The sequence below is a fragment of the Xyrauchen texanus genome, chromosome 37, assembly GCF_025860055.1.
Source record: "Xyrauchen texanus isolate HMW12.3.18 chromosome 37, RBS_HiC_50CHRs, whole genome shotgun sequence".
In the NCBI taxonomy this organism is placed as follows: Eukaryota; Metazoa; Chordata; class Actinopteri; order Cypriniformes; family Catostomidae; genus Xyrauchen; species Xyrauchen texanus.
The window spans coordinates 7,886,900-8,175,257 of NC_068312.1; the positions used below are offsets into that span (position 1 = coordinate 7,886,900).

A 288,358-nucleotide genomic window follows, 5' to 3' on the forward strand; every position below is an offset into this window, starting at 1 on the left:
TACACGATAAACAGAATAACAGACAGGGAAAATGCTTAGAAATGTAGCCGGAGCAAAACAAGACTTCACAATGAGTGAGTAAACAGTGTTCGTTTAAATAGCGAGTGGTAAAAAGGGAACAGCTGTGGCGCAATCAGACCTAGGTATGCAGGCTTATGGGAAATGTAGTCTCTGAAGTCAGTATTCCGGTGAGTCTGATCTCCGATGGCTGGAGGGGTAGGCGCTCTCTATGTTCGTGACAGAGACCCCCCCCCCTGTGAGCGGCTCCGGACGCGAGGATGCGACCTGCGTCGAGGTCTCCCCTGAGGACGAGGGGCCGGTATCTCCGGATTGGTCCGGTGGAACTCCGTGATGAGATTGGGGTCAAGGATGTCATTGGCACTGACCCAGGATCTTTCCTCCGGACCGTACCCCTCCCAATCCACCAGGTATTGGATCTGACCCCGGTGTCGTCTGAAGTCGAGCAGGGTACGCACCAGAAAGGCTTCCTCGCCACCCACAATCATGGGAGGGGGCCCGGGGAACACCTCGTCCTCAGCCCTCGGATCATCAGCCGGTTTGAGCAGGGAGACATGAAAAGTAGGAGAAATACGATAGTTAGCAGGGAGTTGCAAACAGAATGAAACAGGGTTAATCTGTCTAAGAATCTTAAAGGGGCCCACATACCTAGGACTGAGCTTCTTGCATGGTAAGCGAAGACGGAGGTCTCGGATGGAGAGCCAGACCCATTGGCCAGGGGCGTAGTTAGGACCGGGACGACGATGACGATCGGCTTGTTCTCTGGAACGGTTTACCGCCCGTTGTAGGTGGACGTGGGCCTGGTCCCATACCACCTCACTGCGCTGAAGCCAGTCGTTCACTGCGGGGACCTCTGAGGGTTCGCCGGACCACGGAAACAGAGGGGGCTGGTATCCCAGGATACATTTGAAGGGAGTCAGATTGGTAGATCGTTTAAGAAGTGAGTTCTGGGCGTATTCGGCCCACGGAAGGTAACGACTCCAATCCGCCTGATTGTGATGGCAGTATGTATGGAGGAATTTGGTTATTTCCTGAATCAGGCACTCCATCTGGCCATTGGACTGTGGGTGGTACCCTGATGTAAGACTGATATTTACGTTTAAGAGCCGGAAGAAGGCTTGAACGTGAACTGGGGGCCCCGGTCCGAAACGATGTCCTCTGGAAGTCCGTAGTTGCGGAAGACGTACTGGAATAGGTGCTCGGCGGTCTCGAGGGCTGTGGGCAGCTTGGGTAGAGGTATCAGTCGGCAGGCCTTGGAGAATCAGTCAATGACGGTGAGAATCGTGGTATGATGTTGAGAGCTGGGTAAGTCAGTGATAAAGTCCACAGCGATATGCGACCAGGGACGTCGAGGTATGGGTAGCAGTTGAAGCAGGCCAGCTGGCGGCTGTTTAGGGGTCTTGGCTATGTTGCAGGCTTGACACTTGTTCACGAAGTCAGTCGTGTCGTCCGACAGTGTCTCCCACCAGAAGCGGTTCCGCAGGAGGCGAACGGTGGCTGTGATGCCTGGGTGCCCAGAGTGCGGAGTGTCATGTACCCAGAGAATTACCCTCTCCTGCAGGCTGGGAGGTACAAATGTCGGTTGGGTGGACATTCAGGTGGAGGCGGAGCAGTGGCATGAGCCTGGGTGATGTCCGAAATGAGCTCCCACTGAATGGGAGCAAGGACCAACTCGGGAGGAATTATGGGTTCGGCGACGGAACTTTGTGGCGTGGCTTCGTGCTGTCGAGAGAGTGAGTCGGCCTTGACATTCTTGGAACCAGGGAGGTAGGAAATTGAGAAGTCGAAACGGGTGAAAAACAAGGCCCATCTGGCCTGTCTGGGGTTGAGTCTCTTGGCAGAGCGTAGGTATTCAAGGTTGCGATGGTCAGTGAAGACCTGAAATGGGTGTCTGGCCCCCTCCAACCAGTGTTGCCACTCCTCCAGCACGGCTTTCATAGCCAGGAGTTCACGGTTGCCGACGTCATAGTTTTGTTCGGTCGAAGAGAGTTTACGGGAGTAGAAGGCGCAGGGAAATAATTTAGGGGTTATTGTAGCCGGAGCAAAACAAGACTTCGCAATGAGTGAGTAAACAGTGTTCGTTTAAATAGCGAGTGGGAAACAGGGAACAGCTGTGGCGCAATCAGACCTAGGTATGCGGGCTTATGGGAAATGTAGTCTCTGAAGTCAGTATTCCGGTGAGTCTGATCTCCGACGGCTGGAGGGGGATCTATGCTCTCTATGTTCGTGACAGATATATTTCAAATGTTTCATTTAATTGTGGTGATTAAAACTGACAACTAATGAAAATCCCAAATTCAGTATCTCCGAAAATTTGAATATTACAAATACAAAAAAAGGACTTTTAGAAATGTTGGCCAACTGAAAAGTATGAACATGAAAAGTATGAGCATGTTCAGCACTCAATACTTAGTTGGGGCTCCTTTTGCCTGAATTACTGCAGCAATGTGGCGTGGCATGGAGTCGATCAGTCTGTGGCACTGCTCGGGTGTTATGAGAGCCGAGGTTGCTCTTATAGTGGCCTTCAGCTCTTCTGCATTGTTGGGTCTGGTGTATCGCATCTTCCTCTTCACAATACCCCATAGATTTTCTATAGGGTTAAGGTCAGGCGAGTTTGCTGGCCAATTAAGAACAGGGATACCATGGTCCTTAAACCAGGTACTGGTAGCTTTGGCACTGTGTGCAGGTGCCAAATCCTGTTGGAAAATGAAATCTGCATCTCCATAAAGCTGATCAGCAGCAGGAAGCATGAAGTGCTATAAAACTTCCTGGTAGACGGCTGCGTTTACCTTGGACCTCAGAAAACACAGTGGACCAACACCAGCAGATGACATGGCACCCCAAACCATCACTGACTGTGGAAACTTTACACTGGACTTCAAGCAACGTGGATTCTGTGCCTCTCCTCTCTCCCTCCAGACTCTGGGACCTTGATTTGTAAAGGAAATGCAAAATTTACTTTCATCAGAGAACATAACTTTGGACCACTCAGCAGCAGTCCAGTCCTTTTTGTCTTTAGCCCAGGCGAGACGATTCTGACGCTGTGTCTTGTTCAAGAGTGGCTTGACACAAGGAATGCGACAGCTGAAACCCATGTCTTGCATACGTCTGTGCGTGGTACTCCAGCTGCAGTCCACTCTTTGTGAATCTCCCCCACATTTTTGAATGGGTTTTGTTTCACAATCCTCTCCAGGGTGCGTTTATCCCTATTGCTTGTACACTTTTTTTTCTACCACATCTTTTCCTTCCCTTCACCTCTCTATTAATGTGCTTGGACACAGAGCTCTGTGAACAGCCAGCCTCTTTAGCAATGAACTTTTGTGTCTTGCCCCCTTGTGCAAGGTGTCAATGGTCGTCTTTTGGACAACTGTCAAGTCAGCAGTCTTCCCCATGATTGTGTAGCCTACAGAACTAGACTGAGAGACCATTTAAAGGCCTTTGCAGGTGTTTTGAGTTAATTAGCCTCTTAAGAACCTTGCCATTTTTGGGGATTTCTGCCTGGATTTGGCCTACCCAATTTAAAAAGCTTCCCATTCCCACATACTTTGGCCTAAATACACAGTTTTGGTGTCATTTTACAGGAAACCCTTTGAAGTTGCATAAAACACTGCTAAAAATTAAAAAAAATTAAATATATGTTGTCTGAACAGTAATAACCCTCCTAAAAAAGAGGCACTTTTTGATTTTTTTATATAAATTCATTTTTGAAAGTGTATAACTCAAGCCCTGTAAACCCTAGCAGCAAGCAGACAGTTTTGGCTGTTTCCACTAGATGTCAGCAAATACCTGAAAAGGAATTTTGTCTGTATCATGTTTTATTTAATATCTATTTCAATTTATTTGAAGGGAGGAATATTACCTTTTTTGGTGTACTTTCCACCTACCCAAATCTAAAGTCTCCCCATACCCATATACAGTGCTATAAATGCAAAATCCCAGTGTAATTTTACAGAAAACCCTTTGTCATTACATAAAACACTGTTGAAAGTGGTAAATATGCGCTCTGGTGTCTGGTGAGACGCGTCTGTGTGTTTTGGGCACGTAACCTACCCAGTGATCACTTCACAGTCTGGATGCAATATCACAGCCCCTGATTGGTCTATTTGATCTTGAGAGACATTGCCGGAAAGCGGAGGGTCTAAGCTTTACGGCAATATATGCTTTATCCGGATCGGATGTTTACATATTTTCCTGGATTGTTGAATATCATATAACATTACTTTGTGGTGTTTCTGCACTCGTGTGACATATCGAGGGATTACTTGGGCACACAACCACAGAAAACACTGAAAAACGGCTCATTTTGCAGAGAATAACCTAAGGTAAAGGATTATGTAGCATTTGTGGCTAACTGTGCTGTCTAGTGCGAGTAGCACGGCAAATATTCAATAATTTCACTTGTATGATTGTATACTTCATGATTCATTCGAAGTGTATTAGATATGTGATTATACCTCAATAAAAAGACTTATTGGAACTTCTTACTGGCAATGAGAGCTTTCATTTGATACATGGTTTGTACATGTGCGTCATATTTGAGCGATATGAGACATATGTATTCAAAAGCATACATAATTATGACCACGACTTTTGATGGGTGGAACTATGTAATTTATTGTAAATAAGTTACTTAGTGTAAAACAAATGCCAAAGTGATGCATATCTCAAGAAAGTAGACATTCTAAGCTTTCAAATGGTACCAGATATGAGCTCATAACTCCTCCGCATACATTTAAAATTGGAAGTACATTATTACTGACGTAATTTTAAATCCCGGAACCGGGATCGTGGATTTTAAGATGTTAGCTGATTAGAGAGTGGCACCCGGTGTCTTCAATATTGAACCTTTTCACAATATTCAAATTTTCTGAGATACTGATTTTGGGGTTTTTCATTAGTTGTCAGTTATAATCATCAGAATTAAAGGAATGAACACTTGAAATATATCAGTCTGTGTGGAATGAATGTATACATTATCCAAGTTTCTATTTTTGAATGGAATTACTGAAATAAATCAACTTTTTGATGATATTCTAATTATATGACCAGCACCTGTATATAATGGTATGATTCACAGTTAAGATAAATGTGGTGATGGGGGGGTATGGTCGAAAGTCTGTCTGTCCGCTCACTTAAAAATAAATCACTTCTAGTCAACGACTTAATAAGCACATACAACCTGGATTTTATGTTTCTAAATGAAACTTGGCTAGAAGACAGCTGTAGTGCAACAGTCCTTAATGAAACATCCCCTCCTAACTTTACTTATTTGAGTGTCTGCAGAGAAGATAGGAGATGTGGGGGTTTAGCTGCTCTTTTTAAAGATGTCTATCAATGTAAGCAAATATAATTTGGGAATTACCCGTCTTTCGAATATCTGGGTAGTGTGTTAAAAGGTGCTCCACGCATTTTACTTATCATTATTTACAGGCCTCCAAAATACTCTCCAGCCTTTGCTGAGGACTTTACAGAACTGTTATCAACAATTGCCTCAGAGTTTGACTGTTTTGCCATTGCAGGAGATTTTAACATTCACATAGATAATGCAGAAACCAATATGACAAAAGAAATCAAAACTGTTTTAAAAACTTTTGATCTGACTCAGCATGTACATGGACCCACACACAATCATGGACACACTCTAGATTTACTTATCAGTAAGGGTCTAAACATTTCATCGATTGTTAATAAGGATGTAGCACTGTCTGATCATTTCTGTATTATTTCTTTGATATATTGATCTCTACTGCCATTGAAGCTAGATCTGTGTCTGTCAAGAAGAGATGCTTAAAGGAGAACACTAGTGTACTATTTATGAAGGCTATATCTTTAACACCAAGTATATCTGCTGACTCTGTTGATTTTCTCCTTGATTCTTTTAACTCAAAAGTTAAAAGTGTAATTGATGATATTGCTCCTGTGAAAGTCAGGAAGAAGAGTGGCAGACAAAATGCACCTTGGAGAAACTCAACAGCAGTGCAAAATATGAAAAGACATTGCAGAAAAGCAGAGCGCATGTGGCGGAAGACAAAACTTGTAGTCCATTATAACATCTGCAAAGACAGCATCCATGCTTTTAATATGGAACTAGGCAAAGCTAGACAGACTTTCTTCTCGAATATTATAAACAGCAACTTAAACAACACACACACTCTTTTTGCGACTGTAGAGACACTGACAAAACCCCCAAGCCAGATTCCCAGTGAAATGCTCTCAGACAGCAAGTGCAGTGAGTTTGCTTCTTTCTTCTCTGAAAAAATCAATAATATCAGAAAGGAGATCAGCACATCCTTGAGTTGTGCTGGGGTCAGGCAAATCAAACCACAACCTGAGAAAGTAGTTACTATGTCTGATTTCAAAGAAATTGATGGCAAAATTTTGGAAGAAACCGTACAGCACCTAAAAACATCAACCTGTGCCCTTGATGCACTTCCCACATCTTTTTTTCAAAAGTGTGTTCAACTGTTTAGAAGCAGATCTCCTAGAAGTGATAAACTCCTCACTTCTCTCTGGGAGTTTTCCAAACTCCCTGAAAACTGCAGTTGTCAAGCCCCTCTTGAAAAAGAGCAATCTGGATAAGACCATATTAAGCAAATATAGACCGATCTCAAATCTTCATTTCATAGGCAAGATCATTGAAAAAGTTGTCTTCAATCAGCTGAACAAATTCTTGAACTCAAATGGATACTTTGACAATTGTCAATCTGGTTTCCGATCGCATCACAGCACAGAGACAGCGCTCATAAAGATCATAAACGATATTCACTTAAATACTGATACAGGCAAATTATCAGTACTGGTACTACTCGACCTCAGTGCTGCATTTGACACTGTTGATCACAACATACTTCTTGACAGGCTGGAAAACTGGGTGGGGCTTTCTGGGATGGTCCTAAAATGTTTCAGTTCATACTTTGAAGGGAGAGGTTATTATGTGAGTATAGGAGACCATAAGTCTGAGTGGACGTCCATGACATGCGGAGTCCCTCAAGGCTCAATTCTTGCGCCACTCCTGTTCAACCTGTATAATGCTCCCAATGAGCCAAATAATGAGAAAGAACCAAATTGCTTACCACAGCTATGCAGACGACACACAGATCTACTTAGCCCTATCACCTAACGATTACAGCCCCATTGACTCCCTGTGCCAATGCATTGATGAAGTAAACAGTTGGATGTGCCAAAACTTTCTTCAGTTAAACAAAGACAAAACTGAAGTCATTGTGTTTGGAAACAAAGATGACGTTCTCAAGGTGAATGCATACCTTGATGCTAGGGGTCAAACAACTAAAAATCAAGTCAGGAATCTTGGAGTGTCTCTAGAGTCAGATCTTAGTTTCAGTAGTCATGTTAAAGCAATAACTAAATCAGCATACTATCATCTGAAAAATATTGCAAGAATTATATGCTTTGTTTCCAGTCAAGACCTAGAGAAACTTGTGCATGCTTTCATCACCAGCAGGGTGGATTATTGTAATGGACTCCTCACTGGCCTTCCCAAAAAGACCATAAGACAGTTGCAGCTTATACAGAACGCTGCTGCCAGGATTCTGAGCAGAACCAGAAAATATGAACACATCACACCAGTCCTCAGGTCTTTACACTGGCTCCCAGTTACATTTAGGATTGATTTTAAAGTATTATTACTGGTATATAAATCACTCAATGGGCTAGGATCTCAATATATTGCAGATATGCTCACTCAGTAGCGGTTTTAGGCACGGGCGAACCGGGCATTCGCCCGGGGCGGCATTTTTTCATGTCACATGGGGGGCGGCACGAGCAGTTACAAAAAAAAAAAAATCCTCTGCGCCGCGAAGCGGTTTTCTACATAGAGGTTTTCTATTATCTATCATTTCACCGTGTGGGGCATTGGCAAATTGGCGCCCCTGCGTGCTGAGAAGGTGCCGTGTGTGAGAAGGGGAAAGGGAAGGGGGGGCGCAGCAGGCAGGGGATAGTTCACCTCTGGGTGACTGACTGGGGGGGGGGGGGTCCACTGTATAACAGAGCAATACTCTAATGAAATTAGTGGGCTAAAGTCAGTCACACTCGACTTTCTTCCAAATAACGCACATTTTATTCATAATATTATAAATACAGGCCTATGGTTCCTGCACATTTTTGTTTTTCTGTGTGAAATGGCTAATAAAAATAAGTAATACAAAACGATTATGTGGTCACCACACCAAGGTGAATTGGTTTAGTCTTGACTTCTGGCCGTGACTCGTAACGTGGTGAGTGAGTGACAGTGTTGGGGGGCGGGGGATGGGAAATCTGTTGATTGTCGAGTGCCAAATAAACAGGGATGTATAGGAAAAGGTCAAAGCCATCAGGTGCACAATTTAGGAAAAAAAGAAATGAAGAAGAGGAGAAACGAGCAAAAGATAAAGGTATGCAACTATGTTCTCTCTGTGATATGATTACGGTATCCATGTTGTCAAGAATGAAGGGCTAATGTTAATTGTTGGTAACTCTTATGTTTGTTAGCCTATTTGCTATGATGCTTACTATGCTTATACAACAATAATTCGGTTTTAAGTCAACAAACACGAGATCTAATTTCACCATAATATTGTGCTTTGCAACCAAACTGTTACAAGTTCAGTTATTATTTATTTCCATCAGTTGGGTTACGTTAGAATTACAGGGAATTAGCCAACGGAATTTTTTTAAAATCTGTAGGTAGTTTCAAAGAGACGACATTTGCTATTTATTTACTACTTATTTGCTACATGACACATGCCATGAATATGAAGGAGGTTTTTATGCATGTTTATGACAACTGTAATTAAGTTTCACTCACTAAATAATGACATTTTTAATGCAAATATGACATTATTTGTTTGAGATGCCTTTGTTGACAACTTGACATTACCAAGACATCATAACCTCTCATAAATATGTCATAAAAAACATGACATAGCAGATGAATTATTAAACTTAAGAAACTACTTAGCTTTATGAGTTACCATTACATTAAACTGCCATGTTGGTTTTGACATTGGCTGTCATGAAGCCATTATATCTGTGTCATGAATATTTTTCTTTATTCTTTTTTAAGGAAATTAAGAACTTCCCTGAACTGCCATCAAAGACCATGAGCCTCCTTGTGCTTATCACTTTTATGCATGATAAGGATCTATTGGAGATCTACCCCAATTTTTGGACTGCTATCAGGATTGCACTTACTCTGCCAGTCTCTGTGGCTCAAGCAGAGAGGAGCTTTTCAAAACTAAAGTTGATCAAGTCATACCTGAGATCAACCATGTCCCAGGAACGGCTCACTGGCCTTGCCGTCATCAGTATCAATCACTCAATAGGGGAGCAGATTTCATACGATGACATCATTGATGATTTTGCATCAAGGAAAGCAAAGGTGGTCTCGCCCAGGGTGCAATTCAATGTAGAACCGCCACTGTGAGTGAGTGTAGGTACCTGTGTGTGCTCGATAAGAAGCCTTTACTCATTTGTGTGTGTGACTACTTCACCACTGAGTGCCTTTTTTTGTTTAAGTTTTATGAATGACGCTGAAGTGTAATAAAAATACTCACGTTGACAGTTCACTGCCTCCTGACGCCATTGCCCAGACAACAATCTTAAAATAGAATTTACAAATCACTCCTTTAGGTTTTAATTAGCATTTTCCATACAGTCCCAACTTTTTGGAACTAGGTTTGTAAATGTTTTTATTTAATGGAAAGTAACTTGTGGCAACACAATGTGCGAGCTCAGAAAATATGACTACCCTTACAATATGATATTGATTTGTCTTGTAATGTTATTAATTTTGTAAATGTTCAAGAATAAAAACAAATATCATGGTGACAATATTTCTCTTTCAGAAATGTTGTAGTAACCATTTTCCAAAATACCAATTATTGTAAAATCACTATAATTCATCCAATAATAATAATAATAATAATAATAAATATTATGGGTTAACAGCAGTATATCAACAACAGTAACTGGAGTAATTATTGTATTTTGGATTCATTCTTTAGTAAAGTGTAACAGTAAATCCCGTCGTTATGCAAATGCACAAGTACCACACAGTTAATGTAAAAAAGAAAAAAACATGCCAGAAACATTCTGAGAGCTAACTGCTTGATAACTATTGTTACCGCGAGGTACTCTCGTTGTCATGGCAACACACTGGGTGTAGTTGTTTATTACAGGTGAAGCGCTGATGTTGCTGATTTGATTGAATTACAGGTGAAGCGCTGATGTTGCTGATTTGATTGAATTACAGGTGAAGCGCTGATGTTGCTGATGTGATTGAACTGATGAAGTGATGCGCGCGCTCGGGAGGGAGGGCGGAGTGAATGAAAACGGGGTTCGTTCTCTCGGTCATGTAACGCGGTCATCTCTCCTTCCGACGACGCGTAACCGACACAACGTCCTTTCCCTGATACAAAAGGCACATTTGCTATGCGGAACCAAGAGCCATGAAAATGCTTCGGTTCCGGAGCCCAAGCATCTCGTCCCTGGCGCAGGAGGTCCAGTGCACGGTTCGGCTGCTGGACGACTCGGAAATCTCGTGCAGCATCCAGGTAGGGGCGAGCGAGCGCGTGTGCTCCAGCATTCGCGCGCTCAGTGATGCGATGCTCTTTACTGCGATTGTAAACATGGATATGGACATAATGCTTATTTCAAGAGCTAAACTGACAGTCGAAAGCGCTTTTTGGCTGCATGTTTGCGCATGTTTAGGTGGCTGACGCCTAGGGAGTGATGACGATTTCGTCATGTTGTCACATATTTCTCGTCATTGGATTGTCCGTTCAAACAGTTACGCCCTTGAGTACGCTAGTAAGCTTCGTATCCTAAATGCATTTTATTCATACAGGAGAGAAATGTGGAAAATTGAAAGATTGGTATTCGCTATTCCTCAGAAATATAACTGTATAATTTAAATGTCGTGATTGTAGAGGTTTTGGAACAGAAATCATGTCTGCTATTGATACAGGCAGGGGCGTCTTGTATCTTTTTAAGGATGCACCAGAGTCCGGCTCTCTATTAGTGCCCAATGCAAGATAATACTTGTCCAAAGGGGGAAACACTTTTTAACAACTTATTAGTGTTTATTTTGTCATTTTTGCAAGTGGAACCGGGGGTTGTTTACCTATTGAACTTAACATTTTGTAAAGATGCGTTTTAGACGAACACTTTTACCTTGCAATAATTGTGCAACTTAATTAACTAAGAGACTGAGACTTTACCAAAGTTGCATTTAAAATACACTTGCCTCAAAACAATCCAAAAATCCTCATTTTGTATGTGCACAACACTTCTAGATGCAATGCAGATTGTATGAGAACAAGTTGCATGTCCTTATGTTAGACCTCTCCTCTTTCTTTCCAAAGTGATGGAAGTTTACTGAAAAAGTCCTTGATGGACACCACCTTACTATTAGAAGAACTGTTTTTTTCATCAGCATTTTAGAGAGCACTTGAAACTGAATGTGGCTATGAAATTGAATGCTTTTGTCACCAAGCCTGTGATATTGCCATATCTTTTAGACCTTCAGAAATCCAATAGAAACATTACATAACACATGTTTTAAAGGAATATAAAAAGTATTTTAAAAAGTATTTCAGTACAAGTTAAGCTCAGTCCACAGCATTTGTAGCATAATGTTAATTACCACAAAAAATTATTTTGACTTGCCCCTTCTTTATCAAAAATCAAGGTTACAGTGATGCACCTACAGTACAATGGAAGTGAATAGGGGCCAATTTTTAAACATTAATATACTCACTGTTTCAAAAGTATAGCTGCATGACAAAATATGCATGTAAATATGATTTTAGTGTGATAAAATCACTTACTGACCTCATCTGTGTAAAGTTATAGCTAATTGTACCACTTCGTTACCATGACGATGTAATGTCGGCAAACCTTAAAATGACTAGAAATGTCTATTTAAATAACTTAACAGCTCAAATGACACACCAGTTTTAACAGAAGAATTAAAGTGCTTTTATAAAATAAGCTTCACATTTCTGCCTTTAAACCCTCCAAAAATTGGCCCCATTCACTTCCATTGTAAGTGCCTCACTTATTCATCTGAATAATGCTCCTCCCCTGGCAGACAGCAGCGGTTTCTCCGTCAGTCCCTGGCGGATGGTCGCGACTTCGCCCTGGCAGACGTCAGTGGTGAGGATTCCATGACGGCACATCCCTCCTCCTTCCCAAGTTTCAGCACCAATGTAACGAGTAAAGGATGGGCAAGGAGGAGGCAGGAACTGGCAGAGCAGTCAACATTACTTTAATTACATAACTGAACTTAAACAAACATAAGTGCGCACACGCACACACACACACACACACACACACACACACACACACACACAGTGGCAATGTGTCTCTTTCTCTCTCGAACCCGGATCCTCTTTATCCCTCTCCTGCTGATTGGGGTGTTTCAGCGCTGGGCATCCATTGTTACAGCCCAGCCATCGCCCTCCTCCTTGTCACACCCGGAATATTCATTTAACATGCATTTTATGCCAGGACAGGTGTTTTCAAACTGGGTGGTAGGGAGTAAGCAGACAATTTCAGAGAGAAAAAGAGTAAAAAAAAAAAAGTAGATAATAAGGAAAGCATTTACCAAATTTAACATTACTGTTTTATTCTGGTTTGTAGCCCACACATTATTTTCAATTGAATTGAAAATGTACAGTATACATGAATATGTTCTACATAATATTTTATTAATTTCTTTTGACTTAAGTACAATTACGACATAAAAGCCAATCTAATTATTATATAGAGTGGTGGTGGTGTAGTGGGTTAAAGCACTAAAGTGTTAAGCAGAATGTTGCTGGTTCTAACCCCACAGCCACCACCATTGTGTCCTTGAGCAAGGCACTTAACTCCAGGTTACTCCGGGGGGATTGTCCCTGTAATAAGGGCTCTGTAAGTTGCTTTGGATAAAAGTGTCTGCTATAAATGTAAAATTTAATTTTGCAATCAACATGCTGTCTTAATAATAACACACTATTTTTGTCATACATTATTAATGGCCCTTTCTACATGAAAATATACAGTTGCCGTAATATTTTAGGAAGTGGGTCGTCATATTTGGGGACCTTGGCATCAAAAGGTTTGAAAACCTCTGGTCTATGTGGGTAGCTCACTAGATTTTGAGACAAAAGTCCATCATGCCCTCCATCTTCCGGTCTAGTCAGATGAGGGAACACATTTGAGGGTTTCTGGGAAACACTCTTGATATTGCAGTTGGAGGATTCCTCTTAAAGCATTCTTGGGAACAATGAAAACGTCTCTATTGAACATCTGCCTGAAGTTTTGCTAATATTAATATAACTGAATCTCTAAAAGCATCATAAATGTTGTTATCATCATTCAGCTGTAATGCAAACATGCTTAATTGTTTGATGATAACTGATGATGAATTGCATTTGAGGTTTTTTTCAGGGTCACTCTCAGAACCAAGTCATCTTATATTATATGTGAAGTATAACGCCAAAGTATGGTTGGTTGGTAGGTTTTGGCTTCCTTTAGTGTTAGCAGCATCCCTTTAATAATCCCTTTAATGAAAACAACATCCATTTTCACACTTTCCTTTTGCGAAAACCACGTATTGACAGTGATTATAGGAAATTGCTGACTTATAATGGTACTACTGTCTACTTACACTGTATAATAGTGCCAGGGTTTTACAAGATTTAACAGTAATTTCTTACAATAAAATACTGTTTTCAATTTACTGAATTTTACTGTGAAATCAATGCTGACTTGTCTATTTTCTACCATATCACAAAATATTACTGTAAAATAACCATATAAATTTACATTGTGGGACAGAAGTGTTAATAGTCATATTGATGTCTTCTTTATTGTAGTTAATGTTCCCTTTGGCTTGGAACTTGCATTTAAGAACGTTTTCTTCATTTTATCCCAGCCAATTAAAAATTGTTGAAGAACACAAATGGTTGCATTCGGAATTTTGAAATATAAAGTCAAATAAAAGCACATTTATATCTGGTAATTGCAACTTAACAGGCTTTTCTCACAATTTGTACTTTATTTCTCACAATTGCGAGTAGTGGGGCACCGATCAGGAAATTTGAGGCTGATACCGTTCTCCGATGTTTTTTTAACACTAAGATCGCCGATACGATTTTAAAAAGTGAGTGCGCATGGCTGACTCCCAATGGGGCTAATCAGCCGAGCTAATAAGGCCGAGCCAGATGCTGCAGTTCAAGAGAGAGAGAGCCACATGCAGCTGTCGTGTGTCAGTTTGTTTTTTTTTTGTTTCATTAAATATTACTTTGACTGTTCAGCCAATTCTAGCCTCCTCCTTGCCCATCTGAACTGTGTTACATTGGTGCCAAAATCTGGGAAGGAGGAGGGATAAACTGGCGTGGCGTTCTCGTCACGGCCGTCCACCCAAAGGAGCAGCTGTGGCTGTCCACCGGGGGACGCATGGCCAACCTCCGCGAGGGGAGGAGAGGCTCTCTGCCGGCCGCCTGGAGCAGTGGAGCCGCAACTTGTTGCCAGAAATATACTGTAAATTACTGGCTTTAGGTAGGTCAAGCTAATCTTGGATACTTGTCAAGTTTCAGAAAATTGGAAATGTCCTGACCAACATTTGGGCAATTTTAACACATCAATTTGATCAGTGCTGTTCAGGATGCACCAATTATAGTCGTTTGTAAGATTTTATAAAAATAATTTTCTTGAGATTATGCAGGGTAATTTCCATTGGTATTTTACATCCAATCCTTGAAACTTTTAGATTTAAATAAGCATACTTTTTTTTTTTTTGTGAACAAATTATTACCTGTCAAAAACGTCCTGAGTTTTGCGTGCAACCCAGTGGAGGATTCTGCTTTTCAAAAAAAATTTCATAAATGAGCCTCATATTTAATATGATGGGGCAGAGAAACAAGAAATTAGACTTGTTATATGAGGTAACTATGCTATTTAGCCTATATTACAGACACATTTTCTTAATACCAACATTTTGAATATTATACTTGCTATATGTCCCTACCAACTTTCCAACCAGGCTTACACCAGTGCGTGGATCACTGAAAAAAGCTTCTACAACATTTTACTGAACTTTTAACATTTCTGTTGGTGAATAATTCTCTGATGATTCACTCTGGTCCATTTACCGTAATTTCCGGACTGTAAGCCGCAACTTTTTTCCCACGCTTTGAACCTCGCGGCTTAAACAACGATGCGGCTAATATATGGATTTTTCCCGCTTTCAAATTTTATAAAAAAAAACAAAAAAACATTCTGTGACGTGCTCAGTTTTTTGCCGGCATGAAGCTTTCATTAGACCAATGAAATTGCCGAACGGGTTAAGGTCAAAGAACTTTTTTGTTTACTGTTTAGATTAAATTGAGCGCGCTCAAACTTCCCATCATTCTGATTACGGTAGTCATTTTGTCACCCTCAAGACACCGAGAAATGCATATGATGCAGCTTTCAAGTTGAATGCGATTGATCTGGCTGTTGGAAAAGTAAATAGAGCTGCTGCACGGGAGACGTTGGAAACAGCAGCGTGATGAATTGACTCAGTGCAAAAAGACAACTAAAGCTGAGGCTATTCAACTCCGACACCGATGGAGATGACTTCAAAGGTTTCATGTGCACAAGAGGAGGAAGATAGTGACCAATGACTTTCTTGCTAGGCTACTGTTTACTGCAAATTTTATTTTTTTTTGTTACAAGCCGTGTGTGGCAGCGGGGGCGTGGTCAAGCGCCCGTCCGGGAGAGAAAAGCGGTAAGGGCGCTTACACCTGTGCTAATGTCTAACACCTGTGTCTAATTTCAGTAAGCATGGTCAGAGCAGCATAAAAAGGCAGCAGAGAGAGTGTGTGTGAGTGAGTAAGTGACAGACAGACAGACACACGTCAGTCTAGTGTTGGCGCATAGAAGTCCAAGAATTGAGAAACTTACATTGCTGTGGCCATTAAAAGCCTTACCTGGAACGTCAAGTGCCCTGCTTCACGTGTATTTCTTGGGAAAACTGTCACCCTGGCACCAGTGTGACAGTTTTCAGCACTTGATGTAAGCGCCCTTACCGCTTTTCTCTCCCGGACGGGCGCTTGACCACGCCCCCGCTGCCACACCGTGTTTCGTTAAAGCCTATTTATTTTTGTTACAAGCCGTGTTTCGTTAAAGCCTATTTATTTTTGTTACAAGCCGTGTTTCGTTAAAGCCTATTTATTTTTGTTACAAGCCGTGTTTCGTTAAAGCCTATTTATTTTTGTTACAAGCAGTGTTTTGTTAAAGCCTGTGTAAAGTTCATTTGTTTCAATGTACCGGTAGGCACCTGCGGCTTATAGACAGGTGCGGCTTATTTATGTTCAAAATAATATTTTTTTGAAAATTCAGTGGGTGCGGCTTATATTCAGGTGCGCTCAATAGTCCGGAAATTACGGTACCTATATCTGTACCTGTTGAAGGAAGTGTACAGATGAAGTGGAAGTATTAGAGGACAGAGAGAGAGAGAGTTGTACATCACTTTATCCCTCTCCATTCTTCCCCTCCAATTTTTTTCAGATAGTGTTGGTCTTTCCAGTGTGATGTTTATAAACTTGAGCTAAAAGAGGGAGTGTTCTGTTTGGTCTTATGAATAATCTAGAATGCCACAAAGCTTTAATGGCTTCTTGTTCTCGATAGGTTCCTGCTGCATATTTCATGACCATCCTCATAGACAAGGGCTGCACCTCCATCACTACACTTTTACATGTTAGAAGCACTCATGTTATTACTTTTTTATCAGCTACAAAAAGATTTAAATGCTGAGTTATGTCTGCTGTGTCGTTTGTAGTGTAGGTCAACTTTCTCATTTAGGGATGTTTTTACATCATAAAAACTGGCCAATCATGTTAAAATTATCATTATTGAGCCATGAAAGACAGAGGTACATACCTTGAGTTTGATACTTAAAACTACTGTAAGCCATTTTAGCTTTCTGTAGCTTTCCCGTGACTGAGACATTGAATTAGCCACACCCACTCATTCCAAAACCCCACCCTCCAAAGATAATTTCGAGACCAAAAACCGAGCAAAAGAGCAGCATTGTTTGTTCCTCTGGCTGTCAAATTAAACAGTGGCACAATAGACCTTTTTCACAGACTGTGATGACATGCTTACTCCTTAGTTAGAAGCGTAAATCTAGCAAACTTTTTTTATTTGATAATTATTTTTTTTATTGAGTGTAAGTTTATATAATTATGCTTTGTGTTATATTGCCGTAGAATTAGTTTATAAAAAGGAATTACCACAGATGTGAGGGGGTTACGTTTACAGCTGCTGAGAGAGTGACAGTAAATTTGGCATATTCTCCCATCAGAATGTCTTAATCCACCGCTCTCAATTTTTTTCTTCTGGAGAGTATGTAATAGTCAATTTTTCTTTTTACTCTAGCCACAAATGAGTAAATGAAAATATTATTTGCTGTGGTCTCCCATTCACTCCCATTAACCACTGTCGAAGTTTACCCTGCAATCGTTTACTTCTGTGTTCTAAAACCCAGAGTGTGAACAAGGTCTCCACAGTTCCTTTTTGATTCTGTTCACTCGACATTGCGAGAATCGCTATGGGGAATTCCTTCTGACGACTTAGTTGAAACCCATGTACAATAACGCCAATCCTGAGATTGGCAATGGTGTTTGAGTTGGCCTATAGAAGCAGTTGTGCAAACACCATTTTTTCATAATTTTCTTCCTTCAAGAAAGCAAAATCATCTCTCGACTTGAAAGCTGTCCTTGCTTTGCCATCAAGATACACTTCTTCAGCAGACTGGAACTTCTCAGCAGACACGGACATGACAACTCATCGCCTGTACCACTCAGTGCATGCAATGAGAAGACTCACCCCTCCCCTGCAGTGTTCCGGTGAAGATTCTCTTTGCTTTGCCATCAAAGACGCTTCTCTGTGAATGGGTTCTTGGCTTCAGACGCTCGCTGTTGAACAAAACCGAGCTTCAGTGAGACCACTCCAAAGTGGCTCTCATAGAGACAGTCTGCTCTCAATGCGATGACATGTGTCTCCGGACGCTCCGCTCAAGGATCTGAGGGATGCAGGAACTCACAATCTCCTAGTAGAGAACGCAATAGAGATTGCTCCGAACTGTGACATACACAAAGATTCTACAGCCGATGTCTTCTATTCTGGAGTAAGCCGGTAGGCTTCAGCCCATTTTAGATGCGAGACATTCGAATAGTGCACTCGCAAAGGACCAGATCTTGCTGTGCATCTGCCCTTGTGCGGCAATAGATTTAAAGGACACACGCGTACTTTCATGTACAAGTTGCACCTCGTCTCAGGCTGTTTTGAGATTCGTATTTGAGGGAACAACTTATTAATTCCTTTCCTTGGCTCTCCACACTCCCAAAGTGTATCGATGCAGTGCTCGCTCCGTTGAAGCTGAGTGCCTTGTGCATTTTGAACTACCTCTATGATAGGCTATTATTAGCCCGAACAGAGGCCCTGTTGTGCGAGCATGGGAATTTACTACTTTGAGGCCAAGGCTGTACAAATTGGGCAAAAAGCATCCTCTATCACACAGTTTAGTCTTTTACATGAGATCTCTCCAATGCTGCCAGCAGGATATTGTCATAACTCACAGCTGTCTGGCTGCTCTAGCTCCTTGGACAGCTCCAAACTTTTAATAGCATCATGCTGTGTCCGGTCTTCTGGCAAAAGGTGGAAATCATGGATGTGTTCAGTGCAGGCTGAGGTGCACTGTGCGGCAGGCGCCCAGCCTTTGGCACCTAGCACTTCAGTATTCTGGAAATACTAGCTATCTCTTAGCCTTGGATGCTTTGCATTCTGAGGTAGCGAATCACCATGTTCTGATTCGATCAGACAACATGACAGTGGCAGCTTACATAAATGTTGTGCCCTGCTGAGGTGAATGTCATTCTGCAAGCTACAACACTGTCTGCGAGACGCCTATTTGTGCTAAGTGGTGTGTGTTTAAAAATTGGTGCTCTTCACGTGGTGAAGACTCCGTGAACTGCTCCTTAGCTGAGATTCTTTCATTCCTCCAAGAGCAGCTGGATGTGGATCTCACCGCATCGACACATTGGTAGCAACTATGTTGGCATGCCATGCCCCGGAGGCTGGCTGCTCCATGGGCAAATATGTTCTATTTTTCAGTTCAGTTCAGGGGAACAAGGTGCCCAAACCCTCTCGGCCTGCTACAGTCCTAGATTGGGATTTAAACCTGGTGCTAAAGGCACTCACGAGCCCCCTGTTCGAACCATTAGAGTTTGTTGAGTTGCGTGTGCTTTCTCTAAGAATGCTTTCGTATTGGCTCTGGCCTCAGTTAAATTGGTGGATGATATGCAGGTGCTGTCGGTTGACTACTCATGCCTGGTATTTGGGCTGGGGTCTTTCAAAAGCCACCATCAACCCAGAAAGGCTATGTGCCTAAAGTTCTATCCACGCCTTGCAGGGCTCAGGTGGTCCGCCTACAAGCCTTCTTTCCCCCAACGTTTAATTCAGATGAGGAGCATTCGATGCATTTGTTATGCCCTGTGCAGGCATTACACATGTATGGGAAGCACACCTGCCAGTTTAGGCTGTTGAAACCGCTCTTTGTTTGTTATGATGCACATCTCCAAGCAAAGGTTCTCTCACTGGATTGTTGATGCGAGTTCCCTTGCTTGCACTGGGTGTGAGATGCCTCATGGGTGTGAAAGCGCATTCAACTTGAGGCATGACCTCTTCATGGTCATAGACAAATGGTGTGTCCTTACAGGACATATACTTTGCAGCAGGTTGGTCATCATAAACACTTTGTGGTGTCCATCACTTCCAAAGTCCTCTTTGTCTAGAGCGCTTATTGTTCCAACATTTGCCTTGGTCAGGGCGCCCTCCCGGTTCCGTTCTTCGTGGAAGTGCATGACGAGCTGACACGGTCGTGGAGGGTACCTTTTACTGCCCGGAACCGACCCCTCCGCTCGTCCGCTCTTACTACTCTGATGGCGGGGCGGCCAACTGGTACAAGGAGGTCCCCCAGGTGGACAGAGCGGTTGCGATCTACTTGTGTCCCGAGAACACCGCCACCTGGCACTCCCTTCCAGAGCCTGTAGAATGATGTCATCACTGACCTCAAAAGTCTACAGCGCCACCGGACAGGCTGCCTCCGACCTGCATGCCATGGCTCTCCTGCAATTTCACCAAGCCAAGGCACTCAAAGATCTGCACCTGGGTAGTCCCGACCCTGACGTGCTGCAGGAACTGCGCTCTGCCACCGACCTCACTTTCAGAGCCACGAAGGTCACAGCGCAGGCACTCGGGCGGGCGATGGCCACCCTCATGGTCCAGGAGCGTCACCTCTGGCTGAACATGGTCGAGATGCGCAACGTTGACAAGGCACGTTTTCTCAACAGCCCTGTCTCCCAGCTTTGCCTCTTCGGCGACACCATCGACGACTTCGCCCAGCAGTTTTCGGCGGTGAAGAAGCAAATTGCTGAGGGCGTCCCCCTGCGGCTAAAAAACAGGTAGCTCTGCCTCAACCCGGGCCCAGCTCTCAGCCCTAGCATCGAGCACCTCGCTGGCGGCGTATGCCCCCCCTGTCTCCAGTACCAGGAAAGCTCCGAAGTGCTCCTGAGATGGGCGACCCAGGCAGTCAAACGTTCGCTCCGGAGCTGGTACCAAGACCACTCCGTCCCCCGGTTGAGGGCCGGGAGGAGAATCCATGTTTCATTTTCATTCTATGTAAGAGACATTGTGAGAGAAAAGGCACGGCTGCCGGGCTTGCTCCCATGCTAGTCATGTAGCACCTGTTCCCCCCCTCAGGGGTGCGGGGAACCTAAGGTCTGTATGTGACTCCTCTTAAGGGGCATTGGGGAGGGCTACGTGCAGCCGACACAGTTTCCTCTAGCACGCAGTAGCCTGCTTACACCTGTCTCGGCAGTTCACGTAACACGGTCAGTGCGTGGCGTTTTTATATGGGACCCCTTGTGTCACTTCATTCGACATAACGTCGAGTGAGTGACAGAAGGGGAACATCATGGTTACTGTTGTAACCTCCGTTCCCCGTTGTGTCCCTCCTGCCACAGCACTAGACCTACCACTGTAAACGGCCATACCTTATTTTCGGCTCCTCAGTGCAAAATCCTGACTGGCACTCGCTGCCCCGCTTCCCTTTATACCCGTATGTCCGGGGCGGGGCATGCAAATTGTGTCTCCCAACTTGACATTGGCCTTTTCTCAGGTTCAGAGTAGGGTTGTGCCAATGGACGATATCATCGTCCATCGTGATGGCTGACCAACATCACAATGTAGAGCCACCATCGTGATGCCACGCCCCCTTTTGCGAGTCTTGCTAGTGTGACTCTCTAATCCTAGTCTCTTCTATAGTTAACCTAAAAACTTTGCAGGGATTGCTCTGTAAATTAAATTGAGAATATAACTAATGCATATATGCTATTTTAAATACTGTAGTATATGCCAGAGACGTGACGTGTTAGTCAGGCAGGCTACCCAAGTATTGATCTTGACATTGTTAGCTTCTTGTCTTTTTTTTTTCTTGTCTTACACTGTACATTTAGATTAAAATATTTTATGTTGTAGGCTACAAGAAAATAGCCTTTATTAATTAATTATTAGTAGTTGTAGTGTCTCAGAAAATCTTGCTCATTGTCACATAGCTCTTGTATACACTGAAGCGGCAGTTTAAGATAAACCCAGACCAGCGAACGTCAAATAACTTTTGTCTGGTTAATACTTTTAAAGAAAAATTTCCTTGGCCATAAATCCACAATGTCAAATCAAATGAAAGAAACAAGGTGAATATGAATAACACACATTTATTAAAACATAGAAGAACAACAAATAAAGAACAAGAAAAAGGGAACAACACTCAGACCGATACTCAGCATTAACATTTCACTTATAATTAGCAGCACAATTAACTTCAGCACAGGCTACAAAATAAATTATGTTATTGAAATATTGTAAAGTGGTCATATGAACTACACAAATGAACGTTTAAAAAATAATAAACGTTCAATACAAAATCGAATAGCTCCGCAACGGATGGCGAAAAATGCTCATCAGTGAGTAAAAGAACGAAATTATAATTTTTAAGTGGAAAATAGTATTTATGTAAAGAGATATATTAAAATAAAAAGTGCACAACTCTTCTTAAGTGAAAGCTAAAAAAAAAAAAATGCTTCACGTGTCGTGCAACCTGATAAAGCGCCGACGAGTCATTAGTTGGGTTAGTAAAATAACGAAATTATAATTTTTCATATAAGTTTTGAAAATTATATGAAATTATATAATCCCCCCCCCGCCCCGCCCCACCCCACTGACGATATCATCGTCCATCGCGATGTTTTACTGTCAACATCATCAACTGCCAATTTAGGGGACATCGCCCAACCCTAGTTCAGAGGTACGTTTGGCGTCCCATGAAGACCCTTTGTGTCACTTCATTCGACACAATGTCTCTCGTTCCTTCCCTCCAGGAATGGAGGTTACAACAGTAACCATGACGTTAATCAAAACCAATAAATTATTATTATTTTTTTAAATTCTAAAAACGCATGGCATGGGTGAGGTAAAGCCATTAGAGTCCTCTCTCGATAATATGCACTCATTTACAGAGGCTCTTCACAGAAATTACGGTTTTCTTATACAGTCAGTACTGATTTTTAGCATGTGTTCAGCAAATTAATGTAAATAAAACAAAATTTCACCAACAAGGATTATTCTTAAATTTAGATTAAATCAACGTTTATCTGATAATTATGTTTATCTGATAATCAGTATGCTGATAAATGCCTTCTGAAAGACGTTTAGCATTTTATTTTAGTTTATTATGTTTTGAAATATTGGGCCATTGCCATACGTGCAAATCCGGGGTGGGAGTACAATGGCTCACATCTCGGTGGTGGCGCAATTAACCGCTTATCCATCGTGTACATGTGGAGACGCTGGACAGAGATGGGTCTCTCAAAGAATTGAGGAGAGCATTAATTTGGTGTACAGGCATGATAGAATAAACGATCTGTGAGCTATTTTGAGTTAAATCTTGACAGACACATTCTGGGGACATAAATCTCATGATTTGAGGTTACCTGCTTTGCTTGTGATCACTTTGAGCTATTGACCTGATATAACATGACATGCTATTTTCATGTTGACATAATGTTATTAATTTAAACATTTACAACCAAAATATAAACTACACTCTTAATTACATATTTTAGTATTTTAGTATATTTTAATGATTACTTAAGTGTTGTATCCACTACACAATACAATTTGTTTGTATTGTACTACACATATAATTTTAAGAGGTGAAACTAGTTAAATGGCTGATTTGAGTTCAATTGAAGACATATTTTTATATTACAATCTACAGCCGTGGACTATGCAAATGAACCTTAATACTACACATGTAGGTCTATGCACTGCAAACAATAAAACTGTTATATAAAAACACAAAATAAGGATTGAATAATGATGAAATATACTTTATTAAACATGAAAATAATATGCAAAATGACAAATACAATAATAAACAGTTTATTTAATCGTTCCTTTGGAAGTAAAGTTAATAGAGAGATGGTTACAGTACATAACTGTGCTGTGAAATCAGTACATTATAAACAACTTGAGATGAGCATACATTCATGGGAATCTACCTTACATTTAGTGGCTTTTAGATGCAATTTTAATTTGTTCACTCTGTTTAAACAGACTATCTGATAAAAGGGCAATGCAAAGCGACACCAACTTCTGCATTTACTCAGTCATGAATATTAGTAAATATGTTTCAGTAACTTCAAAAACTAAACTTATAAACACACAGCAATTGGTACACATGAGTAATGTTGGATTCATGAAAGCATTACAACCAATGTAATCTTCAACAGCCCTACCAGAAAACATATCCAAGCATTATAGCAGGTATACAGCTTCACCATAAAGTAAAAAAAAATTATAAATCCATTAGGAGAGTGATTTCATACCGCTGCTGTGACTGTCCTGAAACCGCAACTCACTGAACAGCTGTTGCATTCGCTTTCAAGCTGGACCTTGTTTCAGAGCTTTCAGACATGATGTAAACGTGCAAGGACAAATGACGTATGCCTGCGTTTTCACACCAAATCTGACCCAACAGCTCTATATAAAAATTATTATTGTAGGATTTCCGTAGTAAATCGGGGTAAGACAAGGACAGGGTTTTGAATTTAAAAAAAAAAATATTAATATCTTAGTGCAGCTCTAAGATACAGTATTCCATACAGCATGCTCTGTTGTACTGCACATTTTGACACATAGCAGAGTTCAGAATGGCACACTACCTTGCTACTATTTCTACCATATCTATATACAGCAGAAATAGTAGGAGTAGTATTGTGGAATGCCATTCCAAACCCAGCCAATATCATAAACTGTAGGTTTTCCATGCATACAGACAATTGACTTATTTAGTACACTTAATGTGGCTTATACTGCAGAAACAGCAGCCTGATTGATATAGTTAATGAATAGTTAAACCATTCCAACATTAAAGAATGCTTAAAATGCAGACATAGTGTTAGAATAATTAACCCATCATTAAAAAGAGAGTAAATGTAAATGAGATGTGTGTGTGTGTGTGTTATGTGTGGGTCAGTGCTCACTGCTGACGTGGGCATGTCGAGAGATTTCTCAATGTCTGAGGGACAGATATGTCATGTATTATTAAAGCAGATCATGCTTTTCAGTGTGCCTGCGACATCACTCATGTGCTACTGATGCTGTCCTCATCTGCTGTTTTTAAATTTCTTGTGAGAACCATACTAGACTAAATTGAGTGCCTTACAAAATCTACAGAAGAATTTAGACCTTCGAGTTTCTCATAGAGATGTAAAATATGAGATGGGTTTAATGAATTCCTGTTTAAAGCCTGAACATTTCTTATATAACACTGAGTCTTTTCAAGCTGGAACGGCAGAAATGAATATTTAATGCCAGATAATTTTTTTAAATAATATTCCTTATCATTGTGCCTTTATGTGTGCTGTGTTTTAATTAAGTTTCACTCATAAAAATGTATCATAAGCTACCATGGAATTACCGTAGTATTCGGGCATGGTACTATGGTAATATGAACATATTCTTTGGAGTACCTTATAGCACAATATCATTTTGTGCTGCATTGTTTGAATTTGGTTGAAAAATTGTTAAACAGGATAATTAATCAATTCCCATTAATTAAGTTCCCATTGTGACAACTTACCCCACATAGTGGGACAACATGCCTTGTTGTAAGTGTGCTAAATCAATAAACTAGCCCCAGTCTCCTCTATATCAAAGTACCATGGTATTAACATATGAAACCATACAACCGCCACAGTATATTTTTTGTAAGGGTTATTGAGATGCCAGCATGCCACAGCTTTACTGACATTGAAATATTGGCACCCTTGATAAATATGAGCAAAGAAGGCTGTGAAAAAAAAACTGATAGAGGGGAAATATCTCATTATTACATTTTTTATTTTTTTTCTCCAAAACACGTTGGCCTCAATTATTGGCACCCTTATAAATTGTTATGAGTAAAATATATCTGAAGTATATTCCCATACATATTTAAAAAGGTTTAGTGCACCTGGGTGACTAGGAACATGAAATTGCTGAACCGTGACTTCCTGTTTCACAGGGGTATAAATATGAGGTAACACCAGCCGTGGCCCTTGCATTGTTGGTCTAGGCCTTCAGTGTGATTCATGCCATTAAGAAAACAGTTTCACAATTAATAAGACACCTTATGCCCGTCATACATTACATGGCAGTCAACTAATAATACCAATTGACATTTTAAAAAGCTCTCTAATAATATTTGCAATTTAAATTTGGCTTGCAATAAATTTTGTTTCATCAGGGTACACAAAATTTGATCCGACACTGAATGCTCAAGCAGCCTAATTTACATTTAGAAAACTCCTGATGTTGCTAAAACAATGCAAAAAGCACTTACCAATTAGCTTCAATCATGCAGAAGATCTCAGGTTTTTAAATCCTTAAGGATCTCTTTCTTGATGGTAATGTGGCATTGACAGCCGATTCATCACCAAAATCTCGCGCTCTTCGCTTTCAAATTACGTACATCACTTAAAGCGTGATTGCATCACTCAAGGCCAGCTAGAAGACCTGGACTGGGACATATCCTAAAGACCACACCCAAAAGAACAAATAAAACAATCTGATTGGCTGATGAATCAGACAGTCTGACTTTAAATGCCTATTCACTGCATTGTCGAGGGATTCTGTGGAAATGCTGAAGGCCTGACGGGGTGGAGCTCAGACTCATGTGCAGCTTGTGGGCAGTGGTGGCTCAGCGGTTGGGGTTCTGAGTTACTGATCAGAAGGTCAGGGGTTCAAGCCCCAACACCACCAAGACACCACTGTTGGGCCCTTGAGCAAGGCCCTTGAACCTATCTGCTCCAGGGGTGCTGTATCATGGCTGACCCTGCACTCTGACCCCAGCTTAGCTGGGATATGTGAAAAATAAATAATTTCACCATGTATATGTAGAAATGTATGTATAATGTGTGACAATTGATCAATTAAATTAGCTTTGGCTAAGGAGCATGACTTTGTTTTTTGCTATTCGTTTGTAGATGAATTAGGAGTGGAAAGCGAATGAAAATACATCAATGAGAATGAAAGGATGAAAAAATATTTAGGCATGTTACACCAGCAGAGAAGGCTGGCCCTGAGAAATCATCAGGGCTGGATTAGGAAGAGAAATCGGCAATTAATTTTACATGGCAACTGGCCTAAGTTGGGGGGTTTGGTTCGCTGTCTTTTTCTGCATATCATGGCACCATTTTGTGGTCCATTCTGCATAACGCGGTGTCTAATTTTTGCTTATCGTGGCTCATTCGGCACGCTTCGAGGCCGCTTGGTTCTCCCGCTGGCCAGTCCGCCCCTGATTGGCCCCAAAGTGTGTCGTCCCACCGGGAACCAGATTGCCAGTCCAGCCCTGGAAATCGTCACTGGGTAACACACTGGCCAAAATGCCTTAATTATCAATAACAGTGGGTTAGACTAAAGAATATAGTTCTGATGTTTGGCAAAAGGTTGTTGAGCTTCACAAAATGGGAAAATAAGAAAATAGCCAAAGCATTGAAAATGCCTATTTCCACCATCAGAGCAATAATTAACAAGTTCTAATCAACTGGAGATCTTACGAACCGGCCTGGAAAAGGACGTGTCTAAATCAGGGGTGTCATACTCAGTCAACTTGGCTTATATTTATTTTTGTTTAAAAAAGAAATGTGATGCTGCTGTGACTCAAACTAGCCATTGATTCTTACAAATATTATCAAAGAACTAAAAGCAAACATTACTCAATCATGAATAAAACTTTAAATTACAGTAACTGCCCAACCTAATTAAAAGGTTAGTTCACCCAAAAATGAAAATTATCCCATAATTTACCATCCTAGGTGTATATGACTTTCTTCTTTCAGCCAAACACAATCAGAGTTATATTCAAAAATCTCCTGGCTCTTCCAAACTTTATAATGGGAGTGAATGGTACCTTAGATTTTCAAGCCCAAAAAAGCACATCCATCCATCAAAACATTAATCTATATGGCTCCAGGGGGTTAATAAAGACCTTCTGAAGCGAAGAGATGTATTTGTAAGAAAAATATCCATATTTATATCTTCATAAACTATAATCACTGGCTTCCGGTAACGGCCGTCCATGCATTCACTTGCTTCCTCTGTTCTCTGTGCTTTCACTTTCATCACTTCTCATCGGAGCTTACACTACACATACGTCATATGCCAGAACTCGACTCTCTTGTGAACGCGCAGACGGCCAGTACCAGAAGCTTTTTTTTTCTAAGGTACCATTCACTCCCATTTTAAAGCTTGGAAGAGCCAGGATATTTTTTTATATAACTCTGATTATGTTTGGCTGAAAGAAGAAAGTCATATACACCTAGGATGGCTTGAGGGTGAGTAGATTATGGTATAATTTTCATTTTTGGGTGAACTATCCCGTTTAAGCATTTATCTTGATTTCAGGCTTATTTTGTTATACATTTGCTACTACTTGACACCTGTGCCCTGTACCATGAAGGTCGCTGAACGAACTCAGAGTTTCAGTATTGGTTTCAGGTTGACAAATTCCAACCAAGCGAATCATGCCCATGGTAACATGATGATGCTCATACACTTTCTCTTTCAACTCAGGCTTCGATCCTGACTTTAAGATTAGATTATGTGCTCGTGCACATGAATGAGTGAGGTTTGTAGCACACAACCAATTGTGTGAGAGAACGCAATTCACTTTTCGCTAGACTCAGCGGGATATACCTCTCTGCTGAAAGCTGATAATTATGAAAAAATATTTTTAATTAAAATATTTAAACTGTGCACAAGACATAGTTTTAAAAATATAAAAAAAAACCTTAAAATGCATTTACACCGCTCAAGAGTTCAGCATGAAATCATGAAGACTTAAAACACATGATTTACACAGTACAAGGGATAACTGTAAAATTATGAAGTAATTAAATACATTTACACAACAAGAAGAAACAGCTGCTACGAGAGCTCAAGAGGACTGCTGCAAACAAATTCTTTGTGATAAAAAAAAATATATATATAAAACAGATATCAATGTGTAGTATTCGTAAAGGCCAACAACAAGAACACACAGACTTATTAATTTTAAAAGCTTACATTTATTTAAAATATAAAAGCTTGTATATTTATTATAATTGAAAACTTTATATATCATTCAGAACTATTACAAATAAATATAGGCTACTATTGATTACAAAATGAATAGAAACTGTAAAGATGAATATTCTCCCTAAGTTTATTTTCCTTTTCAAAATCTACCAGTTCGTATATCAAAAAGTGTTTTCAGAGAATGGAATGAACTATTTTTAGAAATATATATTGGATAATAGGAAACCCAGAATTAGTCTTAAAATTCTTAAGTTGTCAAAAAAGCTTTAATGACTAGAATTCCCAAATGTAATAAATTGTTATTAAGCTGCCCAAATTCAGCCTATATTGATTTGAATGAACGAAGAATCTAAAGTGAAATGGAGGAAGAAGGAAGTTTATCAAATGGGAGAACCTATTAGTATATCCCTGTTCCTACCCAAACAAAGCAACAAATTTAAATCAATAAATAATATTTGTATTTATAGTACTTTCAGAATTTGGTTAGAAAAAAATATTTAAATGAATAAAGATAATTTACAGTTAGTTAATTTAAAAGAAATTGATAAAGATCCTGATTTCATGCCAAACAGATTAGATAATACATTAAAATTTTGGCAGATAGAGGTTATGTGTGCGGGAGGATGAATTAAAATTACAAATTTGTCAGCAAGACTGGGAAGAAATATCATATAATACATTTCATACTACTCAATCCAGGAATATGCTTGGAAGATATAGAGTGCTCTAAATGGACAATTTAGACAAATTAGACAGGTTAATTTAATATTTAACTGCACAATATAAATGCATCCAGAATCTCTCCTTATTTGGGGTAAAATGCCATTGTCCTTAAAAAAATAAAACTGATCAAAATATATTTAGGGTAATCAGAATAGCAGCTTTAAAACATATTACTAAAATATTGGTTTAATCCAGAACCCCCACAATTTCAAAGATGGAGAGAAACAATTTTGGAAATATACCAAATGGAGAATGTAACATTTAAAATGAATAATTCAAGTCTGGAATGTGAACATTATGGAATTTGCTTAAAAATATTATAGATTAATTTAGATAGATTGTTTCCTTCAGATTCTTGGTTTTGAACAAAATTACAAAATTAGTTAAAATATGAGGTATGACATCCTAACTCATTTAATATTTAAAAAAAGGAAGGGGTGCAATTGTAGGTTAAGTGTGTTGAGATGGCCTTTTATGTCACACAAAAAAGCCAATTCACACAACAACCTTTCATACTGGAGCCTTGCTGTCCATGAAATGATGTATTTCCTCACGCAAACTCAAAATTCTCCTCCCGCATCTTTTCTGGCAATTCTCCTCCCGCATCTTCTCTGGCAATTCTCCTCCCGCATCTTTTCTGGCAATTCTCCTCCCGCATCTTTTCTTTCAATTGTCCTCCTGCATCTTTTCTCGCAATTCTCCTCCCGCATCTTTTCTGGCAATTCTCCTCCCGCATCTTTTCTTGCATCCTCCCGAACAATTAGCTCTTTTCACCACACATTGCAGGTGCCCCGTCCGTTGTCAGTCCAGTAAGTTTAAACCAAGGCAATTTAATTTAATTTAAAGATTTTTATACTTGTTTAAAAATGTCATATCCCATGGTTGTGTCATGCATTGCTTTAACGCCCAAGAGCTCTTCTGTAACGGATTAGTTGGAATCCACCCCATGGATAAAAATGGACATTTGAGCAGTGTCTGTAGCATCAGTACTCTCATCAACAGTAAGTGAGTAAAGCTACAAAGGATTTTCCAAAATTTCCTTTTTCAGTGAGCTGCTCTTGTAGCTCGATGGCTAGCTCATCCACATGGTCTGCCACTGTATTTCTGCTAAGACTGACATTCGCAAATGCTTGCATATTATCGAGGCACAGCACATCGCTAACTTTAAGCATGCATTTCAGAAAATCACCCTCGGTGTATAGTTGGCCTGATTTAGCTATTTCTTCTGCTACAATAAAACTGGATTTTAATGCTACATCACTCTGTGCTTTTGCTTTAGAAAACATTGTTTGCTGTTGTACAAGGCCCTTCTTTATCTCTGACACTTTCTGTTGCCTCTGCTGTCTATCCAAGCCCCCATATTTGTTACAGTGTTTTGTCTCATAATAACGTCTTATGTTATATTCTTTCATTACAGCCAGAGTCTCCTGGCAATCGAGACAGACAGGTTTTCTTTATGGTCAACAAATAAGTATTCCAACTCCCACCTGTTATGAAAAGCCCTGCCTTTACTGTCAACTTTCCTTTTTTTTTGCCATTTTCTGCTAGCTAGCTAATACTTTTTTTTTATGATATGGAACAAGGCTGCTGCTAAAACCTATACTGAAGTTTTTTATTTTTATTTATTTAATATTTTGGATTTTCTCACCTTTTCTCCCCAATCTGGCATGCCCAATTCCCAATATGCGCCTCGTGGTGGTGTAGTGACTCGCTTCAATCCAGGTGGCGGAGGACGAATCTCAGTTGCCTCCACGTCTGAGACTGTCAATCTGCACATCTTATCACGTGGCTTGTTGAGCACGTTACCGCAGAGACCTAGCGCATGTGTAGGCTCACGCTATTCTCCGCAGCATCCACACACGTCACCACGTGCCCCACAGAAAGCGAGAACCATATTATAGCGACCGTGAGCAAGTTAACCCAAAGTGACTCTACTCACCCTAGCAACCGGGCCAATTGGTTGCTTAGGAAGCCTGACTGGAGTCACTCAGCACGCCCTGGATTCTAACCTGCGACTCCAGGTGTTGTAGTCAGCGTCATTTGTGGGGTGAACTGAAGAAGAGAGTCCACCTCAGGTGTTCTCCAACCTCATTAGGCATTATAAGAGAAGACTCAGGGCTTTTATCTTGGCAAAGTGGGTTGCAAAAAGTATTGAATAAAAGGGTACCAGTAATTATGGCCAATCCATTTAGGTGAAAAATATTTATTTAATTATGAGATATTTCCCCTGTGTCAATTGTATAACTGAAAAAAGCTCAAATGTCAAGGCATGTCAAAACTTCTCCAGGGCTCAAAACACCCTCAGACCCCAGAGAAGTTTTGACATGCCTTGACCTTTGTGCTTTTTTCAGTTACTTAAAAACATATTAATGGCTAAAGTCTGAGAACACTGTATTCAGCACAAACTGGCCTACAATAATATGTGAGCAACATGTATGTACAGGTTTGTATTTTTTAGAAAATAACATTTATGCGTGTTTAAAAGTAATTGAAATAAGGCCATATAACACATACTCAACATTTGTCCACAAGACATTTGAGAACTGGATCTTGTAGCCTAGAGATTTTGCTATAAAATGATGTGAAAACCATCCTGATCACTCATTCATGCAAAACAATATACTGTAGTAATCTAACTTTTGTCAGACACTTTTAGTGTTAGAAAGGTCATATGTGAGGAGGTGTGAACTATCATGAATATGGATGTATTTCACACCTGAGGAGACAAAGACCCCTCCCCTGGGCCTATCACTGAGGAATGTGACAGAAAGACTTAATGATCAAAATCAAGTTTTAAGTTAAAAGAAGTAATATGACTATACATTTTCTTTACATAAAGACTTTACTTAATTTTAGACCTACACTACCATTTAAAAGAAGTATCTTTTGCTCAACAAGACTACATTTATTTAATACAAAATACAGTAAAAACATTGATATTGTGAACTTTACAATTTAAAAGAACAGTTTTCTATTTGAATATATTGTAAAATGCTACTTGTGATCAAAGCTGAATTTTCAGCATCATCACTGCAGTCTTCAGTGTCACATGATCCTTCAGAAATCATTATAATATGCTGATTTTCTAATATGGGCATATTCAAAGTGCATTTTACTAATTTAACCTGAGCAGTTACTTGCAAGCACAAGCTTTGTTGATGATAATGAGGCAGCATAAACACTAGATAAAATATAATCTAAACATTCATATTATTTTTATATCATATTACATACCATATTTATATCATACAGCATACAATTTAAATATCTGCTTTAGCTGAAACAGCATTTAAATGTAACTAAAACTTGCTTATTAGGACATTTTTCAAATTTCAATACTCTGAATCCTGGCTGGCAAGTCTAGAAACAGTCCCATTAGTAAAATATGTATATGTTTATATAAAATAGCATGTCAACTAATGAAAACTAAATTACTTACTTGTCCGAAATTGTATCCTCAGCTGGTTCAAGTCTCGCTTCAAAATTCAAACGTTCATCTGAGTCCCGCTCTTCTGAGGAAAATGTTAACTCTTCGTCACTATCCAGGAGTTTCCTCGCTTGTGTATCTTGCGATCTTTCAAACGCGTAGAAAAGTGAATGAACTAGATGCTTTTAAAGGCACAGTTGGGGGCGTTTACCATTTGCATTGTTCTCCTCATCACATTAGCGTATGAATAGCGCCCTCTGCTGGTGGATGTGATCACATTAGGGATAATTAGCTGAGCCAGGAGAAACTCTACATTGCCTTGTTTCATACAGATTACATTGCAGGAGAATATTTGTTTTAAATTTGAATTGTTTTATTTAAAAGTAGACATTTTAAGCTTTCTTTAGACATATGTTTCATGTTTGTATGATAAGTATTTGCTGAGTTTCAGTTCATTTTTGTGACGTGTTTCAGAAATATGCTCGTGAACACAGACTGCTTACAGCTCACCCTTTTTATTTTCTTTATTTTACAAAACACAAGGTTTTGTTGTTGAATATTTAATGTTGTTTCCGCTGTAATGCCGAAAACAATCCAGCAGGACATGCTGGCGCATCTGTCGACCCCAGAGCGTTAAAAGGATAAATAAAGCAGATTTTTTTTTGCTCATATTCATCAAGGGTGCCATTATTTTTGGATATTTATATATATTAGGGATGCTTCCGATTGGTATTGGCCAATATTGACATCCTATGACTCGATCGGTGATTTGTTAATTTGGCCGATTGCGTAAACCGTTGCTCATGTTGCAAAAGATGCTTGGCTCTTTTAAGACTTCAGCAGCACTGTCATGGCATCACAGAGTGTGGGGAATACTGGCAGTGCTGGACTGGGAAGATAAATCTGCCTGGGATTTTACATGGCAACTGGCCCAAAACTTGTTGAGCGTCCTTTTCTGCTTATTACGGTGCCGTTTTGTTGTCCGTTATACATAAATAGCGGCTCACTTTAGCTTATTGTGGCCTATTCGGCACTTTGCGTGACCGACACACCGGCCTGCTATGTTCTCCCGATGGCCAGTCGCCCCTGATCGGCCCAAAAGTGCGTCGGCCCACTGGGAAAATGCCCGGTATGCCTGATTACCAGTCCAGCCCTGAATACTGGCATAGTGTTGTAAGGCAACAAACTTGATTCAGCAGTTAAGAACGATGTAGCAGGAGTTAAAATTTTTTTTTACGTTTGTGTACTGTACTGTACTGTTTTGGCGTTTCACACACGACAAAGCAAAGGGAAAACAGCGCAAGCTGTGAAACGATCCTTATTATCGTTCATGGCGGCAGCTTCTCAGTCTCTGCCGGGCATTTGCATCTAAGTAATTACACAAGTTACAAGATGTGGTGTATTTCAAACACCTTTATTAAATATCTCCTGATTAAACAGCATTAACATTAGTAGCACCTGTAAAGTCCAGAAACATGTGCTCTTTTTCCTCTTTCCTTTAATCTCTTGCCCTCATGAGAGAGTGCGTGTTCACCTCATTAAAGTTCAAGCAGTAACAAGTGAAATATGAACTATTAATACAATCATTCAACTAAATGAAAAGGCAGTGAAGGAATTTATAAATGTAACAATTCTATATACAATATTAAGATACCATAATATAATGTATATAATGTATAAATATAATGCAAAAATAAAATAGAAATAAAATAAGGAATAATACTAATTATATGAAGTAATAACAATAACCAAAAAAGACACATTAAGTTTAATTGCACATATGGGTTATCAGTTTGTCTTCAGTTTGACACTAAGCTTCATTTTTATATGGCTATATATCTTAATATAGAGAATATTTTGTTAGCCTAAATTTAAATTATTATTTAAAAAAGCTTCTTTAATAATTTTTATAATTTTTTCTATATATATATATATATATATATATATATATATATATATATATATATTACAAAATTTAAAACAAGTGTAGGCTAACAAATATATAAACTCTTTTTGTGTGTGTGTGTCTGTTGAAGTGTCCAGTTCTGTTTGTGCATCACTAGCCTGGGGCAGTGCAGCGACAGAGTGTGATAGATATTTTAAGAGACAACCGCATGTTTGGCCATCGGGGATATATGACCCATTACACACACACACACACACACACACACACACACACACACACACACACACACACAGTCATCTCTGTCGCTCACAACAGTTCTGGTTGGTGAACTCCGAGTAAAAGCATATCACAGTCCACAGAGCCCATTCAACTGCTTACTGACCCTACTGACCTTACTGAAGGACAATTAGAGTGGTTTACTTCCACTCAGTCATGAGCATAAATTAATTAAATTGCATTTAAAGAAATTGAACTTCATAAAATTGAATCTGGTGTAAATATTCTTCCTCTTAAAAATAAATTTGGCTTATAATTTTAGTAATGATTTACAATATATCAGTGACCAAACTATTTTGTTAATTAAAATAACTGGTGGATAAGACTGATATTGGAAGCAAATTAGATTGTAATAAGGGAAATTGTGTAGTTCTGTGTTGGTTGTAATCTGATGACAAAGTAAATCAGTGTAATCTAATAACTTTTAAGTAACAAAATAGTGTAATGCATTACATTTTAAACTCTTGTAATCAGATTACACTTACAAAATGTCTATTAAGTTTGGCTTACATATTTATGAAATAATATAGAATACATTTAGAACATGAATGTTAAGATGTACATCTGTTTGCGTTTCTGTGGCATCGTAAGGGAGTGCCATCGTAAGGGAAATCGAGAGAAATGTGTGGTTTTGAGTCTGAGTGAAATATAGACATTATTTAGAATTTGTTGAGCAGAAAAACAAAAACTTGTTTAGGAAAGTAACTTAAAAGTAAAGTAATTAGGAATATGAGTAGTGTAATTACAGTTTTTTAATTTGTATTGGATTACATTTTGAGTAATTTACCCAACACTGTCATTTGTCATTTTAAGGGTAAAAAATAATAATAAAAAATTATTGGTTAATAGGTACACCTTAACATATACGGTGAAATATTATAATATATTTAACATGACAATGCATGTATTTTTTTGCTAAAATACTGTACAAAAATACTGTGATTTTGACTATAATTAACAGTAAAAATGTATATTATGTTTAACCAGAGAATACATGTTAAAATACATGTTAAAATTACAATAATAATCAGGTGTACCCAGAAATCCCTGCGTGACCAATCACATTTAATTGCATTTTACGGGAATAGTTAAGCTTCTTCTTATATTTAATATAATTATTTTAGTGCCACATGTGTTATCCTGATGAAGTGTTTTGTGTTTGTGTGTGTATTCATTATTGCTCCTGGAAGGGTCACACTTATTGAACTTTAAGTCATCATGTGGCCTTTTGTAGTTATTACAATGATTTACAATACAAGTGATAAAGCAGACTTTTATAGTTCAGAAGGTTAGTATATCAAGTTTATATAATTTAATAATATAAATAATATCCATGCATCCATCCATCTTCAACCGCTTATCCGAAGTCGGGTCGCGGGGGCAGCTGCTCCAGCAGGGGGCCCCAAACTTCCCTATCCCGAGCCACATTAACCAGCTCTGACTGGGGGACCCCGAGGTGTTCCCAGGCCAGTTTGGAGATGTAATCTCTCCACCTAATCCTGGGTCTTCCCCGAGGCCTCCTCCCAGCTGGACGTGCCTGAAACACCTCCCTAGGGAGGCGGCCAGTGGGCATCCTTACCAGATGCCCAAACCACCTCAACTGACTCCTTTCGACACAAAGGAGCAGCGGCTCTACTCCGAGCTCCACACGGATGACTGAACTCCTCACCCTATCTCTAAGGGAGAAGCCCGCCACCCTTCTGAGGAAGCCCATTTCGGCCGCTTGTACTCGCAACCTAGTTCTTTCGGTCATGACTTTCGGTCATATAAATAATAGTGAACCTTAAAATATACAGGCTTCAAAATTACAGTTTATCCAGTAGAGCCTGAAATGTAATGTAATTTTTTTTAAAGACCTTTTAAAACTACTTTTGTTGGTGTAACCTAATTTTTGACCTCAAATTAAATCTGTTATTTTATATTATTGTGAATATGAGATGTATTATTTCCCCAAATCAAACAGAATACTCTCTTTATCCTAGTTTACAAATTAATAAACAGTTATCCATTCTAAAATGAAAAACCTCTGAACTTGAGAAAAGGCCAATGTCAAGTTGGCAGACAGAATTTGGGGGGATCGGGGGAGTGAATGTCAGCCAGATTTTTTTCTTCGGAGCCAAGCGGTTGTGCAACAGCAAAGCTGAGTTCACCACTGTTCCACTCACCTCTACTGGCGATAAGCACTGCTGTTGGATCTACAGCGCATTCCAGCGGCTTTCTCCTCTCTGCACGCTGTGCAGTCCATGCCCCTGGGCGCTTCAACAGCGCTTTCATTGCCTGAAAGTGTGTTTCTCCTCCTAAAAGAGTTTATTTCCTCTAAAAGAGTTTGCAATCATAAAAGAGCAATACACAGCAGGCGTTGAATGTTTTCAGGACACGTCTTTTTCATGCCCTTCCGCCTCTGTGTAGTTCCTGGATGCGGTCAATTTCTCTCCACTTCTGACGGTCATAAAACGCTGCCTTGCAGCGTTTTATGAATGGTTCATGTTCTCATGGCGAGAACATAGCCATGGTAACATTGCGGTCATGGCTTTCTTTTCTCATGAGAGAAAGCCACTTCATCAGCCCCCCCCCCCCGCATCGTTCCTTCTTCCTATGGGATTGAGGACGACCCGGCTGGCATTGAAGGTGATTCGGGGATGACGACGGGCTCTGTTTCGCTGGGTAAAACCCCACGAACCACTAGCCCCCCGGCACGCTTGCTTGCTTCCGTCCGAGCTCGGGATTAGTGCGGCTCACCTCGCGGCCAGCCAGCATTCTCCTTCAAGCCCCCGGAATTGGATGATGATTTCGCTGCTGTATCGGAGAGCGTCACAGCGGCGTCTGATGCTGATGACTCGTCTGGGCTGCCACCTTCAGATTTGCTCGCCCAGGCTGAGCCTGACACGTGGATGTCCGCTATGTTTTCCCAGGCTGCCGCAAGCGCGAGGTGGACTGGAAACCTCCATCCCCCCTCACATCTACTTGATCGGTTCCTTGGGCCAGGGCGCCCCCCCTCTGTTTTCTGCAGACATGAGTCCCCCTACAGCAGGTGTCCAAACGTGTCATGGTCACCACAGACGCCTCTCAACTGCTGGACGGTGCCCCGCCTGCGTTGGCACATCAACTGCCTCGAGTTGTTGGCTGTACTCCTTGCCCTGCGGGGGCCTCTCCCGCTGATTTGAGGCAAGCACGTCTTGATCCATTCAGACAGCACTGCCACGGTAGCGTACATAAATCGCCAAGGCGGCGTACGCTCCCGTCACATGTCACAACTCGCACGCCATGTCCTCCTTTGAAGTCAGCCACGACTCAGGTCGCTGCTTGCCACTCATTTCCTGGGCGATCGCAACACAATGGCGGACGCGCTGTCGTGACATATTTCGCTCAGCGGAGAGTGGAGTCTCCACCCCCAGTAAGCCTACTTGCACTGGGGCTGTGCAAGTTCAGGGAGGATGAGGAACAGGACACCTTAGTGGCTCCTTACTGGCCCACTCAGACCTGGTTCTCGGATCTCACGCTCCTCGTGACAGCACCTCCCTGGCAAATTCCATTCCTGGCACCCAGACCTCTGGAACCTCCATGTCTGGCCCCTGGAAGGGACGCGGAAGACTTAAGTGGTCTACCACCTACAGTCGTAGACGCTATCAACCGAGCCAGAGCTCCCCAGGCAGCTTTACGCCCCCTGGCGTCTGTTCGCAAATTGGTGCTCTTCCGGATCTGAAGACCCGCAGAGATGCGCAGTTCGGTCAGTGCTTTCATTCCTGCAGGAGAGGTTGGAGGGGAGGCTGTCCCCCTCCACCTTGAAGGTGTATGTTGCTGCTATCGCAGCCCACCACGACGCATTGGATGGCAAGTCCCTTTGTAAGCACGACTTGATTATGTGATTATGATTATTACACCCAGGTCGCTCCCCCACTCCGCTTTATACCTGTATTTCCATGGGCGTGGTGTGCAAATTCTGTCTGCCAACTTGACATTGGCCTTTTCTCAAGTTCAGAGGTACACAAGGCTCTCAGAAGAGACCCCTTGTGTCACTACAAGTGACACAACATCTCGTTTCTTCCATCGGGGAACAGAGGTTACAACAGTAACCATGATGTTTTATCTCTTTTAAACCTTGTAGAATGTTGGTTTATTTTCACTGTAGGGCATGACTAATTTATTTTGAGCATTCTTCCTAAAGGGGGCAATTGGCATCTCAGTAAGATGAATCCTCATTCATGTATCATTCAAATCTGAGAACAGTAGAGATATTTGCCCATTATTATTATTACATTTAAAAATAGCACAGATTGCTCACTGGAATATAACATGGAAATTCACTCAAGCTGTCATTGTGAAATGTTTACATAAAGTGTGGCATGCTGCACATTCTTCACAATCCCGTTGGCTTTTGAAGTAATATTGGTAATCACTTACAATTATTCCACAACAAAGGGCTAGTTTAATCAATAATCAATGACAATCCTCAATGTAATCATTGTAAACTGACCAGAAACTGTTCATACAGACCAACCTATAGAGGAAGTAGATCCAGTTTCATCCTTTAATGGTCATTTTCTAATCATTATGTGACTTTAATTGTTGTAAACGGTGACATCATCTGAGCTGATCAGTTAAGAAACAATGAGTCACTGGTTGTGGCAGTTGAACTTCCTCCTGAATGTTTTTCTATCAATTAATTTATCTGTTTTCAACTTCTAACCCAGTGATTATTAAGCTTGTGACATCACACATTTGACTTTGAACCAATCACATCTCATCCAGCTTTGCACGCGCTAATAAGCATGCCCTTAGCATGATGCAGGAATTGCTTCATTCACTTCAAGTACAAAGCAGCAATTGTCAGTTCACAAATTGTTCATACTGTATATGGCCAATGACATAATAGTTAGACTGTAGGCCAAATAAAAAATGAATACATAATAAAAGTACAATATGTGAACAATAAAGGTAGTTAATGCAGAGATTTAACATGGTAAATGCCACATGTTTGCTTAGTTGATTAGTAACTAATCAACAAACCAATCAATAAAGGAATCTTAAATATCTTACAAACTAACATTTTACATTTATGCATTTGGCAGACACTTTTATCCAAAGCGACTTACAGTGCACTTATTACAGGGACAATCCCCCCAGAGCAACCTGGAGTTAAGTGCCTTGCTCAAGGACACAATGGTGGTGGCTGTGGGGATCAAACCAGCGACCTTCTGATTACCAGTTTACCAGTTATGTGGTTTAGACCACTACACCACTACCACTCCACATATTATATCCTGGTTTAAATTACCAAGTACCATTCTTGTACTTTGCTTCCCGTTCTCTTTAACATCTGCAGTGACGTGATGACTTTAACAATTGACGATTGGCTCTTTTATTTAGAAAGCGGGACTTAATCCGCCATAACGGTGTTTGACAGATGACGTAAACCGAAGTGCATTATTGGCGTCGGTGCGATTCATGAGATATTGTGGTTGGAGTTCATTCGCTTTGTATATCTAAAATCTATGATCAGACATGTCTCGGAGAGCACAGATGACAGCAATTTAGGGATACTAACGTCAGCGGCCGTGGCACTGAATGAGCAATCGTTGTTATAGTCCAGGGTCGGGAACCTATGGCTCGCCGCGTGTCTCACCATTCACCAACACATGATCGTTTATAACTTTCTTGAGATACTTTTCAAACCGAAAGTGTGGGTGCGATTGCAAAGCTTGAAGTCAATGACACTGTTTTGGTTTCCTTTCTCCCGAATCTTACAGCCTACTCCTGGTGAACAAGGTTTGAAATGAACACCCACCAAATGCTGATTTTTCATGCCGAGAATTTTGCTGATGTACCAGCCACTGTGGAAGGCGACCTGGAAGATTATTGGAGAGATATATATAACAAGAAATTAGACACAAAGACGAGAGATGAAAGAAAAGCTGCTGAAAAGTCTGATTTGATGTGTGTGCGCAGTGAGCTCTGAGTGCAATGAAAGCGCTTCTCCAACACATGAACATTCATAGAGTTCTGGGACTCATTTACCAATAACTATTGATCTTGATTGATCTGATTGATGAGCGATTTTATGAACGTTCGTTATTTTTTATGTGCAACCAGGGTGTGATATAGCACCCGCAAAATGCGACAAGACTCAATCCAAATGCATTTCATGCACAAGTAATTTTGGTCATCTACCTGCAAAAGGTGTCTCAGAGTGACACATGACAAGAAATGCTGACGTGTTTTAAGAAACACACTTTAATATACATTTAAGAACAGACAAAAGAAAAGCCGTCAATGCTTGTGTCTGATTCACTGTTCAGAGGCATGCAACGGGACCCTGTCTCGTGAAACCAGCGCATGTAAAGAGTTATCACTCCTTTTTCTCTCTTTCATCCAACTGAATTTTTTTTGCAAGAATAATGTAGTCTATGAGAATGCTGCAAATGTTCTCCGATCATCTCGTGAAGTACTGCGAGTTTAGGTCGCTCTTACACATTGTGAACACAACTCTGCAAGTTCAGTAATATATACAGGTATCTTTGTATTAAATAAACAAAGACGAAAGTGATTAAATCATAAGGTAATACAAGACACGTTCGCCTTGAACCTAAAATTGAGTTCTATTTTTTTTTCTTTAGGCAGCATAAATATGACCAAAATGGAATACAAACACATTCGATAAGAACACACATTTGGCAGCATTTTTTGGGATTTTTTTTTTGGCTTATTTATTATGATGATTATTATAATTATCTTTATATTTATAATTGTATTTAGTTCTTAAGTATGCTAGTAATTTTCACCTGTTGCTGCATACGGATACTTGCGTGATGGCAAAATGGGGCCGTTGGAGATGGTAAAAGTTTGGATTTGGGGAGGTGGTTATATATATGATTTTTTTATCACTTTGTTATTTTAATAGCTTTTTTAGTTTCGCTTAAAGTACAATTCGAATTTAGAAATGTCTTATGTTCAAGTTTTTTGTGTTTCAATTAATTAATTTTTAAAGCAAAATCAATAAAGCAAAAATATTCACTGACCTTGGGGATTGACCATATAGTTGGGTAGTGATATTTTAAATGCAATTATCAGTAAAATGTTTTTGATAATCCCCAGCCCAAAAGGGAATTAATTATTAAGTTATAATTTTATGGATACCTGCACAAATACGTGTACTCAATTCCATATTGCAACATGTTACCTATTAATATTTGCACATTTGTTTCTTTTTGAGTAGAGTAAAACATTGTATTTTATTGAAAAACTTAGTAAAATAGTAAATTATTCGTTTGTGGTATGGCTCTTTCGAAAAAAAGCATCAACCAAAACATTTACTATTCTCTCCTTAGTGAAAAAAGGTTCCTGTCACCTGTTATAGTTAAAAAGGGCAAACAGTGGAAGTTATTGTATTATGCGAGATACAAAAAAACTGCAAAGCTGCAAAGTCGCGTTTGTCATCCGCCACCGTGACCACAATTGGACTTTTGAAGCTGAAATAATGAGTGGATTATATGCTCTTTCAATCAGCAAGAGAGGAACAACATGGATGTTATTATGCCATCTTTCTTGGCAAGGAGGATGGATTGTATGCATCACGGTCAGGTATAGGAGAGAAGGCTACTAATTAGGTAAGACACAAAGGTTTATTTTCACAACTTGTTAATAGCAATTAGCTGTGGGATCTGTGCCGATCGGGTTCAATCGGGTCTGGTTTCAAATAATAGACTGGTCTGAGTCGGTTCCGGGTAGTACATTTACAGCATTTCTCGGTTCTTCACGGATCCGGGTTCAAACTTTCAAATAATAGACTGGTCTGGGTCGGTTCCGGATAGCACATTTTTGGGTCTCTTCGGGTTCGGGCACACATTTTTGGACCTGTGAAGACCTCTGTCGTGTAGGTTATTATTGTAACCTCTGTTCCCTGATGGAGAGAACGAGACGTTGTGCACGATTCCCTCCTTTTATACCTGTATGTCCGGGGGAGGGACAAGCAAATTCTGTCTGCCAATTTCTCATTGGCCCTTTCTCAAGTTCAGAGGTAACCGAGGCCTTCAGGAAAGACCCCTAGTGTTGCTTCATTCGACACAATGTCAAGTGAGCGACAGACGGGGGACTGTTGTCAGCATAATCTTCTTTCTTACATTCAGAGATCAGTGGGGAAATAGAAAGATGCTTCTCTGGTTTCAAGATTCTTGCCATTATTGGCGGAGATGTTGTATTGATCATATAACATTTAACCCTATTTGTTATGGTATTGCTATATGGCAACATATAATTTTTCTTCACGTTCATGCTATTCAGAAAAACAACAACAACAACAACAACAACAACAACAACAAATTGCATTGATGGAATTTAAATGGCAGTCCAGTAATTCTGCTGTTATTGTTTTTAAAACCAATAATATGCTGTTTATTAGCCATGTAATATTTGATTTTCTACCCATTTGTTTCTTAGGATACATTACAATAAATAAATACAAATTTGAATCTTGACATGGGAATTCAATACTAGAATGGAAATGCAATAGTTCATTTATGCTCATGACATCAATTTATCATATTACCCAAATTATTTAGATTATTTGAGTTTTTAAAAGTGAATTACACGGCTATCTGGAAAATTTTATTCTGATGTGCCATCCTCCTGATATTTCTGAGTAGAGCGCAACCCCCACTTTTTCTGCCATCTTTGTTGCTCCAGGGTGAAACGCAACTATTACAAACTTTAATTTGAAGCAAAAAAGTATTTGAACTTTGGACAAAAAGACAAATGTGCAAGACTGTGTCCTTAATGTTTTTCAGTAAGGGACTGAATTACAGTTCCATGAAGCATTGCGGATGATGTAACCAAATTAAAAACAATGGAAAAATATAAAACTAATTGATTTTAAGTTGTTGATTATAAGTATAGAATCAATTTATTTGAATTGTATTACAAAATATTCTTTAAATATATTGAAATTGTAGGGAGACCGACTCGATTGCCTCATTCGCATTACGTCATACGAGTGGACGGTCACTGCTGAGCTTGTTTGTGCACTTTGTTGGCCGCAATTCTCTGATTGGTGGAGTTTTCCCATCAGGTACATGGGTCTAAAAAATGAGGTTGAAATAATGCTGACTGTTGGCTTCAACAAAAGCATATACCATAGATCAGGGGTGCCCATACTTTTTTGTGTGATGATCTACTTTTAAATGACCAACTCAATAAGATCTACCAACTAAAAAACACAGTTTCATTTAAAATAAGAAAATGCTTGTTGGGACTACTGCATGTATCCCTAAATGGAATTCATCTTATAATTAATAAAAAAATATATAATAATGTTCAATGTTGATATCATTCAGTTTTAAAACTAAACCCAAAACACCTCCAGCACAATAAATTACAATAGCCAGGGCATTTACCTTATTCTGATGACGAGTAAATATTGACCAGGCGAGGTTTTGTTTTTTCGGTTGCCATGACAACTAGGTTTGCGCATATGCGCCTTCCAAGGACTTCTGAGAACAGCGCGCTAAATTGCGATGCTACTGCCCGGATTAGACAAAACTGAATGGAATCAGACAGAAACTAAAAGAAGGAAAGACATTATATTTATTTGTATTAAAATTTAACGAAAGTACATTTAAATTTTGTGCCAGCATTGCCTTTGTGATCGACTGGTAGATCGTGATCGACGTATTGGGCACCACTGCCATAGATTAACGACCTCAGAACTCGCGTCTGGTTTGTTTTTAAAGCTTAAGTTACTGATAAAAGTAAAATCACCTATGGAAAAAATAAATGCGATTCTGAAAGTAATACCTGCGTCAGGTGCTGATCACCCTTTTAGGGTTTATTTTGCTAGAACAAGCAGCCAACTTTTCATTATCCCTTGCATAAAAGATTTTAAGCATAAATAACACAATTTTGATTTAAGTTTCCTTTGTTAAAAAAGTAACCATACTGTAAGAAATATTATGTGATGGAAATAGTATGGTAACAATATTGCACGTAATGTTTGTAAGAACTTTTCAATCCTTATTTTTTCAAATGAAATCTCCTTAATTAAATCATGTGAAGTCATCCAAATTGGTTAGTATTTAATCCTTGTTTTTTTAAATAAGATTTCCTTAAATAAATCATGTGAAATCACCCAAATTAGTTAGTATTAACTCATTTATTAAATTAAATTTCCTTAAAAAACATCATGTGAAGTCACCCAAACATTTGAACATTTGTGGTCAGAACTGAAAAAGCATGTGCGGGCAAGGAGGCCTACAAACCTGACTCAGTTACACCAGTTCTGCCAGCTTGTGGAAGACTCCCCAAAATATTTGACCCAAGTTAAACAATTTAAAGGCAATGGTACCAAACACTAACATATTGTATGTAAACGTCTGACCAACTGGGAATGTGATGAAAGAAATAAAAGCTGAAATAAATCAATTTATATTTTAAATATTATTCCCACTCAAAGCATTTATATATGAATTTATACATATGCAGATCAATAACTTGTACAAACAACAACAAGGTATAAATCCCAAACATTCAGAAAAACAAAGAAAAGGCTTTGATTGCAAAACTCTATAAAAGAAGTTTAGTGGATAACTTGCATGCATACATCCAGTTCTAATACGATTTTCTGAAAGGCCTCAAATGCATACCTCAGTTGTTTGGGATAGCTAAGGGTAGAGCATATGTGAGTCTCAGAAAAAATCACACAGGCTTTAGCCATATTATCCAACCCAGTCATGACTTGGACCCCCTCCAATATGAAGCTGCTGTCCTACTGCTCCCTCTTTGTGCTGACAGTAATGTTCATTACGTGCTGCAGGAGATCTTGCTTAACATCTGTATTCAAGCACTATAGAACACAAACACACAAGCAATTGGTACTTCTCACGTTGCAAGTATTTCTAGCATGTCAGCATTTTAAAAAGTGTTGCACGTATTTGTTTTATGTTCAAATAATTGTATCTCATTTTGATATTCTGAGACAATTATTAGTAAACCATATGTTTTCTGATTTCTCTGAAATGTGTAAACATTGTGACTCTTCGACTACATTCATAAAATCCATTCAGACTGGCTGTCTGCGATGCAACTTTTATGAAAAGGCGGTGCACAAAATTCAGTTCATCAGATAAAGTTTTGTTAAAAGTTACCAGGCTGTAACAATGAACACCTAGTCAAAACTATTTATAGAGTATATTACCTATCACCTCCTTTTGTGTTTCACAGAGGGAAACTCATCCTGGTTTGGAAAGACATGAGGCTGAGGTTTTTAAATAGACAAAAGTACTAATGCATATTTTCATATTCATATGAGCATATAACTGTTCACAATAGTTTCAGGTACTTACATCATACTTTTGTAAGAGATCTTTCTCCTCCTCTCCAAGGTTATTTACCAAGCAACAGATTATAACCTGTCTGGTCAATGCTTCTACCTGGGTCCTGAAAATGTATATGTTTATTTTTAATTTAGGTGTTTTTTCTCCTACATAAAGCTTAATCAGAAGCCTTTTCATTTTCGAGTCTTGTGCAGAGTTGTATGTCCCCAAGAACATATATAAAAACCACTGTTTTTTTCCTCAGGGCATTTTATAGAAGATTAGACTCTTTAAACTTCATCAGCATGGGGAACGTATGGTCCATAAGAAGTTTGGGAAAAATACTGGGCTGAAAGGCATCATCAGAAGTGGGAGGGAGCATTGAGGGGGAAAGATCGGCACCACTGATTTAGACTGCAGGAATTAATGTTTCTCTCATTATTTGTTGCAAGTTGCTCATGATAAAAGAAGCACAGCAAATGAAGATCCATAACTCCATTGGGACACGGGACGTAGCCTGTAAAATCAGACTGTCCCGATCTTATCAGGAAGTATGATCACCCTAGCGTCTCTTGAAAATGTTCTCGAACAAAAACTGAGATAAAGCAAACAGTGACCATTTGTTTAGTCTGTTCACGTTGGTTTTCAAACCATTTTTGAATCTTAACCATCTTAACCATCCTCCATTTATGTTCCATCTCCACTCGAATGGGAGAAGAAAGGAGGTATTATTAACAATCATCGCCCTTTTTTCATCAGACCATCATCCCCAATTTGTCCACAAAACATTGCACACTTAGATGTCTCTAAATTTACACACCTGATTCAACTAGCTCACCAGAACAGGCATGGACATTAACTGGGAATATAAAATAAGGGAGCCATCCAAAATACGCGATGTTAGTGGTGATCCAGTACTAGATTGAAAATACCCTGTCAACCATTAATGAGACAATCAAGAAATAAAAGGAAATTACAAATTATTAAGGCTTACCTTTTAGTGTGTACATGTGTCAAAATGTCATTAAATCAGCAGTTGCTCACTTTCAAATGAATTGGTGTCCGTAAATTAAACCACAAAATTGCCAAAATATTTCCAAAATAAAATAGTTGTCTTCTCTCTTAATGTATTAGTTAAATGTACCCAATATATTTCAATCAATGCATAGCCATAATTTCAAATATAAAATAAATGTAATATTTATACATTTATGTTAATTTTCTTTATCAAATTTAATTGACACGTGAATCACTTTTTACTGTGAAAAAGAATGCACGACTGACTATACAATTACCTTTAAGAGCAATATATTATAAATGATATAATAGAGAATGTCTAATATACAGTATATATATTTAGAACATAATGCCTACCTCACCAGAAAGATAAATAATCCCTTACATGTTTTATATGTATATTATAATATATCTTTCAAATTTGTCACCACTTTTTTTAAAACAAAACCTATACTAATATTCTCAAAGTTTTGTAAATTGAGATAATATGAGACATTATCCTATGTGCACTATTTTAAGCCACATCCTCAGTGATTAGACTTCTTGAAACCTCTAATGATTCTTGTCACAGGGCAGACATTTGTTGAATCTTAATGGAGATGATACATACAAGAGTCACACAAGATTTGTTGTATAAACATCACCACACCCCCAAACCTTTAAAATCTACAAGTCCTTGTTATGTATCCGGGCCAAGGACAGATTAAACCATTCTGAGAGAATTAACGGTTAATGGGGATCGACTAACTGTTTGTCTTTCAAAAATGATCAACAGCGCAAAAAGGTCAAGTTGGCACACTTTAGTGATAGGTGTAGAATACTAAAATCTGCCTTATCAATAAATTTTCATTTTTATTTTTTTTATGTGACTTTCTGGGGAATTAAGAATTAGAGCACATCATTGTTCTTAAGTCACCTCTGATTGTCCTGGTCCCATTAATCTCACACTGATTTTTCTCTCTTCCCCTCTTTTAGTCACGTTCCTTCTCACTTTCTGGTGCATGACTGGAACAGGTTCCATTTCTTGCAGGGTTTGGTTTGGCTGATGGCTGCTGCCTATAGTTGAAGGAGACTCACTCATAAGAGATATTCATACTTTATTTTATCTAGGGGGTGGCCTTCACGTCCTAAACTCTGCTTGTTGAAGCTACTAGGACTAAAGGAATCATTAAGAAAATCTTAAAAGGAAAACTTGAAAGAAGAACATTGTGGTTTCATTGCATTTGAACAAGCACCAGAACACCCTAAAATGTAACAATTTAGTTATTTCTGTCATTATTTTTGTTCATACCATCAGATCATTTATTCAATCCAGATCATTCTTTTCCTTTATGTAACCACTGTTTCTCAGAGTGTAGGGGTATTGTGACCCCTCAGTGAGATGTATTTCACACATCAAGAGTGTTCTTATATAGCCCCCTACATCAGAGGTAATAAAAGCATGGTTAAAACCAGGGCTGTACTTGTAATCTGGCATACTGGACATTTTTCCGGTGGGCCGACGCACTATGGGGCCGATGATCATTGGCGGACTGGCCATTGGGAGAACTGAGCGGGCCACGAAACGGGCCAAATGGGCTGCGATAAGCTTAAATGAGCCACCGCGTTATGCAGAATGGACCACAAAACGGGGAGATCACTTGTCTTTCTAATGGTTGATGTGAACATTAACGTCTAGGTTACGGATGTAACCTCCGTTCCCTGATGGAGGGAACGAGACGTTGTGTCGGAGAAGCGACACTAGGGGTCTCTCTTGAGCGCCGAATATGCCTCTGATCCATTGAAAAAAGGCCAATGAGAAGTTGGCAGTCAGTATTTGCATACCCCGCCCCCGGACATACGGGCATAAAGGCGAGGCAAATACTAGAGTTCATTCAGGATTTTTCTGAGGAGCCGGAAATGGTTCTGGCCACTACAGCGGTTCGGCTCAGCGACGTGGCCGGGAAGACACAACATCTCATTCCCCGCCTAGACCTAGACGTTCCCCGTCTGTCGCTCTCTCCACGTTGTGTCGGAGAAGCGACACTAGGGGTCCAATTTAAATCCGCCATGTGCTGAGCCGTGTACGTGTTCTGCTGACACAGGAGCGGGCAGGTATTTGTTACGTGCCAAACGACCAGCTGTGCCAGGGCACGTACCCTTCCCCAATGCCCCAGAAAAGTCGTCGGGATCCTTTTAGTTACCCTAGGCAGGGGAACAAGGCGATGCTTGCCAACCTGGGAACGGGCCAAGCCTGGCTGGGCCTCTTTTCTCTCTATGTTTCTTGCATAGAGCAATAGACAGCCGGGGCCCTTACACGCATTGAGGGAAGGGGGTCTTACCCAGTTTCCCCTATTTTCAGGGGAAGACCATGGAGACCATCCCTGCCCAACTGGGGAGGTATGGTGGTGAATACGTCACATGTGTTCTTAGGCGACACGTGGAAGTGGCGCGGTGGCAGATCCAGCCTCAGCGAGGGTGGAGTTGCTACACACGGCGACCGGGGGGCAGCCGAAACTTACCCAAGGAAAACGCGGGTCTGCTCGTAAGGGGACCGTATCGCGGAAAATACACACAGGGGGAGTCCGCGTAGGAGGCCCTTACTCTGTGGAGCACCTATACCAGTACAGGGTAGCCATCAGGGTACCCGCAGTGACTTGGGTCGGCAAGTTCCTCCCCCGAACTGCGGACCCATGAGGGCTAGGGAGGAATCAACCAGGGATACACGTTGAGTGGAGTCTCCTGGGAAAAAAGATGCACTGTTTTACCTCAAGTGAGGGAAAGGGCGTATACGCAAGCGATTCACCCGGCCAGCCCATCAGCGTGTTACCGAGTTCTACTGGCTCGGACCTGAGAAAACACGGGATGAAACTGACTCAACCCTGAGATTGTAGTATCTCACAAATGTGTTGGGTGTCGTGTGATAAGCCAATGAAATGGAATCTACAACCCAGTGGGAAAGCCTCTGTTTGGAGACAGCGTTTCCTTTCCGCTGTCCCCCAAAGCATACAAAGAGCTGCTCAGAGCGTCTAAAGCTCTGCGTGCGGTCCAGGTAGGTACGCAAAGCACGTACCGGACACAGCAACGAAGGGGCTGGGTCTGCCTCCTCCCGGGGCAGCGCTTGCAGGTTCACTACCTGGTCTCTGAAGGGCGTGGTAGGAACCTTGGGCACATAGCCCGGTCGCGGTCTTAGGATCACGTGAGTGTCTGCCGGACCAACCTCCAGGCAAGTGTCGCTGACAGAGAACGCTTGCAGGTCCCCGACCCTCTTGATGGAAGCGAGCGCGATCAGCAGGGCCGTCTTAAGGGAGAGGGCCCTGAGTCCAACTGATTCTAGCGGCTCGAAGGGAGGTCTCTGGAGGCCCACGAGGCCTACCGAGAGGTCCCAGGAGGGGAACAGGCTTGGCCAGGAGGGATTTAACCTCCGGGCGCCTCTTAGGAACCTGATGATTAAGTCATGCTTACCAAGAGACTTACCGTCTACTGCGTTGTGGTGAGCCGCGATAGCAGCGACATACACCTTTAGGGTGGAAGGGGACAGCCTCCCCTCCAGCCTCTCCTGCAGGAATAAGAGCACTGACCTAACTGCGCACCTCTGTGGGTCTTCGGCCCTGGAAGAACACCAATCTGCGAACAGGCGCCACTTCTGGGCGTAAAGCTGCCTGGTAGAAGGGGCTCTGGCTTGGTTGATTGTGTCTACGACGGTAGGTGGTCTTCCGCATCCCGTCCAGGGACCAGACGTGGAGTTTCCAGAGGTCTGGATGCGGATGCCAGAGCGTGCCCTGCCCCTGAGAAAGAAGGTCCTTCCTCAGGGGAATTCGCCAGGGAGGGGCTGTCGCGAGGAGCACGAGGTCCGAGAACCAGGCCCGGTTGGGCCAGTAGGGAGCCACTAGTGTGACTTGTTCCTCGTCCTCCCTGACCTTGCACAGCACCTGTGCAAGAAGGCTCACTGGGGGAAAAGCATACTTGCGTAGCCCCGCAGGCCAGCTGTGTGCCAGCGTGTCTGTCCCAGGGGGAGCCTCTGTTCGGCCGTACCAGAGCGGGCAGTGGGAGGTCTCTCTGGAGGCAAGCAGGTCTACCTGGGCTCTGCCGAACCATTCCCAAATCAGCTGGACCGACTGGGGGTGGAGCCTCCACTCTCCACTGGGTAAGCTCTGTCGTGACAGTGCGTCCGCAACCACATTGAGCTTGCCGGGGATGTGAGTGGCACGCAGCGACCGGAGTCGCTGGCTCCAAAGAAGTAGACGACGGGTGAGTCGTGACATGTGGCGGGAGCGTACGCCGCCTTGGCGATTTATGTACGCTACCGCAGTGGTGCTGTCTGACCTGATTAGGACGTGTTTGTCTCAAATTAACGGGAGAAACCGCCGCAGGGCAAAGAAGACAGTCAACAACTCTAGGCAACTGATATGCCAGCGCAGCGGGGCCCCTCTCCAACGGCCCGCGGCTGCGTGCCCTTTGCACACGGCGCCCCAACCCAATCTGGAGGCTTCGGTAGTGACCACGACGCGTCGGAACACCTGCTGCAGGGGCACTCCTGCCCGTAGAAAGCAGAGGTCTGTCCAGGGTTGTAGTGTTTTTCGGCAGGCGTGGGTGATCGTCACACGGTGCGTGCCGTGGCGCCATGCTCGTCTCGGGACTCGAGTCTGAAGCCAGTGCTGAATCGGTCTCATATGCATCAACCCCAGCGGCGTGGTCGCGGCGGAGGATGCTATATGCCCCAGGAGCCTCTGGAAGAGTTTTAAAGGGACCGTTGTGCCTGGCCTGAATTTGGCGAGGCATTTCAGCACCGACTGCGCACGCTCGTTGGTGAGACGTGCGGACATTGAGACTGAGTCTAACTCCATGCCGAGAAAGGAGATGCTCTGGACCGGGGTGAGCTTGCTCTTTTCTCGGTTGACCTGAAGCCCCAAGCGGCTGAGGTGCCTGAGCACCTGGTCTCTGTGAGCGCATAGTAACTCTCGGGAGTGGGCCAATATGAGCCAGTCGTCGAGGTAGTTGAGTATGCGGATGCCGGCTTCTCGGAGCGGGGCAAGAGCTGCCTCTGCGACTTTCGTGAAGATGCGAGGGGACAGAGACATGCCGAAGGGGAGGACTTTGTACTGGAACGCCTGGCCGTCGAACGCGAACCGTAGAAAAGGTCGGTGTCGCGGCAAGATTGAGACGTGGAAGTACGCGTCCTTCAGGTCTACCGCTGCGAACCAATCTAGGTGTTGGATGATTGTCAAGATGCATTTGTGCGTGAGCATTTAGAACGGGAGTTTGAGCAGCGCTCGATTGAAAACTCGCAGGTCCAAGATTGGTCGTAAGCCGCCACCTTTCTTGGGTACAATGAAGTAAGGGCTGTAGAAACCCTTCTTCATTTCGGTTGGAGGGACAGGCTCTATCGCGTCTTTGAGTAAGAGAGTAGCGATCTCCGCGCGCAGGAATTTGGCATGTTGGCCGTGCACTGCGGTAAAGCGGACGCCCGTGAAGGGGGGCGGGGGCCTGGCAAACTGAATTGCGTAACCGAGTCGGATGGTCCAGGCCAGCCAGCGAGACGGGTTGGGAAGTGAAAGCCACGCATCCAATTTCCGTGCTAGGGGCACCAAAGGGATGGTTATTTTTGACGTACCCGGCGGGGCTTCGCAGCGGGGTGGAGCAGGTAGTACGCCGTCGGGAGGCGCGGACGCGTCCCGAGGCTCTGGTGCTGAGAAAAGACTCAAAGCACTTACCTTGCTCCGGACATCCGGCAGGGGGTGGGTTGGTGACTGAGGAGGAGGTCCTTTAGTGGCGTCCTCTGGACTCGTCAGAACCGGCCGGCCGGGGAACAGTCGTGGGGCTGAAGGCGGATCTGGGGCCGCGTTCAGCGTGCCGGGACTGTTGAGGCCTGGCAGCAGAGTGCCATGAGAATGGCATTTGCGGGCCAGGTGACCCAGAGACAAAAAAGGCAAATGTGGCAAATTAAATTAATTCAACAAAAGATTCTCCTCCCGGCCCTCCACTGGGGAACGGAGTGGTCTTACCAGCTCCGGAGCTAACGTCTCAGTCTCTGGGTCGCCTTCCGGGTCCTCGAGGGGGTCCGTGAGATGAGGGGGCGTCCATCTTCTGCGGGGAGCTCGACGCCAGGGCGGAGAGCTGGGCCCATGTTTGTTGAGGCGGAGCACTGGTTTTCTTTCTTTCTTGAAAGCCGCAGGAGGACGCCCTCGGCGAGCAGACAGGGCATGGCCCCTGGCGGCACGTTTGCGGCAGGGCAGGATGTGTGAAATAGCCTCCGTCTGGTTCTTCACCACTGAGGGCTGCTGGGTAGAGTCGTCAGGTGGTGTCGCCGAATGGACGGAGCTGGGAGACGGGAGCGTTTGAGAAAGCATGCTTTGTCTACCTCCTCTACTGCGACCAGGTCCAGTCCATGTGTTGAGTTTCTGGACCACAAGGGGGGCCATCGCGTGTTCGAGTGCAGTTCCTGCAGCATGTCAAGAACAGGACTACCCAAGTGCACATTTTTGGAGCCTTGACCCGGTGGACTGCAGGGGGTGGCCATGGCGTGCAGGGGGGGGAGTGGTCTGGGACCGCTCTACCGCCGAGGGTAGTGAGAGCGGAGGAGCGAGGAAGCTTGGCTTGCTCAGCTCGTCATGCACGTCCGGGAAGAAAGGAACCGGGGGTGGGGCGCGGCTGTGAGTGGCACACATGCCCGTGGAACCAAACAAGTAGCCGTGAGGGGGAGGGGGACGGGATTTTCCGGTCCAACCTCGCGCTCGCTGTACCCGGGGAAGCATATCGGACCTCTGTGCATCAGGCTCAGACTGGGCGCGCAGACCCGAAGGTGGCGGCGCAGACAAGTCATCAGCATCAGACGCCGCTGTAACGCTCTCCGATGCAGCGGTGATTATCGTCATCCAATCCCGGGAGCTCAAGGGACCGGCAGGCCGGCTGTGAAGCGGGCCGCACTCATCCCGAGCAGATGGGAGCAAGCAAGCGTGCTGGGGAGGCGGGTTTTTCGCGGGGGGGTACCCGGCGAACACAGCCCGTCTTTATCCCCAAATCACCTTCATCGCCCGCGGTGCCTGCCCCAATCCCTTGGGAAAGAGGCGAGGCGCGGGGGGCGGCTGAAGTGGCTTTCTCTCATGACAAAAGAAAGCCTATGACCGCAATGCTGCAACAGCTATGTTCTCGCACTGAGAACATAACCTTATTGGAGAGAAAACGCTCATCCCGAGCTCGGACGGAAGCCAGCAAGCGTACCGGGGAGGCGGGAGGCTCGCGGGGGGGGTACCCGGCGAACACAGCCCGTCTTTATCCCCAAATCACCTTCATCGCCGGCGGCTGAAGTGGCTTTCTCTCACTACAAGAAAAAGCCTACGACCGAAATGCTGTCATGGCTATGTTCTCGCACTGAAAACATAGACCATTCATAAAAACACTGCCTGCGTGTAATCGCAACCCAGGTATGCCAGGCAGTTCTTATGACCGTAGGAGGTGGGAGAAATCGACCGCATACTGAAACTACACAGAGGCGGAAACACGTCTTTAAAAAGACGCGTCCTGAAAAGGACGTTCAACGCCGCTGTGTATTGCTCTTTTAGAGAAAATCACTCTCTTAAACAACTCTCTTAGAGTTGGGTTTCTGCACTGTCGAAGCGCCCAGGGGCAATTGCACTGCCGTGCAAGAAGGAGAAATCGCCGCTGTAATGCGCCCTCAATCCAACAGCATGCAGAGCGTCAGAGGAATACAGGAACTGGTGTGATCTCACGCGAACAGCATGCAAAACTATCGGCTCCGAAGAAAATTTCTGAATGAACTCTAGTATTTGCCTCGCCTTTATGCCCGTATGTCCGGGGGCGGGGTATGCAAATACTGACTGCCAACTTCTCATTGGCCTTTTTTCAGTGGATCAGAGGCATATTCGGCGCTCAAGATAGACCCCTAGTGTCGCTTCTCTGACACAACGTGGAGAGAGCGACAGACGGGGAACTGAAGCTCCTGTCATATATCTGCATGATTTCATGCATTGCACTGCTGCCACACGATTGGCTGATTTGATAATTGCAAACGGTGTACCTAAAGTGAAATCACTGAGTGTATATTTGCCGCTTTATTAGCTTTTATATATGTTGAATTATATTAACAAAAATAAAATACATACATAAAAAATATTTTTTTCTTTTCCAGGTGTAAATCTAGAAACGTCTTATAAACACATGTATCAATATCATAGTATGCTATTTCAATATAATAGTGAGAACGGCTTGAGTGCTTATTGAGAAATGATTAAACCAGACTATACATAATACTTGAATTATTATGTTGTTTGAATTTATTATACATTATACATGTTTTTTGCTTGCCTCTACAGAGAGACACAAAAGGGCAGTTTGTCTTGGACCATGTGTGTAACCATTACAGTTTGCTGGAGAAAGATTACTTTGGCATCAGATATGTGGATCCAGAGAAACAAAGGGTAATAACATTCCTACTCACATGATGTCATTTGATGCTGTTCACTAAAGTGCCTTTAGTGAGTTGAATGTTTACATGAGCAGATATACTGTATCAGCAAAGCTTTCAGTGTGGTTTGGAAATTTCCTTGAATGTTCCTTGAAGATTTTTATTGTCTTAATTCAGACAAAAAGTCAACTCGAAACACCATTCGCACAACCCATTTTACTTTTGTTATATGACAATTCAGAGTGAAACAGCACATTCAATTAGATGAAATGTAGGGCAGGATTTGATTCTATCTACCTGGAATCATTTGGAATGTGAAAAGTGGGCATTATATACAGAACAAAGCCAGACATGAATGTGAGTTTGTTGAAACACTGCCTTGATAGCAATTTGGCTGACGTCAGTGGAAAGTCATTAACATTTAAATGAAAGATTATGACAAAAAAAAAAAAAATTCTCTTTGAAATAAAGTGCAATGATGGCACAGACCAAAGTGTATTTATTTACTTTTGTATATAAAGTAAACAGGGTCAATGTCAGTTTCATGTTGACATTATATTTTGTTTACTAACACAAATGTGGATATAAATGTGCAATTTAAAAATGTTCAATTTACCAAAATGTTTTGTAACACTTGTTAATGCCTTCTAAATGTGGACAAACTCAAATACAAAATGCTATATTGCCATGCAAAGGCAAAACACAGTAACAACACATTTAGTCCAAAGTGAGTTATTACAGTACCTAAATCAGGTCTCTTGATACGTCCTGTAACAGAGGGGTTTGTGAGTAAAAACTGAATCCACACTAACACGTTGAAGACATTTATTTATTTATTTATTTTCAGTTTCAGTGTTGGCAGAGGTACTAAGTTTTGTCTTTGTAGGGAAGTATGCATTTATGTAAATATACACATTCTGTAAGATTGTATATATATTGTAGTAGGTGCAGTATATACAGTATATTTTAGAAGAAAAAAACATGAATGCATTATAATAACTGATGTAAATACGTCTGTAATACTGTACTGTATATTTACACAGAGTTAAACTCCAATCACACTAACAAGACTTGATTGACAAGTTCAATCCAATGGAGAAAGAAATCATATACAAAATCTCACAAATCCCATGTGCTTGTTTCTTCACTTTCACCAGTGTAGATACCTCATCATACTGCCTTTAAATTCTGAGCAAAGTTACCATGACAACCGACCAAGGGGTTTTACCCAACTGTATGTATGACAGTGTTTCTTCTGTCGAGCAGAAAATCTCCCCACTGCACTGCTGTGAATTATTTACAACCATTTATGTTGTAATATTAACGCACTTTATAGAACAAATGCAGGGTTCATTAGTGGGAATCGTGTTTACAGTCCTTGCCTAAGCAGAATTCTTGTTCAAAGTGCTTGCCATAAAAATGTTTGATTGGTCACCATCTACCCCCTTTTCCTGTTGTTCTTCTCTTTGAATTCCACAGCATTGGTTGGACCCAAGTAAACCAGTGGTGAAACAAATGAAATGTGAGTTTTATTTATGTCTTTATTGTCCCCAAAATGCTAAGCAAAGCTCCCAGTTGCTGCATATTGTATATATTTAAGCTGTATCAATATGGAGTTGCAATCAAACAAAAGACCCATCTTTAATTTGCAGTGTAAAGCGATTTAGAACTATTAATGTTTAACATCTATGTTATTGGGCAGATATAGTAGAGAGCAAGAAGGCCCCGCCCACTCGTGGGGGAAAGGAAAGCCCTGTTATGATAGTTACTCAACCATACCTGAGGAAATTGAGGATAATGTGGAGAAATATCCAATGGATTTGGCTATTTTAACAACGAAAAACATGACGAAAAGCTGTTGTGTACAAACAAAGCCAAAAAATCCAGAAGTTATTTTGTATCGCCCACCAACCGACAAAAATAGAAGCCAAAAAAAGAGTGCTGTGGCCGCAAGCTGTTTAGACATCCAGCAGTTTCTGAGCAGCTCCTGGCTACCTCAAGACAGAACTTTGTTCATTTTGTCTTTTGATTGGTATCTAAAAATGTTGTAACTGCTTTATCATCAAACACTTTTATTTATACCTTTTAATATGATTGATGGTCAATGAAATTATCCTACACACACAATATCGTAAGTTTTAGAAGTGAAACCAGTGATATGGCTCATACGAGTTCAATGGAAGGCCCATCATTATTTTTAAATGATAATTTACACCCTCAGAAGAATGCAATTAGGCTTATAAGTTATAAGGCAATAATACATATTGTTAGACCTGCAATAAAACTTTGAACTAAAGACAAAGAATTTGGATTCAGTAATGAAATTGCATTTTTACTTGAAAAACCACAAATCAACAAATCATCATCTTGTTTTTCATTGTTAAAATATGAGGATATTTCTCCTCTTTTGAAATGCACGAGTAACTATGGTGACAGGGTTTCACTTTCCCCCAAGCTAAACCACTCCCCCAGTATAAAAATAGGTTCATAACTATTCCCACTTTATATTTGATAATATCAAGCTACATTAAGGTTCCAGAACATCATAGATACTTGTATGTGGGCTCCTGACTGATCACATGAGAAAATCGGCGACAGGAGGTCGAAGGTTTTGTCTGTTAAATTGGTCAACTGCAAATTTCAGAATTTCTGAACTTTCCCCCAGTGGCTAAAGCTGGAACTACAGCTGTGTGCTTTGCAACTGCATTCTTTCACTTACTATTTTGAATGAGTGTAAAAGGCTCTAAGCGAATCTGATTTTCACAAATATTTAAGTAGTATTTACTAGGGCTGTCGATTTAACATGTTTATTGTGATTCATTATCATGCCCCTGATCCGAACATACATTCTGTGATTAAAGTATTTATTTTCGTGTTTTTTAAGAGCCACACCAGCAGAGGGCAGTCAGCGCCTACTCAAACTTCAAAAGCAGTGCAGCCACAGAATAAGAGCCGGTCACAGACACAAGACAAGATTTTCGAACTTTCAACAACTTTTAGCTTGACAAAGGCATTGTTTATGAAGCTGAAAATCAGAGCGTCAAAAGCATCTGACAACATGTCTGTCAGATGCTGTTGACGCTCTGATTTTCAGCTTTTAAAAATTGTAATGCAGATGGAACACATCAACTCATCCTGTGAGAGCAGGACAGACTGACCAACTCAGTTGCAAATTGAACTGCTGTTAACTATTTAATGATGAGGCTTGTTTAATGATATTACAATAAAACAAACTATATATTAACTACTAGAGCCTTTTTTTGTCTAAACAATATTTAACTTGTCTGCCACAATAATGCAATTTCAGGGAGAATTCCTATCAAATGTAAGTGTCCTTATGCCCTTCTCACTCCATAGGGCAGAATTATTTAAGTGTGTACTTAAGGGAGCATGGGTTACTGTATGAATGTACCCTTCGCTAACCGTTTTGAGTAAAGACACTTTATGAAAAGCATCATTTTCTTAATTTAATTTGGAACAACTTTGAGTGGTGTCCTCTTCCCGTAGTGCCCTTCAAGGGCGTAAAATTTCTGTTTGGAATTCGCGCTCAATCTGGATATCTGAATTATTATATTTATTATAAGAATTGTTTATTTATCTTTATTTGGGAGCCTTAGTAATTACATGAACATACTCCTAACCTACCATGTATGGATGTGTTCAATGCATGCGCACAATGACTGCTTTGTAATACTCTTTAGTACAGTCAACAGCACATATCCAGACGCCTTGCACAGATGTGACTATGGTTAGGTTTAAGGCCAAAGCATACTTTGGTTGTCCGTGTGGCATCCCGTCTCACGCTCAATGCGCACAACACAAATTTTGTCATCAGCACAGTGCACGCGGACTGTCCACATGTCTAGGAAAACTGGGATGCATGCAGACAGTCTGAATTTTCTGTGCTCATGACAAAATTTTCGGTGCACTTTACCAAGTCTTCGAATGATGATTAGGGTTCACTCCTGAGTCCCCGATCTCTCTGAATAGTTTTCAAATCACGCTAATTCTCATTGGTAGATGTCTTTCAAGGTCCCGCCTCCATGCTCAGCAAGCATATAAAAGGCCAGGTGAAAGACGGGCTCGTCAGGACCTTCTTCGACTGAAGCAGCGTGAGGATCTCAAGCAACTTTTCAGTGGTAATCAGTATCATGGCAGGAATAGGTAATGTCTCGATCCCTCTTTTTAGGGAACTGGGGTTATGTTTCAGTAACCTTGGCGTTCCCTTTCAAGTCGGTCACTTGTCATAACTTATGTCAAATGATGACTAGGGGTCCCTATAAAATAATGCCATAATACTGATATGCTGCTTTTGCTCCCCATCATGTGGTAGCAAGCTAACAGACAGCCCGTTTCCTCACCTGGGTGAGGAAGATTCCTAGACAGCGAGTGACACCTAGTGCCACTGCCATAGACGAGATTAAGCCAATCTTTTCTATAGAGCTCACATCAAATGAGGTGATGAACTGTTGGAGGAAAGAATGAATCACAGTCTTTCAATCCTGGTTATAAAAGGGGCCACCTTCAGTCGAGTAAATCTGATACGTCTCACTCCCATAGGAATTTCATAACAAGATCGTGCTTGCTTATTGAAATGCCTTTAACCGCTGTGCGATCGCCGCAATGGCGCAACATACACCTTCAACGTTGATGAGGATAAACCCGTGGAGCCTGGCTTAGTGAATACCAAACAAATTCTCAAGACTACATGAGGATGGAATTTCCAATCTCTGGGGTGAACGCTCCGGCCCGAGAGTAGAAAAGCCCTGTATTTATACATCCGGGAATGTAAACTGCCAATATAAACTGATTTTAGAAGATAGTGCGTCAAATTCAACACTGGGCACAAAGGAATTTCCCCTTTGATAAGCCATCACTGATGTGTTGTCCATCCGGAACAGCACATGTAGACACTGGAGTTCTAGATTAAAGGCTTTTAGAGCCTTTTGATGCATCTTTGTTTGCATCTGTGGTGGCCACCTTGGGTCTGGACACCATGACACCTGCTTGATAAACCGCAATTTCCTCTGACTGTGACCGCGCGGCCATCAACAGCGCTTCACCAGCAGGCGTAATTTACCATGGCTCCATGCATCTCATTGCACTCTCGCACTGACCCTGCACTGAAGGGGTCTCATGTGCAGTAAACCCAACGGTCTGTCTGCTATTGAGGCAGCCGTCAACCCGTGAGTTTTCTGAAAATGATTTCAGGAGCCATTTTTCCCCCATCTTGAAACTTGCAAGTGCAAATAATGGAGTGGATGTGCGCATACATAAGACGTGCTCGCATTGTGTTCAAATCTATTTCCATTCTGAGATATTAGATTCTATGAGCCGGTATGAATACACTTTTTCCAATTGACTCTCATACCCAGCCACTACAAATGAGCAAGTAAGATATCTCTGTGCTTGCAACACCGGGCCTATGACTGTTAAAATTAGCCAGTCATCTCGGTAATTCAGAATGCATATTCTGTATTCTGATCATTGCTGGGAAAGGTGTTATGACACTGTCAGGGAGGAGGTGCATCAAATTAACATTGGATGCCACCAACATCCCCCTGGTGTACTTACTGTATTTACGTCACCACTGACTCTGTTCTTCATTTGAATCAACTTTTTTATACCAGAACTCTGGTCGAAATGATTTCGGACCAAGAATTTCCTTTTTAGAGGAGTCATTTTTTCTTCAAGTGATGGAGAATACATTGTGTGCACCTGCCTGATAGTGGCGTTAGAAAACGGCAACATCATCCTGTGACATCATGCATTCCATAATCCTCTCATACAGACCCAACAAAGGGGTCTTATGTGCCGTGATCACCGTGGTAAGGCAGTAGCTGATGCGACAGAGGAATGTGATGCAAAGTTTTGGAGAATTCGGCATACCAGTTATATGAACAGTAACATGCCTCGCCTTGCAACGCCGCTCCTCTGGGAATATGCTAAACAAAAACGAACCCCCCGTCCAATGGTGAATTTTGCTGGCATATATTCCACAGGTGAAAACATTATAAATGGAGAGCAGGAAGCCCGTAAAGTTTGCGCCGGCGGGAACCTCTCTGAATTTTCCACACTTCATATCTGAACATCGCACCACAGCTGTCTGTGTCCCACAGAGGAGGTGTTACAGGAAACTGTAGATGTGGCAGCGTTCTTTGAAAAGAACGGCTACCGCAAGCGAATCGTCAATGCTCATGCAGTCGCTGAGAATGCATTGTACATCGTTGAACGTTGCTTCATCATGGGCACTGCCCATGCCTGAAAGACAGTAAACGTTCATTAAACACACTTAAGATTATCCTGTCCTAAAAAGGACATATACATCACAGTGTTGCATTTTGTTTGTATGCAAAAAAAATACAAAAAAATAATATTTTATCAAGAGGAATACCACTCCTTTTTTGATAATCATTAGGATATACTTTGCTGGACATTCAGGGAATGAAGATCCTCCATTTGCCCCGTAGTATTGAAGAGAACTTTGTACGCTGAAACTGTACTTACAACGAAGGCCGTGAGAAGAGCAATACATTCCCAACTGCTTATGGAGAAGTTTCTCCCGGCCTTTTATATGCTCACTGAGAATGGAGGCAGGACCTTGAAAGACATCAGCCAATCAGAATTGGCATGATTGAAATTATTCAGAGAGATCGGGACTAGTCATCATTCAATGTAAGTAACGTCGAGTGACGGACTTGAAAGAGAACCAAAGTATTCTTTGATCTTAAAGAAATAGTTCACCCAAAAATGAAAATTCTCTGAAAGAAAGTCATACACATGTGGGATGGCATGAGGGTGAGTAAATGATGAGAGAATTTTCATTTTTGGTATAACCTTAACAGTACTGAGACCAAAACAGTGTTCTTTCACTTTCGTCTCTACAAATGTGGTATCTCTAGCTGGAGATCAAAATGAATGTGAAGTCAAAGGCAAAGCTTCAGGGTTTTATGCGGCATGAAAATTCACAACATGGTGGCACTTTAACACATTGGGACTGACTTTAATTTAAAAAAGATTCAGAGTCAACACACAGTGTAATCATGTTTAGGCTTCATTTACTTGGAACAGTAAGCAAACGTAAAGCAACAACATATAACACCCTAGCAATGCCATAGCGACCATTAGAACACCCTACCATTGCTGTGGCGAGTTTTTGAGAGAGGCATATTGGATGAGTGGCATGTGATCTGAAAAATAATCATGTGCTGACGTGTAACGTGTCTGAATGATTTAGTTCTTTTCATGGTTATTGTGCAAATGACTCCTCTAAGTAGACATTCTCAAAGTGACAAAATATTTTCCTTTGGGCTCTGAACTCTGCTGACTCATTTAGTTTATCTTTGAAGACTTAATTTGATTCCTTACCAAAAAGGGTTCCCTCACCTCATGGATTAATATAATCATTTTAGCCTCACTTATGCCCTCGCTAACAGTTCTCTACATAATCTGCTCTCTCTCTTTCCATCTGACTGTTGGTGTGTGTTGTTTTCAGGTCAGCAACCATACACAATGTGCTTCAGGGTGAAGTTCTACCCTCAAGAGCCAATCAAGATCAAAGAAGAGTTGACAAGGTAACATGCTTATGATCTAATGTTAAAGTTACAGCAGAATAACATTAAAACAACCCAGACCCTTCACTGTGTAAACAGCTCTTAAAAGGCTCAATATTTGAGATAGAGGAGTCTCTGGAAGAGATTTGCATTTTAAAAACGCCCCCAGGGCCGATCGCTCTAGATTCATTTGGAAACAGCATGTTGTTTACTGTGCAGCTGAGGCAGAAGCAGTAACGGACGATCTGTGGATTCTTTCATGTCAACATCACCAATGTGATGTTACTAGTGGGTGAATCTTACAAAACCTGTCAAGAACATGTCCGGGTCATATTTCACGCCAAACTCAATATAAAGATAGAAGCATATTAAGCCTATTTTTTATGACCTTTCAGCATCTCCTTTACACGCTGAATAACCGTTCGCATTTTTAGCGCAATCATGGAATTAATTTGTGCAACATTGTGAACTTGAGGTCAAGAGCAGGATTAAAGGGTTCATGAGGAATGAGGAATTTTCAAATTTGTGGAACTTGTGACATCAGAAGGACTAAATACATCTTCAGCAAGACATCAACACCTATTTTTTCATCATGGTGTCCTTGGCCCCGCCAACTGGTGCTCAGTCACAGGTGAAGAAGAGAGAAATGGGGCGATGGGTTGTGGGAGATTTATCTACACCAGAGGGGACTTACACAGGACACCTTCATGTCTGGATTTAAATGTTTTTCTTCATAAACCTGCACTATATGAACTGCTTTGACCGTTATCATGTATCTCACACCGCTTTTAAAAGACACAATGTCAAGTTATAACTCTAAAAAGGAGACATCCATTCTGTTTTATTCAGTTGTGCTGTGTCTTGCTGTTTTGAAGGCATCCTGGACCATCTGTCAGGGAATGAAATACCTATATGTGCTGGTATCTGTTAGTCTTTTGTAAAAAAACACTAGATGGATGTCTTTGATCTTTTGGATGCATTTCCGCTGATGTGTGCTGTGCTTTATAGGGAGAATTCACCCAAAAATTAAAATTCTCTCATTTTTTACTCACCCCCATGGCATCCCAGATGTGGATGACTTTCTTTCCTCTGCAGAACACAAATTAAGATTTTTAGAAGAATATCTCAGCTCTGTTGGTCCATACAATGCAAGTGAATGGGTGCCAAAATTTGGACACTCCAAAAAGCACATAAAGGCAGCATAAAAGTAATCCATATGACTTTATAGTACAAAAGGACTTAAGTATTGATCTGTTTCTCACCTACACCTATCGTATCGCTTCTGAAGACATTGATTTAACCACTGGAGTCTTATGGATTACTTTTCTGCTGACTTATGTGATTTTTGAAGCTTCGGGCTTTTGGCACCTATTCTCTTGCATTTTATGGACCAAAAGAGCTGAGAAATTATTCAAAAAATCGTAATTTTTAGTTCAGCAGATGAAAGAAAGTAATACACATCTGGAATGATATGGGTGAGTAAATGATGATCGAATTTTAATTTTTGGGTGAACTACTCCTTTATGAGCAGTACAAGCGCGACTTTTAAAAACACGTCTCATTCTGCTGCTACAACTGACTTGGAGAAACACAAGCTGTGCTGTGTGTAAACAAACATGGAAGATGTGAGATGTCGCTCCTGTGAAGACCAGCATCTCTGCTTTGGCCTGTTGAAACACCATGATTCAAGCTTTGCAAAGGAACTGTTATTGAAGGATGGGGCCGTTAAAAACACTTTTAAACCCTTAATAGATTTTTCTTTTCATCATCTTGGACATCTGTATTTACCATTGACCCATAAATGAATATAAAACATGTTAACTACTTAAAATTTTGTGTTAATAAGGAAATTGAATCTACAGACGAAAGCAAACATATCATTCTGAATAGATTTTGTGTCATATCTTCCACTAACATTATCAAAGCACTGCCTTGCAAAACAAAGCTTTGATTTTATTTCACTAATTCTCTATAGCATACACACACACACTTGCACAAACGTCTGCATAAATACACAAACACACACTCAGACCCACACACACCCACTTAAACACTCACAGATTGTTAGTGTGACTAAGTCATTAGTGCTGCTTACACAACATGATGATTTGTGCATGTACACCATCTGAACTGTGAAGATAAATGCTTCTGTCTCTCCGTATTGTTCACGCTTTCTCACTGGAAAGAGAGATCCTGTGGTTGGACAGGAGCTTGAGAGAGTGCAAGGCGAATATGCATGTCTATGCGTCTGTATTTTGGAGTCCAGGTTGTCTGAGCTGGAGTAAAAATGGGTTACATCCTGTGAAACAGGAAGGAATTGTTTGAGTTGGACGAGATAATATACGAAAATAACTATGTAACTTTTTCTACCACTCTCTCTCTGTGTTTAATATTTAATCGAAATAATGGATTTGAGTGCAGTGGGGTAGGACAAAATAGAAGGGAGAAAACAGTTAGGTCAAAAACACTATGCAAGTACACAAACGCAGACCCAAATGCTTGGCAAACATGAAATCTAAATTCAACCAATTTTATTTCTTTAATAGTAAGTAAAGTAAGTAAGTAAAATTTATTTCTAAAGCACACTCAAACACAGCAAAGCTGACCGAAGTGCTGTACGGATGAATCTACAATACATTAAAATAAAATGTCATTAAAAAAACAAAAATGGCAAGACAATCTCATTTAATACTGCAAACCACTATACAACGTGACCGAGGAATATGCATTAACATTTTGTCTGCAGATCTTAAAGACCTAGTTGGTAAATATGGCTGTATTAAATCCCTAATATATGATGGGGCCTGGTTATTAAGATCTTTAAAAAAAACCAACAGTATTTTAACTTGAATCCTAAAATAAACAGGAAGCCAGTGCAGAGAGGCACTGTCCTTGGTCTTACAAACTTATAAAATATGCTTTTTTTATCTTAATTAACTTATTAACTTTTTTATTTTGTGAAATCCATTCACTCTTTTGTGCCATTATCAATTCAGTTACCCTACATGTGGTATATCTATTTAATATGAGGGTTATCTACTTAATTTTAGCCTCAAAAACATTTCTTAGATAAACATTAATGCTGAGGGTTTAATAAGTACCAAGCTCTTAAAAGCTTAATTCCTTGTTAAAAAGTTGGTGTAACAAAGCATGGCTAGCTTTCCAGTGAACATAATCTAACTGGTTGACATTTTTACCCTGCAGTCATTGTCACTGAAGTTTTGTGCCCGCTTTCGCAAAACCACACTGAATTTATCATTTCCGATTACAATTTGCAAGTGGGAACAGTCAGGTTTAATGCATTTTTTACATAATCTAACATGACATTCACCATTTTGCATGCTTGAGTTACTCTTAAGTCAAACTATAACCTCCTTAGACCCAAGCGTGACTGCTGTGTGCATTTTCCAGTTCCTCTTTGATTTGTTAGTAACATCAAATAAAAAAGCAAAAAAATGTAATAAAAAATTCTAGAGCAAATTGATTTCCTAAAAATTGATGTCCACTTATGTGGACAGCGGGACAAAGTTGTGAAATTTTAAATTATACCAAGCTATAAAAGTCAGATTTTTTTCATCAAATAGTTTATTATGTGTCCATGAGTGTTGGTTATTCATGTTTTTGAGACATTATAAACTGTAAAGTTGAATAAACAATTCTTATTGAACGTAAAGGCCAGCATCATCCAATCACTGCCAACCATGTTAAAATAAAAAGGTCCCCTGACATGCTTCTTTTTGTAGGCTTTGATATAGGCCTTAGTGGTCCCTAGTACAAAATTCAGCCTTGGTACAGAATTATAGCCACTACAAGCCAACCCATAATGAGCTTTCCTTCAGACGTGCCATTTCGGTGTCTGTAGCTTTAAATGCTAATGAGGAGGAGAAAGGCGGGGCAAGGTGTAGTGTGGGTGTTTACATTGGATATATTGCAATGGCACTTAGACACGCAGACGTTCAGATGTTGCGAACGCATCTTTTCACACTCATTCACACCATAAGACGATATTAAAGTGTTAATATCTACATCTTTAAAGAAATATCAACAGTAAAACCTTTACCTCTCCTAAAAAAAGAAAGAAAAATTACCTACCTTTCGGAGTTGTTCGCGTCGCTGCCGTAGTGATTTCGTACGTGAAGTGCGAACACCGCAGCGCGTGAGCTGTTATTCAGTGCGTATGAGAACTGTCAGCGTAATGTTTTGCGCGATGGTCGTTTTCCTTCAAAGTGGTCAAAGTCAAAGAGCTGCGAACGCAGTCAATAGCTTTTAGAAATCCATGGTAACCGAGAAAGCCCTCCACAACTTTGCTCTACTGTGACCGAGTAAATGAAATTTATCCATTGATCCTTCTGGGGATTGGATGAAGGAAGTAAAAAAAGACTTCTGTGATCATTTGTGCATTCAATTATTGAGCAACTTTTGTGCTTCGATCGGTCACACGCCATGATATCTCTCGAGGATAAACTAAAATCGCACGTTCGTACTTCCTAGCTCGTTTTCTCATTGGCGGGTCAAATTCTCTGGGCGGGCAAAGCAGAGAAGGGGGAGGTAACCTCCCCCTATATGACGTCATATAGGGGGAGATTCAAGATCAGCCCATCTGAGATCACATTTTCTCACAGGCAGAGAAAGATAGCCAAAACTCGGTTTACACCGACTGAAATTTCTAGACACGAGGGGACCAAATACAGGCTAGGGGAACTAATATTAATGTTAAAAAACCTCAGAAAGTGAAAATTTCATGTCAGGGGACCTTTAAGCATTATTAATTCAGAATCTAGACGCTACTCTTTATACCCTTAACAGCTTTCATTGAAAATGTTTTAAGAGATTTCTTACCAGAGGCACTTTTGTTGGCGCTGCACCAGTAGAAGGAAATTGACGCCATGCTGTTGAGTCACATGACTCTGTGCCAGAAGTTTAACCCTTAAATGTCAGTCTACAGTGTTGTGAACAGTATTCAGTCTGTATAAATTAATAAAAAAAAAAAAAAATCTATTTTATCCCCAATTTATTAAGCCCAATTCCCAATGCACTCTAAGTCCTCATGGTGGCGTAGTGACTCGCCTCAATCCGGGTGGCAGTGGACAAATCTCAGTTGTGGATGAATCTCAGTTGCCTCTGTGTCTGAGACAGTCAATCCGCCCATCTTATCAAATGGCTTGTTGAGCATGTTACCACAGAGACCTAGCGCACGTGGAGGCTTCACGCTATTCTCCGTGGCATCCATGCACATCTCACCACGTGCCCCACGGAGAGTGAGAACCACATTATAGCGACCACGAGGAGGTTACCCCAAAGTGACTCTACTCACCCTAGCAACCGGGCCAATTGGTTGCTTAGGAAGCCTGACTGGATTCACTCAGAGCATCCTGGATTTGAACTTGCGACTCCAGGTGTGGTAGTCAGCATCTTTACTTGCTGATCTACCCTGCCCCCATAATGAGTTGTGTATATTGACAAAATACAATGTCCACGCATGTGGATTCGGGGTCGCACATGGATAATGTATCATTTATAACACTATTGCACTACAGTAATATCTAAACACCACAATGCACTGCAAAAATTTCCTGTTTCATGAGATCATTGTGTGTAATGTCTAAAGTTTGATTTTAAGGTCATTTGATGTAGTAATAATATTTCATAATTTTTCAAATGTTGTACATTTATATAGCTAGTGGTGTGGAGTGGTGTAGGAGTGGTGGTGGTGTAGTGGGCTAAAGCACTAAACTGTTAAGCAGAAGGTTGTTGGTTTGATCCCCACAGTCACCACCATTGTGTCGTTGAGCAAGGCACTTAACTCCAGGTTACTCTAGGTGGATTGTCCCTGTAATAAGGGCTCTGTAAGTCGCTATGGATAAAGGCGTCTGCCAAATGCATAAATGTAAATATAGATAATGATTATCCTGGAAATTATCACATTTATTTTGAGACAAAATAATGTAATTTGCCATTTTCAATTTTCTTCAATGTGATTATTTCAAAACAATTTCAATAACTGTCCAGTAAGTGAAAAGATAGTATTTGGGGTAAAAAGACCGCCTGTTGCAGGGGCTAAAGGCCCCTATTAATCACATTGTATTTGTTAAGTTGGGGGAATATGAACATTTATGAAAAATGTATTTCCAATTAAAAAGGTTCAAAGTGGGCTCACATTTGCTGATCCAATCACAATGGCGATTCATTTGTTTATAGAATACTTTAGATGTTATGAATGTCAAATGTGATTGAAATGAACAAGAAATGATGCACCCTTTTTCTGAAGTGGTTATTTTGAATAAATATTATAAATATGAATAATAAAAAAATATGAATAAAGCTTCTTGAAGTCTCAAAAGTATTTACATTTTCGACAAATTGTGCCCTAAAACTATTGCCCCAGGATCTACACAGTATCACTATAAACCCCCTGGGGACCTTTTACACCAAGTGAGGGAGCCTTTAACTCCAGATGTGGCATAAAAGGCTCAATCACACAATGATGTAGCTTTATTAGCATTCAATAAAACGAAATGTATTTCTTGTATCTTGAGACACTTTGTGACCAGAAAAAAAGCTAATTCTCCTAAGGGTGAGCCTTTAGCCCCATTGTACCTGTATTTGTTTGTTTACTTTGTTGCAACACCTGCTTTGAACAGTGACAAGAGAAGTTAAATTGAAAATTAACTAAATGTTAATTCTAATAAAACGATTACCTAAAGATGTCCAAAGTTGTATATTTCGTAGTAAATGATATTATGAAATTTGCTGATGCTATTATTAACATCGGAGGGTTTGGTATTTAACATATGTAAAATAGTCAGTTTAGGAGTGTTGCTTTTTTAAACCAGTGTCTGATATTGGCCATATTTAAAAGGTCATGTGAACAACTTCACAAATAATGGGTTTTGAAATGTACCCTTCACTGTTGTTTCTTTCACTATCTGTCTTCCTGGTCAGGTACCTGTTGTATCTACAGATGAAGCGAGATGTTTACCACGGCAGGATGTTATGTCCATTTGCTGATGCTTCGTATCTTGGAGCCTGTATAGTACAGGGTGAGATTACAACCTTACTTTGAGACGGCTTTTACAACCAATCACACTTATTACATTTTGTGCCACTGCCTTATTTGAGTATTATTTGACAACAGACCCACACTATTGGGAATGCAGTGTTCCTGAGGCGTTTTTAACTTGAGGCTTTTAAAAAATTAATTGTCATAATTAATATTTCTAAATGTCTCACAAGATGTTCTCTGCTCTCAAAGGAAACATAAGGTTGATACATTTTTAAGCTCTCATTACAGACCCACCTACATTTACACATTATTCCAACGTCATAAGCTTGCATAGTAGCTCACCTGATAGAGCGTTGGACTTTAGACTCTGCTTTTGGAAGTCTGTGATTCGAGCCCAAGTGGGTAAAATGACGTGATTACTTCAAAAAAAATGTACTTTTCATGTTGCATTTGCTTTTGGGACACTGTCGGTTAGGTTTAGGTGTTGGCTGAAGGTAAGGATATCTGTTTTGTGTCTAACTCTCATTTGATGGTTAGGTTTAGGGTAAAGTTTTAGGTTAGGGATGTACGTTTTACTCATTAATACCTTCATCTAAGACTCACCTTAAAATCGCTCGTCTGATTATGACAAGATTTCACTCGCTTTTGGCGCACCCCGCTGAACATTTCACTGGGAAACTGCAGTGAAAGTGTAAAAAGGCATGTAATTTCGTTTTGCAAACATTTTGCCACAGTTACATAATGTTCATGAGGTCAGGCTGAACTTGTGAGCTATATTTCAAGTCTTCTGAACAGAATTAAGTGAACAATTAAGGGTGTCTGTCTTGTTCTAGCTGAGCTTGGTGATTATGATCCTGAGGAACATCCTACAGACTACATCAACGACTTCAAGCTCTTCCCCAAACAGTCCCTCAAACTGGAACGCAAGATCATGGAGATCCACCAGAATGAGCTGAGGTGCGAGAAAACACAGTAAATTTAAAGCTAAACTCTGATTTAAGAACCAAATCTAATTGTACAGTGTAAATATATATATATGTCAACATATTCAGTTTTTACCCTCAACACAAGAAAACTGAGCTTTTATATTGTAAGACCTTGTTTATTTCTGTAGGGGACAGTGTCCTGCACTTGCAGAATTAAACCTTCTTCAGAGGGCGCACACATTGGATACGTATGGAGTTGACCCACATCCATGCAAGGTGCAAATGTCATATGTGTTTGACTAGTAATAGATACAATAAACAGTAGTTCTGACACGTTGCTTTAACCTTGCAATATTTGCAATAAACATTATAGTCTCTCCTGTCTGATATGATTTTGTTTTATCATGGTTTAGTTGACTCTTTTTTTGTTGTTGGTAGAAACCAGTGCAGTGATATGGAGGTTAATTATAGAAAAAAACTGAAATATTCAGTTATAAAGCATTTCCCTCAATGTACATTCTGTACTTGGATATTTGAACGCCATCTATGCCCTGAATAATGAGGAGTTTACTGAAAAAAGGTATATTATGCTGTTTAATTTTTGGGGAAATCAGGTAATGGCTTATTTATAGGTGTCTCTGCAAATTAAACTGGGCTAGGAGAAAGTATTTTAACATTGAAAAAATTACACACATCACCATTATGATTCCTCCTTCAACTCAACTCAACTCAACTCAACTCTATAGCTATGACTCCAGCTAAGACATCATGATTCTGATCTTCGCTGTTGTTCCTTATAGGATTTCACAGGATCCACAGCCTTCCTGGGATTCACTGCAAAAGGATTTGTGGTTTTCCAGGGAAATAAGCGGATTCATCTTTTAAAATGGTAACTCTAAGAAATTTCTTGTCATTAGTCTCACTCACCACATCTACCTCACCCTACTCAATCCTGTCTCATGTAGCCAAACTTTTGACTTTTGGCATAAAGTCTGATGCACATTTTCTGGCCAAGATCTGTCTGGTTGACATGCAAAGTAACCAATCACAGTTAATTTTTTGACATGACATTTAAAGGCAGGCAAATCTAAAACAAAGCATCATACACAGTTGTGCTCGATGATGTCTTACTGTACTTGCCACTTAGTTTCTAAAATAAACTCTTGAATATTTTTTAAAGTAATGTAATAATCCTTGATCGTTTTGATTGACTGTTGAAATGTGACATTCTTGCAGGGCAGATGTCAGCAAATTTAAGTTTGAAGGGAAAACATTCTATGTGATTGGAGTACAAAGAGAGGTAAGATGTCTTTTCTGTTAAGCTGTTCTGTCTATATCTGATTTGAAGCTCTTATTCATGGTAATCATATGCAACACTATCATGTGATCCATAGTGCATTTACCACTGATATAACACCTGGCTTAAAACCATTAGATGCTTTCCAGTATGTTGTACATTACATCATAATGATGTTTTTACATGATCTTATGTTATCACACAAGTCTAACACTGTGCACTCTTAAATTTGTGTTTTAATTCTTGTAAAACCCTTGGTAAACTCATGTGTGCCCACTATATTGACCTCAAGTTAATCTGTCCTCTGTATTAATGAGCATTCTCATGTCTTTATTCCGTTAAAGTGATAGTTCACCCAAAAATGAAGATTCTCTCATCATTTACTCACCCTCTTTCCACCACAGATGTGTAAAACTTTCTTTATTCTGCAGAACTGAAATGAAGATTTATAGAAGAATTTCCCTGATGAAGGCCTACGTGCCGAAACGCATTGGTTTGTGTTATTCATTTTAAGTTAAATAAAGTTTATCACTGCAAGTTTTGCTGGATTTCTCTGCGCCATTCTGCAGGATTTTTAAAGAATATCTCAGCTCTGTAGGTTCATGCAATGCAAGTGAAATGTGGCCAGAACTCTGAAGGTCCAAAAAGCATGTAAAGGCAGCATAAAAATAATCCATACAACTCCAGTGGTTAAATCCATACCTTCTGAAGCGATATGATAGGTGTAGGTGAGAAACAGATATTTACAATATTTAAGTCCTTTTCATGCCACTTGCATTGTGAGGACCTACAGAGCTGAAACATTCTTCTACAAATCTTCATTTGTAGAAGTCAAACACATCTGGGATGGCATGAGGGTGTGTAAATTATGAGAGAATTAAAATGTTTGGGTGAACTATTCCTTTGAATAAATTCTTAAATACTAATTTAAATGATTTCTACACAGGAAAACCAAATAAACGGATCTTTCACCTACCCATCTTCATTCAGATCTCAGATTATTGTTATTCTGTCAGTACAGATATATTCAGCTGCTTGTGCTTGTCATTCTGTTTGTGTCTCCCACTTTAAATTAAGTTTTACATGTGCTTCTGTCTTCTTTTCTCTGTGTGCACTTTTCCATTGCTGGTGAGTAAACATAATGGCCATTATATTATATCTCATGAATTATTATTATCAATTTAAGACCCATATATCTGCCCTGATTTGAATCAGACTTTAGTTGTAGTGCCCAACATTGAGTATTCATAATATTTTCATGAGCAATGTACAGCACAGTCTATTAGGGCTGCAGAATAATGACAAAAATGATTATAAACTAATTATAATAATAATTTTCATATAATATATATAATGTATAATATATAATTATAATCTAATTAATGATTTCCATTGATATTAGCAATAAATATACAATATATAATTATTTATCATAATATAATTAATTATTTCCCTTGATATTGGTGATCATTTATATTAATTAATAGAATTTACATTAAAAAAAATACTTCTGCCAAAGATACACAAAAGAAAGAAATTCAAACGGATATGGAACGACATGAGGGTGAACAAACAATTAAATCATTTTCAGTTTTAGGTATGCCATCCAAAATTTAGCTGCTTATGAAATTATGTATGTCTTATGATGGGCATGGGACTAAAGTGTTCTTTGATGTCTAGACCAGTGTGTGTGTGTGTTAATTAATTGTTAATTCTGTAATTACACTATCGTATGTTTGGGTCACCATCCTTGCAGTTTCTGGGTTGATGCTGTATGTGTGTCCAGGGAGGATCATTATGTTTTGTTCTCAGATATATCCCTTCTGCATGTTCACACACACTAGAACAGAATGTGTGAGTGTGTGCTTATACTGGACTTGTGTTTCATACACAAGCACACATCTGTTTGTGATACACACGATTCTACACTGAATTGTGCTTTACTGAGAGTTTGAGCAATAGCTGACCTGTTCCCCTTCTAAAATCTCACACAGTGATTTCTTCAATAGTGGTGTTTGCTTAGGCAAGCATCACTAATATGTTTGCTCATTCTTAGGATTAAGATTATTTAAAAACCCAGAAGTATTATATTTTGCTGCGTAATTTGAAACATTCCATTTGTGCTCTGGATGCTGAATGATACCTCAAATCATATGGCTTGTTTAGGATAGGTGTGTGATTACTTTTTTAAGTGATCAGACATTCTGTTTTTGACTGCCAGACAAGTTAGAACTTAATCCCATTCATTGTAGGACATGAGTCATACAGTTTACAGAGATGAGAATATCATAAGCCGCTTTTCCACCATCGAGCCAAATGTTTCTGAGCTCAGTATGGAACGGTTATAGTGGAATTTTAACTTGAGCATGGTTAGGCATGGCACGATTATAAACAGTTCTCGACACGGAAATCTCGGCATGGTTAGCTTACCATATTCAACCATTCTCAAGCCTGCTGGTAAAATGGCTTTAGTACATGGTGACTCGTTAAGTGTAACTTCATGATTTTATTATGGTAGACCCCGTACAGGTAGACCTGTTCGCTTCCCAAGAGAACTCCCATTGCCCTCTCTGGTACTCCCTCAAGTCGGAGGCTCCTCTGGGTACAGATGCGCTGGCACACAGCTGGCCCCGGGGGCTGTGCATGTATGCATTTCCCCCAGTGAGCCTACTTGCACAGGTGCTTGCACATAAATGAATTTAGACTCATCCCTGCTTTTCTTTAAAAAAGGTTACAGTGAGGCACTTAAAATTGAAGTGAATGTGGCCAATTTTGGAGGGTGTAAAAGCAGAAATGTGAAACTTATCATTTTATAAAAGCACTTACATTAATTCTTCTGTTAAAACATATGTATTATTTGAGCTCTAAAGTTGTTTAAATTAAAATTTTACGGTCATTTTAGGATTTGTTGACATTAAATCGTTATGGTAACAAAGATGTAAAATTTGCTTTAACAGTTAGTAAGTGAATTTATAACACTAAAATAATTTTTAATTCCTACCGGAGGAAGGTTAACATGTGGAGAATACCTCACATGGACTTACCGATGGGGAAGTTCACATATGGAATGAAGCCACTGGGATGACCCTATCTACGGAGAGGGTACACAGCAACAGTGGCCGAGGCAGAGCAAAGCTCTGTCGAGGGGAAACACAGAGTTCACCTGAGGGGAAACCGAACAGTGGAAACTCATCATACGGGATTACCGAGGGGGAATCACCATGTACGCGGGCTCACCTGAAAAGGGGCATTCCACGCATACTGGGCATGGCGGCGTTACTCCTCTACTGAGTTTGTCTCCGAATAGTGCTTAAGAAATTATAGGGGCATCCAGTGTTCACCAGTTACGGGGAACTGTTGTGGACAAGATAGCGCACATTATCACCTCAAAAGGGGAAAGGCGCAAATGCAAGAAATACACCCGACCGGATACCTGGCCTACCTGTTGTCATAGATCGCATGGCCGAGACAGATCGTCCTGATGAGCCATCACGATGGGCTGGAAAGCACAAACCAGACTTCTAGCCTCTGTGCTAATGGCACCAGGGGGACGATTGATTTTATCAGTACTGTGTGGTTCACGGTGAGGCAGAGCAGTTGCCCTACCGGGAAGATTGTCCGCAACGGCGGCCGGCGGCTGGGGCGAGTGAGCGGCTCCAAGAACCGCCACACTTACCTGTTTGCCATCTTTCTTTAGACGGAGAACAAGGAAATGCGAGATGCTCGTGTCCCACTCATTGACCGGAAAGAATTTCAGCACCTGGCCACCACGAGCGCGAGGGCCGGAAGGGCTGAGTATTGGAAAATGACCCAGGGAATGAGGAAACTGCTCTTTTATTGACAAATTAGGTGCCTGGGCCCAGAGGGCACCCGATGATGTTACCATGCTGACCCAGGGGTGGATGTGTTCACCTGGGTCAGGCCAGTCAGTCCACCTCATCCCTGGGTCGCCTGGCTCAGGGCCACTTCGAAGCCCATCCGGAGTTCTTGGCAGCTGGCTGATGGGCAGGTGGTGCTGCCTTCCTGTGGGAGGATCTTCTTCTCCAAGACCGGTGTGCAGGCTCTGGTGTTAGGGGAGCCGGGGCCGACACAGCAGGAGGACAGCCCTGGTGAGAGGCAGAGGGGGTGTGGGAATTCGGAGGCCTGTAGGCGGCCAAGTCGTGCTGCAGCAGAATGTGTTTGATGGCCTCTGTCTGCTTCTTCGCCAAAGAGCCCCCCTTGGGAGATAGACGCATCGAGAAAGTGAACCTTCTCGGCATCACGCATCACCACAAGGTTGAGCCACATGTGCTGCTCTTGGACCACCAAGGTGGATATCGTCCAGCCCAGGGCACGCGCCATGACTTTCATCACCCGTAGAGCTAGGTCGGTCGTGGTGTGCAGTTCCTGCATGAGCCCTGGGTCGGTCCTTCCCTCATGAAGATCTTTAAGACCTTGGCCTGGTGGACCTGCAGAATAGCCATGGCGTGCAGGGTGGAGGCGGCCTGACCCGCGGCATTGTAAGACTTTGCCACTAATGAAGAAGAAATCTTACACGCCTTAAAAGGGAGTGCTCTACCTGGGGTAGTTAGGGTGGACGATCCAGCGAAGCATATTTGGGCAGAAAAAGTTGCCTTCCATGACTTTGCGAGCTCCTCGTGCACTTCCGGATAGGAGGGCACCGGGGTGGGTGCATCTATGAGTCGTGCTCTGAGCCCAAAAACTGAGGTTGACCGTCATCATTGCTCATAAACTCTACCAGGCAGAACATGCATGCTGGAGAGTGGGAGGGCCACAGGGATTGAGCTGGTGGAAACACTCTTATATCCACATCCAGATTGCCTGTGGTGCTCGCCGAACCCTCCATCTGAGTTTCAACCCAAGATGGACTGAGTCAGGAAGCAGCCACGGTGGCTCTCTTCTTCACAAAGAAGGATGAGAGCCGTGACAGCAATGTTCTCATGGGCATGTTCTCGCAGTGAGAAGTCAAACAGAAATAATCAAACTATCACTGCCTGTATATTTGCTCTGCCCAGGCAGGTTCACATTTCAGTGAGGCAGCAAACACAAGTATTGTCATGGTTTAAAATCAAGTGGCATTTAACTTATCTAAATATTGTAAAAATGTTGATTCTTTTTAACTATACTTGGTGTCTAAAAATGCGGCGATCCCTGTGAGACGCTGAAAGAAAAAACGTTGAGATTCAGTGTTACAGTCAAACACGTCCATCCAGTGCGTGTTAACAGTATATAGAAAAACAGCACAGATTAACAAAAAATCATGTTTGAACAGCCCCTAACTCACCCTATACTTGAAAAACTGACCGAAACTGTAAAACCTGGCAGTTTGTCAGAACACGACCTGTATTGCATGTGTAGAATAACCGAATAGTGATTTTGGTATTCGAATAGTGGCCCGTTGAATCGTTAACTGAATGTCGACTGTCCCTGCACATCCCTAGTAAAAATATTATGTTACATAGATAATGCTTCCTCCGAATTTTGGTACTTGTTAGATTTCTCAAGAGATCATGGTGCATAGTCTGTATTCTTATATACCAGTTTTCATCACTATGTACCAAGTATATTTTTTCTGTAAAAAAATGTATCACTTTGTTTTTTCCTGTAACAGGGTTGAACTATAGAGCTTGACAAGGCAAATATAATAAAAGAATACTCTCTTACCATAGATTTAGGACTGCTTTGATATTTTGCTTGGTTTTAATGATGTGACTTTAGTTTATATTACAGTGGGCAGCAGTCTGATGCTAAATGGCCTGGAAGTGGTTTGTATTGATTTCTGTGTGGAATCACTTTTCTGCTTAGAACTCTATCTATTGATTGCCGTCTTGGATTACTCGACACACAGGGTTAATGGAACTCATTCTCCTGACATTCCTGTTGTTCACAGCTCTTTATAAGGCCTCATATATATCTCTGTCACATTGGCCTAATAAATATTCACCTCCGCATCAGTCTTGAGCATATAATCCAGCACATATATTTTCTTGGATCAGGCTGGCACATATTTCCGTCTCCAGATTTACACATTCACCCCACTTTAATCTCAACCCTGACTCAGTCTTGTCAAATGGAGAACCGGTAATCCCATGCATATCGACCTAGACGAAAACGTAATAAATGCTTTATATTGCCCAACATTGTACAATAACACTGATGACCTCATACAAATATGCATGAGTATTAATAAAAAAAAATATAGAAATTAAAAATGGATAGTTCTTGCTCTGATTAATCAAGCATGTTGGACATACTGTTGCTGTAAAATTAGACATACACATAAACCCATTGAACCAGCTCTAGACAAGTGTTGCTGGGGAGGAGGAGGGTTTCAGGGAGAAACTGTCTCAGCGCACTGCATTGTAACTAACCTGCAAACAGCTGAATGCCACTGTGTTACTTGGTGAAAGAATTGCTTATTGCGATTATTATTAAAATAAGTAATTAATTACAGTATGTAGCATTTTGGTCTTATAACAGCTGTTATCATCGTATCACACTTATAACAACACACCTTGTTCTGTGGTCTAGTCACTATAAAACACAGCCTCTCTTGGTTTATTGCTTTAGTACACTGATGTATGTCCTTGAAAAACATATTACAGTATGTTCAGTGTGAATAAAAGGTTACTCAGTGTTGTGTACATTGTGTATATTTCGGCTAACTGGCTGGCTCACTGTGCTTTTATAATGTGTTATATTGATTCCTTACTCTCATATTCCCTCCACTTTTCCCGGTTAAGCCACCCAGCTGCCTGCAAATTCACTCAACGGCAATCACTCTCACTAATATGCACACAGATTTTGGTCAGCATTTTGTTCAGCTCTCATTATTTATGACACTGTGCTCAGATTCCATCTCTGTGTAATTTATGGAACTTCTTTATTTCCTTTCCTGCTTTTACACCCCTGTTCCCTTAAGCTTATTGGTAAATCTGCTAATATTCCACACTTTCATTAATCTTCTTCTCTCTTAATTTCTCTGTAGAAGAAACTGGTTCTGACATTCCACACCACCACACCAGCAGCCTGTAAACACCTGTGGAAATGTGCCGTGGAAAATCAGGCATTTTACAAGTGAGTCTTCCTTTAAAATCTCTCTCTCTCGCTCTCTCTCTCTCTCTCTCTCTCTCTCTCTCTCTCTCTCTCTGTGTAAGTGATAAGGTTAGTACTGAACTTTCAAGAAATAATATTTTCCCACCTCATTTCCAAAGTACCAGGGCCATAATCACCATAGACATTAGGGTCCCACAAAATGGGGATGTTTCCCAATATTCAGATTATCATTGAACAAATATAGTTTTTTCAGTGGCTGATTATTAAACATGTAGTTACAGTATAGCCTTGCAAAGCTCCAATAGTTATTTCTCACCCTAACCCTTAAGCTCATTATTTTAACCCTCTCACAGTAAGAAATGTATATATGCTACTTACTGTGAGAAACTTATTAGAAGAAAACTGATTCATTTCTGGTAGTATCACTCAGTTTCTGTGTGCTTTGTTATAAATGGCATGTAATCATTGAATAATATAAAATATATGAATAACCCATGATATTTCACGTTCAATACATGCATTGCCAACCCTCTTACATTAAAAATGTTTAAGACTTAAACATTAAACGTGCAAAGATCAGTGCAAATTACCTTAGCTCGCAAATAAATAAATACTAAATAAAATATAATTAAATATGTTTATATAATGCAATATATAATTTAATTATAATGAAATATAATAATAATAAAAAATAAAAGAAAATACATATATTATGTCAGAAAGGTCAAACCATTATTTTTAAAGAGGTCAATGTCACAACATTAAAAAATATATACAGACACTAAAAGCATTTTCAATTTCAATAGAAGCAAAAATTTGGGTGGAATTGTTTTTTTATATTCCATATAAGTTTATATTTAATAATAATTAAAAGACATTTAAGAATAAAAGTAATGTTTACTTGTGCATTCCACACTAAATAGTTAAATCTATCAGAAATGTCACTAAGATCAGTATCCTGTTAATTCTATCAGTAGTAAGTCATGAGTATATACAAAGCACACAAGTGACACTGTATACTAAGAATGACCTCTTCTCTTCTCGCTTGCTCTGTCTCTGGTTACTATGTATGAGTGGGATCACATTTCTGATGAAAGCCCTTTAATTAAGAGCTGAAATGCCAGCCAGACAGCAGGTCTGCCCATGTCAAACAAGAACATTGGCAATTATGCCTGTCTTCATATTAACAACACAAACACCAGCCCAGCAATGACAAACGTGTCTCATGGGTAGGCCCACACAGAATCTGCACCCTTTTTTAAATTTTTTGGGGAAAATCTGTGGAATTCTGTTGTTAAAATGTTGAAATATTTTCTCCTATCCCAGTTTATTATGTAGAGAAAACCACAAGTTAGCCACTTGTAGGCTGATTTCCCAGAAAAGTGTTAACACACTGTGTATCTGTGGGACTTTCAAAACATTGCTGTTGGTTTGAGCATCTTATACCAACCTGACACAACTTTGACTCAACAAGTGGTGTGAGTTTGTCCAATAAAACAGAGAATGACACTAGACACTAGCAGAATGACCCTAATGGTACAAAAAAGAAATGATGAATAAATATTGTTAAATATTATGTGTTAGAATTCTGTGTATCTCTCTGTGGAATTCTGTGGGGATACTAATGGGACATACCATTTTAGATAAGCTTGATAAATACAGTAAGTGATTAATTATCCTTATGTTCAATCTTGCATTCTGATCATAACATAAACATGCACGCACGCACGCGCACACACACACACACACACACACACACACACACACACACACACACACACACACACACACACACACACACACACACATTTCTGGTCTTTTAGTGTGTAAGTAATTTTCTCTGATTTTATTTATTAAGATGCACAAAATCAAGTCAGATAAAGACCGTGTCCAGCAGCAGTATATTTTTCAAGGGAAGCAGATTTCGTTACTGGTAAGATAATTTGGTTAAATGTATTCTGTAACCCCGTTGACCTTATGTCATACATGGCAAAAATTATTTTCATGTTCCATGCTTCTTTATTTTGCATGCTTAATTTTTGCAGCCAAAAAGATAAAACACACAGTCTTTTTCAACTGCAAAATATATAATCATATTTAAAAAAAATCACAATGAGAAAATCTACTTTGTGATTGTGGTTTGATTCCAGTGGACGGGTGGCTAAAGAAGTTATTGAAGCCAGTTCAAAGATTCAGAGAGAAGCACCAGTTGTATACAGGTCAGTTTTGATGAATAATACTGATACTTTTCTTACTGTTAATCCAGATTACACATTATTCAGCCAGACTGTAAAAGTGGGTCACATTCACTAATATATGTGCACAAGCTGTGTATTTACTTGTGTTGAAATTTCAACACCACATATTCACAAGTGAGTACACACATACATTTATTCTTAACTTTGATCTTAAATCTGGAGTATTCTAAATGAAAAGTGCATCCTAGCAGTTAGTTATTTGCACAAAACACACCCAAACAATCTCCATACAAGAGCTTTCCTCACAACCTAAATACATATCCTAAAGGATGCACTCTCACCTAACAACACACAGCAAGATCTTTGAGTAAATCTAAGTGTCATTCTCCAAACCAGTTGTAATATATTAAAGGGGTCATGAAATGGAGAATAACATTTTCCTAGATATTAAGACATAAAAGGTAAAGGTAACTGTACTATAAAAATATACTGTACATTTCAGTATCAAACTCCCCATTCTAATAAGAGCATTTATAGTTATGAAGCTTATAGTTCCCCTTCTGTCACTCACTCGACGTTGTGTCGATGAAGTGACACTAGGGGTCGATCTTGAGAGCCTGAATCACCTTCAGATCTTCCAGAAAAGGCCAATGAGAATTGGCTAGTTGAATTTGCATGCCACTCCCCCCGACATTCGGGTATAAAAGGGATGCCAGCATGCAAGTTCATTCAGATTCTTTCTTCGGAGCCTAGCAGTCGCACTACAGCAAGCTGAAGTCGTCTGCTCACTCGTTCACCTTCCCCCTCAGGGTGTTGCTGTTGGATCTACAGTGCTGTCCAGCGGTCTCTCTCCACTCTGCACTCCGCTGCAGACTGCACCCCTTTGCGCTTCGACAGAACTTCTGAAAGAGTTTATTTTCTCTAAAAGTGTGTGCACAGTGACGTTGAACGTCTTTTTAAAGACGCATCTTTTTAAAGATGCCATTCCGTCTCTGTGCAGTTCCTGGATGTGGTCGTTACCTCTCCATCTCTGACGGTCACGATACACTGCCTCACGTGTCTGGGCCAATGTCCCACTGAGGCTCAAGAGTGCGCACCCCGTCTGCTCGGCTGGCCGCTGGTGACGAGTTTCGAGAACGCCCCGATTGGCCCTCCTCCTCATTCAACGGCCCACCTTGTGCCAGAAGCATGAAGCAAGTTAAGTGTTTGGAGGCCCCTCCCCGCTCCATGACGCGGCACTCCCTGTTTTCCCCTGCTGCGAGGCCCCACCCCCAGGAACGTTGGATGCGATATCCCTTAGTGACCCTTGCCAGAACTGTCCAACTCGGCTCTGCGATTCAATTTGCCAGGTGTCCGCCCTGGTTGCACGGCATTCTCTTCAAGTCAGTAAAGAACAAGAGCATTGTTCTACGCACGGAGATCGCCGTCCTTCTCAGGAAGGACGCAATAGAGCCTGTCCCTCCAGCCGAAATGAAGAGTGGCTTTTACAGCCCTTACTTCATTGTTCCCAAGAGGGGCGGTGGGTTGCGCCCAATCCTGGACCTGCAAGTCCTGAAACGGGCATTGCACAGACTCCCATTCAAGATGCTGTCACAGAAGCACATCGTCGGTCGGGTGTATCATTACAAGGTCCTCCCCTTCGGCTTGTCCCTGTCCCCCCGCATCTTCAAGAAGGTCGCAGAGGCTGCCCTTGCCCCGCTAAGGCATACACATACTGAACTACCTCGATGACTGGCTGATTCTAGCACACTCTCGAGAGTTGCTGTGTGCACACAGGGACCTGGTGCTCAAGCACCTCATCCGTTTAGGGCAGGGGTGACCAATCCTGCTCCTGGAGAGCTACCTTCCTGCAGAGTTTAGCTCCAACACAACTGCCTGTCATTTTCAAGTAATTCTAAAGACCTTGATAAGCTGGTTCAGGTGTGTTTGATTAGGGTTGGGTCTAAACTCTGCAGGAAGTTAGCTCTCCAGGAGCAGGGTTGGTCAACCCTGGATTAGGGCTTCGGGTCAACTAGGAAAAGAGCAAGCTCTCCCCGGTTCAGAGCATCTCTTTTCTCGGCATGAAATTGAGCGAAAATGATTAATAATCATGATGAAAATTTTTGCAGAATAATTGTGATTATTATTTTTACCATTATCGTGCAGCCCTACATAAACATGCTGTGTCGAGCATGTTGGACATGCTGCTGCTACATAATTACGCATACATACAATTCCCCTGAAGTAGATCTAGACAATTGATGTTAGGGAGGAGGAGGGTTTCAGAGGGAAAACTCATAGCTTGCTGTAGTGAAACCAACTTATATACAAACAACTACGGCAGTTTAAATGTTGGACAAAGAGGAAGTACGCAAGTTGATTGGCTAAGGGATTACATGTAGACAGACCTATCAGCTTCACTATGCAAGATGATTGGTTTAACAGATTTATCAGATTGTGCCATACACAATTTAATGACTAACCTTGATTATATATTATATAGAATGTAATTTTAGTATACATGGTTTTAGCTGGTTATAAATTATATTTCAGCATGAAATGTTTGCACATGGGACAAATAATTGTGTATGCATGGTTAGTGAATGAGTCCCAATGGGTTTGTTTATTGGTTTGAAGGTTAACATTGTCTGACTCTTCATATATTTTAAAGGGGCCATTATCGATTCCTTTGCAGCATTTTATTTCTTTTTTTGTTTTTCTGCTGTGCTTGTTTCAGGTGTCAGTTTGGTCAAAGCAGAAGCTTTATTTCTCTCAGTCATAAACAGCTCATAATGAACATGGAGCCTCTCTTACCAGCACTCAGTTCCAGCCGGGAACACAGAGACTCCTCAGCAGACAACGGTAACATGCACAACAGATGCTGTTTTATGATCATGCCTCCATATAGACCTAAAAAAAAACAGACATACAGTTTGACGTAGCATTTTCTAAGCTGACAACACAATAACCGTATCCAAAAAGATGCACTATACACTATGTACTAACAAAATAAACTATGCACTCAGCCATCTAGTGTATTAATTTTTAAAATGTATTGTCCCAAATGGAACACTTAAGGTTTTTTACTACACGGAGGCATTCGCCATTTAACAGCTGACGGAAGTGACCTTTTAAACACATGTGATATGTTGCCGCTAGCTTTAGCACATTAGTCAACCTTGGTTGAACACTTGTATCTCAAACAAGGTATGTATTCACACAGTGTGGGTTGATGGGAAAGCATTCAATCTACATTTGCAAGGTGTTTTAGTCACTGAAATATCACTAGTTGTCACATTCTCCATTAATTACAATTGTTTTGTCAGGCCAGCATCGCGGCCAGGTAGCTCCACCCCTTCTGCAAAGTATGGCAAGCCTCGAACGCTGAGTGCATGAAGTGTTCGACATTCCGCTTTTCTTGTAGTGCACTTCTTTTTGTTGCATTTTCAGTGTTAACTACTCACGCTACTTACACAACAAAATGACGAATGATAGTGCAGGAGTTTGTGGTTTGAGATGCATATATCAATAAGTAGAAAAAAATACATTGCACACACAAAAATTGGGTAAAATCAAAGTGCTTTTTAAGGCAAGTCAGACCACTCTGAATTGTCTAAAATTGACAGTATTGAAATTTAAGTTATATATATATAGTCTATATAAATAATAATATTTTAGTCTGAATTTCTCTCGACTCCATCTGCCATCTTGGATGAATTTTTTCAATTAAACACAATTCATTCTATGAATCTGCAAAGGATACAGAAAATGCTGACTTACAATTAGGCCTAAAAGAGGTATCTTATAAGGAAACATAATGTGGCCACCTACTTTTTGGAAAAATGTTTGAGTCAGGAGCGCACCTGAGATGCCTTAAAATGCAGTCTAGGTAGGCAGCTTACTAGGTTTTGGAACAGATTTATAGCTTTGACAGCTGTTAGGCCCCCTGATCTCAGGGGATCTGTTCAAATTGAGCTGGTCTCTGTGGAGATTGCAATCAGGTGGTTAAAAATAATGCTGTGACTATCCCAGCGGACACCATGTTAGCAGTGATTAATATGAGGCTTGCTTGGGCTTGTGCTGTGAGTAAGAGTAGAGGTGTACATTAAAGCAATGAAACTCGAAGTACATATGATTCTGAAGTTCAAATCCGCTGGTTAATTTAAGTCCTTCAATTTAATCATTTAGCTCATTAAACTCTAATCATTTTGGGTAGAGCGAAGGAGGGGTGTGATTAGAAAGTTTATCAAGCACTAATTTTGTGGAGTGGTCTAGTCACGTGTGTCACGGGTCCATGTGAGGAGTCTGCATCAATCTTAAGCCCCTTACAGATCGAGTTACCAGAGGACAGGGCAAGGTTTTAAGCACCGAGTATCACATAGGCCCATCTCAGGGCTTTCCTGTACATCCTGTACAGACATAGGGCAAATTCCAGGAAGGGGACACAACTTGCAGGGTCGTTCCAAACTCAATTGAGCTTAGAAATCATTTCATAATGGCCCCTTAATGAGGTTGTTACAAAAATCGTGAGTTCTGGCAAAAGTCTGACAAAAACTGCTGTTGTTGTTGTGTATATATACATACACACACATTTTGAGATTGAGAGACGTCTCCGTATTAAAGTGCGCATCAGTCGGCGGAACTTTATATCTCTCCCGGTTTCGACTCCCGCTCAGATTGGGTCTCTTCTGCGACTGGCTGAAGCAGCTCTGACCGCACCGAGAATGACAGTTTGGAGTTTGTGCTTATTTACATGTCACGCTCCCGTATTATATTAACTTTAATTATTGATGAAATAAAGACATATCGCCAAGCTGTGATCTGTGTTTCTGTGTTATTTTTTCTGACCACCAGTTCAGTGTCTGTCTGCTCGGCATCCATCTTCACCTGATTTCCACACTGAACACCGGAAACTCACATGACCACACGTGCCACTCCCTAAACTGAGACTGACTGGTCATCGTTTTATTAGCGGTGTAAAAAATGGTCAAACAGCTCTCAGAGAGATTGGCCACACATGCACTTATTTATTTAATAAAATCGCAGAATTTGCCATCATATAATCGCACAGGCTGACATCGAGTTTGCGATATGATTAATCGTGCAGCACTAGTCAGAACTTTAGGTTTAAGTGTGCACATAAAATGTTCACTTTGTGGATATGTAAGCATAAGCATTGTTCTAGCAGGAAGATCTTGGGATTCATTCTCAGGCATCCCATCCAATCACAATACAGCATCAGCTTTATAAGCCTGCCAGCTGCCTATCATTGTTCTCATATTTCCATGATTATTACTCATTGTGATGGTTCAAGCTGCTCAGTGCTGGTCTTCCAATCTATTCTTCTTTTGGGGAAACAATCGTCAATGTATTTATCTGGTGGTTGATGGGATTCCAGGATTTCTGCTATCATTGTCTCAATAATCTATTCAACATAAGCCTTACACTTCATCACTATTGTTTTTCAAGTGGCAATATTTCATTTTACAGAGTACTTTGTTCTCACCGATCATGATTGTGATTTTTATGATTAGGTGATTCTGCTTTCTGCAGTGTGGCCGAAAGTATCCGAGCTTAGGTTCACATCCGCATTCTCCTTAAAGGGGAAGTATCGTCTGTTGCTACGTGTCCTCTGACACCTAGCAGTAGGCACTGCTCATCACATTTCTGTATTTCATTAACAGCACAATACAGATTGTATTCTAGTATAAGAAATTGTCAAATCAAATCAAATCAAGGTACTAATTCCTATATCCAGCTATGTTACTCTAGAGCGGAGGAGGGTGGGGCAGGGCTGGACCGACGCGCGCTCGGTCCCCAATCAGCCAGCGCGAGGGATAAAGGAGGCCGGTGACGACAGTTAGACAGAGAGAGAGAGAATTACGGGCAGCTTCCCTGTATGTGTTTGTGTGTGTCTTTTTATTTAATTAAATATTATTTATATTGTTAAGCCGGTTCTTGCCTCCTCCTTTCCCTGAACCCCCTTCCCATGGTGCCGAAACCGGCAGTGCATGTGTGCAGTCCAGGTGTTGAAACTTGTCTTTCTTGCCATGCGACTTAAGTGTCCCAAGACACCACAACTGCAGAGTGTTTTCTGCTTCATCCATGCATCCTTAATCTCAAATGATCAAATTCAAGCATGTCTATCCTCCTGCAAGGATACTGTATAATTATATCCTTCCTCCTCATTAGGGCCATCCACAATCTCAAGCATGGTTTTCCTCTACATAGGTACTGCACAAGCCTAGCTCGCCCTTATCAAAGGACTCATGTGCAAACATTGTTTATCTTTCAGAATGTTTGCACAGCACCTTTTCCTTGGGCCGAAATGGTATGTTGTTCATCTTTTGGCAAAGATATTGTACAAACAATGTCCGCAATAATCAGAGGGCTCATAATCAAATGTTATTCATCTTTCGGCAAAGGGTATTGCACAACAATGTCTCACTTATCGTAGGGCCCTCACAATGCATTGTTATCCTTTGGGAAGGATACTGCACACATAAAATTCGCCCTTGTCAAAGGGCTCAAATGCATACGTTGTTTAACTTTTGACAAAGGATATTGCACAACAACGTCACCCTTATCATAGGGTCCATATGCTACATTGTTCATCCTCAGGCAAAGGGTATTGAACAACAGTGTCGCCATTATTTTAGGGCTCAAATACAATGTTGTTTATCTTCTGGCAAAGATATTACACAATTAATTTTCATACGCAAGCATGGTTAATCCACAAAATTATAAAAGTATCTATTAATTTCTATTAATTCCAAAAATCTTTAGTCTTTCTGATAGAAGTCATTTTCCCATTTAAAATCATGGGATCTAGTAGCATATCCCTAATAGCTGCCCCCAGCTGGACAAATTAACATTTCATTCATGACCATTTTCATGATGATTTGTAAAGATATTTCTTATTGTTTTAATGTAATTGTTTTCATTAAAACCAATCTTTTACATTTTCTGAAGAAAATGGGAGTGACACTTGCCCATGCTGCCATAATGCTAGGATATTGTGGGTGATTGCAGGACATTGATATGCGGTTGCTGTGGTGTTATAAGTGGTTGCTAGGTGATTGCTTACTGGTCCAAAGGGCAAGTCAAAAGAGCCCACCCCATGTCTCTATTGTATTCTGATCACTAGATATACTGTAAGTCTATACGATTGTTTTTGCATTTTTTATCAGGAGAGTGGGAAGATTGCAGCAAGTATGCAGCAAATTTGCGGTGTTTGTCAGAACTTTAGGTGTAAGCATGCACATACATTTGCTGTTTATGATCATGTGGTTCTAGCACTTTGAAAAAAGAAGGGAAAATCCAGGGACTTGGGCTTTATCAGCCATAGACACCAAACATGACTGTTTATGACTGTTTACTGCTGGTGACTTGTCTGTATGTCTTTTCATGATGCTGCTCAATTGAAAATGCAATTACCTTAATGCAAAATAATGAAATGCATTGTTCATTATTATTTGCAAAGAAATTTCTTATTGTATTAATGAAAGTGGCTGCTAGGTGATTGCTTACTGGTCCAAGTCAAAAGAGCCCACCCCCATGTCGCTATTATATTCTGATCCTTAGATACTGTACGTAAGTCTATAGGATTGTTTTTGTATGTTTTATAAGGAGAAAATTGTAAGAAAAGTTGCTTAGAATAGTAATAGCACACCTCTCCACAACAAACAGTGCGGAACGAGTCTTGCACCAAAATGTTATTGTTTTGAAAATCTATTTATTACTGTTTGCACCCTAGAGAACAGTGACTCGTGCTTGAATATCTGGCTTCTCTTTGGTTCACTGGATCTGAAAGCAATAGCTGTTTGTGGCTTTTTTGGGGTGGAAATTTTCATCTCACGAAAGTCACATTATCATGACTTGAAAATGAAATGACAATTTGCTGACTCTAGATATGAGAATAGCTCTTAAAATTACAGTGTTCATTAGGTTTTCAAATGAGTCTCGACTGCTGCAATGACTTGATTTTTTACACTGTTGAAGTGCAACCACTTTTAGGGCAAGACATATTTAAAGGAATGTTGGGAGTTCAACAAAAGTTAAGCTCTATCAACAGCATTTATGACATGCTGTTAATTAGCATTGACAATAATTAACAGCTCAAAATCCTAACAATAACTCAAAGTTTTTTGTTTGTTTTTAAATGCACTTTCAATCAGTCATCAAAGTTAGCTGGTACTCACAAGTATATTGTACAAGCAATAATGCTCAATTTGTGTCACCACCTGCTTGCATACCTGCACAGATTTATTCCCCCTTTGAGCACTGCTTACTTAATGGAAGTCTATGGGACAAGTCACTGAGATAAACTTTAAAATACACTGTGTATTGAAGGTATAGCCACAAGACTTAATTCATTTTATAAATGTTCACATGAGATCAACCTTGTCTGTGTAAAGTTATATCCAATCTTTCCACTCCTGTCATGACCATGTAAAGCCGGTTAACATAGTAACTTGCATTCCATACCAGAAAGGGACTGTTTACTTGTAACTTTGAAACTTGTAAACACTTTGTGTACACTAAAAAGTGACTGATTGCTAGAACCCTTAATATCTGGTCATGTAATATGTAATAGAGAGTATACTGTATAATATCAAATAGAGTCAGGGGTTGTTCAAGAGACGTGTGTGTGTGTGTGTGTGAGTGTGATGATTAAGAGCTGTACTGTTCTCCAGAGTGTTTCTTTTCTACATTATCAGCCCCAGTGATTAGCAAAGCCATGTGCTATGAGTGAGGCTGTATAAATAGCTCATCCTGCATTTGGGCTGATCCGGCCACTAATGCCCCGACTTCATGAACACTCACTATTCAATATAGAGAAGGGGTCAGCCAGACCCCATCCTATAGGTGTGTGCCATTTATTATTAAGAGTCCGGACTGGAAAGTTTGACATCATTGAACCAGAGCAGAACCCAGCAGAAGGTCAATGTGCTGTGAGATTGAGGTGGGCTTATCAGGGAGGTCTTGAGGGGGTCATTATGGAGGTTCTCAGAGAGGAAAGGAAGTCTGGAAAGGACATACAAAATGCTCTGGACTGTGAAACGGTTGCTGAGGAAGTGCTACAAGGAGATGTAGAGGGGGTTCTGAATGCGGTTCTTGGTGTCAGTTTAGAGGAACGAGTTGCTGCAATTCGCTGTCAGGTGAAGATCACCACCCGGCACAACCTGCAACTCCGCATGGCCAACTACACAGCACGAGACGTCTACGTACGGCTGCTCGGCCACGGGGAACGCATCTCAGGAACTGGTATGGATGCTACCAAAAACTAAAAATTATGTTTACCAAGTAACAGTGCAGATGCTAGAATTATCTATACAGTAACACAATTCCTGCTCTAGTTGTATATTGAATTGCAGCTTTGCTTCACTGTGCAATCTTAATGGGAGAGTTAATTTTCATAAAAAAATGAAAATTCTGTCATCATTTACTCACCACAATGATGTTTAGATCCCGTGTGACTTTCTTTCTCCATGAAAATTTGTGTTTGCTCTTTTTCATGCAATTACAATGAATGGGACTGAAGCTTCCAAACCAAGAGCACCATAAAAGTAGTCTGTTTGCGCTATATTTTAAGTCTTCTCTAGCCATTCGATAGCTTTGGGTGAGAAACAGACCAACATTTAAACAAAACACAGTCACCATTCACTTTCACTGGGACAAAGACAACTTTGTCTTATAGAATCACGTCAATATACCAGAATTTTTGTTAAATGCTTTCTACCTGGCTCGTTGTATATATTGCGGCAGTTTTATGGTGAAATTAACAATAGAGGTGCGACAATGATGAGTAAAAGGCAGATTATCAGTTCAAAAACCTTATTTTTTTGCCCTTTCCTCAAGCAATGTAATCGTATGATGTCTAAACACTTTTACAAGCTACTTTTAATAACCAACTACATTTCCAAGCTTATTCGAACACGATGAAGTCAACTGATAGAGCGTTGCATAACAGAAAACTTCCTTTCTTAAGTTAAGATCTGATCTGTTAAATTAAGATTTATCACAAATTCATATTACAGATGAAAATCTTAAATTGATTTAGGATTCTTATCTTATCTTACAAAATCGTATCTTATTACTTGTTAATAAATCTACTCCATCGAGTTCTATACTCAACTTTCATGTCTGTTACCAATCAACCAACGATGCGCAAAAGACTGCTGTGAATACAATTTTAGTTAGATGAAAATGGAGAAACAATATAGATGCGCTTTTAATAACAAGGCTGCAGAAATAAATGTTTTGATAACTGCATTATCCTATTTTGTGGGAGTCTGTAATTATTTATTAGTGTTTTGTCATCAAAGTGCAGCACATCATCGGGGTTTTTCGAAAAGTTTTTCCACCATCAAACATCGCTGTTCTTTTTGCATCAGTAATAACTGTAGGGCCATTCTCGGACAGTGCTATAGTTATGATACATAATTTTTAACGGATAATATGTGTTTCCTATCTGTAGTTAAGATAAGATAATGCACACAGGAAATGTTATCCTGAAATAGCTTTTTGTCCTAGGGACAGGTTATCTGAGTTACCATAGCCTTTCTGTCGGCTCGAACCAGTCCTGCCGCTCACTGGATGTTTTTTGTTTTTCGCACCATTCACTAGACTAAACACTAGAGGCTGCTGTGCGTGAAAATCCCAGGAGATCAGTAGTAACCGATATACTCAAACCAGCCCGTCTGGCACCAACAATCATGCCACAGTCGAAATCACTGAGATAACATTTCTTTCCCCATTCTGATGGTTGATGTGAACATTAACTGTGATTTTATGCATTACACTGCCACATGATTGGCTGATTATATAATTGAGTAATCATGATTATATAAGTAGATAATACTTCAAATCGCGCAGCTTGTTGAAGAGAGGTGTGCTATACTTTTTGCTGTCAGATTTACTGTTTTTGTCTGGCGGATGATAAAACAATCCAACAGACTTGCATTAAAGAAGGGATTCAAGCCATATCTAAGGACCAGAATATCACTGAGACTTACAGAAGGAATGGGTTCTTTTGACTTGGCTCAGTAAGCAGCCATCTAGATTATTTTAGAAACTGCCTAGCAACTAACTCATTATCATGGTGGCAAGTTTTGCACGGCCAAGCACCATGTTTTCCTAAACAAATTGAAAAATCAAATTCTTTCTACTTTGCTGTCAAGTCAAATAAAAGGAAAGTGGGGGAAGGATACAGATGTCAATTTCTGTGCTCTTTTGTTTGAGAGAGATGGAATGACGTCCATCTCTTTTCTTGTCCATGTTTTTCGCATTCTTTAGGAAAATCACCTTCAAATTTAGTTATTGTTGTCTGACAGTTGCCATGGTAGCTGTGATGGCATGTTGCCACCGACAGCTCTTGCATCCTACCATGCTAAATGGCTCTTTATATGTGTCGCTATGGTGACATCTTCTCTCACCTCAAGTCCCTTAAATGAGTTTCTATAAAAGATGAATAGAACATTTCAAGCACAGTTTAGTGCCGGTCAATACTGGTGTGCTGAAATCTAGTAAGCCTTCTCAGTGATGGCTCAGTGATTTGTATTAGCCTTCACATGTAGAATTAATGCTTTCAACACGGAACCCAACAAGCCATATTTTTTGGTGTGAAGACACTTTTTTAATTGTAATTTACAATATTATTGTGAAATGATGAGATGTTTATTTAGATCACATTGCCAAGTTAGATCTGTGTGTGTTTGGCAATAGTTGCGTGGAGCAGCATCGATGTCAGTGACAACTTAGCCTGGAGACTTGTCTTAATCCACGCTACCCAGGCAGCTGGGTCTATATTTAGACTTGACTTGTCCAAAGAGCACAGACTACAGCTGTGTCACTCAACTGCTGTATAAACACACACAAAGCACATGCACATGATGGACATCATTCATATAAAACGAGCAGAACAAATTTTTGTGAAAAGCATTCGTAAAGCCCTTTTTTCATAAATTGTCACATTCATTAAAGTTTTTGTATTTTCAAAATGTTAGTACAAACAAAATGTACACCTCCATTAATCATGTTTGAATCTGAATGTTTTGAGTTCTTTTAGGCAAACTGATGACAACATTTTGATAGAATTGAAATGAATTTGAAGTGAAATGAAAAGTGAACGTAGACTTAATAACTGACATACAGTAAATTAGTAAAGAAAGGGTTATTTTTTTCTTTTGGGAACATAATTTTATTTTTGTATGTTTTACTTGGTTTATTGAAAAAAAAAAAATAATAATTTTGTATGAAATATTCCCAGTACTGCTACATACAATTTGACCCATTTTCCATAGAGTTTGTTTACATGGACACCAGAAAGCTGCTTATAACAGGAAAGCTGCTAAAGACACGAAAACAGTGTTCCCGTTTACGTGCACTCTGTTAGTGGAGTATGCTTTACTCCCATATACATCCTTCTCTCATGAACATTATGTGACTCTGGCAATGATTTTGCAAAACAACATTTTGTGCTTTAGTATACATTTTTGCTGCAGTTTCCCAATGAATGGCCAAAAACGGGTGAAATGGTGTCAGAATCAGACGCGGTGTTAAAGGTAAATATTAGATGGAAGTAAATCATACCTCCGTAACATAATCCTTTAACCTAAATCTAACCAATAGTGTTCTTAAATTAAATGAGAGGTAGACACAAAACAGACATCCTTGCCCTGAACCAACACTAAAACCAAACCAATAGTGTCCAAAAAATTTTATATGAAAAGCACATTTTCGGAAGCAACCACATAATTTCTTGTCGTTTCTATGATTCTTTTGTTTCATGAGTCAGCTTACATGCTTGCCAGGGTTCGAAAAGCAGTCTTCTGATGGCAAAGTCTAACACTATCAAGTGAGTTACTGCGGAAGCTAATCGCTTTGGAAAAAGTGTTTAAGTGTAGGTGAGTGTGTAATACAAATTCAAATGTATTGTTTTTCAAATTAAAAATTGTTTCGATATCATAACATAGCAGTGTGAGTAATAGTGTGAAAAATATGTGTTTATGCTTACTCAGCCATTGTAGATTTTTGGGAAGGTTAATAAAACACAGTTTTTGTAGCACCTCTAGTGTTAATTTCACCAGGGAACTGCAGCGATATGTAGAATGTGGCATGTAAAAGTCATTTTTCAAAAATGTAGTTATAGTTATGTTCATTCTATGAGAATAGGTTGCCCATATACATGCGGCTCAATAAGTAAGTGCTTTTCTTCATAGCAAAGGAGCTCTCACTGCAAGGCCATGATTTTGGCAACGTTGCGGTCGCGGCTTTCTCTCGTAAGAGGGAAAGCCACTCCAGTGGCTCCCCGACTCGGTCCTTCTACCCACGGGTATGAGGCGTGGTCGGTTAGCACTGGGGGCGATTTGGGGACTTCAATGGGAGCTTCTCCGCTGGGATATCCCCCACGGACCTCCCATTCCCCAGCATGCTTGTTTGCCCCAGCGAGTTCCGCGATGTGACCGCCGGCTCATCTCAGAGCGAGTTCGATGTCGCGACTCGAGAAGTGGATGAGCTTTCGATTACAGCATCGGAGAGTGGGTTGGTTCATTCTGTCGCCATGCACAGCTGAGTCATCATTTAGTAAGAACAAAGGAAGAGATGCCATAATTTTGTGGCCCAGAGCATCTGAAAGAACTGAGGATACACAGGACCAGAATACAGAGATAACAGGGCAGTTCCAGAACATATGCATCACTTTGCCAACAGTCATATTATTACATGAGTGACAATAGGGATCCTTGGATACATTAATCTGAAAACACTTCAAGGGAGTAATATATGCCCTTTGAAGTAACTTTAACTGTATTAACTGGTGCGCTAAATTCCATGAAGAAAATAAAGTGTTGCCCCAAACCCTATCCCATGCCAAACCAGTATCCAATTGCAACTCTCTCTCCCAAATCATAAATGTTGGGCCACATGTGCTCAGATAGGAGACAAAGGCAGGCCTACACACCGTCATAAAGCCAGATTGAGGCCTATAGGAACACTTAAAGCCTGATAACACGAAAACAGAACCAAACAGAGTCCAAACAGACTACAGATCCCATCAAGCCTTGCTCACTTTAAACCTAGGTGTGAGATTCTGAAGGATCAAACTTTCAACTCCTATAGGATGAAATGCACGACAGGACGCGTCCCTCAATCATGATGTCATCGAGAGTATAAAACTCTGGAGATTCCTCCTAAGCTTGCTTCCAGCTACAGTATGCTGCTCTCAGGAGTAGCCTCATTGCCCAAGAAAGTAACGTACATACCTGAACTTTGGCCATACAATTTCCATCTCGCTGGACTAGCATCGAGTTCCATCGAGCACACTAACGGATCCGAAGGAGACCGCCGAGCAATCGGAGTCTCACTATTTTGCCTGTAGAAGTGAAGAAAGATTTATCTTCCATCTTCAACTGAGTTGACTTCGCTGATATCTCTGTCAACCCGCCAAGAATCAGCCGCCCTGCTGCCCACCAGTAGAGCGAGGAAAAGCCCTCTCGTCATCACCCGAGCTTCGAGGTACAGAGTCAGAGTCTAACACTGGATGAACACACATTCTACCCACATTATTATAGATATAGAGTATTATAGAGCATAGATTATTATAGTGTGTTATTCTTGTAAATCAGTGTTGTAGGGTATTACATACAGGTGAAACTCGAAAAATTAGAATATTGTGCAAAAGTTCATTAATTTCAGTTATTCAACTTAAAAGGTGAAACTAATATATTATATAGACTCATTACAAGCAAAGTAAGATATTTCAAGCCTTTATTTGATATAATTTTGATGATTATGGCTTACAGCTTATGAAAACCCCAAATTCAGAATCTCAGAAAATTAGAATATTGTGAAAAGGTTCAGTATTGTAGGCTCAAAGTGTCCCACTCTAATCAGCTAAACACCTGCAAAGGGTTCCTGAGCCTTTAAATGGTCTCTCAGTCTGGTTCAGTTGAATTCACAATCATGGGGAAGACTGCTGACCTGACAGTTGTGCAGAAAACCATCATTGACACCCTCCACAAGGAGGGAAAGCCTCAAAAGGTAATTGCAAAAGAAGTTGGATGTTCTCAAAGTGCTGTATCAAAGCACATTAATAGAAAGTTAAGTGGAAGGGAAAAGTGTGGAAGAAAAAGGTGCACAAGCAGCAGGGATGACCGTAGCCTGGAGAGGATTGTCAGGAAAAGGCCATTCAAATGTGTGGGGAGCTTCACAAGGAGTGGACTGAGGCTGGAGTTACTGCATCAAGAGCCACCACACACAGGCGGGTCCTGGACATGGGCTTCAAATGTCAAACGTCTTACCTGGGCTAAAGAAAAAAAGAACTGGTCTGTTGCTCAGTGGTCCAAAGTCCTCTTTTCTGATGAGAGCAAATTTTGCATCTCATTTGGAAACCAAGGTCCCAGAGTCTGGAGGAAGAATGGAGAGGCACACAATCCAAGATGCTTGAAGTCCAGTGTGAAGTTTCCACAGTCTGTGTTGGTTTGGGGAGCCATGTCATCGGCTGGTGTTGGTCCACTGTGCTTTATTAAGTCCAGAGTCAACGCAGCCGTCTACCGGGACATTTTAGAGCACTTCATGCTTCCTTCAGCAGACAAGCTTTATGGAGATGCTGACTTCATTTTCCAGCATGACTTGGCACCTGCCCACACTGCCAAAAGTACCAAAACCTGGTTCAATGACCATGGTATTACTGTGCTTGATTGGCCAGCAAACTCACCTGACCTGAACCCCATAGAGAATCTATGGGGCATTGCTAAGAGAAAGATGAGAGACATGAGACCAAACAATGCAGAAGAGCTGAAGGCCACTATTGAAGCATCTTGGTCTTCCATAACACCTCAGCAGTGCCACAGGCTGATAGCATCCATGCCACGCCGCATTGAGGCAGTAATTAATGCAAAAGGGGCCCAAACCAAGTACTGAGTACATATGCATGATTATACTTTTCAGAGGTCCGACATTTCTGTATTTAAAATCCTTTTTTTTATTGATTTCATGTAATATTCTAATTTTCTGAGATTCTGTATTTGGGGTTTTCATAAGCTGTAAGCCATAATCATCAAAATTATATCAAATAAAGGCTTGAAATATCTTACTTTGCTTGTAATGAGTCTATATAATATATTAGTTTCACCTTTTAAGTTGAATTACTGAAATTAATGAACTTTTGCACGATATTCTAATTTTTCGAGTTTCACCTGTATATAATTTAGAGATGTTGACGGGATCAGTTATGTAGGGTATTTAGGAAATGCGGTATTTAGTAGGGAATTTAGGGTCTCGAAATATGAAATATTCTCACTCCTTCTCGGGATGTCGAGTCCCAAGCTCCCATGGATCTCACATGGTAAGAGTCAGTGCGAAGTCTGAACAGTCAGCAGAACAGAAGATGAAGCAGAAGAGAAGAGACTGGAGAAGAGAGACAGAGCGACGAAGAGAAGAGCAAGAGTTCTTCCTGTTTGGAACTATTTGAACTGAAATTGGCCGCATCCCCCAAAGGTGTCCAGTGCCAATCAGAAGTGACTTTTCAGAGTCACATGGTAAACTGGGCTGTATTTTCCGACAGTTGAGTTATCGTCCTTTGTTTCAGACTCTTTCAATTTCCCGCTCAAAAATAGTGCATATTTAAACATGAGATTTTATATCTTGAGAATGGCACAAGAGACATGATATTCGTTTTCATCAGCTTTCTCTGCATACGCCAGCAAACACTTACACGCTAAACATAAAAAAAATGTCATGGTTTTTATATGTGTAGGTAACAAAACATGAAAATCCCTTGTTTCAAATTCATATTGGTTTTACAGATCATTGTATTTTATCAATTTAAACCTTATAGTTACCATTTTTAGTAGAATGAGATGAATCATACAAAATTAAAGATTATATTTATCAATTATAGGTGATTGCACATTGCTACACACACATTTTAAAGAGTTCCATCAGTCTTTAATCATTAATTTGTCAGGTACAAACGTTACCACCGTTCAAAGTGATTTTCAGCATTATCTAGCAAGGCCAGATTAAGATTAAATGTCTTGGAGTTGTGCAAACAGCCTGGTGTAACTGTGTAGGGGTTCTTTTGAAGGCCTGTTATTTATGATGTGGAAACATTCCAAACTGAAAGGCTGGGTTTTCCTTGTTTCAAATCATGTTGGTGGAATTCTTCAGCATATATAATCTTACAGTGTGTTCGTGTCAGCATTATAGGTACTGTAAAACAACAAGCTATCAGAGCCACTGTGTCACAAGCATTTTACTGCCCCATGTGGCCGGAGATGAAGCTCCTCAGAGGTCAGACGACCCAGCACTGCAAGATGTGGTTGCCACTATCCCCCGTCACTCCATAGAGGAGAAAGATAACCTCAATGGCTACAATGTTAGTCATTTTGATGAAGCATTGCAGGAACAAGTTGATTATGTCTAATCCCAGACCTCGTTAGACAAATTTTCCTTCTTCATCACCACAGAAGCTAACTGCAAACCACAGAGCACCTGTCCCAGCCCACCCCTGTGTGTCGACAGGAGTTTACCGTGGTCATACTAACCCATGGTCATACCAACAACAAGGTTTGCGAACTCGACAACTCGAGTCCCTCGCAAGGGACATAGAATGATTTGACCAGAGTAGTCGAGATTCAAACATCGCTGATTATCTCTGATAAATTGAGTGCTGCCTTGTTGACTTAGCTCATGTTTCATCGCATGAAAAACTCAAGCTCATATGGAAGACCATGGTGAGGAGTGTCCATGTGTTCATGGCAACTTTACTGACTGGTCCTTGAGTCCGCTACTCAGCTCTGTGTAAATCCCTATTCAAGGAGTATTCACCGTATACCGATGAAGCCTCCGCTAACCTAGGCGCTTTCACCATCGCTTAGAAGAGGCATGAGCCTATTTGTGAGTGTTACAGACACCTGAGAACCGCAATATTCCAAGGACGTAATGCACCTGGTCTGGAGGAGGAACGGGCTTTCAAATCTCTCTTCCTTCACAACCTCCACGAGATTGTGCGATATGATGTCATGATGCACTGCAGAACGGGCAATCCTACCATGCAGGAAATCAGAAGGTATGAGCAACCAGCATTGGAGACGCAAGCCCACCCTGCCCGAGGGCACTAAGGTGACACCAGATCCCTGGGGATCCAAGCCTCCGAAAACGCTGACCGAGCGCTTGAAGGCAACGATATGCCTCACATTAAGGTTAGAGCAGGACTCCAGGGGTGCCGAACACATCGCCAGCAGGGTGGGCAACCGAACCAGGGGGGTGGTGAACAGAAACACCCCCATGATCAAGCCTGAAGGGAAAGATATGGTTCGAACTGAAACCCAAACAAGAAGGTGAGACAAGGTTTCAAACCTCCCCAGAGGACAAGGTTTGAGACAGGAAATGGATGGTATAATCAGGAGATGCCTGATGGAGGCAGTAACACAGCTTGATGTACTCCATCATTCACCAGGGTTGCCGACACCCCTCCATCAGCATGACTAGACTATGTACCCCGTCCCGTTAATGCCAACGTTTACTTTGGAGGTTGCAAAGGGGAACAGGGGAGGCCGAGTTGCTCCCCAAAACAGTCATTCCTAACACACCACACCCTCCTTTTCTCCTGCCCTTCTTGGGTGATCTGGGCCTTAAAGGCAACGCCGATGTATATACACATCAGTAGTGGTAGGGGGGTGCATCAACTCCCACGCACTACTTGACACTGGTTTCGAAATAAGTCCAATAAGTCCATGCCTCCTTCAGAGCCTGACCCTGGCTCAGATCCTACTATGCCACCTGCGAGCCCATAGCCACCACAGGTTGGTAGTCAAAACTAATTTCATGACCACAAGTCTTTCATTTGATCACTGAAGAACACAAACTTAACCCTGTACAGCCCCCACATAGTGGGAGATGTGCACATCAATGGTATAGTGACACCAGAAGAGCTTGTAACACTCTGGTCTGAAAAGATCGCTATGAGCCAGGACCTTTACGATGACTTGTGTAAACAAAGTACTCCTCCATTGGATGTTGGTCGATAACTCGTTTCGTGGTTTCAAACTGACACTGCCAGTGATAGGAGTATTACCTCCATCATTAGCCACGAACAACAACCTGGAAAGTGACATGTCCACTTTACTGACCAAAATGATCATGGTGGCCTGCAATAAAGCACTACAAGGCAAACCAATATGCAGCGCTACCCTGGGCACCAGAGGTGACATGGTCATATACCCTCTTGTGACTCAACCCAGAGAGACAACCCCTGGTGATGACAGAACCTGCTCCTCACCAGAGGAACCCTATGTTGGCTTTGAGGCCGAGGTCAATAAGCAGCCAAAGCAGATGCTTTTACAACAGAGGATCAGAGAATCCCACTTTGGAAACTATTTCATGATTTCCATCCAATCTTCTCGAGAGATTCCCATGATTGTGGGGTCACCGACCACCGACCCTTCGCATTCCCACTGATCCAAATGAGCAACCCACATTTGTACGCCCAAATCCCCCTGGCTGCCTTTGAGTCGATCCAAGGGATCCTCGACAAGCTTTTGCAAAAGCAAATCATTCGGGAATGCAACTCAACCTACAACTCACCTATCTGGCCAGTGTTAAAGCTGACTGGCAAGTGGCATCTCACCATTGACTATCGCCCTCTGAATAAGCAGGTACCACTTTCCTTCTGGCCAATGATTCATTTGGTGCAATTACTGGCCAAGGTCAAAGGGGCCCACTTCTTCTCTAGCTTCTAGACTATGAGAGTCGACAAGCTTGCTTTCTCTTTTGGTAACCACCAATCACCTGGATCTGTTGTCCATTCGGATATTCAAACTCCCCAGCCAAATTAAAAAGGCCATGAGGGATGCCGCTGCCCATGGTAACCTCATCTACGTGGATGACATCCACATGAGGAACCAGACCTTTGAGGAACACTTGACTGAATTCCAACATGTACTTAACCAACTCTCCACTTCTGGAGCCAAAATTGCACTAGCCAAGGGCCAGTGGTGCCGCAGCAAGGTTGAGTATGTGGGTCTAACAGTGAGTACAGATGGTATCGAAGCTGGTAGAGTTTGAGCCATCCATGACATCAAAGCTCCAACAGGTTTATCAGAAATCAGAAGCTTCATAGGTGTCTGCAACTACTCCTGACTGTTCATAGAGGACTATGCAGAGATAGCCTGACCCCTCATATAACTACTCCATAAAAGGCAAAACATTCGAGTGGGGAGAGCCACAGGAACTGGCTTTCTGCCAGATGAAAAACAAGCTCAGCTCTGCACTCTCTCTGGCCTACCCAAACAAGGATAAAGAGTTCCACCTTGAGGGAAGCTACTCATCCCACTGTCTCAGTGCCGCCCCGACACAGAAACAGGAAACTATGCCAGCCAACCTCTTATTGTTGTTGAGATTAAGTTCTCTGACGGCGAGAAGGCCCGCCTGGCCACTCTATGGGCTGTGGAACACTTCCGTAGCTACTTTGGGGGTCAAAAGACAGTCATTGAGATTTGTCACCAACCTGTCACCTTCCTGAACAGCCAACAGCTGAGGGAGGGGTGGGTGTCCAACAGCTGCATTGCCACTTGGATGATGGCACTGCAAGCTATGGCACTGAGGTCAAGTATGCCATAACCATAAAATGGCCTTGGGCCAGGGCCTGGCTGAATGCCAACACTGTGACTGTGAAGGGCAACCAAGCCCATAATCCTTACTTGTCACCACTCCGCTGCTTCTGTCAAATCATCAGATCTGATCAACATTCAGGAGCACGATACAGCCATCCAAACCATCTGGCAGTGGGTAGCAAACCCTGCAACACACGGGGCCTCTCAACACCCACCATGTGAGTTGGAGGAGCTACATGCTCTCCTTCATGACCAGCCATGTCTTAAAATGAAGATAGGTTTGTTGGTCTATACCCAAAACGAACAGGGACCAGCTCGTTGGGTTGTTCCAACAGATCATAGGGGAGTGATGCTTGCCCACGCTCACGACTCCCCTGTCGGAGGCCACCGGGGTCACAAGGCAACTCTCAAGACTCCCCAGCAAGTTGTTTATTGGCCATCAATGGCCCGCGACACCCATTCTTAGGTCAAAGGATGCCTGGTCTGTAGCCTGTTCCAGCTGTACAGACGCTGGATCAGGCCCCACTCCAGAACCGAGGGATCATGGTCCCATGGTCCCACCTCCTGGTGGATTGGATTGGACCAGCCCCCAAGTCCTCACAAGGTAACAAGTACCTTCTCAAGGTTACCTGCGCTTCCACGAAGTGGCTAGAATGCCTCCCTGCCCCTAACGACACAGCCATAACAACCACAGTCCTGCTGCAGAACCCTGTGTTCAGCCACTGGGGGCTACCCTACCCCTCTCTGTTGATATGGATCAAGACACTAATTTTACCTCAAGCATCAAGACTACCATCTATGAAATCATGGGTGTGGAAGTCAACTTCCACATCCTGTATCATCCCCAATCATCTGAACAGGTCGAACTTGCCAACCGCATCATTATCAACATGCTTAAAAAGTATGCTAACCTTAATGGCAGAGATTAGGGTGTGAAACTCCCCATGGTACTGATGGCCATTAGGTCTACTCCGCACCACTCCACAGGAGTCACACCATTCGAAATGTTGACTGTAAGAGAAATGACCATTCCGCTACACCTTCTGTACCGACCGAAGGCATCAGTGTTGCAACCACCTATATGGTATACCAAGTGACAGACCAGCGTAACCATCTTGAAGGCCAGCGTCAAGGGATCCAAAGCCTACTATGACAGGAAAGCTTCTCAGCGTGAATACCAAGGTACCAATTTTTCAGATTCACCAAACCAGCAGGAATCTCTAAAAAGTTCCTACAAACTTGCTAATGTCCCTTCAAGATTGTGGGAAATCTCTCACCGGTAGGTCTCAAAGCCAAGCCAAACAAATACAGCTCCATTAGAATTAGATTAAGCTCTTCAAGCTGCTTCAAGATGCAGCACAGTCGCACCATAAGGATAGCTGTGTGCCTCAACCCATCCCATTGGCATGCAAAAACTCCTAGCACCACTCTGAGTGGTGGAAGGATTCCAGCTTTCCTGGTCTCCCTAGACCTTTTCGAACAAATCCTTAGATCTGCTACTACCTCCATTGTGCAGCCTTCACAAATATACCTGGCATATAGTCTTAGCAGTGCATTTCTAATTTATGTAAATCCTCAGAACCTCGGAATAGGATTCATTCTCAATCTATCCATCATAGAAAGATAGAAAGTATACAAAGTATACAGACTTTAGTCCATATTGAATGTTGGTTTTCGGAGAGGTAACAAACACATTCACCTCAAAACACCACCAACACTCGCCTACCACAATGATGACCCCTCACTCTACCTTATCCCTAACCTAAGTATGTGTACCAAGACAAAGGACATTCATTGGGTTTGTCCAAGCAACCCCTTTGTTAGAGAGGCGGCCTAAGAGCCGAATCCCCTGAACAAAAGTGTCAAGGTAGCATGTCTGCCAAAGATGAAGGAACAGAGACAAAGGTAGAGTGAGCAGGTAATCGCTGCCTTGTTAACACATCAGTCACCGAAGTTCTAATGTCATACAACCGCCATGATACAGCCACTAACTAACATTATCAAACTAGACGGCATTCTTTTTTTTTTTTTTTTTTTTTCTCAATTTGGAATGCCCAGTTCCCAATGCACTCTAAGTCCTCGTGGTAGCGTAGTGACTCGCCTCAATCTGCGTGGTGGAGGATGAATCTCAGTTGCCTCCGCGTCTGAGACATTCAATCCGCATATCTTATCGTGTGGCTTGTTGAGTGCACTACCGCAGAGACATAGTGCATGTGGAGGCTTCACGCCATCAACCTTGGCATCCACGCACAACTCACCATGTGCCCCAACAAGAGCGAACCACATTATAGCGACCACGAGGAGGTTACCCCATGTGAATCTACCCTCCTTAGCAATCTGGCCAATTTGGATGCTTAGGAGACCTGGCTGGAGTCACTCAGTACACCCTGGGATTCGAACTCGCAAACTCCAGGGGTGGTATTCAGCATCTTTACTCACTGAGCTACCCAGGCACCATCATCTCAGTGCTGACAAACATGGTATGGAAATTGATGTCATGGATGCATTTAGAGGTCACAACCTCACCATTGATGACACCCTTCAACAGCAGCTTCAAGCTGAAGGGACAAAATTAGTGAAGTTCAGTCTCAAACCTACTGGCTTGACCACTATATTTCCTAGTCAAATTAGCAGATCGTCATCTTACAAAGACGGTGTTATGACCAAAGAACAGCTAAGGATTGTGTTACGGTTAATGCTGTGCCTACCTATAAATGGTCTGCACATATAGCGCCTTTTTAAACTTAGCGGTATTCAAAGCACTTTACACTACTTCTCATTCACCTATTCACACACACATTCACACACCAATGATGGCAGAGCTGCCATGCAAGGCACTAGCCTGCCATTGGAAGCAACTTGGGGTTCAGTGTCTTGCCCAAGGACACTTTGGCATGTGGAGTCATGTGAGCAGGGAATCGAACCCTGCGATTAGTGGACAACTCGCTCTACCACCTGAGCCACAGCTGCCCAATATAACTTATATATTAGGACATATTTCAAATTTTAATACTCTGAATCCTGGCTGGCCAGTCTGGAAACCGTCCCACTAGTAAAATATTTACATGTTTATATAAAATAGCATGTCAACTAATATGTAATAAAACTAAATTACTTACTCATCCAAAATTGTATCCTCGGCTGGATCAAGTCTCTCTTCAAAATACAAACATTCATCGGAGTCCCACTCTTCTTCTGAGGAAAATGTTTAGTCTTCGTCACTATCCATGAGTTTCCTCGCCTGTGTATCGTGCTATCTTCCAAATGTGCAGAAAACTGAATGAACTTTGTTTTTAAGGCACAGTCGGGGCATTTACCATTTGCATTGATCGCCTCAACACCGAATGAATAGCGCCCTCTGCCCTTGGGTGTAATCACCTTAGGGATAATTAGCTGAGCCAGGAGAAATTGTACACCTCTTTGTTTCATACCGATTACATTGCAGGAGAATATTTGTTTTAAATTTGAATTGTTAAAAGTAGACATTTTAAGCTTTCTTTAGACATATGTTTCATGTTTGTATTATAAGTATTCGTGGAGTTTCAGTTCATTTTTTTGACGTGTTTCAGATATATGTGCGTGAACTGCTGAAAGCTCACCCTTTTTATTTTCTTTATTTACAAAAGCACAAGGTTTTGTTTTTATTGTGAGTGTACACAAATAAAAGTAGACCCTTTATAGTCTCTAATGATGTCTTACACTTACCTGTATGTATGTTGTTTCCACTGTAATGATGAAAAAATCCAGCAGGATGCGCTGGCGCGTCCGTCGCCCAGAGGTTTAAGTGGGCAGACGCCATTAACCACATTCTCTGGCCGGAAACCTCGCATGACACTATTTTGTGCACTCATTCTCTCCTTACACACACACATACACCCATTCACACACACATCTCTACAATCCTCTCATGTATTAAAGGCTTATTTGTTACCATATACACTCACCTAAAGGATTATTAGGAACACCTGTTCAATTTCTCATTAATGCAATTATCTAATCAACCAATCACATGGCAGTTGCTTCAGTGCATTTAGGGGTGTGGTCCTGGTCAAGACAATCTCCTGAACTCCAAACTGAATGTCAGAATGGGAAAGAAAGGTGATTTAAGCAATTTCGAGCGTGGCATGGTTGTTGGTGTCAGACGGGCCGGTCTGAGTATTTCACAATCTGCTCAGTTACTGGGATTTTCACGCACAACCATTTCTAGGGTTTACAAAGAATGGTGTGAAAAGGGAAAAACATCCAGTATGCAGCAGTCCTGTGGGCGAAAATGCCTTGTTGATGCTAGAGGTCAGAGGAGAATGGGCCGACTGATTCAAGCTGAAAGAAGAGCAACTTTGCCTGAAATAATCACTCGTTACAACCGAGGTATGCAGCAAAGCATTTGTGAAGCCACAACATGCACAAACTTGAGGCAGATGGGCTACAACAGCAGAAGACCCCACCGGGTACCACTCATCTCCACTACAAATAGGAAAAAGAGGCTACAATTTGCAAGAGGTCACCAAAATTGGACAGTTGAAGACTGGAAAAATGATGCCTGGTCTGATGAGTCTCGATTTCTGTTGAGACATTCAGATGGTAGAGTCAGAATTTGGTTTAAACAGAATGAGAACATGGATCCATCATGCCTTGTTACCACTGTGCAGGCTGGTGGTGGTGGTGTAATGGTGTGGGGGATGTTTTCTTGGCACACTTTAGGCCCCTTAGTGCCAATTGGGCATCGTTGAAATGCCACGGCCTACCTGAGCATTGTTTCAGACCATGTCCATCCCTTTATGGCCACCATGTACCCATCCTCTGATGGCTACTTCCAGCAGGATAATGCACCATGTCACAAAGCTTGAATGAGTTCACTGTAATAAAGTAGCCCCCACAGTCACCAGATCTCAACCCAATAGAGCATCTTTGGGATGTGGTGGAACAGGAATTTCGTGCCCTGGATGTGCATCCCACAAATCTCCATCAACTGCAAGATGCTATCCTATCAATATGGGCCAACATTTCTAAAGAATGCTTTCAGCACCTTGTTGAATCAATGCCACGTAGAATTAAGGCAGTTCTGAAGGCGAAAGGGGGTCAAACACAGTATTAGTATGGTGTTCCTAATAATCCTTTAGGTGAGTGTATAATCATGTTACTGTTTAGTTTGTAGTTGGAAGTCAGAAGTTTATCAACTGCATTTTATTGATTATTAATTGATATAAATGAATCAATAAACTTTGTTATACTTTAAAGAAAAGTGTTTTGTTATTGTTCTGCATGCACCTGTGCCAAGGGCTGGCAGGGGATGTCAGTGCTCAGATTTAAGCCTTCATTGTTTTCCTTTTGAATGTTAATGTTCTCTGGACATTCCTAAGAGAACAATCCTATATTGAGACTGTCTGGTTATTACTCCCTGATTTCCAGGGTGATGCCCCGGCAATATTAATCCTTATTAATGTTTTAGAGTTCTTCAATGGTTGACCTTCGAACATAAAAGCAGGGTTGTAACAAAGAGATGAAGAAGTGGTATATGGTGACACTTTAATGTATTTATGCTGTAGTTTGAGCACTATGAGGGAGTGGTTAAAAATGGGGTCATATTTAACAGAAACAATTCTATACTTTCACAGAGGATTCACCTGCTGACAGTCACGGCAAGCCACACACCACCTGAGAACATCCCTGTGAATGCCCGGCTAATAGAAACGGGCCATTAGTCGGTTCAGTGTCCTTTCCTGCACTAAGTGACCCACCATTGCATTATAATGATCCATCTAGAATAACATTTCCTAACGGCTCCACGGTATTAACAATTGGGTTGTATCCTCTTTTGTTTGAGCATCCCGCATCACTTGATACAACTGCTCTTTTTTATTAGCGAAATATGGATTTGAAAGTGTGATATTTGGTTGGAGTCGTTGACATGAAATCTTTTAAATGTGAAAGTAAGAAATCAATCGATGGCAGAAAGTAATTAACATTATGGTTGTTTGTTACCAAAATAAATAAAATAAAATAAATATGCCTATAAGCAAATAGGGACAGATCGTATATTACGGGTAAACCCGCTGCTCCAGCATCATTAAATCGATGACTCCTTCAGTGTCATGGTCCTCAGCCAGCAGCCACTTCCTGGAAGCAACCCAGAGATGTTGAGTGAAGGCAATCTCATCGACCGGAAGAGTTGTCGGTATTGCTCAGGGCTGCGACCGACCCGATGCCAATAATTAAAAAAGTAAGAAAACATCAGATTTATCGGCCTCGCAATAAATCTTTGTTTATAATATATATAAACAAATAAACAAAATATTGTGGTCTCAGACATTTGGATCCCACTTTATATTTTGAGACTGATCCCACTCTCAATTCGGCTTCAATTCAGTTCCTTAGCTGAAATCTGTCTGTGTTTACTGAAATTTTAACCAGTGGCCAAAGCTGGAAGAGTTGTTGAACATACGAGCATGTGTGATTTACATTTCCACAAAAGGGTGCCAAAAGCAAGTTGTAAAACAAGTTTTATTTAGTTGTAAGTTATGTGATGCAGCAAACAGGAATGCATATTTTATTAACTCTACCCCCAAACCCCAACCTTAAACCTAACCATCAATAAAAAATGTGCTATTAATAATATCACTGTCCTGGTTTGTGAGGAATAATAGCTATTTTCTATACTTTTTAGGCATAAGCAATTCGGAAATAACACTTACTACCCAGGAACAAAAATTGTGTTGCATAGTGAAGTCATTTTAGAGTAAAACCTCTGAATAATGCTCACCATTGTTTATGTGAACTTGATTACTACCTGGTTTCCATGTGGCCAGAACCTGTGTCTCAGTATTAGTATTAATAGTGCCATATTAAAAAATAAACATATTTGAATTGATACAAAAATGTTTAATGGGAGATGCTGCTCGTCAGTATTTTGGCAGAATGGGATCTGTATGAGGGTACATGCACATTTGGTAAGCAACATGTTGAGTTCCTTTGTCATCATGTTGAAATTTTTCAGGAAATGTGCACAATCAATCTTAACCCATAATACAACTGTGATTTACTCTGCAGGACTCTTGGCTTTGAAAGACTCAGTTTGTCTGTCCCCGTTGAAACCGTCGGTCACACCTGAGGAGGTGGAGATAGAGGAGATTGAGAACCATGTTCAGGAGAGACAAGAGAACGAGACCACCAATAGGATGAGAGTAGAGGAGGAATGGAGAGAGATACATGAAGACACTGAAGACGATGTGGCCAGCACTTTTACTATCTCAGACACACCGTATAGCCCCTGTGCAAGTCTGGTCCCGACACCAGTGGAGGAGGGCCAGAGTGGCTTAGACCTGCTGTTCCAGAGTCCTGCACGCTTGCTGAAGGAGCTTCACGCTGATCCAGAGATGCAGGCCAAGCTTCAAGCCGAGAAGGAACGGGAACTGGACAGAGAGGGATTTCGCCAATCCTTGTGCAGGCCGGCAAGTGGACAGCAGCAGATGCAGGCCTGTCTGCGCAGTGCCGCCCGTCTATTGGTGATGGCAACTGGGCTTCTAATGGTTCTTTTTCCTCTTCTCCTTGTACTGTTGGAATCAGACCTGGACATCTCATTCCTGCATGACATTCGGCAGACGCCAGAGTTCGAGCAGTTCCACTACGAGTACTACTGCCCTCTGCGCCGCTGGTTTCTCTGCAGACTCGAACTCATAATGGAGCAACTATGGGGTTGAGTCACTGAGTCACACAAGGAATGGGGGGCGGGAATGAGATTAAAAAAAACAGGTTTTCTCTCCTACATCACACTTATTTATTTATTTTGCAAGTCAAACTCATAATTCTGTTAAGCCACATGCTTGTTTAGGGATGGATGTTGAAGTTCTCGTAGCTGCGTGTAGAGCATTAGTTTTATTGTATTTTAGCTGTAGCAGCAGACATTGGACACCAGCAGGACATACTGTACAAAAGGGCATTTTAAAGGTCTTTATTAAGCTTTATTATGGTTATAAACAAAGTATAGCGCTGATATCAAATGCATTGGAATATCATTCATTTCAACATTTATGGTGGATGTGAATGCTACTTTAAGATTATTTTCATTCATTTTATATGCACTTGGTCAAAAACTAACAAAACAGTATCAGTTTCAGTATGTAGAACTGGGTCATTCTCATGAAATTGTGGCATTTGTGACAGAAAATGTTGAACTCTCCAAAACTCTATTTTTCTAAGCTTTTACCCCAATGCTAAATATGTGGTTACTGCCTTGCAAACAGAGTTGGGTAGACTACTACTTAAATGTAATCCGGTACTGATTACAAATTACACAACAACATTTTTAATTAGTAACATTTTCAGTAGAAAAACTTTTTAAAAATCTAATTTGATTGAATTTGTGGATTACTAATCTTCTGGATTACTCATTGCATGTTTTGATGAAAATAAAATGTAAAAAATATTTGTATCAATTTACACTACTTTAATTAAACATTAGTAAACATGAAATCAAAAATCATGTATTTCATAAAAAGTAACTGTAATCTAATTACACACATTTAAAAATGTAATCTAATTACAAGCATCTAATATACACCGATTAGCCACAACATTAAAACCACCTGCCTAATATTGTGTAGGTCCCCATCGTGCCGCCAAAACAGCGCCAACCCGCATCTCAGAATAGTATTTTGGGATGATATTCTTCTCACCACAACTGTACAGAGCGGTTATCTGAGTTACCGTAGACTTTGTCAATTCGAACCAGTCTGGCCATTCTCTGTTGACCTCTTTCATCAACAAGGCATTTTCATCTACAGAACTGTAGCTCTCTGGATGTTTTTTGTTTTTGGCACCATTCTAGAGACTGTTGTGTGTGAAAATCCCAGGAGATCAACAGGCACAGAAATACTCAAACCAGCCCAGCTGGCACCAACGAGGGGGACCTACATAATATCATGCAGGTAGTTTTAATGTTGTGGCTGATCAGTGTGTGTATATATATATATATATATATATATGTGGACACACAGCACACAAATGATACCGTTTTCTGAAAATGACCCTGCTGTTTATAATTATTATCCATTTGAATTCATTTGAAGTCTTGACAAGTTCAGCTTTCATAACAACACACATAATCCATGTCAAAATGTAAAAGCACGAGGTAATGAGCTTCACCAAATTAAGATATATTTTCTTACAAATTAAATTACAGCCATTTCAAGACTAGTTAATTCTGACCTCAAAATACTGTATTGGAACAAACCTTTTCTACGCACTATAAACACACACACAAATATAAAAGAGAGGGCAAGCGATACATGCTAAAGTTTAATATAGTTTTATTTTTTTATTTTATACATTTTTATGTGATGCTTACATTTAGTTATATTTTCAGCAAAAAGTTATCTTAGTTAAGGAGGCGGTAAATTAGTGAAATATTTGTATTATCACACAATTTACCTTGAAATACTGTGCAGTAGTTTTTAAATAGAATAGCACAAAATGTAAGCATTGATTCTCTTTTCTTTCTTTTTTTTTCTTAAAGATTTTAAGATGTCATGTTGAATAGCTGTAAAAGGGCAAACAGAGATGATGGTGATACATTTTAGACGATCTTACTTAACTAATATCTGTAATCACACAACATACTACATCACTACAGAGTTACAATAGATGAACTCCTATCCTCCACATCCACATTAACCCAATCAAATACAGACTTTAGATAAGGCTACGTTTGATGCAAATTTGATGTGATGTAACATTATTTTGCTGAGATAATAGCAAAGGGCTAATGACGTATTTACTGTCAAACTGTATCAGGCTCAGAGCAGTTGCAGTTTGAAGTTATTCTTAATATACTCCCTTGATCACATATTTATTATTAAACACCAGGTGGCGCTCTCAGGAATGAATGTGCATTATAGAAGGATCTTTAAAAAGCAGTTTATTTTTCTGATGGAAAATAATACATTAAAATATATATATATATATATATATATATATATATATATATATATATATATATATGCATATTATGTATTTATATGAATATGTCATTTCAAAGAACATATCTGATTGCTATTTGACTGTCATTCGTGGCTCATTGTGTTTGATATTCATCCATACCTGCTCTAAGCTTCTCATTAAATCACATTAAGCATTACATTACCTACAGTATGTGCATTATGAAAACAAAATCTGAATATCAGTGTATATACATCCACATACACTGTTGAGTAGATGTGTATATTTAAGAATCTTGTCTGCTGAATAGTTCTCCTTTCCATTTGGACAGCTATGACAGCATGTGCTTGTAAATACTGTGAAATATCATTCTCATTCCAAGTCTCTGAACTTGTGTACTCAACTAACGCATTTAATTCATGTTTCTGTATAATCATAGGACTTCACAATGGCCGAATGCCATTTGAGATGAACATATAAAGGCTTTTTTCTTTCTTTTAAATTCTGTTCAGGATTCTCTTTACTCGCAGCTCAGGGTTGAGTCATATTTATTAATGTCATGCATCATGAAACAGCCAATAATATAAATATGAAGAAAAAAATACCAGTATTGTAGATGGTATATAGTCATGCTTAGTCATGCATCTTGTGCGTTATCATGACCAATGAAACCAGAAAACGGCCAAATTGAGTCAAATTGCTTTGAAAGACATACTGTAAAGGTGAGTAAATGATGATCAGAATTCTCATTTTTGGGTGAATCATTTCTTTAAACTGAGAACAAATATTCCCTAAATATGCTTTAGTAACAGTGATTATGTAAACATCTTTATAATATTTTATTACAGGCAAAAGTAGGTTGGTTGAATATGGCAATGAAATTACAAATCTCTTATTGTATTGTATTGTGGCAAAAAATAGATGTCCTCGTTGTAACTGGCCAGAGGGTAAAAACATTTAATATATCAAACAGAAATGTCATGCACTTGAATTTGTTGTGTTAGTTATTGTTTTTGTAGCCTTGCCGTTCTGTTGCATGAAGGAATATCAAGACTTTAATGTCACCCTATAAAGATGAGGGGTGAGGTGCTTATTTCATATTTATTTCGCTTTTATGTTTGTTAGAACTGAGATTTTATTTGCCTGTGGTCAAGTTATTTTAACAAAACTGTCCGCAACAAAACCTTTATATAATTCAAGGTCTTATTTTAAAAGAGATTTTGTATTTTCCTTTTAATCTTGTCATTTAAATGTATATTTATGCCCGTCACTTAAAGCTTGAACTATTGAATCCAAATGTTCTGAATTATTTTAATTCTCATTGGTAAATTGCAAATGTTTTGCAATTGTTACATTTTATGTAAAAAAAAAAAAAAAAAAAAAAAAACAAAGCATGTCAAGAACATGCTTTTTGTCAAAAACACACAAAATCAAAATACATTTTTAAAGCCTATTTGCCATGAATCTAATTCTCATAACCATAATACAGAATAAAATACGTTTTTTTTTTTTTTACTTAAAATTTTGAAGTATTTATGCCATTTAATATGAATATGACATAAATATGTAATTGTCTCTGGCAGATTTTTTTATATGAAAAGGCAATGATTTTCTTTATATTCATTGAAAATGAAAGTTACAAACTCAAAAGGAAAACATCTCGCTGCATTACTGTAACGAGAAAATCTATTTACATTTTATTTTTTGCATTACAGTAATGAGAATTGTATTGGGAAAATGTGCTTAATTGTGACTAAATTAATGTCAATTAAATTGCTTAATCATCCTAAAAAATAGCCTTCATTTTATTTATGCAAAGTCAATTTTATTCTTTTGATTTTGGGTTGAGATGAGACTTGGATGTGTTTTTAACAGGTTTCATGAGATTTAGACCTTTGAATGACAGTGAATTCTACAGCCAAACTGAAAAAGTGCAACATTCACTGATTTTTGTCATTCGCATTAAGATCTTGATTTAGGATTAGTGATTTACTGCAACATACTCAAATAATTAATACATATATCTGATCAAACATGAAAAACAAAGCATTACCCTTTAATAATAAAGATAAATGATACAGTAAAACAAGAAAATATGCAATAGATCATCTGGAAAATGCTACTACGTTTTTGTTGTAATATATATAATTATATATGTTTGCTATCTTTTTGAGTGTTTGGTGATTTCACAGAGTACAGTATGTGAAATGTGTTTTGTTTGCATGTTTAGCAACATTATAAATGTTTTGAAATTAAAACAGTCAGTCACCTAATTTCAGTTTTATACAACTCTGGGAGCATTAAAAACAGTTCCCAATCTGCCTTATGAAATTTGTAAAGTGATTTTTTGATTGTTTACATGTTCAAACAAAAGAACTGTTTTATATGTTAGTACTGCCACAATAAAAATTGGAGTGAAAAACATATTAATCTTTATTTCAATATTCAATGTGTGCTTGCAACATACATTCAATCTTAAAGTCACGCTATGCATCAGATTATAAAAGAAACAGTTGCATGCAATGAGATAATATAAGTGAGCAAATTCAGGAAGGTTTCCTGTAAGAACATAAATAATAAGTGTCCACCGTTTATGATTGAATAGAGTGTTGTATTCATGTTACTGACAAGAGAAGAGTGTTTATCAGACCATTACCCATTAAAACTGACTGCTGTTCCAAAAACAATATGATGCAATAACAGCAGTATGCCATGTGAAATGCATAAAGTAAATTATAGATTACAATTAGAGGCCTCCATAAAAACTCTAATCTGTTTTAATTAAAACTATAATTTTTCAGCATTTAAATATGATCTAAAAAAATAATATGCTTTGAACCAAGCACCAATTTTCAAATCTTTATCCAAATAATTCTAAAATATTTGGTTAATCCATAAAGGGTTTCATGCATTTCATTAGACACACGTCTCAAAAAGTGAATTAAAGAGATTAATGAAAAAAAAAAAAGAACAAAATAGCCTATTCCTTTAACGGTTCCTGACAAATAGGACTTTTCACATTATTTCCGATCAAGTATCCTGTTTCACATACCACAAATAATAACAAAAAAAAACTATTCAGTTACCCTGTTAGACATACAGTATATAATGGTATATATTTCACTCACACAAAGAATGTTTTCATGTAACAAATAAGAAAAGTCATGGTACGCAATACTAAACTCCTAACTAAATGTATGTAAACCAAAAAAGAATGCAACAAATATGAGTGTCTCTTCGCAGTCCTAAAAGCTGAGAAATGCAGGGATATCAAAGGCAATGCAACACATAAAAATGTGCTTGAACTTAAACATGTGGCACGCAATAAAATAAAATGCAAGAAAATCGCAAGGTCAAAACTTGAGCACATGTAGCAAAGCAAAATTCTAATTTTTCCTATCTTTCATGTAACTTGAATAAATAGTTCAACAATTAAATGTTATTCTGCTTGAACTCTGTAGAAGCATTGTACTTGCGACAGAGTCTTTGTTTGGGGATGATGTTGACACGCATCAGCCAATGCAGCAGTTAGAGTTGGACATCATTTTGTTATGACCTCCGGAGAGTTTTGCCACTGCTATCGGCTCCTTGCATTCATCAGTATGCTTTGTCACCTCTCTAATGTGTGGGACAGTGAGAAAGTGTACACAACTTCGCAGATCAACCACAGAGCCGAATATTAATGCTTTTTATTTTTTAAAGTCTAATATTACTATGTAAGTTTAAAGCTTTAAAGCACATTTTGGTGCTGTTTTTGCCAAAAGAATCCTCCCTGGGAATCACTCCCCTGATTCGCCCTAGTAAATAAGGGTACACTTGATAAATGTATGGGAAGACTGAGGCCCAGTACTGATTAAGGGCTACAAACCCCCCTGAGTTGGTAATGTAAACTGAAAAAGTTTCCCCTTGCGAGGGATCATCAAAGCATTATCTTCAGACTAGCATCATTCAATAGATTTGCTGCCCTCTTGTGATGAATACATTTTACATGCACAAAGTTTCACTTGAAAGCTCTTTGTTGCCTTTGGTCTAGTCTTCTGGTAGCCAAATGTTCTAATTTTGCCTGGATTCTGTTTTTATGTTTTTACTCTGAAATGGGGCTTACCGTGCTAAATGAAGAACTGCCTCAATGATATTGGAACCATCTTTAGCACTCGTCTCACAGAATAAAGCACTATACGTCTGCAAAAAAACATAAAAAGCTGACTTAGTGAAGCACTTACACTTGTGAAAAACATGTTCTTTCCAGAGTCTAAATGTAATTTCTTCTTGCACATGAAGTAATATGACCTAAAACATTAGTAAAGAGCTGCAAGTGGCAATGTTCTGGATCACTGAAAGGTCAAATCACATCTACAGGCAAAGTGAAAGTATAGGAGAGCTATAAACAGAAACTAACACAAGATCATTAGATTTTGAACTGAAGTGAATAACTAACCATGGCCAGTTTCTCCCCATAGCTGGTTGGAATACAGGTGACTCCATGTAGAAGAGCTTCATTTCTCAGGTCTGTCTTGTTTCCCACAAGCATGATAGGAATATCATCTTGGGACACATCCTGCATCAGAGAAAGCATACACTGATATCCAATTTTAACTGTCTCTGCAACACCCCTTTGAAAGCAATGTGCTTTTAAGGGACACAAGCTTGGACAAAACTTGCTTGTGTAGACTTCAGTCACTTATATCTTGCAACTTTATATCACACAATTGCAACTTTACATCTCACAATTGCAACTATATCTCACAATTGTGACTTTATTTCTTGCAGTTGCAACTTTATATCTCACAATTGCAACTTCATATCTCACAATTGCAACTATATATCACAATTGTGACATTATTTCTCACAATTGCAACTTTACATCTAACAACTGCAACTTTATATCTCACAATTGCAACTATTTATTTCAATTGCAACTTTGTGTCTCACAATTGCAACTTTATACCTCACAATTGCAACTTTATATCTCACAGTTGCGACTATTTCTTTCAATTGCAACTTTGTCTCTCAATTGCAACTTTATATCTCACAATTGCAAGTTCCCCTTCTGTCACTCACTCGACGTTGTGTCGATGTAGTGACACTAGGCGTCGCACTTGAGAGCCTCGGTTACCTCTTATCTTTGAGAAAAGGGCAATGAGAATTGGAAAACAGAATTTGCATGCCTCTGCACCAGACATAAATATAAAAGGAGTATAAAAGGAGGGAAGAGTGCATCTGTTCAGACAGATTTTTTTTCGAGCCGAGCGGTTGTGTTTCAGCGAGCTGAATAAATCCACTGCTGTTCCACTCACCTCTAACAAGATCATATGCTGTTGGAGATATGGCGCAAATCAGAGGCTTTTCTCTTCTCTTCACCCCAGTGCAAACTTCGCCCCTGGGCGCTTCGACAGCCACCTAAAAGAGTTTATTCTCTAAAAGAGCAAGCACTTGGACGTTGAAAGCTTTTTTAAAGTCACGTCTTTTTCAAGATGCCCTTCCTTCCTTGTGTTATTGCTGGATGTGGTCGTTATCTCTCCACTTCAGATGGCCACGGGCGCTGTCTCACGTGTGTGGGCAGAGAAAACACTGAGGCATCGTTTGTGGATGGTTCATCTTCTCATTGTGAGAACATGTCCATGGCAACTTTGCAGTCGCGGCTTTCCTTCTTCCGGGGGAAAGCCACTCCAGTCGCCCCCCGTGTCAAACCTTCTACCCACGGGTATAGGGCCAACACGGCTGGAGCTCACAGCGTAGAGCTCCCAGCAGGAGGCGGACGCCCCCCCGTCTCACGGATGTCCTCCCGGACCTGGAAAGCTCCCAAACTCTCCTGAGATGGGCAACCCAGGGAGAGAGATACGTCTGCCGCTGAGTTGGTGCTCTGACCACTCCATCCCCCAGTGGAGGGCCAGGTGGAGAATAATTTGTTCTTTCTCTTTAATTGCTGCACCCCCAACGGGCTGCGGTAACCACATAGTAAAAAAAAAAAGTGTTTCCTCATTCCCTGGGTCACTTAGCCGGTGCCCACAACCCCCATTCTCATGGCGATTAGACCACGAGCACCTGCAGCCGGGCCCCCATGAACCTACGCCTTCACGTGCCCAACTGCACCATACCCGCGCCTCAGGCTGGCAGGTGGTGACGAGTCCAGAGGTCATCACTACAGATCCTCCTTCTCAGTCGCCTACCCGCCCCAGGCTGGGTACACGGAGGTGGGTAAGTGCTTTGAGCCTCTCCTCAGCACAACCACTTTTGGATGAAGCAACGCTCCCTGACGTGACATTGCCTGTTCCCCCTTGGCACGAGGCCACATCTCCAGGTACGTCACACGTGATTGTCCCCTTTGTACCCCTCGCCCGGAGCTTGGATGCATGGCTTACGCTTTCCAACCCGAGGTGGGTTGCGGCCAATGTTGGACCTACGAGTTCTGAACCGGACCTTACACAGACTCCCATACAAGATGGTGACGCAGAAATGTATTCTGACATGCGGTCGGCATCAAGATTGGCTTGCGGCGGTAGACCTGAATCATCTCAATATTATCCCGTCACTGACCCTTTCTATGGTTCTCTTTCGACGGCCAGGCGTATCGATACAAGGTCCTCCCCTTCAGTCCGTCCCTGTCCCCTCGCATCTTCATGAAAGTTGCAGAGGCAGCTCTTGCCCCGTTAAGGGAAGTGGGCATCCATATACTAAACTACCTCGACAACTGGCTAATCTTATCACACTCTTGACAGCAGCTCTGTGCACGCAGGGACCTCAGCCATTCAGGGCTTTGGGTCAACTGGGAAAAGAGCAAGCTCTCCCTGGTTCAGAGCATCTCTTTTCTCAGAATGGAGTTAGACTCAGACTCAATAACAGCACGCATCACAAGCGAGCAATGCCTGTGTTTGTTCAGACCGGGCACAGCGGTTCCACTGAGGCTCCTGGGGCATATGGCATCCTCAGCGACAGTCGCGCCACTCGGGTTGATGCATATGAGACTGCTACAGCATTGGCTTCAGACTTGAGACAGAGATGGACATGGTGCCACAGCACATACCGTGTGACCCTTCCTGTCGTCACTTATTCAGCCCTTGGACAGACCTCTCTTTTCTACGAGCAGGAGTCCCCCTACAGCAGGTGTCTGGACGCGTTGTAGTTACTATGGATGCCTCCCAGTTGGGCTGGGGTGCCATGTACAACGGGCTCCTGGATGGGGCCCCGGCTGGGTTGGCACATCAACTGCCTAGAGTTGCTGGCTGTATTTCTTGTCCTGCGCAGATTTATTCTGTCGATCCACGGCAAGCATGTGTTAATTCATTCAGACAACACAGCGACAGTAGCGTATATAAATTGCCAGGGCGGCGTTCGCTCTCGTCGCATGTCACAACTCACCAGCCATCTCCTCCTTTGGAGTCACTGCACGTCCCTCAGATCATGCCAAAGCGGTGTCCGGCGGCCGAACCCTCCTAGGCTATGCCTGTTCCCCTCATGAAATCTCTCTGTTGTCCTCTCGGGCCTTCGGAGAGCCCGGTTTGAACAGCTAGAATCAGTCGAACAAAAGGCCATCCCCTGAGATGAAGACATGCACTCTACTCTCCCAGTCGAGTCCACAAGTCACGGACCCTGGGTGTCCTTCCTCCCTAGCCCTCTGGCTCCGAACTTAGAGGACAAACCGTCTTGCCTGCGCTGGAACAGGTGCTCCACATGTTCTTATTACTCCAATATCTCCTGTGATGTGTTTTCCACAGTACGGTCCCCCTCTCGGTGGACCCATGTCTCCCTTGGGTAGAGCTCCCTCTGCCCCGGTCGCTGTGTTTGTAGAGCTCCTCCCAATCGTGGCAGGACCTACCACTGCGCCACTTCCATGTATGTCTGGTAAGCCCATGTGATGTATTTGCCACATGTTAACCTCCCCTGTTGGGTAGGATGTGGTCTCCATGGGGTCTTTTCCCCCTGAAAGAATAGGATTGGAATAGAACACCTTCCCTGATGCATGCTATAGCATTAGATGGCCCCAGTCGCATCTAACACTCCATGGATATAAAACATAGTGAAGAGAAAAGGCCGCGGCTGGCACAGCCTGCTCCCAGGCTAGTTATGTCGCTTCCCTCCCTAAGGGATGTGGGGAACTATATGACGTCTCTTGGGGAGTTGGGGAAGGTTACGTGCAGTCTGATGCTATTTTTCACATGCAACAGCCTCCGCAGTGCAAGCAATACCGTTAGCAACTCGAGACATTTGATGTGCCAGTCTGCGTGCCCATTGCACATGAAGCCCCAGCCACACTTTGAGGTGTCCGTCGTAACCGCGACGTGCCTGGAGACCTGGCCTAGGGGAACTCCTGCCAATAGGAATGCTAGGTCGAACCAAGGGCTGAACAGATGGCAGCAGACCTGCGTGACGAGCACGCAGTGTGTGCCGTGGGGCCATGCCCATTTCGCGACTCGGGTCTGAAGCCAGTGAGGCGCACCTTCATCGAGACCCAGTCTAACTCCATACTGAGAAAAGAGATGCTCTGAACCGGGGAGAGCTTGCTCTTTTCCCAGTTGACCCGAAGCCCCAAACAGCTGAGGTACCTTAGCACCAGGTCCCTGTGTGCACACAAGTCCCGCGAGTGAGCTAGAATCAGCCAGTCATCGAGATGGTTGCGGTAGTGCGAATGCCCACTTCCATTAATGGGGCAAGGGTTGCCTCTGCGACCTTCGTGAAGGCGCAAGGTGACAGGGACAGACCAAAGGGGAGGATCTTGTACTGGCATGCCTGGCCCTCAAAAGCAAACCGAAGGAAGGGTCTGTGTTGACGAGGAACCGAGACACGGAAGTACGTGTCATTCAGGTCTACTGCCGGACATTTTCTTGATGCCGGATGCTCGCTAAAATGCGTTTTTGCGTCAACATCTTGAACAGGAGTCTGTGCAAAGCCCGGTTCAGGGCTCACGGGTCCAAGATTGTCCGCAACCCGCCGCCTTTTTTGGGTATGATGAAGTAGGGGCGAAGGAAAGCCCGAGCACAACGTAGGCATGGTCATGCTCTCGCAATGAGGGCATGAACCATCCTCGAATGCCTTCTCTGCGTGGGTAGCACCCAAACACGTGAGACAGCAATCATGGCCATCAGAAGTGGAGAGACAGCAACCAAAACCAGGAATAACACACAAACGAAAAGACATCTTGAAAAAGATGCTTTCGTAAGTGCCACTCTTTTAGTAGGAATATATTCTCTTTTAGAGAAAATATGCTCTTTTTCTTTTAGAAAATATGCACTTTTCTGCTGCTGAAGCACCCAAGGGCAATGCGCCGTAGATACCAACAGCTCGTAAGAGCGAGAGATTTTACTTGGCCTTTTCTCAAAGATCACAGATGTCTGGGGCTCCCAGGAGCAACCCCTAGTTCTTCATCATCGAGTGAGTTACAGAAGGGGAACTCACAATTGCTATTTTATTTCACATAATTGTAACTTTATATCTCACAATTGCCACTTTATTTCTGGCAATTTCAACTTTATATCTTGCAACTATATATCTCACAACTACTACTTTATTTCTTGCAACTGCATCCTTATGTTTTAAGTCTTAAAGTCACAGCAGCAAAAGCATCCTGTTTAATTCTAAGTGTCAGGGAAAGGGTGTAAAATAGTCATGCGCAACTAAATTTGGCCTGTTTTGATTTAAAAACCTTGAGTAACATAAGAGGACTTAAGGGAAAAGAATAATACAAAAGGCAAAAAAAAAAAAAAGTATAGATTTAATAGAATGGCAAATATTGTAAATAAAATTTAAGTATACAGTCTAGACATTACCTCAATGATGTCGACCCACTCACGCACATTAAGGAAGCTCTTCTCACAAGTGACATCATACAGTAGAAGAACTCCATCAGCTCTCCTGAAGTAAGACTTAGCAATGCTACGAAACCTGTAATAGGAACACCAACAGAAACCATAAATCCTCTCCATAGCTGCATCATGGCGCATTACAGAATGTGTATGCCATCTGTATTTTTTTTTTTTTTTGGCAGCGGTATAAATTATTCTGAAGGTTCAGCTACAAGGTTGAGGCGAAGGTTTCTTATCTTAATTAAATGGTGTGGAAGGATATAAGTATAGCAGTCCAGTTGTAGTATTTACACCATGTCCTATCCAGATGCAAAGTGATTAAAAGGTATCTCTTCCATATCATATGTCAAAATTTACATCTATTAGATCAAGGAGTTCTAATATAACTCTAGTGAAGTGTGTGGGACTGTGCGTTACTGTGGTGCCATGAGTCAATCAGCCTTGGGCTCCAGAGTGATCAGTCACATGGCATTTACTTCTCAGGTGATTGATTCAAAATGGCCCAGAATTGAGACCCCACACAGGGGTAGAATTGGGGGAGATGGGGGCACCAATGCTGTGAAGGTGGTGATTTGACCAACACCCAAACCCCCCAGCAATTGAGTGGCTGTGAGTCTGACATATTAAGACAAAAAAACTTAAGTTATGTTGCTAACTTTCAATTCATGTGAAACTTACGCTTAAACACACAAATTCCAAAATTGAATAGAGGAATTTGAACCACCAACTTCACATCCATCAAAAAAGCAACTTAAATCGGCTGTTTGGCAGCATTTAAAGGATGAATGTAAAACAAGCAGACAGAAGTCCTAGAAAGAAACACATTCTACAAATGAGACTAGAGTTTAATATTTTTAGCTGTGTTTATTTTAAAGTGATGAATTAAAGATGCCACTTTTTGTAATGTTCTGCATTTGTTTGTAGTTACTATCCGCAAGTAAACTGAAAAGTTGCATCTTAAATTGTCCTCCTTATTTAAAGCATTGCTTCAGGACAAATTCACCGCATTCAACAATAAATGTCAATTTTAGTTATGATCGGACTTTAAATTGCCAGCTGTAAGCAACATTCCCATTATTATTCATAGTCAAAAGGTTTATTTGTAAGGTGCTGTGGACAGAATTTAAAGTCTGTTGCTGATTCTTTATGTTGGGGTGTCTGACAGACAATGGGTTGCTTTAATAAACTGATGCAGAACAAAAAACTGTTTAATGCCTGGAACTACATGTTGTGCACCCACAATAATCTTACATTTACGCAATTGTAAAGCACTGTTTACACTTAAGCATATCACTGAACTCGGGATACGCATAAGCGGTGTTGTGCCCTAGATTGGAGTGTCTCTACCTCCTTTTGTGTGTGTGTGTGTGTGTGTGTGTGTGTGTGTGTGTGTGTGTGTGTGTGTGTGTGTGTGTGTGTGTGTTTGTATTTATAAGTTTTATTATTATAGAGCTTCCCTTAGCATCCACATATCCCCCCGTAATACACTGGCGGCCAAAAGTTTGGAACAATGTACTATTCACTAAAGTGGCATTCAACTGATCATAATGTATAGTCAGGACATCAATTAAGTGAAAAATAACTATTACAATTTGTCAGAAACTACTTCAAAGAGTTCTCATCAAAACATCCTCCATGTGCAGCAATGACAGCTTTGTAGATTCTTGGCATTCTAGCTGTCAGTTTGTCCAGATACTCAGGTGACATTTCACCCCACACTTCCTGTAGCACTTGGGAAGTGTGGGGTGAAATGAAAAACTCAATGGGGTTAAGATAGGTAACACTCTTTTCCAATTATCTGTTGTCCAAAGTGTTTCTTTGCCCACTCTGACCTTATCTTTTGGTTTCAAAAGTGACTTTTTTTTGGCAATTCTTCCCATAAGGCCTGCACCCCTGAGTCTTCTCTTTACTGTTGTTCTGTCACGATTACCTGTTGTCTGCCCTGTGTTCTCTGTCGCACTATCACGTTTATGTCATGTTTCCTTGTCTGCTCCGTGTTTTCCACTTCACCCGTCACCGTTCGCGCTCCATGTCGTGTTTTCCTTGTTGTTTGCCCCGTGTTTCACTGTCCTTGTCTAAACTACATTTCCCACAATTCCCGGCCTTCCTCTCTGCCTGCACTCATCATTGTTTTCACCTGTGCCTCGTTCAGTCTCCACTTTGTCCGTGTATTTAAACCCTGGTTCTTTGTTCAGTCTTTGTCGATCGTTGTTGAATGTTACCGTTTCATGTTCATGCCTCTGTCAGTGTGTGCTACCGCTTGTCGTGTTCGTTCGTTTGAGGATTACCCTGCTGTTCGTGGATGTTTGTCAACTCGTGTTCACCCATGTGTGAATTTGTGTTTGTTTACTTTTCCCCTCGTGGACCTTTTATTTTCTCCAGTGTTTGTTTAATGTTGATATCGTGTATGGTTTCTTGTCATGCCTTTGCCCCGGTTTCCTGCCCATCGTGTTTGTTCTTCTAGCTGTGTGTTCTGTTGTTTGATAGTTAGTTTTTCCCATCGTGGACTTTTCTTTGTGTTTACCTTTTTGTTACTTATATAATAAACTGCGTATGGATCCTAACCTTCTGTCTGCCGTCTCCTGATTACCCACACCGTGACATGTACATGAAACTAGTGTTGAGTGGGTAGAATTCAATGAAGCTGTCAGCTGAGGACATGTGAGGTGTCTATTTCTCAAACTAGAGACTCTGATGTACTTATCCTCTTGTTTAGTTGTACATCTGGCCTTCCACATCACTTACTGTCCTTGTTAGAGCAGTTGTCCTTTGTCTTTGAAGACTGTAGTGTTCACCTTTGTATGAAATCTTTAGTTATTTGGCAATTTCAAGCACTGTATAGCTTTCCTCAAAACAATAATTGACTGAGTTTCTAGAGAAAGCTGTATCATTTTTGCCATTTTTGACCTAATATTGACCTTAAGACTTGCCAGTCTATTGCATACTGTGGCAACTCAAAAACAATCACAAAGACAATTTTAAGCGTCATTTAATTAACCAAATAGCTTTCAACTGTGTTTGATATAATAGCAAGTGATTTTCTAGTACCAAATTAGGAGATTAGCCTGATTACTCAAGAATAAGATGTTGGGAGTGATAGGTGCTGGAAATGTTGCGATTTGATCAAAAAGTACTTTTTTCAATTAGTGATGGTGCTGTTTTTACACCAGCAATGTCCTGACTATCTTTTTGATCAGCTGAATGCCACTTTTGGTGAATTAAAGTACCAATTTCCTTCCGGAACAGCAAAAGTTTGGATGCCAGTGTACGTCCACTTAGACGTTTAGGCGATTTATATGATATGCATTTTTTGCATCAGTGCATAATAAGAAAATAATTGTAAAACTGGTTAACTGCAATTTTTTTTCTCAGACGGTAATCTAACTGTCAAAAACCCACACTGCGGCATCTCTACATTTAATATACTTTTTTTATTTATCTGTGCAATAATTTGAACTGTTATTATGCTTTGTGTAATGTGTTGAAATGACACATAACACTTCTCAAAACCACATTTGTTCCCCCTCAATGTTCAAACCAAATCTATGCCATTGTGCATAGATGGCAGCATGCAGGTCACATAATCCTGTTTTGCATGCAGCAGCTGAGCAAATGTCTTTGAGAAGAAAGGGAGTGATTTTAGCTAGAATATGAGTCATAGGATCTTACCTTTCCTGCCCAGCCGTATCCCACAACTGCAGCAATGTAGGAACACCATCTACCACCAAGGTTTTCATCTGAAAATCAATACCTGTAAGGAAATGGATTTTGTATATTTATTAATTGTAAATTTGTATATTTAGTTTTAATTTTAGTTTAAGTGTTTTAGATTTGCCAACGTTGATTTGTTCACTGATATAATTTAAATATATCTCAGGGCTGCTAGTGTCCTTTTCATGTTTCATGAAGGCTGGTTGTTAAGTTTTCAGATGTTATAATATACTGTTTATCAAATACTAAAACTAATTTCAGGTCATTTTTTGTTTAGTTTAGTTTTGGAGTCTTGAAAACACATTTTAGTTTAGTTGAATTTTTTCCCCAATTATGTTAGTTTTTATGTTTATTTTAGCTAACAAAAAAAGTCATTTATTTTTATGTTTCCATTAACAATAATACCACTGGAATCTATTCAAGTGTAGCTGAGTGTTGGAGAGTTCTTACCCAGTGTGGCACTGGTGTTGCCTTTGAACTCGTTCTTACAGAGGCGAAGAAGGAAACTAGACTTGCCCACCGCAGCGTCTCCTGCCAGCACAATTCTGTAAGCCTTTTCAGACAGAGCCTCAGTCACCACCAACTCATCCTTCCTTTTCTACACAGGCACAAAGAAAACAGTATCTGCTCTAAGGAAAATATTCCTTTCAAACACACCAGATGGGTTCGTTCCTAACGTTTGGTGGAACTGGAGAAACATAGGATTTGATATCATGTTTATTTGGACATGTGCCATCGTAATACCATGAATAACATGAAACCATTCACTAAATGTTAAACTGAGGGGTTCAAAAGTCTAAGGCCACATTCTGAAATGCAAATTCTGGGATTATTTTGTACAGATGGCTGTTTGAGCATTAGGAGTTTTGGAGTTTTAGGACTGTGATTTTATTTTTTAAAGGTACAGTTTATAATTTAGAAGCTGTGCAGTGGGTCAAATATTCGGATCTGAGCATTTAATTTAGGGGCTTTAGGTCATGTGTGATGAGTTAATCTAGTACCTCAGTGAAGATAGCAGAGAGGCATTTTTTTCCTGAATCATTTTTCTGAGCAGGTTGTGATGGAGTCCAACTCAGAACTGATTCACTATCTGAACAAAACGCAGCCTCATCTCGCACCTCCACAACCTGTCAACACACACTATTTGTTACAAACGTGAGCCTGGGCCAGCTATCATTTGACTACAAAAGATTTAAACCACTTTTATCACTTCTTTTTGTCATTTTGGAGCTTCAAGACAGAAAGAAAAGTGTGAATCAGAAACAGATAAGTATTTACGTCCTTTTTTTACTATCAATCTCCACTTTCACATTCTTTTCATTTTTGACAATTCACAATCTTCATTCATATTGCCATTGGTAGGTAGAAGAATGTGTGGTAAAAAAGGACTTAAATATTGATCTATTTCTCACCCACATCTATCATATCACTTCTGAAGATATAGATTTAACCAATGGAGTCTTATTTATAATACGTTTATGCTACCTTTATGTGCTTTTTAAGCTTTAAAATTCTGGTCACCATTCACTTGCATTTATAGGCCTACAGAGCTGAAATATTCTTCTAAAATACAATATCATATGGGTCAGCAGAAGAAAGAAAGTCATGCACATCTGGGATGGCATATGGGTTAATGAATGAACTTTAATTTTTGCATTTGATTGGTGAGTTTGATAGTATATGGGACATGTTTGGATGACATCATACCTCTGTGTCCGAAGTGTCTCCAGACACAGTGGTGCTGTTGTCCACCGCTTGCACGGGACTTGGACAGGAAATTCTTTTACAGGAAGTTCTTTTATGCTCGTATTCGTAGAAATTATTTGAGCGTAGAGTTGACGTGCCACTGTCCTCGCAGCTCTCGGGCAGGCTGTCCTCCTCAGAGCTGTGTCTGCGCATGGGGTCACACAGGGCAAGAGCCAGAGAATCACAGCTCTGTCTGTACAGATCCTCCATCATCTGATGATGATCATAGTCTTCATCTAGACACATGTTACAGCACCTACACAAGTATTCATTAATATAAACATCAAACTACTGCTCATCCTGTGTTCATTATAAACAAACTGGAGACAGAGACAACTAGTAATCTTTATACATATATAAAATACAGAACTATAAACAAGGGCTGTGTTTTGTTTGTAACATCCTCTACTGCTGTAACACCAAATAACCACAAGAGGTAGTATTGAGAGGACTCTCACTCACTTGACTCATCTCACTATTCACGGCCTGTCTATTTAAATCCCGTTTGCTTTCTAGTTCTTTGCGAAGTCTTGCCTAAGTTGATTGCATTTCTGAGCATCACTTCCTCTGTTTGCCTGTTTCCTGGATTACTCTTTCTGCAAGCTGTTTTGGACTGTTTATTTCCCTGGGTTTTTGATGCAGTGCCTGTTCATTGGATTATTGTCTCAGCTTGTCGTTTGGATGGTTTCTGCCCTGTCTGCTGCCTAATTGGATAATTGACCCATTGCTTGTTACTGTTTACATGATTATGGAGTACTCTAATTTCAATAAAGCACTTGGTTCCTCACTCTTCTGATTTGAGACAATCATAACATTGATGCAAATTTTCAGATTCGACTCTGATTTAAATTTGATTTGATTCAATTCTATTACAATTCATATAGGTACATTTCAGTTATAAAGTTAATTTAGCTTCCATACATTATGAAAGAAATTCTCTCATAGCTAATACAGTTGTGAAGAGTAGCTGCTGAGAGGAGACGGGAGACGCTGGGTCTAAGTGCAGGCTTTTAATGAAGATGATGATAGCAATACAAATAAACGTGAACTCAGGAAACAACAAACAAGAATTTAACTCATGTAGTAACAAACAAGAACTGACCAAGAGGGAACAAAACTAGAGGGTATTTATACAAGCAGAAGTAAATGAGGGAATGGAGCACAGGTGAGGATGATGGGGAACAGATGGCTGTGATGAAGGCAGTGCACCATGGGAAATGTAGTTAATGGGAAAAACAGAGGGCAGAAGAAAAAAATAAATCAAATCAAAATAAGAGTCCTTGGAAACATAACGGTGACACACTGTGACATACCCCCCTTGAAGAGGGCAGGAAGATGCGGATCCAGGGAATGATCAGGAGGTTCAGGGGGACTTGGTGGATGATCAGGTGGCTGGGGAGGAGTCTGGGGATGATCAGGAGGCCTGGGAAGCAGCCACAGGGCAGGGTTAGGATTGAGAGGTCTGGGAGGAGGCCGCAGAGCGGGGACAGGGTCATGAGGCCTGGGAGGTGGCCACAGAACAGGGTCAGGTGGCCTGGACGAAGGAGCTGGAGACTTAGAGGGCAGATCTAGAGTGGGGACTTGAGATCCCGATTGCGGAGCTGGAGATAGGTCCTGAGATGGAGCAGGTGGAGCTGTTGGAGGAGGAGTCTCTGCGGGTGAGGGCGGAGCACAGGGAGGCTAGAAGAATGCGAGCAGAGCCATGGAAGGTGGTGCCATGAGAGGCTCGAGGGACAGAGCCATGGAAGGTGGAGTATATGTATAATGATTACTAGTTATCTAGTCTCCATTTTGTTTATAATGAACACAGGGTGAGCAGTATTTTGTAACTTTGATGTTTATATTAATGAATACTTGTGTAGGTGCTGTAACACGTGTCTAGATGAAGACTATGATCATCTTCAGATGATGGAGGATCTGCACAGACAGAGCTGTGATTCTCTGGCTCTTGCCCTCTGTGACTCCATGCACAGACACAGTTGTGAGGAGGAAAGTCTGCCCGAGAGCTGTGTGGACAGCGGCATGTTGACTCTATGCTCAAATAATTTCTACGAATACGAGCATGAAAGAATTTCCTGTCCAAGTCCTGTGCAAGTGGTGAACCACAGCACCACTGTGTCTGGAGACACTTCGGACACAGAGGTATGATGTCATCCAAACATGTCCCGTACACTACCAAACTCACCAATAAAATGCAAAAATGAAAGTTCTCTCATCATTTACTCACCCTCTTGCCATCATAGAGCTGTAGGGAGGGAGGTCTCTGGTGGAGCTGAAGGATCGTAGAGCCGAGGTGTAGCTGGAGGATCTGAGAGCCAAGGCATAGCCAGAGGATTGTTGAGTCAAGGTGGATCCAGGTGACCGATGGACCATGGTGGAGCTGGAGGGGCTTGGGACCCCAGTGATGCCGATAGGCTGACGGACCACAGTGGAGACGAGGGGACATAGAGCCGAGGTGATGATGAGGGAACGGAGGGCCAAGGCAAAGTTGGAGGGTCGAGAGATCCCCTTGTCTGGGAAGTCACCATGGCCGATGGTCGAGCTGGTGACTTGAGGGGAACTGGCTGAGCAGAAGGAGGAGGAGGAGCTAATGTCCTGGATGGAGGCAACGGAGTAGAAGTGGCCATAAATGGACAGAACCAGTGAGTCTATGATGGTGGACTGAACCAGCAGAGGAGGAAGGGTAAACAGGGTGGGCACACAGGCGGGAATCAACTCCATGCCTAGCAACCGCTTGGACGGTTGTGGCTACATGGGTGGGTGCTGGCTCGTTTGCCATGGCAGGCTTGGAAGAAGGAGCTGTGGTAGGCTTGGACGAAGGAGCCGTGGAAGGCTGAGGGGGTGTTTACTGTGGGAGGTGATCCAATGTCCCATCAGCCTTACCAACAGTGAAAGGGGAGCAACAAAGTTGCAGATCCACCTCCACGTAGTCACACAATGTCCAGTGAGGATCCGGCGGAGGCATCTGTGCCTGTAGTGCACTATTTAGACCGACCCTGAAGAAAATCACCAGAGCACGGTCATCATAGTGCACCACGTTAGCCAGTTCTAAAAACTCACGGACGTGATCCTCAACTGGACGGTCACCTTGCTTGAGCAGATAAATTCTGACAGCCGCTAGATCCATGTTAGGTCAGTTCTTCTGTAAAGAGTAGTTGCTGAGATGAGATGGAAGACGCTGGATCTAAGTGCAGGCTTTTAATGAAGATGATGATGATAGTAATACAAATAAACATGAACTCAGGAAACAACAAACAAGAACTGAACACGGGTAGCAACAAATAAGAATTGACCAAGAGGGTATTTATACAAGCAGGAGTAAATGGAGAACAGGTGAGGATGATGCCAACAGATGGCTATGATGAGGGCAGTGCACCATGGGAAATGTAGTTAATGGGAAAAACAGAGGGCAGAAGATAAAAACTATATCAAAATAAGAGACCTTGGAAACATAACGGTGACACACTGTGACAGCGGTTAATTATAAAGGGTATCTTCTTACTAGGAATTAGGTCTATTTTTTGTAACATGTTTACAAGCAAAATCTGTACTATTCACAAGTATTTACATTGATATGTAGAACACATGCTAAAAACCGGTACTGTCTCTAAGAATAGCATCAGTTCAGCAAGCGTGTCACAGAAGTGCTGAGCCCATATTAACGAGAGAGAACTCGAATGGCTTCTTTACCACATTTGTGCTATGTGTGATTAGATTTAAATCTTACATTTTTTTTCATTTTTAGTTTATTTTATTTAAAAAAAAATTATGTTTTTTTTATTTTTTATCAACTACTGATCGACTGTAAAGAACAAAAGGCTATAAAAGTGACACCATTCAGTGACAAATGTATTGTGTGGATCTTTGATCACACATCACACGGAGTCGTCAAACCAAACCTTTACTATTAACACGAAGTATAAGGATCTCGATGATGAATTTCTTTGTCACTATATACTACTTTATCACTGATGAGTGAAATCTGACCATTTCTAATTACATAATTTTTTTTATTGCATAGTGTGAAATTTGGCCACATATACAAGTGATTTACTCACATTAATCATTCTTTGGATTTAAGAATAGATAAAGAGATTAATATCAAATGAAGATCACGATGCATTGGAAAATCAATATTAACCTGCCACACTATACACACCACAGATCTTTTAACACATTTAACAATATTGTTTGCCTGTACAATCCTCATTAATGACATACTGTATAAAAACACAACTTCAGCTTTAAAGGAATAGTTCACCCTAAATTGAAAATGTGATTATTATTATTATACTTTCATTTTCCATACAATATATACAGCCATGCTCAAAATAGGACAAAAGGCACCATCAAAGTAGATTTCTGAAGCCATACGTTAGCTTTGAGTGAGGAACAGATGGAAATGTAAGATGTTTTTCACAGACAATCTTCCCCTCTACCTAAATGATGTAATCTCAATAATGTCCCGGATAAATTTTCTGTTCCTTGCACAAAGATATTTTAGAAGACTTAGAATACAGTGCACACGTCTTATGACTACTTATATGGGGTTTTAATGGTGCTTTTTTTTGTCCTTTTTGGAGTTTGGTTTTGGAGATTTGACTATAAATCACCATCCACACCTTCAAATAACAACTCCAGTTGTTAAATTCATGTCTTAAGAAATTATATTATAGAACTTTCAAGGATGTAACAGATCATTATTTAAGTAACTTCTACTCCCTTCCCAGTAAGTGGCAATATACTGTACATGAAGAAAACAACCAAAAACTAAAGATGAACTCTTGGGCGAGAAGAGCGCTTATGAGGGCTATTTGAAGGTGGACATTTAATGGACATGGTAAAAAAAAAGAAAAAGGACTTCATTATACAGGACAACCACACCCATCACATTGCTTCTGAAGATATGGATTTAACCACTGGAGTCATATGTATTACTTTTATGCTGCATTTATATGCTTTTTGAGCTTCAAAGGTCTGGTCATCATTCACTTGATTATATGGACCTACAGAGTTGAGACATTTTTCTAAAAATCTTAATTTGTGTTCTGTAGAAGAAAGAAAGTCATACACGAGGTGAAAGTCATACACGAGGATGCATGAGGGTGAGTAAATGATGAGAGAATTTTCATTTTTGGGTGAATTATTCCTTTATGGCATAATTTTGTGTTTCATGGAAAAAAAGAAAATCATAAAGAGTTGGAATAACATGAAAAGTAAATGGTAACACAATTTTAATTTTTAGTGAACAATTCCTTTAAAAGTTAATGATAACATGATACATGTCTTACCGATCAAAATAAGGGGAACTCAAGCTCTTTCTCCTGTTCATGTAAACCCCAGTTGAGAGCCCAGTAACACGCTGCAAGAGAATACATTTAGGTCTCTTCTAATGGACTAATAAGCAGAAGTGTCAATACATTTATCTCCAACTCTAATCCTGGTCTCCTAAAAACATACACAGCCAACTAAGTATTAGTCTGCACCTTAAACGTTGCTTGCAGATAGCTTAATCCATCTACCAACAACATTTACAAGGAAATGTGTCGACACACAGGGGGCTATAGAATTGCTCACCGAAGTCTGTCTTTTACCCTGACTGCTCTCTAGCGCTGCACGTAGACCGTCATTACTGTCATGGAGCTTTCTGTTTGCTGCCCTGGGTAAACAGAAGAGAACATAACAGATATAACACAACAATAATTCAAGAAAAACTACAAAAGCATAAAACTACTAAGTATTACAGACTTCTGCAAACACCTCTTGACTTTTCTACCTAATTTGGCTCTGGTACAAAAAGTATTCAGCCCAAATTCATAATTTTACGATAATTCTGTGTTTCCAAAAATTAAATTAAAGCACTAATAATCAAAATTTTAAAATGAATTCAAGAATTAAATGTTAAACATATTTGGATCATGCAACCTAGTCTTATAGAAAGAATGTTAGTTTTAGTGCCACGTTCAAAGTTTCACCGAGTTTCCTTTTTGAAATTAACACTTGAGGCGCTACAACAACTGTGTGTTTTATTCACTTTCGCACAAATCATGAGTATAACGGCTGATTATGACTTTATGAACACTTATTTTTTGCTCTATATCTCACACTGATATGTTATGATATCAAAACACTTTTGGTCTAATGCATAATTTAATAAAATTATACATTTGAATGCTTGTATTACAGACTCACCAAAATTTTCACACTTATTCCAATGCGATAGTTCGCATTGGAATAGTTCGCCTGATTTGGACTCGGGAGACCATGGTTTGAACCCAAACAAGCACGCAAACTGACACGTGAGACAAGTGTCAGAGCGACACAAGAGTGGTTGCTTCAGGAAATGTGGTTTTCATTTTTCATTTTGGTTTTGGACACTATCGGTTAGGTTTAGGGTAGGGATGTCTGTTTTGATCACCTCTCATTTGATTTAAGAACACTATTGGTTGGTTTATGTTTAAGTTTAAGGAAGAACGTTTAACTCATTAAAACCTCCATCTAATATTTACCTTTAAAACCTTGTCTGATTACAACACCATTTCACTCACTTTTGGCACCCCCCACTGGACATTTCAGAGGGAAACCGCAGCAAAACGTGTACAATTTTGTTTTGCAAAATTGTTGCCACATTAAAGTAATCTTTACTGTGGCAACAGTAGGAGAGCTGGCTCTCAATCACTCATTCGGGTTTTGCACTAAAGTGCCGAGACAGGGTCCCTGTCTACTAGTGGGTAGTACAGCGTTGTGGCGGCAAGAGGGACACGACATCTTATTCCCCCATCAGGGAACGGAGGTTACAACAGTAACCAAGATGTTCCCTATCTGTAACTCACTTGACGTTGTGTTGATGTAGTGACACTACAAAATGCCACAACTAGCTGAAATGTGTTACGTGGACTGCAGGTGCAGATGCAAGCACTCGGTCTGCACGTAGCCTCCCCCAACACCCCAAGCACGTCGCATAGTTTTCTCCTCAAAGAGTGAAATATTTTTACCAAATGTATTCACGTGGGGGAAGGTGTTCTTTCCCAGGAGGAAATGACACTGTGGAGACCACATCCTGCCCAAAGGGGAGGTTAACATGTGGCAAATACATCACATGGGCTTCCCAGCTACACATGGAAGAGGTGCCGTGGTAGGTCCTACCCGGATGGGAGGAGCTCTACAAATGCGGTGACCGGTGGCAAAGGGAGCTCTGCCCAAGTGAGACGCAGATCTACCAACAGGGAAACCGTACCATGGAAAATATATCACAGGGTAACCACAGGTAACCAGCACATGTGGAGCACCTACCCCAGTACAGGGCATCCTAGCACAAGTACTGGGCCCGGCTACACATTCCTCCACTGAATTCGCCATCCGCAGGGCTAGGGAGGCAAGACATCCAAGGTCCACCGCTCGTCTTCCCCTCCCGGAGGGTACGCAAGTGGTACACCCGGCCAGCTGCCCCGGATACTTACCTGCTCGTACCTGATAACACACAGGATGAAACTGGCTCAACCCGGAAATTATAAAATCTTGCACAGGTCTCAAGTTTTGTTCAGCCCGCCGCCCTGAAGATGTTTGCTAGAGAGGTGCCAATGCAATGGCATCCATGATCCAGTGGGCAAGCCTCTGTTTGGAGACAGCATTCTGTTTCCGCTGTCTACCAAAGCAGACAAAGAGCTGCTCAGAGCATCTAAAGCTCCACGTGCGATCCAAATAGATGTGCAAAGCATGCACTGGACACAGCAACGATAAGGCTTGGTCTGCGACCAGGGCAGCGCTTGCAGGCTCACCACCTGATCCCTAAAAGGGGTTGTGGGAACCTTGGGCACATAGCCCGGTCAAGGTTACAAGACCACGTGAGAGTACTCCGGACCGAACTCCAGGCAGGTGTCGCTGACACAGAACGCCTGCAGGTCCCCAAACCTCTTGATGGACGTGAGTGCAATCAGGAGGGCAGCCTTCAATGAGACCACCTTTAGCTCAACTGACTCTAGGGGCTCAAACGGGGCTCTCCACAGGCCCAGGAGGACCGCAGAGAGATCCCACGAGGGAAAGAGGATTCAGCCTCCTGCCACGTCTCAGGAACCTGATGGTCAGGTCGTACTTCCCCAGGGACTTACCGTCCACCGTGTCATGGTGCGCCACTAGGTGTAAGGGGCCAGCCACCCCTACAGCCTCTCCTGCAGGAAGGAGAGCACTGACCCGACTGCACATCTCTGGGGGTTTTCCACAACCACCTTATCTACACAGGAATCTCTGTGTACCACCTGGCCTCCCCACCATCAAGGGTAGTGAGAGGGGACAAACCCAGAATTCGGCTCCAGACAGTAAAAGGTGCCCTCCACGACTTTATGAGTTGAACAATTGGACCAGGGGAGGGTGCGGCCGTGAATGGCACTTCGAACCCATGAACCAATCAGCAAGCTGCGAGGGCTCAGGGAAGGGTGGAGGGTTCCACTCCAGCCCAACACTCACGGCAGCCCGGGCAAACATGGTGGTCAGCTCCACTTTGGCCTCAGACTGGGCAACCACACACGAAGGTGGAAGCCCAGTCGAGTCATTTTCCGACTGTGAAGACCTGCTCTCCGTTGCTGCGATCGAGAGCTCATCCTGCTCACGAGCTCCAAAAGAGACATTAAACTAGCACTGAGGTGAGCTGCCTGTCTTATCCCAGTACTGGACAAGGGCAAACGTATGTACCCATATGTCCGTGGGAGTGTCATGCAAATTTCACTCGCCAATTCCCATTGGCCTTTTCTCAAAGATCAGAGGTGTTTGGGGCTCTCAAGAGCAACCCCTAGTGTCACTACATCGACAAAACATTGAGTGAGTGACAGATAGGGAACACTCTTTAATTGCTGCCAAGTAATATGAGCAAAGTACTAGCTCTTTGATTAATTTACTCTGTGTTAAATTTATCATCTTTGAAAGAGGAAAAATAATTATTACACAGTTCATTTCACATTTTGCAGCAGTTTCGAGGGGAAATGTCCACTGAGTGGCACTAAAAGCAAGTGAAATTGTAATATTGTGTGTGTGTGTTCTTGTATGTCTTTTATTTTGAAAAGTTTAGTTCCAATATCCCTAGTCATGTGATTCCTGTTTCCCTCCATGTTCAATTGTCTTGTTTTCATTGGTTTATTGTCTTGTTACTCATTATCAGTTCTAGTTTGTCATTGATTTTAGTTTATTAGTCTTGTTATCTTGTTTATAGTTCTGTCTGTTCATTGGTTCTCTTGTTATCCATGTCTGTGTATTTAAGCCCTCATGTTTTCCATTGTCAAGTATTGAATGTGAATGTAACTTTGTTGTTTTGTTCATGCCAAGTCAAGTCAAGTCTAGTTTATGTCAAGTCCAGTTTTAGTTCAAGTCAAGTTCATGTTAATGTTTAGTTCACGTTTATAAGTTAGGATTTTAGTTTTCACGTTTGGTTAATAAACTGCACTTGGTTTCTCACTATGTCATCGTCTTACAACGTTACAGAAATATTCTACCAAACAGAATAGGTTAAGGTTAATGCTTTACCTCCTTACCATAGCTACCCGAGCTACGTACAAATAATTTAGCAAAAATGTAGGTTGTGAATTTCATCTCAGAACAAAGGAAGCTGGAATTAATAAACATAATGCAAAACAAATGAAGTGGTGAATACTTTGCGAAGGCACTGTACATTTGATGTGTGCATGGAGAGTTTCTAGTGGTACTACAGTGTCGTTTGTTGAAGTGTCTTCTTGTGTTGTGCAGGTTAACTCACTGAAGCACCTCGATCTGTCTCTCCAGGTTCTCTCTCTCTTCAGAGAAGCATTTCATCAGAGCTTCATCTCTGTACAAACACAATCAACAAGTGTGTTGTTATTGTTACAGCTTTATCTTTTATAGCTGATATTTCTAGACTTGTCAGTAGTGGATCCTGGCATAGGTGATATAGGTAGCCGCCTAGGGCGTCAATTCTCTCAGGGGCAGCACGCCAGAGTACCTCTCTCGCACAAAGTTTGCAAGATTGCGATGGGAGAAAGGTGCCCCGAGTTGTACCTTACAGGCTACTCAGCCTTAAAGGCTATATGGTTAGGATTATGGATTTTCATAATGCATTCTTACATTCTGAACAAACATAAGAGAACCATGATCAACAGTATAGGTACACCATGACACAAGATTGCCTCAGTGGTTTTGAGAAAATTAGTATCATCCATGTGATTGCTGGGCAGATACAGTATGACAAAGTCACTGATGATGTTGCATCAAACACACAAACACACAGAAACAAAGAAAGAGTACCGTTCAAAGTTGATGCTTTGGTCTGTGAGATCACTCTTGAGAGAGTCCAGATCACTCTGCAGGAATGCAACATTTGTGTGGGACTCTAACAGCTCTTGCTTCAACTTTTGGTTTTGCTGAAAGGACATAAGAATATATATATATATTAGGGCTGTCAATTTAAGCATTAATTCAGTGCGATTAATTTGACAAAAAAATAACGCGTTAAAAAATGTAAGCAATTATTCGCACCATAATAAGGAAGATTCCTGAGAAATGCAAGCTTGTAGTACCACCTGTTTACAGTAAGTGAAATTTCAGCTGTATGAGCAACGCACGGTTTATACAGTGAAGAAAACAACCCACAACACAGACTTGCGTTACGTTCTTGTGTTCAAAACACTTGAAGGAGCGCAAATGCGAACTAAGGGATCTCAAGATGTGTTTAAAGATTGAGTATTAAACTATATTTAACTTGAAACAGTGAACTAAACATTTTATGTTTATGATGCAACGCACCCGAGATGCTACACAAGCATGTCTGACCCAGGTGTAGATTGATGGGCTCTTAAACAAGCCCTCATAATAAATCTCCAACTGATTGACAAATTCACTTGTGAAATGGATTACTGTGAACTGTATGCCAATGATTGACTTATGATTAATCAATTAATATGGTAGTAAACAATACATTGTATTCTAAAGCCACTTTTTGTTTTGTCTTATCAATGATTAACTCTTCTGCTACAAGAACGTCATGCATTTTAAATATCTGAATATTTTAAATATCTGAATATTTTTTATTATATATATATATATATATATATATATATATATATATATATAAAAATAAAAAATGTATATTTCACACACAATTTTTTTTAATATTTCAAGATAACTATGTATAATTATATATTGATATAAATAAGTATAATCTTTATATATTGAATTATTGTTATATAAGGGGCTTTCTCAGCAAATACTTGTATATGCGATTAATTAATCGAGACACCATGTAATTAATTTGATTAAAACTGTTTTAATCGATTGACAGCCCTAATATATATATATACATACATATACACACAGTATATCTATCTATCTAACAAACTTATTGATGGTCTATTCAAACTTTAATGAGAATCATACCAGCGTCAGGTCGTTGTTCTTTCGTTTCAGTGCTGAGGTTTCATCTTTAAGGCTGGTGCTCCTATTTTGGTCCTCATTCTAAGACAAATGTCATGGTTATTGTCATAACCTCCATTCCCTGATGGAGGGCACGAGAAGTTGTGTCGATGTAGTGACACTAGGGGTCGCTCGAGAGACCTGAACACCTCTCATTCTTTGAGAAAAGGCCAATTAATTTTCACCACAGGGGAGGGGAAAGGCGCTATACGCAAGCGATACACCCGGCCAGCTGCTCCATATTACCAAACTCTACCTGTTCGTATCTGACAAAACACGGGACGAAAACGGCTCAACACAGAGATTGTAAAATCTTGCAACGGTGTTGGTATAGCCCAGCCTACTGCTCTGCAGATGTCTACTAGAGAGGTGCCACTGACCAGTTCCCACGAGGATGCCACACTCCTAGTAGAGTGTGCTCGTATTCCCAAAGGGGCGGGCACTGCCTGAGCCTGGTATGCCAGAGCAATGGCATCCACTATCCAGTGGGCAAGCCTTTGTTTGGAGACAGCATTCTCTTTCTGCTGTCTGCCAAAGCAGATGAAGAGCTGCTCAGAGCGTCTAAACCTCTGCATGAGATCCAAATATGTAAGCAAAGCAAGCACCGGACACAGCAAAGACAGGGCTGTGTCTACCTCCTCCCGGGACAGCGCTTGCAGTCTCACCACCTGATCCCTGAAGAGGGTCGTGGGAACCTTGGGCACATAGCCCGGCCGGGGCCTCCGGATGACATCTCTAGGCAAGTGTTGCTGACAGAAAATGCTTGCAGGTCCCCAACCCTCTTGATGGAGGTGAGCGCAATCAGGAGGGCTGTCTTCAAGGTGAGGGCTTTCGGCTTGACTGACTCTAGCGGCTCAAAGGGGGCTCCCCAAAGCCCCAGGAGGACAGCGAAGAGATCCTTTGAGGGTAAGAGGCATGGCCTTGGAGGATTCAGCCTCGGGTGCTTTCCTAAGGGCTTACTGTCCACTGCGTCATGGTGGGTCGCTCTAGCGGCTGCATATACCTTCAAGGTGGAGGGGGACAGCTGCCCTTCAACCCTCTCCTGCTGGAAGGAAAGCACTGACCCAACTGCGCATTTCTGGGTGTCTTCGGCTCGGGAATAACACCAAATCGTGAACTAATGCCACTTCAGGGCATAAAGCTGCTTGGTTTAGGGAGCTCCGGCTTGAGTGACGGTGTCTACGACTGCTGGTGGTTGGCCACTTAGATCTTCTGTGTTCCATCCAAGGGCCAGACTTAGAGGCTCCAGAGGTCTGGGCATGGATGCTAGATGGTGCCCCCTACTTTACAAAGAAGGTTCTTCCTCAGGGGAATCTGCCAGGGAGGTGCTGTCGCGAGGAGCTGAGGTCCGAGAACCATGTCTGAATGGGCCAATATGGGGCCACGAGGGTGAAGCTCCAGGCGGGGGGTACGTGGACCCTGCTGCGCGTGCTCAGGACCCTTGCTGCACATGCTCGGGACCCTTGCTGCGCATGCTTTGTGTCTTGTCACCATGACAACGGCGGTCATAAATCCCAAATATGTGACCCAAGGAGTGAGGAAACAGCTCTCTTTTTGACAATGTGGGTACCGCAGCCTGTTAGGGGTGCGGTGAACACAAGAGAAAAGGAATAAAGGATTTACCTCCCGGCCCTCCAGCGGGGGATGGAGTGGTCTGGATACCAGGTCTGGAGCGGATGTCTCACTCCCTGGGTCATCCATCTCAGGGGCGCTTAGGACCCTTCCGGTGAGTGCAGCTCCAGCATCACGTCATGATTAGGACTACCCACGTGCAGTTCTTTGAATTCCTTGGCCTGGTGTACCTGCAGAATGGCCATGTCATGCAGGGCGGAGTCGACCTGTCCAGCGGCACTGTAGGCTTTGATCACCAGCGACGACGTAGTCCTACAGGCTCTGGAGAGGAGCGCCAGTAGATCCTGCCAGGTGGCGCCGTTTTACGGGAACAGGTGCATCGCAACCACCTTATCTACCTAAGGGACTTCCGTGTACCCGTGGACCGCCCCGCCGTCGAGGGTAATGAGAGCGGACGAACCCGGAAGTCTGTTTCAGGCAGCGAAAGTATTCCTCCATGACCTTGTCAGTTTGTTGTTCACCTCGTGGAAGAAAGGGACCGGGGAGGGGGGCATGGCCGTGAAAGGCCCCCGAACCCAGGAACCAATCATCAAGCTGCGAGCGCTCAGGGGAGGGTGGAGGGTTCCTTGTCAGCATCCGACATCGCCAGTGCACTCTCCGATGCAGCGATACAAAGAATCATCCTGCTCACAGGCCCCGAAAGAGATGTCATGCTGGCCATGAGGCAGGCTGGTCTCATTTCAGAACCGGACAGGAGCAAATGAGTATACTGGGGAATGGGATGTCCGCTGGGAATTACCCATTGAACATCCATTGAACTCCCGAAATCGCCTCCAGCGCCAGCTGGACCGGCCTCATACCCGTGGGTAGAAGGTGCAGCGAGGGAGCAGCTAGAGTGGCTTTCCCCTGGAAGAAGGAAAGCCACAACCGCAATGTTGCCATGGTCATATTCTCGCAATGAGAACATGAACCATCAACAAATTCCGTTCGCCAATTATCATTGGCCTTTTCTCAAAGAATGGGAAGTGTTCGGGGCTCTCAAGAGCGACCCCTAGTATCACTACATCGACACAATGTCGAATGAGTGACAGAAGAGGAACAAAAACAAATCCTATCTAAATATTGTCATTTAATTAAACTAAAACTATTCAGCAAAAGAGAACTTTATTAGTCTGTTATTAGGAGAACTTAGTAAGGGTTACTAGTCACCATCTGCAGGATCTGTATTTTCTGCTGAAGTTCACAGATCTGAGACTCATACTGGTGTTTCATGCTGCTCAGAGCTGCATCAGCTTTTTTAGACTCCTGGAGGAGAAAAAAATAAAAATAACTAAGGACTAAAAATGGCATTACTTAAATTACATCTATTACACTTAATTTTTTGGTAAATTTTATGACATTTTTAAAAGAAAATAAGGACTTAAATGATAAAAAACATAATAAATAAATATGTTGTAAAAACAAAACAAATATATATATATATATATATATATATATATATATATATATATATATATATATATATATATATATATTTATGTTGTAAGTTTTACAACATATATATATACACAGTCAGGTCCATAAATATTGGGACATCGACACAATTCTAATCTTTTTGGCTCTATACACCACCACAATGGATTTGAAATGAAACTAACAAGATGTGCACACTTTCAGCTTTAATTTGAGGGTATTTACATCCAAATCAGGTGAACGGTGTAGGAATTACAACAGTTTGTATATGTGCCTCCCACTTTTAAAGGGACCAAAAGTAATGGGACAGATTAACAATCATAAATCAAACTTTCACTTTTTAATACTTGGTTGCAAATCCTTTGCAGTCTATTACAGCCTGAAGTCTGGAACGCATAGACATCACCAGACGCTGGGTTTCATCTCTGGTGATGCTCTGCCAGGCCTCTACTGCAACTGTCTTCAGTTCCTGCTTGTTCTTGGGGCATTTTGCCTTCAGTTTTGTCTTCAGTAAGTGAAATGCATGCTCAATCGGATTCAGGTCAGGTGATTGACTTGGCCATTGCATAACACTCCACTTCTTTCCCTTAAAAAACTCTTTGGTTGCTTTCGCAGTATGCTTCGGGTCATTGTCCATCTGTACTATGAAGCGCCGTCCAATGAGTTCTGAAGCATTTGGCTGAATATGAGCAGATAATATTGCCCGAAACACTTCAGAATTCATCCTGTTGCTTTTGTCAGCAGTCACATCATCAATAAATACAAGAGAACCAGTTCCATTGGCAGCCATACATGCCCACGCCATGACACTACCACCACCATGCTTCACTGATGAGGTGGTATGCTTTGGATCATGAGCAGTTCCTTTCCTTCTCCATACTTTTCTCTTCCCATCACTGATCTTTGTCTCATCTGATCTTTGTCTCATCTGTCCATAGGATGTTGTTTTTTAGATCTAATCTAATCTGGCCTTCCCATTTTTGAGGCTCACCAATGGTGTACATATTGTGGTGAACCCTCTGTATTCACTCTGGTGAAGTCTTCTCTTGATTGTTGACTTTGACACACATCCACCTACCTCCTGGAGAGTGGTCTTGATCTGGCCAACTGTTGTGAAGGGTGTTTTCTTCACCAGGGAAAGAATTCTTCGGTCATCCACCACAGTTGTTTTCCGTGGTCTTCCGGGTGTTTTGGTGTTGCTGAGCTCACCGGTGCGTTCTTTCTTTTTAAGAATGTTCCAAACAGTTGATTTGGCCACACCTAATGTTTTTGCTATCTCTCTGATGGGTTTGTTTTGATTTTTCAGCCTAATGATGGCTTGCTTCACTGATAGTGACAGCTCTTTGGATCTCATATTGAGAGTTGACAGCAACAGATTCCAAATGCAAATAGCACACTTGAAATGAACTCTGGACCTTTTATCTGCTCCTTGTAAATGGGATAATGAGGGAATAACACACACCTGGCCATGGAACAGCTGAGCAGCCAATTGTCCCATTACATTTGGTCCCTTGAAAAGTGGGAGGCACATTTACAAACTGTTGTAATTCCTACACCGTTCACCTGATTTGTATGTATCCATCCATCCATCCATCCATCTTCAACCGCTTATCCGAAGTCGGGTCAATTGTGTTGATTTGGATGTAAATACCCTCAAATTAAAGCTGAAAGTCTGCAGTTAAAGCACATCTTGTTCGTTTCATTTCAAATCCATTTTGGTGGTGTATAGAGAAAATGAATATAAGGACTAAATGAATATAAGGACTAAAACATGCATTGGGTAAAATGTTTGTATAAATATAAAATGTGCATTTATTAAATTTAAAATTATAAAATTACAATTAATGTAAAAATCCAAATTGTCCATGGAAAAGAAAATTAATTCATGGAGAATAATGACTGCATAAATGCAAACAAGAGTAACCATCATAAAGGGGTTTTAATCTAAAAGATTCCACACAAAAGATTCAAAATATTTTTAGAAGACATGAAACTGATATGTAATAAGGAAAGGTAAGTTTTCAGAGTGTTAATAGGTGTAAATTCTAACTTTTCAGAGGAACTTGAACAGGCGCAGTTGAGCAAACAGTGAATTCGGCTCGAGTTACATAATGAGATAAGTGGTCAACATGGGTTTAAGATAAAGAACAGGGTTAGGAACAAGAGAAAACACAAGACTGCAGAAGACTGTCAGTTCTAAAATGTGACATCATGTTAAAATTACGCCTTGAATACAATCCAAAACACTCACATGATTTCATGGCAAACCAATTCATCAAGCATTGTCTATCAACTACAACCTTGTCCATAGGCATAATACAAAAACAACAACTGAAATTCCTAAATACATTCAATTAGAATATTCATAATTAATTACAGTGATGGTGAAACATACACATCAGAACATTTCTGCATTTTAGAAGCAAAGATTCAATATTTCATAAAAAAAAGCAAAGGAAATACAATCCCTTGCTACAAATCATACTTTGCAAATATAAAAGGATGGAAAATGTGCATTTACAATATGAATGCACCGTTCATGATGTGCCATTGTTTTGATAACATAAAGGTTCATATTAAAAGTGGACATTTATATTAAAAAAAGGACTTAATTTATATTAAAAAAGGACACACAAAAGGATTTGTGTGCTTTTTGGAGTTCTTTTCAAAGTTCTGGCCATTCACATTATAAAGACCGACAAAGATGAGATAAAACTTAATTTGTGTTCAGCAGAAGAAAGAAAGTCTTCATGGTGAGTAAATGATAAGAGAATTTTCATTTTTGGGAGAACTAATGATGGATGGACTTATCAAGAGAACATTATCATGTGTGTGATGCTGTCATAGCATCCAATCAGAAAATATATGTTTAATTAACAGTTGGGCAGCGTTTTGGACAGATGGAATTTCACAATGGGCGGGGCTACACAGCATGGTACAAAGAAGAAGAAAAAAACGTATACACTGAAACAATATAAACCAGCTAGTTCTGGTCCTCTTATTTGATTGGACAAGTGGCTTTTAAAAGCACTAAAACTATTTCCTTTTTTATGATCCCGCTTGTCCATATTTCCTACATAAAAAACAACTATTTTTGTTGGTGGAGATAACTAAACAAAATAGCAGGCCACTGTATATGAAATGTCAATTACTCTATATTGCTGTTGTGTGTTTGTCTCCCCACCTGTAGACGTGCGTTTCTCTCTGTGGTGTGGATGCGGTAATCCATCTCTTCTTCCATCTCACTCAACTGTATAGCTGATTGATCCTGAGATCTGAGCAAAGACCAAACACCATAACATCACATCACTCATCACATACACAGCAACAGTGCTCTATTCCAAAATAAAAGTTTTAATTAGTACCAGAAAGCATTTTACAGCCTGACTGTGAAGAATAACATTTGCAAGTTCTACTAAGAACATTTATTCTAAGAGAAACCCACTGAAAATCAAATTACATCAAAACATGCCATCCAATTTCCCTTAACTCTTTCCCCGCCAAACACGGAATTTTCGGGTATCCGTGTTTTAGGTGGTATACGGTAAGGAAGACCCGCACGCACGTTTTGAAAGAGTACGCAACTCTTTGATCAAAGAAACAGACTGCGATCGTCTCAAACGTGAAGTGGAACACCATACTAATACTAAAGCACTTGTTTGATAAAAATGCCTTTTTCTCAGCTTTTTGTCCGAAATGTTGTTTTTGACAAAACCTACCTCTGTTCAAGTGGCAATAAAAAAAGAACAAATGAAGATAAAATAAAATCGTTTGCCTAAAAGCAGAGGCTCAGATCTTTATTGTGATATATAGCATCTTCATATATTCATGGAAGAAAATATTCTGCGGGCCATTAAAGTTTAGCGAAAATCGTCAAAAACCCTGGCGGTGGCTGGCAACTTTTTTTAAAAACGCTGGCAGGGAAAGAGTTAAAGAAATATATGTTACTTATTTGGCTCAAGAAAACTGGATTAGGAATTGCAGGTGGAAGTAAAGGTGACTTGATTGTAAGTTTATTAAAAATTAAGCTAAAGTCAACCAATTTGATTTATCTGAGATAGCGATTAGTATATACAGTATAATGTTATTCTACTACGAATGCAAAACTGAGACAAACAATGACTGCAAGCCGATGATGACTGCTTTCAAAGATTGTATTGCAGCTTTGATGTTGCATAGAAGTCACGGTACATTATCAACTCTTTTGCCACATATAACACACAGGTGATTATTTTAGTAAATGCGGCTTTATTTGTGACTTTATTTCTCACAGTTGATAAAACAAGATAACATTTCTTGTTATTAGGCTGGTGTTTGGGGCATTACAGGACCATAATCCATTTAAGTTGAGGTACCTTTATTTCAACTTCTGTCACTCACTCGACGTTGTATCGATGTAGTGACACTAGGGGTCTCTCATGAGAGCCTCGGTTACCTCTATCTTTGAGAAAAGGCCAATGAGAATTGCCGAACAGAATTTGCATGCCCCTCTCCCAGATACAAGGGTATAAAAAGAGGGAAGCATCAGACAGATTTTTTCTTCGGTGCCGAGCGGTTGTGTTTCAGCGAGCTGAGTAAATTCCACTGCTGTTCCACTCACCTCTAAAGATCAAACACTGTTGGAAATATGGCGCATTTCAGTGGCTTTTCTCTTCTTTTCTCTACGGGACTACACCAGAGTGCTTCGACAGCCCTCTAAAAGAGTATATATATATATATATATTTCTCTAAAAGAGTAAACACATTGACGTTGAACGTCTTTTTAATGACGCACCTTTTTTAAGATGGCATTCCATCTTTGTGTCATTCCTGGATACGGTCGTTACCTCTCTGCTTCTGACGGCCATGGGCACTGCCTCTCGTGTCTGGGCAGTGATCACACAGAGGCAGCTTTTGTGGACGGCTCATGTTCTCACTGCGAGAACGGTCGTGGCCACTCTAGCCGCTCCACGTGTCGCACCTTCTACCTACGGGTATAGGGCTGGCGTGACTGATGCTGGAGGCGATTTTAGGAATTTAACGGACACGGTTTCGCCGGGTAAATCCCTGTGGACCACCCGTTCCCCAGCATGCTCGTTTGCCCCAGTCCAGTTCCAAGATGAGACTGGCTCACCTTACGGCCAGTCTGATGTCTCTTTCAGAGACAGTTTCGCAGCTGCATCGGAGAGTGTCTTGGCGGACTCCGACACTGAGGTCTCAACTGGGCTAGCGCCATCGGCTCTGTGTTTGCTGTGTTTGTAGAGCTCCTCCCTGTCGAGGCAGGACCTACCACCGCGCCACTTCCATATGTGGCCAGTAAGCCCATGTGACGTATTTGCCACATGTTAACCTCCATTGCTGGGCAGGATGTGGTCTCCGCTGGGTCTTCTCCCCTGAAAGAATAGGATTGGAAAAGAACGCATCAACAGCTCACGTAACATGGTTCAATATTGTGGCATTTTTAGATAGGGACCCCTAGTGTCACTACATCGACACAACATCGAATGAGTGACAGAAGGGGAACGTCTTGGGTACTGTCATAACCGTTCCCTGATGGAGGTAATGAGACGTTGTGTCCTTCTTGCCACAATACTGTACTAAGCCGCTGAAATGGCCGGGACCTTAGTCTCGGCTCCTCGGCTCAAAACCTGTCTGAACAGATGCACGTTTCCTCCTTTTACACCTGTATGTCTAGGGGACGGGCATGCAAATTCTGTTCGCCAATTCGCATTGGCCTTTTCTCAAAGATAGAGGTAACCGAGGCTCTCAAGAGAGACCCCTAGAGTCCCTACATCGACACAATGTCTCGTTCCCTCCAGCAGGGAACAGAGGTTACGAAAGTAGCTGAGACGTTTTAACCCTGCAGATTCCAACTCCCAGTTTCTGTGCCCTTGTACTGAAAATCAGATATAGAGAACACAGTGGGCACAAGAGTATGTGAGTGTATGCACCTTTTTACAACAAGTGCTAAATGTTCCATCTCTGTGTTCAGTATTCGGATCTCTTTGATGAAACTGAAAAGAACTTGTTCATACTGAGGCACCATTCTGGGCTCCATCAGACTGATGTTCTGGTACAGAGTTGATGCCTGGTCAACCCTACATGGAACAAACCCACAAAAAAAAAAACACACAAGACAATCCGTTAAAAAGAAGACTGTTAAAGGATCACAATTACATGTAATTCTTCTTTAATAATTATTGATAAATTGCCACAGTAAACTCATTACATTTTGTTTCATTGGCCCCATTGCGAATGTACAAAATACACTAATGTACACCCATAAAATTAGCACTGGGAAGGACTAAACAGGGTTTAGCAAGCAGAATTGTGTGTTTGATTTTTTATTTGATTTAAAAAAATATATATTTTAGACAATTTATCAAATAGAGTCTATCACAAGACACAACCTGGAAAAGATGGTGCCAGGTTGTCAATCAAGTCGAGTCATTTTATTTGTATAGCACTTTTCACAACACACATCAGCTTTACAGAAAATAATTAATTAACAGAAAATTAAACTGTAATATCAATAAAGTCTTAGAGTCATCATTGTGTAGTTTGATTAAATATGATTGTAAATTGTGTATAAAAATAAATAATTAAATAATTATTGTTTTTAGAAACCCTGTGAGCAAGCCGAAGGGAAAGAAACACAAAACTCCATAAGATGTTGATTAATGGAGAAAAATAACCTTGGGAGAATCCAGACTCACTGTGGGGGCCAGTTCCCCTCTGGCTAAACAGCATGAATTTAATGCCAATATTACTTATTTATGTGCAGTGCAAGTCAAAGATGTTGACTAATGTCTTTGAAGTTCATCCTGGATTAACTGCAGAAGTTCAAATAGATGCAATTGTCCTTTGTTAAATTGGCTGATGAAGGGTTTTTTTGGCAATTAATTGATAGTCTATGTATTCCACTTTAAGAGTGTAGTCCATCATTAGGCCAAGGAGATGCAGGTGAGGTGCATCACAGTTCAACCAGCAGGTCATTTCAGTGAGATCTATCCTAAGTCCAAGGTTCAGACAGTGGCATATGAGTTATCCCATGATTAATTGCATGGGTCTGAGCCACATGACTGTGCTGTTCTCTTTTATCAAGTGACACTTGTGGCTTCTGATGCTATGGCAGATGAGTGAAATAAGAGGAGTATTGAGAGTGTTCACTAATCGATGTTCTCTCAGCATAAAGCATGATGCTGATGCATTTCATGTAGCCGCTAGCTACAGTTAACTCAACTGTCCTGTCTTGAGAACTGTATTTCAACCAAACAGAGTCTAAAGTCACAAGCAGGGCACAATTAAGTTGTTAAATGTCATACGGTTAGACAACGGAAAACAAAAAAGTCTTGGGGATGCTTCAGTTCACACAACTTCTTTTATATAACAAATGAAACCTGTTACAAATAACAAAACTAGCTTATATGAATATATTCCAAATTTTATTTTGTTCCAAATTTTGAGAAGAAATTCCAATAGAAATTTTGTTCAAAGTTTTCATTGCATTCGTATAGCGTAGATATATACTGTATGCAGCAATGCAGATAAGAAGACAGACGGACGGCCAGACGGATGGAGGAGGTCTGTGTCCCACAATACCTTTACTTGAAAATGTGTTTGCATTAAACATTTCTAATCATCTCAAACTATTTCTTTTAATTTAATTGACAAAAAAATATATTTTACTTAACTGGAAAGACAGAACAAACTCTCATCACAGTAAATAAGTGCCTCAATTTGTTACTGTAACAATACACTCCAAGCTGGAATAGTTGAATGCATCCATACATGATCACAATGAACGAACAAACATGGACCCCATTTTTACAATACCTATAGAACTGACTTCTCTCCCTCACTAATCATCATAAACCGATAACTATTACTGCGTTGCATTCTTTATATCAATTTAAACACAGTGCGTCACCTTATAAAGTTTATTTGCTTATTCAGTTTACAGTTCGGTTTCTTTTTCTTTCTGCTTTTGTTCATCTGGTTGTCTTCTTTATTTAATTAAGATGATCTGTATTCTGTTTGTTTTTTGTGATGTTTTCGCACTATACTTGAATTTCTTACACAACTTCTTTCTGCATTTGGAAATGAATTTGTTAATATGTGGCAGGGCGGAGGGCGGGCCGGGTCGTGAAGGCTAATTATGCCTCCGTGAGGGTTAAAAGCTGACTGCAGGGGATCGTGCAGGAGAGAGATATTGTTTACGGACATGTCCGTCGTGTGTGTTTGTGTCTTCTTTTAAGTTTATCATTAAACTATAATTTATATCGTCAAGCCGGTTCTTGCCTCCTCCTTTCCATTGATCCCTTTACACTATGTTAATTTAAAAAAACAATATACTGTAGAAATGAAAGTTTACCCAGCAGAATATTATTTGATTCTTAGAATCTTATTGGATATTATGTCATCTTTATCTTAACCCTACATGAACTGTATTGCATCAGAATAATATCTTCCTATTGGACAGTGAAATACACTCACCTAAAGGATTATTAGGAACACCTGTTCAATTTCTCATTAATGCAATTATCTAATCAACCAATCACATGGCAGTTGCTTCAATGCATTTAGGGGTGTGGTCCTGGTCAAGACAATCTCCTGAACTCCAAACTGAATGTCAGAATGGGAAAGAAAGGTGATTTAAGCAATTTTGAGCATGGCATGGTTGTTGATGCCAGACGGGCCGGTCTGAGTATTTCACAATCTGCTCAGTTACTGGGATTTTCACGCACAACCATTTCTAGGGTTTACAAAGAATGGTGTGAAAAGGGAAAAACATCCAGTATGCGGCAGTCCTGTGGGCAAAAATGCCTTGTTGATGCTAGAGGTCAGAGGAGAATGGGCCGACTGATTCAAGCTGATAGAAGAGCAACTATGCCTGAAATAACCACTCGTTACAACCGAGGTATGCAGCAAAGCATTTGTGAAGCCACAACACGCACAACCTTGAGGCGGATGGGCTACAACAGCAGAAGACCCCACCGGGTACCACTCATCTCCACTACAAATAGGAAAAAGAGGCTACAATTTGCAAGAGCTCACCAAAATTGGACAGTTGAAGACTGGAAAAATGTTGCCTGGTCTGATGAGTCTCTATTTCTGTTGAGACATTCAGATGGTAGAGTCAGAATTTGGCGTAAACAGAATGAGAACATGGATCCATCATGCCTTGTTACCACTGTGCAGGCTGGTGGTGGTGGTGTAATGGTGTGGGGGATGTTTTCTTGGCACACTTTAGGCCCCTTAGTGCCAGTTGGGCATCGTTTAAATGCCACGGCCTACCTGAGCATTGTTTCTGACCATGTCCATCCCTTTATGGCCACCGTGTACCCATCCTCTGATGGCTACTTCCAGCAGGATAATGCACCATGTCACAAAGCTCGAATCATTTCAAATTGGTTTCTTGAACATGACAATGAGTTCACTGTACTAAAATGGCCCCCACAGTCACCAGATCTCAACCCAATAGAGCATCTTTGGGATGTGGTGGAATGGGAGCTTTGTGCCCTGGATGTGCATCCCACAAATCTCCATCAACTGCAAGATGCTATCCTATCAATATGGGCCAACATTTCTAAAGAATGCTTTCAGCACCTTGTTGAATCAATGCCACGTAGAATTAAGGCAGTTCTGAAGGTCGAAAGGGGGTCAACACACAGTATTAGTATGATGTTCCTACTAATCCTTTAGGTGAGTGTATATGGAACCCCATAGAGGGCATGGTGAGAATTTCTTTTCTAAAATAGTTGTATGTGCCCTATCAATAGTTTGAGTGCCCTTGCAAGATGTTTTAGGTGTCCTCACAACAGTTTTGTGTTTCCTCGCAATACATTTACCATGAATTTACTACAGTAACCATATTTTCAACATATTTTTATCCATAGTAATAATCATACCTGTCAACATTTGGGTACCAAAATCCGGGAGACCTCAGAGAAGGGGGGTTGCTGGATGGCAGAGGCAGGCTAAATTCATACAAATTGTGCCGTTGCGATTTAATGTGGTGTGTAACGTCATTTTTCCCACCATGTCCGATATTAAAATCCGTGCGACACATTTTGCAAAAGGCGTGGGCATTGTCGATATGGCTTCGATATATAAAATTAAATTCTTCCGTCCAGCAGTTGTTAAATTGACATGCATATCTTTGCCTCACATCTACCAGCGACGCTTGATTCAGCTTCCCGCATCTCTACCTGCGCAGATATCAACAGCGCAACTGGGTTGTAGGTTGCCAGGTTGAGGTCACAAATGGGTTGAAATTTGTATGGTGTGTTGATTGTGTGAGTAGGATACCTATCATTCAAGATTTGGCAACTGGACAACCTTTGAATAATATATTGATGTTATTATTCATATAACGAGGTTTGGGCCATACAAATTACAGGAGTTTCCTGGGAGAAATAACAAAACGGGAGGGGGCGGGAGATGGGTGTGAAATACGGGAGACTCCCGGGAAAAACGGGAGTGTTGATAGGTATGGTAATAATGCAGGAAAATGAAAACTATGGTAATACCATAATTTTGTGGTTATTATGATTTTACAAAAACTATTTTTTACCTATGATTACAGTACTAAAACCATGGCTTTACAAAATTAATAACTATTTTTGGCGTAAACATAGTTTTATTATAGTAGGCTGTGGTAACTATAGTTTGTGATTGTAGAAACTGTTTTCTTTCTCTCTTTTTTTATATATATATTATAGTAACTATGACTGTAGTAGACTAACCATCTTTTATTTATTTATGTTTGTTTGTTAGTTTGTTTTTTGCACAAGCCATGGTTTTACTAGTAATATTGTATTAACCAAAACTAGTAGATTAACCATCATTTTCTTCTTTTTTTCTTTTTTCACAGAAACCATGATTTTTCTATAGTAATATTGCAGTGACTATAGTAACAATACATTTTATTTTCTCCCCTTTTTTCTCCCCAATTTGGAATGCCCAATTCCCAAAGTGCTCTAAGTCCTTGTGGTGGCATAGTGACTCGCCTCAATCCGGGTGGCGGAGGACGGATCTCAGTTGCCTCTGTGTCTGAGACCGTCAATCTGCACATCTTACCAATTGGCTTGTTGAGTGCGTTACCACGGAGACCTAGTGCATGTGGAGGCTTCATGCTATTCTCCACGGCATCCATGCACAACTCACCACATGCCCCACCGAGAGTGAGAACCACATTATAGTGACCACAAGAAGGTTAACCCAACGTGACTCTACCCTCTCTAGAAACTGGGCCAATTGGTTGCTTAGGAAGCCTGACTGGAGTCACTCAGCACACCCCGGATTTGAACTTGTGACTCCAGGTCTGGTAGTCAGCGTCTTTACTTGCTGGGCTACCCAGGCCCCCAATTATTGTTTTATTTTTTGGGGGGAAACCATAGTTTTAATGCAGTATTATGTATCCACATAGAAACCATGGTTTAGTAACCATTCTTGTGGTTACTACAACATTAGGATTTTTTTTTACCATAGCTTTCATTTTCCTGTATTTACTATGGTTACACTACAAATATCATGGTTAAAATATGTTTTCTGTAGTAAAAACATGGTCAATTTATTGCAAGGGCAAGCAAAACTATTTCAGATAAAATGTCTTAAAGGGGCTCCGTAATAATGAATCACAGGTGGAATAAGGGAGCATGTCTACGGCTGGGTTAAGGTAAGCACTGCCCAAGCTGAAAGTTCGTCTGCCCAGCCTAACTGAACGGGTGGATGGCAAAACTAAAGCGGCTTTGAACATTTACATTTGTTTAATCTCTGGCACTTGTAAAATCAACAAATAATGCCTATACACAGCATTACAACAAAGAACAAGTACAATGACTCGATAATGTTCCCTCTGCGCTGCGATGGGTAAGATCTGTGAACCACAATTTAATGTACTGCACACTATAAAGAGAATGGCGGAAACTGAGAGGTGACCACTTAAAATGTGTGATTATTCTTTTTGCCCTAAAAGTTTGTGAATATCTGTATGCTTGATGTCTAGAGGATGAGATTTGTAAGTGGTGAGCGTTTGACTCAGATACACTGAATTTAGAATTCCACTGTATGATCTTTACAAAATGGGCAGAATGTGACACTGAACCAGAAGTTTAATGTAATACATGAATTTTTAAATATTTCGCAACTTTCTTTGTGAGGGAAGTGTTAATAAAAAGTCAAATTTAAGTGGGTAGATTTTAGGTTTATTAGAAATAATCTGACCACGAGGCAGCAGTTTTATTTAAGAATGTGATGATTCTTCCTCATATTACATACTGCATGACAACCAGGACACACACATGTAAATCTATCCTCATGCCTGTGAAACTGTGTACAAGCTCTATAGGTACTAGACAAAAAGCCACACAGTTTGCATCAATACCGTATTTTAATCAAGTATCATTTCTTGAGTTGGGAAAACTTGTATACATTTGTCGATATGTTGATTTTTAGCATTCTTAATTGTCTTGCCCCACCAACATTTAAACAGTTTATCATTCAAATGACAGGAAAAGTCACAAGGGCTGGTTTTAGGGGTGATTGAAAAATACCATTAGGAAAGAGTGCTTTTGGTCACTTAGCTTTTGCTTTTAGAGCAACTCATGACTGGACTAGACTTCCAGCTGATTTGATAGATCTAACAAGTTAAGGTGATTTCTCAAAAAATAAAAAATAAAATAAAATAGTCAAACCAGAATTCTCAACATGGTACTTAATGTTAGCGTTATTGTCTTATGAATCATACTACTGTTTTTGAACATCATGTTCTTAGGATTTGTTGTGACTGGTACGGTGATTTTGAAATTATCTAGTGTGCATAGACAGCATTTTAGTGTAATTCTGTACTTTGACATCAACCTGGCCATTGACAGCAAATGAAAATTGGCAATTTTTTCTAAAGCTGACACATTTAAATCAATGAGATGTCTGATTAATGTGTATTGTCCCAGACAAATAAATAAATAAAATATGTGATTATATCAAAATGTGTTGAATATGGGTTCAAGTAAAAGATGATTTATGTTTTTTTATTTTTATGTCCCGTTTCTTTGAGTTGATATACTGCAAATCACTAAAGAGTATAACTTGGACAAGATAAGGAAATTTCCTGTATTTTTTTTTTGTATAGAAGTTACCAGGCTGCTACAATTAACACTCTGAGGAAGGACTAGTACACTAGTAGAAGGCCTATAACACTTTTTGATTAGATTTGAAAAAGCTTCCAAAGTTTATGGCTTTGAATCTTTGAAAGAATTTAAAGACTATTGCTTGAAGAACATTATTTGATTGAATTGTTTATTAACGCCGCTGGGAGGAATTAGGAATTTTAAAATCCTTAAGTTTTCTTTTTGTTTTCTAGGTTCCTTTTGATGTTCTACCTGTACAGTGGCATCATAATAGTAGGGAATATTATACACAGTCATAATTATTGGAAACGAAGTGTTCAAAAAAGTTGTGTTGGAACCCTACAAAAAAGAAAAAAGAAAGAAAAATCACATACGTATTATTTTAGAATCAGTTCCAAATTATGTAAGAAATTCCAACAGGATATCCTCTATAATTCTTTATTTAATTCGTTTATGATTTTATGACCAGCTCTAACATTTTCAATGCATGATCTTCTTTTCCTATCAGGTGTTTTACCTGGGGATGAATTTCACCTTATCCTCCAGGCGGGATTTAAAGTCCTCCCAGGCGACAGAGAAACTTTCCCCGGCGCTGTGGCGGCTCATGTCCTCGTCGTTCAACAGGTGTGACTCCTGAAATCCGTCCATAAACTCCTCCAGAGTGATCGTGCCGTCTTTGTCGCTGTCAAGTCTGGAGAATATCGCATCTATCTCGGTGGTTCGGACGTGCAGCTCGGAAAATATTTTCTTAAACTCCCATTTCTCGATGCTTCCTGAGTGATCCACATCGCAGGCGTGGAAGAGTTCGCGGAGTCTCTCCTCCTGCACATCAGATCCCATGACTGCTCCTTGTGTTACCAAACATTAGAAGACAGTTTCAAACGTCTTGGTTACTGACGTAACCTCCGTTCCCTGATGGCTATATGGGGAGGCTGCAGACCTGGAGCCGGCAGTTTTACGCCCCTGGCAGTTTTACGCCCCTGGCAGTTCCGGATGCGTCCAGTAGGGGGAGAAGGATATACGGCGAAATAACATAATTAAATCGACGCTGGAAACTAACACATTAATAACCGTCCAGTCTATAGACTTTTACTAATTTTTAGGTATGTGTTTATTTAAATAAACGTTATAGACAGTGGAATTATCTGCACTATGGATTAAAACATCCAGATGTTCAGTTAGGCTTCTCTTTTCACTCAGCACAGAAAACTATTTGTTTACATTTAAAAAATATTAATACACATAGTTGGATCAGATGGACAAAGTAATGATATATGACCTACTGTAGAATTAATTGTTTTTAAACTGTTTTTATATACAGGAGACTGACTGATATATGCTGTTGTGAATTTATATAAAGTTACATTTAGGTATTAACCATATAGCCCATTAGACATACAGTACCATGTAATCATATGGATCCTCAATGAAATATCTGCTGTACTATTCACAATTGGTCATCATACAGCTACAGAACAGTGTCCTACATAGCATTTAATGAAGACAAACACAATTTAACCCTTTTCTAAAATTCCAAGGGCCATTTAAAAGAAAGAGACAATATTGTTGTTCACAAAAAAAGGTTATTTATTTACACCATGTATAGGATGACTCCTGAAGTTGACTCCTATGTCTTGCCACTCTTCTTAAGTTGTTTTTTTATCCTCATGTCAAAGTGCTCCCGCTCACTGATTAAAAATAAATAAAAAAAGAAGCTAAAGTTGAATAGTGGTAGAAACAATGGTTATAAAATAATGGCAGGATGTCATGTTTGAAAATGTTTTACTTTATAGGATCCTTACAGTACCTTGCGTCAATGACAGGTCCTCGCAGGAATTTCTCCTCAGCCTCCAAGATGGACACATGTCCCACAACAGCGAGAGCACAGATGATGGACTACCAGAGAAAGAATTGAGATTTATCACAGCCCAAATAAGCCAAGCATCGTTTTCCATGTTTAGTTTTTTTTAACAACAAAATCAAAAGTGCCTTTTCTATATTAAGCACAAAAACTATTATTTTTAGAGCAATGGTCTAACATTATGGATAAACTATTTGACATTAAAAACAATTTGAATCTGACACCATGCAGAGCACAACAAACACAAGAGACCTACCTCTGGAAAAAGGACATCCATAATGAATCTGATCTGGTCACTGTGGGTAATGTCGTCCCTAGATTTTGTGTGTTTCCTCTCTAGATGTTTTCTTAAATTTTTTTTTTTGAACAGTAATGTGACAAAGAGGGCATTTTGTTTTAATAACTACGCTGTTTCGTAGTTGTGGTTTTATGGAGGACCTACTTGCAGTCAGGGGAGCCACATCAGGAATGGTGTTTGATGTACTGGCAGTCAGGGGAGGCACATCAGGAATGGTGGTTGATGTACTGGCAGTTAAGGGAGGCACATCAAGAATGGTGTTTGATGTACTGGCAGTCAGGGGAGCCACATCAGGAATGGTGGTTGATGTACTGGCAGTCAGGGGAGGCACATCAAGAATGGTGGTTGATGTACTGGCATTCTTACAGCCTTTCAGGTGGGCCACAAAGTGGTCACGTCGGATTTTTATTGAGGAACAATATACACAATGGTAGTGTAATTGTGACACACAACCTAGACCACACCGGTGGATTGTATAATCTGAAAGAAAAAGAAAGAAAAGAAAACAAAAATCACTCCCTTTCTTGCATTCCTACTTCATGTGATTAGCTTAATGTTTCAGAGAAGGACAATAATACACAGCACAACTTATTTGTTAAACTTATATGCAACGTGGCCTTACAATGTTGACATAGCTTTATTTGAGTAATACTAAAACATCAATCATGCATATATTTAACATCAACATTCATTACATTTTTAGAAAAAATATAAATCACAAATGATGCTACCTTCATGGACTGACTGCCCTCGAAAAGTGAAGCTGAAGATGCGTTTGTACTTTACTTTTCTTTGAGGGCTTAAAAAAGCAGAAGTACAGAAAGGACAGTGATATAGGGAACAGCAAGAGGTGCATCTGTTAAGCTGCAGGTAAGCTGCAACCTCTCTGTATAGTTATTTCTTCACCTGAAGAGAGAATACAATTTTCATTTGGAGAGAGAAAAAAGAGATGGGTGTTTATACAAGTTTAGAGAGAGAGAGAGTTTTAATTTTCTTAAGTAGCTAAAGCAAACACACACACCTTTATGAGATACAAGTTAAAAAGAACTAAAGACAGAGGATGATAAAACACACATTAAGTGCACATAAATTTGAGTCCAGATCAGTAAGCTATTTTAAGAAAACTGTATATTATGATATACATTAGATAATTAGATCATCTCATTTATAAGAAACAACTCAAACCAAAATCTACATTTAAACCATATGGGACCAAAGTTTTTAATGTGGGTTTTATCATGCATGACGTATGTATGTATTATATGACAAAATATTTGAGTGAGTGTGCAGTTCAACTCTTTACTTAGAGAGATTTGCATACATACAAATACATACATACATACATGCCTATTATAAATGTGTTTGTGTACACATCATAAACTGTAATTAACACATTTCCAATATCCACTCTAATGTTGCTCCAGAAACCATGTGGAGTAGGCTATGTTTAAATGCAAGTAGTAAAAACAGGGTCTTACCAGAAGATGCCATGTCACGCAAGCTAACGACAGACAACAAGATAAAAATAAAAATTAAATGAATTTTAAAAGTGAGTGAGAGCGGGTAAAGAGAAGACTGGGTCAGCTTTTAAACTTATATGTGGTTAGCCAAGTTTGAGCCAGACAGAACATCAGCCTGACCGGCCAAGGAGCCTACTTTTATTGTCTCTAAATACATTATAGACCCATCTTTTGAATTGATATCGAATCTTAGCTAATCGTTTATAAATATTGCATCATTACAATACAATCAACAACAATAAATTTAGCAGATTATTTAAAATACCTCAATTCGTGTCGCTTCTAAAAGGTCTGATGCTATATAAGGTCTGTTATGATATAGGACTAGGGTCATATACTAATGTAGTCTCCCCCTACTGGACACATCAGGAACAACAGGGGCGTAAAACTGCCAGGGGCGTAAAACTGCCAGGGGCGTAAAACTGCCGGCTCCAGGTCTGCAGCCTCCCCCTACTCCCTGATGGAGGGAACGAGACGTTGTGTCGATAAGTTAACACTACGGGTCGCTCCTGCAGAGCCCAGTCATCTCTGATCTTGAGAAAAGGCCAATGGAAATTGGTGTGTGGAATTTGCATGCCACTTTCCCGGACATACAGGTATAAACGGACTGACGCTGCAGTCACACATCAGGTATTGCTCTGAGGAGCCGAGCCAAAGACCCGGCCATTTCAGCGGTTGGTTCAGTGTTGTGGCAGGAGGGACACAATGTCTCGTTCTCTCCATCAGGGAACAGAGGTTACATCAGTAAACGAGACGTTCCCTATCTGTCACTCACTCGACATTGTGTCGATGAATTGACACTAGGTGTCCCAATGGAAAATGCCATAACAGAGTTATGCAGACTGGCCGTGCGAGAAGGGCAGACCTCTGTGTGCTTTGTTGCCAGTGCAGCAAGCCGTCGCATAACTACCCCCAACACACTGGCAGGCATGAAACGGTCCCCTGCACCTAGGGGAACGGCTAACTTTTCAGAAGAATAAGGACTGGCTGGCCCAGCCATGGACTTCTCTCTATTGTTCTCCCCCCAAAAAGGAACGAAATCGTTCGGCTGGGGGCCAAATATATGGTCCAAGCTGGGGGGTGTCCCTCCAAAGAGGAGGGCACCACGGAGACCACACCCAGCCCCGAGGGGGGATTTTACTGAGGTAAGTGCTCCACATGTGCTGGTTGTCCCCCTAGGAAACCCCGTGTGATGTATATTCTGCAAAACGGTTTCCCTGCCGGTAAACCGCATCTTCTTTGGGCGTGACCGTCGCTAAGGATGCCATATGTCCCAGGAGCCTCTGAAAGGATTTCAGTGGGACCAATCAGTGGGATCATTGGTGAGACGCGCCGTCATTCAGACCGAGTCCAACTCCATACCGAGAAAAGAGATGCTCTGAACCGGGATGAGCTTGCTCTTTTCCCAATTGACCCGAAGCCCAAAGCGGCTGAGGTGACTAAGCACCAGGTCCCTGTGAGCACACAACATGTCCCACGAGTGAGCTAGGATTAGCCAGTCGTCAAGATAGTTAAGAATGCGGACGCCCACTTCCCTTAGTGGGGCAATGGCTGAATCTGCGAATTTCATGATGGCGCGAGGGGACAAGGACAGGCCGAAGGGGAGGACTTTGTACTGATATGCCTGACCCTCGAAGGCAAACCGGAGAAAGGGTCTGTGTCGAGGAAGAATCGAGACATGGAAGTACGTGTCCTTCAGGTCTACCACCGCGAACCAATCCTAATGACGGACGCTCACTAGAATGTGTTTCTGAACTCGCAGGTCGAGGATTTTTTGGGTACGATGAAGTAGGGGCTGTAAAACCCCTTCTTCACCTCGGCTGGAGGGACAAGCTCTATCGCATCCTTCTGTAGAAGGGAGGCAATCTCCGCACGCAAGGCAGCGGCATTCTCGCCTCTCACTGCTGTGGAGCGGACGCCGTTGAACCTGGGCGGGCGCCTGGGAACTGAATTGCATAGCCAAGTCGGATGGTCCTGATCATCCAGCGTGACGGGTTGGGGCGCACGAGCCACGCCCCCAAGCTCCGTGCGAGAGGGACCAAGGGGACTACAGTGTCGGACGTACCAGCAGGCGGGGCCTCGCGATGGGGCGGAGCCAGGGGTGCTGAGTCTAGAGACATCGAAGCAGTTACCTGGTTCCTTGTGACCTGTCTCGGAACAGCCTGGGACGGGGGAGGAACATTTTTGTTCTCATGACCCATGGAGACCGTCGGCTCGGGGGCGGGCTTGTGCCATGGCTGGGCGCGTGGAAGCGGGAGGTCCGGTTATATAGCGCCTTTTTAACTTTAACGGTATTCAGAACGCTTTACACTGTGACACATTCATCCATTCACACACACATTCATACACCAATGGCGGCAGAGCTGCCATGCAAGGCGCTAGCCTGCCATTGGGAGCAACTTGGGGTTCAGTGTCTTGCCCAAGGACATGTGGAGTAATGTTGGCCAGGATTCAAACCACCAATCCTGCGATTAGTGGCCAACCCACTTTACCAACTGAGCCACAGCGGCCCATTTTGAACAACAAATATAGCTATGTAGATTAATATAGCAATGTAGGGTAATACATTAAGAGTAAAATAAGACAAAAGGTTGTTTTATTCAAGTTTATAACTTTTTTCATTGCACTTATGTTTGTGTTTGAGTGATTAAAACATTAAATATTTTACCATCAAATATGAAAATTGCCCATATTTCTGTTATACAGACTTTTTTACACTGTCATCCAAAAGTTGTACTTAATCTTTAATATCTGTGAAACACTTTAGAATTTAATTAAATATATATCAACTATTAAAAAATTTTGTTAGAAGTAAAATTATCATTACAATTAATATTCATTCAAAAAATAAGTATTTTTATTACGAATAACCATCTACTCTAGACTTCACCTGCTTTTTGTTTGTTTGTTTTAGTTTTTTGAAACTCATATGCATTCTAGGTTTAAAATAGTTTTTCTTGTATTATTAATTCCAATATTCACGTTTATTATTTTAGCTACCTTCATACCCTTTTCTGATATCAGTGTTTTTGTTCCAGTAACCATTGTTAAAAATGGAATATGTCAGTGAAAATGAATGTTCTTTAGATGTGTACATCTGATTTGTAAATTGTTTTGTGTAAGTATGTGTACATTTGATATGTAAATTGTTTTGTGTAAGTATGTTGTTTATTGTAATTGGTATATGTCTCGTCACTGTCATGACTGCTATGTTGCTCGGAACTGCACACAAGAATTTCACCTACTGTTGCACTTGTGTACATGGTAGTGTGACAATAAAGTGATTTGATTTGATTTGATTTGATTTGATCTCTATTTGGAAGTGGAAAGCAGAAGCATGCAATTTAATATCTAAAACACTAGATGGAGACAATTTATATATATATTTATATATATAAAATAAAATCCCATTTCTTCCTGTCTGCACATGTACTGTAGGTATGCTAAGTTTGCCCAATTTTTATGATACAAGCTAATTTATTTATATACTTGATCAAATTTGAATACATAAATATTGTAAGGTCCTGTATTCAGAAAATAAGCTGTATCTTCTTACACCATTGACATTTTTTTATTAGATAGAGCAAACCTCAATCTTCATGAAAATCTTTGAAAATAAAGATAAAAATAATTATGATTTAGGATTTTGTTGCAGGTTCTGGCCACTTATGTATTATTTGTGATAAAAAACCAATAATAAGATGCATGATGCACAGGAAAGGTGTATGTCAACCCCATAGAAAGAGAGCCATTTAGAGAGACAGGGAGGTAAAAAGAGTTGGAAAGAATCTGAAAGATAGAGAGGGGAGAGAGAGAGAGAGAGAGAGAGAGAGAGAGAGAGAGAGAGAGAGAGAGAGAGAGAGAGAGAAGTATGCATTTCTCTTACTCTGTGCTGCCATGCTCGGACTGTCAACAGTGGGCTTAACCACTATTTGTACCATACGGATATACTCCACACACATCTGACTGAGTGTGTATGTTTGTGCAGTATGCATGATTGCACTAGTGAAAGCCCAGTGCACGCAGCACATCTGCAATTGCCTGTCCGAACTGTCCTCACTCCTGCGTAGATGTGTGTGTGAGTGTGGACACATCATTGTGTGTGTCTGTATGTGTGTCAGATGCTGGATTGCTCTGTGACGGGTATCTCCAAGCTCCAGTCTCTTTGCTTCAGTCTGAGGTCGGACTAGTTCTCTTCCATCTCCTGGTGGAGTGTGGCTGCTGCTGTTTTGCCCTGGAACACCTTTGGTCTCCATGAGTGCATCTGAGGATTTCCAACCTCTCCCTGGAAGGTAAGCCCAACCTGGCAACCTGTCTGTATGAGGTGAAAAGAGGAGCAAGCTAGGAAAGAATGTGTTTTATGCTTGTATTACTTGACTCATGAGTTCTTCTGGGGCAGATTTGGGATGCACTGGAGGGCTGAAAAAACCTTTCAGAGTTTTACCTATGTTATTTTTCAGCTTTCTATGTTTTATGTCCAAAATCAGTAAAAAACAAAAATAGCCAAATATGCAAGACATAGCAGTCTCTGTTTTTCATTTACTTAGTTCTGAATTTGAATATTTTCATTACATTGTAAAGATTAGTAAGTACAATGTAAGGGTGATATTTTAGAATTATGAGAAGTATAAGCGAAGGGTGGAGTGTGTGTGGGTCAGGTTTTGCCTATAATGCTTTTATTATGGATAACAAATGTCCCCACAAGGACAGTAAAACCTGAAATCGGCTACGTTGGGGGATTAAACAACCAACTTAATAAACACAATAAATAATGCCTTAATGAAAATCTAAAAATGGGAAAATGTTTCTGCAATGGAGGTTTAGGGGTAGGGGATAGAAAATCTCATTAGCTCAGTATAAAAGCATTAGAAGTCAATGGATAGTCCCTACCATTACAGCAAAACAGCCACGTTTATGTGTTTGTGTGTGACTGCAACAAACATGCATATTCTATAATGGATTATAAAAAAAGCTTGTCCTGGTTTGGAGCTCCAAAAATCTATTTTATCCATTAATTTTGATGTAAAAGTGCTTAAAAATCATCGAGAAGTTCCTCTTCATCATTTGCTCTGTGCTTAATTCCCTGGACAAATAGTGTAGCTAGTCTCAGGCTGTTTTTTGCTGCAATGACTTGCACACAACATGTTCCTTTAATTAAGTGGACATCTTGGCATCTGGTCTGGATGCTGTGACAAAAACGTCTAGGTTACTGTTGTAAACTCCATTCCCTGATGGAGGGAATGAGACGTTGTGTCGAGTGAAGCGACACTAGTGGGACTTTTCCACTGCACGACACAACAACTCGACTCAACACGACTCTGCACACTTTTTTGGGGTATTCCACTGTGGATAATACCTGGTACCTGATACTTTTTTTAGTGCCACCTTGGTCGAGGTTCCAAGCGAGAAAAAAGAAATGTGAAAAAAGAAATGGCTGTGCACAAAACCACACTGTGTTCAATAAACGAAGTGCAGATGGTCCACTCGTTAGCGATAAGCGAAACGAAAACCGGTGAGCAATGGGAGGCAGAGTGCCCTGGACTGGTGTTGATCCACGATGGAGGATGGTATGTTTTGTTACGTTAACTCTATACTCTGCTTGAAAGCTTCACTTTATTTAGTTGACCAGCTACTGGAAGCTTGCTTCTTAAGCAACCGGGCCAATTTAACTGTTACACTTGTGTAAAATCACCAACAACTGCTTTATGCAGCACAGTGAGCTAGTAGCTAACAGCTAGCGGTTGTGTTATTGTTTTGGTCAGTTTGTGTCGCGTTTAAGATGATGTCACGGCAGTAGAGGTGCCGCAACTATGACGATCAACCTATAATCCCACCCACGTAGAGATGGCACTGAACTGCCGTTGAAATACAAGCCACGAAAAAATAAAGCGAGTAGCCTCCTCCCGGGGCAGCGCTTGCAGGTTCACTACCTGGTCCCTGAAGGGGGTCGTAGGAACCTTGGGCACGTAGCCTGGTCGCGGACTTAGGACAACTTGGGTGTCTACTGGACCGAACTCCAGGCAAGTGTCGTTGACAAAGAATGCTTGCAGGACCCCAACCCTCTTGATGGAAGCAACCGCGATCAGGAGGGCCGTTTTCATAGAGAGGGCGTTGATTCTAGCGGCTCGAAGGGGGGTCTCTGAAGGCCTGAAAGGACCACAGAGAGATCCCATGTTGAACTGCTCCCAAATTAGCTGGACCATCTAAGGGTGGAGCCTCCACTCTCCGCTGAGTGTGCCTTGTCACGACAGCGCGTCCGCTGCCATGTTGAGGTTGCCAGGGATGTGAGTGGCGTGCAATGACCTGAGTCGCTGCTGGATCCAAAGGAGGAGATGGCAGGCGAGTTGTGAAAGTCTGGCGTCTCATATGCATCAACCCTAGTGGCGCAACTGCTGCGGAGGATGCCATATGCCCCAGGAACCTCTGGAATTGATTTAGATTAACCGCTTTGCCTAACTTGAATAAGATGAGGCATTTCAGCACCGACTGCGCACGCTCGTTGGTGAGGCACACTGTAATTGAGACTGAGTCTAACTCCATGCCGAGAAAAGAGGGGCGAGCTTGCTCTTTTCCCAGTTGACCTAAGGCCCTAGACGGCTGAGGTCACAGATGAGCCAGTTGTCGAGGTAGTTGAGTATGCAGATGCCCACTTCCCATAGCGGGGCAAGGGCTGCCTCTGCAACCTTTGTGAAGACACAAGGTGACAGGGACATGTCAAAGGGGAGGACCTTGTACTGATACGCCTGGCCGTCAAATGCGACCCATAAGAAGGGTTGGAGATGAGGCAAGATAGAGACTTGGATGTACGTGTCCTTCGGGTCTATCGCTGCGAACCAATCTTGAAGTTAGAACGTGTCTTTGCGTGAGCATTTTGAACGGGATTTTGTGCAAGGCAGGGTTGAAAACTTGCAAGTCCAAGATCGGTCGTAAGCCGCCGCCTTTCTTGAGTACGATGAAGTAAGGGCTGTAGAAACCCTTCTTCATCTCGGCTGGAGGGTAAACAGGCACTGCTGTGATATGCGCCATAGATCCAACAGCATAAGATCTGCAGAGGTGACTGGAACAGTAAGTGATCTCAGCTCACTGATTGCACAACGAAGATCGGCTCTGAAGGCATGATCCCCTCCCTTTATACCCATATGTCCAGGGGAGGGACATGCAAATTCTGTCTGCCAAATTCTCATTGGCCTTTTCTCAAAGGGAAGCCCCAGGGAAGTCGAGCCACTCAAGGGAAGCTCTGCGCCCTGGGAGGGGAGCACGTACGGCTGCTAGACCCCTCCCCTTTTACCTGGACCTTACCCTCTAATCTCCTTTAAAACTTGACAGTATACACCTACTGTTCTTTTTTTTTTTTTTTTTTTTTTATTCACAATTTAACAATTTAACACATTACACATAACACAATCACAGAAAACACCAAGAAGAATACCGCTAAGTATATCGACAAGACAACAACAAAAAAAAAAAAAAAAAAAGGGAATCTACACAGTCTACGGATTATCCATTATTCCATTTAAGTTGATAATTGTATAGTCTCTATATAATTTAATACTAAGGACCATGTGGTTTGGAACTCTTGCAGTCTTGAATGCTGTTTACTTGTAATTTCTTCAATGGGCAACAAATCTATTATCTGATACACCTACTGTTCTGATTGGCTCTCTACTCTTGACTGACCAGCTCTCTCCTTGACATCTTACTGATCACCACTACTGGGCAGGGCTACAGAATTGATAAGGTAAAGTAGGTGTTGATGTGTTATTGTGGACAATAAAATGTCACATGAAAATGTCTATCACAGTGTGACATCACAATGTGGAGGAAGTAGAGAACAAGTCGTTTTGGCAACTTGGCATTCAACAAATGCTCTCGGTGAGAGGAAGAATGTTTGAGTTTGAAACATACTGTATGTTTTTATAGTCTTATGACCTTATCTATGTCAAATAGCATCATTGACCTGACGTGACGCAGCTTGACGTGCCTTATTTGATAATATATTGCAAACGTAACTGTTTGGCATAGGAGAACATTTTCAGTGAATAACATCTTTTTTTTCCCAGTCTGTGAGGGCAAGGACAGAGAAACACATGTAGTTCTTCCACTGATTCCATCCATTTATACAGGCTGCACCGTTCATTCTTGGGATTATTTACAGAGATTTGCACTTACAGACATTACTTAATTGGGTAACTTTGAGTGAGCGCTTACCTCAAGTTTCATTTCAAATCCCAGTTATTAAAGTATCTTCTCTTTAAAATGTGCACTGTTGGACATAAATATGACATCAAGAAAAAGAGCTAAGTTACGTCAGGACCTTCCCACCATTTCACACAGGTTCTGTTGAGATTAAACAGTCTATTTCGGGACCAAATTAATTCAGTTAGTCCCTCTTAATCTTGACTATGATAGTCAATAGAGTGACAGCACTCAACATTTTTGTGACTCATGAACATTCTGTGCTTGATCGGCTTTAGTAAACTATACTTTCAGACATGTAGAAGCGGCTGACATGATTCTGATGCTTCATGCAGAACTGGTGTTAATAATTGCGTGGTTATGTAATTCATGCAGCATCTCGTTGAGAAGCCTAAAGCATAGTGAGAGCAGTGGAGAAAGTCCAGAGCAGACGTTCAAAAGTCAAACAGATAGACTGTTATTTGTAGTGGATGTCTGGGAATGATGAAATGCCAGCTTTTACAATCTGTGATATTCTCAAATGCTTCCTTAGGTTAAACACCTGCTAACATGAATGTGGTTCTTGTCTTCTCAAATTGAATCAAATCAAATCACTTTACTGTCACTACACCATATACACGAGTGTAAGAGTGAGTGAACATCTTGGGTGTGTGTGATCCAGCAATATTGCAATCATGTAGTGACATTATGACACAATATTCTGCACAAGATGTACAGAATATACAATATAGTCAGTAGGTGCAGTATATACTGTGCAGTATAATACACAATATCCACATTATGCACATACTATACACATAATTATACAAAATGTTTACATACAGATTAGAGCAGTTGTTGAATGCTTTGCAATGCACAAAGTACACAATATAGGCTAGGCAATGCACATGTGGTACTTGCTCTAGTAATTGTTAATCATCTAATTATACTTTCCATGCACAAAATACAAAAATAATGAACTGACTTCAGTTGATAGTGGAAATAAATTCCATGCATCATTTGTCAACATTGAAATGCATAGCATCAGATTGACCGTGCGGAATGTCTTTCATAATGCTTATTATAATTAATATAATATTTATTTTTTATATCATTTATTATTATTCATTACTTTGGAGTTAAGACAATTGTGTTCAGATAGTGTGAGCTGACAGACCGCATCTGCTAATTCAGTTAAATGTCAAGTGCATTACTTAGAGCTAGCTGGCTTTTGATAAAAAATATTTATTTATGTAAACAACATAAAAAAATAAAGCTTTTGATGACAATTAAACACATCCTCCCCCAAATTCTCATTAATGTCATGTGAAAATTTTTATTATTTATATTAATATATGACAGACTATTATTAAAAGTCATGCGTTTTTCTTATTTATTTATATTTATTAAATACGCATAAATTACATTTAGCACAATAAACACTTCAAAGGTACTTTTACATTTTACTTAGAGTAATGTATAATCTTATACATTACATGGATTCTTTATAAAATAGAATTAACAATAAAGCACACTTACAAAACCACAATGTCCTACTTTCTTAAGTGTATGAAATATTACAATGCATTTTATCATGTACATAACTTCTAATTATTAATACACCCATGAATTTATATTTATCTAGACATGTTCCTCTTACTTGTAAACAATCAACTCCATTTTTACCTCTTTAATATTTACCTTCATTAAACATTTATCTTTTTACATTTTAGATGGATATATTTATACTTTAAAATGTGTTAATAACGGTAAACAGTCTGCACTTATATAGCACCTTTTCAACCGTAGCAGTATTCAAAGCGCATTACACTACATCCCATTCACTCATTCACACACACACACATTCATACACCAATGACATGCAAGGCACTGGCCTGCCATTGGGAGCAACTTGGGGTTCAGTGTCTTGCCCAAGGACACTTCGGCATGTGTTGGGTGGGCCGGGACTCGAACCCCCAACCTCGCGATTAGTGGACAACCCGCTCTCCCACCTGAGCCACAGCCGCCCTTTATATACCCTTTATTTCACATATATTTCTTCTGTATTTCTCTCATATTTCTTAATATCTTAATGTTTCAACAGTAAATATTACAATTAACATAAAAAACACATTTGCAAATTAAACACAAATATATGCAGACAGATGCCTGACATTTTGCATGCGGTCCACACATGTGCCTTTTATACTCAAAATGGCACCCTGAACTCAATTAGGCTTTCAATTACCTTGATTAAACTAACAAAAACACTACTGTAATCTCTGTAAACAGTAAAAAAAATTTTTTAATTAATTGCTCTATTTTAATTTGATTCAAGTTTGGATTAATTTGATTGGACACAATTTTTATGATGAAACTGAATTAAACTTTAAAACATGGACTTCAGAGAAAAAAGGAAAATGTGGAATCTGAGAAATAATTAAATAGAATAAAAAATACTCTACAATTGAGAGACATGCTAAATCTTTTATACATTATTTACACTGAAATAAAACATTTTAGTAGGCTAATATGTTCACTAGCATATTAAATATTTGTACTGTGGCATCAAAATCAGTATTGAGAATCATTACATTTTATTGGTATTGGTACTGACTGCTACATTTGGTATTGTGACAACACTACATAAAATGATCACATTTATTATTATAGGAGCATTGGCATTTCCACAAACTTTAATTAAGATACAGATATAGGTGACCAGTTAAACTAATATGCATTGAAGCAAAACAAGCTTCTAATAAAGGAAAATGAAAACAAGGAAAACATTAGTAGCAAATTGGGATGGAAAGTTCCATAAACTGCGTTCATACCTAACAGTAATTGCCAATACTGCTCTGATCCTCTTAAGCAATTAAAGGCCAACATTTATACAATTTTATTAATATCGTCCTTCTTGAATGTCATGTCAAGGCCATCTTATAAATATGAGATAATTATTAAGCCTTATGGACTGAGCATGTGAGGCTGATGAGAACTTCGGGAAATCCACATGATACTGCTGTTTAGAAACACTATAATATGCTGCTTTACAGTTTATATGGGAATAATGAAGAGATTATAGTGAGATTAACTGAGTTAGGAGGGATTATCGGGAAAGGTCCTGAATATTATCCGTGGAACTGTTAAGAAGACAAATCATGTTTCTATTTGAAAGTAACTCATAATGTTTTACAAATGACCTTAAAATAAAGACATTGATGACCTTTAAAAGGATTAGAATGAGATGCAGAGAGAAAATGACAGGGAAGATTATTAAATACAGATGATCTATTACAAAATATATTGGAAAAAAGCAATTGGAATAGAGAAAAAGGGAAAGTATGAAGCATAGATCATGAAGCAACTGTTTGTTTGTTCACAGGTGTCATGACATGAGGAATAACAGTTTCCTTGATCCTTTGATATATAAGAGGTTGTTTTACCTTAAAAACATACTGTACATTTCAGAACTAAAAATGTCCTCCTCACTGCAGAAAGAACATTTGTTGAAAGCAAACTGCCAAAAGGACTTGTTCTCCACATTGTGATGTCACACTGCGGTGGGCATTTGCATCTGACCATCTCCACAATAACATATCAACCCCTACTTTACCTTATAACTTCCGTAGCCCCGCCCAGTAGTGGTGAGCAGTTAGAAGGCAAGGAGAGAGAGCAGGTCATTCAAAAGCAGAGAGCCAATCAGAACAGTGGGCATTTACTGTCTTAAAGTCTTAAAAGAGAAGCAGCACCAAAACCAAGTGTTTCTGACAGAGGATCAGAATGAGGGTGGAAAATGATCATGTTTTACAAATATATAATTATTTTTGTGCAAAAAACATACTAACAGTATTGATTTTAACCACCAAGCAAACCACGCAATTGTTTGGGTCCCCGCACATCGGGACACATTGGGAAGCTCAGCAAAAACAGCTTGAAGAGTGACATGTTGTTTTGGGTACACATGTGTTGCCAGCGATCTCAGAGAGGTCAACGTTAGAGGTCTGCAGGGTATTTCAGCTTGTAATTTATGAAAAAATATACAGTCCTTCCGAACTTGTTTCGTTCACGCGCTCTCACTCACATTCACTGAAAGACATGTGTTAGGGGCTGTTCACACCGAACCTGTTTTTGCGTGCGTCTGCTCTGTTTTTCCATTGTTTTCCTTTGTAAACACACACTGGACGAACATACCTGCTGCACCACGTCTCGCTATTTCTTCAGTGTCTCACGCAGGACAGGCACCTTTATAGACACTGGGTCAAGTTCAAAATAACATTCGTCGTACTGCGTCTAGATGATTTTTAGCACAAGTGTCACAAAGATTTTACATTACATCCACTATAGGTTCATGTTACTACAAGGTAGTTCCCCATGAAATGTATAATCATCTCAAGTTGTTTAAAATGTACTGAATATATAGCACAATGATGTACATATGAATTTGTTTAAGGGTGTAACATCTCTCTATTATAAGTTGTCTGCAAAATAAATTATTACTTATTATTGTGATTGTCATATTGCATATTTCTGCATATTATTTTCATGTTTAAAAAAGTATATTTCACCTGCATAATTTTGAACCATCGTTTTAAGTTTTTAGTTAACAGTGTTATTGTGTGCAGTGCATAGACATACTTTTTTCATTACGATTCACTTACATTATCAACTGAGGCTGTGCAATATAATATAAAAACAAAAATGTCTTCCATTGAACTCTTATCAGCCATATAATAAGTTTCACCTCTTAAATTTACAAGTGTAGTACAATAAAAATATTAATAGTAGATATGAGAAGATAATCATATTAAAATATACTGTTGTCTGGAGGTGATTGAGTCCCCTGTTCTCTATAAATGTAAAAGCACATTGAGTGTAGTGTCAGATAATTGCTATAAGTGTAAAACTGATTCATTTAAAATATTTAAATACGAGTGTTGTTTATGTTCATCAAAGCAAGTAATATTTCTGTTTTAAACGTTTAATCATATAACATAATATCAACCTGAAAATAGCGCATTATACATTTGGGAATTTGGGAATACCTCCCAGTCATGATCACATACAGGATAATAATGAGATTAATTCACCAGACGAGCAGTGCCGAAACACTTCTGCAAAATGCTTGCAATTTTAAGTTTCAGCCACACATGTCGCTAGAGAGCACAAATATTCATAGTGCAGCTTTAATAATTACCATTAGATGTGCTCTCATTAATGTTTGTCTTTGTGTCATACAATGATACCTAGTGGTGTGGATGCAGCATCATTCAAACTCAAAAGATTTCAGTTAGAGTTGCTGTTGTAGAAATGTATTATTCACAGTCAGTCATGGTTACAGCATCAGTCAGTGAAAGTGTCAAATGAGATTAAGTGAGAAGTGTTTGGCTGGTTATGTGATTTTAACATGGCAGCCCCCACATGGCAGACCCACTCCATGACTGGAGTCGAATCGGTTACCTAACGTAACCTCGGTTCTCTCTAGATGAGGGAACGAGTATTGCGTAAGCTAGCTTACGCTACGGGAAAGATTCATCTTTTCTGAGATATTGAAGCCAAAAAATTATCCTTAATTTTGTATCATTTGTCAACGCAGTGCAGCAACTGCAGACCTTGAGCGGGCTAGCTAGCGAGCTCATTGGTTGCTCTGTGGCAACTGCTGCAGCCTATAGACGCGAACTTGGGCGAACTCGCGTCCAATGAGAGGCGTCCGCGCGCTTACTGCATCAAAGCCCGCCAAAATGGCCGTGGCTAGAGTGCATATAAGCGTAGTTCGTAGGCTGGAACCCTGGTTTTCATTGAATGAAGCGAAAGTCGCCGTGGCGCGAAGCACGGCCGGCTACGCAATACTGCGTTCCTCATCTAGAGAGAACCGAGGTTACGTTAGGTAACCGATTCGTTCTCTTACGAGAGGTTCTCTCGTATTGCGTAAGCTAGCTTACGCTACGGAACCCATTGTCAACGCCGTGCGCGCCAAGCATCCACTGCATGAGCCCCGGGGTGGGGGACCCGGGGAGCCCTTGTGAGTGGGGAAATAATATTTGGCCGGCAAGAGTGCGGGCCAGTGTGTGTGTAATACATAAGCACATAGTGGGAAGGGAACGACAGAGGGCGGTGCCGGTCTGTGTGGAATGAGTCCCATCAGTGCAGCTCACCAGGGGAGCTGTAGCGTATTAAACCGCTAGTAGTTTTGCCTGCAGGGCGGGCACTTCCAGATTGTAAAATCTGACAAAGGTGGAAGGGGAAGCCCAGCCCGCTGCCACACATATGTCGTGAATGGAAATCCCGCTGGACCATGTCCACGATGAAGCCATGCCTCTAGTGGAGTGAGCCCTAATGCCCAACGGGCATGGCAGGTCTTTTGACGCCGTATGCGGCAGCAATAGCGCCCACTATCCATCTAGACAGTGTCTGTTTCGAGGCGGCGAGACCTTTGGTGCGCCCCGAACTAAACGAAAAGCTGCTCAGAGCGCCTGAAAGAGGCGGAGCGCGCAGTATACAATCTCAGTGCTCTGACTGGGCAAAGGAGATTGGCGTCGCGTCGCTATCGGATGCTGGCAGCGCCGATAGGGAAATGACCTGTGCTCTGAAAGGAGTACCGATCACCTTGGGAACATAGCCGTGTCTAGGCTTTAAAATGACCTTGGAGTCACTTGGTCCAAACTCAAGACACGCAGGCTGACAGACAGCGGTGAAGGTCTCCCACACGCTTGACTGATGACAGGGCAGTCAGAAAAACGGTTTTGAGTGAAAGGTATTTCAAATCCACGGATTGAAGCGGTTCGAAGGGGGGCTTTCATAGTTTCGAGAACTATAGAAAGATCCCAGATAGGAACCGATGGGGGCGCTGGGGTTCATCCTTCTAGCTCCCTTGAGGAAGCGGATGACCAGCTCGTTTTTCCCAGTGACTGGCCGTGCAGGGGTTCAGCTGAACGCCGCGACGGCCGCCACATACACTTTGAGCGTGGATGGGGATCTGCCCTTATCCAGCAGCTCTTGTAAAAACACGAGCAGCGACGACACCCCACATGTCCGTGGGTCCAGGTCTCTGTCGGTGCACCATTTTGAAAACACAGACCATTTTGACGCATAGAGTCTTCTCGTGGAAGGGGCTCTAGCGTGTATGATGGTGTTTATTACCCCTTCTGGCAGAGCGACGGGTAGTCGCTGATCACCCACGCGTGCAGCGCCCAGCTCTGGGTGGGGATGCCAGATCGTGCCGCGAGCTTGAGAGAGGAGATCTGCTCTCACTGGGATGGGCCACGGCGCTGTCAGTGACAGCTGCGTAAGCTCCGGAACCATGTCTGATTCTCCCAACGCTGGGCTATGAGGAGCACCGAGTGACGCGTTTCCCTGATCCTCTGCATTACCTGTGGCAATAGCGAGACGGGAGGGAAGGCGTAAAGCGGGCGGTTGGGCCAGTCCTTGGCCAGCGCATCCTTGCTTTTCGAGAAAAATATTGGGCAGTGAGAGTTCTCTTCTGACGCAAAGAGGTCTATCTCTGCTCTGCCGAATATGCGCCATAACTTCTGGACTGTTTGAGCGTGCAGGGACCATTCCCCTGGAGGAATATTGTCTCTGGACAGTCTGTCTGGGCCGTCGTTCAGGTGGCCTGGCACGTGCTTCGCCCTCAGCGAGCGCAGGTGGCACTGAGGAAAAAACCGGAGAGCCAAAAACCGGAGAGCCCTCGCAGACCGCGCCCCAACCCGTGTTGGACGCGTCTGTCGAGATGACTTTTCGGCGAGATACAGCTCCCATCATCACTCCCCGCTGATACCATTCGGCCACTGTCCAGGGCTGCAGAGCTGATATACAGGTCTGAGTCACCTTGATCGGCTGGCGGCCTGTGGCCCAAGCCTGGCGAGACGCGCGGGTGTTTAGCCAATGCTGAAGCGGGCGATGCACAGTAAACCCAGCTGAAGTACTGCTGCGCTGAGGCCATGTAACCTAGCACTCTCTGAAATTTTTTCAGAGGCGTGAGGCTGTTCATCTGAAAGGACGCGGCTAGTCGCTGAACACGGCGCGCTGTGTAGATAAGCGAGCCGCCATAGCCACGGAGTCTAGCTCTATTCCAAGGAAGGAAATTGCCTGACTGGGCTGTAGTGAGCTCTTGGTCCAATTGACTGCAAGACCCAAACTGTTCAGATGGCTGAGGAGTACTGTTCTGTGAGACAGAAGCTCCGTATGTGACTGTGCCATAATCAGCCAGTCGTCCAAATAGTTCAGAATTGCGAAGCCCTGACTCGCGAGGGGTGCGAAGCACCGCATCCATGCACTTCGTGAAAGTACGGGTGCTAAAGACAGGCCGAACGGAAGGACGGTGTATTGATAAACCTGGCCGCCAAGGCTGAATCTCAAGAATGGCCTGTGACGGGATTTATCTGAATCTGAAAGTAGGCATCTTTCAGATCGAGAGAGATAAACCAGTCCCCTGGCGCGTATGCACGAGGAGTTTCCTGATTGTAAGCATTTTGAACGGTCTTTTGCAAGCACCTTGTTCAAACCCCTGAGATCTAATATTGGTCTGAGGCCGCCGTCTTTCTTGGGAACAAGAAAATAACGGCTGTAAAACCCCGACTCAGCTCAGCTAAGGCGGCACTTTCTCTATGGCCCTTTTGCACAGAAGGTTTGCTATTTCTGAACGAAGCATGCGGGCTGCTTCCGTGTTCACAATAGTTTCGAGCCAGCTCTGAAGCGGGAGGGCGGCGATCGAACTGTAGCAAATATCCCTGTTTTATTGTGCTTAACACCCATTTGGATATCCCTGGGATAGCTTCCCACGCTTTGAAGCGTAACGCTAGAGGGTGAATGGCCAAATCGCCCTGATTGGCGCACACAGCGCGCTGAACAGAATGTGTGAGCATGCTTACTGTGCTTATGCATGACTGCTCGCAGACAGCAGGGACAGGCTGTTCTGTGAGTGACTTCCGGATTGAGGTGAATGGGGAAAGAGTCACATCTGTTAAGTGATGCGCGAGCATAGTCACGGGCACGGGACTTACTTTCAGAGAAGTGTTTGCTGGCCGTGTGACAGAGCGGGCAGAGAATGGGCACGCTCACGTATTCGTGAGCACGTTTATTGACTCTAACACTCGAGCGGTTTGTGTCCGCTTTATGTGAGTGGGCTCTGATCGGGACACGGGAAGTGTAATGCTTGTGTGTAGAGGTGAACACTGGATTGTGGGCACATTTTCTACACATAAGGCTGGTCGTGTGACAGAGCCGCCAGAGAAGGGGCGCTGCGACGGATTCAGTAGGCGCTGCTTATTGACTCTAACACTCGAGCGGGCTGTGTCCGCTTTATGTGAGTGGGCTCTGATAGGAACACGGGAAGTGTAATGCTTGTGTGTAGGGGTGAACACTGGATTGTGGGCAAATTTTCTACACATAAGGCATGTTTGCTCTTTACAAGATTTCTTTGGGTCGCCGTGAAACGGCGTTTGAGTGCAGGCAAGCGGGCAGTATCACCGGCTTGTTGGCTGCTGAATCCACCACTGTAGTAGCCTGAGAGAGGGGACTGACAGGGGCTAAGCTTTGACGGTGGTCCGCCGCGGCGGACTGAGCCGTCATTTTTTCAACAAGGCTAGGAGGACTTCGGTTTCTCAGGTTTCAGCGCAACCTTAGACCGAGGCCCGCGGGGGGGCAGCGGTCTGCGGCGGCTGTCTGAGCGCGATCGAGGGCGGCCGCCCTGTCGACGCTGAGAAGTCTGACTTTGTTGAGCTGGGCGCTGTGAAGAGGCTCGTGCAGGAGGCTGGTCAGGTGGGCGGCCTGCAGAGGAGCTAGCGCGACACGGCAGGAAGAGGTTCATGGCTTGGGTGGCTTTCTGGACTTCTGAAAAGCGGTCAACAATGCCACTCACCGCGGAGCCGGAGAGACCGGTCGGAGAGAGCGGTGCGTTGAGGCACGTGGAGCGCTCTGCTTCTCCCATGTCGGCTAGCGTTAGCCACCGGTGTCTCTCGGTCACAGTCAGCGAGGCCATGCACTTCCCTAGAGCTTGGGATGCAGCTATGGTGGCGCGAAGGGCGAGGTCCGTTGCGCTTCTTAGATCCTGGCCGAGAAAGGCACGTTCCATGACTTTGCAAGCTCAGTGTGGAGTTCCGGCAGGAAGGGAGCGGCCCGGGCCGCGGGTGTTGCGCGGCGATGGCTCTGAAGAAAGCAGCCGCCGAGTCTGTTGGGAGCCTGCTCAGGGGCGGTGACCACTGAGCCCGAGGCGGTCGACGGCCTGTGCGAGGAGGCGTGTTAGTTCCCCTTCGACTCGGCGCTGGTCCTGCTGGATTCCTGGGCCGAGGAGGAGGCGTGGAGCCTGACCACTCCTGCTGTCCGAGCCATGATGGAACAGCCCTTATCCTCCGCCTCGTCCTCCGAGATGGCAGCAGTGCGGCCGCTGGGCAGCAACTGCGCGTCCCGGGGCGGGAGGGTGAGAGCGATGCTCGAGGGAGAGGCTCCGGCGAGGCAGTCGCTTCTATCACCGGTTCTGGCAGCCTTTGGGAGCGGCGCTTTTCCTCGCGCGAGCTGAACGGACAGGCGCCGGGCGGCTTTGGTTCTGAGCGCCGAGTCGAGCCCGCGAGGGTCGACATCGAAGCTCCTCGCAGAGGTCGCATCCGCCTTCAGCGAGGGCGAGCTCTGCATGCCCCAGTCCCAGGCAGAGAGCGCAGATGATGTGGCGGTCTCCGGCGCTGAGTGGGGCGCGCATGAAGCGCAAGTGGTGCGAGGCATCTTAAAAAGACGCTCGTTACTCTTTTGTGAAGTTCGTTAAGAACTAGCTTGCTCTAAAAAGGATACGTCGCCGGATGGCGTAGCTCGCAGGATGGCTGAAGGTGGCGGAGACGGCCGGCTTCTTCGAGCGCTGTCCAAGCTTGCTAGATGCCCCTCGAACGGCGACGCGGCTTCCAGTTCAGAGATGCGAAGAGCTTCGCTGAAGAGATGAAAATCAGGGTTCCAGCCTCACGAACTACGCTTATATGCACTTTAGCCACGCCCATTTTGGCGGGCTTTGATGCAGTAAGTCGCTGGACGCCTCTCATTGGACGCGAAGTTCGCCTAAGTTCGCTCTATAGGCTGCAGCAGTTGCCGCAGAGCAACCAATGAGCTCGCTAGCTAGCCCGCTCAAGGTCTGCAGTTGCTGCACTGCGTTGACAAATGATACAAAATTAAGGATAATTTTTTGGCTTCAATATCTCAGAAAAGATGAATCTTTCCCGTAGCGTAAGCTAGCTTACGCAATACGAGAGAACCTCTCGTAAGAGAACTTTATTTTAATGTGAGTGCTCATGATTTCCTACATATACTGCAAAATGACAATTAATGTTTTTAGGAGTTAAATTTTTAAATTTAGAAAATCTTACTGAGTCAAACGCCTTTAAAACATGCAATAAATAATACAAAGTAATTAAATTGCCTAAAAAGTGTCATCTAAAATATTACATTTCTGATTGTGATTACATGACAATTTTAGTTGTCATTTGTAATCACAACCAGATTTAATTTATAACGTAATCTAGCCAACTCTGGTGAAGAATAACCCTTAGGAAAGAAGAAAAATATATGTCTTAAATATCTCAATTACAGTATTTCTCCACAGCAATCGAATTACATTGAAAGCAAATTGAGACTTTTGCTTTGCTCCCACATGTGCCTTTTTGAGTGAGTTTTATAAGTTATCTCAACAATGTCTCCAACTGTGCTCAGATATGCCAAGTTACCAAAGTCTGAGTCAGAGATCTCAATATGAAATCAAACATTTCACATCAAACTATCTAAACTGTACAATTCAAATTAATTTTGTAGCTCTATAATCTTACTGTATGCCAAAATTTGTGTCTATTTTTATTTCTTCCTGGGAATTTTAAGAGAAACATCCAAAACAAAGCTGACATTTAAATGAGTCTCCTGAGCTATGAGAGAGCAATATCTGAGCACTATAAATGTTGGATACTTAAGCCATATCCCAGTAGCCATAAGAGACAGAGTAAATTGGCTCTAAAACAAAGTAGAGCTTTACAGAATTGCATCTATACTTCTTAGAAAGATGCATCAATGAAAATTACTGGAAATGTCAGTTCTGCTGTTACAGTTTAAGAACAAAATTATCATTATTTTTAGTCTGCCGTTGATGGCAACAAGCTCCGAAACAGTTGTCAGTTCCAACTGATGGAAAAGAGACAAAGATGCAGAGATGATTATAATAATGAGACTAATACCAAAGTCTGTAATTAAAAGACAGATTTCTATATGATTCTCAAAATGATCTAAGCTATGATAATGTAACGGGGGTACTTTTATTTTGGTGAGTGGTCTACTTTTTGCGCGTGCTGTGAGTGCAGCGGAGAGAGACGAAGAAGCGCGGGTTGTGATGTGTGTGTGACTGACGCAGAAGAGAGTGCAGTGTCGCGATTGAGAAGCTCGTTCGATAAGTCGTTTCAATTGAAGATTATCGAGGCTTAAGTAGAGTAAAGAGCAACCGCAGACAGCACTAAGTGAAAGTGTGAGCAGTGACCTACGTTTGATTTTGTAGAAGACAGTTTTGTTCCAGTGGTATGCGTTTACTGTGAGAATGACGCGGTGACACATTGTGAAAACCACGGAAGCTGTGAATACGTTTTAAGTGCAAACTCCGTTTGATTTTTGTCATTCAGAGACTTGTTACACGTTTTTTTTTTCAGTTTTATGCACGTCTCGTGTTTTGATAGATAAGTATCGTCGAGTTAGTGGCTAAACGAGACGGTTCACGTGTAATTAAGTTTCCCGCACGAGTCAGAGCACGTGAGAGTGAGCACACTGGAGCAGTTAGTACGCGGTACGCACTTAATGAAGAGATATAATCTTTTCGCTGATTCCAGAGTGAAGATTGTTGTTACCCTGCCATTCAAGTGGCATCTCAGTTTGATTCACCTTCAAGTTGATTTTATTTTTGAGACAGTTGATACCAAGTCGAGTGCAAACTTGAACTTGCACACTTCAATACGGGATCTTCAGTTGTTGCAACGCACCCCACGTCCAGACAACGCACTCGAATCCATCGTTCCGTGAACTGGTATTTTCCTGATTTTCCAGTGACTGAACTGATAAACTGTGAACTGTGAGTGAACATTTAAAAGTGTTTGTTCAAGGGTGAAATTTGATGGTATGTGTATGTTTGTTGGTTTCAAATGTGATTGTTTGAAGGTGATCTTTTGAGAAAGGTGATAATTTGTTGGTATACAAATTGACACATTGAAAATTATTTCATTTTGGAAGTTCCACAAGGGATTTGTTATATCACAAGAGAAGAGTTTTACAACTTCAGTGTTGAAAAGTTGGTGTGAATTCAGAAAGAAAGACAACTCAAAGACTGTGAATTTATTTTGTTTTATTTTATTCATTCTTTAGACAAAACAACATAACCAATCACAAGAAAAATAAATAGTTTTAATTGTTTTTGTGCTTATGTACATTCTCATTGAGAGCTGCTAGGGAGTGGGGTAGTCTCACTTACTTTATTAGATCTGGGGAAGGAGGAGCATAACACACTGTGTTTTAATATATGCAATTTTTCTTCAGGAAGCCACCGCGTGACCTTATTATACCTGAAGCCTACCCTTGTCGATCTTTAGATTTTCCAAACAATAAAGTAAGAAACCACATACACACATTAGCGTGTAACGAGGCTAAACACGTTTGGGGAGCGGGGACCAAGATCCTTTTGTTGTCCAAACTTCCAGAGCAGCCATAATCCATATTCCCCTACATGACGGGCTAAAGGCCCCATTACAAAAGTGGCGTCACGAACAGGATAGGATTAGGCACATTTAAGTAGTCACACGTCTCCAAGCCCATAAGTAGTCTTGTCAAGCAAGAAGATGTCTGAGCTGGAGGAACTAAAAAGAGAGATGGCGGAGATGCAGAGGAGGTTTGCTGAGCAGGCAGGGGCACATGATCAAGCCAGGGCAGAACAGCGAGAAGCCCTATCCTTAGCAAAGGTGGTAATTGAGAGCCAAACCTCCGCACAAACGTCCCCAGCTGCCATTTATATCCCTCGAGACCGGAAGCTCCCTGATTTCACTGGTTGCATGGCAAAACCTGGAGAGCTGAGTGTTGAAGAATGGGTAGCATCGATGAAGTCTGCATTTCAAGTCATGAGAGTGCCCACTGAGGATCGGGTAGAGCTGGTGAAACAACACCTAAAAGATGAGGCCAAAGCCACAGTGAAGTTCATGATGGATGGGAAAGAGGAGTCTGTTGATAACATCTTCATTATTCTCCTTGACACTTATGGGGATAAAGTGCCCATTGGTACCAGGCTGAAAGACTTCTATGACTGTGCTCAGCATGAAGGAGAAACAATACGCTCCTATGCATATGACCTTCGGGAAAGACTGAGTCGTGTTCAGCGCCGAGAGCCAGCTAGAGTAGCAGATGCTGAAAATGTCCTGAAGGAGCAACTGGTGTTAGGCCTAAAAGATGACTTCTTAGCGCCGAGAGATGAAGCGCAGAATCAAGGCGGAGCAAGAATTGAGTTTCGTGGAGGTGATGCAAGCGGCAATTACCTGGTCAGAAGAGGAGGAAGCACAGCCTTCTAGTAATGCCAGGCCCAGTACTCGTGCCAGAGGAGTAGTGAATGCTGCTGCAGCACAGGATGTTCCCTCCACTCTGTCTTTAGAGAAATTGCATGAGGCGATTCAGAAAATAGCTGCTCGTCAAGAGGAACTCTATCAAGCCGTCTACAGGACAGAGGGAAATAAACCACAGCAAAGCCGTCCAAAGAGTCAACCCTTAAGAGACAGTGAAGGACATTATATTTGTTATTCATGTAGTGAACCCGGGCATACCAGTCGTTATTGTCCGCAAGGTGGCAAGTTAAGAAGGGGACCAGTTCCATCACAGCCTACGGTGGAGTCAGTTGAGGCTCCTGAGACAGCCACTGGAGGTGCAGTGCAGAGGCCCAGGACCATCATTGATTAGATGCCACACAGCGGAATGGTTGGCCGACGAGACTGCTGAAAAACTGAAAGACAGTGCTTTTGGGGATTGCTTGGCTATCGAGGTGAAGTTAGCAGGTGTAAAAACCAAGTGCCTCTTGGATACAGGGTCAGAGGTATCCACTATATCCGAGTCACACTTCCGACAGCACTTTGGGGAGCAGAAGTTGAAGTTATCCTCTGCGTGCTGGGTTAAGCTTACAGCGGCCAATGGATTGGACATTCCTGTCTTGGGATGCTTGCAGGCAGATGTAGAATGCCTGGGGAAAGTATTTCCTGGAAGGTGCATATTCGTTCTGACTGACACAAGCCCTGATGTGAAAGAAATGAAAGGGGTGTCTGGAATCATCGGGATGAATGTACTCAGTGAAGTTCAGTCTTTGTTTATCTCAGCTGAGGGGATGGAGAAGATGGATAAGTATAACAGGCGAGATGAGGCTCAGGTCCGGAGAGTGCTTGCTAAAGTAGAGAAAGAAGCTGGACATTTAGGACCTGATGGAAGGATTGGATATGTCAAGATTGCTGGAAAACAGGCTGTCACTATTCCTCCCCGCTGTGAGAAGGTGCTGGAAGGCCGCTGTGGAGTGTCAGCCTAGGGTGAACAGTCAGGTGCTGGTTGCGCCAGTCGCTGGAGTAAATTTGCCAAACGGACTTTTAGTGGCTCATGTTCTTGCTAAAACAGAGGATGGAAAGGTTCCTGTGCGTGTAGTGAACTTGAGCGGAAAAGCCGTTAGACTTGTTCCCAGATTCAGAGTTGCTTCTGTCTATAAGCCAAAGGAAGTAATCACAAAGGACGTGCTTGAATTTGAGGAAGATGATGGAGTGCTCCATGTCAAAGAGTTGGTGCAAGACAAAGTTCAAGTGGATACAAACTCACTCACGCCGCTACCAGTTCCTGTTGAAGTGAATTATGAAGGACTCACACCAGGACAATGTGAAAGGCTCATCGAAGTTGCTATCAAAGCACAGAGATGTTTTCTCTAAGGATGACCAAGACTATGGCTACACCACGGCTGTGGTGCACAATATTCCGACAGGTGAAGCGCCACCAATAAAGCAGCGCCATCGTAGAGTACCGCCACAGATATTTCAAGAGGTCAAAAGGCATGTCCAGGGTCTGGTGTCCCAGGGAGTCCTTAAAGAAAGCAGTAGCCCCTGGGCATCACCCGCAGTTATTGTCATGAAGAAGGATGGCAGTGTGCGCTTCTGCTGTGATTATCGAAAACTCAACGAAGTAACGTATAAGGATGCATACCCGCTCCCACGAGTGGACGAGTCCTTGGATGCGTTGGGCAACGCCAAGCTGTTCTCTACACTGGATTTGACTGCTGGGTATTTCCAGGTGGCTGTGAGTAAAACGGATCAGGAGAAGACAGCCGTTACCACTCCCTTTGGGCTGTTTGAGTGGACCAGGATGCCGTTCGGGCTGTGCAATGCTCCGGCCACCTTTCAGCACCTTATGGGTGTGGTGCTTGGTGACTTGGCCTTTGACGTTCTTCTTGTCTATCTAGACGATGTCATTATCTTCTCCAGAGATTTTGAAAGCCACTGTGAGAGGTTAGAACTTGTCTTCAACCGGCTAAAACAATATGGTCTGAAGTTAAAGCCAAGCAAGTGCTTTCTTCTGAAGCCCGAAGTAAAGTTTTTAGGACACCAGATCTCTGCAGAGGGCATAAAAGTGAATGATGAGAAAGTTAAAGCCCTGGATCTGTGGCCAGTTCCTAAAAATGTGAGAGAGGTCAGGCAAGTGCTTGGGTTTATGAGCTATTACCGAAGATTTGTCCCAAGGTTTGCTCAAATTGCCAAACCACTGCATGCACTGGTAACTGGAGGAAAGACAAGCAAGAATCCAGTAACGTTTACTTGGAGCCAAGAATGTCAGTCCGCATTGGATGAGTTGAAAGGATGTTTGACGTCACCACCCGTTCTGGCTTATCCCGACTTCAGTGAACCCTTTATACTTACCACAGATGGAAGTCTTCATGGACTGGGAGCAGTCCTCAGCCAGAAACGGGAAGGGATTGAGCGTGTTGTGGCATACGCCAGCAGAGGATTGAGAGGTTCGGAAAAGAATGACAAAAACTATAGTGCTTTCAAGTTGGAGCTGCTTGCATTAAAGTGGGCGATCACTGAAAAGTTTAAGGAGTACCTTATGTATTCAAAGTTTACGGTGATTACTGACCACAACCCACTGAGGTACCTCTGTTCAGCTAATCTTGGCGCAGTAGAGCAGCGCTGGGTAGCGCAATTGGCCGAGTACGACTTTGAAGTGTGTTACAAACCTGGTCGACACAACACGAATGCCGATGCCCTGTCAAGGATTCCCTCTCAGGAGGAACCAGAGAAGGATGATGATGGGAAGGACTTTATTCGGCTAGGAGCTGATGAAGTGAGAGCATGCTTATGGCTAGGAAAAAGAATCGACCAAGAGCAACCTGATGGTAAAGCTGTGGTGCAGGCATCAATAAGAGGAGAAATCAATGGGTATAGTTGGAGTGAGATAAGAAAGCAACAGAGGAATGATCCTGTGATCAGCCCCGTTTATAAAGCAGTATCTGAGAACAAGAGACCAAGTAGAATGGATCACAGTGATATGGAGCCGAAACTGAAGAAGCTTGCCAAAGAATTTGACCGTCTGAAGCTGCATCAAGGAGTACTGTTCAGACGCATCTTGGATCCGAGGGATGGAGAGGAAATATGGCAGATGGTGGTTCCTGAGCCTCTACAGCGTGAAGTGTATGAGGGACAACATGAACACGGAGGTCATTTTGGAGAGAGAAGTACAGTAACTCGAATGAGGAGAAATTATTACTGGCCTACAATGTCGGCAGATGTTCCATGCTGGATCAAGCAGTGCAAGAGATGTACACTAGCCAAAGATGTTTTTCCCAGACTTCGAGCTCCTATGACCTGCAGTAATGTTTCAGCTCCATTAGAGGTCCTAGCCATGGATTATACGCAGCTTGAACAATCTTCTGGAGGGTACGAAAACGTGCTTGTGCTCACGGATATGTTCACCAGATTCACAGTTGCTGTTCCTACGAAGAATCAGACCGCAAACACAACAGCGAAAGCGTTGCTTAAGCACTGGTTTGGTTATTACGGCTGTCCAGCTCGTCTGCACTCGGACCAGGGGAGGTGTTTTGAAGCTAACGTGATCAAGGAGCTTTGCAAAGTCTATGGCATAGGAAAAGCCGTACCACCCCATACCATCCACAGGGGAACTCTCAGTGTGAGAGATTCAACCGTACCATGCATGACTTGTTAAGAACCTTGCCACCAGAGAAAAAGAGAGATTGGAAGACTCACCTGCCAGGGCTGGTAATGGCTTACAACAGCAATGTGCATTCATCCACTGGTTATTCCCCATTCTACCTAATGTTCGGAAGAGATGCACATTTACCAATGGATGTCCTTGGAGAAAAGGATCTAGAAGAAGATGAAGTTGATAACCTGGATGATTGGGTGAAAGGTCATCATGCGAGGCTGAAAACAGCAGTGGTAGATTGCAAACGCAGCATCTCAAGAGGCTTCCAGAAAGAGAAAGAGGATCTATGACCGCAAGTCATTTGGAGCTCTTGTGAGGCCTGGAGATCGGGTGCTTCTGCGTAATCACAGGCACAGGGGCAGAAACAAAATTCAGGATAAATGGGAAGACACACCATACATAGTGTTGAAACAAAACTATGCAGATATACCTGTGTTTACAATCAAGCCAGAAAAGGGGGGTCCTACAAAGGTTGTACACCGAGATCAGCTTAGTCACTGCTCGTTCCCCTCGTCCACAACACCACGTACACGCCAGCGTAGTGTGAGAGACAAAACAGAGACAGATACAGACATGTCAGATCTTGTATGCTTTCCTGAAATTCAACAACACTCTGCTTACCATGCACAAACAAGAGTGGGTCAAGGGGAGTCACAGGAAGTAGAGCAGAATGACAGTGATGAGAATCAGAATGTGATAGCTGAATCAGGTTTGAGGGTACAAGATGACTCAGATGATGCTGATATCTCAGAAGCTGAAAGAGAAAGTATTCCTGAGCTTAGACATTCTCAGAGGCAGAACAAGGGTGTTTTACCTGTGAAGTATAGAAGTGACTATATTGTAACATAAGCGTTCAGAGTCTTCTATAATTTTGAGAAGCCTATGAAGCTATATGTCATGTTTTTCTAACATGTTGTTTTGTGTTTCAGAGATGAATCTGCCAGAGATGTCAATGAAGTGGCAGGGTTTAGAAGGGGGGAATGTAACGGTCGGTACTTTTATTTTGGTGAGTGGTCTACTTTTTGCGCGTGCTGTGAGTGCAGCGGAGAGAGACGAAGAAGCGCGGGTTGTGATGTGTGTGTGACTGACGCAGAAGAGAGTGCAGTGTCGCGATTGAGAAGCTCGTTCGATAAGTCGTTTCAATTGAAGATTATCGAGGCTTAAGTAGAGTAAAGAGCAACCGCAGACAGCACTAAGTGAAAGTGTGAGCAGTGACCTACGTTTGATTTTGTAGAAGACAGTTTTGTTCCAGTGGTATGCGTTTACTGTGAGAATGATGCGGTGACACATTGTGAAAACCACGGAAGCTGTGAGTACGTTTTAAGTGCAAACTCCGTTTGATTTTTGTCATTCAGAGACTTGTTACACGTTTTTTTCAGTTTTATGCACTTCTCGTGTTTTGATAGATAAGTATCGTCCAGTTAGTGGCTAAACGAGACGGTTCACGTGTAATTAAGTTTCCCACACGAGTCAGAGCACGTGAGAGTGAGCACACTGAAACAGTTAGTACGCGGTACGCACTTAATGAAGAGATATAATCTTTTCGCTGATTCCAGAGTGAAGATTGTTGTTACCCTGCCATTCAAGTGGCATCTCAGTTTGATTCACCTTCAAGTTGATTTTATTTTTGAGACAGTTGATACCAAGTCGAGTGCAAACTTGAACTTGCACACTTCAATACGGGATCTTCAGTTGTTGCAACGCACCCCACGTCCAGACAACGCACTCGAATCCATCGTTCCGTGAACTGGTATTTTCCTGATTTTCCAGTGACTGAACTGATAAACTGTGAACTGTGAGTGAACATTTAAAAGTGTTTGTTCAAGGGTGAAATTTGATGGTATGTGTATGTTTGTTGGTTTCAGATATGATTGTTTGAAGGTGATCTTTTGAGAAAGGTGATAATTTGTTGGTATACAAATTGACACATTGAAAATTATTTCATTTTGGAAGTTCCACAAGGGATTTGTTGTATCACAAGAGAAGAGTTTTACAATTTCAGTGTTGAAAAGTTGGTGTGAATTCAGAAAGAAAGACAACTCAAAGACTGTGAGTTTATTTTGTTTTATTTTATTCATTCTTTAGACAAAACGACATAACCAATCACAAGAAAAATAAATTGTTTTAATTGTTTTTGTGCTTATGTACATTCTCATTGAGAGCTGCTAGGGAGTGGGGTAGTCTCACTTACTTTATTAGATCTGGGGAGGGAGGAGCATAACACACTGTGTTTTAATATATGCAATTTTTCTTCAGGAAGCCACCACGTGACATTATTATACCTGAAGCCTACCCTTGTCGATCTTTAGATTTTCCAAACAATAAAGTAAGAAACCACATACACACATTAGCGTGTAACGAGGCTAAAAACGTTTGGGGAGCGGGGACCAAGATCCTTTTGTTGTCCAAACTTCCAGAGCAGCCATAATCCATATTCCCCTACATGACGGGCTAAAGGCCCCGTTACACTAATCACATTAATTTTATAGCTCTAACTAAATATGGGCATGTTCCTCTAACGTTTGAAAACTAGAACGTGACCCAAATACTTTTTGTCTTCATATTGAACAGTAAATCTATCTACAACTTGCTTGAAAAGTGTGCTTGCGCTATCTTTATAGTGAATACCACTTGGTTTGATATGTTGTTATCTTATGCAATGACATACTTTTTGAGGCCACTGTATCCTAATTTACATTTACATGGCCAACATTTTCTTACTGAAGTGACTTGGAAGAAATGGAATCAACCTGTAGTGAAGCAGATATTCACAGGCTGCTAGGCTGAGGATGTGATTCCGATACTGACTTCGAAAAGCGAGTTGAAAGATAAGAGGTGAAAACTTCCTGGTGTTCAGACAACAGCCCTCTCAAAGAGAAGATGTCTAGAATAAATGCAAGTCATTAACACACCACTGCTTATTTTTCCGAGCCATCACCTCCAGCAGTGCATTCTACAGAGAGAAAACAAGAAAGAAAACACTGGTTTATCCAAACTCAGCACTACTGACAGTAATTGGAAGACACATGACGATGTTTGGAGCACTTCACTTTGAGTTCTAATTACTAGGGTGGCCTGTGTAGCATAACCGTCCTGCAGCATCCGTGTGGAGTTGAACGATTGCATTCACATTGCCATTCATGAATATTTTATAAAACAAGCATCATTGACCAATTCTCAAGCATAGCAAATACACAGTATTTTTAGCGAGAAATAGACATGTTTTGTCTAGAAGTGTCACGTATTCCCTGCAGAGGTGGGAGCAAGTTACAGGTTACTTTCTAAAATATTACTATATTAAAACCATGGTTCATTATTTTAAGGTTAAACAAAAAGAGTACCAACATTAAATTGATATTAAATTGTATACTTCATAAAGATATTAATAAACTAGAAAACACCCTATGGTATATAACTGAATCGAAATATAGTGATAAACAGCAGCAATTAACTATATATTTTGCTTAAAAAACAAGTCTCTTTAAGGCTGCACAGGGGCTCAATAAGATTTCACTGGGGGAACATGAGCAACACTCTTATTTTTAACTACACCTGAGAGCACTTCAGGGAATTACACATACATTTGCACCTCAAAATGTTCAGAGATATTCAAACCTCAAAACTAATTTTCTCAGTTCATTATTAGAGTGGTGTAAATGGTGTAGCTCGATCAGTCAGTTCAGTCATTGGATCAAATCAGTCCATTTGAGAGGTTTCCGTAGTAGCATTCATTACAGTACATATTCACCACGCTTGGAAACCATCTCAAGAGCAGCACACAGACTCTTCTTATTTTAAGAATGATTTGCTTTCGCTTCACCTCATGGATAAGCGTACATCAAAGGGTCTCGTTCATTCAATATGCATTTTGCTACATCGAGGCTGTTGACAGTTAAGTTAAAATGCTAATGGCCCAAAAGCTGCTTGTAGTGGAAAATTTGATTATCACAAGTATGGACGGGGTAAGGGAAATAAGAATTTGTGTTTGAATGCTTAAGGATGGGAATAAATGGTGGAAGCGTACTACAGTATGCAATACAGTATGTGCCATTGTGGTTGCTTTTAGCATTCAAATTAGAAAGGGATCTTGGGGTTCAGGGGTGGATCTAAAAAATATTTTATGGGGTGGTAATTTGGTGGAATGAGGACTATGACTATGGGGTGGCCAGGGGTGGACTGGCCATCGGGAGAAACGGGACTTTTCCTGGTGGGCCGGCTGTGAAAAGGGACAGAATGGAGAACAATAAGCTGAAGCGGGCACGGCGTTATGCTGAAAGTGCGGCGACTGTCTAAAGACCCCAATTAAACAATTAAAAGCTTTTTTATAGTCATATATCTGTATAGCATACATTGAAGTCTTTGCTTCAAAATTATACATTTTCACTGTTATTGCCCAGTAAAAGGGTCACTGAACACTCATTGACCTTTTGTCCACAAAAGGTAAGTGGTCGCAATGGAACCTGCAATTAAACCAGTCGCATAGGATCCTTGTGATCATACACGTGATCATCTCTGATAGAATTCACAAAAATACATAGTAATTTAAGATGGTGTTTGAAACCAGCACATAAAATCACTGCTGTAGAGAAACACACATTTCTGTAATTAGACTAAAAACCTTATTTCTTATTTAAATATAGACCTTGTGACAATTAGCCCCAGTCTCCCTATATCAAAGTCAATTCAGTTTGGAAAACCCAACTCCCGATGCTCTCAAGTCCTTGTGGTTGAGTAGTGACTCGCCACAATCAAGGTGGCGGATGATGAAACTCAGTTGCCTCTGCGTCTGAGACCCGTCAATCTGCGCATCTCATCATATGGCTTCCCCACCGAGAGCGAGAACCACATTATAGCAACCACAAGGAGGTTAACCCAACATGATTTTACCCACCCTAGCAATGGGGCCAATTGGATGCTTAGGATGCTAATCAGCATGCCCTTGAAATTAATTCCTTTTTTTAAATAATTCAAATATTTCACATATTACTTTAAGGTCAATGTATAGATTCCACTTATTAACATCTTTAGGGTAGAGGCTAGGAAAGACAGAAGCAGGACAAAACGGGGACAAATTACACCATACAAACAGTTATTTTGACTAGTCCCTCCTTTTCTTTAAAAAACAAAGCAAATGTGTGAGCGGGGTGACAATCTGACGTGGTGCGAGCTGCGAGGCGATCTGCGACTGAATATAACGTGCGAGGAAGGGCAGCTGGAGGTGTTTCTGTTGCCCCTCTATGGTAAGATGGTGCCCCCCTAGGGAGCAGGTGCCCTACACAGTTTTATGACATTCAAAATATATGTGACAACCTGCCTCCCCAAAAATACGATAACATACCCCAAACTTTAGTAAATTTATGAATTGTACCTTTGTCCTGAAATCATGACCAACTCTTTCAGGTAAAATCTACCGTCATTATAAAATAAACCCTTCTTTAAATGTATACCTGTGTGTTTTTATTGTCAAATCAAATCAAATCACTTTATTGTCACACGACCATGTACACAAGTGCAACAGTAGGTGAAAGTCTTGTGTGCAGTTCCGAGCAACATAGCAGTCATGACAGTGACGAGACATATACCAATTACAATAAACAACATATTTACAAAAGACAATTTACATATCAAATGTACACATAATTACACAACACAATAATAATAATATGCAATGTACAGTAAACAATACACACAATATAGAATACATATACAATAAAAAAATAAAATAAAGAGTATATAAAAAATATATACAGTATACAGTAGTAATATTGTGGAGAATATAATTATGACAGTCCAGTGTGAGATATGAGATATCAGTATATTGATCTTGAAAGATCAAGTGTTCAAAAGTCTGATTGCTTGGGGGAAGAAGCTGTCATGTAGTTGGCTGGTGCGGGTCCTGATGCTGCGATACCGCCTGCCTGATGGCAGCAGTGAGAGCAGCCCATGACTCGGGTGGCTGGAGTCTCTGATGATCCTCCGAGCTTTTTTCACACACCGCCTGTTATATATGTCCTGGAGGGAGGGAAGCTCACCTCCGATGATGTGTCTGGCAGTTCGCTCCCACCCTTTATAGGGCTTTGCGGTTGTGGGCAGTGCTATTGCCATACCAGGCAGTGATGCAGCCAGTCAGGATGCACTCTACAGTGCTGGTGTAGAACCATGTGAGAATGAGGTGGTTCATTCCAAACTTCCTCAGCCGTCTCAGGAAGAAGAGGCTGGTGAGCCTTCTTCACAATGGCCTCAGTGTGGACAGACCATGTGAGTTCCTCAGTGATGTGGACACCGAGGAACTTGAAGCTGCTGACTCTCTCCACCGGTGCTCCATTGATGGTGATGGGGTTGTGTACTCTGTCTTTCCTCCTGAAGTCCACTACAAGCTCTTTGGTCTTACCAGCGTGTCAGAGTGTGCACCTCCTCTCTATTTCATCATTGTCAGTGATCAGACCTACCACCGTCATATCATCAGCAAACTTAATGATGGCATTGGAGCTATGTGTTGCCACACAGTCATGTGTGAATAGGGAATACAGGAGTGTGCTGAGAACACAGCCCTGCGGGGCTCCAGTGTTGAGGGTCAGTGATGAGGAGATGTTGCTGCCCATTCTAAACACCTGACGTCTGCCTGAGTTTCACATCAAGCTTGGAGGGCACAATGGTGTTGAATGGTGAGCTGTAGTCTACAAACAGCATTCTTACATATGGGTTCCTTTTTTCCAGGTGGGAGAGAGCAGTGTGTATTGTAGATGCAATGGCATCATCAGTGGAGCGGTTGTTGCGGTAGGCAAACTGCAATGGGTCCAGAGAGGTGGGCAGCACAGAGCAGATGTGATCTCTGATTAACCTCTCAAAGCATTTGCTGATGATGGGGGTCAGAGCACCAGGACGCCAGTCATTTAAACAATTGATTTTTGATTGCTTTTGTACAGGTGGACGTTTTGAAGCATGTGGGGACTACAGACAGGGAGAGGGAACGGTTGAAAATGTCCGTAAAAACACCAGCCAGTTGGTTCGTGCATGCTCTGATGACGCGGCCTGGAATGCCATCTGGACCCACGGCTTTAAGGATGTTCACCCGTCGGAAGGATAGGGTTACATCCGCAACAGAGACGTAGAGTGAACCATCCTGCTCTCTCCGCGAGGGCGGTGTTATTTTCCTCAAAACGAGCATAAAATGTATTAAGCTCATCCGGGAGAGAGGCAGCGGTGTTCACGGCGGAGTTTTTATTCCCTTTGTAGTCTGTGATAATATTAATTCCCTGCCACATACTTCTAGATTCGGTGGTGTTAAACTGTCCTTCAATTTTGTGCCTGTACTGACGTTTGGCTGCTCTGATAGAGTTACGGAGGGCATAACTGGCTTGTTTATGCTCCTCCGCATTCCCGGAATTAAAAGCGGAGGTCTGTGCATTAACCCATGGTTTCTGGTTGGGGTAGATCCTTATTGTTTTGGTCGGAAAAACGTCCTCTACGCACTTCCTGATGAAACACGTTACGCTAACAGCGTAAACCTCAATGTCGTCATCAGAGGCGGACCGGAACATCTCCCAGTCCGCGTGATCAAAACAGTCTTGTGGCATAGAGTCTGATTGGTCCGACCTGCACTGGGTCGTTCTGAGGGTGAGTACTTCCTGTTTCAGTTTCTGCCTGTAAGCGGCAGAAATGATTATCGTTCTGATTTGCCAAATGGTGGTCGGGGGAGGGATTTGTAGCCATCCCGGAAAGGAGAATAGCAATGGTCCAAAACCTGGTCCCCTCGTGTGTTGAAGCTGATGTGTTGGTGAACGCAGCCTTAGGGTGCACGGTTTCTTGCTCACTTATACTCCCATACTGTTCCTTGAGTGCCCGGTCTGTGTCGGTTTGTGGGGGATGTACACAGCTGTTATAGTGACCGCTGTGAATTCCCTCGGTAGCCAGAATGGTCGACACAGAAGCATGAGAAATTCAAGATCAGGAGAGCAGAAAAACTTGATAAAATGTACGTTCCTCTGATCACACCATGATTTGTTGATCATAAAACATACACCACGTTACCCCAAGTGACTCTACCCTCCCTAGCAACCGGGCCAATTTAGTTGCTTAGGAGACCTGGCTGGAGTCACTCAGCACACCATGAATTCAAACTCGCGACTCCAGGGGTTGTATCAATACTCGCTGAGCTACCAAGGCCCCTTTAAATAAGTATTTTAAACCAACATACAAAACCACTGCTAGAGAAAACACATATTTGTGTAATTGGACTTTAGACTTAAAACCTTATAGGAAGTAATATATAACCCTCCTGACAACCCTTCCTACGTGACAACTAGACCCGGCTCCCATATAGATGAGAAAGTAGGACTCTTACGTTACATTTTTATTTTCTACAGTTGTAAATTTGCTTAAACAATCAGAGCAATGTTTTGATATAGTCTTACTAATAGTTGTCTCTGCATATTAAGCTGAGGTTAGGAGATTATAATAATACATTTATACGTTTCTTATCCCAACATAATATGCAGAGACATCTATACGCAAGTCATTCAGAGATTTGCTGTTTGTTTGAGTGGTTCAACATGTTAACACTGACTATAAACCAATGGTGTTTGTCCATTGATGTTTCCCAAATGCAATAGAGCATTTGGGAAACCTGTACTGGAAATTGTCATTATTTTCACATTTTAATTTTATGCTGCTAGTTTAATGAACTCAGACTGGGCGTTTGTTGAGAATCCATATGCAGAAGTTTTATTGAAGCAGAAAATCCAAAACGACAGGCAAAGCAATGGTCAAAGATGCAGGCTGGGTTCAGTGAACAAAAATAGGCAGTCCAAGTAAGCCACCAAAGCAAAAACAGTAATCCAAAAACGTGATATCCAAAAGGCAGGCAAAAGGTCATAACAAGAGGCAAAAACAATAGCAATGGAGAGAACGCTCAGTAAGGCAGGAAAAACTGGCAATACTTTGCAAAGTGTTAGTGGAAAGCATGGCTCTTTATATATATCAAACAGGAAGTGACTGTAGAAGAAATTGAGTGATGTCAGTATTCAGGTGAGGGCTTCCTCTGTTGGTTGGAGGGAGCAGATGTTACAGCTAGTGGGGTAGAAATAACAAACAGTAGTTTTAAAGTGTTATTGCAAAATGCAGGGCCATTTCTGAGCATATTGGGGCCCTAAGCAAAATCCTTCTTGGAGGCCACCTGCACCCCTGCAACAAAAAACACAAATAATAAACTATAAATAACTTGTAGCCTTTATGTGCTTTTGGAGCTTCAAAATTTTGATCACCATTCACTTGCATTGTATGGACCTACAGAGCTGAGATATTCTTTGTAAGCAGAAATAAGAAAGTCATACAGGAAATGATGAGAGAATTTTTATTTTTGGTGATCTATGCCTTTAAGCAGTGAGTTATATCTCACTGCTTGAAGATGTACTGGTAACACCCCTGGATGATACAGTATATTCATCCAGCACTAATTATAATGATGATAATATCTGTACTGAAACTTAATTTTTACTAATAAAGAGACAAACCAGAAAAGCAAGCTCCAATTGTTAAATAGTTTAATATGAGATTGTAAAAGTTCCCAACATTTAAGAATAAAAATGCATCTACTGTGGCTTTAATCTCCCACTTGAGTAAGCCAGCCAACACAGCATGAAGCATTATCTCTGACTCCCTCAACCCTGTTGAATGGCCAGTGGTCTGTGAAAAATCTGACACACTGCATGCTAACATGTGTCATGCTACATGTGGTACATACCCAGAACATGTCACTGGAATTATATAAGACCTCACATGAAGCATAGTTTCCACTGGCAGGAGGATTTGGCTAAAACCATACCACACATAATAATATTTATGACGAGATGCTGGAAAATACAGTGGGGTCCAAAATATGAGATCTTTAGAGAAGATGCTTCTATTTTGTATACTTTTGTAAATCAATGCCAAACTTCATACAAATTCATGTCAACTTTTACATAATTGTTTTTTAGAATTGCAGAATTTTCCCCTTTTTTGAATGACAACATGTATAACATGTTATAAACACAAAGGAGATCTATGGTATCATTTTCCTACAGTAGCCTATTTAAAATGCTGATCATGGCTTTTATCAGAAAAGACAACAATAATAGACAAATAATAATAATTTTGAGTTTCAGTAATGTTCTTTCGTCATTGTAAAGCGCTTGAGTTGAGTCGAGGCATCAATGCTCCGTTCAAAAGCATTCAAAGCGACGCATTGCCCTCCACATGACAAGAGTCACAGAGGGGCGATTTTACGAGATTGCCATGTAAAAAAGTGGTAGGTGTGTGCAATAATCATTGAAAACATGTATTTGGAAAAGAGATAAAAAGCTTGCAGTTGCTTTGACAGCAGAAAGTAATACAAGGACTCATGTATGTTTAGGTCTAAGCGTTTTCTTGGTGAATTTTAATTAGTACAATAACTGGGGTCTCTGATATTCAGTAAGCGATAAGGTAACATTTAATTAAAAGAAATTAGGAGACATTCAATGTCTCTTCACAAATTTGGACAGTTTTTAAATATTTCTTGTTGCTTAGTACTCTCAAAGACATTCACTTCATAGAACGTCACTTCATAGACTTCAATGTATTCTGCAGTGCTGACGCTAAGTCATGTGATGACCCTTAACCCCTATAAATATCACTCACTTTTTCACATTAATCATTGCTCTTCACAATCACAAAAGTGACCGATTATGGTTTCAAAATGGTGAATTACTCTGAAAGGTGAAGAGTTTGGATCCCTGAGATTATAATTATTTTTTTCATGCATTTATTTATTTTGTGGAATTTTATCATTTTCCACAGCACACCTGACAATATTTCATGGCACAGTGGTTTGTAAACTGTTCTAGTTGGTTTTTAGGGCAATGCTAGGTTGTTCTCAGTGGTTGCTAGGGCAATGCTGGGGTGTTCTGGGTGTTTGCTAGGTGTTTGCTAGGGTGTTCCGTGTTGGTTGCTAGTGCTGCCCTAGGATTTTGGTAAGGTGTCCTGGTTGGTTGCTATGGCTTTCCAAGGTTTTTAGTAGGATATTCTGACTGTTTGCTGGGACATTGCTTGGGTTTTCTGAGTGATTGCTAGATGATTGCCTACTGGCCCATGTAAATTTGTCTACCAGGAAAATACTGGAAGTTTCATTGAAAGGGATAGCCCATGTCCCCTTAACAAGTCACATGATTTGAGGAATTATTCATGTCCATAGCTAAAGTGGAGCTACACGCCAATGTTAAATTCTCAGTGTTAGAGGTTTGTTGAAAGCCCCAACTTTAAGTATGAGCAGCAGTGATGCTTGCCTTAGTATCTGTTTTATGTCTATGTCCATGATAATGCATTCAGCCACCGCAAAGTGGTTCCAAGGATAAAATATCATAATGACCACAATGTCCTTAACACCTCTGTCCGGCGCTAGCATCTCATTAGAGCTAATAACTCTCCTGACAGCTCATGTAAGCAACTTAAAATGCAACATTTATCACTTTAATGTTAATGCTAATGTGGCTCAAAGCACAGCTCAAAGACAACCTTGTTATGTTTATTTACATATTAACAGCAACGCTGTAGCTAATATTTAGGAGTGAATTCACTATCTTACATTAATGTTTGTACAAGTACATCATGCCCTAATTGGACTACAGAAATGCCCAGTGTATAGTAATTAGTTTCAGTTAATGATGTGCCATGCAAATTATACAATCATTTTAACCATAAAAACAAACAGTTGTTTGTTTTTATGTTTTCATATTTCTCATTTATGTTTCTCTAAAACTAAATTAGATGTAAAGCAGACAAAACTAGATTTTTACATTTCCTGGAAACAAAAATGTATGATAAACAACAACTATGGCAAAGCGTCAAGGAGAAGAGAAAAACATAAGAAGCAAAAAGAAAACGAGGGTTTATTTTGATTTATTTATTAGTATTTATTTGGATTGACTTTGGTTTCATTGAGGCAATGGACAAAGTGTGAATGGAGCATGTGATATGTGGTGAAAGATTGAGTGAGATATAGCAGCATACATTCTTCATTTATTTTCAACATTAACAGATTGGCCGATTACAAGTGATATGACCCATTTCAGTCAGTTATACTCTTTCAATTTAACCTCTGACATTCATTCGTGTTTTTTCATGCAATGTTGGAGAGAGAGCGTTTGAATATGAAGCTACAGTGATCTGTCACACAAAGCATTAAAGAGCATTAAACTATATTTATTGTTTGGATTTCGTGATCAAATTGACATAACTGGAAGGCTGAAACTAAAGTCGAGTTTCTCCAAAACACTTCATATGGTTAAAATGGAGCGTGTCACATTTGTGGATATGTTGTTAATGGGAAATTATACACAGTCTATATGCAATTTGGAACAAAGACAAGCAGGGGTGTCGCTACACTTCAGTGCCATCCGGGGTTTAGCCCACAGGCCATATAATTATTTTTTTTGTTCAAGGTTTTTTTTATTATTATATAAAGTCATGACAAAAGTTACAAATATTGTACAATAATAATACAACATAAATGAGGATAAAATAGAGCTTTCATTTACCCGAGCCCCTATCGTCCCCAATCCCATATCAGCCACCCCCCAGGGTAGGTCTTACTTGTCACGCACACACATAGACGCACAAACAAACATTTACTGAGAAACCAAATTAAGTGAGTGTATAAAATAAATAAATAAAAAAGTTAATAAATAAATATAATAAAAACAATGGAGTAAAAAGTGGTTGTGAGTGAATGCGCACCCTAATCAAGGAACTGTTTGTAGCTCATTGAAATAGGTAATAAAAGAGTTCCAGCGTTTAAAAAAGTTATCAGTGTTCCCTCTGAGAGTGAATTTCACTTTCTTTAATTTTAAAAAGAAAATTAGGTCCTTCAGCCACAGGGACAGAGAAGGGGACTGCAAGGATTTCCAGGAGTATAGGATCCTACGCCTTGCCAGCAGAGTAGCAAAGGCAACCACATCTGCCCCACAGGCCATATTATAATATAAAAATAAGAAGAATCCTCCCTACCATGACTTAAAAAATGGCCACCCTACCTGTCAAATAATAATTATGTTAAATGCAACACTTACACCGGTTTAGAACTTTATGTAAGCAAACATCAGGCACACAATAAACGGATCAAACGTGTTTTATTTTAAATTGCGGAGGATCAAAGCGAAAATTACAACTTGACGGCTCATTGTTCATTGTGCAGAATTAACGCTAACAATCAAAGTGATGTGGTGGACAACAGTGAAGTGGAGCGTCTGGGTCTTTACATACAACACCACTAACCATGGAGATAACTTGGCTATGCAGCTGAGCAGAATTTGTGGGAAGTCTTTGCTAGCTCTCTGTTTATGAATGAGGTGTGCATTAGTACAGGAGTTTTCAACATGTGAGCGCCTGTCAAGGGAGGCACGAGATATAGGTTCACACTCAAGTGAAGCGAAAAATAATTGGAACTGCTGTGAATTATATAAGTCCATATCAAGATATTGTATGTGGTAACATCCCCTCAGTTACAATATTGTTTAGAGAGGAAAACCCATTAACAACGCAGAGCCTATTCGGGACTGCTCGAATCTGTCTGGTTCTTTCTCCTGGATTAATTAAATTTCCTACATAACCGCGGCAGAGTTCAGATACTAATAACTCTTTGCTGAAGCATCAAAAGACCAAGGATTTCTTTATTGCTAAATCCTATCCTAAAGTATGATTTAACTACATTCTATTGAGATTTATTTCTATAATATTTATACTTTATTCACACAATATACTACTTTATTCTCACAATGCTAGGACTTAATACACCAACATGCATGATTGATGTTCCTGGTTATATTTGTACTGGTAGGATGTTTTGTATGTAATGTGCGCATGCGTTGGATGCGCGTAAGTAGATGTTTTCAGTAAAGCCTCCATGTGAAGAGCCCGCTGTCTCCTGTCTGGTCTTTACTGAATAATCTAACATGGTGTCAGAAGCGGAATTACCTCGCTTTCTAAGAGATACAGTCATCCGCACCAGCCCGGCGAAGACAAGAGTTAGTAAGTGAAGTTTGGAGGAATCAAAGCGAGATCAGGCGGTCGGCACGGCTGGAGCTGCGAGACAGAAACAGAGTGTGTGAGGTCCGAGATTATAAACGAAGTGAGAGAAAAGAAAGGAAAAAAAACGACAACAACAAAACAAATTCACTTTACAACAGCACCAAGGTAAACATGTAAGATGGATACTTTGTTCTCAATAAGCCCGCCTGAACATTTCGACTTCAATGATTTTGGCAGCTGGCCAAATTGGATTAGACGATATGAGAGATTCCGTATAGCAGCGGGAATTAGTGAAAGAAGCCAAGAATATCAAGTTAATTCGCTTATCTACACGATGGGAGATAAAGCTGATGATATCATGTGCACGCTGGCTCTTTCTGATGAAGGAAAAAAAAATATGACGAAGTTAAAGACGCGTTCGAGAAACACTTCGTATGTAAACACAACGTGATCTACGAGAGGGCTAAATTCAACAAGAGGTGCCAAGAACAGGGCGAATCATCTGAAATGTTCATCACTGCAGTTCATAAACTAGCAGAAAATTGCCAGTATGGAGTCCTTCAAGAGCAAATGATACGAGACAGACTGGTAGTTGGCATACGAGATCACAGATTATCAGAGAGATTACAGCTTGATCCAGAACTCACACTCATTAAAGCCATCACAAAGATAAGACAAAGTGAAGAAATAAAAAAGCAGCAGACGATCTTAAGACAAGCAAGCGGTGACTCAAATGAGGTAAACATGGACATGGTAAAATATAAAATGAAACCAAGATTTGCACAAAAAGGACCGCAAAGACGACCAGACAGTACAAAACATAATGAAGCCAGCAAGGGATGTGGCAGATGTGGAAAGCCACAAGCACATTCACTGAACAGCTGTCCAGCGAGGGAGGCTGAGTGCAGGAAGTGCAACAAAAAGGCCACTTCGCTGCAGTTTGCAAAACAAAAAAAAGATTGGAGGAAATATATCATTGTGATGAGACGGAGAGTATAGAGACTGTGTTCCTGGGAGTTGTAAAGGCCGAGAGTTCGACTGATGTCTGGCAAAAGTCCATTGCAGTGAACGGTGAGCAAATTATTTTCAAATTGGACACAGGAGCAGCTGTAACAGCTATTCCAGAGAGCATGTACTCAAAGATATGCCACGGTGTTCTCAGCCCCCGAACAAAAAAGCTGTGTGGACCAAGCAATATGTCAATACAGGTGAGAGGGCAGTTTAAAGCATCACTTTGTCATCAGGGAAGAGTGATAAAACACCCAGTGTTTGTGATACCAAGACTGGTGTCCCTCTCCTTGGACTACCTGCCATAAAAGAGCTGGACTTACTGCACACAGTGGATGCAATTCAAACAGCAGATCCAAACTACAAAGAGATGTTCCCAAAAGTTTTCACGGGACTTGGAAAATTGGAAGGAGAGTACAAAATCAAACTCAAAGAGAGAACCACTCCATTTGCTCTGGCTGCCCCTCGTCGTGTGCCCTTGCCCATGATGAATAGTGTGAAAGAGGAGCTGGTAAGAATGGAACAGATAGGAGTTATAACGCCCATTGAAGAAGCAACTGAGTGGTGTTCAGGTATGGTGATAGTGCCGAAACCAAATGGCAAGATTCGAATCTGCGTTGATTTAACACATCTAAATAACAATGTCTGCAGAGAGAGACATATTCTTCCTGCAGTGGATGAAACACTGGCTAAACTGTCAGGCGCAACAGTGTTTTCTAAGTTGGATGCTACTGCTGGATTCTGGCAGATTCCTTTGCATAAAGATTCGGTCCCGCTCACTACCTTCATTACGCCTTATGGAAGATACTGTTTTAACCGCCTTCCATTTGGCATTTCCTCAGCACCTGAACACTTTCAAAAACGTTTGACACAACTACTCGAGGGCCTGGAGGGCACATTGTGCCACGCAGATGACATCTTAGTGTTCGGTGCTACACGTAAAGAACATGATGCAAGACTCATCAAGGTTCTGAACCTTCTGGAACAGAAAGGGTTGACACTGAACGAAAAATGTCAATTTGCAGTGCCTCAAGTTAGGTTCCTAGGCCACATCGTCAGTGCAGAAGGCATACGAGCTGACCCAGACAAAATAAAAGCTATCAAAGAAATGCCAGAGCCTAAAAATACGGCTGATGTCAAGAGGTTCCTCGGCATGGTGAATTATGTTGGTAAATTTTCACCCAACATTGCAGAGTTGACTGGACCTATCAGAGACCTGCTCAAAGCTGAAAATGTCTGGGTGTGTGGGAGTCCACAACAACAAGCTTTTGAAAAATTGAAGCAAGAACTCAGTTCTTCGGCAGTATTAGCACAGTACTGTCCAGATCGACATACCAGAGTTTCAGCTGATGCGTCTTTCTTTGGATTAGGAGGAGTATTATCTCAACTGCAGCCTACAGGTGAAAAGAGACCTGTTGCGTTCAGTTCAAGGAGCATGACGCCTACGGAGAAAAGATATGCTCAAATTGAGAAGGAGGCCCTAGCAGTCACATGGGCCTGTGAAAGATTTCAAACCTATCTTCTGGGACTGGATTTTGTGGTCAGGACTGACCACAAGCCACTAGTCAGTCTACTTGGCTCACGATCACTAGATGACCTGCCGCCACGCATATTAAGATTTCGTCTACGACTTCTGCGGTTCTCCTACACGATCATGCATGTTCCTGGTAAAAATCTGATCACAGCAGACGCGCTCTCTAGAGCTCCACTCACAGAAAACCCAACTGAAGCAGATCTAAAAAGAGAGGAAGAGGTAAAAGTGTGTGTTGATCATGTCATTCAACAATTGCCAGCAACACCTACCAAGATTGCTCAAATAAAGAGGGCTCAGGAAGAGGACGAAGTGTGCAGACAGCTAAGTTCTCTTGTGCGTACAGGCTGGGATGGAAAAAAGAGTGTTCCACCACACCTAGCGTTGTTTTGGCAACACAGACATGATCTGCTCAATGCAGAGGGTTTGCTGATGAAAGGAAAACGATTAGTGATACCTGGCAGTATGCAAAAAGAAGTCCTAGAGAAGTTGCACCACGGACATCAAGGCATCACTAAATGCTTGGCAAGAGCGCAAATGTCAGTATGGTGGCCAGGGATAACAAAGAACATCAAAGACAAAGTCAGAACCCCTGTTGACCACTCCTTTACCTTCACGACCATGGCAGAGAGTGGCAGCAGATCTGTTCCATTGGAACAAGGGTAATTATGTTCTGCTGATAGACTACTTTTCACGCTACATAGAAGTTGCTTCACTTACTTCAACAACATCAAGAGATGTGATGGAGAAGCTCAAAGCGATGTTTGCTCGACACGGGGTCCCAGAGGTCCTAGTTACTGACAATGGCCCTCAGTTCGCAGCATCTGACTTTGCTGACTTTGCAAAAGAGTACGATTTCCATCATGTAACCAGCAGCCCGCACTATCCTCAAAGCAACGGAGAAGCGGAAAGAGCAGTGAGAACTGTTAAAACACTACTGCGTAAAGGTGAGGACCCTCACAAAGCACTTATGGCTTACAAAGCTACGCCATTAGCATCAGGAGCTTCACCTGCTCAACACTTGATGGGACGGAACATCAGAACTACTCTCCCAGTGAGTCCATCCATCCTGAAACCAGCCTGGCCAAACCTCAACACTTTCAAAAGAAAAGACAAAGAGTTGAAGGAAAAACAGACTAAGTGGTACAATAAACGCCACAGGGCACATACAAAACCTGCTCTACAGTCTGGACAATCAGTCTGGATCAAGAATGGACCAAACCCAGGCATAGTCATGAGTCCTGCTGATGCTCCACGTTCCTACATTGTAGAAGGGCAGTTTGGTAGTTTGAGAAGACACCGTTCTCATCTGAGGGCAGTTCCTTCACAGCCAAGAGAGATTAGGGACTGTGTTAGAAGCAGAGTGGGCAGGGTGATCAGACCACCATTAAGACTAAACCTTTAGAGTTGACTTAGTGTCCGTTCTGATGTTATTTCCCTTTCTTCTGTTGAAACAGTAATAAGTAATGAAAATGTGTAATAATACCTGTTTTTTTCTCATACAGAGACGTGTTTTTATAAAAAAAAAAATTTAAAAAGAAGGGGAAGGAATGGACGGAATAAGAAAGTAATAGTGCAGTAATATGTTATGTTAATGCATGGAACGTTCTTTAGCTAAAAGGGGGAGATGTACTGGTAGGATGTTTTGTATGTAATGTGCGCATGCGTTGGATGCGCGTAAGTAGATGTTTTCAGTAAAGCCTCCATGTGAACAGCCCGCTGTCTCCTGTCTGGTCTTTACGAATAATCTAACAATATTTGTTACAGAAAGGATAAACCATCAGGAAGAGGAGGGGGAGTCATGATTTATATTAAGGATACTTTTAAATGTGCTGAAGTGAAACTAGATATTGCTTGATTAGAATTTTTTGTCGTTAAATGTTATAATGTCCCCAAAAATGAATTTTAATGTTGTGATTTTGTATAATCCACCCTCACATGATTCTTCTTTTTATTATAATTTAGAGGAATTGTTTAAGTTTTTAAATTGTCATACTGAAACTATTTTATTTGGAGATTTTAGCATAAATTGGGCAGACAAACGTAGAAAGCAAAAATTTAAATCAATTACAGCCAAACATAAATTCAACCAGTTAATAAAAGGTCAAACAAGGATATCAAAAACAAGTAAAACTCTTATTGATCTTGCATTTACCAATAAACCAGTTATTTTCGTCAAACTTTAAACCAGGAGTAGTAGACATCCCCAAGAGCAAAATTACATAAAAAATATTAATTGGAATGATGCTTTACAAATTGGTGACCTGGACAAAAACTGTGAAATTGTGATGAGAACCATTGAAAAAATTATTCAAAAGTATACACAACCGTTAAAATGTAGACAAAATAGTGCACCCTTACTATGGCTAAATTCATATATCCATCAACTAATGAAAAAGAGAGATCTTGCTTTGAAAAAGTATTTGCTTACAAAAACACAGACAGATATTCTAAGCTTTAAATTGTTAAGAAGTAAAGTAGTTCGTGAATTGAGAAAGGCGAAAACTGCATATTTTGAGCAATTGACTGCAGAATCAGGAGGAAATAGCTCATCTCTTTGGAAGTGCATTAACAAACTTTCTAAACGAGAAGGTATACAAAGAAAACCATTGTTGGAGCTGCACATAAATGGCAGACTTAGTACTAATAGCAGTGAAATTGATAAGAATTTAATAGATATTTTATCCAGTCTGTGGAAGAAATTGCTATATGTTTTGAACGTGTACAATTACCTCAATATGCAATAAAAGACACACCCTCATCCTTTTATATCTCTGAAGTTGATGAAGAAAGATACTTCAAATTATTAATCAATTGAATAACTTTCTCACATAACTTATTAAGGGAGCTTTAGATAATGGTAATGAGGTAGGCGCAGTATTTCTAGACTTAAAAAAGGTATTTGGATCAACTTGGTGAAGGGCGTTGTGTGCAAGCGGAACACCTGGTCGGTTGTGCCCCATTACGAGTTCTACCGGCTCGACCCTGAGATTGTAGAATCTGGCAAAGGTATTGGGTGTTGCCCAGCCCGCTGCTCTTCAGATGTCTGCTAGGGAGGTGCCCTTGGCCAGATCCCAAAAGGATGCCACACTTCTCGTCGAGTGTGCTCGAACCCGCAAGGGGTTCAGCCTCCCCTTCAGCCTCTCCTGCAGGAATGAAAGCACTGACCGAACTGCGCACCTCTTTGGGTCTTTGGCTCGAGAATAACACCAATTCGCGAACATGCGCCACTTTAGGGTGTAAATTTGCCTGGTTGAGGGAGCTCTGGCTTGGTTGATCGTGTCTACAACTGCAGGTGGTCGATCCACTAGATCTCCAGGGGCCAGACGTGGGCAGATGATTCATCTGCATCAGATGCCGCTGTGAAACTCTCCGATGCAGCGGCGATGTCGTCATCCAATTCCGGGGGGTCAAGGGAGAATGCTGGCTGGCTGCGCAATGCGCCGTAGATCCAACAGCAGTGCTTCTTGCCAACTGAGGTGAGTGGAACAGTGGTGAACTCAGCTTGCTGTTGCACAATCGTCCGGCTCCGAATAAAAATTCTGACTGACACTCGCTGCCCCGCTTTCCTTTATACCCGTATGTCTGGGGCGGGGCATGCAAATTCTGTCTGCCAACTTGACATTGGCCTTTTCTCAAGTTCAGAGGTACGTTTGGCATCCCAGGAAGATCCCTTGTGTCACTTCATTCGACACAACATCAAGTGAGTGACAGAAGGGGAACAACTGTTTGGCCTTGAAATTTTCAAAAATGTGTTTTGGTCTCAATGTGTTTTTCAATTAGAAGGAAGGAAATTAATAGTTTTATAATTAAGATCAATCAAAAGGCAATAGAGACAGTTAATGATTTTAAATATTTAGGTGTTATTTTAGATTCTCAATTTAAATTTGATGTGCATGTAAAGAGGCTGTGTAGAATGATCAGAACATCCTGTATTTATATGATTAGACCATATATACCCCTAAAAGCAGCTAAGTTATACATGCATGTAATGGTCTTCCCACATTATCTTATTGTGTGAGACTGTCTGGAGTCAGGATTCTCAACTGACCATCAAACCTTTTAGATCTCTATATAAACAAACACTAAACATTTTGGACAAGAAACCAGTTAGATGGCATCATTGTAATATTTTACAAAAATATAGTTTGCTTAGCTTTGAACATTTTATAAAATTTTCTCTCATTAAAATGTTTTTTAAATGTGCAAATAATCTTGCTCCAGATATCATATGCCAATTAATATCAAAACAGAGTAGTAAGGGGTTTACTACAAGAGGTACAACTTATCAGAATTACACAGTACCAAGGAGAAAAACGTATCGGTTACCTAACGTAACCTCGGTTCTCTCTAGATGAGGGAACGAGTATTGCGTAAGCTAGCTTACGCTACGGGAAAGATTCATCTTTTCTGAGATATTGAAGCCAAAAAATTATCCTTAATTTTTGTATCCATTGTCAACGCAGTGCGGCAGCTGCAGACCTTGAGCGGGCTAGCTAGCGAGCTCATTGGTTGCTCTGTGGCAACTGCTGCAGCCTATAGACGAGCTTGGGCTTAACTCGCGATCCAATGAGAGGCGCCCGCGCTCACTGCATCAAAGCCCGCCAAAATGGGCGTGACTAGAGTGCATATAAGCGTAGTTCGTAGGCTGGAACCCTGGTTTTCATTGACTGAAGCTGAAAAGTCGCCGTGGCGCGAAGCACGGCCGGCTACGCAATACTCGCTCCTCATCTAGAGAGAACCGAGGTTACGCTTAGGTAACCGATACGTTCTCTTACGAGAGGTTCTCTCAGATTATGTAAGCTAGCTTACGCTCACGGGAACCCATTGTCAACGCCGTGCGCGCCAAGCATCCACTGTATGAGCCCCAGGGAATTAAGGGGGACCCGGGAGCCCTTATGAGTGGGGAAATAATATTTGGCCGGCAAGAATGCGGTCATTGATTGTGTAATACATAAGCACATAGTGGGAAGGGAACGACAGAGCGGCGGTGCCGGTCTGTGTGGAATGTGTCCCATCAGTGCAGCTCACCAGGGGAGCTGTAGCGTATTAAACCGCTAGTAGTTTTGCCTGCAGAGCGGCACTTCCATATTGTAAAATCTGACAAAGGTGGAGGGGAAGTCCATCCCGCTGCCACACATATGTCGTGAATGGAAATCCCGCTGGACCATGCCCACGAGGATGCCATGCCTCTAGTGGAGTGAGCCCTAATGCCCAACGGGCATGGCAGGTCTTTTGACGCCAGTATGCAGCAGCAATAGCGCCCACTATCCATCTAGATAGTGTCTGTTTCGAGGCGGCGAGACCTTTGGTGCGCCCCGAATCTAAACGAAAAGCTGCTCAGAGCGCCTGAAAGCAGCGGAGCGCCGCAGTATACAATCTCAGTGCTCTGACCGGCAAAGGAGATTGGCGCCGCTGTCAGCATCGGTGCTGGCAGCGCCGATAGGGAAATGACCTGTGCTCTGAAAGGAGTACCGATCACCTTGGGAACATAGCCGTGTCTAGGCTTTAAAATGACCTTGGAGTCACTTGGTCCAAACTCAAGACACGCAGCGCTGACAGACAGCGCGTGAAGGTCTCCCCACACGCTTGACTGATGACAGGGCAGTCAGAAAACGGTTTTGAGTGAAAGGTATTTCAAATCCACGGATTGAAGTGGTTCGAAAGGGGGCTTTCATAGTTTCGAGAACTATAGAAAGATCCCAGATAGGAACCGATGGGGGCGCTGGGGTTCATCCTTCTAGCTCCCCTGAGGAAGCGGATGACCAGCTCGCTTTTACCCCATGACTGGCCGTGCAGGGGTTCAGCTAACGCCGCAACGGCCGCCACATACACTTTGAGCGTGGATGGGGATCTGCCCTTATCCAGCAGCTCTTGTAGAAATACGAGCAGCTTACCTACACCCCACATGTCCGCGGGTCCAGGTCTCTGTCGGTGCACCATTTTGAGAACACAGACCATTTTGACGCATAGAGTCTTCTCGTGGAAGGGGCTCTAGCGCGTATGATGGTGTTTATTACTCCTTCTGGCAGAGCGACGGTAGTCGCTGATCACCCACGCATGCAGTGCCCAGCTCTGGGTGGGGATGCCAGATTGTGCCGCGAGCTTGAGAGAGGAGATCTGCCTCACTGGGATGGGCCACGGCGCTGTCAGTGACAGCCGCGTAAGCCCGGAACCATGTCTGATTCTCCCAACGCGGGCTATGAGGAGCACCGAGTGACGCTGCTTCCTGATCCTCTGCATTACCTGTGGCAATAGCGAGACGGGAGGGAAGGCGTAAGCGGGCGCCTGGGCCAGTCCTGGGCCAGCTGGCCCTCGCTCGAGAAAAATATTGGGCAGTGAGAGTTCTCTTGGACGCAAAGAGGTCTATCTCTGCTCTGCCGAATAGGTGCCATAACGCCTGGACTGTTTGAGCGCGCAGGGACCATTCCCCTGGGGGAATATTGTCTCTGGACAGTCTGTCCGGGCCGCCGCTCAGGTGGCCTGGCACGCGCGTCGCCCTCAGCGAGTGCAGGTGGCACTGGGACCAACTCAGTATGCGCTTTGTCAGATGGAAGAGGTTCCTGGATCTGACACCGCCCTGACGGTTTAGGTAGGATACCACAGATCTGTTGTCCGAACGGACCAGGACGCGGTGACCCTGAATGACCGGGAGAAAGCGCACGAGCACGCACTCGACCGCTATCATTTCCAGACAATTTATGTGAAGGAGCTTTTCCTGAACTGACCATAGGCCGAAAACCGAGAGCTCTCGCGAGACCGCTGCCCAACCCGTGTTGGACGCCGCCTGTCGAGATGACTTTTCGGCGCAGATACAGCTCCCATTGTCACTCCCCGCTGATACCATTCGCCACTGTCCAGGGCTGCAGAGCTGATATGCAGGTCTGAGTCACCTTGATGGGCTGGCGGCCTGTGGCCCAAGCCCGGCGAGACGCGCTGGTGTTTAGCCAATGCTGAAGCGGGCGATGTGCAGTAAACCCAGCTGAAGTACTGCTGCGGCTGAGGCCATGTAACCTAGCACTCTCTGGAATTTCTTCAGAGGCGTGAGGCTGTTCATCTGAAAAGATGCGGCTAGTCGCTGAACACGGCGCGCGCGCTGTGTAGATAAGCTGAGCCGCCATTGCCACGGAGTCTAGTTCTATTCCCAGGAAGGAAATGGTCTGACTGGGCTGTAGTGAGCTCTTGGTCCAATTGACTGCAAGACCCAAACTGTTCAGATGGCTGAGGAGAACTGCTCTGTGAGACAGAAGCTCCATATGTGACTGAGCCATAATCAGCCAGTCGTCCAAATAGTTCAGAATTCGCAAACCCTGACTCCAGAGGGGTGCGAAGCCGCGATCCATGCACTTCGTGAAAGTACGGGTGCTAAGGACAGGCCGAACGGAAGGACGGTGTATTGATAAACCTGGCCGTCGAGGCGAATCTCAAGAATGGCCTGTGACGGGATTTATCTGAATCTGAAAGTATGCATCTTTCAGATCGAGAGAAATAAACCAGTCCCCTGGCGCACATGCGCAAGGAGTTTCCTGATTGTAAGCATTTTGAACGGTCTTTTGCAAGCACCTTGTTCAAAACCCTGAGATCTAATATGGGTCTGAGGTCGCCGTCTTTCTTGGGAACAAGAAAATAACGGCTGTAAAGCCCCGACTCGCTCAGAGAGGGTGGCACTTTCTCTATGGCCCTTTTGCACAGAAGGCTTGCTATTTCTGAACGAAGCATGCAAGCTGCTTCCATGTTCACAGTGGTTTCGAGCCGCGCTCTGAAGCGAGGGGGGCGGCGATCGAACTGTAGCAAATAGCCCTGTTGTATTGTGCTTAACACCCACTTGGATATCCCTGGAATAGCTGGAAACAGCGTTTGAGTGCAGGCAAGCGGGCAGTGTCACCGGCTTGTTGGCTGCTAAATTCACCACTGTAGTAGCCTGAGAGAAGGGGACTGACAGGGGCAAAGCTTTGACGGTGGTCCGCCGCGGCGGACTGAGCCGCCGCTTGTTCAACAAAGTTAGGAAGACTTCGGTTGCTCTGGTTTCAGCGCTACCTTAAATCGAGGCCCGCGGGGCGGCGGTCTCGCGGTGGCTGTCTGAGCGCTGATCGAGGGCGGCCGCCCTGTCGACGCTGAGAAGTCTGGAGTTTGTTGAACTGGGCGCTGTGAAGAGGCTCGTGCAGGAGGCTGATCACGTGAGCGGCCTGCAGAGGAGCTTAGCGCGACGCCGCAGGAAGAGGTTCATGGCTTGGGTGGCTTTCTGGACTTCTGAGAAGCGGTCAACAATGCCACTCACCGCGGAGCCGAAGAGACCGGTCGGAGAGAGCGGTGCGTTGAGGAACGTGGAGCACTCTGCTTCTCCCATGTCGGCTAGTGTTAGCCATAAGTGTCTCTCGGTCACAGTCAGCGAGGCCATGCACTTCCCTAGAGCTTGGGCTGCAGCTTTGGTAGCGCGAAGGGCGAGGTCTGTCGCGCCGTAGATCAGTAACAGCCTCTGGGTGCCTGCCTTTCTCATCCCACTCCCGAAGAAGGTCTGCTTGTAGGATCTGTAAAACGCCATTGAGTGCAGAGCAGATGCGGCTTGGCCGGCGGCGGAATAGGCGCGGCCAACATAGGCGGAAGTCGCTCTGCAGGCCTTAGACGGGAGCACAGGCTTGGAACGCCATCTCGCGGAGGGCGGACAAAGGTGTGCTGCTACCGAGTCCTCGACCGGGGATGGAGGAGTAGCCTCTTCAGTGGCGCCGCCCACCGACGCAGAGAGGTGGAGACGTGGGAACGGGTCCTGGCTGAAAAAGGAGCTGCTCCACGACTTTGCAAGCTCCGTATGTAATTCCGGCAGGAAGGGAGCGGCCCGGGCCGCGGGTGTAGAGCGGCGATGGCTTTGAAGAAAGCAGCCGTCGAGTCTGTTGGGTGCCTGCTCAGGGGCCCACTCGAGCCCGAGGCGGTCGACGGCCTGTAGGCGGCGCGGCGGTTTCTGCTTTGACCGCTTCGAGTCGAGCCCGCAGGGTCGACATCGGTAGCTCCTCGCAGAAATCGCATCCGCCCTCAGTGAGGGCGAGCTCTGCGTGCCCCAGTCCCAGGCAGAGAGCGCAGATGATGTGGCGGTCTCCTGTGCTGAGAAGGGCGCGACATGCCATGATGGAACAGCGGCCCTTATCCTCCGCCTCGTCATCCGAGATGGCAGCAGTGCGGCCGCTCAGCGGCAACTGCGCGTCCCGGGGGGGCGGGGAGGGTGAAAGCGATGCTCGAGGGAGAGGCTTCGGCGAGGCAGTTGCTTCAACCACAGTTTCCGGCAGCCTTTGAGCTTGCTGAATAAAAGGATACGTCATCGGATGGCGTAGCTCGCAGGATGGCTGAAGGTGGCTGAGACGGCCGGCTTCTTCTAGCGCTGTCCACGCTTGCTAGATGCCCCTCGAACGGCGACGCGGCTTCCAGGTCAGCGATGCGGAGAGCTTCGCTGAAGAGATGAAAATCAGGGTTCCAGCCTACGAACTACGCTTATATGCACTCTAGTCACGCCCATTTTGGCGGGCTTTGATGCAGTGAGCACGCGGACGCCTCTCATTGGATGCGAAGTTCGCCCAAGCTCGTCTATAGGCTGCAGCAGTTGCCACAGAGCAACCTATGAGCTCGCTAGCTAGCCCGCTCAAGGTCTGCAGCTGCCGCACTGCGTTGACAATGGATACAAAAATTAAGGATAATTTTTTGGCTTCAATATCTCAGAAAAGATGAATCTTTCCCGTAGCGTAAGCTAGCTTACGCAATACGAGAGAACCTCTCGTAAGAGAACTACATTTGCACAATCCCTTGAATTTCAGTTCAAGGTACACTGCTTTGGATCAGCCTACCAGCAGAACTGAAAATACAAAAAGGGTTGAATTTTTTTTAAAAACATCTTAAAAAGTGGTTCAAACAAAAGCAGATTTGTGAACACTGATGGTCGTTCACAGTCTCAGCTTTCTTTTACTATTGTTATATTTTTTACTTTTTTTGTGTGTGTGATTATTGTTGTTAAAAAAGCCTAACCCGGGACTGGGGCTGCAAATTAGCCTTTGGCTAGAAACCTGTATGTTGAGCATTGGTTGCTTGAAATTGTAGCACTGTTTCTGCATTGTCCCTGTTAAATAAAGTAATAAATAAATAAATTCAAATAATTGTAATTTTATTCTCAAAATAGTATGACTATAATCTCAAAATTCTATGACTTAATTTGAATAATTTGTACTTTATTCACATATGAAATGTAATCTCATAATACAAAACTATTACGACATTATTATCGAAATGTTATTATTATTTACGTGACAATAAAAAAAAAATGTGGGATCACTGAGTAAAGTTAAAAAAACATTGAATTTTTATAAAGGCATCTTGAAACAACTGCGGAAAGAGAATGTTTTTCTCTTGCATTGCAATAAACATTTTTATTCCCTTGTCCCGACTAAACCCGAATAACCAAACAAGATGACTGGCGCGTCCATTGAAATCTACTTGGTGTGTGGATTGTTAAAAACAAATGAAGATTAGAAATGAGGCTTATAGATTATATATTTAGAAATAAGGCTTGCATAATAAAACCTCAGTGCCTCTGATACAGAAAAGCTGCACCCCCGTGAGAGAAAACAGAAAGCTCCCACTCTTCCTTCATAACGTGTCTGATGAACTTGAGCACAAACAGTGCTAAAAGTCAAAGTGCAAATTGTCAATTAATGCAGGTTGGGCTCACTGATCGGAATTCTTTTTCATTTGAAGCCAGAAATGAAGCCTGCCTTGTTGCTTTTGTACCCTGATGTAGTTAACATTAAGCCTAATTTTTTATTTTCTCATCACAAAAAAACATTTGGTGCTATCAACAAAAATTTGGGACAAGGGTCTAGCTACACTGCTGAAAACAACTATGTTTGTCTTCTCTGAAATAATCAGTCCACCCACCCCCCAACTCCTGCGAAGCATTGATATTTCCATTAACAGATTATATTTTGCTCCTGTTACAAGGGGGTTAATAGCACACCTCTCTTCAACAAACTGCTTGGTTTGACTTATCATTCATGTCTGTAGCACAAATGCTTCAGAACAAATTATGTAGCAAAATTAGTACATCAAGGTGCAATATGTAATATATTTACTGTACTAAAGCATAAAATGATCCTAAAATGTTATCAGAGATTTAGGAATTCTGCTAAGTTTAAATACTAGCTTCTCTGAAAACAATGCTGCAGTCATTATATTCTACTTTGAAAGGTCCTTTCTGGGCCGGAATCCAGGCCCACTGCCCATTTACCAATAGTATTTCGACACCCCGGGTTTCCAGATTTGAAACAAGTTATGCTGAGTTTACACTACACGATTTTAAGGCCGATTTTCGCTCGCCGACAGTTTTGTGGAGATCGCCAACAAAAGCCTGAAATCGTGGGCAAATCGGAGCTCGCTCCCGTGAGTGACGATTTGAGAGAATTGCTGATGCGTTGCACATGTCAGCGAGATATCTAGAATCGTAAATATCTGGACCTGTCTGTGATTCCAAATTGTGCCATGTGAAATATGTTTTGACTGAATACAACAGCTGCGTTGACCTACAGCCAATGAGAGAGCAAGAAACGGGGCACGGGAAGTTTCAGTGGGAGGAGTCCTGATGTACCTGCAATAGAACATCAACTAGCATGTCTGCGGCATCAAGAAAGTCTCATAGGACCGAAGAAATGGAGGTAAAATTAGTGGAACATTGGCAGGAGCACCAGATTTGATGTTTCATCTGAACTGTACAACAACCGGGTGGAGCAAGAGAAGAGTTGGAGAGAAATTGCCAATTTTCTTGGACAGTCAGGTATAGGGTTGGGCGATGTCCCTTAATATAATTTCATATAATTTTCAAAAATGATATGAAAAATTATTATTTCGTTATTTTACTAACCCAACTAATGACTCGTCGGCGCTTTATCGGTAGGTTGCACGACACGTGAAGCATTTTTTGTTTAAGCTTTCACTTAAGAAGAGTTGTGCACTTTTTATTTTAATATATCTCTTTACATAAATAGCCTACTATTTTCCACTTAAAAACTATAATTTCGTTATTTTACTCATTGATGAGCAAAAGGTCGAGGCAGAAATGACCATGTACCTGCAGGAAATGGCCATTGATGGGGAAGAGGACCCGCTGACTTGATGGAAAACGAACGACAAAAGGTTTCCGTTCATGGCAAGATTAGCACGGAAATATCTGTGCATATGTGCTACCAGTACTCAGAGCGGGTCTTCAGCACAGCGGGTAGTGTAGTTACTCCAATCCGCAGCTTATTAAAACCAGATAAAGTGAATATGTTGGTATTTCTGGCCAGAAACATCGAAATTTAAACATGGTCTATGGTGAAAGATATTAGACTTCTTTACGCATTTTTCGCCATCCGTTCGTGGACCTATTCGATTTTGCATATTATTTTTTATACGTTCATTTGTGTAGTTCATATGACCACTTTACAATATTTCAATAACATTATTTATTTTGTAGCCTGTGCTGATTTATTTTGTGATTGTGCTGCTAATTATAAGTGAAATGTTAATGCCGAGTTTCGGACTGAGTGTTGTTCCCGTTTTCTAGTTCTTTATTTGTTGTTCTTCTATGTTTTAATAAATGTGTGTTATTCATATTCACCTTGTTTCTTTCATTTGATTTGACATTATGGATTTATGGCCAAGGAAATTGTTCTTTAAAAGTATTAACCAGACAAAAGTTATTTGACGTTCAGCTGGTCTGGGTTTATCTTAAACTGCCGCTTCAGTGTATACAAGAGCTATGTGACAATGAGCAAGATTTTCTGAGACACTACAACTACTAATAATTAATTAATAAAGGCTAATTTCTTGTAGCCTACAACATAAAATATTTTAATCTAAATGTACAGTGTAAGACATGTAAAAAAAGACAAGAAGCTAACAATGTCAAGATCAATATTTGTGCAGCCTGCCTGACACGGTATTTTCACAGACTAACACACGCCACGTCTCTGGCATATACTACAGTATTTAAAATAGCATATATGCATTAGTTATATTCTCAATTTAATTAACAGAGCAATCCCTGCAAAGTTTTTAGGTTAACTATAGAAGAGACTAGGATTAGTGAGTCACACTAGCAAGACTCGCAAAAGGGGCGTGGCATCACGATGGTGGCTCTACATCGTGATGTTGGTCAGTCATCACGATGGACGATGATATCGATCCATCGGCACAACCCTAGTCAGGTAAGCAAATTGTACAGTAGGAGCTACTTTTTCATATTGTAACCAATAAAATATATGGTGCCTTGTGGTGATTAAAAACATACACGTCAAATTCTGGAATGCATAAAATATGATCATGCATTTGTTTTCGTATCTCGTATCACTTCTCGCATGTACTCTGTTGTGAAACGTAATTTGGAGTCCAGGCAGAGTCGTCGGGGATTCGTCAATAGTGAAATGTTTTGTAATGTGTTCACCCCAAGATGGCCCCAAGATGACATATCCAAGATGGCGGCGCGGAAGCACGCAGTGGCCACTCCGGATCCACAATGGTGCTATTTTTGTTAAAAAAGCCTGACTTTTGCAACACATGGACATCGGAGCAACCAGTGTTCGTGTCTACCATCGCCAGACACTACTCAAATATAAGACTCATGCAAAAACCAAGCTGCATGATGACCTGCAGGAGGCGCTACGCGTACTCGGCTTGCTGCGGAGACCAGGCCTCCAGCCCTCGGCGTCGCCTGATGCCGGTGGCCGGGGGAGAGGACGTCGTAAGCGGTGTGCGAGAAAGCGGAAGCGCGGAAAGAGGACGGGGGTCCATGCTAGGCTAAAAACAAACCCTAGCCGGCCGGCTCTCCCATCTATCCTGCTCTCAAATGTTTGCTCACTGGACAATAAACTGGACTATATCCGACTCCAGCAGGCTACGCAGCGTGAGTTTAGAGACTGCTGCGTCTTTGTTTTCACGGAGACGTGGCTCAGCGACAGAGTTCCGGATGCCGCCATTCAGCTAGACGGGCTCGCCTCGTTTCGTGCCGACAGAAATACAGCTCTCTCGCGGTAAGACTCGCGGTGGTGGCTTGTGTGTTTACATCAACACGGAATGGTGCAAGAACTCTATGCTAGTCTCTAGTTACTGTTCATCGCTGTTGGAGCTTGTGACTGTTAGATGCAGACCTTTTTATCTACCACGGGAATTCACCACTGTTTGCATAACCGGAGTTTACATTCCCCCAGCGCTAACGCTAAGGAAGCGCTCTGTGAACTGTATGGGGCTATGAGCTGAACTGCAGAACGCTCACCCCGACGGACTGTTTATTGTCGCCGGAGATTTCAACCATGCAAATCTCAAGACAGTGCTCCCTAAATTCCATCAGTATGTGGACTTTGCAACGAGAGGCTGAACGCGCTTGATCTTGTTTACACAAACATCCCAAGCGCGACCGGGTGGAGCCCGCCCCCACCTCGGCTACTCAGACCACATCTCTGTTATGTTAATTCCAGCATACAGACCGCTCGTCAGACGCACAAAACCGCTTCAGAAGCAGGTGAAAACCTGGCCAGCAGGAGCCATCTCTGCTCTTCAGGACTGTTTTGAGTGTACTGACTGGCACATGTTCAGGGAGGCTGCAACATATGGCGATTCTACCAACTTGGAGGAATACACAGCATCAGTGACCAGCTACATCAGCAAGTGCATTGATGATGTCACTTTCTCCAAGACCATCACCACACGCTCCAACCAGAAGCCGTGGATGACTGCGGAGGTGAACACGCTGCTGAGGTCCCGAGACTCCACCTTCAGAGCAGGCGATAAGGCAGCCCTAAGAACAGCTAGGGCCAAACTGTCACGGGCAATCAGAGAGGCAAAGCGCGCACACGCCCAGAGAATCCACAGTCACTTCCAGGACAGCGGTGACATGCGGCGCATGTGGCAGGGCATCCAGGCCATCACCAACTACAGGACAACATCATGCCTGTGACAAAGATGTCTCCCTTCCAGATGCGCTGAACGACTTCTACGCTCGGTTTGAAGTGCAGAACGACGTGATGGCGAGGAAGTCCACCCCTCCTCCCAACGACCAGGTGCTCTGTCTTACCACGGCAGATGTGAGGAAAACTCTACGTAGAGTCAACCCACGGAAGGCTGCTGGACAAGACAACATTCCTGGCAGAGTGCTCAGAGGATGTGCAGACCAGCTAGCAGATGTTCTTACCGACATCTTCAACATCTCTCTGAGCAGCGCCGTTGTTCCAACGTGCTTCAAGGCCACCACCATCATCCCCATGCCAAAGAAGTCTTCAGTGTCCTGCCTCAACGACTACCGTCCCGTCGCGACTTACACCCATCATCATGAAGTGCTTCGAGAGGCTCGTCATGAGGCAGATTAAGACCCAGCTGCCCCCTCACTAGACCCACTGCAGTTTGCGTGATCGTTCAAACCGTTCAAGGGACGATGCCATCACCACAACCCTCCATCTGGCCCTCACCCACCTAGACAATAAGGACTCATACGTTCGAATGCTGTTCATAGATTTCAGCTCAGCATTCAACACAATCATTCCCCAGCACCTGATTGGAAAGCTGAACCTGCTGGGCCTGGACACCTCCCTCTGCAACTGGATCCTGGACTTCCTGACTGGGAGAACTCAGTCAGTCCGGATCGGGAACAGCATCTCCACCACCACCACACTGAGCACTGGGGCCCCCAGGGCTGTGTGCTCAGTCCACTGCTGTTCACTCTGCTGACTCACGACTGTGCAGCAATGCACAGCTCGAATCACATCATCAAGTTCGCCGATGACACAACCGTGGTGGGTCTCATCAGCAAGAACAACGAGTCAGCATACAGAGAGGAGGTGCAGCGGCTGACGAACTGGTGTAGAGCCAACAACCTGTCCCTGAATGTCGACAAAACAAAAAGAGATGGTTGTTGACTTTAGGAGAGCACAAGGTGAACACACTCCGCTGAACATCGACAGCTCCTCTGTGGAGATCGTCAAGAGCACCAAATTTCTTGGTGTTCACCTGGCGGAGAACCTCACCTGGTCCCTCAACACCAGCTCTATCACCAAAAAAGCCCAGCAGCGTCTCTACTTTCTTCGAAGGCTGAGGAACGCACATCTCCAAACCCCCATCCTCACTACATTCTATAGAGGGACTATTGAGAGCATCCTGAGCAGCTGCATCACTGCCTGGTTTGGGACTTGCACCGTTTCGGACCGCAAAGCCCTGCAGAGGATAGTGAGGACAGCTGAGAAGATCATTGGGGTCTCTCTTCCCTCCATCAAAGACATTTACAAAAAACACTGTATCCGCAAAGCAACCAGCATTGTGGACGACCCCACACACCCCTCACACAAACTCTTTACCCTCCTCCCGTCTGGCAAGAGGTACCGAAGCATTCGGGCCCTCACGGCCAGACTGTGTAACAGCTTCTTCCCCAAGCCATCAGACTTCTCAATACTCAGAGACTGGTTTGACACACACGTGTCCTGAGTTGCACTTTAATAACTGTCACTTTATAACTGTCTGCTACCTCAATAACTGCTATGTGCATAGAACATTATCTCATAGTATGTTATGTTTACATTTTTAGAAACTGTCATCTTTTTGCACTACTGAGTACTGGTCGGCGCTGCACTGTCTATTGTCCTGTTCATTGTCAGTAATTTGTTGTACTGTCCTGTACTTTTGCACATGTTTGCACGTGCACTTTATATAGGTATATATAGGTAGTTTATATAGGTATTTTATTTCGTTGTGTAGTCTCATGTGGTCCTATGTTGGTCCTTTGTTGTTTTTATGTAGCACCATGGTCCTGGAGGAACGTTGTCTCGTTTTGCTGTGTACTGTACTAACTGTATATGGTTGAAACGACAATAAAAACCACTTGACTTGACTTGACTTGACCCCTTTCGCGGATTCATCTATTTGAAAACGCTACGACTTCAGTGACAAGACAGACAGTTACTTAATATGAATGGTACCATGATCCGACGTCTTTGAAAGTCGTGTAGTGTGTAGAAGCCATTACAGTGTAAGCTTGCCATTGTCAGTTTGCTCATTCCTGTTGCGTGTCCTCAACCTGGCAACCCATGTGAGCTTCGAGTCTGTGGAAGATGGGGCGGGGGAGACAATTTTCTATAATATTTTTAATTTGGACTGCAAACGCTTGATGTCAATGTTATATATTGCTCCTTTAAATGGTTAGAGGTTTTGAAATCTGATTTTGAAAAACTTTAATGTTCCCTTTGTTAAGGGTTTATCACAGGCTTTATTAATTACTTATGATCCATTTACAGATGCTTAATACTTCATTAATATGCAGTTATTCCATAAATGCTGTCAATTGTTTTTAATTTTACGGAACCCGGCGCATTCCTTAAATCCGAAACATAAAATGTCCTATTTCAGTATTTATGTCATAATGCAGCAAAAATAGGCTATTATAGTGAGATTAAAGGAGGGATTATGTCATTTTGCTACAGTCTGCTTTGTCTTTTCATTAATTGCTGTAATGTCTTCACTCTCTTGTGTTGTCATTTTCCTTGTCACACCAAAAGAATGGTGCTACTATGAGTTTCATGCTCATTCACAGCATATGTCATAAAATAAAGCCTGATGACAATTAAGCCATACTGAACATTAAGTACAGTTTTGTTTTTCATTTTGAAAGCTCCTTAAAAATTCTGAATTTGTGTCAACTTTTTTTTTGTCTACATTTAGAGAAATAGAACACACCTAATCTAAATTTATTTCTAGAGTCTTCTTCTCTTGTTTTATTCTTTTAATCCATCTGTCTGGTCTTATGAGAGCACTCATTTCTGTTTTCTAAGCTTATTAGGATAGTTTTTTATATATAGATCTGCATTCTGTTCAGGTCATGAGGAAAAAACAGTTTTTGCCATTCAGGCAGATTTTAGATGGAAGTACTCATTCACAATTTGAATACAGGTTTGGAGGCATGCTCGGTGTGATCTGGGTAATAAGACCTCTCACTGCAAAAGAGAGAAAAAAGATCAAATGAGCAGGCAGAGCTTCTCCTATGTATTTTACCATTTCATAATTTAATGCAAACAGCAGTGATGGTGGATGTACCCTGACAAACCAAAAATAAACCTTAGCTTTGATAGCTGAAATTGTCAAATTATGGAGTTATATTAAGATCAGAACATTTCTAGCTAATTCCATGAAATATCAGAAAACTCCAAAGCAGCGTTTGTCCTTATGTCAAATAAAATTTGATTTACTTTGAAATAAGATTACATACATACAAAGAAAGAAAGAAAGAAAGAAAAAAGAAAGCAAGAAAAAAAGAAAAACAGAAAACGGATGTTTGGCTGCATGCAGTGATTTCAGAGTGGTCCCATTGAGAGCAGACCGTGCAAACATGAACCAAACATTATGATGGACATGTTTATGTTTTTGCTGGATTTATCTGTCAGCAGCACACACTGAAAATCAGTGAAGCACTTGTGTATTTATTGCTCTGCTAACTCGACATGCAATATAAGAAGAAAGTTCCAGTATGTACATTAAATGTGTGTTTTATATAGATGTACTTTTATTTTATATTTTTTGCTTTTGTTGGTGTTGACTTGACATATACCTGGGGTTCAAAATCTGAGAATGAAATATGAGTAACACAATTTTAGGACTTTGACCTAAATTATGATGTAAAGTAAAGAAGAAATATAATTAATTACTAATTAACTAATTAAATGTAAGAAAATGTGTGACATTGACAAACATATATTTTTACAAAAGGTCAGATTTCCTTGCTTTCGTTGAAGCACACAGGATGCACGCAAGATTTGTTAATTTGTCTATAAAGCAAAAAGGAAACATATACTAATACATTCTGATATTCATGAAAACTTTCACATTTAAATTGTTATGCTAATAATCTCAAATGTCCATTTTTTGTTACTACACAAGTGGTCTCAGAGCTTTGGGCCACACTGTACATTTATAGGTTAATGTCAATAACTTTTTGGTTTAATTTTGGGATAATAGATCTAAATGGTTAATCACAGTTCTCTATTTATTTATTATGTTGTTCATTCATTCATTCATTCATTCATTCATTCATTCATTCAATGCTTTAATTCAAAACTAAAAGTTTCCTTCTTTACATCTTATTATTTCACATGGTTTCCACATCATTAAAACTTTTTCACTTGCTTGGAGATGTTAATTCACAAGGAGAGTGCATGGATTTTGTGTTAAGGTAAATGTAAGTTCATGTATTTATTAAATTAAATTAAAGGTCATTGTTTCTGGTTAGTCTGAGGCTATGAAGTGGTGATCTGGCAATCATGTCTTGTGTTATGTCTGTGTTAAAGTTCTAATGTTAGATCCATTATGTTTTAATGGACATAAACATGCTCAGTTCAATATATAACGACAGGCATGTGCCTTTTTAAATGTCCACTTTTCAATAACATGAATTATTATTATTATTATTATAAAAAAAAAAATATAATAACCTAAGCAAAAAGACAAATAAACATAAACCATTTCAAAATGTGTTGTATTAATTATTTGGTTACCAAGGAGACAACAGTTAACATCAGTTAAGTGTATGCTTAGATAAAATATGAGACACGTGATGTGTGAAGAATCGAGGTAAACGTAACTTGTGAACAGAACATTTTAATTGTGTGTTATTTCCAATTAATTCCAGTTAAATTATTAGCTATGGGATACTGTGCGCCTTAGTAATACAAAGGGGTCAGTTATTTTATTCCTAAAATGTTTCAAATGTCATTTGCACCACATAATGTTATCAAACAAACATAATCTGAGAAAATGATGGTTCAGAAAAATGGCTGTTCAGAAATTTTCAGAATTCAGCTGTTCAGAAAAACTTTGTTAATTAAAATTTGTTCTACAGGGTATTTAATCCATATGACCAAAAGTGCCCATAGCTGATGAAGCACTCTGTCTTTTAAGAATTAAATTCTGTCTCTCCTCCTGCAATAATCTATTCTTTACCACAGCTTCGTTCCATAACATAATCCAGCAGGCCGTTTTTGTTTTGGCATTAGCTGTGAGTGGGAAGCTGGCTGCACTGTTCTCTCTTCACTGAGAGATGAGCTGCTACACTCAATTGTACTAGACTCACCAAAAAAGCTAATTGAACCCCAAAGCTCCATTGATTCAGCCCTAAAAGCCCTTAGCTCAGTCATAAATGGCTAATACTCATTTGATTTACCAGTGCTTCTGCCTCATCCTTTTCAAAATGTTCATTTAAACCTGACTTCTTCTCTTGTCTTTCATCATCTCTGCAGATGGGGCACCCCACGGAAACTTCCCATTTTGTTTCCACAATCCCAAAGGAGCACGATGTCTTCATGGGTTCCATATATGCAACTTTCTGTGAGTACATTCACTTACAACTGATACATTTTCATGTTATTTATGGGCATTTAGGCTTAATTTATTGGACAGCCAAGAGAGACAGGATAGTATAGGGAAAGAAAATGTGATCGGGACATGACCCATGCTTGACTAAGATCCAAAGAATTATAAGTAATGAGCACATGCAATACCCACTGTGCCATCAACATGATCACAAGGGAAATCAACATGTTGCTTCCAAAAGTTTATGTACCCTGAAATCAACCCCATTCTGCTCAATCACTGACATAGACGGGATCTCTCTGGCATTATTGTAAAATATATCTGTAGTATTGTTTACTATGTATACCCCTGGCTTGTTTCTAAAGAACAAAAAAATGTCTGACGCAGGCGTACATTGATGGGTCCTTAAACAAGCCCTCATAATAAATCTCCAACTGATTGACAAATTCACTTGTGAAATGGATTGCTGTGAACTATATGCCAACGATTGTCTTATGGTCAATAATATGGTAGTAAACAATACATTGTATTCTAAAGCCGCTTTTTGAATGGTCTTATCAATGATTAACTCTTAATTTTTATTTTATATATATATATATATATATATATATATATATATATATATATATATATATATATATATATATATATATATATATAATATATATTTATTTATATTTAAAGATAACTATGTATAATTATTTCATCATTATATTGAATTATTGTTATATGAGGGGCTTTCTCAGCAAATATTTTTATATGTGATTAATCGCGATTAATTAATCGGGACAAAATTTAATTAATTCGATTAAAAACTTTAATCGATTGACAGCCCTAATTATTTACAACAAAAATTACAACTCGCTTTTGCCATGTCGAGCTCACACATGCCCATGCGTTCAACAGAACCTCTTGATTTGGCCACTGAAGGGACAGTGATTAAAATGTTGGTAAGCACAGACTGATTTCAGCAGCAGAACTTCACAAGCTGTTACTTTTAGCTTTCATCTTTTTTACCTTTATGAATTAGTTCACAAAATATTAAGATTAAATATAAAAAGCATGACCAAGGCACATTATCAACATATATAATCATCTGCAGCTTTGAATCCTAAACAGATTTGACTTGATTTTTCATTTCCTGATGAACATTTGAGGGGTGCTTTCCCATGCAAACAAGGCTTGGATGTTGTAGGTGGTTGCAAGGGCATTGGTTTGAATATGCAGTTCTGTTCTGTGTTACTCAAAAGAACCTAGCCCAAGTAATTTTCTGGTCCTAAGATATGGCTTGGGTCCAGCCTTCAATCGAAATCAATTAGAGTTTTGGCTAATTTTATCATTCACCTGTTGAAAATTGTCTGATCACTTAGAGAAGGTTGGGGATGTGCAACTGCATTCTATAAATAAGCTAACACTTAGCTGACATGACAACTCTGGAAATCACCCAACGAATATCATTACCTTTTAATTTGTACCTGTTTAACTGTGATTTGCACATGGGAAATACCTTGAATTGTGTGAATAGTGTGCAACTCATTGTATGAAAAATTCCAAAATAAATTCCAAAAGTCTGTTTTCTTAATGATAAAAACATCATTGCCCTGAAAAGTGTGTCATGTTTGAACAGTATGAATTGCCCTGAAGCATACAAGTTTTGTAAGCAGGGACTAAAAATGAAATGATTTTCATTTCGGTTCATTCTGAGCAAAAACGTCATGGTTACTGTTGTAACCTCCATTTCCTGAGGGAAGGAGATGTTGTGTCAAATGTACTGGCCAAAGGGGTCTTTCTTGAGAGCCTCGCTTGGATTTGAGAAAAGGCCAATGAGAAATTGAGTAAGGTTCGGCCGTTTACAGTGGTAGGTCTAGTGACGTGGCAAGGGGGACACAACGTCTCGTTCCCTTGGGTCCAGCCGAGTTACCGAGTTCTACTGGATCACTTTAGGGCGTAAAGTGGCCTAATAGAGGGAGCTCTGGCTTGGTTGATCGTGTCTATGACCGCAGGTGGTAGGTCACTCAGATCTTCCGCATCCCGTCCAGGGGCCAGACGTGGAGGTTCCAGAGGTATGGCGCAGATGCCAGAGGGTGCTCTGTCCCTGGGAAAGAAGGTCTTCCCCAGGTGAATTTGCCAGGGAGGTGCTGTTGCGAGGAGCGTGAGATCCAAGAACCAAGTGCAAGTGGGCCACAAAGGTGACTTGTTCCTTGTCCTACCTGACCTTGCACAGCACAAGTGCAAGAAGGCTCACTGTGGGCAATGCGTATTTGTGCAGCCCCCGGGGTCAGCTGTGTGCCAGCGCGTCTGTCCCAAGAGGGGCCTCTGTTAGGGAGTACCAGAGCAGGCAGTGTGAAATGTCTTGGGTGGCAAAGAGATCTACCTGTGCCTTGCTGAACTGGCCCCAAATCAGCTGGACCACCTGTGGGTGGAGACTCCACTCTCCGCTGAGCGAGATTTGTCATGACAGCGCATCTGCTGTTGTGTTGAGGTTGCCTGGGATATGAATGGCAAGCAGCGACCTGAGTCGCTTTGACAATTTATGTACGCTACCGTCGCGGTGCTGTCTGAACGGTTCAAGACGTGCTTGCCCCGAATCAGCAGGAGAAACCTCCGCAGTGCAAGGAATACAGCCAGCAACTCTAGGTTGTTGATGTGCCAAAGCAGGCGGGGCCCTGTCTCATATGCATTAACCCGAGGATGACATATGCTCCAGGAGCCACTGGAACTGTTTTAGAGGAACCACTGTGCTGGGCTCGAAGAGAGAGAGGCACTTGAGCACTGACTGTGCGCGCTCGTTCGTGAGGCGTGCTGAGCAGGCCTTTTCAGCATCGCGCATCTCGACCATGTTCAGCCAGAGGTGGCGTTCCTGGATCACGAGGGTGGCCATCACCCGCCCGCGTGCCTGCACCATGAACATCGTGGCACTGAGAGCGAGGTTGGTGGCAGAGCGCAGTTCCTGCAGAACGTCAGGGTTGGGGCTACCCAGATGTAGTTCTTTGAGTGTCTTGGCTTGGTGGACATGCAGGAGAGCCATGGCATGCAGGGAGGAGGCGGCCTGACCAGTGGCGCTGTAGGCTTTCGAGGCCAGTGACGACATCATTCTACAGGCCTTGGAGGGAGTACCGGGCGATCCTGCCAGGTGGCGGCGTTCTCGGGGCACAGGTGGATCGCAACCGCTCTGTCCACCTGGGCTACCTCCGTGTACCCGTGGGCCACCCCATCGTCAAGGGTAGTGAGAGCGGACGAGCGAGGAGGTCGGTTCTGGGCAGTGATAGGTGCCCTCCATGACCTCGTCAGCTCGTCATGCACTTCCAGGAAGAAAGTTACTTGGGGGGGGTGGTTGTGGCTGGGAGTGGCGCCCTGACCTTAGGTACCAATCATCAAGCCTTGAAGGCTGTGGGGAGGTCGGAGGGTTTCAGTCCAAACCGACACTCACGGCAGCCCAGGAAAGCATGTCGGCCATCTGCGCATCAGCCTATGACTGGGCGGACTGACCCGAAGGTGGCAGCCCAGTCGAGTATTCTATGTCAGACGCCTGAACACTCTCCAATGCAGCGCCGATGTCATAATCCAACTCAGAGGGCTCGAGGGAGAACACGGGCTGACTGTGAGACGAGCCTGGGGGCGGGTGGTTTGTGGGGACGTACCTGGCGAAACCGAGCCCGCTGCCAACCCACAAATCGCCTCCATTGACAAGCCGCGACCGCAATGTTGCCATGGTCATATTCTCGCAATGAGTACCATCCACAAATGCTTCCTCAGTGTGATCGCTACCCAGGCAAAAGGCAGTATTTATGACCGTCTGACTTGGAGAGATATCGACCGCATCCATGAACTACACAGGGGCGGAAGGGCATCTTTAAAAAGACACGTCCTTAAAAGGACGTTCAACACCTGCTGTGTATTGCTCTTTTGTGAGTGAAAATATACTCTTTAGAGGGGAAAATACGCATCTTTTAGAGGTATACACTTTTTTAACAGAAGCGCTGTCTAAGTGCCCAGGGGCATGGAGAGAGGGAGAAATCTGCTGGTAACACGCCGTAGATCCAACAGCAATGCTCTGCTTGTAGAGGTGAGTGAAACAGTAGTTAGTAGTCAGCTTGCTGCTGCACATCCGCTCAGCTTCGAAGAAAATATCTGACTGACAGACGCACGTCCGCTTCCCTTTATACCCTTATGTCCGGGGGCGGGACATGAAAATTCATCTGCCAATTTCTCATTGGCCTTTTCTCAAATCCAGAGGTATGTGAGGCTCTCAAGCAAGATCCCTTGTGTCACTATATTCGACACAGCGTCGGGTGAGTGACAGAAGGAGAACTGTATTTTTTCATTCCGGTTAAGAAGTTCTGCAGCTTCCTTTCCAAATGGTAACCAGTTAGAACAAAGTAAAGGAACGGTTAATAACGTTCTTTTTAAAATGGCAGTACACTGTGCTATGGGGTGGATGAAATGCCAATTGCAGTGTTGCCAGATCTTGCAAGAGATACAAGCAACATGGTCCAGAAAAACAAGCCCAAAATAAGCCACTTGCCTCACCAAAATAAGTGAAAATAAGCAATTAAATGTTTTCCTGTGTTGTGGATTTATCAGCATAGAAATCATAACAAGCATATAGTTAATTAAAAGTTACAAATAATTTTTATTACAGATCTGCATCTCAGTCAAAACCCAGCAGCATCAAATCTGTATTATTGCATCATATCTAACAATAATTCAATGAAGACTTGGAAACAACTGAGAAAAGTACTTTTTTACCTTTAATAATGTTTTCCTTAACATTGCATGTATATTTAGTAATTATACATAGTTGTTAGATAGGTCTTCATTCAGAGAATGCAACATCCACAGTGGGGAATTAGGCAAAGAAATGTGTAATGCAGCAGTTTCCATCAGGATCAAAGCACATGTTTAATTTTTTAAGGCAAGTGGTATAATTCCAAAAATGTACTGTGGAACCCCATTTGGCCTTTGGTTTCATGAAAACAATATTGGAATGAAATGAACTAGTCATAACCGGTTACATTTAAAAATAAACTTTTCAGAGCCTGGATAGCTCAGCGAGCAAAGATGCTGACTACCACCACTGGAGACGCAAGTTCGAATCCAGGGTGTGCTGACTGACTCCAGCCAGGTCTCCAAAGCAACCAAATTGGCCCGGTTGCTAGGGAGGGTAGATGGAGTAGCCTCCTCGTGGTCTCTATAACGTGGTTCTCGCTCTCGGTGAGTTGTGCGTGGATGCTGCGGAGAATAGCGTGAAGCCTCCACATGCGCTATGTCTCCGCAGTAACACGCTCATCAAGCCACGTGATAAGATGTGTGGAATGACTGTCTCAGACATGGAGGCAACTGAGATTTGTCCTCCTCCACCTGGATTGAGGTGAGTCACTACACCACACAAGGTCTTAAAGCGCATTGGGAATTAGGCATTCCAAATTAGGGAGAAACAATTGAAAATCTATTTTTGCCCATTTTTGGTTACGTTCTGCAAAAAAAAAAACAGTTTTTAGTCCTTGGTTGTGAGATCAAAACTTCAGTGTCAGTGGTAAACTGAGCTGTGGGGATGTGCGTCAGTTTGAGGAGGATTCTTATAGTAATTATAAAGTGCTAGCGTAAATTACAGCAGCTTTAGTTATTGCTGACCTGGCAGAAGGATAACATGGCAGCAATAAAATAAGAGTTACAGGGTGTTAGAACGATGATGAAAAACTGCTTGTGGTTCTGACTTGTTTCTTAATGTGTTGCTTTCTATTTTTAGGTATTCTGTCACTCTTGGGAAATGGAATACTGCTCCTTGTAGCATATCGTAAGAGGACGTCTCTGAAGCCGGCCGAGTTCTTCATCATAAATTTGTCTATTAGTGACCTTGGGATGACAGTTACTCTTTTCCCCCTGGCGATTCCATCAGCCTTTGCTCACAAGTAGGCAGATGCATCTGACACACAAAATATTTGAATTGTGAAACCTCAGATAATTCCTGTGTTTATATATTAATGCCACCTCTATGCCACATTAAAATGTTGACATAAACACACCTTTTGTGCTGTATATATCTTTTCAAGGAAAATTCACACTTACAGTGATTTACAGAAACAATTCCAACAAATAACCCGCATGTCGGACGGAATCACAAAATACAGTCTTAAAGGAATAGTGAAAAAATGAAAATTGTCTCATGATTTACACACCATCATGATGTTACCAGATGTGTATAACTTTCTTTGTTCTGCAGAACAAAAATGACAATATTTTGAAGAATATCTCAATTATAGATCCATACAAAGCAAGTGGATGGTGATCAAAACTTTAAAGCTACATAAAGCACAGACAATCATAGTAAAAGTAATCCATATGACTCCAGTGGTTAACTGAATGTCTTCTAAAGAGATATGATCACTTTGGGTGAGATACAGATCAATATTTATGTCCCATTCACTATAATTGTTTATTATTGGTCACTCTCCTATGCACGTCCATGAGGGGAATAACCACTGGAGTCGAATGGATTACTTTTACTACTAAATATAATGTTGGAGGGGGAAAGCAACCTCTGAATCATGATTGTCACTGATTATACAAACAGGATTACTTCCTGTTTTATTATAGTTACTACTGACAGTTGTTAGTGACAAGTGCCTTCTTTGATTGATTCACTGTCTCTCTCTCTCTCTCTCTCTCTCTCACAGGTGGCTGTTTGGAGAGCTGACCTGTTTATGCTATGCCGTATGTGGCGTTCTCTTCGGCTTGACCAGCTTGACAAATCTTACTGCTCTGTCTTCCGTCTGCTGCCTCAAAGTCTGCTTCCCAAACTATGGTACTGCCCCAGAATACATTTATTTTCCTCCCAGGCCCACCTCCATATCTTCATTAAGAATTGGATGCAGTCACATGCATCCATTGTGTTTGGCTGGGACACAGCTCAAGGTGAAATGTGTCACCTTATGTCTTTCATTATCCTGATAAGATTTGCTAGATGTATTTTTAAGGTTCAGATTGGCAGTCTTCATTTGGCTTTTTGCTCAATATGCTCCAGATGAAAAGGAGAGGTCAGACTCATTTGTGTTCATTAGTTCTGTCAGGCTTTTTGGAGTGTCAACTTCTGATAGAGAGAGAGGAGATAATGCAGCCAGTACAGTTTAACGGCACATGGGTGAGCTTGCTGGTGGACAGCAGGTGAGCAGATGGACTCTGTAGGTGGCAGAATGGTAGACACACTTGGAGCATTATTTCAGAAAGGATGTCAACTCTTAAGATGTGATTCTTTCACTTTTTGAGCTATAATTATAGTGAAGTAAACAGTGGCCCTAAATGGTATTTGGACAATTAAGCCACACTTAATAATGTCTGAATGTCATTGCATTAGCAAGTGAAATATTAAAACCAAGTGGTATGTCAAACAAATGATTCTAAATCTTTTCTCAGAACTGACTCTCAGAGCTATTTTTGCAATTACTTTTAACCAACTGGTCACACGCAAGGAAGTCTATTTACAGTAGGTTAGATTACATTATATTTTTAAATGTGCATAATTAGATTACAGTTGCTCAGGGGACTTAAAGGGATAGTTCACCCAAAAATGAAAATTCTCTCATAATTTACTCACCCTCTAGCCATCCCAGATGTGTATGACTTTCTTTCTTCAGCAGAACACAAACAAAGATTTTTTAAATAATATTTCAGCTCTGTAGGTCCTTACAATGCAAGTGAATGGTGATCAGACATTTGTAGCCCCAAACATAAAAGTATTCCATGCAACTCCAGTGTTTAATCCATATCATCAGAAGCGATATAATAGGTGTAAGTGTGGGCGAGAAACAGATAAATATTTAAATCCTTTTGAATCTAAATCTCAAATTTAACTTTCACTTTCAGGCGTGGAAGTGAAACTAAACAGGCATCACATGTGACTTTCAGATGTAAAAGTGAAAGTGGAGATTTAGAGTAAAAAAAGGACTTACATTTTTATATTTTTCTCGCCCACACTTATTATATTGCTTCTGAAGATATGGATTTAAATGATATAAGGACCTACAGAGCTGAAATATTATTTAAAATAAATCTTTGTTTGTGTTCTGCTGAAGAAAGAAAGATACATCTGGGATGGCAAGAGAAAACTACTAGAAAACTAGTAAATGATGAGAGAAATTTCATTTTTGGGTGAACTATCCCATTAAATGACAAATGAGTGTAAATTGGTACTTGGTAGGAATATTATTTTGACTTACCCCTCCTTTTCCAAAAAAATTTAAAAAGAAGCAAAAATCTAGGTTACAGTGAGGCAGGAGAAGTGAATGGGGTCAATTTTTAAATGTTAAAATACTCACTTTTTCAAATGTATAGCCACAAAACATAAACAGTGTGCATGTAAAAATGATTTTAGTGTGATAAAATCACTTACAAACCTTTTCTGTGTAAAGTTATCTTCGATTGTAATGTAATGCAATGTAATGTCAGCTAACCCTAACCCTTCAATGTAACATTTCCAAACAATGAGTATAAGAACAGAATGTGATTAACAATGAATGACCATAGTTGCTTTTATGCCTGTGCTTTCCTTTACCAGGTAACAAATTCTCCTATGCTCATGCCCGTCTGATGATATTGGGAGTGTGGTGTTATGCCACAGTGTTTGCCGTTGGTCCCTTGGCAAATTGGGGCCACTATGGTCCTGAACCCTATGGCACAGCATGCTGCATAGACTGGTAAGTGTCTGGGAGCGTGTTAATGGACAATTGTAGCAATATATGATTCTCAGAAAACCAGCCACAACATGCTAATAAGTCACCTTAAAGGGGAAGGGTTTCATTTCTGTGCCACTAGTGGAACCAAACAGAACTGCTCAAATAACTAGATTTTTACATTGGTGCTTGCCAATGCTGCCATGACGCTAGGGTGTTTGCCAGGGCATTGCCATGAAGTTGCTAAAGTGTGCATTGCTATTATGTTGCTAGGGTGTTCTGAGTCGTTGCTTGGGCATTTCTGGGGCATTGCTAGGTTGTTACTATGGTGTTTTTGGGTGAACAGGCCCAAGTCAAAAGAACCAAGTCCCATTCTCTATGATACTGTGATCCCTATAAATACTGTAGATTAGGTTCCTTCTTTAATGCAAGACTTTGAGATTTTTTGTTTTAGTTTTTTGCCTGTTTTAACAAGCAAGTCCAATTGCTTAGAAAAGTAATAAAAGCACCTCTTTTCAACAAGATGCACAATTTTAGGTATCATTCATATCTGTAGAACAAACGGTGCTTGGTGAATTTAGAGCCAAGTGTGTTACTTGGGGTTGTGGATTAAAAAGAAAAAAGCAATAGTTGTAGTGATGTTTGCCCTGAAAAAACTGGTAGTCCCACCCCAAATGCAGCCCACTGGTTTGCCAACATTTTACAAGTAGGACAATTTACACTTAAGCAAGCAGAGCAATATCTCGAAAGCACCACAGTGACAGTGTTAAGAGTCTTTAGGAAGCTAACTAACAAATGGCTTACTTAGTTGTCTTTGAACATACAGTAAATTGGATATGATCAATTATTTTAACATTGATATCGACACATTGCTTCCGGAAGTTCACGTACCCTGAAATTAACCCCATGCAGCTGAATTACTGACAAGCGGCATCCCCATCAGACATTTTTAGACCAATTGTAGCATAATCAATATTCCCTCTAGCACTATTTATAGTGGGTTGCGCAAGCAAAAAGGAAGTAATCGTGTTTACAGAAACAATAGTGAGTTCAATCTGGGGGTAGAAAATTTCACACCAAAATTGCATTTTTACACCACTGATGGTTAGGTTTAGGGTTGGGGTTTTAGGTGGTAGAATTAATAAAATATGCATTTCTGTTGACTAGATTACATCAGTTACGACTAAAAATACAACTTGCTTTTGGTGCTACTCTGTGGACATTTCACCTAAAAACTGGAGCTCCCTTGTGCCCATATGTTCAACAACACTTCCAGCTTCGACCACTGGGGGCAGTGGTTTGAATTTCAGTAAGCACAGACCTATTTCAGTAGCAAAATGTTCGACCTACTGTGGCCAAGTTCACAGTTTTGATAATTCTGAAAGGCTAGAACAAGCTCCAATTGGACAAGACTACTAGAACCTCTACAGAGTTTCACTTTCTAACAGCTGTAACACAGGTCTTCCGAGTTTTCTCTATGATCATTGTCCTGTCCTGTGTTCAACTTATAGGTATGCACCTGGCCATGACTCACTATCCATGTCCTACATCATCTGCCTCTTCCTCTTCTGCTACGCTCTCCCCCTTGCCATCATCCTCCTCTCCTACATCCTGATCCTCAACACGGTGCGAGGGTCACGGCAGGCAGTACAGCAACATGTGTCACCACAGACCAAGACAACAAATCCACAAATCCTCATTGTGAAGGTGTGTCAGCAAAAAAATAACTTTTATCAAGATCTATTTTTTGCTGTATGTGTTTTTGGGTTGGATAAATGGGAATTTGAAGATTAAAAAAATATCTTTATACTACATAATGGGTTCTTTAGATCAGCAAATTGGTTTCTAGATTTTTAATAGATATAATTAAAAATCCCTAGATATAGACCATTTTAGACTAGCATCCAACTTTCCATGCATGACTTTTCATGCTGGTCCAGGCAGGTTTATGCTGGTTTGTGGTGGTTTAGTGTTGTATAGCTGATGAAGCAGCTCAGATATGCTGTTCCCCAGCAAAAAAAAAATATATATATATATATATATTGGAACCTTTATTTTTAATGCTGAAGATTGATTAATGTATATAGATGTACTTCTGTTCTCCATAAATGCTCTTTTGAGTATAAATGTGTTCTCTTTTTGTCTCTCATAGCTTTCAGTGGCAGTATGTATTGGTTTTCTGACAGCGTGGAGCCCCTATGCTATTGTAGCAATGTGGGCTGCATTTGGAAGACTCAGTGAAGTCCCACCTACAGCTTTTGCAATAGCAGCTATCTTTGCCAAATCCTCCACCATCTACAACCCGGTGGTGTACCTGCTATTCAAACCCAATTTTCGGAAATCTCTGAGCAGGGACACTGCTCAAATACGCAGGCGAATTTGTTCCAGCCCGTGTAGGGGAAGCCCTGTGCATGGAGAAAAGGATTTTTACCCACAAACGTCCCTTCACTGCAACAAGGATGTTAGCAACTCCACTCGCTTCTCAAACTGCCTAGCGGACAGCCACGGGGCTTCTCTTTATTGTACCGAGGCAGATCTACGTTGTCAACGCGCCACGCCTCAAAGAACTGCCTGTGTGCTGATCGGTACATCCTACAGCGAGGTGACTTTGAGCCAGCTCCCAGAAAAAATGCAAGCTGACCTTATTTGAAGGCCCTCTAGGCTCTCCTTATGCAAGAACGTAAATAAGAATGAGAAAAGAAGATGGAAGAGCAAACTCTGGCCTTCACAGATAAGCCCAAGTAACTGTAGATGTGCAGCATATCTGAGTCAGAGACAAGTTCTCTTCAGAAAACACTTTAGAGAGAAAGAGGAAACAATACACTTAAAATGAATGATTTTATACTGAATGTGCAAAGAAGATAGTAATGGAAAAAAGGGGAAGCTGTGGAAATGAGCTGACACATTCTGTATTTTACAGAATCTTGTAGCATTTTATAAGGAGATATACAATAGGGAAAGCACAACAACTGACCTTATACTAAGCTCCACCTTATAAACATTGCGGACCAATCCTATCATAGCAACTGTTGCCATTCGTCAGATTATGATGATCATTTTTAATCTGGCAACACTTTACATTAATATTCCATAAGGGTTTATAAAAGGGTTAATTAATGACGTCAATGAAGTCATTTTAAAATGTGTTATAACTCATTTATATGCATTTATAGCAATATGCATATAAAGGGCAACTTTCATTAATGTTCCGTTTTGTTAAGTGTTTATAAAGGGGTTCATTAATGACTAAAGTAATTTAAAAATGTGTTATAACTCATTTATATGCAGTTATAGCAATATGCATATAAAGGGCAACTTTCATTAATGTTCTGTTTTGTTAAGTGTTTATAAAGGGGTTTATTAATGACTAATAAGTCATTTTAAAATGTGTTATGACTCATTTATATGCAGTTATAGCAATATGCATAAAAAGGGAAACTTTCATTAATGTTCTGTTGTTAAGGGTTTATAAAGCGCTTAATTAATGGCTAATAAGTCATTTAAAAATGTGTTATAACTCATTTATATGCAGTTATAGCAACATGCATATAAATGGCAACTTTCATTCAATACTTGCCATACACTGATCATTTAACTTATATGTTATTAATGCTTAATTAACACACTCATGCATACTATTTATCAAAAATATAAAATGCCCTAATTCAGGATTTATGTCACAATGCAGCAAAAATAGCATATTACAATGAGAATAAAAGGACAGATTATGTTATTTTGCTACAGTGCCCTTTGTGATCATATTCATTACTGTAATTTTTTTATTCAAATATGTTGTCACATTGATGTCAAAAGAATGGTGCAACTCCGAATTGTGACCCAACATACCTAGTCTGGTTGTGCATAGGTTTCTAATGTTTATAAATGCTTCATATTTGTACACTTTACAGTAAAATACATTTTCATAGATTATCAATGTTGAATAAGTGTTATTAAGCATTTGTGAGGTACAGTAAAATGGCTCACTTGTTTGCCTGATATTGCATGAAATTAGCCCTTGTAATGCATGTTGTTTTCACCGCATATCAATTATTTAAATTACATTCACATCAAATGTGAATTTTGAAACTGTTGAGTGCTTTAGAAATTAAAGTTGCTAACAAGTTCCAACTTTAAGACCTGTGTTGAATTAGCCTTCCGGGTTGGCATACAAATTGGCCTCATGACAGAACATCTCTGTTACTGATCAGTTTATTAATTTCTGTATTGATTCAGGTCACAGTATGAGTAACTACAGACTTCATATAGTATGTTGTTGAAACATCATGGATAGTTCTATTCACGTACACTAATGTAATCAGCAGTAATCGCTATTAAATGAAGCTTTTCTCTTTTTAAGTTGACTGTGATAAGTGTTTGCTGTCATCCTTATTAACAGTCTCTGTCAATTTTAATTACGTTACAATATAAATTCTGTGAAGAATAATAGCCGTGTCACCCTTCAGTCCAGCCCACGTAAGAATAATCTCCATTACATTTTTGGAGCTCATTTTAATGAAAATTTAAAGTTCATCTATTCCTATGGGACGTTTTGTAAAGCTTGTCTGAGCGAGAAATAAAAGGGGGCGGAGCTTATGGAAGGGTCAATTGAAGGTGTCAAATAGTTTGTGAGATTCCAAAGAATTTTCTCAGTGATGCCCAGGAAGTGGTACATATGTGAAATCAATGATGTCCACTATAATGCTCTGAAAGTCATAAGAACACTTGCATGAAAATCACTCAGTTCATTGTGATAAACCACTGCTTTGCCCCCATTACCACCATATCAAGAATAGTGCTAAATTACATAATTATGATGCCATGTGACATTAGAGGAGGGCATTAAGCCTTCAATGAAGAAGTGACCAAGAAGAAGAGGATATTTTTGTTCTTGCCATATTTTCATTTTTCCAGAACACCACATTTTCTATGGAGGAAGACAGACAATGGTCATTTAGAGGTGGAAGACATGGGTTTGCTCAAGGGTGCAGTATCACATGAAAGGGATGGCATGGGCAGAGCATTCATAAGCTGCACTTTCACACAATTTGATCTAATGTGTTCTACAAACATGTCTGTGAATTGCACAATACACTTTGTATATATAAATACTGTATGTTTGTCATTGTTAAAAACACAGACCGTGGTTATGCAAAAAAGAAAAGAAAACAAATGCTAAAAACTTGCATGCGATATTTGTTTCACAAAAAAAAAATGCTGTTTTAAACAAATCAGATGATCATTACATTAGCTGAAAGACATTTGTGGATAAGGGAATATGATATCACATTACATTTTGTTACAATGCAGCATTTGTCAAAAACATTTCATCAGTAAACCACCATGAGCTATGACTAAAGTAGCTATTTTATACTTGGCCTATCTGGTTGAATCTTACAAAAACTGACAAGAAATGTCCGGTTCATATTTCAACCCAAAACCTAAATGAATAAATAAATTGAAAAACAAGAAATCATATTTTGCATGAGGAAAATAAGTCTGCTTTTATAAGTATTGATCATTTTTGCATTGTGACATTATTTTCATGACAAATAGGCACATTCTCCAGCTCACCATCCCAATTATCTGTACTCTCCAGCCTATTGTTATCGGGGGGAAAATCTCATTCTTATTAATATTATAAGAACAAAATCCTATTCTATTTACTGTAATAATAAAAAAAAATTCTCATTAATGAAATGAGCAAAAATTTCTTTTTTTTTTACTGTAATGTGAAAATATATCATTCTCATTGCTGTAATGATAAAAATATAATCCTCAATATCACAAAATATTACAATTGTAAATTACAATAATAAGTATACATCATGGTACTGGTAGTTGTAGCCTACACAATTTAATTTATGCTTATTTTAATAAGAAAAACATATTCTCTTCAAACTTTAATGAGGAAAAAACAAGATTTCTCTTTACTGTTATGTGAAAATATATCATTCTCATTACTATATTGAGAAAAAATATAATACTCTTTACTGTAATTGTGAAAATATCTCGTTCTCTTTACTTTAATAAGAATAAAATATTATTCTCTTGACATTAACGCAAAATAATGCTAAATTTATTCAATTCTAAAGTACAATAATAAGCAAACATAATGGTACAAGTAGTTCCACGTCTGTCTCTCACTTCGACGTTGTGTCGAAGAAGCGACACTAGGTGTCTCTCTTAAGAGCCTCGTGCATCTCTAAACTTGAGAAAAGGCTAATGAGAAATTGGCAGACAGAATTTGCATGTCCCTCCCCCGGCCTAACGGGTATAAAGGGAGGAAATCATGCGTCTGTCCATTCAGATTTTTTCTTCGGAGCCGAGCGGTTGTGTGAGCTGACGATGAAGGCGATTTGGGGCGTACAGCGTGCTCGGTTTTGCCGGGTAAATCCCCACAAACCACCCACCCCCAGCACACTCGTTTGCTTCCATTTGGGCTCGATGTAAGAGCAGCTCGCCTCACAGCCAGTCTGTTTACTCCCTCAGATCCCGCAAGCTGGATGATGATTTCACCGCTGCATCGGAGAGCGTCACAGCAGTGTCTGATGCTGATGACTCGACTGGGGTCGGCCACCTCCGGGTCTGCTCGTCCAGTCTGTGCCTGAAGCGCAGATGTCCGATTGGTTCCCCCTGGCCAGGGCACCGCTCACTGCCACACCCCCACCCCCCAGTTCCTTTCTTCCCGGAGGTGCATGACGAGTTGACAAAGCCATAGAGGGCACATTTTACTGCCCGAAACCAGCTTCCTTGCTCCAAGCTGTCTCCACCTTGCATGGTCTCCATGGGATCTTTTCCCCCTGAAAGAGTAGGAGTTGGAAAAGAACGCCTTCCCCGATGCATGTGATAGAATTAAGATGGCCTTTAAGACCCCAGCCGCTTTGACTCTATGCGAGAAACTTAGAGAGAGAAAAGGTGAGGCTGGCACGGCCAGCTCCCATGCTTAGCATGCCGCTTTGTTCCCCCTTTGGGATGCTGGAACCTAAAAGGTTTATAACGATTTGATGGGGCATTGGGGAAGGGTAAGTGCAGTCTGTCGCAGCCTGTCGCTTTGGCACACAACTGCCTGCCCACACCTGCATCAGCAGTGCACGTACACGGTTCAGCACATGGTGTGACTGAATATGGACCCCTAGTGTTGCTTCTTCGACACAATGTTGAAGTGAGCGACAGACGGGGAACGTCTAGGTTACTGTTGTAACCTCCGTTCCCTGATGGAGTGAATGAGACGTTGTGTCCTCCTGGCCAAGACGCTGAACCGAGCCACTGTTATGGCTGAACTTCATTCTCAACTCTTTAGTGCAACTTATATACTGTATGTATATAGGTAGATATATGTTTCAAAAATATGTGAATTATGACCCAGACATTTCTTTAAGAGATTCACCCATCTACTGTTAATGCCACAAAGCAATAATACACTTTTTAAAACTTTCTTATAGAAGGACACTGTGCGTGCAAGATTGCTAGGTGACAATCAAACACTATTAAAGACAAAATATGAAGAATTCCTGCTAAAATATTTGTTGAAATATTAATTGCAAGCTTGAAACATTTTGGTCAAACTAAAGTAACCTTCCTGGGGATCCAGAATAACTCCTTGTTTATTTGACTATGAACATTTTTAAATTAAAACAGCTATGGCCTACGGGAGCACTGAAAATCCATTTAATTGAAGCATCACACTGAATTTTTCCCACTTAATTTAAACCACATATTTTCAGGTTGTGAGCTTTTATTTCTGACTTATGTCACACTGGCAGACTGACTTTGGAGATAGCTTTATATAGAGGGCAGATTTTATAAGGCAAAATCTATCCCTAAACCTGGCCTTAATCCACCATTCACCTCATCTGTATTGCTAATCTGCTTCCAAAATCTCCCCCAGAACCATTCACCTCTGACAATATTGATCAACAGTTTTCTGGACAGTCTTACCTCTGAACTGTACATTTCTCTGTACTGATATTGTATTTGATCAATAATGTGGCATGGTAAATAGGTTTACTGTTCCTGTTTAAACTTTACATCTTAACTCTGTTAAAAAATATATAATAAAAGTGTTCATCATTTACTCATCATTCCCCTTCTGTCGCTCTCTCCACGTTGTGTCGGAGAAGCGACACTAGGGGTCTCTCTTGAGCGCCGATATCCACCTCTGATCTATGAAAAAAGGCCAATGAGAGTTGGCAGCCAGTATTTGCATGTCCGCCCCGGACATACGGGTATTTAAGCGGCGCAAATACGGGAGTTCATTCAGAAAATTTCTTCGAGCCGATGGTCTGTCTGCAGTTTGCTGCGAGTTACACACCACTAACGTTCCTGTTTCCTCTGGCGATCTGCATGCTGTTGGATCTTGATGGCGCACAACAGCGGCTTTCTCCTTCGCATTGCACGCGTGCATTGTTGCCCCTGAGCTCGACAGCGCAGACACACACACATACTGTGTATTAAAAGAGTTATTTCCTTAAAAGAGTGAATTTCTCTAAAAGAGCAAAACACAGCGGCGTTGAACTTCCTTTTCAGGGCGCGTCTTTTCAAGATGCCCTTCCGCCCCTGTGTTGTTCCTGGATGCGGTAGAGTGCTCTCCGCTTCAGGCGGCCACAGGCTGTCTCGTGTGTTTGGGCGCGATCACACCGGCGGCGTTTGTGGATGGCTCATGTTCTCACTCGCGAGAACATGACCATGACCACGCTATGCGGTTTGCTTTCAACAGAGAGCAAGCCACCCCAGCTGCACCCGCATTGCTCCTTCTTCCCACTGGATTGAGGGCGATCGCGGTTGGCGCTGAGAGGCGATTTGAGGCGGCAGCGGTGCAGTTTCGCCGGGTAGCCCCAGCGAACCTCCGTTCCCGACCGCTTCGCTGGTCCCGTCTACGCTTCAGCGGCGATAGCGGTTACGCCTCACGGCCCGGCTGTCTATCCTTCTGAGCCCGAAGCAGATGAGCTCGCCGCTGCATCGGAGAGTGTGATGTCTGATGCCGAGGACTCCCTGGACTGCCGCCGGGCCAGCAGGCCCAGGCTGAGGCCGGCAGCTCAGATGTCTGACATGCTTTCCGGGCCACCGTGGCGTGGGGTTGGATTGGAACCCTCCATCCTCCCCACAGCCTTCACGGTTGGATGACTGGTTCCTGGGGGCAGCGCCATTCGCGACCACGCATCCCCGGTCCCGTTTTTCCGGAGGTGCATGACGAGCTGGCGTCACGTGGAGAGCCCCGCTCTCCGCTCGTCTAGGTGCCACCCGCTCCACTCTCACCACCCTCGATGGCGCAGAGCACCACGGATACGGGGCGATTCCCCAGGTCGATAGGGCAGTTGCGTACCATCTATGCCCCGGTAGCCCTACCTCCTGGTGTGGCCGCCCCGTACTCCCATCCAAGCCCTGTAGGACAACATCCTCGCTCAACGCGAGGCCTACAGTCGCGGCTGGACGCTGCCTCCGCCCTGCATGCAATGGCCCTCCTGCAAGTCCACCAGGCCAAAGCACTCAGAAACATGCACGGGGGTGAACCTGATCCTGATGTGCTGCAGGAACTGCGCTCAGTGACCGACCTCGCCCTGAGAGCGACGAAGGCCACAGCGCAGAGCACTTCGGACAGGCGATGGCCACCCTAGTGGTCCAGGAATGCCATCTCTGGCTCAATCTGGTCGAGATGCGTGAGGCCGACAAGAACCGCTTCCTAGGCGCACCTGTCTCCCAGATTGGCCTTTTCGGCGACACCGTCGAGGACTTCGCCCAACAGTTCTCCGCGGTGAAGAAGCAGGCGGAGGCCATCTCTCACATCATGCCCGCCGCACACCTGCCGCTCACGGGCCCTGCCCGTCTGCCCACCGAGGGCATCCCCCTGCGAAGAAACCAGCTCCTGCTCCGCCTCAACCCGGGCCCAGCTCTCAGCCCCAGCGTCGAGCACCCGCGCAGGCGGCATGCGCCCCTGTCTCCACGAACCCCTCTAGGACCCGGAAGGCTCCCAAGCGTTCCTGAGACAGCCGACCCAGAGCCCAAGGCGTTAGCTCGGAGGTGGTAAGACCGCTCCGTCCCCGGTGGAGGGCGGGAGGAGAATCCTTTGTTTTTCATTTGCCACACCCCTGGCGGTGGCTGTGGTACCCACATTCTCAAAAAAGAGCTATTTCCTTTGCCTCTGGGTCACCTGGCCGCAAATGCCGTTCTCACGGCAATCTGCTTTCAGATTACGACAGTCCGGTACATCGGACGCGGCGATCCGCCTTCCGCCTGCCTACGACTGCCCCGGCCAGCGGTTCAGAGCGAGTCCAGAGGGCGCCAGCAGACCTCCTCCTCAGTCACGAACCCGCCCCTGCGGGTGCGCGTGAGCAAGGTAAGTGCTTTGAGTCTATTCTCAGCACCCCAGCCTCAGGCGCCACGAAGCCGCTCGGCGCTGCATTACCTGTTCCGCCCGCTCGCGAGGCCCGCCGGTACGTCCAAAATACTCGTCCCATTGGTGCCCCTAAGCGCCAGAGCTGGGAAGCGTGGTTTTAAGCTTCCCAACACATCACGCTGGCTGCACGGACCATTCGACTTCGATTACGCAATTCAGTTTGCCCGGCTCCGCCCCCTTCAGGGGCATCCGCTTTCCGCAGTACACGGCGAGCATGCCAGTTCCCTGCGCGCGAAATCGCGACCCTCTTAGCCAAGGGCGGTAGAGCCCGTCCCTCCAACCGAAATGAGGAAGGGTTTCTACAGCCCTTACTTCATTGTACCCAAGAAAGGCGGCGGCTTACGACCAATCCTGGACCTGCGAGTTTTAAATCGGGCCTTGTTAAAACTCCCGTTCAAAATGCTCACGCAGAGAAATATTCTGGCTGGCGTTCAGCATCTAGATTGGTTCGCAGCGGTAGACCTGAAGGGCGCGTACTTCCACGTCTCAATTACGCCACGACACTGACCCTTCTTGTGGTTCGCGTTCGACGGCCAGGCGTTTCAGTACAAAGTCCTCCCCTTCGGCCTGTCTCTGTCCCCTGGCGTCTTCACGAAGGTCGCAGAGGCGGCTCTTGCCCGCTCACGGTAGCCGGCATCCGCATTCTCAACTACCTCGACGACTGGCTTATCCTAGCACACTCTCGAGAGTTACTATGCACACACAGAGACCAGGTGCTCCGGCACCTCAGCCGCTTGGGGCTTCAGGTCAACTGGGAAAAGATCAAGCTCACTCGGTTCAGAGCATCTCTTTTCTCGGGTTGGAGTTAGACTCAGTCTCAATGACAGCATGTCTCACGGCGGCGTGCTCAGTCGGTGCTGGATTGCCTCGCTTCCTTCAAGCCAGGCACAGTGGTCCCTCTAAAACTTTTCCAGAGGCTCCTGGGGCATATGGCGTCCTCCGCGGCGGTCGCGCCGCTGGGGTTGATGCATATGAGACCACTCCAGCTCTGGCTCCAGACTCGAGTCCCGAGACAAGCATGGCACCACGGCACGCATCGGGTAAGGATCACCCCCGCCTGCCTCAAAACAGCCCCTGCAGCAGGTGTCCCGACGCGTTCTGGTCACAACCGACACCTCCCGGTCCGGGTGGGGTGCCGTGTGCAGCGGGCATGCAGCAGCGGGCCGTTGGAAAGGGGCCCTGCTGCATTGGCACATCAACTGCCTGGAGTTGCTGACCGTCCTTCTCGCCCTCAGGAAGTTCCTCCCGTTAGTTCGGGACAAACACGTCCTTGTGAGATCGGACAGCACCACGGTGGTGGCGTATATAAATCGCCAAGGCGGCGTACGCTCCCGCCACATGTCACAACTCGCCCGCCGTCTCCTCCTATGGAGCCAGCAGCGACTCAGGTCGCAAGCTCAACGTCGTAGCGGACGCGCTATCACGACAACGCCTGCCCGGCGGGGAGTGGAGGCTTCACCCCCAGTCGGTCCAGCTTATTTGGGAACGGTTTGGCAAGGCCCAGGTAGACCTGTTTGCCTCCCAGGAAACCTCCCACTGCCCGCTCTGGTATGCTCCCGCTCCCCTTGGGACAGACGCGCTGGCACACAGCTGGCCCTCGGGGCTGCGCAAGTACGCATTTCCCCCAGTGAGCCTTCTTGCACCGGTGCTGTGCAAGGTCAGGGAGGACGAGGAGCGTGTCACGTTAGTGGCCCCCTACTGGCCCACTCGGACTTGGTTCTCGGAACTCAGACTTCTCGCGACAGCTCCTCCCTGGCGAATTCCCCTGAGAAAGGACCTCCTCTCTCAGGGACGGGGCATGCTCTGGCACCCGCGCCCAGACCTCTGGAACCTCCACGTCTGGTCCCTGGGCCGGGATCGCGGAAGAGCTAGCCGGCTTACCGGCGACTGTTGTGAATACAATTAACCAAGCCAGAGCCCCTCTACCAGGCACCTTTATGCCCTAAAGTGGCGCTTGTTCGCGAGGTTGGTGTTCTTCCCGAACTGAAGACCCACAGAGGTGCTGTGATTAGGTCAGTGCTCCTGTTCCTACAGGAGAGGCTGGACAGGAGGCTGTCCCGTCCACCCTCAAGGTGTATGTTGCGCCATTGCCGCCCACCACGATCCTGTAGGCGGCAAGTCTTTGGGTAAGCACGACCTGATCCTCAGGTTCCTGAGAGGCGCCGGAGGTTGAATCCCTCCCGGCCAGGCCTAGTTCCCTCCTGGGATCTCTCAGTAGTCTTGGCAGGACTCCAGAGACCCCCCTTCAAGCCGCTTGAATCAATTGGACTCAGGGCCCTCTCTCTTAAGACGGCCCTGCTGATCGCGCTCGCCTCTATCAAGAGGGTCGGGGACCTGCAAGCGTTCTCTGTCAGCGACACTTGCCTGGAGTTCGGTGCGGCAGATACGTCTGTGATCCTAAGACCGCGACCGGGCTATGTGCCCAAGGTTCCTACCACACCATTCCGAGATCAGGTAGTGAACCTGCAAGCGCTTCCCCGGGAGGAGGCAGACCCAGCCCTTTTGTTGCTATGTCCAGTGCGCGCCCTGCACATTTACCTGGACCGCACACAGAGCACCAGACGCTCTGAGCAGCTCTTTGTCTGCTTTGGGGGACGGCAGAAAGGGAATGCCATCTCCAAACAGAGGCTGTCGACGCCATCACACTGGCTTATCACACCCAGGCCGTGCCCCTACCCTTGCGGGTCCGAGCTCACTCAACAAGGGGTATTGCGTCCTCGTGGGCACTGGCCAAGGGCACCTCCCTAGCAGACATCTGTAGAGCCGCGGGTTGGGCAACACCCAACACCTTCGCGAGGTTTTACAACCTCCGCGTTGAGTCGGTTGCGTCTCGTGTTTTGTCAGGTCCGAGCCCGTAGAACTCGGTAACATGTAGACCGACCGGCCGGGTGGATCGCTTGCGCCCAGCGCCCTTTTCCTGATGTCAAGGTTAAGTAGTGCACCTTTTTTCCCAGGGTGCCCCACTCCGAGTCGGGACCCTGGTCGATTCCTCCCCAGCCCTCCGGGTCCGCGGTTCAGAGGAGGAACTCACCGACCCAAGCCACTGCGGGTACCCTGATGGCTACCCTGTACTGGTATAGGTGCTCCACAGGTAAGGCCTCCTGCTCGGACTCCCCCTGTGTGTATTTCCATGGTGCTGTCCCCTTACGAGCGGACCCCCGTGTCTCCCTTAGACAGTTACAGCTGCCCCGGTCGCCGTGCTGTAGCAACTCCCCCCTTTCGAGGCTGGATCTACCACCGCACCATACTTTCCACACGAGCCCTAAGACGGCCGTGTGACGTGTCTACTACTTTTCCTCCCCAAGAAAAAGGGCAGGTGTGGTCTCCACAGGGTCTGGGTAAGACCCCTTCCCTATATGCGTGTAAGGGCCCGGCCGTGATTGCTCTATGCGAGAAACATAGAGAGAAAGAGGCCCAGCCAGGCTGGCCCGTTCCCATGTTAGCAAACATCGCCTTGTTCCCTCTCAGGGTAACTAGAAGGATCCCGATGTTCAGTATGGGGCATTGGGGAAGGGTACGTGCAGCCGGGTACAGACGATGCGTGGCACTGGATGAATCCCTGCCCGCCTCTGTATCAGCAGTTCACGTACACGGTTCAGCACATGGCAAGATTGGAATGGGTCCCCTAGTGTCGCTTCTCCGACACAGCGTGGAGAGAGCGACAGAAGGGAATGTTTGGTTACGTATGTAACCTCCGTTCCCGAGGGAGGAGCGACACGTTGTGTCTTTCCTCCGCCATGTCGCTGAACCATGCCACTGTTGTGGCCGGACCATTTCGGCTCCTCAGAAAAATCCTGAATGAACTCCCGTATTTGCGCCGCTTAAATACCCGTATGTCCGGGGGCGGGACATGCAAATACTGGCTGCCAACTCTCATTGGCCTTTTTTCATAGATCAGAGGTGGATATCGGCGCTCAAGAGAGACCCCTAGTGTCGCTTCTCCGACACAACGTGTCGTTCCCTCCCTCGGGGAATGGAGGTTACATACGTAACCAAACGTTATGTGGTTCCAAACCTGTACAATTGTCTTTTTTCTTCAAAAAAGAAATGTTTATCTGAATTGTCTCAATTTTCTTTTCCATACAATGAAATTTGGACAGGGGCTATCAAGCTCTCAAATTCACAACTAAATACCATAAAAGCAGTCAATATGACTACAATAGCTTTATGTAAGGAACACAATGACATTAAAGTTGTTATTCAACTCTCAAATTTAAGTTGTGCACATTCAATGTTCAATGTGTATGTGCACATTCAAACATGACGCGTTAAAGATGTTTGGTGCTAGTTTGATTCAATAATTTGATATGCAAGGACTATATGACATTAACACTGTGTTCAGTTGGATGTATTTGGAACTGAATGAGGGTGAGCAAATGATCACAGAATTTTTTGGGGGGGAGGGGGGAACTGTCCGTTTAAATTAATATCATACTGTCCATGCAATTATGTATGTGTATTGTAAATAAGATTGCAACAAGATGCACCAGGTTTACTGATTATCTTGATGATTACAATCATTATAAAGGTTTGTAATGCACTGTGAAGAAAAAAAATGTTTACACTCCATGCAATGGTCATAAATAAAAGTTTATTATACTAAAATATAGCTGGAAATAATCTTGTAATTACCTAAACACCTGAAAGTTAATAATAAATACATCCCCACGGGCTATCCCACACATTTATTCAGCAATATGCAGTATGCATAAAAAAATAATAATAATAATAAAACAACAACAACAACAACAACACCCTTAAGCCATAAATCAACTGAAAAGGTCAAAGTGTTAATTTAGCCAAACAATAAACAATTCTGTTGTAATTTACTTACATTTCTTTACAAATTCTTCTGACTTTCTTTGTTCCGAGGAGCAAAAAAGGAGATTTTATGCAGAGTGTTAGGACAGCCATAGGCGACGTCCACACATAAACGTTTTTGGCACTGAATGCGAACCCATTCAAAAATGCTCTCAATAACCAACAAAATTTGCAAAGCGATTACATAAGAAAACTGAAAACGACGTTATCAAACTTAAACGGAATAGTGTGGATGTGGCCTTAATCCGTACTTTTGTTGTATTGAAAAAAGAGCAGCATTAACTTTATTTATTTTTACATTTTTTTGTATTTTATGAAAGAAACACAGTCATAAAGGTTTGGAAAGAAATGAGGGTGAGTAAATTACAACAGATTAACATTTATAACGTCTAATGTTTGTTCAAACAACCATCCCTCTTACACACATTTTTTGATAAATGGGTCTGATAAATGCATGCATCCCCACGACCCCCGGAGGGGCTGCGGGGTCAGCGCTCTTTTGCATGTATGCGCTCTGGAATTGCCACAGTTATCCAAGTACGTGGGGAGCGATCAAAGGAACCATAACTGATTTATTCCAAAACAGCTTTGAACTGAGTTTGGTTGACACAGGTCACAAACCAATGCGTGACATTGGGGTACGGCTGACGAAAAGAAGGCTCAAGAACCTGTTTGTACAGCCAGAGCAGAGAGCAGAAAACAGTGATGTCAGCCAGACTGACCCACTCCCCAACCAGGAAAGTGTGAGTGTTTAAGTGCTGATTCAGGATGGCAAGGACTGGTTTCATCTCTTCCTTGGCTGATTATGTGGCCTGTTTGTTGAACTGCATGATGCCCAAGGTGGGGAAAACCCAGGCACTAGCTGGAGGGACGATCTCAGAGTCAGCAAAGTTGACCCACTGCAGCACCTGGGCACTGGCCTGGGAAGAGCTGCCACGAAGGGTATCATTGCTCAAATTGTGAGCAATGCCATTGCTCTCAAACAGGCAAAAGCCATCATCACCCTGGAAAGCAGGAACCTTGCCCAACATTAAGATGTTCAGGAAAGCAGAGGATCGGTTAGCCTGCCCAAAGTTGAAGGGGATGTGCTCGCAATCTTCAGGCAATGACATGATGACATGACGACCAACCAAAGACTAGAATAAACAAACAACTTTCTTTTCTGGGTTTATTTTAAGTTTTTGTTCTCTGGTTGGACTTGGACACTAGCAGCATGCTCTTGAAATGGAACCAATGTTCCACGCACCCTTTAGCAAAAAAATAAAAATAAAAAATGCAAATGTAGTTGAATGGCTTTTCTGTAAAGCTCCTACAAAAAGGTCTTTCTTTACACGCAATATATACATCTATTCTTTAACATCTCTCCATACTTCTACTAGTACTGTATGGCTTTGACAAATAGCCAACTATATCTTATCCAAAACATATAAAGTTCATAATAACATAAAGAACATAAAGAAAATATTGCTAATAACGCTAATCCCAAAACAAAGTCTCTTTTAAATGCACATACAGTACAGTATGGTATTTAAGAAATCCATTGGATTTCTGTCTTTCCTGTTGTAAAGGCTTTTTAAGTAAGTAGAGTTAAACACATGTTGGATACACCTTTGTATTGCCTTTTGACAGTAGAATTATTACAGGTTGATAATGAAGTTACCAGTTTGAGCACATGATGTGATGTACCTGTGATCCTGTTTAATGTTACCTGTTTGGGCATCTGTTGGTTTAGTGATCTGCACTTGTAGATTGGTGCCTTCGGCCTTGGTTCCCTGTCTGATCCTAGACTGTCTCTAAAGATAGTGTACTTAACCTGTATACTTACCTTGCCTGCTTACCTGCCTATTTCAGTGTCTTGTTCAATAAACTCCTGCACTTGGGTTCATCTCCAACTTCAGTGTCTGCATATCATTACACATTTATATGGACACTTTTTTTATTCGCAATGAAATAATTCTGATTGATGATTCTGAATGTAATATTTACATAAACGCAAAATTTAGGGATCAGAATGATGTGCACATTTATGTGTCACAAGCATCAAATCAGAATAAATCTTTTGACATGCGTAGTACACTGCGGGAATTCAACACTTTTGTTGTTCTTAGATTTTGCCTTGTAAGTAAACCTTTCCTCCATTTCTAGCATTTTTTATTTGGTCGATTTACCTGTTTATTCTTGCTTCTTGCAGTTTTTCGAGCACTTGTTTGAACAAATTGGTATTACGTGGTTACAAGATACTTTTTTTATTCAGATTGGGCAACTAGTTCTATTATAAATGGATTATTAGGGTCCATGTAAACACAGGACTCATTCTAGGATCAAGGATTCATTCTCAGCGGTGAACTGCTGAACAGAGAGTAAGATTCACTCTCATTACAGTTTATGGAAGCGAATGGCCACTGGCCATTGTGAGCAGTCTTAAAAAACTGACCTTTTGTGTTTCACAGAAGTCAAATGTGTTTGGACCTCATAAGGGTGAGAAAAAAATGACAGCTTTTACATTTGTGTGTGACCTATCACTTTGAATGCATTCCACAATACCTGTTAAAATAGGGACATGATAAGAACAGAAGACACAGAGACCAAAGAGAGCAAGAGAAGGTGTGAAGGGCACAGAACAAGAAATAAACAGAGAGAAAAGAGATCATTAGAGTAAGATGCCTTTTGCAGCCCTCCGTAATTCAAATAGCTTAAGGGTCAAATAATACACACACAATGAATTTATTTGGGTTGACAAGCTAGCCAAATAAGCGAGCGGCACTTTGTGCATAGTCATCTAAATTTGGTTACATAACCAAACAGATGTGGCAATTTTCTATGCTATGCTACTCCAGCATTGGTTGACCTTACCATCCCAAAGAGATAATACCTGCTCTAGACTATGTCTGAGATACTGTATACCTGATGTTTTCTTGAATTATGACTTAAAGGTCTGCTTGGACCTTAAAATGAGGCCAGAACCCGACCTGTACCTGAGACCGTCAGATTTTAAGCCTGAACCTGACCCCGAAATCATTCACTCTTTTTATAATTTCTTCTAAAAATAATAGAATGTATGTGAGCATCGTAGATAACAGTAAAGTAAAAGTAAACAAACATGCAGTAAACAAAACGCAGGTGTCGCAAGATACATTTTCTGCTAGCTTTTTAACTTGAAAATGACAATGTTTTAAAAAAAAATAGGCCGGTCCTACATGAGACACTGTGCAACAGTCAAAGACGTCCGTCCAGCATGTGTTTATAAAGGTAACCAACTGAAAAACAGACAGTTTTTTAATTGTTCACTGGAGCATAGATTTTCACTTAAAAAGCTCACAGCCTCAAACCGCCACTTTGAGACATTGTACAGTAAGTGTGAATTGAAGTTTTTAAGTTTTACAAGTCCAATGTAAATTCCAGTTTCAATTTCCTTTGACATTTAGATAGCTATCAGGTTAAACCCATACAAATTTGAAATCTGATTTAACACAACATATGAAATAAAAAAGTAGGCCTACATGGCAATATTTAATGGTAGTCAAATAGTTGACCACTTGTCAAAATGATTGATGAGGGGGCATGTCAAGATGTGTCTGACCAGATGTGTGTTTGATGGTTGAATGACTGGAAATGTCAGACCTGATGTATGTTTGGTTGATAACGATAGCTGGATGTTTTGGCAGGATGTCTGTTTGAGAGATAACGATTAACGGATGTTTGACAAATGATCTGTTTGAGAGATAACAATAAATGGATGTTTGACAGGATATCTGTTTGAGAGATAACGATTAAATTATATTTGACAGGATGTTTGTTTGAGAGATAACGATTAACGGATGTTTGAGAGGATATCTGTTTGAGAGATAACAATAAATGGATGTTTGACAGGATATCGGTTTGAGAGATAACGATTAAATTATGTTTGACAGGATGTTTGTTTGAGAGATAATGATTAAATTGATATTTGACAGGATGTTTGTTTGAGAGATATCGATTAACGGATGTTTGACAGGATATCTGTTTGAGAGATAACAATAAATGGATGTTTGACAGGATATCGGTTTGAGAGATAACGATTAAATTATGTTTGACAGGATGTTTGTTTGAGAGATAACGATTAAATTATATTTGACAGGATGTTTGTTTGAGAGATAACGATTAACGGATGTTTGACAGGATATCTGTTTGAGAGATAACAATAAATGGATGTTTGACAGGATATCGGTTTGAGAGATAACGATTAAATTATGTTTGACAGGACGTTTGTTTGAGAGATAATGATAAATGGATGTTTGACAGGATGTCTGTTTGAGAGATATCGATTAACGGATGTTTGAGAGGATGTCTGTTTGAGAGATAATGATAAATGGATGTTTGACAGGATGTCTGTTTGAGAGATAATGATAAATGGATGTTTGACAGGATGTCTGTTTGAGAGATAATGATAAATGGATGTTTGACAGGATGTCTGTTTGAGAGATATCGATTAATGGATGTTTGACAGGATGTCTGTTTGAGAGATAATGATAAATGGATGTTTGACAGGATGTCTGTTTGAGAGATATCGATTAATGGATGTTTGACAGGATGTCTGTTTGAGAGATAATGATAAATGGATGTTTGACAGGATGTCTGTTTGAGAGATATCGATTAATGGATGTTTGACAGGATGTCTGTTTGAGAGATAATGATAAATGGATGTTTGACAGGATGTCTGTTTGAGAGATAATGATAAATGGATGTTTGACAGGATGTCTGTTTGAGAGATATCGATTAACGGATGTTTGACAGGATGTCTGTTTGAGAGATAACGATAAATGGATGTTTGACAGGATATCGGTTTGAGAGATAACGATTAAATTATGTTTCACAGGATGTTTGTTTGAGAGATAATGATAAATGGATGTTTGACAGGATGTCTGTTTGAGAGATATCGATTAACGGATGTTTGAGAGGATGTCTGTTTGAGAGATAATGATAAATGGATGTTTGACAGGATGTCTGTTTGAGAGATAACGATAAATGGATGTTTGACAGGATGTCTGTTTGAGAGATAATGATAAATGGATGTTTGACAGGATGTCTGTTTGAGAGATATTGATTAATGGATGTTTGACAGGATGTCTGTTTGAGAGATAACGATAAATGGATGTTTGACAGGATGTCTGTTTGAGAGATATCGATTAATGGATGTTTGACAGGATGTCTGTTTGAGAGATATCAATTAATAAATGTTTGACAGGATGTTTGTTTGAGAGATAATGATAAATGGATGTTTGACAGGATGTCTGTTTGAGAGATATCGATTAACGGATGTTTGAGAGGATGTCTGTTTGAGAGATAACAATAAATGTATTTTTGACAGGATGTTTGTTTGAGAGATAATGATAAATGGATGTTTGACAGGATGTCTGTTTGAGAGATATCGATTAACGGATGTTTGAGAGGATGTCTGTTTGAGAGATAACAATAAATGTATTTTTGACAGGATGTCTGTTTGAGAGATATCGATTAACGGATGTTTGACAGGATATCTGTTTGAGAGATAACAATAAATGGATGTTTGACAAGATATCGGTTTGAGAGATAATGATTAAATTATGTTTGACAGGATATCTGTTTGAGAGATAACAATAAAAGGATGTTTGACAGGATATCGGTTTGAGAGATAACGATTAAATTATGTTTGACAGGATGTTTGTTTGAGAGATAACGATAAATGGATGTTTGACAGGATGTCTGTTTGAGAGATATCGATTAATGGATGTTTGACAGGATGTCTGTTTGAGAGATATCAATTAATGGATATTTGACAGGATGTCTGTTTGAGAGATATCAATTAACGGATGTTTGACAGGATATCTGTTTGAGAGATAACAATAAATGGATGTTTGACAGGATATCTGTTTGAGAGATAACGATTAAATTATGTTAGATAGGATGTTTGTTTGAGAGATAACGATAAATGGATGTTTGACAGGATGTCTGTTTGAGAGATATCGATTAATGGATGTTTGACAGGATGTCTGTTTGAGAGATATCAATTAATGGATATTTGACAGGATGTCTGTTTGAGAGATATCAATTAACGGATGTTTGACAGGATATCTGTTTGAGAGATAACAATAAAAGGATGTTTGACAGGATATCTGTTTGAGAGATAACGATTAAATTATGTTAGATAGGATGTTTGTTTGAGAGATAACGATAAATGGATGTTTGACAGGATGTCTGTTTGAGAGATATCGATTAATGGATGTTTGACAGGATGTCTGTTTGAGAGATAATGATAAATGGATGTTTGACAGGATGTCTGTTTGAGAGATATCGATTAATGGATATTTGACAGGATGTCTGTTTGAGAGATAACAATAAAAGGATGTTTGACAGGATATCTGTTTGAGAGATAACGATTAAATTATGTTAGATAGGATGTTTGTTTGAGAGATAACGATAAATGGATGTTTGACAGGATGTCTGTTTGAGAGATATCGATTAATGGATGTTTGACAGGATGTCTGTTTGAGAGATATCGATTAATGGATATTTGACAGGATGTCTGTTTGAGAGATATTGATTAACGGATGTTTGACAAATGATCTGTTTGAGAGATAACAAGAAATGGATGTTTGGCAGGATATCTGTTTGAGAGATAACGATTAAATTTTGTTAGATAGGATATTTGTTTGAGAGATAATGATAAATGGATGTTTGACAGGATGTCTGTTTGAGAGATCCTCTCATCTTGCCATTCACCCACAGCAATATTTACATTAAGGGAGGGGAAAACATAAGGAACCCCCTTTCTCCATTGATCAATTACTATGGAGTCATTTGCCAAAGTCTTATGATCCACATGCAGAGAGTTGAATATTTCAGTAGTAGCTTGTTTCAGCAGCTGCAAAGATCTCACCCCAGTCCTTTTACTCAATTCCTCTGAGCTTATATTCAGAATATGTCCCAACTTTGTGCATCCAGCAGCAGTTAGACATGCACGCAGACTGGGACCAGACATAAGTCTTGAAGGTAGAAAGTCATTGAGAAAAAGTGGCGCTTCAAAAAGCCATAATCCAGCATGTGTATCTGATGAACGTGAAATGGTAAACACCTTTCATGCCTCCAGCACTGACTTACAGAAGGATGTCAGATTCACACGATCATCATTCTGGAGCTCCATTAAGAACAAGTGTTTGTCCAATCCCATACTTCTGACCCGCCTGAGAAGAGCAGAAGCTGTCTCTAGCCATGATACATCCGTGTGATATAACAGTCTCTGAGCTGCTTTTAACCGGAAAGCCATAATTCTAGATCTAATGTCTATCAATCCTTGACCTCCTTCTTGAACAGGAAGGTATAAAGCAGCAGCACAAATCCAGTGTTTTCCAGACCAAAAAAAAAAATCACAAGTTTCCTTTGAATTTCCTCGATAAGTCCAACAGGTGGCTGTAACACAGTTATTTTGTGCTACAGAGTGGAAGCAACCAAATTATTGGTCACTAAAATCCTTCCCCTATAGGACAACTGAGGTAGCAACCATTTCCATTTAGACAACTTGCTGCACACTTTCTCCACTATACCCTCCCAATTTAGATTTTGAAATTCATTTGACCCCCAAAAAAACAACAATTTAAGTCCCTCTCTACCCCACTTAAGGTCCCCAGGTAACTTTGGGAGACTCTCAAACTCCCCTTTACCTTCCCAAAAAGCTTCACTTTTAGCACAGTTCACTTCAGCTGATGAAGCTTTCTCATAAAGATTGAGTACCTCAGATAAACATTTAATATCCTCAGTGTGATTTACAAAAACTGTGATATCATCAGCATAAGCAGAAAGATAAATTCTTGAATCTAAAGAAAACCCAGGCACATAAAAACCGGACAATCTTTCTCGAAGTTTAAAAAGCAGCGGCTCAATTGCTAAACTATATAGTTGACCAGACAGCGGACAGCTTTGCCTAATACCCCTTAGAATAGGAATTGGTTGACTCAAAGTGCCCCCTACCTTAACCATACATAATGCACCATTATATAATAACTGTATCAAATTTAAAAATATTTCACCAAAACCGAAAACTTTCAATATATTAAAAAGATAATTATGATCAACACAATCAAAAGCCTTCTCTTGATCCAGGGCAATTAATCCAACATTCACATTGAAACCATTACAAATATCTACAATGTCTCTCACTAAAAACAAATTATCCATAATAGATCTCTTTGGAATGCAATATGATTGATCCTTGTGTACAACCAAACCCAAGTAATGTTTTTATCTATTTGCCAGACATTTTGAAAACTTTTTATATACTGTTGTAAGAAGGGCAACAGGACGCCAGTTCTTTAAAAAGCTAAATCCCCCTTTTTTGACAATAATGATAAAACAGTATATTGACCGGTAGTAGGTAAAAGACCATCTCTTATAGACTCACATAAAACATTAAAATAATCATATCCAATGTAGTTCCAAAACTTTTTATAAAATTCTGCTGGCAGTCCATCTATTCCAGGGGATCGTCCTGAACTGAGTTGTCCCACAGCAGCAGTAATTTCCTTAAATGTTATCCTTGCATCCAAGACAGTTTTAGAATCAGAGTCCAGCTGAGGAAGACCCTGAAGAAGCTGTGTCATACAGTCATCATTTTCACAGTTTTCTGCAGCATAAAGACTTGAATAAAAATCCACAGCATGGTTTCTCATTTCTGTAGTCTTAGACGTTATCCTCCCATCAGGGAATTTAAAACAAGGCATTTGTTTTTGTTGAGCCATCTTATATTCCAGGTTAAAAAAAAAGAATTAGGGGCATCCATTTCTGCTAGAGACATGAAACGGGACCTTATCAAGGCTCCCTTTACTTTCTCATTTAGGAACAGACTTAGCTCTTTCTTTTTCTTTTGCAAATCATTGTACAATACAGAATTATGTGTATCAACCAACTGCAATTCCATTGAATGAATCTGCTTTTCAAGTGATTCAATCACATTCTTTATTCTACTACTACAGTTAGCTGTATACTGCTGACAAAACATTTTTATTTGAGTCTTTCCTACATCCCACCACTGTTTCAAGTTTTCAAAATAGCTTTTTTTCTTTTTCCAATTTTCCCAAATGAAAACAAAACTATCACAAAAAGCAGCATCCTGCAACAATGTAACATTAAAATGCCAGTAAACCGATTTTTTAGGTACATTTGACATGGTCATTGTCATTATAACTAAATGGTGATCAGAAAAACCTACAGGACAAATGCAACATTCAATTACCCTACTATTAAAATATTTTGACACATAGAATCTATCTAATCGGGCAGCACTAACTCTATTATTAAAAGCCTTAACCCATGTATACTGTCAATCATTGGGGTGTTTAATTCTCCACATATCTAAGAGCTGGAATTATTTTATTAGTTTTGACAAAGCACTTGAGGACTGTATATGAGGTTCCTCAGTATTACGGTCTATTGTAAAATTTATAGTGCAGTTCCAGTCTCCACCAATGACAACACATCCTTCACTAGAACACTTTTTAAGACTCTCATTAAGCATATTTACAAAATGTAGGTGTTCCTGTCCCACTGTTGGTGCATAAATATTTATCAGGAACACAAGCATTCCTTGAATTTGAGCTTTAACAACCAACAAACGACCCTTCACTGGTTCCTCTTTACTTATAATATCCACCCTTATGGTTGAAGAGAAAAAGATGCCCACCCCTCTACTTAAATTGGTACCATGACTAAGTATTTTGTGTCCTTTCCACCACAAATTCCACTCAGCTTCATTCATTAAATCACTATGAGTTTCTTGGAGAAATATAATATCAAGCTTTTTTTGTTTAATTGTTTCATAGACAATAGCACGCTTTACACTATCCCTCCCAACATTAATATTTAAAGAGCATACACAAAATTAAGATGGGAAATACAGTTCAAAGCATGAAAGGAAAGAAAAGGAAAGACACCGTGTAATGCATGATTATTTGCGATCTTTTGATTTACTTTTTCTCCTACTCATTGCTTTATTCTTCCTTATAGTGGTAAGATGTTTTTCAGCTGAAAACGCTCCTTCTCACTAAGTTCCTCAACTCCACTCCAACAGTCCTCTGATAAAAAGTAACAGAGTGAACAAATTTGTCTACATCAGAAAAAAAGTAATTTATGTTAATTTGTTTACCATAAGTTTCATCCAGAAAACTATTAATTTGTTCCAGATTATACAAAGAATCTTTGTTGATATCTCCCAAAGAAACTGCCTGAGATATGTTAAAAACAACTCCCTGTGAATTACCATCATTTTCACACATAGAAACTTGTGACTCAGTATCATCAGACTGCTCCTCCTCCACATCCATTTCCTCATTATTCAAGACGCCTGAATACGATTTTTCAGTTCCATAAATTGCACTTTCCAACTGTTTAGTACCACTAGTACTAGCTACTTCTTCATCAGTATTAACCTCAGAAACTAACTCAGTTGACCTAATTTTAGGGGCTATGTTAGTAATGTTAGCTACAGCAACATCATTTTCAGTGTCAACAGCCGGTAACACAGCAACTGAATTATCATCACTCACCTCAGCAAGTGGAACAACCTCATCTTGGGACACATCAACCAGATCAGCGCTATTATTTGCGACCTCATCCTCCGATCCTACCGCATTTTCTGTACCTGTTTTCTTATGTGGACACGTAAGACGCTTATGTCCGATGTCTCCACATTCTAAACATCTTATGCTGCCAGTAGTTGCATACACCATATATAATCTTCCCTCATATTTCACACGAAAATTAATATCCAGTGTATTCTCAGGCGATTCTAGCACCATGTACATATACCGCAACATGCTTCAGAGCCGGATGTTTACATCCAAGTGCGACAGTTTTAAAGGGACTTACAACTTTCCCAAAACGCACTAACTCACGTTGCAAAACATCATTGGGTACGAAAGGCACAAAAGCATCTTTAACGGTAAGGCCAGTTACTATTAACCAATTAACTAAATTTTGTTCCTTCAAAAACACAAGGACACCTTGATTCATGCGTGATGCAGATACAATGTTCTCATGGCCAGTCTGATCCCCAACCGCAATTAACACATCCTCCACTATGGCAGTATCCTCAGGAACACACCTGAAACCATTACGGAGTGACAATGGCGGCGTCTCATCAAGAGACGCCATTCTACACACAATTACCACTATTTAACTAATTTATAAATTGCTTTCTAAACCATGTATTTCCTGGAAAGAAAAATTAAAAGTAAATAGGAAAAAGCAAGATTTAGAAACTCTCACCACTTCACACAGCAGCTCTCACCACCACTTTCACCAACTCCCAGCATGCAACACACACACACACACACAGACAGAGAGAGAGAGAGAGATTGAATCACCTTTATTTAAAACATATAGGTAAACCCAGTCTGTATTATCACTGAAGATTTACATTCCACAATCTCAAATAACAAAGAAGAAAAATAATAAAATAACAAAGATTAAAAATATATAAAATAACAATAACAACAACAAAAAACAATGATATAACTTAAAAAGTCAACAGTAAATCGTCATTTTCATTAACAGTACATAACACCCCATTTATGGCCCAAGTATTCACAAACGTTGGTAAGCAACCTACCAGTTTGTAATACGCATATTTTATCCTAAGCCTTGATGCTACCAAACCCATGAACATCAATAACGGATCTAAAGTATCTTTACCAAGCATCTTATTTTTCCTTGTTTTCCAAATGGCAAGTTTGGCAGTTCCAAACACAAAATTTTATAAAACCAAAACATTTTTATGACTAACCCAAAAATGAACAATTGATGGGATAAATCTTCACCTAAAGATGATACCCATTGAAGTAAAAAGAAAACAAATTACCCAAACGTGCACATTGGACAAAAACATGAAAAATTGTTTCATTTTCAGAACAAAAAGGGCAACCCACCCCTACATTAGGATTGAGGTGCACCACATGTCTGTTTGTAGCTATTTCACCATGTACAATCCTCCACTGTAAGTCACCAGACCGTTTATCAATTGGCCGTTTGTACAGTGACCGCCAGCTACCTTTGGGGGAGAAAATTCAGTCCATCTTGATGACGTTACTCCAGATAAAAGATGTGCATTGGTCACTTTCACACAAGTCACATACAGAGCTTTTTTTCCAGCAGTCTCAAAAACATCCAGCTGAGGGGTTTTAAAAGACAATATAAGACTTTCCTCTTCATGCCATTCCCTTATGTCAGTGGTTATCTTCAAGGATGGAAAATCAAAGTCACACCCTATCCATTCTTTAATATGGTTAGAGTTGTTGATAAAGAGTCGTTGATCAAAATGCAGCTCTCCAACTACTTCATCAGTAATCTGTTTCAAAAATCGAATAGATTTGATCCCAGTTCTCTCTCCCTGGGTATCAAGACTGATACTTAAAATGTGGCCAAGTTTTACACATCCAGCAGCTATCAGCCGTAATGACAAATTGGCAGAGCATAAGCATCTAGAAGGTATCACAATATCATCAGTCTCTGAGCAGCTTGTAGACAAAAAGTCATAAGTCTAGATCTGATATCTACCAGACCTTGTCCCAATTCTTGCACTGGCAAAAAAAAGGACAGCTGACCGGACCCAATGAGGTCTTGACCAAAAATAATTCACCAACATCCTTTAAATGTCTTGAACTAATCCAGCGGGAGGCTGTAAAACAATAGATTTATGCCACAGAGCAGAAGCGACCAAATTGTTTGCAACTAAAACTCTCCCCATGTAGGATAACTGGGGTAGCAACCAGTTCCATCTAGACAATCGGGTGCACACTCTCTCCAAAACTCCCTCCCAATTTTTCTTTTGATCCCCAAAACACACCAAGTATTTTTAGCCCTTTTTTATTCCAGTTTAAGTTACCTGGTAGTTGTGGGAGATTTTGACCTGACCAGAAAGCCTCAGTCTTATCCCAATTTACTTTTGTTGATGATGCCCTTTCATACAGAAACAGTGCTCTAGACAGAGCTTTTATATCATTACTGTCATTGACAAAGACTGTAACATCATCAGCATAAGCACTAATTATGGTTCTTAAATGTTGAGGCATTGTGGGTATTAATAACCCAGTTAGAGTTTTCCTTATATTAAAAAGTAATGGTTCAATAGCAATACCGTACAATTGCACTGATAAAGGGCATCCTTGTCTAATGCCCCTTGAAACCAGAATAGGCCAACTTAGACCAACCCCCACCTGAACCATACAAGAAGCTCCAGTATATAACAACTGTATCCATTTGTTAAAATCCTGACCAAACCCAAAAGCAGCAAGTAGATTGAAAAGATAATTATGATCGACCCTCTCAAATGCCTTTTCTTGGTCTAAAGCGATCAAGCCAACCTCTGCATCAAACATTTTACAGATATCCAAGGTATCTCTCACCAAAAAAGATTATCCATTATAGATCTCTTTGGAATGCAATAGGTTTGGTCTTGATGAATTATCAAATGTAAAACCTTCTTAAGTCTATTAGAAAGACTTGGATAGGATTTTGTATTCTGTTGTTAATAGAGCAACAGGTCTCCAGTTCTTTAACAAAGTCAAGTCTCCCTTTTTAGGTAGCAGGGACAATACAGCACGTTGACATGTAACAGGTAGAATGCCATCTTTATAACTTTCACAAAAGACTTCATAAAGGTCCATTCCAATATGCTTCTAAAAATGTTTATAAAATTAAGGAGTCAACCCGTCAATTCCAGGAGAACGACCGGATTTTAACTGTCCAACAGCAGAAGTGAGTTCTTGAAATGTAATTTGTGTATCCACAGCAGTCCTAGAAATGGAGTCTATTTGAGAAAGTTCATGCAAAAGCTTCACAACCAGAATTGCAATGTTCAGCTTTGTAGAGACAAGAATAAAAGTCAACAGCATGGTGATGCATTTCTATAATGTCATTTGTAATCTTGCCATCTGGAAGATGTAAACATGTCATCTGCTTATATTGTGCCACTGAATGTTCTAAATTAAAAAAGTAGGCACTAGGGGCATCCATATCAGTGACTGATGTAAATCGTGACCTCACCAAAGCTGCCTTCACCCTCTCATTCAAATGAAAACTTAACTGTTTCTTTTTCTGTTGTAAGTTATTAATAAAGGTTGGGTCATGTTTTTTAAGCATTTCTGTCTCTATAGACTCTATATCTCTTTCTAGGGCTTAGTTTATCTTTGAGTGGTAGTACAGTATGCTGTGTACTGTTGACAGCATAGTTTTATTTGAGTTTTACCAACCTCCCACCATTGTTTTCAAATTCGATTTTATTCTTCTTCCAATAATTCCAAAATACCACGAAATGTTCGAGAAAAAACTAAAAATCTTGCAACAATTTAGCATTAAAATGCCAATAAGAAGATTTTCTTGGAAACTGTACCATATTTACTGAAATAAAAAACAGATGGTGATCAGAAAAGGAGAAAAACAACAATCAATAACCCTGTTATTAAAACATTTTGAAACGTATATTCTGTCTAATCGAGCATCACTCTATTATCAGAGATTTTAACCCATGTATATTGTTTGTCTACTGGATGCTTGATTCTCCACATATCTAAAAGTTCAGCCTCTTTCATTAATCTTGACAAATAGTTGGAGGAAAGCATATGAGGCTCTTCATTGTTACGATCAACATTAAAACATTCTGTACAATTCCAATCTCCACTAATGATGATGTTTCCATCGCTAAAATCTTATTTTAACACATTACTTAGTATACTAAAAAAGTACAGTCTTTCATGTCCCACATTTGGTGCATAAACATTTATAAAGTAAAATATGGTCCCTTCAATAATAGATTTAACAAGGACAAGACGACCTTTTACAAATGTTTCTGTTTTTTCAATACTAACTCGTCTATCTGGAGAAAAAAGGAGAGCAATTCCAGTGCTCAGATTTGTACCATGGCTAAGTATATGCTAACCTTTCCACAACATCCCCCACTCGGTTTCATTGCCTATATCACTATGGGTTTTTTGCAATAAAATGACGTGCAGCTTTTTATTCTGCATTATTTCAGACACTAAGGCTCGTTTATGTCTATCCCTCCCACCATTAATATTTAATGAACCCACCCTCAAAAGAAGTTTAGGAAGGATAGAGAAAAGATAACAGCAGAAGAAAACAGTAGAAAAAAGACAAACACACCACGTGATGCATGGCTAATCACTTATAAGAAAGCTTTTAACATCTTCTTTTTACCCGCCTTTTTACATTTTCTGATGACAGTAAAACAATGTTCTTAACTGAAAACGTTTCTTTTCACTCAGTTGGTCAAGACTCACAGTCTTCTGAAGAGATGCCACTGACTTCTAAAATTTTTCAACATCAGGAAAAAAATCTTTGATATTGACTTGTTTTCCAAAAGTCTCATCAAGAAAATAATTAATTTCCTCTAATGTATACAACGAAGAATCTTTAAAGGACATATCTTGAGATTAACCTTCAGGTCCACATACAGAACCACCTTGTGAGTCACATTCATAATCAAGAAGAGAACCATTTTCGTCAGATTCAACATCATCCATTGCACTACCATCATTACCGAGACACAACTCTCTTTTTCTTGTACCCAAACAAACAGGCTCGTCACACCTACTTGAACTGGGCACTGCATTTACAACAATGTTATCTTGCTGCTCGTTTGCATTAATATTTTGTACAATATTTGCAATATTTCCATTTTGCTGACGTTCATTCACATTAGTATCTGTATTAATTACAACATGCTCATGACCACTCGAGATTCCACCAGTGATTTAAACAGGGTCAACATATTAACATCCTGTCCTTAATTTCTACATTTTAAAATAGCTAGCTTGGCTTGACCTATTAAGAAATTGGCAAGTGTGCACTGTTGTTGCCATGACCTTCTATATTGACAGCTGAATATGAAAAGGGTATTTGAATATAAAAAACCCAATTTTGTGATTAATTCTGCCAATATTTCAAACAACGTACCAAGTCTTGGACATTCAGAAAACATGTGAAAGACATGATTGGACATGATTGTGAAATCGTTTCATTAAATTTTGAGACTAAACTGTTTGAAACCATAGCACAGTGGAGTACCCTCCACTGAAGATCTCCACATCTCTTAGAGAGAGGAGGCTTATACAATAACCTCCAAGAAGGATGTACATCTTCAGAAGTATGGAGTTCGGCACTCCATTTAGTTTTTCTATCTATACTTCTTTATACTTCATCATTGCAGAATTTATAGAGGAAGATAATGTTGGAGGGAGAGCATCTTTAAGACTCTTAGTCAACTTACCTACAGTTCTCAATTATTTTAATCCAACCTGTTCAGCAATTGATTGTACAGTTTGCCACTGGAATTTTGTTAATTCAATTAAGTCCATTATTTTACTGACCCAGCATTCATAAAATTTGTAACTGAACAGTATACATTGGATGGTAGTTAAAAATCAATGGTTCTGGAACACCATAATGTGCATCTTCTACTCTTGACAGATTAAACAATTCCCAAGATTTAAATATTGATGTATAGAAAGTGGAAGGGAAACAATGTACCTTCTCCACAAATGGCTTCTGCATTAAAAACAACTGCTTATCCATATTTATTCCACTTAGGTCTGTAAGTATAGACAAACCAAATTCAACCCAACGCATGTGGTCAGAACAGTACATCAGCTTCTGCAGTGTTTGTAGTCTCATTGCTGATATTTTTGACTCAATATGTATAAGTCCCTGTCCACCATCTGCCACCAGAAGGTAAAGGATCCCTGGAGGAAGTCAGTGGTGGCCATTCCAAAAAAAGTCCACAAATGCTTTTTGAACTGTACAAAGTAAGTCCTCGGGAGGGTCTAAAACAGTAAGCTTATGCCACAGCATTGAAGATGCCAGGTTATTGATGACTAAGCATCTCCCTCTGAAATAAAGCTGTGGGAGAAGCCATCGCCACCTCTGAATTCTACCAATCACCCGATCAGCTAATCCCTCCCAGTTCTTTCCTGTGTACTGGGCTGTCCCAAAGTAGACACCAAGCACTTTGAAACCATCTCAAGCCCATCTGCATTGTTGTAGAAACCCAGAACACCAATCCCACAAAGCTGTTTCCTCTGCAAAGCTAACAGTGGCTCAATAGATATGGCATAGAGCAGTCCAGAAAGAGGACAACCTTGTCTTATCCCCCTGGTCAGAGAAAATGGCCTGGTCAAGGATCCGTTAATCTTTAACATGCTATATATGTCATTATAAAGTAATTTGACAAGAGAGACAAAATGTGGACCAAAACCAAAAGCTGCCAATGTTTTGAACAAATAATGATGGTCCACCCAATCAAAGGCTTTTTCTTGATCCAGGGAAAGAAGTCCAATGTCCAGCTTATGCATCTTTGCAACTGTAATAATGTCTCTCACAAGGAAAAGGTTATCAAAAATAGTCCGTTTAGGATCACAAAATGACTGAGCCTCATGAATTACATTTGGCATATGTTTTTTAAGCCTGTTAGTCATTGCTTTTGATAAAAAATTTAAATCTACGCAGATCAATGATACAGGTCTCCAGTTCTTTAGGCACCCAAGGTCTCCTTTTTTTGGAATTAATGTTAAAACTGCTCTCCTACAACTAAGAGGAAGAGTTCTTCGATTAATGCATTTCAAAAGAACGGTAAACAGGTCCTTTCCAATCACGTTCCAGAAAAGATGATAAAATTCAGCTGAAAGGCCGTCTAGTCCAGGTGATTTTCTGGGACTCAACTCCTGGACACCTTTTGAAATCTCAGCAAAAGATAAAGGTTTCTCAAGGTCCAGCTAATTCTTCTCTGAAAGCTGTGGGAGATCACATAAAAACTCCTTTGCTGCTACCCCATCACATGGTTCAGAGCAATAAAGTTTCTCATCAAAGGAAAGGGCATGTGTATAAATTACCTGCTGATTAGATGTCACGCCACCATGTGGAAGATTCAGCTTATAGAATTGCTTATGTTCCCTTGGTTTCTTTTCAAGTCCAAAAAAAAAAAAAATGCAGTAGGAGCATCCATATCATTCAGCTGTGAATATCTGGTCCTTAAAAGAGCTGTTTTTCCTTGCTCTTCCAGTAATGTCTTTAAAAGGGACTTATTCCTCTGAATGTAATCCGTAGAGGTGCCATAACTATTTTGACTAAGAATGTCTTCTTCAATGGACTTTTTTTCTATGAGGGCTCTAGTGCTATAGGCAGTGTATTGCTGACAAAATGTCTTAACGTGCACTTTGCCCATATCCCACCACTGGCTTAATAAAGGGAAACTACATCTCTCCTCTCTCCAAGACTCCTAGAAAAAGTTGAAAGATTGAATAAAAGATTAATCCAGCAGTAACCTATTATTAAAATGCCAGTGTGATTTATAAGGTTTTGAAGACAGGACAGAGATAGCAACAGATATGTAGTGATGGTCTGACAAAAAGGAAGTTGAAATGGAACTGTTAAAAAACATGCCTCATTTTAGCAAGATAAAACCGGTCAAGTCTTTTATATTTTAGCTAGGTGTACCATTTAACCCCAGGAAAACTATCCCTCCACAAATCAACAAAATCATAATAATTGATTATATTTTTAAAAATACTAATATAAAATTTGGGTGAGGTTCATCATGATTTCTGTCCAAATCTGAATTTATGGTACAATTAAAATCATTACCCAATACAACAAAATTACCTTGTGGACACTGACAAAGCATCAGAAAGTTTTTGAAGAAAATCTCATGCTCTTGTCCTACATTTTACATAAAAAAAAAAGAAAAACTACTATGACCCAAGATGACAAATGATCTTAAAAGTCAACCAGGAATTACCTCAAACAAAACTGGTTTATTACAGATCCAAGGAGAAAAAAGTATGGCAACACCAGCACTAAAGTTGGTTCCATGACTCATCCAATCACAAACCCACTGTGCCTCTGTGTGTCTGTCTTGAAGCATAATTACTTCTGCTTTTTTCAAACGTTAATAATCAAATAGAGCAGTTCTCTTAGCTATGTCACGACAACCTTTGATGTTAAATAATCCGATGGTTAAGGATGTCATTAAGAGAATAGTTACTGCAGGGCACCTAATAACCCCAAATAACAAATGGACAATCGTGACCGTGTGAATGTTTCTTAGGACAAGCTTCTAATCTTTTTTTAATAGTGCTCAAGTCTTTTTTGACCCTGTAGCATTTAGGCTGATCAAGCTCCACCAATGTAGCTTTTCTCATGGCCATTGTGCATGACTCAATGAAATGTTGTAAATCTGGGAAATATTTGTCAAGTTTCGGCTTCCGTTGATTGAAGGTATTGTCAAGAAATTAATTAATCTGACAAACTGTATAATAAGAGGTCTTTAATTTAGAACTGTATAAATTATCTGCAGAACTTCCTTGAGAATTTGTAAGATTTTCTGCCATATCCGATTTATCACTATCAGAGTCCGAAAACTGAGCTTCAACCTCTGCCAACATATCCGCATCACTCTGTGACAGGCTGACACAGGATACTTGTGAATCCATTGGCTTTCCAGGATCCGCAAACTCAACTTGTTCTTCGGGGCGCTTCAAGTCACTGATCTGATCAGGAACCACAACAGCAATCACTGTATCATCACGAACCGCACTACCATTTACTCTTATATCAGTATCAGCTGGAGTGTGCTTCGTGTCCTCAACATGATTATTAATTACAAGCTCGTCATCATTTTCTCTGTCTTCAGACAGAGGAGACGCTTCAGCTTCCTGATCAGTTTTGTCATTGTTTTGGTTTTCTGAGTTATTGTTTGTCAGAACGGGACACGTTTGTTCTACAGAGGTGCCAAGCTCAGTCTCATTGCTTTTAACCTCATCATTCACTTGACATGATTGTTTTGTGTGACCAAATTTCCCACAAGCAAAACATTTCATTGAGTCTGTGCTGATGTAGATTCTATAATCTTTACCCAGCACTGTAGTTTTCGCTGACGTATTTAAAGATGGAAATTCAGCATTCAAAATCATGAAAGTATGACGTCTAAATAGCATTATATGATTTAGATCCGGATTTTTTAATCCCAAAGGAATCATTTTAATCGGTCTCACTGGTTTACCCTAGCGAGCCAGTAAATGCTCAAGTGACTCATTAGAAATGAATGGAGGTACATTCAAAAGGGTAATCCCTTTTATGGAGGGGTTCGATAGTGGTAAAACTGGTAAAAATGTATCTCCTACAGTTAAACCAGATTCAGCTAAATGCTGAGCCATGGATACTTCTCAGAGGAAAACTACAAAGGGCCTATTCATCCTGGATGCAGACACAATATTTCGAGCACCTATTTCCCTGCCAATCACATTCAAACAGTCCTCATCTGTTACAGATTCATACGGTAGACATTTGCACCTGTGTCGTGCTGTTAAACGTATCGGTTACCTAACGTAACCTCGGTTCTCTCTAGATGAGGGAACGAGTATTGCGTAAGCTAGCTTACGCTACGGGAAAGATTCATCTTTTCTGAGATATTGAAGCCAAAAAATTATCCTTAATTTTTGTATCCATTGTCAACGCAGTGCGGCAGCTGCAGACCTTGAGCTGGCTAGCTAGCGAGCTCATAGGTTGCTCGCTGCAGCCTATAGACGAGCTTGAGCGAACTCGCATCCAATGAGAGGCGTCCGCGCGCTCACTGCAACAAAGCCCGCCAAAATGGGCGTGACTAGAGTGCATATAAGCGTAGTTCGTAGGCTGGAACCCTGGTTTTCATTGACTGAAGCGAAAAGTCTCTCGTGGCGCGAGCACGGCCGGCTACGCAATACTCGTTCCCTCATCTAGAGAGAACCGAGGTTACGTTAGGTAACCGATACGTTCTCTTCACGAGAGGTTCTCTCGTATTAGCGTAAGCTAGCTTACGTAGCGGGAACCCATTGTCAGCGCCGTGCGCTCAAGCATCCACTGTATGAGCCCCAGGGAATTAAGGGGGACCGGGGAGCCCTTATGAGTGGGGAAATAATATTTGGCCGGCAAGAATGCGGGTCACTGATTGTGTAATACATAAGCACATAGTGGGAAGGGAGCGACAGAGCGGCGGTGCCGGTCTGTGTGGAATGTGTCCCATCAGTGCAGCTCACCAGGGGAGCTGTAGCGTATTAAACCGCTAGTAGTTTTGCCTGCAGAGCGGGCACTTCCATATTGTAAAATCTGACAAAGGTGGAGGGAAGTCCATCCGCTGCCACACATATGTCGTGAATGGAAATCCCGCTGGACCATGCCCACGAGGATGCCATGCCTCTAGTGGAGTGAGCCCTAATGCCCAACGGGAATGGCAGGTCTTTTGACGCGTATGCAGCAGCAATAGCCTCCACTATCCATCTAGATAGTGTCTGTTTCGAGGCGCGAGACCTTTGGTGCGCCCTCGAGCGAAGCGAAAAGCTGCTCAGAGCGTCTGAAAGCGGCGAGCGCGCAGTATACAATATCAGTGCTCTGACCGGGCAAAGGAGATTGCCGTCGCGTTAAGCTATCGGTGCTGGCAGCGCCGATAGGAAATGACCTGTGCTCTGAAAGGAGTACCGATCACCTTGGGAACATAGCCGTGTCTAGGCTTTAAAATGACCTTGGAGTCACTTGGTCCAAACTCAAGACACGCAGCGCTGACAGACAGCGCGTGAAGGTCTCCCACACGTTTGACTGATGACAGGGTAGTCAGAAAAGCGGTTTTGAGTGAAAGGTATTTCAAATCCACGGATTGAAGTGGTTCGAAAGGGGGCTTTCATAGTTTCGAGAACTATAGAAAGATCCCAGATAGGAACCGATGGAGGCGCGGGGGTTCATCCTTCTAGCTCCCCTGAGGAAGCGGATGACCAGCTCGTTTTTACCCCATGACTGGCCGTGCAGGGGTTCAGCGAGCGCCGCAGCGGCCGCCACATACACTTTGGCGTGGATGGGGATCTGCCCTTATCCAGCAGCTCTTGTAGAAATACTGAGCAGCGACGACACCCCACATGTCTGCGGGTCCAGGTCTCGGTCGGTGCACCATTTTGAGAACACAGACCATTTTGGCGCATAGAGTCTTCTCGTGGAAGGGGCTCTAGCGTGTATGATGGTGTTTATTACTCCTTCTGGCAGAGCGACGGGTAGTCGTTGATCACTCACGCATGCAGCCCAGCGCTCTGGGTGGGGATGCCAGATTGTGCCGCAAGCTTGAGAGAGGAAATCTGCTCTCACTGGGATGGGCCACGCGCTGTCAGTGACAGCTGCGTAAGCTCCGGGAACCATGTCTGATTCTCCCAGCGGGGCTATGAGGAGCACCGAGTGGCGCGTTTCCCTGATCCTCTGCATTACCTGTGGCAATAGCGAGGCGGGAGGGAAGGCGTAAGCGGGCGTCTGGGCCAGTCCTGGGCCAGCGGCGTCCTTGCTTTCGAGAAAAATATTGGGCAGTGAGAGTTCTCTTTGGGCGCTAAAGAGGTCTATCTCTGCTCTGCCGAATAGGTGCCATAACGTCTGGACTGTTTGGCGTGCAGGGACCATTCCCTGGGGAATATTGTCTCTGGACAGTCTGTCGGGCCATCGTTCAGGTGGCCTGGCACGTCGCGTCGCCCTCAGCGGCGCAGGTGGCACTGGGACCAACTCAGTATGCGTTTCGTCAGATGGAATAGGTTCCTGGATCTGACACCGCCCTGGCGGTTTAGGTAGGATACCACAGATCTGTTGTCGAGCGGACCAGGGCGTGGTGACCCTGAATGACCGGGAGAAAGCGCGCGGCGTACTCGACCGCTATCATTTCCAGACAATTTATGTGAAGGAGCTTTTCCTGAACTGACCATAGGCCAAAAACCGGAGAGCCTTCGCGGACGCGCCTCAACCCGTGTTGGGCGGCGTCTGTCGAGATGACTTTTCGTGAGATACAGCTCCCATTGTCACTCCCGCTGATACCATTCGGCCACTGTCCAGGGCTGCAGAGCTGAAATACAGGTCTGAGTCACCTCGATGGGCTGGCGGCCTGTGGCCCAAGCCCAGCGAGATGCACGGGTGTTTAGCCAATGCTGAAGCGAGCATGTGCAGTAAACCCAGCTGAAGTACTGCTCGGCTGAGGCCATGTAGCCTAGCACTCTCTGAAATTTCTTCAGAGGTGTGAGGCTGTTCATCTGAAATGACGCGGCTAGTCGTTGCACAGCCTGCAGCTGTGTAGATAAGCGAGCCGTCATTGCCACTGAGTCTAGTTCTATTCCAAGGAAGGAAATTGCCTGACTGGGCTGTAGTGAGCTCTTGGTCCAATTGACTGCAAGGCCCAAACTGTTCAGATGACTGAGGAGAACTGTCCTGTGAGACAGAAGCTCCGTATGTGATTGTGCCAAAATCAGCCAATCGTCCAAATAGTTCAGAATTCGCAAACCCTGACTCCGCGAGGAGTGCGGCGCCAGCGATCCATGCGCTTCGTGAAAGTACAGGGTGCTAAGGACAGGCGAGCGGAAGGGCGGTGTATTGATAAACCTGGCCGTCGAGGCGAATCTCAAGAATGGCCTGTGACGGGGATTTATCTGAATCTGAAAGTATGCATTTTTCAGATCGAGAGAAATAAACCAGTCCCCTGGCGCATCTTGCGAGGAGTTTGCTGGTTGTAAGCATTTTGAATGGTCTTTTTGCAAGCGCTTTGTTCAAAACCCTGAGATCTAATATTGGTCTGAGGCCGCCGTCTTTCTTGGGGACAAGAAAATAACGGCTGTAAAACCCTGACTTCAGCTCAGGGAGGCGGCACTCTCTCTATGGCCCTTTTGCACAGAAGGTTTGCTATTTCTGAGCGAAGCATGCACGCTGCTTCCGTGTTCAAAGTAGTTTCGAGCAGCTCTGAAGCAAGGAGGACGGCGATCGAACTGTAGCAAATAGCCTTTTTTAAGTGCTTAACACCCATTTGGATATCCCTGGAATATCTTCCTACGCTTTGAAGCGTAATGTTAGAGGGTGAATGGCCAAATCGCTCTGATTGCGCACACAGCAGCTGAACAGAATGTGTGGCGCTTACTGTCCTTATGCTGGACTGCTGCGCAGACAGCATGGACGAAGCTGTTCTGTGAGTGACTTCCGATTGAGGTGAATGGGGAAACAGTCACGTCTGTTAAGTGATGCGCAAGCATAGCCACGAGCGCGGGACTTACATACAGAGAAGTGTTTGCTGGCCGTGTGACAGAGCGGGCAGAGAATGGTAGCGCGCGTATTACGTGGCGCATTTATTGACTCTAACACTCGAGCGGTTCAGTAACAGCTTTTGAGTGTGCTCTGATGGGGACACGGGCGTGTAATGCTTGTGTGTAGAGGTGAACACTAGATTGTGGGCACATTTTCTACACATAAGGCTGGTCGGTGTGACAGAGCGGCCAGAGAATGGTAGCGCCGCGGATTAGGTGGGTGCGTTTATTAACCCTAACACTCGGCGGGTCGTAACTGCTTTATGTGAGTGTGCTCTGATAGGGACACGGGGCGTGTAATGCTTGTGTGTAGGGGTGAACACTGAATTGTGGGCACATTTTCTACACATAAGTCTTTATTTTGAGTCGCCGTGGAAGCGGCGTTTGAGTGCAGGCAAGCGGGTAATATCACCGGCTTGTTGGCTGCTGAATCCACCACTGCAGTAGCCTGAGAGAAGGGGACTGACAGGAGCGTCGCGGGACTTACATACAGCTGGCCGTGTGACAGAGCGGGCAGAGGAGGTAGCGCCGCGGGCTCGTGGAGCGTTTATTAACTCCAACACTCGGCGGTCGTAACCGCTTATGTGAGTGTGCTCTGATAGGGACACGGGATGTGTAATGCTTGTGTGTAGGGGTGAGCACTGGATTGTGGGCACATTTTCTACACATAAGGCATGTTTACTCTTTACAAGATTTCTTTGGGTTGCCGTGAAAGCGGCGTTTGAGTCTGAGCAAGCGGGTAGTATCACCGGCTTGTTGGCTGCTGAATCCACCACTGCAGTAGCCTGAGAGAAGGGGACTGACAGGGGCAAAGCTTTGGCGGTGGTCCGGCCGTGGCGGGACTGAGCCGTCGTTTTCTCAACAACGCTAGGAGGACTTCGGTTGCTCAGGTTTCAGTACAATCTTAGGCGAGGCCGCAGAGGCGGCGGTCTGCGGCGGCTGTCTGAGCCTGATCGAGGCGGCCGCCCTGTCGGCAGCTGAGAGGTCTGGCTTGTTGAGCTGGGCTGTGAAGAGGCTCGTGCAGGAGGCTGGTCACGTGGGCAGCCTGCAGAGGAGCTAAGCGACGAGGCAGAAAGAGATTCATGGCTTGGGCTCGAGCGGTCAACAATGCCACTCGCCGCGGAACCGAAGAGACCGGACAGAGAGGCGGCGTAGTGCGTTCAGCTTCTCCCAAGTCGGCTAGTCAGATCTGAAACAGCCTCTGTCTGTAAGGCGGCCATGGAATGCAGAGCAGATGCGGCTTGGCGGCGGCGGTATAGGCGCGGCCAACACAGGCGGAAGTAGTTCTGCAGGCCTTAGGCGGGAGCACCAGCTTAGACCGCCATCTCGCGGGGCGGGCAAATGTCGCGGCGTGGAGTCTGTTGGGAGCCTGCTCAGGGGCGGTGACCACTTTCGAGCCCGAGGCGGTCGGCGGCCTGTGTGAGGAGGCGTTAGTTCCCCTCCGACTCGGGCGGGTCCTGCTGGATTCCTGGGCGAGGAGGAGCGTGTGAGCCTGACCACTCCTGGCTGTCGAAGCCATGATGGAACAGCCCTTATCCTCCGCTTCTTCGTCCGAGATGGCAGCAGAGCAGCCGCGGGGAGGGTGAAGGCGATGCTCGAGGGAGGGGCTCCGGCGAGGCAATCGCTTCTACCACTGGTTCCGGCAGCCTTTGAGAGTGGCGCTTTTTACTGCACGGCTGAATGGAAGGTGGTGGCGGCTCGGTCCTGGCGCTGAGTCGAGCCCGCAGGGGTCGACATCGGAAGCTCCTCACAGAGATCGCATCCGCCTTCAGCGAGGGCAAGCTCTGCATGCCCCAGTCCCAGGCAGAAGCGCCAGATGGCGTGGCGGTCTCCGGTGCTGAGAGGGGCGCAGCATGAGCGCAAGTGGAGCGAGGCATCTTTAAAAAGGCGCTTCGTACTCTTTTGTGAAGTTCATAAGAACTAGCTTGCTTTAAAAGGATATGTCGCCGGATGGCGTAGCTTCGCAGGACGGCTGAAGGTGGCGAAGACGGCGGCTTCTTCGGCGCTGTCCACGCTTGCTTGATGCCCCTCGAGCGGCGCGCGGCTTCCAGTTCAGAGATCGCGAAGAGCTCAGCTGAAGAGATGAAAATCAGGGTTCCAGCCTACTGAACTACGCTTATATGCACTCTAGTCACGGCCATTTTGGCGGGCTTTGTTGCAGTGGCGCGGATGCCTCTCATTGGATGCGAAGTTAAGCCCAAGCTCGTCTATAGGCTGCAGCAGTTGCCGCAGAGCAACCTATGAGCTCGCTAGCTAGCCCGCTCAAGGTCTGCAGCTGCCGCACTGCGTTGACAATGGATACAAAAATTAAGGATAATTTTTTGGCTTCAATATCTCAGAAAAGATTAATCTTTCCCGTAGCGTAAGCTAGCTTACGCAATACAAGAGAACCTCTCGTAAGAGAACTATTAAACTCGCCTGAATCTATTCCCATTTCACCACCTTAAGATAACTAAGTCAGCAACACACAAAATATACTTAAACATGCACAATATAAACTAATCTACATAAACTAAAGTAAAGAAAAATAGAAAAGTAAACACTCACTCAAAGACACCGCAACTTACACGCTCTTCCCAAACAGAGAGAGAGAGAGAGAGAGAGAGAGGGGAGAGAGAAGAGAGCAGGATAGACAGAGAGGGAGAGAGAGAGAGAGAGAGAGAGAGCGAGAGAGAGAGGGGAGAGAGATAGGAAAAAGCTCAGCCGCGCCTCTGCCCCCCTGGCGGACGACAGTGGGCTCTTCCACCTCTGCCTCCCGGGCAGCGGTTCCTCCTTTATCCCTCTCCCACTGATTAGGGCAACTCAGCGCTGGGCGTTCATCCTCTCAGCCATGCCCTCCTCCTCGTCACAGTAATCATATTTCTAGTAATCATAACACACTAGCTTACTTATAATAGTGATGAGTTCATGCTATTCCACGAATCTTTTAATAAAATCTTCTGGCAGTAAATCAACATCTTTTACAATGCCTAGTAACTCTCAAAATGTGTGTGTGTGTGTGTGTGTGTGTGTAGGAGGAGTTTAGTTAGAGATGTATAAACTTTAAAACATTTAAAAAGTTTTAGATATGTCTGTTAGTTAAGTGATCGGTGTAAGTACACTTGCTTATCCATATTCGTTTAAACTTAGTAGAATGAAAAGTAATTACATCTCATTAAACATTTAAACAACCTTACTTTTGTAGAAGAGTGTATGACATGGGGTGTGGTGTTTAGTAACCTTAGGTCAAGTTTTATTTACGACTGGTCAGTCTTCTCTGAAAACTACATGACCAGAATGCCTCTGCTAGGTAGTAAGAGCAAAAGAGCAGTTACTCATCTTTTGAGAGTTTTCTAGGCCTTGTAAAAGTTGTTATATTATTGCCAGAGGACATTGTTAAAAGATTTGTGGAATAACATAAACTCATCACTATTATAAGTAAGCTAGTGTTCCCCTTCTGTCACTTACTCGACGTTGTGTTGAATGAAGTGACACAAGGGGTCTTCCTGGGATGCCAAACGTACCTCTGAACCTGAGAAAAAGGCCAATGTCAAGTTGGCAGACAGAATTTGCATGTCCCGCCCAGCACATACGGGTATAAAGGGAAGCGGGGCAGCGAGCCGAACTGTTGTGCAACAGCAAGCTGAAGTTCACCACCGTTTCACTCACCTCTGTCAGCAAGAAGCATTGCTGTTGGAACTATGGCACGTTTACAGCTGGCGTTCTCTCTCTGGACACTGCGCAGTCTATGCCCCTGGGCGCTTCAACAGCGCTTTTCACTGTTAAAAGAGTGTTCTCCTCCTAAAAGAGTTTTGATTTCTCTAAAAGAGACTTCCACTCACAAAAGAGCAATACACAGTGGTGTTGAACGTCCTTATCAGGACGTGTCTTTTTCAAGATGCCTTTCAGCCCCTGTGTTGTGCCTGGATGTGGTCTATTTCTCTCCAAGGCCAATGGCCACAGACGCTGCCTCGTGTGCCTGGGCAGCGATCACACTGAGGTGGCGTTCGTGGATGGCTCATGTACTCATTGCGAGAACATGACCATGGCAGAGTTTCGGTCACAGCTCTACTTCCTCAAGGTGAATGCCACTTCAGCCGCCCCCCCTCATCACTCCTTCTACCCACGGGATTGAGGACGACCCGGCTGGCAATGAATGCGATATGGGGATAACGACGGGCTTGGATTCGCCGGGTAAATCCCCACAAACCACCCTCCCCCGACATGCGTCCTCGCTTCCGTCCGGGCTCGGGATGAGTGTGGCTCGCCTCACAGCCAGCCGGCATTCTCCCTTGAGCCCCTGGACTTGGATGCTGACATCGCAGCTGCATCGGATAGTGTACAGGTGTCTGACGCGGAAGACTCGACTGGGCTGCCAACTTCGGGCCAGCCCGCCAAGTCCGAGGTGGACATGCAGATGGCTGACATGATTGCCCGGGCTGCCGTGAGCGTGGGCTTGGACTTGAACCCACCGTCCTCCCCACAGCCTTTGCGGATTGATGACTGGTACTTCGGCTCCGGGCGCCGCTCACAGCCACACCCCCTCTCCGGTACCGTTCTTCCCGGAAGTGCATGACGAGCTGACGCGGTCATGGAGGGCACCTTTTACTGCCCGTAACCGGCCTTTCCGCACGTCCGCTCACTACCTCACTACCCTGGATGGCGGGGCGGTTCACGGGTACACAGTGGTCCCCCAGGTGGATAGAGCGGTTGTGATCCACCTGTGTCCTGAGAACGCCGCCACCTGGTGGGACCACCCGGTACTCCCCTCCAGAGCCTGTAGGGTGACGTCATCATTGACTTCCAAAGCCTACAGCGCCACCGGACAGGCAGCCTATGCCCTGCATGCCATGGCTCTCCTGCAGGTCCATCAAGCCAAGGCACTTAAAGATCTGCACCTGGGTAGTCCCGACCGAGAAGGAGGCGATTTCTCATATCATGCCACGGTGCCGCCCAACCAGCGTGCCCCGCGCCCCGCCTGCTCACCAAGGGTGTCCCCCTGTGACCAAACAACAGGCAGCTCTGCCTCAACCTTGGCCCAGCTCTCAGCCCCAGCGTCAAGCACCTCGCAGGCGTCGTACTACCATGTCTCCAGGACCAGGAAAGCTCCGAAGCTCTCCTGAGATGGGTGACCCAGGCAGTCAGACGTTCGCTCTGGTACCAAGAACACTCCGTCCCCCGGTGGAGGGCCGGGAGGATAATCCTTGTTTTCATTACTTATCGGAGTGCGGTACCCACATTCTCAATAAAAGAGCGATTTCCTCACTCCCTGGGTCATCCAGCCGGTGCGCGCCCGTTCAAAATGCTCACGCAGAAACAGATTCTTACCTGCGTTCGACAGCTAGATTGGTTCGTGGCGTTAGACCTGAAGGCCTCGACACCGACCCTTCTTACGGTTTGTGTTCCACGACCAGGCGTATCAGTACAAGGTGTGGCCCCTTTGGCCTGTCCCTGTCCCCTCACATCTTCACGAAGTTTGCAGAGGCAGCTCTTGCCCCGCTAAGGGAAGTGGGCATCCGCATACTCAACTACCTCGAGGACTTGCTCATCCTGGCTCACTCTCGAGAGTTACTGTGCGCTCACAGGGACCAGGTGCTCAGGCACCTCAGCCATCTAGGTCTTCAAGTCAACTGGAAAAAGAGCAAGCTCGTCCCGGTTCAGAGCATGATTTCTCGGCATGGAGTTAGACTCAGTCCCAATTACAGTGCGTCTCACCAACGAGCGCACTCAGTCAGTGCTCAGGTGCCTCGCTCTCTTCGAGCAGACATCTGCAGAGCAATGGGCTGGGCAACACCCAATACCTTTGCCAGATTTTACAATCTCAGGGTTGAGTCAGTCTCGTCCCATGTTTTGTCAGGTCCAAGCAGAGCCGGTAGAACTCGGTAACGTGGCACAACTGACCGGGTGTTCCGCTTGCACACAGTGCCCATCACTAAGATGAGCCAGTGTGCTTTCTATCCCAGGTTAGCCACTAAGCGTCGCTCCCTGGATGTTCTCCACCCTAGCCTTCTGGGCTGCGAATTCAGCAGAGCAATTTGCGTCCAGACACACTACGAGTCACAGGTGCTCTGTACTGGTGTCGGGCTCCACAGGCATAGTCCCCTTTTCAGGCAAACTCCCCATGATATATATCCCGTGGTACGGTCCCCCTATCGGTGGACCCACGTTTCCCTTGGGCAGCCCCTTCGCCATGCTTGTAGAGTCCCCCCTCATTAGGCTGGACCTACCACTGCGCCATTTCCCACATACGGTTTCACAACCCTCATGGTGTATTTGCCACATGTTACCTCCCCCTAGACTGGGCAGGATGTGGCCTCCACTGGGTCTTTTCCCCCTGAAAGAATAGGACTGGGAAAGACCGCCTTCCCCGAAGCATTTCATAGCGTTAAGATAGCCCCAGCCCCTTCAGGTCCTATGTGAGAGACATAATGAGAGAAAAGGCACAGTTGCCGGGCTTGCTCCCATGCTAGTCATGAAGCGCCTGTTCCCCCCCTCAGGGGTGCGGGGAACCTAAGGTCTGTATGTGACACCTCTTTGGGGGCGTTGTGGAGGGCTATGTGCAGCCGACACAGTTGCCTCTAGCACGCAGTAGCCTGCTTGCACCTGTTTCGGCAGTTCACGTAACACTGTCAGTGCATGCCGTTTTTATATGAGACCTCTTGTGTCACTTCATTCGACACAACGTCAAGTGAGTGACAGAAGGTGAACGTCATGGTTACTGTTGAAACCTCCATTCCCCGAGGGAAGGAACGAGACTTTGTGTCCCTCCTGCCACAGCACTATACCTACCACTGTAAACAGCCATACCTTATTTTCGGCTCCTCAGTGCAAAATCCTGACTGGCACTCACTGCCCTGCTTCCCTTTATACCCATATGTCCAGGGCGGGGCATGCAAATTCTATCTGACAACTTGACATTGGCCTTTTCTCAGGTTCAGAGGTACGTTTGGCGTCCCAGGAAGACCCCTTGTTTCACTTTATTCGACACAACGTCTCCTTCCTTCCCTCAGGGAACGGAGGTTTCAACAGTAACCATGATGTTTTTTAACATTGTTTTGAAAGTAATTCAAAGTAATAATCTTTAATTATCACCAACATTGTATAATTTATAAATAATTAAAAAATAAAATATGCTAAATTGCTTTGAATTAGCTCTCTGTATCTGAGTGGTTAAATTGATAATCATGATTAAATGGTGTCCATGTTAGGATTTAAAAGAAAAGAATAACTGTTGAATATTTAATTTCTTAAACATATTAATAATTACAAATCATTAATCATGAGGACTTTGAGCTTTAAAAAACATATACAACATAAATACACAAGTTTAATACATGATAGTTTGATATATGTTCAATGTAAGTATGTTAGTTTTAACATGCATTTTATATGTAGAATTAATGCCTATGCCTAAACAAAATGAACTATAGTTTTACATGTTGCCATATATCATATTTCTGTACATGAAATACCTTTTAACTCTAAACAAGCATGAAATACTTGAAAAACATCCATCCATCCATTTTCCATAGCCGCTTGTCCTATTTGCTCCTCGAATAAACTTAAGCATTTCTCAGCTTTTTGATGGTCTTGAGTTCTCTCAATGCTCGCTTCATGCCACTGTTGATCCCCCTCGTGAGCGTGTGCCTGGCTCCCATTGGAATTAATTGAAAAAGCCATCTCCGCTCTCCTTATCACAAGCCAATGACTCAATTCACGTGTGTAAGTAAGAGCTTGTGTGCGAAACTATTTCGGTTGGCTGATTTATTATTTCATTGGTTACAAACCTAAACCTGACCCAAACCTGAAGTCATTCTTGGAAAAACTGACCCGGACCCGGCCCGAAGCCCAATGGGTTTTCGGGTTCTGTGGGGCTCGGGTCAGGTTGCAAACCATTATTATGTCTGCCTTTCCTAATGAGTATTTGATTTTGTCTGTTCAAAATTTAAAGATAATTTTAATTAATAAATCAGCATGTATAGTAGACTGAGTGCAGTTGATTCGGAGTACAGTTGTAACACTGTGGATGTTTCCCTTCTAATGCAAGTTTGAACTGTCATTATCAGTTTGCATATTCAAATTAGGATCCTCTCTTTGCGTGGGAAATTTGAAGAACATAGCCCACATTGATGAGAAATTATTAGAGAACATCTTTTTTTTCTTCTTACTCCTCTTTCATTGTGAATAAAATCATTTTTCCTGAATGGCAATGAAATGAAACTTTCCTTTTTGCAATTATTTATTTGTCTACTCAAAAAGTGCAATAGCGCTTGTGAGTGAGTCAGCATAACATGGCCGATTCTAGGTTATCGGAACTCTCGGAAGGTTGCTTTCCATGTGATCATGTTGACAATTCATGTCTGTAGTACAATAATATGTAGGTTACACACCGATGTTTATTATGCAGAGTTAGGGGTTTGTTCAAATCTTTAACCTTAAGTTTTTGACATATTAACACTAAAAATGGCTGTTATAATATCAGCATTCACTTTATGGCTTGTTGTTCTTTTCCGATCTCTCGCCTGCTTGTTGTTGTGGCCTCGGGGCCCCTGTAGTGAGTGAGTTTGGAGCGTCTATAGAGATTTGTCACACCAGCTTTTGTGGAGCTTTCCAGTGACTCCCAGCGACATGTTTGCACAAATTTCAAATGTATGTTGGCATGTGTATCCATCAGCTCTATGTTCTTCGCTGTAGCACACACATTTTCTGCTTCGGCTTTCCTGCTCTCGAGCGTGTATGTTGTGTTTGTGAGCGTTATGAGAGTGCATGCCCTTAATTTGTATAAGACCAAGATTTTCTCTTTGCATGAGGAAGTAGAAAATGTGGGGTGGGGAGAGAAAAAGAGGAGAACAGATAATTTGTCCTCATCCTCTCATTACATCACGAATTTAAAAGGACAGTGGTTTTCGCATGATGAAGCATGTCTCATGAGAATGTATGGGCTCATTTTGTCCACTGTGAATTGAGACAACAATACACCGTAAAATTATTGGACTTTTTATAATGGGCATAGTTTCTGATTAATCGTAGTAATCTGTGTGATTATGTAATAAGTTTAAAGGAATAGTTCACCCGGGGCCTGGGTAGGTCAGTGAGTATAGACGATGACTACCAAATCTGGAGTCCTGAGTTCGAATCCAGGGTGTGCTGGGTGACTCCAGCTAGACCTCCTAAGCAACCAAACTGGCCCGGTTGCTAGGAAGGGTAGAGTCACATGGGGTAACCTCCTTGTGGTTGCAATTAGTGGTTCTCGCTCTCAGTGGGATGTGTGGTAAGTTGTGCGTGGATCGTGGAGGGTGGCATGAGTCTCCACATGCTGGGAGTCTCCGCGGTGTCATGCATAACGAGACATGTGATAAGATGTGTGGATTGACTGTCTCGGAAGCGGAGGCAACTGAGACTTGTCCTCAGACACGCCGATTGAGGTGAGTAACTGCGCCACCCACAGGAGCTAATAAGTAGTGGGAATTGGGCATTCCAAATTGAGAAGAAAAAAGGAATAGTTCATCCAAAACGTAACAATCTGTCATAATTTATTCAATCTCATGTTGTTCAAAACCTGTCTGACTTTCTTTATTATGCAAAACACAAAAGCAGATGCTATAATATCAGACACTGTCTTCTTGCAGGTGTTTTGAGTAGTTTAGTGCATTGCTGGGTGGTTGCTAGGGTGTTCTGGGTGGCTGCTATGTAGTCGAAGTCAAAGGAGCTCGCACCTAAGCCTCTATGATATTCTGGTCCCTAGATATTGGTCCCTCATTCAGTGAAGGCTAATGGATTTTTTTCTCTCCACTTTTATTATTCGCCAGGTGAAAGTCTATGTCACTCATTTGTGTATAATCGTGGATGCCTTTAAGAGTTTTGTGCCAGTGTTTAATACATTTAATTTGCTTTGAACAAACTAACCAATATTAATACTGATGCTTGCCATAGCAAGCACCACTAATTATCCATAGTACACTTACTGGAACACATTATTTCATGTTTTAAACCATAATTTGTCTTCCATCCTAAATGTCATATCTGACAACCAATTATCCCTTTCCTGCAATAACCGGTAACTAGCTGAAAGCCTACAACAGGGCACCTCGGGAGGCAGCCGGTGGGCCACATCCAGCCCGTGAGAGACAAATGTTTGGCCCATGCTAAAGGCCTTTTCACACCAAATCCATGACAAGTTTGCGGTATGAACACTCAACGAAAGGGCTATACACACAGAGTCCTTAAAAAATGTAAATGCAAAAACAATTTCACCCCTGTACAGTAGACGGCGCTGTTGTACAAACATTTATACCAGTCTCCTGCCCGTACCTTCAGCTGTTTGAGATTAATATAATGTGGCATAACTGTTTCATTATGTTCATTCCACAGTGTTGATGCATTTTCAAGAATATATAATCTGTGTTTTTATGCGAGTGAGATGAAAAAGAGCGCTCTTGCATAAATATACATCCTATTTATATTTGCATTTTAAATATTTTGCTTTGAGTATATTCCAAACAAACTCCTGAAGCCAACTACTCTTTTTATAATGTCTGTATTAATGCCTGGATAATATAACTGAAGGTATTGTGATACAAATAAATGTGGAATAGTACACATTAAGATTAACATGTACACTATCAAATATGATGCATAATAGGCCTATTAAAAATTATATATATGAAAAGACTGGCTTACAGTCTTTATTGAAATTACAGCAATACTTTGTTATATTATGAGAACAATAACAATATTAATGCTAATAGGTCTAATAATTGAATCTACAATTATAGAAATGGATGGAGGAGATACCGTTTTAGAGATAAGCAGGAACAGCTGACTAGTATTGAGGGTATGGAGATTCAGATTGTTTTTTTTCTTTTTCAACAGGCAAAGTTGTGTAGTTTGTGTATCAGTATACATATATAAATAAACAGGTTACTAATATTGAGAAAAAGAAACAATAAAAAAATTTTAATAGTTATCTTGTGACTCTCTTAACAACAAAAACAATAAAAACAACAATAGTAATGATAATATCAATAATACTACTACTAATAATAGCAGCAGCAACACAAACACTTGTGGCCCTTAGCTTTGTATTGTTGACAGAATTTGGCCCTTGGTGAAAACTAATTGGGATCCCTGGACTACACACTTGTAAAAGCAGCTGTTAAGGTAATTAAGTAGTTACTACTGTACATTTTAATGGAGCTTTAGGCAGCTTTCCATCAACTCAAACAGCACTGAGAATCACAAATGACAATATGCATTGCATGTCCAAAATTAGCTGAATATCTTTATGCTAAAATATTTCATGTTTAATGGTGAGTTACAGAGTGTTCTTGATGCAGTCAGAACATGAAAAGAGGACTCAAATGAAAAGTTACCCCAAAAGGAAAATTCTGTCATTTACGCACCCTCATGTTGTTACAAACTCATACATGTGCGACTTTCTTTTTCTGTGGAGAACAAAAAGGAGTTGTTAGGCAAAATGCCCAGTGTTGAAAACATTCAACCAAAACAACATGTACAGCCCCGCCAAAGTTCAAGCCAAATCTACGCCTGTGATTAGACATAACATAATGTATCAGGAAAACTGAAATCCAATTCCAAAGTCCAAAACCAAAGAAAATGAATGAATAAAATGCATTAATTAAACACGAAAAAGCATAACAAATAGATGGTAACAAGAAATTTAGGACAGATGTTATTTGCACCCTAGTTGATTAAGTGATGACACAATTTACAATTTTGAGTGCAATATTTCTTAAAGATTTAATTTGTTTAATTATGGTGGCATGGAACCACTGTAATTAAATGGGTGTTTTATTGGCCATAAGTCATACTTCATCTAAAACGGAGGTGAATGAGTCAGTCTGGCTTCATAGTCTTATCATGTTCTCCTGCAAGGCATTGATTTATGGCCAGGATCATGGTGTTTATGTGTGTGAGAGAGTATGTGTGTGTGCTGCTGCTTGTCAGAGCTTTGAGTGACAGGCTCTATTAGTAGGCTGTAGAGAGATATTGGACTCTGGAGATCTTTAGTCTGGAGTAAATTCAGTCAGCTGTGACCATCATCTGAACACATAATCCCTCAGGTCTACTGCTCATCTCTCTTTCTAGGCTTGTCATTCACACATACACTTTCCCTCCCTCTACATTGTCAAATTCATCCTCGTATACACTTTCTCATCACTTTTAACTTGGTCAAGCCTCTTATTCTTGTTCAGTTAATGTTCATATTTCTTCTCTAAATATTATTAGAAAAGACCATTTTAGACCATAATGAAAATGTCATAATGGTCCAGACTGGTTAGTGCTGGTCAACTTTAGTAGTGCTACTTCCTGAACAAATTTTTGTTCAAACTAACACTTAAAACAGTTGTTGTTCATGTCTGGAATGCTCGTATTAGTAGTTTTTATCTTGCTTCATATGGAGACTGGAACCAATAAACAGTCCAGCAACCATTACAATCTTCATGGCCCATTGGTTAATCTGTGGATAACTGTGGATAGGCTGGCAATTGTTTTACTTTAGAAGTCAATGTCTATTCACCAATTTTAGTGGATTTTACATTAAAAGCTAATGTTCTGATTTCAAAATTGTACTTTAGTTTAGGTTTTAAAGTATTTGGTCATAAATGTAATTAATATTCAAAAGTAAAAAATTATTTTGGCATTATAAAAGTATTTCACTCCAATAAAAGATCATATTCCAAATATTTATATTTAGAAGTCATATATATTTTGCTAAAGATAAATTAATCATAAATAAAGCACTTTTTTCTTTTCTTTAAATCACTCTAAAAATGCAAAAAGGTTTCTGGGGGATTAGGGTTAGCTGGGTTAGTCTATAGTCATTGTAATTAACTTTATATAAAAACAATAGAAACTGGCAAAGAAAATTCCTGTTCAGTTTTTTATTTTTAGATGTAATATTTTTCTATATATTCAAGCTCAAGCATGTTTTTATTAGTGCTACTTTTTAAGTAAATAAGAGTCCAGATAGAGATACAACCAAAAAAGTACAATATAAAATGTATAATACACAATTGAAAAAAATATTACATGCGTATTTATTGTACATTTCACAGATTCTATCTGAATAATGTCACTAGGGATGGGCAATACCACTTATTTCTTTTCGTTCTACAAAGTCTACAAATAAAATTGTAACTTTATTATTACTTAAATGTTTTGTATATGTATGGGCCTAAACTGAAAATTATTAGGCTGCTTTGTTTACCCTTTAAAATTAGTAAATATAAGAGACTTTTAAAACCTTCAAATTAACTATAGATATTAGTATATGGTTACTATTACTAAAACCAAGTTACCATGGCTAATTGTATCAAAACTTATTTTTCAAAATCATGTTTTTTTTTCTATAAAAATGACTACAGTCATGGTTAATACAATATTACTACAGTAAATCCATGGTAAGTTTTCATAAGGGTGTCATTTATTAACAAGGATTAAAGATCATTATCAATGGTTTAACATCTCTGAATTTAAATACAACTGTAAAAATTGTCACACAAGTCCATTATAATACGTGTCACATCTAGGTTTGTCATTACTTAGTGTGAGTAACTCCAGATGCTGTTTTCTGTCATTACCGGAGGAAAGCACTGCTCCCTCTTTGAACGAGCGCTGTGACTGAAAGGGTGAGCGTTGTCTGTGGCAACTAGTGTTGTAAGACTCCCTCCTGAAGTGACTCTTTCTGCCACTAGGTGACGCCATTAGCTATAGTCACTAATTATGTTATCTATTAAGTTGATTTGTGTCACTGGTGTCTAAGTCTGTATTTAAGTCTGCCTGTTTGTTCCTATTGTGTTCAGTCTTCAGCTTTTCTTGTATGGAGCACTTGAGTTACGTAAGCCAGTTCTCTAGTGCTTTCCATTGCCTTTTTGCTGACTTTGCTTTTGATGCCCTGCTGCCATATTTCCTGTGCGTGAGAATTTTAAGTAAATGCTATTTGATTTAACATCCTAAAGCCTCCTTGTGTAACCTCTTCTGTGCATGGGTCCAACAATTAATACCTCAGGGGTAGGAGAACCATCACCTTAACTGGGAGACCAGGGTTCGATTTCTATCTGAGGCAACCTGTTACAGCAAGACTGAACCAATGAAATTGACCCAGTGGAAGGCACCTCCCTCCAATGTAGAACATATCCTTGCTATCCTCTCTGGCCAAGCCACCACCGTTCAAAGACATGAGCAGATTTTTACTGAGATTCTCTAGTCCACTTCCCAAGCACCAGTACTCCCTGGCCAGCTTCCCTCCCTACTTCTGCCTGAGGAATGGCTGCCTGCTCCAGAGAGGTATGATGGGAATCCAGGGAGATGTTAAGGATTAATTACCCAGTGCATGCTGACCTTTCAGCTTCCCCACACCCAATAGATTCCCCATGGAGTAAGGTAGCGTACATCATTACCCATCTTACAGGAGAACACTGGATTGGGCTATGGCCCTGTGGGAGCAGCAATCTCCTCTCACCTCCAGCAGTGACCTGTTCATATTGAAAATGAGAAAGGTCTTCTACCACCCTGCTGGTGGAGGGGAGGCTAGCCTCCACAGCTCTCTCAAGGGACATGGAGTGTGGCAGAGTTTGTGATTGAGCTTCGCACCCTGGCTTCCAAGTGTGATTGGGACCAGTGGGCCCTGAGGGTGGCGTTCCATCATGCATTGTCTCCTGAGTTGAATGATGAACTGGCCTTCAGAGATTTGGCCCCAGACTTGGATTCCCTGATTGACGTGGCCATCAGGGTGGACAACCACATCCGTGACCGCCAGAGGGAACATCACAGTGACTTTTGACTGCCGAGTCCCAAGCTCCTACTAATGCTGTTGACTCAATTCCTCTGGCTAAGAGCCAGTTCAGTTGGGGCCTATGCAGTTGGGGAGAACCAGATTGTCACAGATTGAGAGAGACAGGCAAAGGAGGGAGAGATGCTGTTTGTGTTGTGGAGTACTAGGCCATTTCAGATCCAGCTGCCCTGATGGAAAAAGTCTATGAAGAGGGGGGCTGGGACGAGAGTGATCACTTTCCCATGACCGGAAGCTGCTGGACGGGGAAACTTCCAGAGAGTTTCACTCTCTTGGGGTAGCCAGCATCACAAGCTCCTGGCCTTCATTGACTCAGGTGCTGCCATTAAACCAATGGTTTCCAGTCCCTGGAAGTCCCTCCCAAGCTGTCTCGAGTCCCACTGGAATACACAGACCTCTGAGAGGTCTTCTGCAAGGCCTGGGTGCTCTCTCTTCCACCCCCCAGACCTTATAACTGCGCCATTGAGCTGCTCCCTGGAACCTGCACACCTCGAGGGAGGCTCTTTTCTCTGTCTGCCCCAGAAAGAACCACCATGGAGGAATGCATCAAAGAGACCCTTAACAGCGGGTTAACCTCACCGGCAGGGGCTGGCTTCTTCTTTTTGGGGTAGAAGGATGAAGGCCTTCGGCCGTGCATTGATTACCAAGGCCTGGATCGTATCAATGTAAAGAATCGCTACACAGATTTCAAGCTCATACAAGGAGCAACCATCTTTACCAAGCTAGACTCCCGAAATGCCTACCACCTCATCAGGATCCGAGCTGGGGATGAATGGATGATGGCCTTTAACACTCCAACTGGCCATTACGAGTATCAGGTGATACAATTTTGGCTGGTCAATGCACCAGCCATCTTTCAGGCATTCATTAATGATGTCCTGCGGCACATGCTAAACTGGTTCGTATTTGATTACCTCGATGATAATCTAATTCTCTCCCATGGTTACCAAGAGCATGTCCAGCACGTTTGGCTTGTGTTATCTCAACTACTGAAAAACAATCTCTTTGTGAAGCTGGAGAAGTGTGAATTCCACGTGTCTACTGTCACATTTCTTGGGTTTATTTTTTCTAGTGGCAGCATTCAGATGGATCCTGGCAAGGTACATTCAGTCCTGGACTGGCCCCAGCCCTGCTCTGTCAAACAGGTCCAGCGCTTCCTGTGGTTTGCCAATTTTTACAGAAGGTTCATCAGGAACAGTTAAATTAAATCAGACATGGGGGTTGGATAGGCTCCAGCACTACCTGTGACCTTACATAGGAGAAGGGCAATAGAAAAGGGATGGATGGTTGTCATATGAGAGCCATCACTAAGATTTGCCAACACTGTAAAAAATTTACCATGAAAGAAAAACATTGATGTATTACAGTATGCAATGTATGTTTTAAGTTGTTAAATATAATGTATAATCGTTTGTACAAAACAGTATAAACATGTACTAACATAATGGAAACATGCTAACATTTTCTTGGAATCTGTTTGTTGTTTTTCATTGTTAAATGTAAGGGGATTCACAATTATTATTATTATTATTATTATTATTATTATTATTATTATTATTATTATTATTAGACTAGGAACCAATTTTTCATGCACGATAATCAGAAAATGTTCCTGATTTTAAAGCAGTATCACACAATGGCCCTATATCAGCACAGCTGTGATTCAGTGAGTTCAATGAACAATTAAATCATTTTAAAAAATGAGGAAAAACTAAAGCCAGTCATAAAAAACGCACTTGTGCAAGGATCTACTTTCTTATGCCACAGACCAGGATCTACCGTTGCTAGTTCAAAAGATGCAGACAAGCCTCCATTACGAATTCAATAATGTCACTTTAGAACTAGTAATGATGGCTTGGGCTGTTTCGTACCAGTTACTGGAGAAACAAGGGTATGTGTGTGGGTGGTTTTGGGTGGTTTACGAGGAAATTGTTTTAGGTTACAAACTGGTTCTTATAAGGATAGACGCACCAACGCGTATGTTTGTGTGTGTGTGTGTGTGTGTGTGTGTGTTTGTGTGTATGTGTGTGTGTGTGTGCGCGCGCGTGCATGTGTGCGTCCGTGAGTGTGCTTGAGAGAGAGAGCGCGCACAATTAAGTGTGTGCGATTACATGCGTCTGTCGCGACTCCCAAGCAGAGATGAACAGTAAAGGTGTAACTATTTAAATTTTTTCCTCAGCTGCAGTGTTAGTCAGCTTGCTGAAGATAATGGAATTTTGGTCAACTACATCCTATATTCTCTGTGTAAAAATAGATGTCTGAGGGGAGTCCTCCCTTGAGTAACGTGAGTATCGCCAGTTCGTTCTACATGTTGAATGTTTACATCTCTTCCCAATGCGGAAACTCCAGTAAGTAAGCACTTTGAGTATGTGTGATTACTCCATCTGTTTTGCCTCTCAGCTGTGATAAGCCTTTATACTGAAGTGGTTAGTTTAACTTTATTTTCCAGAAGTAGTGTTGTAGTAATTGTGTGAAGAATTTACATGTTTCCATTGATCATGATATAAATATTGGGGGGGCTGTAGTTGATTGTTTTGATTATCGAGGGGGTTACCTCCCTCCATTTCCCCTGGAATCTACGTCCCTGAATATACCGCCCTCACTAACACTGGGGACTTAATGTCACGGAATTGTAGTAATGACCCATTTATACAGGCACTCCTGTGTGAGACACTGCTTTACATTGAAAAACAGGACGGACGGACTAAAAAAAATGCATTCAGTGTTAAACGTCCATGTTAAAAGCCGATATATTGACACAACTCACATGAAAGTTATGTGTTTCAGGTCCATTTCTCTCAATTTATGAAATATTCTCAACAGACTGGGTGTGTGACTCTAAAATATGAGACAAATGGCATCGCATATGGATTTTATACAGAATGCAATTTTTTACCTTAATTACGGGACAATTCCTTATTTTTCTTGATGTTTGGCCTTTTTGTTAATTAATTTTACCTGATACTACTGATACATTGTGAAATTGACTCTCTCTCTCTCTCTCTCTCTCTCCACTCACTTTAATGAATTCCCTTAGTCGATGACGGCAGTGACAGGCATCGGTTGTCAGGGGTGGGGAATGGTAGAATTGAAGTGATAATGCACCAATTACAACTAAGAATCAGTAGTTTCACAAAACAGCATCCAAACCAGTTAAAGGGAAACTAACACAACAGTAGATTACAGACTCCCGAAGCAGCAAAACAAGTGGGTATACCCAGAGTATATGCAAATACTGATCCTTAACAGTCGTACGCAAACGACCCTGGGAAAAAGCAAGCATACACCGTATGCATGCATATACGTACTACCAAACGCAAACCCTCTGGAGATCCTCTAGACA

General features: G+C 41.8%; 3 protein-coding genes and 1 pseudogene across 3 annotated transcripts; 2 read left to right on the plus strand and 2 right to left on the minus strand.

Moving 5' to 3' along the window:
• Positions 1–10,365: 10,365 nt before the first annotated feature.
• On the plus strand, positions 10,366–110,652 carry frmd3 (FERM domain containing 3). The gene is made up of 14 exons (XM_052108997.1): positions 10,366–10,568; positions 55,687–55,791; positions 57,258–57,300; positions 63,274–63,352; positions 70,274–70,371; positions 71,168–71,291; positions 71,449–71,536; positions 72,061–72,149; positions 72,497–72,560; positions 79,546–79,634; positions 81,472–81,546; positions 81,764–81,832; positions 84,528–84,652; positions 109,456–110,652. Exons 1-14 carry the CDS (start codon positions 10,464–10,466, stop codon positions 110,103–110,105), a joined length of 1,803 nt encoding a protein of 600 aa, XP_051964957.1. The 5' UTR covers positions 10,366–10,463; the 3' UTR covers positions 110,106–110,652.
• A 4,126-nt stretch (positions 110,653–114,778) lies between these two features.
• Positions 114,779–156,025, minus strand: rasef (RAS and EF-hand domain containing). The gene is made up of 17 exons (XM_052109066.1): positions 155,703–156,025; positions 148,004–148,150; positions 145,258–145,348; positions 141,810–141,905; positions 138,993–139,070; positions 137,865–137,980; positions 137,341–137,409; positions 133,176–133,257; positions 132,890–132,960; positions 127,560–127,854; positions 126,854–126,979; positions 126,303–126,450; positions 125,811–125,892; positions 122,106–122,220; positions 116,780–116,899; positions 116,447–116,523; positions 114,779–115,959 (listed from the first exon to the last, which is right to left on the minus strand). The coding sequence occupies exons 1-17, from the start codon at positions 156,023–156,025 to the stop codon at positions 115,854–115,856; spliced, it is 2,142 nt and encodes a 713-aa protein (XP_051965026.1). The 3' UTR covers positions 114,779–115,853.
• Positions 156,026–202,588: 46,563 nt separating this feature from the next.
• On the plus strand, positions 202,589–233,517 carry opn7d (opsin 7, group member d). The gene is made up of 7 exons (XM_052109334.1): positions 202,589–202,989; positions 222,053–222,213; positions 227,948–228,110; positions 228,876–229,003; positions 230,753–230,891; positions 232,379–232,574; positions 233,020–233,517. Exons 1-7 carry the CDS (start codon positions 202,589–202,591, stop codon positions 233,515–233,517), a joined length of 1,686 nt encoding a protein of 561 aa, XP_051965294.1.
• A 13,136-nt stretch (positions 233,518–246,653) lies between these two features.
• On the minus strand, positions 246,654–247,193 carry LOC127631262 (elongation factor 1-gamma-like; annotated as a pseudogene).
• Between the last annotated feature and the right edge of the window lie 41,165 nt (positions 247,194–288,358).

Excerpts from the sequence above, each read along its gene's own strand:
- frmd3 (XM_052108997.1), top strand. The coding sequence starts at position 10,464 with ATGAAAATGCTTCGGTTCCGGAGCCCAAGCATCTCGTCCCTGGCGCAG. Across the intron at positions 81,833-84,527 it reads GAAGCACCAGTTGTATACAG|GTGTCAGTTTGGTCAAAGCA; the intron begins GTCAGTTTTGAT and ends TGCTTGTTTCAG. Across the intron at positions 84,653-109,455 it reads AGACTCCTCAGCAGACAACG|GACTCTTGGCTTTGAAAGAC; the intron begins GTAACATGCACA and ends TTTACTCTGCAG.
- rasef (XM_052109066.1), bottom strand. The coding sequence starts at position 156,025 with ATGGGATCTGATGTGCAGGAGGAGAGACTCCGCGAACTCTTCCACGCC. Across the intron at positions 126,451-126,853 it reads TCTCTGCTATCTTCACTGAG|AAAAGGAAGGATGAGTTGGT; the intron begins GTACTAGATTAA and ends GTGCCTGTGTAG. Across the intron at positions 115,960-116,446 it reads GCAGTTCTTCATTTAGCACG|AGAGGTGACAAAGCATACTG; the intron begins GTAAGCCCCATT and ends CCCACACATTAG.
- opn7d (XM_052109334.1), top strand. The coding sequence starts at position 202,589 with ATGGAGAAGCTCAAAGCGATGTTTGCTCGACACGGGGTCCCAGAGGTC. Across the intron at positions 228,111-228,875 it reads CCATCAGCCTTTGCTCACAA|GTGGCTGTTTGGAGAGCTGA; the intron begins GTAGGCAGATGC and ends TCTCTCTCACAG. Across the intron at positions 232,575-233,019 it reads CACAAATCCTCATTGTGAAG|CTTTCAGTGGCAGTATGTAT; the intron begins GTGTGTCAGCAA and ends TGTCTCTCATAG.